The 288,358-nt window shown below is 34.4% G+C and overlaps 5 protein-coding genes and 1 pseudogene across 9 annotated transcripts; 3 read left to right on the forward strand and 3 right to left on the reverse strand.

Moving 5' to 3' along the window:
- Positions 1-20,069: 20,069 nt before the first annotated feature.
- On the reverse strand, positions 20,070-21,080 carry LOC141545218 (olfactory receptor-like protein OLF3; annotated as a pseudogene).
- A 14,956-nt stretch (positions 21,081-36,036) lies between these two features.
- LOC141542936 (olfactory receptor-like protein OLF3) lies at positions 36,037-243,353 on the reverse strand. Of its 4 annotated transcripts, XM_074267660.1 has the most exons (5): positions 242,681-243,353; positions 218,668-218,812; positions 49,014-49,162; positions 37,562-37,603; positions 36,037-37,263 (listed from the first exon to the last, which is right to left on the reverse strand). In XM_074267660.1, exons 4-5 carry the CDS (start codon positions 37,563-37,565, stop codon positions 36,629-36,631), a joined length of 639 nt encoding a protein of 212 aa, XP_074123761.1. In that variant the 5' UTR covers positions 37,566-37,603; positions 49,014-49,162; positions 218,668-218,812; positions 242,681-243,353; the 3' UTR covers positions 36,037-36,628. The 4 variants fall into 4 exon arrangements, with proteins under 4 accessions (XP_074123761.1, XP_074123762.1, XP_074123759.1 ...); XM_074267661.1 differs by lacking the exon at positions 218,668-218,812; XM_074267658.1 differs by having other exon boundaries at positions 36,037-37,603.
- Positions 59,454-60,670, reverse strand: LOC141542935 (olfactory receptor-like protein OLF3). The gene has a single exon (XM_074267657.1). It carries the CDS (start codon positions 60,516-60,518, stop codon positions 59,454-59,456), a length of 1,065 nt encoding a protein of 354 aa, XP_074123758.1. The 5' UTR covers positions 60,519-60,670.
- Positions 135,778-136,992, forward strand: LOC141545220 (olfactory receptor 10AC1-like). The gene has a single exon (XM_074272243.1). The coding sequence runs from the start codon at positions 135,778-135,780 to the stop codon at positions 136,729-136,731; it is 954 nt and encodes a 317-aa protein (XP_074128344.1). The 3' UTR covers positions 136,732-136,992.
- On the forward strand, positions 199,016-217,570 carry LOC141542934 (TRPM8 channel-associated factor 2-like). 2 transcript variants are annotated; one of them, XM_074267656.1, is made up of 9 exons: positions 199,016-199,066; positions 200,533-201,160; positions 205,370-206,361; positions 206,694-206,788; positions 207,398-207,611; positions 208,056-208,295; positions 212,136-212,473; positions 214,883-215,113; positions 215,697-217,570. In XM_074267656.1, the coding sequence occupies exons 2-9, from the start codon at positions 200,544-200,546 to the stop codon at positions 215,712-215,714; spliced, it is 2,745 nt and encodes a 914-aa protein (XP_074123757.1). In that variant the 5' UTR covers positions 199,016-199,066; positions 200,533-200,543; the 3' UTR covers positions 215,715-217,570. The 2 variants fall into 2 exon arrangements, with proteins under 2 accessions (XP_074123757.1, XP_074123756.1); XM_074267655.1 differs by having other exon boundaries at positions 214,883-217,570.
- A 14,047-nt stretch (positions 243,354-257,400) lies between the features above and the next one.
- LOC141542418 (olfactory receptor 10AC1-like) lies at positions 257,401-258,366 on the forward strand. The gene has a single exon (XM_074266802.1). The coding sequence runs from the start codon at positions 257,401-257,403 to the stop codon at positions 258,364-258,366; it is 966 nt and encodes a 321-aa protein (XP_074122903.1).
- Positions 258,367-288,358: the final 29,992 nt, after the last annotated feature.

Consider the following 288,358-nt stretch of genomic DNA (forward strand, 5'->3'; position numbering starts at 1 on the left):
AATTAATTCATTCAGCTAAGCCTTATTTTATCTCCTTTATATGGGGCTCATTATTGGTACCATGCAAAATGTTATAATGAATTATTATCTTCCACCTTAGGTGGACTCAGATTTTTAGAATTCTTATATTTTTTTCTTTATTTAGATTTATATTTCAATAAGAAGTAATGAACTTTGAAATAGTTCTTTTAACTCTCCTCAATTAAATTCTATTTTATTTAACCAATATTTCTTTGATGACAAGATTTATGGAGAATACTGCGTTAGATACTAAATATCTAGTATAAATAAATAAAATATAAAAATGTCTAGAGCCCCACTATATTGTGTTAGTGACTCTACCCCAGTCCACCATAGAGGACCCAGTCACTTCACTCTTGACTCAACTCCTTCTCTGTATTTCTTTGTCATCTATCTTGCCTCCATTCTTGCCCTAACACTTTTTTAGCTTCCATTTATATGCTGCCTTCTCTCATTAGAATGAAAATAGCTTGGGGTGTTGCAACAATTTTGATTAGTTTTAGAAAGGACTTAGATCTGGGCAAGTCCCCAGAGTTATTCAAGATCTAAAGAAATTGGGAAGATTCTCAGGGGTCCTTCTCAAGACAAATGTCAGTATATCTCCTTCAATGTACATCAACCTTTGGAAAAATGACCAGGAAACCTGTATGTATTCAAGTTTGCCCTCCTCCTCAGCATTCTGTATGTTTCTTTAATTACAATGGCTTAGAATTCTGGTATTAGGTGATTTTGTGATTATAAGGCCTCCTTGAGACAATCTACAGCCACATCACTGATTTAGCAATAGGAGACACAATAGTTAGAGAACCAGACCTAGAGTCAGAAAGATTTGAATTCATTCCATCCTCAAACATTATTTTTATGATACAGGGCAAGTTATACTATGCAAAGGAATGAAAATTGCTTCATAAGAGTACATGATGAAAGTAACTTGGGAGTTGCCAGTAGAAATGATCATAATGCTACTACTCATTTTCTGGATTCTTGGGGTGGAGGAATGGCCTCCTTTTACTCACAACTCCAGTTGATGAGCCCTTATCAATGATCTTCCCATTTAACACATCAGTCAAGATGACATCATTAATCCTAATTTAATAATATCTATTAAATATAAGGTAAAGCAAGAATAATTAAAATAGAAGAATTCACCCATAACTTAGGACACAATCTCTCCCAACAAACTGTTCAGTTTTTTTCTGGAGAAGAGTGGATATATAGATCATTGCATGGAGGTCCACAAGTAAGAAACATTATTTTCCAAACAATCTCTAACTCTGGACTATTAGCTTTAAAGTGATTTGTCTGCCTCAAAGATTAAGCAAAAATTCACTAATGAATTGAAACTATTCTTATATCTCCAAAAGACAAGTTTGTCTTTACTGGTTGTTCTTTGGGACCATCAAAAGCAGTATCAGGTTTTTACCCACCTACCTCCCAAATTTGGAGAATTTTAAGAGCTCTTCTAGGTCTATTTCCTTGGCATGGCTCTGAGACAATTTCAAGTTCCTTCAGCAAAAGTTTAACTTTAAATTTGGGATCTACAGGGTTCGTAAACGTTGTCTACCCTCTCAAGCAGAAGGTATAGTGCTCAGAAAAGCAATGACAACCTTTTTTTACTTTTCCAAATGCCAGATGGAAATGCTAAGTTTTCATCTTCTGGGATTTCCAGCTACCAACTTTTAAATTCTAAAACTAATCCCATTAATATCAGATATTGAGAAGTATACTTCAGCCATCTCCTGTGAGTATCTTTTCTCTAAGGATTGCTTTCTTTCTTCTTTTTAAAGTCCTAGGGAGTTTCAGGAGAGATCTGAATTTAAGATAATGGCTAATAAATAAAAGTTGTAGAAATTAAGATCTAATATAAATCAAATTCTATTTTAAATAGTGGGCCATTATATTTAGGGATCAATAAAGAAAATAGCAACTTCTGTAAAAGTTTTAAATATTATTTTTTTTAATTTTGCCATCTATGTGTAGTTGTATTGCCATAAGACCTATTGCCTTCAGCTCTGAATGCATATCTATCAAGAACTTGTATGCTACCAAGAACTTGACTTGCCAATTATCCCTATTGATTTTTGCCTCTATCATATTTTTTCTCAATCTAGATTTTCTTTATTCACCTATTCTGCATGTTACTTTAGCTTTACAACTTCTGTTCTGTCTCTACTGTCTCTAGAAGAACTGTGAATTCATTCCATCCTTTAGGGTTTTTTTTTTTAAAAAGTTTTTGTCTCTTCTTAAGTTTTTATTCCATAAATAAATATAGGACTACAAAAAAATAACCATAAAGAAACATTATAGTTACAAAATCTCTAAAAGCTAACCTTAATCTATGTAAATATAAAATCAGTTGGTTTTAAATCTTTTCTAGAACTCTAGCTACTGAAAAAAAAAAAAAAACTTTTTCTGGTGGTACCAAAAATTAGAGTTAATTGCCACCAGTTACTATCTAGTTCCTGAGTTGAGTATGATTGAGGTTCCTCATATCAATAAAGATGTATTTATTAAATTTATTGATTTATTTTTAGTTGTTATTGGTAAATAATATAATTAATTATAAATAATTATTATTAAATGTATTTACCATATCCTGTCCAGTTTCTGGGGATGTCAGTACAAAGAATGAAATTCATAATGAGTTTATATTCTAATGGGATAAATAAGTACATTAAAAATATACAGCATAAATACATAGATATTCTAGACACACGTAGGTGGTATGGGAGTTTGGGAAGGACAGCTTTAGCAACTGGGAATAGAAGGAAAGACTTACTGAAGAAGCCAGTACCTGAGCATCAGCTTAAAGGAAGAGCGAGGCTCTATAGAGTTTAGGTAAAGGAGTGTATACAGCCATAACGGTCAGTCAGCGCAAAGGCATGGAAAAAGGAGCAGTAATGTCATTATTAAGCAAAAAAAGAGGCCATATTGATTGGATCACAGAGTACAAAAGACAGAGTAAATATTCAATGAGTCTGAAAAGGTAGGTTGGGTCTAGGGTATACAATATTTTAAAAAACTAAATAGTGTGTTTTATATTTTATTCTAGAGACAATGGAAAGTTGCAGGGATTGATTGAATAGTAGAAATCATATGGTTAGATTTGCACTTATAGAAAATCAATTTGGCACCAATACGGAGAATGGACTAGAGTAGGGAATGACTTAAGACAAAGAGACCAATTAAGGGTTGTTGCAATAATCTAGGTGACAGGTGTTGAGGACTTGAACTAATATTGTAGCATGAATAGAGATATCTCTTGCAAGATATAGTGTAAAATAGATAATGATTTAACAAGGATGCTAAGTGTCTGAGACTTTCAAAGACATGTTTTTCAATATCTCATGTGTGAGAAACCTGATATATAGGGGAAAAAAAATATATATATATATATAAAATCAAACCCACATGCCTTCCTATTTGAGTCAAACCATCTGTGAGATTGGTGCTATTACTGCCTTTATTCTTCCCAACAGACTAGATATTTCTCAAGCCTCTAGTTGCTTGAATAACAAAAGCATATCTTTATCTTTCCTGTACAAATTCTTCCTGGGTATTTCATGATATTCTGCAATGACTTTGGAATTGCCTTCTTCACTTTCCTTGGTCATCTAAAATGATTCTAGTTTCCAGAAATCTCATATTGATTAGCTTTATCTTCTTCCTCTTCATTCTAAATGTTTACTTAGAGGCTTGCTCACTACTTAGTTATTAGATGTATACTCCTTGTTAAATTCAACTAAAACTAGATATTGATTCATTTCCTTTTCTAGTATTAAAGCATAATGGAAGCCTAGTTATTTGCATAAGCCATATCCCCTGTTGATTATGAAAAATGCATTTATTCTCTTTTTAAAATCTAGTTTTCCAGCAATTACAGTTGTCAAACAGAGATTAAACATATCATTCTGTTTTAAAGATGACACCCAAATTTTCTATTTCTATTATTTCTATTTCTATTAACAATGTAAAAGACACCTCCAGGTCCCAGATTATTTGCAGATTTGAGACAGAAATTGCATGTTGGAGGCAGAAATTGAGTTCAGTGAATTGTCATGCCACTGTACTCAGGAAAACTAACTGGCTCTTCTAACTATTTATAGTTTTTCTTTCATGATCCTTTTATCAGATGCACCCTCTTATTCCAATTCTAGAAATAAAGTTTATTCAAAAATTTGTTTTACGCGTGTAACCAATAATTGAATGTTCCCATAAAAAGTACAGTCATTTCCACATATATTTTATTTAATATACTTATTGTTGTATTTAATATTTCAATAATTTTGTACTTAAACTAAATTATAATAAAATTTAATATTTGGAGAACATAATCATAACACCCTTATTTATTTAATTCCAAAATTTCAGATAAAGATACTAGTAGATAATGAATAACCTCTTGAACTTTCAATTCAAATGTAAAGTATGGACAGTAATCAACAACACTTTTAGAAAAATGATAGCTGAAATTTCTACAGTGTTTCATAAAACCACAGAATCTGAAAACTGGAAGAAACTCAGAGACATTTAATCCAACTCCTTTACAAATGAAATATCCACTGTAATAGGCCGATACATAATTATTCAGCCTCTGCTTGAATACCATTAATGATAAAGAATCTTACCATTTTTCAAGGTAGTCCATTCCACTTTGATATTAGAGAAATTCAGAATTTGGTTGAATGCATGAAGTCATACAGTACAATAATAGTTGACTGTCAACATGGCAGGGAATCTCTAATGAAATATTCCAGGGATCATTATTTTCCTGTATCATTTGACATTTTAATCAAGGATTTGAATAAAAGCTATATCAGATTTTCAGAAGGATCACTAAAGTATTGGAAGGCAGAATCAGAAACTAAAAGGATTCTGTAAAAGAAAAAAAAAAAATGCCCCTATTCTACTTACTGGAATAAAACATCAAATCTAATCCCTCTTTCCTATGACATACATTCAAATATTTTAATGCATCTATCACATCTCTCCAAAATAATTTCCTTCTTCAGGCTAAACATCTCCTATTCCTTCATATGATAAGGACTCAATGCCATTCACCATTCTTGTCACTTTTCTCTGAACTCTTCCCAGTTTATCAATATCCTACTTAAAATGCACTTCAGGAAATGAACACAATGTGCCATTTGAAAATCGAGAAGGTCAGAGTACTGAGATATTTTCTATCTAGTTCTGGAAGCTATGATTTTTTAATGCAGCCCAATATCACATTTTCATTCTGGTCTACCTTATCATACTCCTGGTACATATTAATGACTTACCATTCACTCCAAGACCTTTTTGTCAGAAAAAATATCATTTCCTAACTGTGCCTTGCCCATCCTATAATTATAAAGTTGATTTTTGTGTACTCACATGTAAGACTTAATTATTATCTTTATTGAATTTCATGTTATTATGCTATGACTAATGCTCTAGCCTATCAAAAATATTTCGAGATCCTGCCTGTCACTCAGCATGTTAGCTCTACCACCCTCATTATAATGCCGTCTGCAAATTTGATGAATATCAGACAGTATAAACTGAAGTACAGATCCTTGGATATCTTTCCTGGCCACTTCCTGCTATGTTCATATTGAATCATTAATGACAGGTTTTTGAGTCTGCTCATCTAATCAATTCCAAATCCATTTAATTAGGTTTTTGTCTGATCTCCTTCCGTACATATTCTCCACAAGTCATATGAAATGTTTATCCAAAGATTTTCCAAATTTTAATATTTAAAAGATCCCCTCATCTATCAGTTTAGTAACCCTGTCAAAAAGTAAAACAATATACATGCACATATTATCTTCATCTCTACTAGTAATTATGTCACAGAAGGAAATATGTTTATATGTACATATTCATATTATCTTCATATATATTATCAGAACATTTTGTCATTTGCTGCTCAAAACAATCTTATGTGTTAAAAAATACAAGTATAGAAAAAGTTTCAATTTTGTTCCTAGCACGACTATATTATAAAAAAATTTATAGTTCTGCTTGTTCTCCTATTTGTCTAATTGAAGTTTCCAAAATCATGATTTTCAAGAATTGTGACTACTCATAGATGAGAAAAAAAGTTTAAAGAAATTTTCTTATTCTAAGTAAAATAAGAGAATGACTTCTCAGAATCATAGTTCATATAAAATCAAACGAGAAAACAACAGATTTAACTGAAAGAGGAGGGATGGACGATTAGGCAGTTGACTTTATCATTGGGATTTAAATCATGAAAGAGCAAGATAACTCTGAGAGCAGAAACTAACAATCCCTTTCTGAAGACAACGTCATAGATGTGACAAATCAGCCAAAGACCAGAAATGTAGCTGCACAGAAGAAAAGAGAATGCTCAGAGGGTATCCCAAGTATGGAAGAAGAGCAAATTTTAGCAGAGAGCAACCAAACATAGAGAACCAGCAAATAGCCAAGAAGTCAACTGAATATTGCAGTTAAACAATGCAGGTGCCCAAATAGGGTAATCCATAGATCAGTGATATCACTAAGTCATCCAGTTGACATATTAGCTCTGAAATGGAGTTAAGGGGCAGCCAGAAAGGTTGGAATAATGATTTAGTAGATTTGAACTATGGACATATAAGATAGTAAAGAAAATCTCATGGGGTTTGAGAGTGGTCTGGGGTTGAACTATGGGTGCTTCTCTTTTTCTTACCTTTGGGAAGAGCTCTAGTCTATGATTAATGATTATTTGATCCCTCAAGACTTAATTGTGTATTATTCCTCCTGGTTGAAGCAATCTGTCTTCATAGCTCACAGATTATAAGGGAAATTATTTTCAAATATGATAAATTACTTGCAAGCTATTCAAGTAGTGTGATATTCTAACCTTGATGTTCATGGTAATTGTTCTGACAACAGCAGGAACCATACCAAGTGATTTTAGGAGCTTCACTATGTATTCATTGTATTTGCTATATCAAGGGAGTAATAGTCTGTGAAACTAAAGAGTTTTATTATTAAAAAAAAAAAAATCTAGCCAAATTCACTTGTTTTACTGATGAAAAAATTGAGACTCAGAGAGATGAAGCAAAGTTCCTGAAGTACACAGGTCAGGTGCAGAATTCATACTGATACCTAAAGCCCAGAATTCTTTTCCTTATAGTATGAGTCCTCTTCTTGTTGCTTAGTCATTTTAGTAATATCTAAATTTTTGTAATCCCACGCAGATTTTTTTTAACAAAAATTCTAGACTAATTGGCCATTTCCTTCTCTGGCTCCCTTTACAGGCTGAAGTGAACAAGATTAAGTGACTTGCGCAGGGTCACAGAGTTAATATCTGAGAACAGATTTGAATTCAGAATGATGAGTTTCCTAACTTTAAGCCTTCCATTAAACATTCTATCCACTGGGCCCTTAGTTTCCCCTATAGCAGAGCAAAATGCTCAAATAGTAATAATAATAATAGTGCAGCATCCCTATAGCTACAAACATGATGATGACTATTAATAATGTTCTTTTTTTTTTCTTTAATTTGGCTCTACCTTTGTCAAGATAATAAAATTAAAATGATATAATATTAAAACAAGAATCACAACTTAGATATAAATACTTTAAGGAAATTTCATCTAAAATATTATTTTAGAAAGAAACTTCCAATATCCTTTATTGGTTTTTTTTTTCTATAGCTTGGCTATATTCAATGAGTTCTGGTTACTTTACAGTTTGACAAATGAATGTTTTCTTGGTGTAATAAAACAGAATAAACATAGTAATAATGGCAGAACTTAGGATAATGTTTTCAAGTTTACAAAGGCTTTTGCCTATATTATCTCATTTGCTCTTTATAACAACCTTATAGGTTATATTAAAAGATATTAACCCCATTTTAATGATGAGGAAACTGAGCTTTTTAAATTTAATTTTTAAGATTATACATGTTCATTCATTTTTATATATTTCCATATGAATCAGATTGACAGAAAAATCAGAACAAAAGGGGAAAATCACAAGAAAGAAAATCTTGTACATCGATTCATATTCAGGGGATGTGAATGGCAGTTTTCTATTCAGAGTTTATTGGGATTGTCTAGGATCACTGAATTGCTGAGAAGAATCAAGTCAGAAGAACCATAATTGATCATCACACAATTTTCTTGTTGCTTTGCATAGAGTTTTTCTGGTTTTGCTTGCTTCACTTGACATCGGTTCAAATTTTATGAATCTCACCTTTTATTTTTTGAATTTCATGTTTTGTCTTTGTCTGGGGGTTTTTAATTTGTTCCTTTTCTAGCAATTTTAGTTGTAAGCCCAATTCGTTGGCCCTCTCTTTCTCTATTTTATGCAAGTAGGCCTGTAGAGATATAAAACTTCCCCTTATTACTGCTTTGGCTGTATTCCACACATTTTGGTATGATGTCTCATTATTGTCATTTTCTTGGGTGAAGTTATTAATTATGTCTATGATTTGCTGTTTTACCCAATCATTCTTTAGTATAAGATTATTTAGTTTCCAATTATTTTTTGGTCTATTTTCCCCTGGCTTTTTATTAAATGTTATTTTGATTGCATTATGGTCTGAAAAGGATGCATTTACTATTTCTGCCTTACTGCATTTGATTTTGAGGTTTTTATACCCTAGAATATGATCAATTTTTTTATAGGTTCCATGAACTGCTGAGAAGAAAGTATATTCCTTTATGTCTCCATTTAGTTTTCGCCAAAGATCTATCATATCAAACTTTTCTAGTATTCTATTTACCTCTTTGACTTCTTTCTTATTTATTTTGTGGTTTGATTTATCTAATTCTGAGAGTGCAAGGTTGAGATCTCCCGCTATTATAGTTTTGCTATCTATTTCCTCTTGCAGCTCTCTTAATTTCTCTTTTAAGAATTTAGATGCTGCACCACTTGGTGCATATATGTTTAATATTGATACTGCTTCATTATTGAGGCTACCCTTTAGCAGGATATAATGCCCTTCCTTATCTCTTTTAATTAAATCAATTTTTGTTTTTGCTTGATCTGAGATGAGGATGGCTACTCCTGCTTTTTTGGTTTTGCCTGAAGCATAATAGATTCTGCTCCACCCTTTTACTTTTAGTTTGAATGTCTCACCCTTTTTCAGGTGTGTTTCCTGTAAACAACATATAATAGGATTCTGACTTTTAATCCAGTCTGCTAACTGCTTCCTCTTTATGAGGCAGTTTGCCCCATTCACATTTATGATTAGAAGGACTAATTCTATATTGCTTGCCATCCTATTAACCCCTGCTTATGCTTTTCCCCTTTCCTTCCCTTTTACCCTCCTATCCAGTATTAAACTGGTGAACACCACTTGCTTTTCACAGCCCTCCCTTTTTAGGATCCCTCCCCCACCTTAAAGATCCTCCCCTTATTTTACCCCTTTTCCTCGAAATTACTGTATTCCCTTCCCCTTAGCTTACTCCTTCCCTTTCACTTTTCAATGAAGTGGAAGAAGTTTCACCATAAATCGAATATGTCTATTGATACACGCTATGTTCATCTCCCTCCTTTCTTTCTCTCAGATATAATAGGTTACCTTTGCCTCTTCATGAGATGTAGTACCACCACTTTACACTTTTTTATGATATAATCTCCTTTCCACCTCTAGTTTCTAAGACAAATTGTACATATGTTCTTTATATATTTTTTTGACAGAAGTATAGTTCTCAAGATTTCATTTTACCTTTTTAGAAATCTCTTGAGTTCTGTATTTGAAGAGCAAACTTTTTATGTATGTCTGGTTTTTTCATCAAAAATAGATGGAATTCATTTATTTCGTTAAATGTCCATCTTCTTCCCTGGAAAACAATGCTCATTCTTGCTGGTTAAGTTATTCTTGGCTGCATACCAAGTTCCTTAGCCTTTCGGAATATCATGTTCCAGGCCCTGCGTTCTTTTAATGTGGACGCTGCTAGATCCTGGGTTATCCTTATTGTGGATCCTCCATATCTGAATTGCTTTTTTCTAGCAGCTTCCAATATCTTTTCCTTTGTCTGATGGTTCTTGAACTTGGCCACTATATTTCTTGGCGTTTTGATTTTAGGGTCCCTTTCAGTAGGTGATCGATGAATTTTTTTCAATGTCTATTTTACCCTCTGTTTCCAGAATTTCTGGGCAGTTCTCTTTGATAATTTCCTCGAAAATGGTGTCTAAGCTCTTTTTTCCTCCCATTTTTTAGGGAGTCCGATTATTCTCAAATTGTCTCTCCTGGATCTGTTTTCCAGGTCTGTTGTCTTTCTAATAAGGTACTTGACATTCTTTTCAATTGTTTCATTTCTCTGGTTTTGCTTGACTACCTCTTGGTAGTTTCTCCTTGAGTCATTCATTTCTACTTGTTCCAGTCTAATTTTCAATGATGTATTTTCTTCACTCACTTTTTTTATATCTCTTTGTAATTGTCCAATTGAGTTTTTATCTTCTATGGAATTTTTTTCCATTTTATCCATTTTATTTTTTAGAGAGCTGATTTCTTTTTCCAGCTCACTAATCCTGTTTTCCTTGGAGTTGTTTACCTTTTCCAGCTCACTAATCCTGTTTTCCTTGGAGTTGTTTACCTTTTCCAGCTCACTAATCCTGTTTTCCTTGGAGTTGTTTACCTTTTCCAGCTCACTAATCTTGTTTCTCAATGATTTGATTTCTTTATCCACTCTGTCTTTGAATGCATGGGATAACTTCTCCAGGCTCTCTTCCCTTTCCTTTTCCCATTTCTCTTCCAGCTCTCTTGTAAGAGCCTTTTTGATTTCCTCTATGAGGTTCTTTTGTATTGAGGAGCAGCTTATATCCCTCCCAGGGGATACATCTGGGGACAGTCTGTTCCTAGTCTCCTCAGCATTTGAAGTCTGCTCCCTCTCCACACAGAAGATGTCAATGGTTAGAGCCCTTTTGAATTTTTTGTTCATTTTGTCAGAGTAGGAATCAAAGAAAACAAACTGACAAGAGAAACAATAGGTCTGTTTTGTGGGGGATGGGGCTGGATGGGTTAATGGGCTTCCTCTACAGACTGGGGGTAGGGCAGCAGAGAGCCACTAACAGAACAGCAATGCGCTGCTCCTGGCTTGCTGCCAAGATGGAGCATCCACACTGGGGCAAAAGCCCTTTCACAGAAACAGCAGAGATCACACCCCTCCCCCTCTGGTCTGAGCTGTGTGAGCTGCCTGTCTTGCGCTGGCTGCCTGCCCTCAGTCTGCGCACCATCTGATTGACCCTCCCCCGAGCAAACACAGACCTTTTCTGGCGACTTTCAAGGATGTCTTCTCTTGGTGATTATTTGTGGATTTCTTTCTGGGTCAAGCATTAAGTCAGAGGCTTGTCATGAAGTAATTTCTGAGAGAAAACGAGGAGCTCAAGCAGCTGTCTGCCTCCACACCGCCATCTTGGCCAGAAGTCTCCAAATCTGACTTTTTAATCAGCATTGTAAATCTTTCTTCTTTTCCCCCTGGCTTCCCCAAAGTGGTGTTCCTTGGAGGAATAAATTCAAAGTTTCCTCTATCCATTCTTCAATTTAGAAAGGGATAGTAATAACATAAAGTGACTAGAATAGCCAATCAGTTAGCTAAACAGGAATGGTAACAAAGAATAAATGGCCTTTTACCTCTCTATTCCTTCAATCTGCTGAACAGCACTTGTGACTAAAGGGGTGTGGATTATTGTGGTTTTAGCAGATCAAAATCAGCTCTTAAATTTCCATCTCTATAAAACTTTGCCTCTTTCTTATATTGTTATGTTTAATGGAACCTTAGCCTAGCCATAGCCATTAACTCAGCAAAATTGATTCCCCACAGGAACATATAGAATATGGATAATTGTTTTCCATTTGTCAACAACTCAAATAAGAGTGATAAACAATATATAATACAAACCATGTAACAGCTATTATCACAATCTCTCCAAGATGGCAGTCCTCAGAATATAGAAACTGCTTTACTCCTAGTATTTTTAGGAAAGGAAGTTTGTTTAGTACCTTTTCCTTTTTTTTTAATGAACAAAGGAGTTAAAACACTGTAGCACAATGCTCATGCAATATTCTAGGAAATGCTTAGTCAATTTACTTGGTATCTTCTATTATTCCTCCTTGTGAACAAAGGATTTTAAACTAAATTCTTTTTTTTTTTTCTTTTTTTTTTTAATTTTAGTTTTATTTTATAATTATAACATTTTTTTGACAGTACATATGCATGGGTAATTTTTTACAACATTATCCCTTGCACTTACTTCTATTCAGATTTTTTCCTTTCCTCCCCCAACCCCCTCCCCCAGATGGCAAGCAGTCTTATATATGTTAAATATATTACAGTATATTCTAGATACAATATATGTGTGTAGAACCAAATTTTTTGTTGCACAGGAAGAATTGGATTCAGAAGGTAAAAATAACAGTTTACATTCATTTCCCAGTGTTCCTTTTCTGGATGTAGCTGGTTCTGTCCATCATTAATCAATTGGAATTGGATTAGCTCTTCTCTATGTTGAAGAAATCCACTTCCATCAGCATACATCCTCGTACAGTATCATTGTTGAAGTGTATAATGATCTTCTGGTTCTGCTCGTTTCACTCAGCATCAGTTGATGTAAGTCTCTCCAAGCCTCTCTGTATTTCTCTTGTTGGTCATTTCTTATAGAACAATAATATTCCATAACATTCATATACCATAGTTTACCCAACCATTCTCCAATTGATGGACATCCATTCATCTTCCAGCTTCTAGCCACTATGAAAAGGGCTGCCACAAACATTTTGGCACATACAGGTCCCTTTCCCTTCTTTTGTAGTTCCTTGGGGTATAAGCCCAGTAGTAGTATGGCTGGGTCAAAGGGTATGCACATTTTGATAACTTTTTGAGCATAATTCCAGATTGCTCTCCAGAATGGTTGGATTCTTTCACAACTCCACCATCAATGCATCAGTGTCCCAGTTTTCCCACATCCCCTCCAACATTCATCGTTATTTGTTCCTGTCATCTTAGCCAATCTGACAGGTGTGTAATGATACCTCAGAGTTGTCTTAATTTGCATTTCTCTGATCAATAGTGATTTGGATTAAACTAAGTTCTTACTCAATATTTGACTCACACATCTTGATGAAGAAATCAGAAACTGAAAGTTGGGATCTCTCACATCTTGGGAAATAGATTTCATGCAAAGTAGAAGCTAGATGCTCTCATGACCCATGGCTTTCTCAGTTTCAATTGTCTTGTAGATGGCAGCAACTTTCTAACTGTTGTTTTCTGAATATTTTTATTGTAAAACAAGATTAGTAAAGTCCATGACCATCCCAAATAAGGAAGGCTATTGCTACTGACTGTAAGGGAGAATCTGAGGAGCTCTCACTTGATTATTCCAAACCCAGTTTCAAGGAACTGTTAATCATTAAGGCTCTGGGAAGGAGAAAAAAAAGGCTTGCTCTTCTAGTAGAAATATCTGATATCTTGGACCTTAACTGCTTAGAAAAGAATCTATTTAGTGACCTGGAGATATTCTAATAGGTCTATAAACTGACTAATCTTATTGCTTGAGGAAGCCTGAGGTAAACTAAATCTCATTGGTTATTTTAGTTTAATGAACTACCTACCTCTAAACAAATCTCCTCTTTGTGGGGGACTATATGGTTTCTTATAAAATCATTAACTAAGGTAGATTGATTCAGTTTATCTGGGAAATGAAGGAGGATAAACAGTTGTAAGCAGTTGCAAAACTGACTATCATAAAATTCAGGTCAAAATTTAACAAGTTCATGTTACTTCCAAGCATTATTCTTGTAGTCACAACCATATAACTCATTTCAATCTCTGTGGAAATTAACCTCTCTAGACTGGCTGAATACCAGTTTAGAGAAGTTCATTTCTTGCAAGATTCCAAGAATAAACACTTCTATTCTTCACTTGAGATATCTCTGAGTATTTGTAAATTGGATTTGCCATATCACACGCTACTATCACACAGCACCATCTTTTCTTTTACCTCACAGTACTTTTTGCTGCTGCTGTTCCATTTCATCACATCCTGAGACCACCACTTCTATCATTCTCCTCATTAAGGAATCATAGAATCTTTATAAACAGAGCGGACTTAGACCACCAAGTAGCTGATCAAGTTAAGGGAGGTATTAATTCTATACAGATATTTGCAAAATAAATGTTTATCATAGGAAATCTATTTTCCAAAAAAAGTTTTATTGTGAAATTTAATTTACTTTCTTTGAGGTTTCAACAAAACCATACTTTATTAAATTTTTGAACATTGTACTTTCAACAAGAATTTGTTAAACCACAGTAACTGGTACCAGATTTTTCCTTTTTTCCCCTTAATGATTTGGAAAATGATTAAGAAGAAATGTGAAAAAAGGCATAGAAGTCTAGACTTAGAGCTAGAAAAATCTAAGTTCAGATCCTGACAGAACAATTACCAGCCATTGAGGCTTAGAAAGTCACTTAACTTCTTTGTGCCTCAGTTTCTTAATATGTAAAATATTTAGATTAAAATTAAAGATCCCTTCTAGGTTTAAATCCATGATTGTTTTATTGTGCATATCCTCTGACCCAGCAACACCACTATTAAGTTTGTATCCCAAAGAAATGATTAAAAAAAAGTAAAAGACTCTATATGTACAAAAACATTTATAATAGACTTTTTGTGATGATAATGAATTAGAATTTGAGGTGATGCTCATCCATTGGAAAATAACTAAACAAGTTGTGGCATATTGTTGTGCTGGACTACTACTGTGTTGTAAGAAATGATAGAAGAGTGGTTTCAGAAAAAAAAAAAAAAACTAGAGAAGATCTTTATTAATTGATAGAGTGAAAAAAGAAGATCCAAGAAATGATTGTATATAGAATAACAGCAATAGTGTAATGATGATCAACTGTGAAAGGCTTTGCTTTTCTAATCAATATAATGAACAAGACAATTCCAAAGGACTCATAATGAAAACTGTTATCCTTCTCCAGAAAAAGAACTAATGAACTGAGTGCAAATTAAAATATATTTTCACTTTCACTATTTTTCTTTTCTTTCAACTAATATGGAAGCAGGTTTCAAATGATTATACCTATATAATTGATTTATTTTTTACTCTGTCAATGAGTGCTGAATTGGTAGAAGGAAAAAAGATAATTTGAAACTCAAAAATTTTAAAATAAATAATACATTTTAAATAAAAAATCAAATTTGAAAAAAGCAATTTTTTTTTTAATTTTATGGACAAGTGAGAAATTATCCAGAATAAACCTAGGCTTTTTCTGTTATGATATTCACTGAGGAAAAAAAAGATCTTTACAAGAAGATTGATGGTAGAATCATTGCATTTAAAGCCACCTTACTCCAAAAACCTGAGCGATTATAAGCTATGGTTTACTGAAGGGAAAATGAGTTAACATAGTTTTGAGATGTTATATTTGAAAATAATGGGTCTATGACTTAGGAAAAATAGAGGGTTTTCTTTTTTGAAGATAAGATTAATTATATATTTAATCCATTCTGAATAAGTTTTATTTATAAAGTTAATTATGATAAAATAGTTTGAAAAATATTAGAACCAACCCCTCTTATAAACATTAGGAATTAAGGTCTTGACTATAACATTTTTCATAGAAGGGAGATGTTGTATATCATTTGATTGCCCAAAATACCTTTGTTTTAAAATATATTAAATAAATTTCTATTGATTAGAAGAATTAAAGAATGATCCTATCATGTCATTTCTGTACATGATTAGGTTCAAGAACAACAATATTGAAAATTAGAATAGATTTGTACAATAATCCTTTTCACTTATTCAAATAATATTTCACAGAGATAAACAATGAATGGCAATAATCAGCAAGCCTTCTCACTTGCTTGGAAATATAAGTAAAATTCCCCTTATACCCTCTCCATGGAAAACTATCCAATATTATTAGATTATGATAATAAGTGATTTTAACTGGGCACTTGTATTGTTCCACTAATTGTAGAATTAGCCCCAATAGTTTTATTTTACTTGGTAATGTTTTCTTGGACGTCATAACATTTTCTTCCCACTATTTGACATTTTCACTCCATTCTGTAATATTTCCTTGTACCCAGTAATGTTAAAAAAAAATTGAAGTGGGAAGAGAGAATGCTTATATCAATCTGTCATAAATTAGACTAGTCATTTTTTTTTTTTTTTTCGGAGAGACAGGCAGTAGTCTCACCCTCTTTAGGTCTTCAAATAGAAGTTAAGATGGGCATTTTTCTTTCTAGTGCCTAGGATAATACCTGGTAAATAATAAATAAACACTTAATAAATGCTTGTACTTTGACTCAGTAACAGATTGTACTAGACAGTCTTTTAAATACTGAGGTGCTTTGATTCAATGTTTTGTTCTGTTGTCATCCAATAATTAAAACCTTCTTCTGAAATACAACTTAGAGAATCATCTTAGAAATACCAAGAATATTAACTTTAATTTCTTTCCCTAAAGAACCTGACTTTTAGAAAACAAATTTCCCCTTTTATAAAGTTTCAGATTTTGTTCTAATTAAATCTGCTATCAACAGAACTAATCCCAGTTAATCATAAAAAAATAGAATTCAAAAGAAGGGAATCACATCTCATCTTGTCTAATAGCTACCCTAATTAGAAAATCTCTCTATAACTACTTCAACAAATTATTGTCTAGCTACTAATTATACATCTTCCTTCTCTTAAGGAGACAGCTTTCATTTTTGTACAGTTCCAACTGCTAGAAATATTTTCCTTATGCACAAAATCAGTCTACGTGTAATTTCTACCCAGTTGTCCTAGTTTGGCACTCTGGGACAGTAAAAAGAAATGTATCTCTTTTCCCACAACAACTCTACAAACATCAAAGAAAATTATCTTGAGTCCACACTGCCTCCCCCTTCCATCCCCCTGTAGTTTTCCTTTCTCCAGGCTAAACATCCCAAGAATATTTTGTCTAAGTTTGCTAGAAGCCAGGTTTCCTTATCATTTCTGGACATGTTCTTATGCCATTGCTCTTGAACCAGATTTTTCCAATGAAATTCCCAGATAAGGAATCTCATTCAGTTGGACATCTTGGCCTGGAGCATGGTCAACTCATCTATTGAGATGAAGATTAGTCCCAGCTCCAGTCCGGGGCAAACCTGATAAAACCAAAGGCCTATCTCTGCCAATTCCTAATCAGAAGTTTCCCAGCTAAAAAAGATGTTTTCTTAGGGTAAATAAACTCATTCTTGCCACAAACCTCAAGCCTGTATTCTTTGGGCTTTGTGAATTCTTTCTCAAAGCCTGCCAATGGCCAAGGGGATCTCATTAGTGTCAGGGAATCTCTCAACCCTCAGTTGTCACACCCCATCACTTACATGACTATTTTGATTTAAATCAAAAGATAAAGAAACTTATTTTTGGAATATATACCTAAAAAAAATAATTTTAAGAAACCCCCAAATCAGAGAATGTACTCACTGATAAAAACTAATGCCAAATATAGGATATGGTTTTGAATTTCCTTACATTCTTCTGTACCAAAATGTGGGGTTTTGCATTTCTTTTTTTACTTGCCATGTAACAGGAGAATTTTTAAGGAAGATATATCCCAAAATTCCTTCACTGTCATGAAAAATATTTTCTACTTTTTGGTATTTGTGGCTACCTGAATCTGTATTTTGTTGTATTATTAGAACCTCTAAGATTGATGAAGCAATCTTTTCCACACCAAGATAAAGAATTGCAATTGAGTACCTTGCATTCAAAACTTAACCTTCTTAATGCTAAATTCAGCACTTTATCCACTATATGCCATGTCTTCTCTCTGTGAATACCTTATTTGGTTCCAAAGAACACATTGACTATCCCCTTCATAAAAGAGCAGTGACTTAAAAAGTCATAATTTGTACCTACTTCCCTATTTTTGAGAAGTTCTGGATTCTAATTAGTCTTTGCTTATCAAGGATAGTTTGAGTTTCTGTCTTTTAGAGAAGGATCATTTTCATCTTAAAGATCCTGTTGGGAATTATCCCAACATTTCCTTCTTTTTGAAATAGGATTTAAAGTTCAAAAGAATGTGAGAAATCATCTAGTTCAATACACTCATTTTAAAAAGAGGAAACTTAGGCTGAGAGAATGGCATTAATGATCAGAGCACAGTCAGAATTTCAACTTAACTCTGTCAATCCAATCCAATAATTAAGCTTCAACTACGCATAAGACATTACCATATATTGTGAAGATAAAAATATTTTTTAAAAAGAGTCTAGATCTTCAAGAAGCATACATTCTGCTAAATTAGACATGCTTGTTTATTAATGCCTTTTAAGAGAAACAATCTAAGACCATCCTTTTCTATACTGAAGGAAGAAAATAAATCATCTAAGTGAACATATGTTAAAATAACCATTTTTAATACTAGTACATTACTATCTACTCAGGTTAATTCGGTTCTAAGAAATTAGAGTAGGCACTAGAGAGCTTCAGACTCTAGCTGCAGTAGGATAAACTGGGGACAATTTAATCTACTCTTCTTTAAGGTGAGTTTCCCTGGTGCATTAAAAGGTCCTACAGCTAACTATAATTGTTCTTATTCACTAAATGTAGTTTGTTTCACATTACTAATAAAAGTGTCTTGAACTTATTCAGCATTTTATGGGAATGTTGTGGGAAAAGTATTGGGCTGAGAGGTTCAATTCTGATGATAAACTAGTTGTGGGGCCTTAAGTGAGTCTTTTAATTCCAAATAAATAGCAGCCATACTCACCTAATGCATAGAGTTTATTGTGAGACTGGATGAAGTAACGTATTTGGAAACACTTTGAAAATCACAAAAATGCTGCATAATATGTATGAGAAGCTGACAAAGTTGCTAGCCCTATGGAAAACAGAAGCAAAAAGGAAAACAAGTCTGGCATACTTTAGGGTAATAGTATACATAGTATGAGTAATGATTTTTTATCTATCCCTTGCTTCCTTCTATTATTCAACTATCCTTCATCAGCTCTGTCTCTTTTTGCAAAAGAGATTATGGTCCTCCACTCAATTGTTCCCAAAGATTCCTTTAAGCAAAAGTTGGTGAAGTCTGTTATAATCTTCTGAGATCTAGGAGCCTTTTATCAAGAACTGTAAAAATTCTGCCCTTTGTTTTCAACTACAAGTGACTGACTAGCTCACTCAGGGAATTGATATTGATGTCTACTTAAAGCGCCAAGTTTATAGGAGCATAGAATTTGGAATCAGAAGAGGCAATCAAGTTCATTTTAGGAAGGAGAAAATTAAGACCCCAAAATGTTAAGTAATTTACCCAAAAATATGCAGTAGCATTAGAGCCAGGATTCAAATCCAGACTCCCTGATTCCAAATCTAGTTCTCTTGCTACTGTCCCACAGCATTTCTTTCGATTTTACTTGTTTTGCTTTTAAAGTAGCTGCACTGATTTTCCTCTGGCTCAAAACTGTTTTATAACCAAAGCTTCAGACACATATGGGACAATTGATTCCTTAGAGTGATTTAAGCTTATTTATACAATCACAACACACACACACACACACACACACACACACACACACACACACACACACACACACACACACACAGTCAGAGAAAGTTTCTTTAGCCATTCTGATCACTCAGTTCTCTTTAGAAATGTATTTATCTTTAAAAAAAAGTGTTTGGAAAATAAAAGGTCTGCACAGTTGCATAAGCTCTAAATGAATAAATGGTCTTATTCTTCCTCTTCCTCTCTCACTAAATTAATTCACATAGCTGTTTATTTGGCATAGATGTTTCCAGTGTGTCCACAATGCATAAGACTATGAATAAACACTCCTCTTCATTGTAACTGTAAGACTTTTCTTCCATGGCATTAAACAAATTGACAGCTTTACTGCATTGTGCTAGAACTCCATATGCAATTATTCTGAGTGATTCTTCTAATATAAAAATACTTTGTTTTAAAAGGAAATAGTTCATTGGAAGATATGGGTGAACATGAAAAATGTGGTCAATTAAATGATGAAATAGGATTTGTTTTTCAGATTATGTAAAATGTCACAAACAAGAATGAAGCAAATTTGGGAAGTTTTGTCCCTCTAAGTGTGTCTAGTGCTCATTGTCTCATCTCTTGCTCTTACTTTCTATATCAAAACTCTATTAAGAGTTCTTCCAACTCTCCAAAGGGGGAAAGTGATGTGGGTAGTGCTGGACAGTTTTGAATCTTAGTGAGAAGATTTATACATGTAGCTCTCTCCTTGTGTGACTCATGAAGAAGTCAGCTTTGACTTTAATTCATAGAATTGCCCAAGCAGTTTCTGCCAGGCTCCCTTCACTTCTTTATTCCTCACACTATAAATTAGAGGGTTCAACATGGGTATTAAAAAGGCATAGAACAGTGAGATCATCTTCTCCTGAAGGATATTGGGGGTTGAGTGGGGCTGGATATAAGTGAAAATGGCATCCCATAGCACAGAGTCACCGCTGTCAAGTGGGAGAATGGGGTCATGAGCAGGATAATACTGGAAGCCATAATTGCCACCTCATTGGAAGAAGTGTCCACACAGGCTAATCTGACTATAGCTAAGAGCTCACATGATATGTGATCAATGACACGATTTGTGCACATGGAAAGTTGGAAGGTGATGGCAGTCTGCATAAAAGAGTTCAGGGAACCACTGACCCAGGAGGCAGCCACTAGCTTGGTACACAGGCTCACATGCATGATGGCTGAATAACGCAGCAGGTTACTAACTGCTACATAGCAGTCGTAGGCCATTTTTGCCAACAAAACAAATTCAATCTAGACCCAGAGAGAAAAATAGTTGGGCAGCACAGCTCACACGTGGAATTGTTTTCTCTTCTTCCAGGAAGTGTGCCAGCATTTGGGGGACAATGCTGGTAGCATAAGAGACATCAACAAGGTTGAGATTGGTGAGGAAGAAATACATGGGAGTACGCAGTCTGAAATCCATCCTGATGAGAATGATGATTAGGATTTTCCAAATAAAGGCAGAAGGTAAATGGACAGGAAAAGAACAAAGAAAAAGATCTGGGTCTTCAAGTCACTAGACAGCCCCAGGAGAATGAATGAATTCACCCATGTCTGATTATCTTTTCCCATTAAATGGTGAAGGGCAATCTGTAAGAAGAAGCAGAAATAGGAGAGATCAGAGAATTTGAAAAGCAGTATGTTTCTATTACACCAGGATTTTTTGTGGAATATCTGTTTGGAACAAGTAGCTTAATGGGTTCCAAATTGATCTCAGGTACAAGGAAGTATCCAAATCATCTGGTTGACCATTTTGAAGGGATGTTGCATAACAGATTCCTCACTGTGTAGGGAGATTGATTAGAATAGATTAGACTGATTAGATGAAAGTCTCTTCCAAATATGATTGTGAATTTAATCTCTCTAAGTATTAGTTTCACTCCATTTCATGATTACTGACTTAACTTTTTTACCTGTACCAGTGCACTTAAACTTCCTCCCTCAGCACCATCACCTTCCATCTCATCTGTCATCCACTAACTTATGAATTTTCAATCTCTCTTTTAATAGTGATTTTTTTCTGTCAATCTAAAAGAACACTTGGATAATCCAACTTAAAAAAAAATTTCTTCACTCTAATGTCAAATCCTCTATACCCTCTTCAAACTTCAAGAAAGAAAAGGCTAAATTTACTCTTTTAATAACTTTTAATACATATTTATTAAGCCTCTAGTATATGCAGAAAATGGCATTAGACCTTTGTGCAAAAGTAAAATTTATGCACTTTTTATCTTCATAGTCAGTAAACAGATGTAATATTTCCTTAAAGGTATTGATGAATCAGCTTGAAATGATGGGTAGAGAAAAAGCTTTATACAAGGTGATGATACTAGAGTCACAAAGTGCTTTAATTTTTGATTATAAGAAATTCTTTTCAATTTCCTAATGTGTAAGAGGTATTTAAAATTCCTCTATCATTTAAATTGAGAACAATTTTATCAATATTATGAAGAAAATGAGTCCAATTATTGTCCATATATTTATTGAATACAGAATGAGAGTTTATGATTAAATATCACATAAAAGGGAAGATATAATCATCAGAGTGATAAAGAACTCTTTGAAGATAAGATATATATACTGTGAAAAAAAATTCTAAATAAAAAATTTTAAAAAATATCTATGTTATAAAAGCAAATTTGTAAGATTGCTTTCTTGTCCATTTTCCCAAATAATTTATACAGTAATGGAATTAATTGTTCTTTAAATGTTTGGTAAGATTCACTAAGAAGTTCATCTGCCCCTGGAGATTTTTTCTTATGGAGTTACTTTTTTTTCCTAAATTGGGCTTATTTAGTATTTTATTTCCTCTTCTGTTAATTTGGACAATTTATATTTCTGTGACCATTTATTATGTTTAGATTGTCAGATGTATTGGCCTACATTTGAGCAAAATAGCTACTAATTATTGCTTAAATGTCCTCTTCATTGAGGGTAAGTTCACCCTTTTCAATATTGGTAATTTGGTTTTCTTCTTTTTCTTTTTCTAAAAAAATTAGTCACAGATTTATTTTTTAGGTTTTTTTTCCATTTTTTCATAAAAGTGATTTAATTTTATTTATTAGCACAATAGTTCTCTTTCAATTCAATCCCCTTTCCCTTCTTACTTCTCTATAGGATGGGACAAATTTCTACATAGCTCTCATTTCTTCCTTCTTCTTGCAATCTCTCTTGCTTGATTTTTAAAATCTTTTTTGAACTCTTCCAAGACTACATTTTGATCCTTTCACCAGTTTATAACCTCCCTCTGATACTTCACATATAGATATTTTGCCATTGCTGCCCTCCTCTGGATTTCTGTAACTTTTTATGATTATAGCTCTTTTTGTTTTTGTTTTTTTTTCTCATTTTTAAAAGTTGAGCTCTGCTCCTAGGATACAAGGGAGATTGTCCCAAACTTCTTTTGTAGAGAAAAAGTGGCTTCTCATTGGCTTTTTTGTGCTGGGGCAGATGATAATCCCACTGTGCTGGGTTGACCTGAACTAGTCCTAACTGGTAGATATGGTTATACGAAAAGCCAGAACAGTGAAAGAAAATTATAGACCAATTTCCCTAAATAATATTGATGCAAAAATATTAAATAAAATCTTAACAAAGAAATTACAACAACTTATCACCAGGATAATACACTATGACCAAGTAGAATAGATGCTAAGAATACAGGATTGGTTCAATATAGGAGAATTTTCAGCACAATTGACTATATTAATAATAAAACTAACAGAAATCACATTTATAACTCTAAGATATAGCCAAATAAAGGTATTAGTCAAATATCTCCAAATGCCCATTGAATATTTATTCTTGAATTCATTATCATCACCTTAAATGCAATATATTTAAATTATCATTTCCCCCCCAAAACCAGGTCTATTTCCTACTTTGAATTTAAATGAACATAAAATGAACACCCTATTTAAAAAAAAAAACAAAACAAACAAAGAAAAAAACATGTACCAATATTCTCCCACTGATTCAGAACTCAAATCTTGGAAGCATTTTTTACTTTTTCTTATCAATCTCTATTAGTATCTAATATCCAATAAATCTTCAAGTCATACATTTAGAACTAGAAAAAATTTTAAAGTCTCTCTTGTTCCACAGATGACCAAACTAAGTTTGGAAATTGCCAGAGAACAAAAATAAAATCTTATTATTATAATAATATCACTTTGAAGTTCTATTTCAGAAATAGACGTGGTCATTGAAAATTGATTCTGACTACTTTATTCTAGACTGAGTAAAATTTAACTCACCCTAAAGCTATCCCTAGGACTATAAATATTTCATGTTTTAATTCCTTAATAAACTTTTATATGGCAAAGGTTGAGTCAGATGCCTGTGTATTTGTAGCCATGTACTATATAGTAATAATACTAGCTAACATTTTTATGGAATTTTAATGTTTTGTTTTTCGTTTTAATGTTTTAAAATACTTTACATATATTATCTCACTTAAGTCTCACAACTCAGGGTAGGAGGTACGCATAATCCAAACTTGAAAATTAGGAAATTAATCTAGGCAGAAGTTAAATGACTTGTCCAGTATCACACAGGTAGTAAATGTGTGAGGCAGATCCATACATAGGTCTTCCTGAATCAAAGTCCAGAACTAAATACACTCTATCATTTTCTTCATTATACCTCAATAGACATATAGAGATGAAGTACCTTTTCTTAAAATCATATAGATGGCAAAAGTGAGATTCAAACCAAATCCTTTGACCTTAAAGGTTTTTAAAACTAATTATCCTACATACTTTTCAATACCTCTAATCAGATAAGGTCTAAATTATTTTAACATAGTGATGGCACATAGAGAGCTTTTAACAGATGATGAATGAATGGCTATATGACAATAAGAATATAATATATTTAATAAAGGCTTTTTTCATAACTTCTTTATTTGGGGGCTTTCTGTCCCAGGTAAACAAATTGTCTTTTTTTTTCCTTCTATTGTTCTCTCCTAAGTCAGCAATATTGATTTACCTACAGCAAGTCTTTCATTTTTGCCACCATCCTGATATTATTCAAACCAATGTTTTCTTTTCCCTGTCTCTCTCACACACGCACTCCCTCTCCCTCCCCCTCCCCCTCTCCCTCCCCCTCCCCCTCCCTCTCCCCCTCCTCCCCTTCCTCTCCCCCTTCCCTCCCCCTCCCCCTCCCTCTCCCCCTTCCCTCCCCTCCCCCTCCCTCTTTCCCTCCCCCTCCCCTCCCCCTCCCCCCCCCCTCTCTCTCTCTCTCTTCTCATTAAGTAAAGAAACATAAACTATCCTTGCTCAAAATTATACAATAGGAGAATACATTCCTGTAGTTAAACTCCTTAAAAAAAGGACTCCATAACCTTTTCTTTTCTCCTATAAGCCAATGGCCATCAGCTTAAAAAGAGATAAAGCAAACAGTTATAAGGCATAATTTGAAAGATACCAGGCAAGTCCTCCACCTAACAATATCTTCATTTTGTTTATCACTGATAAGCATTATTCTAATATCTGTGATTGAACTCTGTGGGTTAAGAACTACCCTGTTTTTGTAGTTCTCTTTTTAAATGCCCTCAACAGCTCATGGGGAAACTACTTAATTTAAGTATCAAGTTGAAGCATAATATTTTGGTGACCCTTTAAGGCGTGTGCAAAGCACTTTCTTCACCCTTTGAAATAGTACAGATACTACTTTCTTGTACAGATGAGGAAACTGAGGGTCTTGGCAATTAAACAATTTCCAAAGATCACAATATTAGCGAATGTCTGAGGCAGAACTCCAACTTATGTTTCTTGACTCTAAATTCACTGTTGTTTCTATAATAGGTGTGAGACCAGTATACACAAATCCTTTGTATGACTGAATTCAACAGATTATTTTTCTCCTCTGTGATAGGAAAATTATCACATAAATATAAGAGAAGCTCAGTGAATTTGAGATATTTGAGGAACAAAGCCCTACCAGGGGTGAAAAGGAAACTAAATAGAGATGAAAAGGGGAGAAGAACTAAAGATAAATATCTCTATCAACATTTTTCTAGGACTATAAAATTAATCTTTAATTTGAAGCATTCCTTCAAAAAAAAAGTAATCACATCAACATCTATCCATAATCTATCCATAATCAGAGAAATAAGAAATTTTAAAAATATAAGTGCTCTTTGTGGTTCTGACAAAAAAGGATTTCATGCTCCAAAAAACATTCCTTCCTCTCCTACTCCTTAATTCCTTTATGTCTCTATTAAAATTTCTCAGTACCCTAATATTGATTCGTTGCCAGAGAAGAAAGTGATTGGGAAACTGAATTTCATTAAATGTATAAATGAGTGTTATTGAGTGTTATCCCTCCTTGAAATGTTCACGTTTTAAATAATATGTTTGGCAGAGGTAAAACTTAGTTCAAAGGAAGTGAATCATAGATTTTCAGGGGTCAGTCCTAGATCAATGAAAGAGATTTTTTGATTAGTACATATATTAATCAGAAATTTCAAATGTCCTGGATGTTGGTATCAAAAAAAAAGAAAAAATCTGGAAGTTTGGAGGCACATGACACTAGTAATAATGAAATGATCAAACATTTATATGATAGCTTATAAAGACTATATACTAATGTGAGTTAGGATTTTAATGTCCATTTTAAAAGTGAGAAAATGGAAGCTCTGTGCAGTTAAATGACTCGACTATATAGACTGAAGTAGAAATGGGTATGAAATTGAGCCAGTCTCTTTTGCCATACTCTACTACCTATAACTATTTCCTCTCTCAGAACTCCATCTGAAATTTATCTTCTCAGAACTATACTACCACATTTCCCCTTCTGTTTTAGTGATTATAACACTTAAGATAAATCACATGCATCTAGGACAATGATGACAATGATGATATTAGGCACTTAAAATATTTGTTGAATTAAATTTTCTATGATCTTCAATGTAGGCTAAATATTTAAAGTATTAATTATTTTTTCATCCCTTCTACACCCAATCTCCATGTTCAGGTGGTAATAATGAGTTGATTTTTGTGTTTTCACTTCCCTCTTACCCTACCTCTCAGAGATAATGTTAAAAAATGTCATTGTTACTTAAAAATACTAAAAGTTATAAAATGTTTAACTATAAACATTATAGTTAGTTATAATTTTCTAGAGAGAAAACAAATTCACATTTTTCTCCTATAACACTCAAATTTAACAGCCTTTCACTATATTCTGAAGTGATTTATGGCTTTCTAATACCATTGTCCCTTTTTAGCTTAATAATTCACTGATCTGTCTTCTCCCTTCCCTATGGTAAAATATAATAACAGATCTAAGCGACCAAAAGTGATAAAAATACTTGACTTTTCAAAGTCAAGCCTGCTTATGAAGCTTCAGAAAATGAATATTGCTTTTCATTAAGCTTTTCTATTCATGAAAATTGCACCACAACATGTTTGATACAAGGCAATTATCCTTCACAGTGCTTAACAGAAATTCCAAGACTAGGAATACAGGTAGATTTTCTTAAATAAAAGAAAGAGTTGATCCAAACTTGTGTCAGTTTTGTAATCCAATTTAAGAAAAGTCAAAATTTTTTTCAGACATATTTCCCATGACTTATTCACATGATTTCCTGTAACTGGACTGTAAAGATTTCAGTACTTGGTAAATTTCAGTGTCACCTGAATTTATCCATTTTAACACTCTCTTTAGTCTTAAGTCTATTTGGTAATATTTATTGGGATTCTCATGTCCCCTACATGAGACCAGTAGGCTCTAATGACTCTTTTATAAGGAAAAAATTGCAGGGTAACAATGCATACTGAATTTTTTTTCCCTAAATCCTCAAAATTCTGAGAAATAGAGACAACGAGCATATGAAGCCCAGTTCAAAATCTTGAAGATGGATTCATTTGATTTTGCTAATAGTGACAATTTCCTACCCGATATTCAATATTAACCACCTAGAGAAAAATCCCACTTTTAACTACAGAAATTTTCCTCTTTAGAAAGAAGAGAAGACTTATTTGAAGTGGATACTTAACTCATCTGCAATGGGCAATAATATTTACATCATAAAGGTCTTTCAGAGCTGGAAGCTCCCAAAGGCTTTTGGTTTGCTGAAGATTCCAAGATGTGTTTGATATCCTGAGAGGGAAATTAATGTTCTCTCTTTAGGGTCTTCTTTTCTTCTTCCTTCCTAATTTTATTCCCTTGACTTTTTATTCTATGGCTAAATTTGATTTAAGAATAGTTCCTCTTTTAAACTCCATTATCTTAAACTGGGCAGACTCTAAGTGTTTTTCTTCTCTAGGATCCTAATTTATTTGGGGCCTATTCTTTCCTTATTCCTCTTTTTTATCATTTTCTCTTAGATATCTAAAGTTTGGACATTCCATTTAAATCCCTTTGTGCAGCATCTTTCCTCTGGGTATCTTCTCTACTGTTTCTTTCTCTAATTGTGTTACAACACTAATGAAAAGAGCCTAGAGATAAGAGGCAGGAGAGCTATATTTAGTCCCAGGCCATCCTGATTTGTTGTATCCCTTTGAGTAATTTATTCAATCTTATGAGGGTTTTTTCCTATTAAAAAATTTGAGAAAATAAGACCACATACCCCTGCCTTTGGCAAAAAAATAAGATAAAGGATTTTAAGACAACTGAAAAAGTGATTAGAAATTCCATATAATTATTATTACTATCATATAGTAAACATATAAATGTGTGTATGTGCACATGGTTTGAGGCATAGATCTTGTCTTTGCAGGCCATGGGCTTACCAATATTCTCTAAACAAGGTAAGAATTTAATAAAAGTTGATGAATGATATTATGTCAAAACGTCTCACCTCATATTTAGTTCTACACATAAAAGGACAAAGATTCTCTACCAGGACTAAAATGAAAATATGGATCCTAAGTCTTCAGTTTTTGCATGACAAAGTCAATCCACTAATGTTGGCTATAGAATAGTGAGATCTTCTCACTGTTTCCTTCCTGGTCCAAGAGTCAGGAGGACTCAAACAATTTTATCCCACAATCTCCACATTTCCTGTTCTCTTATCTTATGTGAGCATTCTGTTAGTTGTTTGACTAATATAAAAGGTTTCCTACAACCTAAGAATTCTAGGCATATTCTCCTGGTTCTAAACAGTTATCACAAATCTAAGTGTTTTAAATCAGTGATGACCTGAGCTCTTTTAAGATTCATTCAAGCTCTAAAATTCTATGACAATTTGTGTTTCAAGATAGATGTATACCTCAGAGACTTATGAAGAGTCAAACTATTTCAAAATTCTAAATGATGCATTTAGACATGGTGATAATCAAAAATATGTATTTAAGATAATAATAATATGATAAAAATAAGGTTATTTAAGATAATAAAAATGAGATTGTTAATATCAAATTATGCAATGTGAAAAGAAGAAAACAAGAAAAATATAACTGATATAAGTAATTTCCAAAGAAATATTAAAGATTCTAATTTTGGCAACTTTCATTTTTTATTAAAGCTTTTTATTTTCAAAACATATGCATAGACAATTTTCAACATTCACCCTCTCAAAATTTTGCATTTAAAATTTTTCCCTCCCTTTCCTCCCCCAATCCCTTCCCTAAACAGCATGTAATCCAATATATGTTAAACATGTGCATTTCTTTTATACATAATCCAATCTTGCTGCACAAGAAAAATCAGATCAAAAAGGGGAAAAAAGAAAGAAAGAAAATAAATGCAAGCAAACAACAACAACAAAGTGAAAACCCTATGTTGTGATCCATCTTCAGTTCCCACAGTCTTCTCTCTGGATGCAGAGGGCTCTCTTCATCTCAAGACCATTGTAACTAGTCCAAATCACTTCACTGTTGAAAAGAGCCACATCCATCAGAATTAATCATTGTATAATCTTGCTTTTGCCATGAACAATGTTCTCCTGGTTCTACTCACTTAGCATCAATTCATGTAAGCTTATTCAGGCCTCTCTGAAATCATCCTGCTGATTGTTTCTTAAAGAACAATAATATTCCATAAAATTCATATCCCATAACTTAATCAGCCATTCTCCAACTAATGGGCATCCAGTTTCCAGTCCTTTGCCACTACAAAAAGGGGTGCTACAAATATTTTTGCACACGTGGGTTCTTTTCCCTTTTTTTATGATCTCTTTGGGATACAGGCCCAGTAAAAACACTACTGAATCAAAGGGTATGCACAGTTTGATACACTTCAAGCATAGTTCCATATTGCTCTCCAGAATGGTTGGATTAGTTCACAACTCTACCAACAATGTATTCTTGAACCAGTTTTCCCACATCCCCTCCAACACATCATTTTTTTTTCCTGTCATTTTAGTCAATCTCAGAGGTACATAGTGGTATCTGTGAGCTGTCTAAATTTGCATTTCTCTGATCAATAGTGATTTAGAGCACTTTTTCATATGACTAAAAATTTATTCATCTGAATATCGTCTGTTCATAGTCTTTGACTATCAATTGGGGAAGGGCTTGAAATCTTATAAATCTGAGTCAATTCTCTAAATATTTTAGAAATGAGGCTGTTATCAGAATTTTGGTGGCAAAATTTTTTTTCCAGTTTATTACTTCCCTTCTAATCTTGTCTACATTGGTTTTGTTTATACAAAAACTTTTAAACTTAATATAATCAAAATTATCCATTTTGTATTCCATAATGTACATAGTTCTTCTTTGGCCACAAATTCCTTACTATCCTTTGTTCTTCTAACTTTTATCACTTTATTTCTAAATCATGAACCCATTTTGACTTTATCTTGGTATAGAATGTTAGGTGTGAGTTAATGTCTAGTTTCTGCCATACTAATTATTCAGTTTTCCCAGCAATTTTTGTCAACTAGTGAGCTAGGATCTTTGGGTTTATCAAAAACTAGATTACTATAGTCAATGACTATTGTGAAGCTAACCTATTCCACTGTACTTAATTCTTAGCAAGTACCAAATGGTTTTGATGACTGTTGCTTTACAATATACTTTTAGGTCTGGTACAGCTAGGCCACCTTCATTTGCATTGTTTTCATTAATTCCCTTGAAATTCTTGAGTTTTTGTTCTTCCATATGAAGTTTGTTATTGTTTTTTTCTAGGTCAGTAAAATAATTTTGGGGGGATTTTGATTGGCATAATACTGAATAAGTAGGTTAATTTAGATAGTATTGTCATTTTTATTATATTAACTTTGCCTACCCATGAGAACTAAATATTTTTCCAATTGATTAGATCTGACTTTATTCGTGTGAAAAGTGTTTTGTAATTATGTTCATGTTGTTCAAAACACACTGAGGGCAAGCTTTTAATGGAATCACTGTTAAGACTCCTTCCACCCATCTATTTCTTTACCCCATTTAGCTACTCATACAACCCATTCATTAGGGAATGAAATAATGTTGAGATGTTCTCTGCAGTTATATTTTACTATTATAATGGAAATATAGAGATGAATACAATCAAATGTCAAAGGAAAAGTTTCCCTTATTTCTCATGGTTGTATACTGACTCAGTTTATGAAGTCATATATAATTTTGGTTGCTTTCTGAAATTACTTGTAGGTAGATGATACTTTGTATATATTTGCATATAATATATATATATATATATATATGTGTGTGTGTGTGTGTGTGTGTGTGTGTGTGTGTGTGTGTGTGTGTGTGTGTGTTACCTCTCCTTTGGAATATGTTCTCATGCAAAAGGAATATTTAATTTTTGTCTTTATGGCCTTAATGTATAGCAAAGTATTCTGTGCCCAGCCTACTTCAGGCCACTCTAGTGATTCAAGCGTAAGATTGGAACACAATGGCATATTCATTGACCATAAAATATGATAAAAATGACTTTACTTATTATAACAAAAGCCTGAGAGGATATAATTACTGAAAACAGATGTTTTCCCTTCTGCTTCCACGTTTTCTAGGGCAGCAATGCTGGGTTAGAAATATGTATTGCAGAACAGTGGAAACTCTGCCAAATCTCAAGTATATCAATTCCCCACAGGTTGGATTTTTTTAAAACCTCTCATTCTCAGGACCAGTCAAATCCCAAGGATTATGTCCTTGACTCCTTAAAGGAAAACATTCCGTGCTATGCAAAATAAATATTATTCCCAACCTTTCTATTTATAGGAAGCCATATGTTAAAGCCATCCTTCTCCCCCTACCTGGAATATATCCTAAACAAACAGCACACAGTGAGTTCTGAAAACTATCTTTGCAAAAATAATTTGACTATGCTATCCATCATACAGGATTAATTCTGGGTGATGAAAACTGAGATGAAGGTAATGGGGGGGGAGGTGAGGAGAAGAAAAAATGATGTCATACCTGCATTACTTGAGGATGGTATTTAAACATGAACAGGTTATTGCAAAGATGAATAAACTTAAATTGGGTCTCATAGTGGACACTGATTCATTTTCTCAATGAGTCATACACAGAATAATAACTTTAGTTCTAGCAAGTGATAATATCATAAAATGTTCAAATTGTTGGACATTTTGGAGCCAAGATTACAAGAGTCAATGTCAGGAGAAGAAAGAAACATCTAACACTATGTTTCTGCTCCTGTGGTTTTGACTCATTGCCCACTTTGACTTCATCTTTGGCATTATCCCTGGATTTGGGGCTCTGGCCTTCTGCCTCATATTTGATGACCAACTCCTTTATCTACCTTGACACCTATTCACTTGACTATTGACTTGATCTTTCTTTGACTAAAAGAATGTACATCCCTTCTTGATCCAGGTTATTGGATTTAGACCTAAGCTTTATCCTCAAATTCTTATTTGACTTTCCAAGGCTTGATTCCTAGCATTATATTTTATATCAAGTGGTGACTACAGTTCTGCTTGAAAAACAGCATATGCTCAATGTTTACAAGATGAGGAAATGTCCTTAGAATCAGAAAATATTCTGATGAACAAAATAAGATGAGAAATTGCCTATGTTTCAGCAAAATAACATCAATATTCTTCTGTTTAAAAAATGAAAATATAAGATTTTAAAATCAGTATATTCAGACAGATATCTTAATCTATCCTATCTGTCCCCTCCCAAATCTACACACACAGACACATAGATTAAAGACTTAGAGAGGGAATGGACTTTGGTGATCATCACATTTTGCATTTTACACTTAAGGAAATTTAGGCCAGAAAAGATGAAGTAACTTTCCAAGGATCACAATAAATATCAGAAATGGGATCTAAACTCAGGCTCTTCATCTTCAAATCCAGCCTTTTTCTATTGTGCCATTTTATAATAAGTTTCTCTCTGGGAAAAAAAAAAGTTGAACTCTAGCATTGGCAATGGCTTTAAGTTATAGAATATCACTTTGTCCCAAGAATATAGATTCAGCTCCTGTAAAGGATACCAGAAAATCAAATAGCGAGTGTGAGCTATTTGTATTACCTAACAAATGATAAATTAGGCAAGATAAGAGTTGTGAAGTAGGTCAAAGGTATAACAGTATCCCAACTTGTAGATATAAATACCAAATCCCCCAAGATTGATAAGATAAAGCTAGAGCTGAAGTCCTTCAGAGATTAATAAATGTGATTTTTTTAAAAAGATCTCTTCAAAACTAGCTTATTTATTTATTTGCTAGTTTGTCTTAAATTTTTCTTTCTTTAGACTTACATCTTAATCAGATTAAGGGAAAAAACTATTTTGAAGCTTTATGAAGGCTAGAAGAACTTAGAAATTCCATTTCCCTCCAATTTTAGGTGAAAATGAGGGACAAAAAAGACAAATGGTCTACTGCTCCTATAAGATTTTTGGATTGTAGGTATCACATAGTGGGCTTTGGGATTCAAGAGTGCAATCCTGCTTCCTTCTGAAAGGATTTGTATTTTATAGTTCTTGTGAAGTCCCTAAATATAAAATTATGGAATCATTTCTTGCTGAAGTAATTTGTCTTCACAGTTCTTCTTGTCAAGGACATTGCATTCTAAGATTATCATCTACTTTCAGACTGTTTGGGTAGAGATGACTCTTCATCCTTTGTTGCCCATGATTTTTTGAATAAAGTTATCAGGAGCTTCCCTTAGCTAATATCTGGAGCTTCAAGTTTTTCTCTGAAAACTCTGAAAATTATAAAAATAAATATAAAATTATAAAAAGTCAGTCTTTAAATTCAGACTTTAGTGCTAAGTATTTGAAATTTCAAGGGAGTCATAAAATAAAATATTTCGATTTGGGATTTCCTTTCTTTTTTAAATGAGTCTAGTGTACATGAGCAAATAGCCTTAGAGTGACTTAGAGAAGTGAAATGACTTTCCAAAAGTCAAGCTATTTGCTTAATTTCCAGAATTGTCATCAGGTTTTGATGTTTAAATACATCTACATTCAATTTGTGACACTTTGAGCAAACCACATGGCTTCTTCCTTAAGGTTTCAGTTTCCTCAGCTGTCAAATAGAAATACTTATCAGTCAGCCCAGATGAATTCACAGGATTATAATAAGAAACAATAAAATTTTGAAAACATTTTGAATAGCACAAAATGCTCAGAAAGATGTGGGAAGTCTTCAAAGCCAATAATCTATTAAGGAGGCAGAGACAGGAATGCAGATTTCACATATGGGCTCTATGGGGGAAAAGGAAAGTTTGAAATGCCAGACAATTTTCATTCACCCTTCACTCCAATATTGCTCTCTTATCTGTTGTATTATTTCTTCTTCTTTTCCATCTAGGATTTCTAATAAATGTAAATTTGATCCTTTCCTCATATAGCAGATAGATATCATTGGTCATTTAACCACAGTTGTTGAGATCTTCTAAGGGGCTCTTATGTTGAGTGACAAAGGAGAATTAAACTTATTAGAAACAAGAGTCTCTTTCAAAAGGGCCATGAACTAGATTTCTAGCCTATGTTCTTCCCCCATGTATTTAACTGACCTTCCTGCAAGAAAGACATTGATTTCAACTTAAAACCAAGTTCACAGTTAGCAGCAGCAGAGTAGTGATGATGGTTCTTAATATTATTTTATGTATGTAATATGTTATTATGTTATAATCATAATATAGCTATTATAATAAAAAGCTCTCATTAATATCAATGATTATTATAAAATATTAGCTATTAGTGTTTCTATCAAGTATTTATAGTTAGTAACTAGTGTTGTTATTGTAATATGAATAATAATAAGTGTTATTAGTTGCACTATTAATAATACTAATAACTATTGTTGGAATATATATTGTGCTTTAAGGTTTGAAAATACTAGAATATCTTATTTATCAGCAAAACAACTCTGCAAGATAGGTTCTATGATTATCCCAATTTTAGAGATGAAAAATTTGAGGCAGACAAAGGTTAAGTGTTTTTCTCAGGATCACCCAGCTACTAAGTGATGGAGGTCAAATCTGAACTTCAGCCTTTCAGACAGCAGGTCTAGAACTCCAACCACTCTGCAATACTACTTTAGTTCACAGTTTCACAGAATCAGAAAAGAAAAATAATTTTCCAGACCAAGCCCTTAGTTTACAGGTGACATAATTGAGATTCACAGAAGTTAAACTCAGAAAAAGAAAATAATGGAGTTAGGAATTCAAATCCAACTCTTTTCATTCTCAAACTGGTGCTCATGTAATCTTATTTTAACTTTTACATTGACCAAATTTACCTCCCTCTGACTCAATTGGTTTTATAGGCAAACTATTAGAAGATATGAATATATGAATCCCCCTTCAATTGTGTGATCCCTCAGTAATGCCATTTATTTGTTCTCATAAAGAAATTTGTTTTAAACATATCACTGTGCCACTCAAGAATGTTCAGTTTTTCTTATTGGTCATAAGATGAAAATATGAATTTTTTAGTTGTACATTTAAAACTCATCACAGCCTGGATCTGCCTCTTTCCCCAAGTTATTTCATATCACTTCTTTCAGTGCACTCTCCATGCTGAGCCAATTGGCCTGTTTCTTGTTCTCCAAATTCAGGATTCCATTGCTCATGTCCATACTTTCTCACAGGCTGTCTCACATGACAGGAAATGTGCTCCCTTCTCAAGGGACACCCCTCCCCTAAATCAACTCTTTCAATCTATTTGTGCTCTGCACAGATATAACCTATGATGCAGGTCCTGCCAAAGTACTTCCTCCTTCGTTCTAGTTCTAAGAGATTCGTTCTTAAGCTACTCACCTCTTGACTAAAAGGGGGTTTACTCAAAAAAGCAGAACAAGACACATTTTAAGACATACCAAACACAGAAATTTGTTTTGTTTGACCATGCATATTTTTATGAGGGCTTTGGGTTTTGTTTTCATTGAGAAGTATGGATGGAAGGACAAGGAAAGGATAGGTATATGCTACCAAAAGAAGAAAAAGAAGAAGAGAAAGTAAAGTATAGACAACAAGGAAAGCCTTGACAGCTACAAGTTTGAAAACAAGCTGTTAATATTAGAGTTCTGGAATTTTATATTTAAAAAATAGAAAAGTCTTTCCTTTGTTGGCACATAAGCATATAGACCCAGCTTCATTGTCTTATGTTGGACCCATTGTGTTACTTGGTATTCTAAGCAATTCTTCTAGCACTCAAATGTATTTGTCTTAAGAAGAAATTGTTTATTTCAAAAATTGGTGCTCATTTCATGATTGGTAATGAAATGGAGAGTAATAAATGTGCTGAATCAAAGTGACAAAATAGAATTTAATATTTTACATAAGATGCCGATAGTCAACAAACATTTGTTAAATATCTATTACTGTGCTAATCATTGTGGCTAGGCATCAGGGATATAAATACAAAAAAAAGAGAGAGAGAGAGAGAGACAGAGAGACAGAGAGAAAAGAAAAATATTCCCCACCTTTGAAAAGCTTATAATCTATGAGGAAAAGACAAAACACAATAGGAAGCTGAAAAGAAGAAAGGATGAGGTATTGAGGTGCCCCACATGGGGACGGGGGAGTTGGAGAACAGGAGCAGAAAGAAAGTATAAAAATATCTGAGTTCTGTCCTTGCAATTACTGTCAACATGCTGCCTGCTACATCTTTGTCCCAACTTTCCTATATAAAAATAGCCGGGAAGACTTTTTCCCATCTCTCAAAAGGGAAAGGATAGAGATGTATTATTGGCTCTTGTCATAGTCAGGTCTGGGTGGGAGGACACAAGACACTGTGGCCTCTCTATGTGACTCATGAGGATGTCAGCTTTGATTTTAATTCACAGAATTGCCCTATAAGTTTCTGCCAGGCTCCCTTCACTTCCTTATTTCTCACACTATAAATCATAGGGTTCAACATAGGGGTTAAAAGGGCATAGAATAATGAGATCATCTTCTCCTGAAGGATATTGGGGGTTGAATGGGGCTGAATATAAGTGAAAATGGCCATCCCGTAGCACAGAACCACCACTGTCAGGTGGGAGGCACAAGTCTGAAATGCTTTCTTCCTTCCCTCTGTGGACTGAATCTTCAGGATAGTGGAGATGATCTTGATATAGGATAGCAGGACCAGCAAGAATGGGGTCATGAGCAGGATGATGCTGGAGGCCATAATTGCCACCTCATTGGAAGAAGTGTCCACACAGGCTAATCTGACTACAGCCAAGAGTTCACATGATATGTGGTCAATGACACGATTTGTGCACATGGGAAGCTGGAAGGTGATGGCAGTCTGCATGAGAGAGTTCAGGGAACCACCAATCCAGGAGGCAGCGGCCAGTCTGACACACAGCCCTCCATGCATGATGGCTGAATAGCGCAGAGGGTTGCAAACTGCCACATAGCGGTCGTAAGCCATTGTTGCCAGCAACACAAACTCAATGCCACCTAGACCCAGAGAGAAAAATAACTGAATTGCACAGCTCAGGTATGGAATTAACTTCTCCTCTTTCAAGAAATGAACCAACAACTGGGGGACAATAGTAGTAGCATAAGAGACATCCACAAAAGAGAGATTAGTAAGGAAGAAATACATTGGTGTGTGGAGGTGGCTGTCAAGACGGATCAGAATGATGATAAGGATATTCCCCAAAACAGTCACCAGGTACATTGCCAGGAAGAGGACAAAGAGTGAGACCTGAGTCCTCCAGTCACTAGACAGCCCCAGGAGAATGAATGAACTCACCCATGTCTGGTTACCTGTTCCCATTAAATTGTGAAAAGTAATCTGTAGAGAAAAGTAGAAAGAAAAAGAATCGTTTGGTTAGAAAACCAAATAAATAGCCTTTCAGAGAAACGTTATTTTCTCAGTTGGGGTGATCGTATAATTCTGTTAACTTGATATAGGTAAGGCAATTGTTTAAATTGAATGTTGCTGCTAACAAATAGAGTGAGCGAGCTTCCTTGTGAGGTAATAAATCACCTCTCAGCAAAAATATATAAACAGAAGCTGGATTTCCATTGTGAGGGCATGCTATCAAGGGCATTCAGCACTGACTGGGAACCTCTAATAGACGACTGCTAAAGTTCCTTTCAACTCTTAAGATTTCCTAACCATGAATTGGGTATCAATTTAATCAATTTAATTCTATTTTGTTGACACAGACTGATCTGCTAATATGACTTTTTAACCTTTACCTGTACATTTAACCTCATTACTTCCCATTTCTGAGATCTCCATCTCCATCTGTTATTCTTTTATATATCTTCCATCTTTCACTCTTATTAGACTTTTTTATTCATCTTATAAACATGCACAACTCTGTCCTAATCCTAAAGAATGCAATTTTAAAGCATATGGTTATTCCCCTTTCAGTGCCATATTTCTAAAAAAATGTTTTTCTATTTCATTACCATCTACTTAATTTCCAAATCACAGGCAATTTGTCTTCTTTTTCTCCTATTCTAGGGAAGAAATCAGACAGCCCAACATCACTGGATTGATTTAGAATTATAAGATCTAGGTTTAACTTAACTTCTGATTAAACTGGCTGATCTTCAAGTTCCCTTCCAGTTTCTTGTTTGGTATTCACCGTCCTCAATAAAATGTCTACATCCTACTTTTCCAACCTTATTTCAAGCTATTCCCCTACATTATGTTGTCTCTTTTCTCTGTATATCTTTATTCTGCCCACAGACGCTGAAAAGACTGCCCTCTTTTCTTTATATGATTCAGTCTACTCTTTTCTTCAAGATTCAGTTTTAGTGCTATATCCTCCTCAGACCCCCTCATCTAAAAATGATGCCTTCTTCCTCGAATTTCACATGACATTTTCTAAATTCTGCTTTGTATTATAATTATTTACATATATGTCTTTAACATTAATTCCTTGAGAGTTGGGTCTGTGTTGTTTGTGTTTTTATACTTATAATGCCAACCATAGTGCTCTGCACATGGTAAATGATTAGTATATTTTTGCTGAATTTGTTCTTGATCATTTGAATTCTTTGTCCTTCACTTTGAAAGAGTAGGGGGATGGAAAATTCCTTTGCATTTATATTTCTTTTTTTACTTATATAATTTTAACATATCTAAAATCCAAACAGTTAATATTACTATCCAGAATTGTATTTACATGAAACCCCACTTCATCCCTTTCCTAAATGACACTAAAATAACCCTGTTTTCCCATCATATTAGCCAGAGTCCTCTTCTGACCACAGAGAAATATATCTTCTAATGTGTGCTTTATACCTTAAAGAGTTAAAGTTTTCCCCAGTGTCTTAAATTAAGCCATTTGGGAGAGTAGGAGCAGCACTTGGATTGTCTCTATTGGATAAGTTCTCTGTTTAAGAACAGAACAAAATGTAGAAACATCTGGCTGAATTAAATAAAAATTTCATTTTACCAAGCCTGATATGTTGCATTATTAGTCTCTCTCCTTCCCCAATATACAAACCATAAATAAGAGCAGAGACCATGTTTTAACTGAACTTCCTAGCTCTACCAGGCTAACAGAATTCTTTACATACTAGAACCTTAATATTTACTGAACTAATTGCTATTGAATTGGACCATCTATGTTTATGAAAGTGACGTAACTCAGATGAGCAGATTGGAAGCTCCTGGAGGTCATATGTCGTTTTGTTTTTGTCTTTATATCCCCAGGACCAGCACACTAGATGTTTAATCCATGCTTACTGATTGATTGGTTGGTTGACAGAAGTTTGCAAACTGAGGGTCAGTTTACTTCCTGAAAAAAAAAAAAAAAAGAGTAGAGAAAGGAGTAGAAACAACATGATCAGAATGTTAAAGAGAAATTTTAATTATTGTAATTAATGGAAAAGGGACAGTCCTCACAAGGGAAGAGAATGTAATAAGGAGAGTAACTTACAGAATGACTGATTGGGTTATAAACACTGAGAGGGATAAAAAGGACAGCTCAGGACAAGGTGTCATGTAAAAAGAAAACAATCTTTATAGTACAAAGCTTATTGAGAATAAGACACAAAGGAACTATTATCTGGTTAGGAAAATGCTTTTCTCTCAACTCTGTGAACATGGAATAGCCAGTGAAGACTAATGGATTAAGGGCATATTTAGAGTTATAAATGAAATATGGCTGTTTTATTTTGATTTTTGCTCTGTTTAATTCTGGTCTATTATACTTAATTTTAATACAGCAGTAACAAAGAAGGCTATTAGGTGTATTTATATATTGTAGAAATAGACATTATCTGTTTGTGGCAGCCCTCTTTGTAGTGGCCAGAAACTGGAAACTGAGTGGATGCCCATCAATTGGAGAATGGCTGAATAAATTGTGGTATATGAATGTTATGGAATATAATTGTTCTTTAAGAAATGGCCAACAGGATGATTTCAGAAAGTCCTGGAGAGACTTACATGAACCGATGCTGAGTGAAATGAGCAGGGCCAGGAGATCATTATATACTTCAACAACGATACTATATGATGATCAATTCTGATGGATGTGGCCCTCTTCAACAATGAGATGAACCAAATCAGTTCCAATAGAGCAGTAATGAACTAACCAGCTACACCCAGCGAAAGAACTCTGGGAGATAACTATGAACCACTACATAGAATTCCCAATCCCTTTATCTTTGTCCGCCTGCATTTCTGATTTCCTTCACAGGCTAATTGTACACGATTTCAAAGTCCGATTCTTTTTGTACAGCAAAATAACTGTTTGGACATATATACATATATTGTATTTAACATATATTTAACATGTATTGGTCAACCTGCTATCTGGGGGAAGGGGTGGGGGAAAGAGAGGAAAAGTTGGAACAAAAGATTTTGCAAGTGTCAATGCTGAAAAATTACCCATGCATATGTCTTGTAAATAAAAAGCTATAAAAAATTTTAAAAAAAGATATTATCTTTCTAACTATGAAATTGAAGAATCAATTAATAAACATGTATTAACCTTGCATCAAGCCTTTAGGATAGGTCCTATTATTACCCTCTCTTTACAGTTAAGGAAACTAAAACAAACCAAGATCAAGTTTAAGGCCATATTTGAACTCAAGTCTTCTTGATTCTCTGCCCAGTCCTCTCTGCTGCACTGTTAAACTGCTTATAAAAGTAAGGTATACTTAAAGTATCACAATCCTTTAAGTGTTTCCTTGGAGACACCCAGATGGAACAGTAGATTTCATAGTCAAGATCCAAGTTCAAATATGCCCTTAATACTTACTAGCTAAATAAATATGACCAAATTCTTTAACCTTTATTTGCCTCCATTTCTTCATCCCTAAAATGGGGATAATAAAGTACTAAATTCCTAGTGTTGTTGTGAGGAAAAGTGAGAGAGTATTTGAAAGGCATTTTATAAACCTTAAAATGTTAAGTAAATTTAACTATTATCAATACAATTTCTATAGATGCTTCTAGTTTTAAGTCCAATGAATCTAAAACTACAACAATAGAAGCCAGAGGTCATCTAGTGAAACTCCCTGATTCTACAGCTGAGAAAAGTTTAGTTTATCCAAACCCACAGGAGTAGGATAGAGGATTTAGAGCTGCAAGGAACTTTAAAGGTCATTTAGTCCAATCCCTTCATTTTAGAGATGAGAAAAATTAGGACCTTAGAAATTAAGTAATTTGCCCAGGTAGTAATTGGCTGAGCTGGAATTTGAATCCTTATAATCCAAATTCAAAGCATTCTTTTTACTTTACTACATATTCCCTTCTTTGCTACTTCTATCAATTAAGTATCTTATTAACTTGTATATTCTCTTCATTGGAAATTCTTCCATGTCTTCTCATCCTTTGTTAAACATGTCAGTGTCTTTCCATAAATCCTTCTTCTACTTGATGTACTCAATGATTTCTGATGATCAATATTATGCAAAGCATAAAACAGAAAGGCATTTTCTTGTCAATAGTGCTTCCTACTGTCATGGAAGAGGCCTTGCATAAAGACTAAATTGAAGAAGGCTCTATAGAAGATCAAGTTTGTAATTTGGCTCTTTTTCTCTACTCTCATTGTTCCCTTAATCCAGAGATGGGAACCCATGGCCTTATAAGACCTGTGAAATCATTTGCATAGTCAACCATAGGTGATAATTAGCTGAAAGACAGGTAGAACAATCTCCCACTGCTTGAGTTCTATAAATTGATAATTTTGCATGCTCTGTGAATGATTTTATAAATATCCAAATGACCTTGGCATAAAAAGATTTCCCACTTTTGTCATAATCTAATGTTTCTTGTTTCTTTTATGTCAGATTAATTTTTCTTTAAGAAAAAAACACTTTTTAATAATACCTCCTTGTTCAATGACCTTCTGTGATTTGTATTGAAGCATAAAGCCCTGAGTCCTTATCCTGGATTGTAAATTTCAAAGGTATCATTTATAACCCATATCCAACTCGTCTTTGCTCAAAGTAGGTCATTATTAACACTATCTCACAGATATGACTTCCTCATATCTATATTCCTCTTAGAATTCTTTCTCTTTTTTTTTTAGCTCTTTATAAATCATATTTATTCTTCAAGGCCTAAAGTCTCATCTCTTCCATGAAGAGGTACACTAATGCAACTGTTTATGGAACTGTGACTTGTCTGATCATTTTGGAAATTTGGAATCATATGAGGGAAAAGATATCTAAAATGTCTGAACTTTTTGCACCACAAATCTTGGTTTTAGACATATTTCCCAAATATGTTAAAGACAGAGAGAAAAAGGTTAATTCTGTGACAAAAAGTAATTAAGAACACTTTTTTGTTAATAAATAATTGAAAATAAAAAATCTCCATTGATTAGGTGATGGCTAAATAAATTTTGGTACATGGATGTGATATTATTATATCATAAGAAGTGACAAATATGAGGAATTAGGACAAAAACAGGAAGGCTTAAATAGAAAGAGTTAGTAGAGTAAGGAAATAGGACATAGAGATTTGGACAAGACTTGTGCTTTCAGTGATTTGAGAAGAAATTCACTCTACCAATGTAGGTTATCAATTACCTTGCAGTTTATATTCTTAAAGAGTTTCTCAGATCACTGAGAAGCTACTGAGAGATTACAATGAAAGAACACTGAATTTTCTCAGAATTTTCCAGGGTCACACAATCACCATGTAATCAAAACAAGAAGGAAGAAGAACAAGGGGGGAAATAGCAGAGTGATCACAAGAATGTAGGGGGAAAGAACAATTTTTTTTAAATCTAAATATCATGATTATAATGACCAAATATGGTATCAAAGAATTGATGAGAAAAAAACATTTTCTTTTTATATTAAAAAATATTCTCCTTCCATTCCAGTGCAAAGATATCTCAGTCCTCCACTTAACTCCCATAGTATTTAATGTCTGTCCCACTCATTTGACTTGACACTTGGATCAGATATGTCAGGACAGAACTGTATTGCCTTTGGCTTTATTACAAAACTTGCAGAGGACAGAATAAATAGCAATGTGATCTTTAAAAAGTTTTAAAGACCAAAACAGAACAAAACTAGAATGTGTTTCTGAGTGTAAAAATAGGTAACATTTCATGATAGTAAACCTCTTCTTAGCCATGCTGTCTAAAATAACCCAAATTCTGATTTTAGAAACAACTAGTAAAAATGACAAAATCCTTAGAGTTATTCACTCCAATTGAACAAAAATTTATTAAGCTGTCTCTAGTGACAAATAAGTAGCCTCTTTGTATATTTTTTATCTATGGATTCTAGGTAAATTATACATCAAGAATGGAATAAAAATGAGGAATTTTCTCTACCTTTGCGATCCATAGATGAAGCTCCACTTGAATAGGAGGAAACAGTGATATCTATTTGATTTAATTCCTAGAAGTAGGTATGGTAAAGAAACAGATAGGAAGAAAAGATTGTCTGACTTTAAGAAAAGTATGATTGACCAGGACAAGTTATCTACTCCAATCACTTTGAACTTTTTTATATCTCCTGTAATAAAATATATAGGAAATGGTCAGCCTAATAAAATGCTTAAAGAAAGATCCAAATCAATGTACAGAAATTTTAAATCAGAGGATTTAGAGCTTCAAGGTATATTTATAAGTCATCTAAAAATCCTATCATGTTACAAATGAAAATAATTAGGAACAAAAATATTATATGAGTTGCCTAATGTCAGTCACTCAACAAGCCTGTATTAACCACCTAGGGTTAGCTAGGTGGTTCAATGAATAGAGCATAAAGCCTAAAGTCAGAAAGACTCATATCTTCCTGAGTTCAAATATGACCTGAGGCACTTGCTAGCTCTATGACACTTTATAAATCACTTAACCCTATTTGCCTCTGTTTCCTCATCTATAAAATGAAGGAGAAGGAAATGGCAAATCTAACCAGTATCTTTGCCAAGAAAACTCCAAATGGAATCACGAAAAATTGGACACAACTGAAAGTAACTGAAAACAAATGCTATATACTATAACATGGTAATGAATAGAAATAGATCAGATTCTATGGCCTCACCCTGCAAGTTTTAGTTATGATAACTATGAATTCATACAGATGGAAAAGACAAAGCAAGGATTATATACAGCTTCACAATTTATCAAAAATCAATATATTCTGTTCCTTTCTACCATTATACATAAATTTATTTTTATGCCTGAATTTAAAGGTAAAGAAATAGAATAGGTCCCAGTTGAATAGAATAAGGTTTCAATGCCAGATTCATAGTAAAAATAATATAAAATATTAAACATTTAGCCTTACATTTATTCTGATATTCTAAGAGTTAAGCATAATCTTAATTCTGATAGATTTCTAGGACTATTACATTTCTCCAATTCTTCCTTGGACTTAATAGAATAATTGCATTTTAAGGGTTAAAAGAGGCAGTAGAGTAGATTGAATGCCAGGCCTGAAGTCTAGAAGACATCTTCCTGAGTTTATATCTAACCTCAGATAGTTACAAACTGTATGACTCTAGGCAAGTCACTTAACCCTATTTTCATCAGTTTCTCATGTGAAAAATGAGTTGGAGAAGGAAATGACAAAACCTTCCTCTATCTCTGCCAAGAAAACCCCAAATGGTGTCACTAAGAATGGGACAACTAAAAATTACTGAACAGCAATAGAACTAAAAGAGACCTTCAATGGCATTTAGAATTGTAGGATTCTATAATACTAGATTTGGAGAGAACATATAGTTCACCTAATTCAATCCACTTCTTTTGAAGATGGCATAGCAGAGGCTCAGAGAAAAGAAATTTTCCTAAAATCACAAATATAATAAATAGTGGAGCAGAAGTTCAAATTCCAAGCCCCTGACTCCAAATCTATCTATAGGCATTTAATAGGAAGGTAACAACCAGCCTAAAATGCAGATAGAGCAAATAGCTAGTTGCCTAGAAGCTTCGAATTAAAGGGTCAATAAGGCCCTTCATTCCAAAGACTCTTTCCATAATAGGTGCAAATGAATTCCTATGAGTTAAAAATGATCCTCTCCTTACAGTAATTTAAATTTAAAGTACTCTTTAAAATTCTCTTGAAAGTTCTAGGAAAATTAATAACAAGAATGTCAACCATTTACATGTATTTGATAATGAAAGGTTCACAGCGCACACCCATCACAACAACCCAGAGAAAGGTACCTCAAATATAATTAAACCCATTTTATAGATAACAAAATTTTAGATGTAGAGAAAAATTTGACTTAAATTTATCACAAGGGTAGTGTGTCTAAAGAGGGATTTCAATCCATGTAACTTGCTTCAAAGATGAGTTCTTTATATAAATTATTTGATCAGATCCATTTTCTCACCTGTAACAGGAGAGTGAGTAGGAGAATACCAAGATAGTATGAGATGGGGCACTGAAACTGAGAAAAAGACATATTTTGTGAGTTGGGGAGAGATGAAACACTGAAAAAAATGTCTCCATCAGAATTTTATTAGGACTGGTCCAAAAAGCAATCAGACTTTAATTAGAAATAACCCTCAAATGACCTTTCCCCCAGAACTGAAGAAAGAAGTAAAACAAATAACAATACTTAATCTTTGTGGACCCAAAGAAAATATATCCTCCCTTGGTTGAAAACTCATTTCTTTTTACCAACACCCCCTCTTTCTTAATAAAGATATTTTTCCTTTCCATCAAAACTTTTCAATTCTCAGAACCCTAATTCACTTAAACTAATTCAGTTAAAGACAAAAATTACTGCTTTCTATGTTATACTTCCCTGGTAATTTGCATTTTATACCATGTGTCTGAATTGGTCTAGATTGTAATCCAAAGAATTAAAGAAATCAGTGACAAATCAGTGAGGAAACATGTTTGGCCTGGAAACCTTTAAGAAGAAATGATAGACACTTGATAGAAACAAAATACAAATATGTTATTAGGATACAAATCACCAGATGAAATGATGGAGTGAAAAAAGTAAGGGAAGAAAATGGAAGAGCAAAGGCAAATTTGCTTAACTGGAACACGGAAGAGTATATTGTCTGTGTGAGCCTGGGTCATTTATTCTCTCAGTATATTAGGAATCTCCCTAAGATTGTATAATTTGCAAAGAAGGTAACTATCTACATTGATAAAGGGAATCTCACATAGGACTTCCTTAAACCAGTCAAATCATAGATCTAGTCCCTATCTCTATGCTGAAGATAATGAGTCTTATCTGCAAAAGGGGAAATGAGAACATTGAACATAAAGAGTTATTGCTGAATAACAAATTTAAGTCACTTATGCCAAAGACTTTGTAAATCTTAAAAGCCTTTAGAAATGTCAACAATTTTCAGTGAGAAGAAGCACAGTATATTCCAAATCAAGGCACATAATGGTTCTGTGACACAACTTCTCAGTAATCCCCAAGCAACCACATCAAAAAACCAAAAAGATATGGTGACTACTTTCTAACAAATAATTCCAATCTCTGGATAATTAGGAACACCTGGAATTTTGTAACAAATAACAAGTAAAAATAAGAAAAATAATTACTGTGTTTGTATTTTTTATCAATATATAAAACTTTTTCTCCCAAATGTAGATTAGTATTATTGCTTTTATTACAAATTCATAAGGAAGTATTCAGTTTATTTTTCCTTGAGAGGAAGAGCTTATAATTTCACATTTAAATAATTTTTTTCTTTTGTAATAATAAAGAGAATTCTCCATCATTCTGCTTCAGTGAGATACTCTATGCCAAAAACCTTTTCAAACAATGTTCCTCTTTTATCTCACACCATAGCATTCTGTGGCTACTTCAACAAACTCCTCTACCCTCTCTTTCCATGAAGTTGAGTAAAAGGACTGATTTCAATGATCAAAAGAGGAATGCCAAGATCCTCAATGTCTGGTCTCCTTATGAAGCTTCAAGATTCCTTATTTCCTTTGTTGTTCTCTGTAGCTATGAAAGATAAATCCATTTTAAGTAAGAAAATTGAATATTTGAGGGTAATAAGCTTTCATCTCAATCAACTGGAATTCTAAACAAAGAAGTCCATGTGAAATAGATTACAAGCCAAATTAAGGCCAGAAGGTGAAATGCTTTTCTAGACATATTACCCATGATTATTCCCATAGTTGTCTGTAATTGGGCTATGAAGACCTAATCATCTATTAAAATTCTCTGTTATCTTTAATACTTAGTTCATGCATTTTGAAATACCCTTGAATCTTAGGTCTATTTGGCCATCTTTATTGGAATTCCTAATTCCCTAGGATGGATATAGCATAATGGAGTGACACTTTAAAATAAAAATAAAAGTCACAGGATAACATCATTTATGAATTCATTTTCAATCTTTTAAATATTGAGGCAGACAGACCTGAATACAGAGGCAGAGTACATGTAGCTTAGTTTAATAGTTTGAAGTTACAGTTTTCTTATTTTGGTCCCCATACAGTCATAGCTGCCAAGAAAAAAATGTCCACTTACAGCTACAGAGATTCCAATGATTCATAAAGGAGGGGAAATCTGATTGAAGTGGATACTTAACTCATCTGTAATGGGCAAAGATCTTTGTTTCAATAAGGCACTTGGGAGGAAGGAGCTCCAGAGGCTCTTAGGTTGGTGATGTTTCCAAGGTCTGAGTTTGACATCCTAAGAGGGCAATTAATTAGCCTTCCTCAAGGTCTTGTTATCTTCTTTCTGTCTGATTTTCACTCATGTGACTCCTCAAATTAAGGGTAAGGACATTTTAAAGCACATTTATGTTATGAGTTTCAAAAAAAAAAAAAAACTTGGTAAATGTTCAAAATCCCTATCCCATGAGAGATTATTTTGCTTTAGTTTTATTTTTTTAGGGATGTGGAGTTACCTCCTTCCTTCATCTTATTAAAGACATGGGCATTCTTCTATCTTATGAGTCCCTGAGCATGGTATCTTTCCACGATGCACTTTCTCTGAAATTCCCTCCAGATTCTTTCTTTCATTGTTATGAACCTAGGCTTTTTGAAAGAAGGTTGTACATGTAAAATGTATGGGATTACCTGCCATAGGGGGGAGGGAGTGGAGGGAGGGAGGGGATAATTTGGAAAAATGAATAAAAAAAAAAAAAAGAAGGTTGTGAGGGAGAGTTAGAAGACTCATCATGCTCAATTCATTCTCTAACTTATACAACTGAGAGATTCACTCAACCTGAACCACAATATCTTCAAATGTAGGATAAGGCTTTACTACTTTTCATAATTGTCATAAGAATTTAATGAAAGCAAAGACTTTAAAGCACTTTGGCAAACTATTTTAGACAAGGAAAACATCCATAAGCAAATCAGGAGAGCAAGGGGGATACTTTACCTTTCAGATCTTTGGAGAAGGGAGGAATTTATGACTAAAGAAGAACTAGTGAACATTATGAAAGACAAAATGGACAACTTTGATTACAGTAAATTAAAAAGGTTTTGCAAAAACAAAACCAATACAACCAAGATTAAAAGGGGAAGAACAAAGCTTGAAAAAAAAATTACAGTCTATTTCTGATAAAGGTCTCATTTCAAATATATATAAAGAACTGCATTAAATTTATAAGAATGCAAGTAATTGCCTAACTGATAAATGGCCACAGTATATGAACAGACAATGTTTAAATGGTGAAATGAAAGCCATATAAAGTCATGTGATAAAAAAAATACTCTAAATCACTGTTTGTGGCTCCCCACTCAGGAACCACTATTACTAGTCACTCCTAATTCCCAGGCCCTCAGAAGAATCTCTGGCCAATCTAGTACAGTGCTTCTACCAATCTTACCTTAATTGGAGGTCTTTAGAGATCTCTGGCCACCACTTCATCCAATTGTGGTTTAACATATGATAGAGCATCCAAGGACAGTCATGTGCAAGTTCAAGATCTTTTACTCCATATGTTCACATCCTACCATTCTGACCTCCTGCTCACTCCTAGTGAAAAAAAAATACATGTGCAAAAATGTTTGTAGTAGCTCTTTTTGTGTTGATAAAGAATTGGAAAATGAGTAGATGCCTATCAATTGGGGAATGATTAAATAAGTTATGGTATGTGAAAGTAATGGAATATTATTGTTCTATAAAAATTATGAACAAGCCAAGTTTAAAAAATCCTGGGAAAATTTACATGAATTGATGCTGAATGAAACAAACAGAACCAGAAATATATTGTGCACAGTAACAACAAGGTTGAGCAATGATCAACCAACTTGGTTTTTCTCATTGGTTCAGTGATTCAAGCCAATCCCAGTACACTTTGGACTGACAATGCCATCTGCATCCAGAAAGATCACACACATACTATGTAAATCAACACATACTATGTTCACTTTTTTCCTGCTTTTTTTTCTCTGATTTTTTTCTTTTGTTTCTATTTTTCTCTCCCAACATGATGCATAAAGAAATGTATTTAACAAGTTACTGCATATGTATAATTAGAAAGGTTTGTTTTTTTTTTTTTTTCCTAAGGAATGTTAATAATCAACCAAGCAAGATAGCCAATATTTATCATCCTTGTTCCTTTGGGGGGGGGGGGGGAGTGCATTAAGACTAGTGGATCATTCAACCTCAGGAGTTTTGAAATTCAGTCAGGCTGAAGTTGATCAGGTACACTAAACCTAGCATCAGTATCATGAGCTCCATGAGGCTAAGGGAATGAAGGTTGTTAATATTAGAGCATAATGTTTCCTGCAACGCTGAGGGGAATATGTAGCCATTCTAGCTATGGGATCATGGAGATAGAGTAAAAATACACAGACTGGCTCACAGTGAAACCAAAGCAGATTTTCTATGACAGTTAAAATAATTATTTTATTGTAAGTAATGAGTAGGAGAAGTCATATTTTGGGCCTAATTCTGAAAAGTGGTGAAAAACTCATTGTCATTGTAGAAAAGCTGAAATGAAGCCATCTAAGAATTGTAATAGATAAGTGGAAAAATGATCATTGTCTGACATGCACGTGATATTTGGAAATTTTATAAATTACTGATCTCATGGCTTTAAATCTTACAGGAAATGGTTTTCTGCCTCTAAACATTTGGAAAAATATCCCTTATTAGAAGCTAAGACGTTTCAGTAAAGCCAGAAAGCTGCTTAAGCTTTCCCACTTTCCCTCAAAACCAACATGAAACCAAGCCTCTGAACAGATTCTATAAAGAGCAAGAAACAATAAAGAATCTAGACCATAGAAAATTATTATGGTGACAGGAAAGACTAAAATATCAACTTCGAAGAGGACAAAATATCTATATGTGAAACCTCAAAAGAGGATATAAATTGGTTTCCAGCCTAAAGGGCCTTCTTAGAAGAGCTCACTCACTCCTAGTGAGCTCCTAACTAGGTCCTAGTAAACTGCTAGTAAACTCCACCTACTTCCTGCTCCCCACACCTTATATCGGGTCTATGAGGTCACAAGCACAGACAGTTAGAGAAGGAGACACCTCCCATTGATGATGCAGATCTCAATGTGACCAGAGCTCCCGCCCATGAGGCAATAGGTGCAGGTTCACAGAAAACCACTTCCAGGGATCTCCTAAAATTCATAAAGGATTTTAAAAGATAAATAGGAGATAGGAAAAAATGGGAAAAGAAATGAGAAGTTAAGTGAGAGAGAATCAACAGCTTGAAAAAGAGAGGACAAAAATTGACTAAAGAAAATAATTCCTCAAAAAATACCATTGGTCAAATGCAAAAAATAAACTCACTGAAGAAAACACATTAAAAAAAAATAGAATTAATCAAATGGAAAAAGAAAATGTCTCTTATTGAATAAACTGAAAGCTGCAGTTGCGATTTACATCCACTCTAGGCACATATTAACAATATGATATGGACAGTTATGCAATCTTTTAGAGCCTCAGTTTTCTCATCATTTAAACATGGATTATAATACTTGGGTAATTTTTGGACAGGTTAAGATGTACTATCCTAGAGGTGGGGAAAGGAGTTTAAACCTTGCTAAGGTTTCTTGGGATTTTATTTGTATAATAATTTAAGAAGAGTCAGATGTAGTATGATTTGCACAGCTAGAAAAATGAGTTATGAATTTATCTATGAGCAATTTAAGAGAGATGGGACTCAGCAATGAATGTCATCAGACATTCCAAAGGAAGTAGATAAAGGAAGGTAGCAATAATGATTCCAAAAATAAAAACTGAACTCTAATAGTAGCCATTTAGGCCCTGTGGTTAAGTCATGAGGAAATAATTGTGCAAGAAATTTAGCTGAAATGTTTTTCTGAGAAGCTGAGAGGATTCAAACTATTCAAGCATTTTCTGTTTAAGTTTTTCCCTCTTGTGTTTATTACTAGACATTCTTATGTAATGCTTCCCTAATTAAAATTCCCTAATCCTGATTTTTCTTTCTTCTTAGATAAAATATGCAATCATGAAATATTTTTGTTTCATAAGAAATTAATGAGTGAAAGCAGAGCCAAGATGGCAGATCAAAGATAGGGACTTGTCTAAGCTCTCTCTTAAATTCCTCCAAATACCTTTAAATAATGACTCTAAACAAATTCTAAAGTAATGGAACTCACAAAAAGACTGAGTGAAATAATTGTGCTACATCTACAAATTATAAATTCAGCAATACACACACACACACACACACACACATGTAATTTGAATATGACCAGTGTAAAGATGTATTTTGTTTGGCTATGCATACTGGTTGTGAGGGTTCTGATTTTCTTTCTTTTTGAGGGGATGAACTAGAAAATAAATGCTTGTTAATTGTTAAATATATTTTAAAAAATCTATCATCAGCTATATTTATAAAATACATGTTTATATATTGGTTGTATATGAGGGGGTTCATGGCAGATGCTATTTTGTTGAGCTGTTTCAATCGTGCCTCACTATTCATGACCTATTTGGGCTTTTCTTGACAAAGATAATGAAGCAGTTTGCCTTTTCCTTCTCCAGTGACTAATGGGAAACTAGAAACTGAATGAAATTCACAGAGAATTAAATGTGACAAAGATTTGAGTTTCTGATTAATAATTAAGGATTATCTTAATTTGTGATTCAGAAGCTATTATTTGATTTTTATTAATTTATTAATATTTATATAAAATTTATTAATAATTATATTATATATATATATATATATAATTATATAAAATTTCATGGGGCAGCTAAGTGATGTAGTGGATAGAACACCAGCCCTGAAGTCAGAAGAACCTGAATTCAAATCATGTCTCAGACACTTAACACTTCCTGGCTGTGTGACCCAAAAGTAGAATTTAAAGTAAGCCAAGATCTTTTCTTTTATTTCAAGGATAATTAGCTGATTGATATAACAATGAATATAATTTTGACTAAATCTCTAAAGAAAGAGAGATTGAAACAAACACAGAGACAGAAAGAGGCCAAAAGAAGAAAAACATAAAGTTGAGACGACAAAATCTTTTCCTTCCAAAAAGAGTATTGATGACTGAAGGGACGCTACATTCAAAGTCAAAATCCATGGGAAAAATCAGGATAGTCTGAGATGATCTATTCTAAAAGTGAGAGAGAACTAGTATCAATCTGCCAATTTGTCCTGCATAGCAATAATTACTGGTAATATTGAGACTATTTTACTCCACAATTTTGTGAACAAAGTACTTTTTAAGTCTCAAAGTATCATATATGTATATATATATATATATATATATATATATATATATATATATATGTCATTAAAGGATCATAGATTATCAGAGGTGGAAAGGAATTAAGTAGTCTAACCTGTAAGTAAAAAAATAATCTCCTCTATAATGAATAGTCATAATAAGGAAATGTTAAGTAAATAATCAAACATGATCATCCAGTTTTAGCATCAAGTGAGGGGACATGTACTAATTTATAAGTAAACATACTATTTTGATGCAGTTTCAATTATTATGAATTTTTCTCTTACAGCAACAAATTTCCTTTTGCTGCTTTATCACTCCTATTTTTTGTCTTTTGGATCCAAAACAAGAATCCAGGATCACATAGATAGTATGTGTCAGAGTTGTTCTAAATTCTGAGGTTGGCCTTTTATCTACTATGTGTACTACCTCTTTAAATTAATATATATATATATATATATATATATATACATATATATATATATATATATATGTTTCAATATTTTTACAGAAATTACAGAAATTTATTGGCTTAAACTTCACAGGTTCCAAATTATAATATTTGCTTTTTTCAATGTTCTTATTCCCTATTGTATATCAAAGGCCAACTAGAATGATTTAGCAATTATGTCAGCCAGTTTTCTTTTCTTTTCTTTTTATTTTTGGATTCAATCAGGTAGTTCAATTCTTTCATTGTGACCTTGGACAATCCACCTTATATCTCTGGAGCTTTAGTTTTCTCATCTAAAAAATGAGAGTTCTGAACTAGATGATATCTAATTTCCTTTGAATTCAGAATCTTTGATCCTATGAATCTATGAATCAAATCAATAAACATTTATTGAGTGTTTAAACTATGTTCAAGGGACTGGGTTCAGTGTTAGTGGTACAAAGAAAAAGCATGCTAGTCCCCTCCCTCAAAAACCTTACTTTCCACTAGAGTGATATAAAGCATTTATACAGATAAACAAATGCAAATTACATTCCAAGTCAATAGAGTGGGGAAAGGAGGAACAATTTGAGAAATCAAAGAATAGCCTTCAAAGTAGAATGGATCTCAGAAGCCATCACAGACAAACCTTTTATTTTACAGATGAGAAAACTAAGGCCCATGAAGGTTAATCTCACACAATAGCAAATCTCAGAGATAGGATCTGAATCCCCTTCCGTGGATTCCTGACTTCACTTAACACTGAGAGTTGAAGAAAAGTATTCTAAGAGGTAATGGTAAGTAAGAACAATATTTTTCACATTAGAATTGGTCTACGCCAAAGCACAGAAGCCCTGGAATGTTATGGATGGGAAATGAGGTCAAGTGACTTGAATCCCCATTCAGTGCAGTATCTTAAACAGAGTAAATTACAAATATAATATTTTAAATTTATAAATATTATGAATATTTAATAATATATATTATAAATATTTGTTAATTGACTTATTTAATCAGCAAACCCACTAGGGGCAACTAGATTATTTTCTATTTACTTATCTTGGATATCAATCTCTATTAGCTTCATATTACCTATTTTTCTAGGACAAAAATAATTTTCCTTTGCAGATGAAACCGAATTAAAATAGTAACTGAGAAGCCTTTCTGTTCTTTGTTACTGATACTTTCTTACTGTTCTCAGTAATCGCCTTGAGAAATAGGCTTATGTCTACTTTGGTCTTCAATCTCTTCCCAACCCCTCTTAGCTAAATAAAACTTTTTGTTGCCCTTAGATTTCCTTACCAGGCTTGAATCATTTAGTTTATCTTTATCCATTATATTCTGACAGAACTAAGTCACAATTCTATAATCAGTCTGTTACTTGACATTATTTCTTTTTTTTTTTTTTTTTTTTTGGTTGTTGTTTTTTGGTATGTCTTGATTAAAACATAAGCAGGTTAGTGAGTTCTCTATGCATATGTAACAGTAACATTAGACCACTCCATTTTTTCCAGCTCATTGATTTTCTTCTTCCCTTTACATCTTCATAATTTCATTTTAAATAGCTCCCATTACACTTGGGCTGACTTCCTTACAAAAATTTGGTCCAAGTTATCCTGATTATCCTTTCTCTGACCTTTAAAACCTGCTCTCCTCAAATTCAGGGCATATGTTTTAGCCTATTCCCATCTTTCCTCTATAACAAGTACTAAGATGTAACATTGTATCTTTCCCAGCTATTAGATGCTCCTTGTTAATAAGTATCATCACATCCCAAACAGAATTACTGTTGCAATAGCTAATCTAGCTTTTGAAGGAGAAAATTATAATGAAAGAAGGTCAAGAAATTAATAACTTTTCCTGCTTTTAGAAGAGTGAATGTCCTAGGAGATACACCGAAAGTTGAAGTTCCAGATAATTATAATATCAGTTCTTCCAGCCTTCTTGATCTGTTCCCTAAACTTTTTGTCTTTCTCTTTTTCTTCATAGGATCTTGTTGAGCATATGTCTTTTGTTTCTGCCTCTACTAATCCACAATACATGCCATCCTTCACTCTCCTTCTTCCCAATCCTGCCACACACAGTCACCCTGGGTGATTCCTGAATGTCTGTAGCCTTTATAAATTTGTTCTCCCAACTCCCAATGGCCCCAGCTGGTCAGGCCCCTCATAGTGCCAACAGATTTGCCACCATGGGGTTCTTGTGGTATTTATTAGTGACTCAAGGCTGTACACTGAGATATATTACCCAGTATCAATCCCTAGTTAAACTTATTGGTATCTTCCTTAGATCACTGATTGTCCCAGTGATTGAAGTCCCACTATCATTTAATTAAATTCCTTATTCCTAAGCTTCTGGTTACTTGATCTTCTCAACTTTCAAAACTCATAGTGTTGAAACATCATCCATTCCATCTCATGTCCAAAGCACTTTCAATTAAGTGCAAGAATGAATAGATACAATAGGCCAAACATTATCACATACCACATGGCAGCACCTCTCTGAAAATAAGAATTTTGTCCTCCTCACTAGAGACAGAACAATTTGGTCAATGAATGCTCTTCATATACACATATAGTTTTATGTCAGTTGTCAATCAAAAGACTTCTTTTTATCATACTGTAAATGGATGCGTAACAGTTACCAAAAAATAAAAACCCAGCATATGCCTGAAATAGAGTTGGGTTCATACATTCTGTGACATTGTGAGCCTTCCAAAGTAGTTCACTAAACATTCCCATGGAGAGTTACATCAGACAGAACATGCCATACAGGTTTCTAAAAACTGAGTCTCGTTGGCCAGTCTCTCAGTAAGTTATATTTTCATAATATATATATAGACATAAGTCCTATAGTACCAAGTTTCAGCGATATCTGTAAATTTAAATTTGTCTCTTCTCATAAGAATCCCTAATCCTAATTCATTTTGCTTGTTGCTTGCATTTTGGGCATTTATCCATAAACATCTTTTGTGGATGGATTTTTTTGGTCTGATATGTTTATGAGACTATGAAATCTAGCTTGTAATAAAAGGAATAAATGCATGAAATGCATGAATTTCTATCTGTTGGTACAAGACTAAGGGCTGAAATAAGTCTGAAATTGGATATATTTATGATTTTGTATACAGTGAAATCAGCAGTAAAAACTGCTATTGTGGAAGATACACCTCTCCAAGAGAAAAAATATTTGTATTAATTATAGTGTATGGTAACCCTTTTGCTTGCTTATTAAGAGTATGTTGGAGGAATATTTCTTGTCATTTATTTTGCTATGCTTGCCTTTTACTTTGAATTAATGTGTCTTCTGCTTGATCTAGTGAAAGAAAATACATTGATGGAAACTCATGAGTTATAATTTTGAAGGGCTATTTGCCTCTATATTGTTTCACACATGGGGTTTTTTTGAGATTGCATATATGACAAAGGTCCTTGGTGAAACATCATTGATACTCCTCCTAGATTTCTATTTTTGAGAACCTACCCATTACAAGGATTTTTCTGATTCCTCCCACATTTTTCTATTATCAAACAGTAGGGATTTCTGATGTAGTTTTTATTGACTTGATCAATTTTTAATTAGAATTATTATACTATTATGTTTCAAGACATCAATCATGTATTATTGTTTATCAGTATTCTTGAATTGTTAACATGCTTATAATTACTAGGCTAAATGGTATCATGGCTATTCAACTACTGGAAAGTTAATATAGAATTATGAGATTGGATCTTTATTACAGATAATTAGTTTGGAGAATATTCAACAGCTATAATGATCATGCTATAATTCACAGGGCTTAAGCTATTATATGGCTTTATATGGTATATAATAGATACTCTAGAATAATTAAAAGATCATATAAGAATGTAAAGAAAAAAATAGCAAATCCATTATGTAAATTGTCTTAAAAAATAATGTATTCCAGAATACTTAAACTTATTATTATCTTCCATCATTGACGAAGAGAAGATAGGAATGTAAATACTTAATGATAATCCAACAGAGGATTGTAGGTGATATAAGGGATCTGATAACCAAAGCAACACCACTCTGAGGTGTTTGTAATTCAGAAATTTCATCCCCAGTAGTTCATGATTCAAGTAAAAATGAAATTATAGAAACTTATGATATAGGGCCAGCATTGTCCTCATAACCATATAATGTGGTGTACTTAGCTAGGACCTATAAGCCTAAGGTTTGTACAAAGGTACAAAGGTACAAAGACCTATTGTAGAAATCTGTCTTTCTTTCCAGGAAAGCATCCTTTCCTATACATTGATAGTTACCTTGATAATAATACAACAGTGGCAGAGAATTGAGATATAAAAATAATATAATTCCTCAGATGCCTCACTTTAACTTTTTTTGTTGTTGTTGAGGCAGTTGGGGTTAAGTGACTTGCCAAGGGTCATACAGCTAGGAAGTACTCTATCCATTGCACCACCTAACTGCCCCTCACTAACTTTCTATGCTTCCTCCAAACGTACAGTGTTGAATATTTGAGGAAATTAAATGAGTAACCTCTGGGTTCAGTGACTACTCAGGAAAAGAAAATGCTTCATTCGTTAATACATTTTAACAAAAAGGATAGAAGCTACTAACTTTCTGATACCAAAAAATGTACAAAATCTATTTCAGAAGTTAATAGTCAAAGAATCAGTTAGTGTTGAGTAAACAAATAAGTAGCCATGGATTGGTATATGGTAATAATATTTGAAAGCACCTGATGATGACTAAAGAGCAAGCACAATTAGATTGTGCAGAGCTGATGTGTTTTGGTGAGAAGATTCAGTATCAGCATAGCAGTAAGAGAAAGGCCAGCAATCAAGCAAAACAAATTGCAACTATTTAAAAAAAAATCCTCAGATATCATGATTGAGACTAAATGAAAGGCATACTGCATGAATATAACGGAACTTAAGAAGAATTTCAGGAAATCATTCAAATAAGAGTTTGAGTGGCAAGAGGGAGAATGAGAGACAAGGAGAGAAAAAGAAAGCACTTCTTAATGATAGCAGCAGAGTAAAAAGAAGTTCAAAAGCTATAGCTTTTCTAGTTAGCTGGCTAGATTCAGTTGTCTGAGGTCATGAATCATAAAAGAAATAGCCTGAGGCTATGATGCTTTCAAGCCTGTGACCCTGGCACTTATAGCAGGAGCTCAACAGAAAAAAACACAACAATTAAAGACCTGTCCTACATGCCTGGAACAATATTCTTCCTGACCGGTGTGTGGAAATTCTAATTTCCTTCAATATTTATCTCAAATTCCACCTTCCTTAGAGGGCCTTTCTCAGTCTTTTCAGATGCCAGTGATTCCTCTCTTATTATTTATCTACTTTATAGGTAGAGCAAGATATATCTATTTATGAACATGTTATCTGCTCCATTTGAATGTAAGCTCCTTGAAGATATGAATTTATTTTATTTTTTTTCTTTCTATCCCTAGCACTTAGCATAATACTTGGCACATGAATCTTAAAAATTGCTGGATTAATTGATTAATCAGACATCTGATCTATTTTGTCCCTATATGTGTGCTTATGTCTAAATTACCTATTCATAAATAATTCACGCCTTAAAGTATGTTCCTTAGACATGCATGTCCCTTGTGTCCCCCACCTCCAATTAGTAATATGCTACTTGGTGAGAGAATATATGACTTGGTGTGGGGGGCAGGGAGTAAGGTCTACAAGATTTTATCTTACACAACCTGAGCAATAAAAGTTTCCTTCCAAAGCATTTCACCATTCTGCAGCTCCAATGTCCAGTGCTAAAGGTCTTCTTACCAAATGTTATTTTTAATGACTAGTCCAACATTACAATGTAGTTTGCTTCTTTGAGAAATTTTGTTCAATCCATGATATGCATGAACATGAGATAATGTTTTAAGATGAAATTCAAGGTTATAAATATACCCCAATTGATATAATAATATTAGTTTCATTTGTCATAGAATATGGAAAGCAAGAATAAAGATGATTTTAATTTTCTGCCTTATGAGCATGACCAATACTACCAATGTTGCTGCTTTTCACACCCCTTCATTCCCACTTCCTATTGAAAAGCATCCAGCTAGTGTTTTACCAAATCCCCCCCGCAAAGAAAAGACTGATGTAGGTAGTGCTTTATTACATTTAAATATGTATACGACAGAGACCCAGCATCTCCATGTGATTCATGAGGATGCCAGCTTTGACTTTAAATCAGAGAATTGTCTTAGCAATTTTTGCCAGGCTCCTTTTACCTCCTTATTCCTCAGACTATAAATCATAGGATTCAACATTGGTGTTAAAAGGGCATAGAACAGTGTGATCATCTTCTCCTGAAGAATATTGGGGCTTGAATGAGGCTGAATGTAAATGAAGATTGCCATTCCATAGCACAAAGCTACCACTGTCAGGTGCGAGGCACAGGTATGAAAGGCTTTCTTCCTCCCCTCAGTGGACTGGATCTTCAGGATAGTGGTGATGATCTGAATATAGGACAGCAGAACAAGGCAGAATGGGGTCATGAGCAGGACAATGCTGGAGACAGTAATTGCAACTTCATTGGAGGAAGTATCCACACAGGCAAGCCTAACCAAAGCTAAAATTTCACATGCTATATGGTCAATGACATTGTTTGTGCACATAGGCAACTGGAAGGTAAAAACTGTATGCAATGCAGAATTGAGAGAACCACCAACCCAAGAAGCAGCCATCAGTCTGGCACATAACCCTCCATGCATGATGGCTGAGTAGCGCAAGGGGTCACACACTGCCACATACCGGTCATAAGACATTACTGCCAGCAATACAAATTCTGTTCCACCCATGGCTAGGGAGAAAAATAACTGTGCTGCACAACTTACATAAGGAATTGTTTTCTGCTCTTTCAAGAAGTGGGTCAACAGCTGAGGTACAATGCTGGTAGCATAAGAGACATCAACAAGGGAGAGATTGGTAAGAAAGAAGTACATGGGAGTGTGGAGATGAGTGTCCAGCCTGATTAGGAGGATTATAAGAAAGTTTCCCAGCACAGTCAAAAGGTACATGGACAGAAACAGGACGAAGAGTAAGACCTGAGTACCCCAGTCACTAGACAGGCCCAGGAGAAAGAATTCATTCACCCACGTCTGGTTATTAATGGTTTCCATTAAATTGGGAGGGTAATCTGCAGGGAGAGGAAAAAATAACAGGAGCCATTCAGTTAGGGAAAAACAAAGAATGGGAAAGATTTTAAAAGAAATATATTTTCCCATTTGGAAAACTATGTAACTTGAGGTAACTCTGCTACTTTGAATAGAGAGCTATTGAGAATAAATAAATGAATGCTCATGACATAATGTCACCAATTGTAAGAAATACTCAAGTGGAACCAGATTAACACTCTAAGGGGATATTGCCAAGGAGGTTGAATATTGAATGGGGATATGATTAGATGATTTTTAAAGTCCTTTTTGATTCTACAAGTTTGGTACCACTTTGGGTTAGCTATAACTTATTATATTTCCATGAACTGAACTCTTAACCATGATCTGCTTACCTTCCCCTGTTTAGTCAAGCCCATCACTTCCCATCTCTTCCGTGATCTTCTTCAATCAATTGTCCCCTCTTTCAAGTATCCTCAATGGATTCCTCTTTACTGACTATGTCTTTAGCCCACAAACATTGAGTTTCCATTGTGGTAAAAATAGTCTCCTATATCTTGAAACCATTCTGTTTCTCTTCACTTCTAGAAATGACAGTCTAAACAATCATTACTTATACTTTCTTACATTGCACATTGAGCAATTTGGCTTCCAGGCAAACCACTCCACTATAATATCCCCTCCCTCCAAAGTTATGGCATGTATAATATAGTTAAAAGAACAATAGACATGAAGATAATGCAATTTGAACTGAAGTGATTCTATTAATCCAATGATTTTTATTCAGTTCTTATTATCCTCAGTAATATTTGCCACAGTGAATCACCATGTCCTTGCTCTTTTTTCTTCCTGTAATTTTTATTTTTCTCCTACCTTTCAGACTACTTCTTTGTCTCCTTCATTATTTAGCTGTTCCTCCATATTTTATGATTTACTATCCCTGTATAATTTTAAATGTGAGTATTCCCCAAAGTTACATCCATGGCTCTAGTCTCTTATCTACATACATTTTCTCCTAGTGATCACAACCATTCTTGCATTTGTCAATTCTGGATTGTATTATGTATAAAAAAAAAAAAAAAAACAACTTTAATATATTTAACTACCAACTTCATTTCTCATAGCACTTCTAATTTATATTTCCAAATATCTCCTGAAAATTTCTGCTGACATGTCTCACTGACACCTCTTATTTAGTAAGACCAAAGCTGTACTTTTTTTTTTTATTTAAAACCTATTTCTGTTAATGACATCACCATACTATCAATCATCTAGACTTAATTTATCAGAATCATGATTAAATCTTCTTCATTCCATTTGTTTAATAAGATGTCATGTGATCTATTATGTTATTTCCTCTTGTTTTTCATTGCCATGGCAACCACCATATCACCATTATCATTTTTAGGCATTTCGAAAGTCTTCTAACTGGTTTGGCTACTTTTACTCTCTTACTCATCAAAAACATTCTTCATCTCATATCGCTGCCTGAATAATTTTACTCATCATTTTGATTTTTTTTTCCAAAAAAAATTGTAAGTCCCTCTTGACTTTCAAAGAAATTTGTGATACTGGTATTCCAAGCCCCAATCTGAGTTAAATCTATCTTCCTAGCCCTATATTTTAATCCAATAATCCAATAAATCCTATTTCTATGTCTTTTTTCACTCTGTCTTCCTTTATTTCCTCTGTCCTCCATACATAAGATATACACCTCCATCTCCATTTACTGAAATCTTTCCCTTCCTTCAAGATCCAATTGCAGTGCCATCTTTTCCTTAAAGTCCCTTCTGAATCCTTTCGCTAAAAGTGATCTCCCTCTGAAATTGTTTATAGCACTTTTTGGAATACCTCATTTTCCCTAGTATCATAATTACAAATGTATATGTCTTTTTCCCCATTAGGCTTCTAATATATGAGGTCTAAGTCATAGCCATCTTTGTATCCCAAGTGCTTAAGCTGGTATTTTAGGCATTTGTGAATGCTTAGTGTTTGCCAAATCTAATTTCTATGAATCTTTTTCATTTTTCTGATGAAAATAATAAAATCTAACATTTATATAGCCCTTTTAAGGTTGCAAAAACTTTAACATAGAACCATTTAATCCTCACAGTTACCCTCTGAGATAGAGCTTATTCTTAAACCCATTTTGTAAATGGCTTAGTTGTTCACTGCTGAAAGGATATTCTAAAAAATAGTCACAAAGAAGATAAGCTGAGAATGACTACTAATGTTCAAAACTATAGTTAAAATGTAGTAAATAAAATATGATTTTTATTTCTAACTTTATTCTCTGTGTGTATCAGTCTATAGTACTTCATTTCTATAACAGTGTGAAACAAAAAAACTTGGCGGTTGGGATATTTTATAAACCTACTTGGACAAATGGTTCCTAATTATAGATACTAGACTTAGAAGAAACCCAGTCTGATAACCTCATTTTCCAGATGAATAAACTGAGACCCAGATTGCTAATGCAACTCTTCTATATTTATATATGTAAAGAGGGACAAATAAATTATTCAGACCCAGGTTTTCTGCTTCCAATTCCTGTGGTCTTTCCACTACATCTACAATTCAGTTTATTTGACCTTCTTTCACTGCCAACTAAATAACTAAAAATCAAGGAACTTGAGTAAACAAGGAGGCAGAAGAAATAAGTCCATCTTGTTTATCCTTGATCCCATTCCAGGGGAACAGAGGAAACTTGAATATGAAGTCAGGAGACTTGAGATAAATCCTAACTGGAAAATTCCTATATACATCATTTTACAGGAAGCTTATTTCTCCCTTTTGAGCCTCAATATCTTTGTATATAAAGTGAGAGGTATGGAATAAACAATGCATATTCATGTCTGGAGTCACAAAATTAACTAGTTTCAAGGGTAGAATTTAAAAGCAGGACTCAAGTCCAGGCTCTGTTTTACTACATCCCTTCTCTAAATAAAATAATCTTTAGGGACCATATAAATCCAAATCTATCATCTAAATCTTGATACCGCTGAAATTCAATGCATAGCCCAACTCTCATTATTGGGCTAAACAAAAAACAACACTGGTGATTGCAAGATAATCTTTTCCTAGAAATGCATCTATTTATTCATTATTCCAGAAGTCACAGACATTTCAATGTCAACCACTTCATTATATCTACCTAAACTTCTGTTCTTTCTCATTACCAAATCCCAGTGTTTGTCTCATCAAAATTTATTTTTAAAATTCCTCAACTATCCTTTGTAAAATCTTCACTGGATTGCCAAGAAACTTTTCACCACTTGTACACTTTACAAGTATTCAAAGAAGGAGCATAACCTTAAATTCTAGTACCTAAAAGTAAATGTTATAGATAAGGTCCTAGTAACCTCAGTTATTTGGGGGGTGAAATTATACAGCAGAGAAGAGGACCTTATATTTTGTAACTCTTTTACAATGCAATGGCTGCTTACATAGCATAGCTCAAGGCATCCCTGAAAGGCGTATCTTGCTATCATTTTTCCTTTACCTCCAAATTTTGCTAAATATTCCTAAAATCACTATTCATTTGATGCAATTACTAGTCAACTCTTCTGCTTAACTCTTGTCTATTACTAAATAAATTATCTGTAATGACTATTCTAAACCTACTCCAGCTTCCTAAAAGTTGAAATCTCATTTCTTTTTGTAAGCTGATGGCCTATCTCATAATTTGTCAATAAAATCAAAACCCAAAACTTCAAACCCAGATAATAGCTGGCTATTCCACTTCTTGCTCCCTGTTCTTTCCATCCATGTACATTATGGAGCTTTTAATTATTTTGTTCTAAAAAATATATTATCATATTAATTTTTTGAAGATTAGTCTTTGAGAAGAGAAACAAAACTATATATTGTGGTGTTGTAAAAGTTGAGTGTTCCAAAATTAAAAGGGATTGATAGGCCATTGATAATAATAGCTAACATTCATATAGGTCTAAAGTTTATGAAGTTTACTTTATCCTAACCCTACTTAACAGTACCCAGTACAATAATGAATTTTTTTTTTCTAGACTGGATTTTGAATAGTTTTTACTCAATTACAAAATTAAATGGAAATGTCTATCACTCTGGTTCAATAAGAATATTATATATCAAAGATCCTCTACCTTACTATTCCTTACTATATTACATCATAATATTCTGTGGATACTCAAGCTGTTTTGATTTTTTTTTTTTTTCATTTTCCATAAAAAGCTGAATAAGCAAACTAATCTAGGAAGGGGGGAAAAAAAGGAATAGGAAAAGGATCTTCAATGCCCTATCTGCTCATGAAGCTTCAATTAGCGATTCTCCCCATTCCTTATTTCTTTTTATACTGTGAAAAACACACCCAAATAATTTTAATCAGGACAACTGGATGATTGAAGTTAATAATTCTTCAACCTACTCAACTGGACTGCAAATCCAAAGGATTGAGGATGAGCTTAAAAAAAAAAAAAAAAAAAAAAAAAAAAAAGCTGGACCTTGAATTTGTAAGAAGAAGAAAAGGAGAGAAAAAGATGGAAAGGAAAGGAAAATATGCTTTAAATAAAGAATGGGACTGAGAATTTTACAGGCATGTTACCTATTAATTATCAATAAAATTACCTATAATTAAATTCTGGATGTTAGGATGCTTGCAAAAAATTTTTGCATCATCTTTTTGGCAGTCTTTCTGGCCTTAAATCTATTTATTTATCTTTATCAGAAGTCTCAACTTTCCAGGATGAAGGCAGCAAAAAGAGTTACATTTTATAATTTTAAAAAACAGGATAAAATTATTAGTGAAATTCATTCCCAAAAAATTATTAGTGAAATTCATTCCCAAACCTTGAAAGATTGGGGAAGACAGACTTGAAAGAGGATGAAGAGCACATGAAGTCCAGTTCAATAGTTTGAACATATAGTTCTCTCATTTTGGTAAAAACAACAGTCTCTTACACACACACACATACACACACACATCAGCATCATAAACTACCAAAAGAAATACCCACCTTCAGATATAGAAAGATTCTTCTGACTCACAAAGGAGAAAAAAATTGACTGTAATGGATAATTAACTGCTCTGTAATGGGCAGGAACATTTGCATCAACCAGGCTTTGGGGAATAGAGAATTCCAAAAGCACTTAGGTTAGTGATGTTTCCAAGATCTGAGTTTGACATCCTGTGAGGGCAATTAATGTGCCCTCTTCAGGATCTTGTTATCTTCTTATATGATTTCATTGAACTGACTTCCTATACTAGACTCCATTTTCTAAAATAGGACAGTTTATCAAAGTGGACTCTCTAGAACGTCATGTTTTATTTTGGTTTCATGTCTTTTTTTTTTTTTTTTAACCTTCTTCCTCCCTCATTAGACAGCTTGGACATTCTCCTACAGTTTACTTTCATTTTGCAACTTCTCAGAAATTCCCTCTTTATTCTTTTCTTCATTGTGAGGCAACAGTCTAATTGTGTAACATATTCTAGAGATGAGAGTCATGGGAACTAGTTTCTAGTCTCAGTTCTGTAGAGGGCTGGAACTCTGAAAAGGTGTACTTGAATCTAGATCAGCATGGTGCTTATAGTTAAGTACCTATTTAATGTGAGATAATGGCTTTCTATGGTGATGTAATGTTTTCAAGTGCTCAGTGTGGTATAGTGATGTAATTGTACTGAAGTATTTAAGGGCTGGAACAACTGGGAATGCTCTCTCAACCACAGTTCTCAGCCACAGACACAAGAGAAGATGCCAGATTCCAGACTCCATCTTTGACAAGCCATATGGCTTTCCTGCCTCCTTCACTCCTCCACTAAGATTAAGGACTCAGGCTAAACCCGAAATCCTCCAGAGAGCTAGTCCAGACTTTACAAGTTCACACTTTCATGGCTGTTTTGAAAACAGAATATAACAATATATTTTAAAGAGCTTTGCCAAATACTTTTTACTTTACAATTTTTCTTAATACTCTATCTTAGAAACTTAAGAAAAAAATATATAACAAAATTGTTTATTTTACTTTTATGATCTTCTTGATCTATTGTTTGTTTAAGAATTCTCTACTTAGCCATATATGCAAAAAGTATCTTTCTATGATGTCAATTACTTTATTATTTCAAATATCTCTGGCCCCGTTTAAGTCATGAAGTTAGAGATCCATAGTATGCATCTGTGTCTCTAGATTTATAGCCTTTTTATTTTTACTGTCTATTCAATGCATATAAGAAAAAGGCTAGGAATGCATTGAGTTATATTTTTCATTGTTGGAGAAAACATTGAGATGGGATCACAGATCAGTTTGAATATTTAAAAAACAATGGTTCTCTATTATGGAATTGCATGACTTTAGTACTTTCTTTTCTCCCCACCTTGGATCACAATGTTGGTTGTTGCCAATCTTTATATCATTTTGCCTATTGTCATTTCTCATACATAAAGTCTGATGGAATGTGGTATATGAGGAAGCAATAGCACAAAGAATTATATATCTTCAGAGATAAAAGAGATCTTAAAGGACTTATGATCATCACTAATCCTCATTTTTAAAATTTGGTTGAGAGCTACTGCTTTGAATTAACTGTAGGAAGTATGGTGTGGTAGTAATAACAGTTGGTCTAGAGACTGACTCAATGCAGCTTCACTTAGCCCCATGATTGCAATTAGTGTCCTTTAGTCTTCATGAACAAAAGGATAAATGTGTGCATTAAATAAATAACATAAACACAAAACAATAAGATTTATTTCCCAATGGTAAATGGTGAAAATATATGAACAATTTTCAAAAAAAAAAATTTGAAAATAATGAACATTTCAAAACATATTGCAAATCACTAATAATAATGAATAATTAAAATTACCCTGATGCTTTATCTTCCAATCTAAAAATTGATAAAGATGGGAAAAAATGGAAATACTCAACATTGGAGGGACTGTGGGAAGACAAAGCACACTAAAGCCCCATTGCCAGAGTGATTAATTGATTCAGTCATACCAGAAAATTATTTGGAATTGGGCAAAAAAGTTAATTAACCTTCAATATCTTTTGACCCAATAATATCTTCTACTGAGCATAAACCCCCCCAAAGTCATGAAAGACATAAAAAATTTGTTATCATAAACAAAAATACTTATAGTAGTAGTCTGGTGGTACAGAATTGGAAACAAAATAGGTAGATATCCATCATTTGGGAAAGGGCTAAAAGGAAATCTTATATATGAGAATCAGTTTGATATGTATAGAGATCTAGTCTCAGAATCTGTTTAAAATTGGGATATATTAACTATTTAATAACTGACATGGCATTTAACCTCTCTTTGCCCTATTCTTAGGGTCATAGGTTAATAGATCTGAAATTGGAAGGGTCCTTAAAAGCCAGCTTTTTACAGTTGAGAAACTAAAGCAGAGGTAAAAATTACTTGCCAAAGTTTACACAAGTAGTGAATGGCAGAGCTGGAATTTGAACTTAAATCTTCTGACTGCAAATCCAACATACTTTCCACTGCATCACATCTCTTTCTCTCCTCCTTCCCCACCCCTCTCCCCCATGTGAATCTCAATCAAGATGACAAATTTTTACTAAGATAAGCACCTACCCTGGGCTAAGCACAGTGCTAAAGGCTGGAGAGACAAAAGAAGGGCCAAAAAAGAAGGGCTTCTAATCAGGGTAACACAATCTAAATGGGTAACAACATGAAAATGATTATGTACAAGCTGCATTGTTGAAGTTTAAGCAGGACCCCAAAAATTTGGGGTTCCAGAACAATGTCACAAAATGTCTCAGAATTTGCAGGCTCGGACCCATCTCCAAGAGAAAGGGCAAAGTTTCTTACAATTGTAATGCCAACTAAAGTGGGCTAAGTTCTAAAAGAAATTAGCAAAGGACTGGGGGCAAGAAGATAAATTTATAGGAAAAATTTAGAAAAACCAGGTGCTTCATGTCACTACTATACTGATTTATAACTTAGAGGTGAAGTTGAAGAGTGGCCTAGTTCTTACTTTGTGCACAGGTATAATACTCACAATTCTCTGGGCAGAACTCATGGGAGAAACCTCCCACAGGTGTTTTTAGGCCTGAAATGTCACTAAGTGGCAAACATCCAATTTTGTTCTATGCCTGTGTGAACTTTAAGCACTTTATTATTGTTGCTCGTTAGTCTTAGAAGCTTTGTTATCATTGACCAACAGGCTTTTACCTGTCAGCCAGCAACATTTGTAGCTGTAGCATGCTGGCCCAAGGCCAGGTGGCCTTAGAGTTATTGCTATATCTCCTCTAGAAGCTGTACCACATTGGGATCATACTACATAAGTTGAGATAAACTTGGAGGGAAGTTACTAGCATTAAAGGAAATGGAAAAGGCTTCTTGTAGAAAATAAGATTTTACACAGTACCTGAAGTCAGAAGATGGAGATGAGAGAGAGAATTCCAGGAATGGGATGAAGCCAGGGAAAATGCACATGATCAAGAGATGGAGTCATGAGAGGAACAGGAAGGAGGTCAGTGTCCCTGAATCACAGAATGAAAAAGAGAGTTCATATAGTCCAACTTTTCTTACATTACTTAAAAGAATAGCATACAGTTTTTAAGTAATTTGTCTAAGAACTCATTTTCCCTGAGATTGATGTTTTTGTAATCATAAATTCAGCCATCTTTTGTCTCAATTTTTACTTAGCCCTTAGGCGATGAATGAACTTTGTCTCAGATAAATTGAGGCCTGCTAAAGACCTTAATTTAGAAAGGCTAAGATTTATCTATTACATTCTAGACCATCAGTCAGTTATCTTGACTTTGTCTTGCCACTGGAGATTGATAACTCTGGAAGAGAGAGTAAGGCTGATGACTTTGTACAACTGCCTCACATAAATCCAATTTGTTCTCAAGTCAAAATTCACCTGCCTTGTGTCTTTGATCCTCTTCAAGAACAAAAGATAGATAATAACAATAGCCAATATGAGAGGCAGAATTTAAACTAGAATACTCTACCTCTAGAGCTCTTTATAAGGTACAATGCTGTGTCTTTACAAAACAAATGCCACTTTACATTGGTAGAAGTTTCCTCACTGGGAGTTCCCTATACCAATGCTTTGTATAGTAAGAAATGAGGGCTTAATAAAATTCACAAAAATTTAGGAAAAGTTATATAAACTGAGGTAGAGTGAATAAAAAAGAATCAAGGAAACAATATGCACAATAACTACAATAGTGTGAATGAAGAGAACTCCAAAAGGAAAGGAAATTTGGAGTACATTTTAACACACATGATTGTTCTGGATAAGAGATCATGAAATTTACTTCCCCCCTCCTCTTCATTTTAGGGACATGAGGAGTTATTAGAATACTATATAGCAATAAGGCTTAGTTGTTTTTCTTTGTTACTAGAATGGGTGTAGTAGTAGAGGAGAAAGAGGTATTTCTTTCCACTCCCTAGAAATAACTGGAATATAAGTTAAAATGAATCAAGGAATATTTTTAAGATGAATGAATGAATGAAATGAATAAAATTCGGGTGCTTAAATTGATTTCTAATATGCATTCCAGCTTTAACATTGAACCGTAATAAGAGATAAAGAATTCTATTTGCACAACTGCTAAGAGAACCAACAGAAGTTAACTTGACATACAGGTCTTACAGTATATGAATTTTATCTGACACTTCACCTAGAAATTATTGCTGTAGCTTCTTGTTTAGAAAGGGAGGCTTTGGTTTTGTGTGTGTGTGTGTGTGTGTGTGTGTGTGTTGGGGTTTGGTTTAGTTTATTTTTTTATGAGGAAAGTTGAGAATATTCCCTTGCAGATAGAAAAATAATCTCAGGGGTTCATACTGAAGATGTAATAATACCATAGATGACTATAATAACTCCATTCTTAATAATAAAAAACTCCCACACAAAATGAACTTGTGGAAACTACTGGTGTTTAAAATTAATTATGAACATGAAAAAATAAAAATAGACAATGAGTTTTACAAGGCTAAATAAAGCCTAACGAATCTAAACAATCATTGTAGAGTGTACCGGTTTTGATAGAGATTTTTTGGTAAAAATGGAGATTAGAAAGAGAAGACTTTAATTGCCCTTATTCAATGTCACCTCCCTGATGGAACCTTCCCTGTTACTGCTAGCCAGAAATTACTTTCTCCCTAGGACTTTCTATTTATGTTTATAATGTATGCTATTATTATATAATTTATTTAGATAAATATGAATCTTATCAAATCTGTCCATCTTTTGAACTTTGCTACTACTATCAGAACACCATCATGCTTAACATTAATCAGGTTCACAAGCATTGTTTTCATTACACAAATCCAATCAATTGCCAAACAGTCATTTCGATTTGGACCCATTTGTCTCTTATTAGTTCCACTCTCTTCATTCACATGGCCACTAGCTTAGTTCAGGCCCTCAAAATCTCTTACTCTATTACAGTAGCCTCTATTTGATCTTCTTTTTTGATCTTAATCATATTCCAGACAAATTTCTACTATATAAAACCCTGCTTTACAGACAACCAAGTTTGACCTATTCTCCAAATGAAGAAAGGAAAAATATCCTGGATCTCCCCAATACTTGGTTTGTAATCATTTCTTTTACACCAAAAACATATTTGTGTGGGAAAATAAGGACTTGTGTATAAGGAAGACATTTGAGATAATTATAACTTTAGCAATTTCTCAAAAAGCAATCCAACTCACTCTTCTTCCCTTCTTAGTTGCCTCCCTAGACAAGTTCCCTCCCAAAATATTTTGTTCATTTTGTATATGTTCTGCATATAATTATATTTGTATATCCTGATTCCCCTAGAAGAATGTAAGTTCCATGAGGAAAATTAATATTGTCTCTGGATCCCCAGGGCTTCGTACAGTACCTAAAAAACACTTAATAAATGCTTGATGAGTCTGCCCATACCTACATTTAAATAGATTGAAAATGCTATAAAGGCAAAGACCTTCTATTTTCTAAAATGTTTACCTCCCTTCATATCTATCATTGTATTCTGAACAAAATTGTTTTTGTATTGAATTTCTATTCTGACAGAGGAGTTCTGAGATGACAAATAGAGCCTAAGCTGGGAAGAGAATGAGAGGACCCTAAGTATAAAACTGAGATGTATATGAACCGATAGGACTCAATTTTTAATCAAAGATACTTTTAAGGCCCAGAGCTAAAACAAATGGTCCCCAAGAAATTGCAAATAGTCTTGACTGTTAAGTGAAACTGAATGATCAGAAAGCTGAAAACTGGCCTCTTAGGAAACACTGTGCTTAATATAACAGTGGATGGCTATAAGCACAGAGGTCTTAGGTATAGAACAGCCATTTAGGAGGCTATACTATCAGGAAACAGTGAAACAGCAAATATCCTTCACAAACAAAAGAGAACACCCGACAAGAATCTGGAGCCCTTCCAAAAGGGACTGTGGGCATGAAATAAGCTAGGTCACTAGACTGCATGTCAGCATTTGACCCTAAGGAACTTTGCTGTCTGTGAACAATGAAAAACAACACAAAATTAAGCTGTGTAAACTACTGCACTTAAATAGAAAGTGAATTTCCCTAGTAGGAATTATTGAATTCTGACAAAATGTTTCTCATTTAGAGAAGGAGGTAGAGAATAGTCCTCTTTTCTTGTGACTGCATATTTTATATCTCTTTTATATTCTTGTGGTACTTCTATTTATATTCTTTCATATTAAATAATTATAGTAGTTAATAGTTAATAGCTAAACAAGAGGTGCCTCTCTGTCTCCATCTGGCACCAAATGACTCAGAATCAAAAATAAAAATGATTCAAAGGGGAACATAGGCACATGGAAGATAGAGTAAAGAAAGGGAGGAAAGTCCTAGATTTGTAGGAATTGGTCTGTTTTTTAGTTCATCTTTCTCCTCTTTTCCCCTAAGTGTGGCTGTCTTCCAGTTACTTTTTTGCTCATTTTCCTTTCTCTGAACATTTTCCCCCTTCATTTATTCTTCTGCCTGATGATCTCACTATTCTCATAATCTTAACTAGTACCCATGGACAGATGGCTCCTCCCAAATCTTTATATCTGCACTCAGCATCTATTCAGTCTTCAGTCCCACATTTTCAACTGCCAGATAAATACTTTCACTTAAATGGTCTCTCAATAGCACATACTCAGCTTGACAAACCCATTATATGCATCTGTCCTTTCATTTTCCTTATTTCTATTGATCTGCTATCCTTCCCAGTTGCCCAAATTAGAAAATTTGGTCTTCTTTGAATCTTTCCTATATCCAATCATTTGTTAAAATCGTGTTGATTCTATTTCCAGATGTTTCTTACGTGGATTTACTCAGCAATATATATAGAGAAACTTTACTTAAAAATCTCTTCATTTACCACCAAAATCATAAGATGAGAGAATTCATAGGCTAAAAAATACCTTATAAATAATCTAGCTCAATCCTTTTATTCCACAGATGAGGAGTCCTTTTTAATCAGTGTCATACTCCAAACTCCCATCATCTTCAACCCATCCTTTCCATAATTCCCCAATAGAATCTTTCCAGTACACAAGTCTGACCAAGTCACTCTCCTCTCAAAAACTTTTGATGTCTTCTTATTGTATATAGGATAAAATATAATAAATAACTGTAAAACACAACCTCAGCCTAGGATTTAACACTATCTATGATGTGTCTCAAATTCACCTTGACAGTCTTATCTCATGATTCCCCTTTATACAGATTGGACTCTATTCTCTAAACCCATCCTACCCTATCCTACAATCAATCAATTGTCCAGGCCTGAAATATGTTCACTTCTCATCTCTGATCATAAGAAAACAAATTTTCTTTCACAACACAGTTTAAAGCCAACTCTTCCATAACATCTTCTCTTGATTCTCTCAGGTCAAAGAGATATCATTATGCTTTTATTTTATTGGATTTAATACACCAATTATTGTTGAATGTTTTGCAGGCCTCAGTAGGCAAAGGAGCAGAGATGCCTTTTATCAAGACATGAGCCAAAAGCTGAATGGTGAATCTATATCTACATCTACTATGTGTATGTATATATATATATATATATATATATATACATATATATATATATATATATATATATATACATATATATATATATATATATATATATATATATATATATATGTATATATATATATATATATATATATATATAATTAGAAAACAAATTCCTGAGACCATGTTGCCATAGGTTATATTCCTAAAATAGGGACATCATAGTTCATTTCTGTGAAGTTCACCTGTTTATGATTTGTTTTATCTGCATTAGTCATACATAAATTAGCACTGCCTTTGTAAGTAGATTTGACCCCAGAAAGACTATATAAAAGTGTTTGTTGGTGAAGAATGACTACAAAATGATCATGGATATTTATGATGAGACCAGATGAAGAATTATACATACTGCAATATATGCTTAAAGGAGAGGTGGAAGTGTGTAATAAAGCATTAAGGGATGTATTCATTCTCTGGATAAAATAGAGCTGCACTTGAGAAATGGAGAGTCTCTTGTCTGGGCCAGACTTGAGGCGGCTCTCCAGAGGAAGAAGAAGTCACTACTCTGGACAAGAGTTAGCGGCAACTGTCTGGAGACAAGGACTCTCTACAGGAAGAAGAATCTGTCCAAGAGATTTGAGTTGACACAGCAGATCTCCTCCCAGAGAGCAATTGACAGTCTCTGGAGACAACAGCACAGTACATATTGGCGCCTAACGTGGGGCAAGGACTTTTGCTTATTCTGACAAGGACTTTTTCTGAGCCCTTTAGAGGAGCTAGACTGGACCATAGCAATTTGGTGCCTGAACAGGGACAGACACAATCCTGATTCCAGTGGAAAAGCCTCTCTGACCCAGAAGCGTGAGTAACAAGGAAACTTTGTTTAACTTTGTTAAAGAGCTAAAGTAGAATTTCAGTGAAATGGGGCAAATGCTTTCTGTTCAAGGAAAATGTGTAGAGAGCATTATCAAGGTTATGAAAAGCCAAGGATTGATTATAATTTTGGAGGAGATCACTGAACTTTTAAAAAGTGTGCAAGTCATATCTCCTTGTTTTTCTCTGGAAGAAGAATTGGATCTAGATGAATGGGAATTAGTAGGAAAGCAATTAGGTGAACACTACAATTCCAAACCAAACTTAATTGTGATGGTCTGGTCTAGCTCCTCTGAAGGGCTCAGAATAAGTCCTTAAATGCAAAGGTCTGGGCTAGCTCCTCTGAACAGCTCAGAATAAGTCCTTGTCAGGATAAGCAAAAGTCCTTGCCCCACGTTGTGGATGCCAATATGTAATGTGCTGTCGTCTCCAGAAATTGCCAATCACTCTCTGGTCTAGAGGAGAGACTTCTTCTTCCAGAGAGCCGCCTCAAGTCTGGCCCAGACAAGAGACTCTCCATATCTCAAGTGCCGCCCTCTTTTATCCTCCCAGAGAATGGACGTGGGATAACGCAAAGGCTTCTGGGAAAAATTACTTCAACCAATGAACTTGCTCCTCCTAAGCATGCAAGCTCCTTCCCAGGAGTTGAAGGGGTTAAACTCCTAGTAAAGATCAGAACTAGAGAATTGTTAAGTACCAACTTAGCACTTAGTAAGAACCTAATATCTCATTATCTCATTAGCACTTAGTAAGAATCTAACAAGCTCTTGAACAGAATTACTGGGAAATGTGTTGTTTTTGTTGTTGTTCTTGTTTTTTAAGATTGATACTAGAACTCCAAGAGTCAAGCCTCATTGTTAGTAAGTCCTGTAATCACAGCTATTATCCTGTTATTTTTTTTCTGGCTATCACAATTCTCATACAAAATGTCCCACAAGCAATGAAGGCAGGCATTAGTGTTTAAAAAACAAAAGTTTTAATTGGATTGGCAAAAGTTGACACTGGAAGATATATATGACATCCAACCAAGTCCTTAAAGAATCAAATGCATTTTTCATTTTAGCAAACTCCAAAAAGCACCAAAAGGTCAAGGCCAAATTGCTTCTTTTTTTGCCTTCAGACTTATGTTTCTCTTCCCCTATTTATCCTTGGTGAACTCATTGAAAGGCTTTGCAGTTGTATAAAGTTAGCTTTTTTTAAACCACCTTTTGCATTTGGCCAATTATACTTTTAAAAAAGTTGTTTTATTCAATGGGTTTTCCCTCATTTCACCAATTCTATTTTTAATGAGTTGCTTTCTTTTGGCATTTCACCAAATTCATTTTTTTTTAAGTATATTTTCCCATGTTGTCAATTTTTTTTTTCTTTAGTCAATTTCTGTGCTTCATTTTCCAAGCTGTTGGCTTTCTCCAAAACACTTTCATAATTTCCCTGCATAGTTCTCATTTCTTTTCCCCATTTTCTTTCTATTTCTCTTTTAATGTCCTTTTGAACTCTTCCAAAAAGAACCTTTTGAACCTGAAACCATTTCATATTCCCCTCTGAGGCTTCATCTGAAGGCATTTTGCTTTTGCTCTCCTCATCTGGGTTTGTGTTCTGATCTTTCCTGTCTCCATAATAGCTTTCTATACTCAAAGCTCTCTCTCTTTTTTTTTTTTTTTCTTTTTTACTCACTTTTAAATGCTCAGCTCTACTCCTAGGGAACAGAAAGGTTGTTTCAAGCTTCTTTTGCAGGGAGACAGGGCCTCTCACTGACTGCTCTGAGGCTGGTGATACTGCAGACTTTCCATTGTGTTGGGTGAGTCTGACCAACTTATGATGGGTCTAGAGGGCCCACAATTTGCCTTCTGTAGTTGTGTCAGAGGTCTCACAGCTGGGCTGCTGATTTACTGGCCTTCTGGACCAGGACAGAGTAGGCAGTGCTACTGTACTTTCCCTAAAAGCCTTCTGCTAGATTTCCCTACTGGGCCTACAAGTCCACCAGTGCTGGACCAAGTTCCTCCCTGCCCAATTGAGACAGACCTTTCCTGAAGTACTTCCAGGATTCTTAAACTGGAAAATTATTATGATCTGAATGTTTGTGAGTTCTGTCATTCCAGAATCTGTTCAGCAGCTTTATCTAGCATTGATTCTGAGGAAAGCTGGGGAGAGCTCAAGCAATGCCCTGTCTGCTCTCCACCATCTTAGCTCCACCCTTTAATCCAATTTTTTTGAATCTATAATAATAGCTAACAGAAACATTTTAGGTCAATAAAATTTTAGGCTTGGCCGTATGAGAATTATGTATAATTTCACAATATTATTCAATGCATAGCCATACCAAAGGTCCATGTGATAAAATTAATAATGGCTTCAAATCTTATAACCATGGTGAGAACATAGCAAGTAGCTCCAAAGGAAGCAGAGCAGTTCACTTGATCAGCTACTAACCTCTCCTTTTGCATGAAGTGGGAACAGGTAATTTCTACATAAATAGAAAGGAAGATTTCCAGACCAAAGGAACATAAGAGCCAGCCTGAGACAAGGAACCAATAAAAAAATTAATGTAGATATGGAACTGAACTGCTCCTGTGGGAACAAAAGATCAAGAGAGAGTCATGACATTCAGAGAAGTAGCATTAACAATGCTGGCAGTCTGAGGGGAGCAAAAAGATTGTAGAGAAGATAGACACAAAAAATAATGCTACAACTTCAAAGAGGTTCTCAGATCTATTGACTATGACTAATTGCTACTCTTTTTATTTTCAGGGATAACACTAAACCTAAAAATCCACAGAGCTCATAGGAAACAAGGTATTGCTTTTGTCTTTTCTGTGTTCTTATTGTATTTAATAAGCCTGCTTCTCTTTAATATTTCATCAGCAGAAAATATATGATCAAAAATTTTAAAGCAGTTAACTCAAAGAGGAGCTAAGCCACAAACATTCTGGGAAGAGAGAAGCTACCTAGATCAAACTCAAACAATGTGTGCTCAAAACTGAGACCTCAAGTTACAAGAATAAGAAAAACTCATTTTCATCTATTCACTATACAGTTTACAAAATATTTTCATTATTTTCTTCTTGTACTCTTGTAGAAGAGTAATTATCCACATTTTAAAAAACAGAAATTTGAGAAGTGCAAAACGTTTACAAGTAATATAATGTCATAAATATGTGTATATATATTTATATATATTATATGTCATATATATTCTATAACATCATATGACATAGTAGAAAACAAGATAATATAAAATAGAATATGATTGTAAATGATGCAAGTATTGCATTACTATTAAATGATGATAGTATAATATGACAAATACAATATAATGTTATATAACATAGCAACCTACTAGGTAGTACAGTGGACAGAGTGCCAGGCCTGAAGTCATGAAGACCCAGATTCAAATCCAGTCTTAGATATTTACTAGCTGTATAAATCTGGGCAAGTCACTTAACCCTGTTTGCTTCAGTTCCTTGTCTGTAAAATGAGAAGGAAATGACCAACCACTCCTGTTTTTTTCACTATGCAAGAATAAAAGATTACTAAACACAATATTATTGGGAGGGATATTTAGCCCACACAGCTTATAAATAAAATTTAAAATTTAATTAAATTGGAAAAAAACACTTTCTAAATCACTCAAGGACAGTAGACTATAATGATTTATATTTATTTATAAAAGCAAACCAATATATCTTCAATGAAGTAACATGTATTGGTCTATTATATTTATTCACAGAATCCAAAGCTAAAAGAAACCTTATAAATCTGCATTTTGCAGATGAAGAAAACTCTTCTCCTGCATATTGTCTCCTTTCTTAGTTTTCCATATACAACCTCTCTCATATTACTCCTCCTACATATGTGATGCTCTTTATAATTTTTGCTATTTCATCATCCACTTCAACCCTCATAATTATTATAAGTTCTGATCTAGCTCCTCTTTCTTCCCTCTTTTCTTCTTCTTGTGGTGACATTATTAACTTCCATGGGTTTAATTATCATCTCTTTACAGATGACTCACACATGTACCAGCTACAATATCCCCTCTGAGTTTCAGTCCTCTATCATCAACTGCCAACCTGACATTTCAAACTGGCTAACCCAGAGATATCTCAAAATCAACAAGTTTTAAAACAGAATTCATTATAATTCTCCCACACATCATTCTTCTAATTTTCCCTGTTCCTGTCAAAGGTACCACTATCCTTCAAAGTCTATATATAACTAGAGTTATCTTTGTCTTCTCACTCTCTCACACATCCATAGATCCAAATGAGTTTTCAGACTTTGCCATTTCTACCTACACAACATCTCTCACATTTGACTTCTCTCTATTCACACAGTCATTATCTTAGCTCAGACCTTCATCACCTCTCATCATTTTATGTACTGCAATCTCTTTTTTAATTAGTCTCTCTGCCCCAAATACCTCCCTACTGCTATATGGCTCCCAAAGTAATATTCCTTAAAAGTTGATGTCATATTTAATCAACTCCAGTGGCTCCCTATTGTTTCTAGGATTTTAGAGACTTTTATAAAGTGGTCCCAACTTATCTTTCCATCTTCATTGTATCTTACTCCTTTGCCCACACGTTGAAAGCCAGCCACACTGGCCTTCTCTCTGTTCTTCACACACAGAATTCAATCTCCCCTCTCTTATCACTTTCACTCCAAAGAATCCCTCTCTTCCTTCAAGGTATGATTCAGATTCTGTCTTCATTATATAATGCTTTTCGTTATCCCTTCAATTACCAGTTTAGTATCATCTCCCTATTTAAGTACTTTGTATTTGTTTTATATTTATTTGTATATGTGTGTTTTTGTGTCGTTCATATGTGTTGTTTACCCTGATTAAATATAAGCTCCTTGAGAATAGAAAATGTTTCATATTTTTTTCTACCTGTATCATCATTACCCAACATTGCTGGTATATGGGTGCTTAACAAATTCTTACAGATCAAACAAGTGAATGAATTACACCCTGTTTATGTTTCAATTCTTCAGTCTGTATACAGACTATTCTAAGACTAGTAGTTATACAGTAGCTTCTATGACATACAAAAAAATTTAGACACATAGTTTCTGAATAATTAGTGATTTTATTCATCATGCTAGCAATAATTATTAAAAAGAGGTCAGTGATACTCTCATGGAGTCCCTCATGGGACGAACTCAACACTTATTATCCTTGGAAGAGTGGACATTCCTGAGAGTGGCAATCAACCCTCATTGGTTAACAAGTAATGAGAAAATAAATACTATAATTAGAGGTGCACTTATTCTAATGAGGGTCTGGGGAACATGAGTATAATCATTTAGTCTTGGTCCAAGAGATTTATCTCTTATTCAGACTACTCCCCTCTAGGGAAATCTAGACAAAAGGGGATTCACCTCTTTGGAGACTTGGCAGCTTTAATATACAGGCTGGCATTTACTTTAGTTTAAGTTCTTTTTAAGGTTCTCTAATTGGGTGGGGCAGCAACTCCAAGATTTCTTATTATCACCTGGCCTGCTCTACAGAGAACCAAATCTTGACCTATTCTCCAAATGAGAAAAAAGAAAAAAATCCTAGATTTCCCTAATACTTGGTTATTTAGTAATTATTTCTTTCACAACAAAAGCATATTCATGTGGGGAACTATGGGCTTGTGTATAAGGGAGACATTTGTGATCACTATAATTTTAACAATTTCTCCAAAAGCAATCCAACCCACTCTTCTCCTCTTATTCAATTCCAGTCTCAACTTATTGTCCATTTATATGCTCAAAATATAAATATTGATAGATTGATTGATTGAAGATTGATGGAGAGTTCTAGTCAGTTGAGTATTATAATCAAGACAATAAGAATTTTTTATCACTTGGTTTTCCTGTGTTGAGTAGTTGAGAAAAACTCTTTTGAATGTTAAGGAATATAATTTTGAAAATGCTATAATGTTGTTAGCACCAGCTGTACAATGTTAATCATAAAAGTAACATCTAGAGATCTTATGGAAATTATATTGCCCATGGTGTTACAGATGATATGTTAGTAACATGATTTCAAACCAAGACTGGCTTTAAATCTAGCACCTATGCTGCCTCTTGCTATATCAAATGAGTAGTTTTAGATTACAAAAAAGAAGATGGAAGTGAAATTGCCAAATATTCTTCCAGCTAGCATAGCCTTGTCAAGTTGCTATTTGATCTCTCTGGAAAACTAGTAGCTAGCTTAGTTGTATTTTCCTCACAGACACCATCAAGGAAACAGATCTCACATAGTCTCTGAAAAAAGAGATTTCTACTAGAGAAATGATGTTGTATATTAGAAAGACACAGAATGAGGAGGCAGGTGTCCCAAATTTGAATCTAGATTTTTGTCCTTTACTGTGTTATCAAGATTTTTATTTCTTTAAAACTCAATTTCCTAATCTGTAAGATCATTATAATAATAATTACACTTAATTTATTGCATGCCTGTGGTGAAATTAAATGTTTTATAAACCTTACAGTGTTAAATAATGTTATATAGATAGATAGATTTTTATATGTGATTATCATAAATAAAAAATGTGCTCATGAAAAAGTCTTAAAATGACAGAAGATAATATTCTGTATTATAGAAAGCTGTTTATACCTGGGAAGCCAGAAAGGGAAGGTCATAGTTATCTTGATATATTATTCTGGGGCTTGGTTTATGAGGAGCAAATTTAAAAAGAAAGCAAGACAGAGATGGAGATGGGTAAAAAAATATTGCCTTTGAAAAATGAACAAGATTATTTTAATGACACCAAACTTCTCCTTGGAACAAAGACTTATTTTTTTTAAATATCAGTAATTTTCAGTATCCCTGAATGGTTGTATTACATGGAACTCAATAGTCACCAAAGAATTGAAAATTAATAGCATTCAAAGGATAATGAGTAAAGTACTGGAGGCTGTGATCAGGCTGTAAGATTGTTATCCAAAAAAAGCAACTTCAAGGAAGAAAAGAACCAAACAGTCCAGTGTTCCACTAGTATCCATGATATCAGGAGAAAGTGAGATAGGCCTCTAGAGCATTGGGAGTATTAGATAAGCATGGATAAGAGTCACAAAGGGCTAATCTGGCATGGATAGATTGTGATCTGCATGTTTGGAGGAACATCCCAGTCATTGTGATTACCAGTTTGTCTAACTATGAAAAAAAGAAGTCATTGTGTTCTTAGATCTTACTTCTTCACTAGTATCATTAAGCCAAGATCTCCTCCTAAAACTCCCAGTCCCTTTTTCTTTTTCATTTGATTGATTAGTCAAAATTTCATTCTTTGAGTTTTCTAATCCTCATGAACCCTTTTAAGATTCCTGGACATAGGATCACATCTATGGATTCTTTTTTAATCAGCTTTCCTGAAGTATACACAATATTCAATTGTACCCAATGCTCTCTATCCTTGTTATTATAACTCAATGTAACATTTCTCCTAAGGGCCCCCTCAGTTTCATATAAGCAACCAAGTCTTACTGTTGCTCATGAAGTCCAGAACAACAGTTCCTTTTCTCTTTATTCCTTCTCATTCTCAAATTAGGAGGAAAAAAATTATTTGTAAGTTAAGGCAGAAATTTTGTGATGACTTCTTTCTTTAATAGAATTAAACATCCAGCAGATGACAGAATAATCCAATCCAATAGACATTTATTTAGCTCCTACTATATACAATATTTTTTTGCTTTTCTCTCCTCCTCCTCTTCCTTCTTCTTCCTTTTTCTCCTCTCCTGTCTCCTCTCTCTTCTCTTTCTGCTCTTTCTCCCTCCCTCTCTCTTTCTCTTTCTCTCCAATTTGTACAGGATGTGTAATTTACATCCACAAGCACCTTTCATATCAGTCAGCCACTTGGGAAACCTGAAGAGTATCCCAATAAAATAGCATGGCAGTTTCTATCTCTTTCAATCTCAATTTAACCTTAAACCAAATGTTCTGGAACATATATGCACGGTTAGGCACATAGAAATCCATATAATTAATGGGTAAGTAGAGTGCTGTATAATCTCAGTTATACCTCAAATTCATATTGTTATTCAATTTGGGATATTTCACATCAATATTCAAGATCACCAGAACTGGCCTCAAAATGGTTTTCTCCTGTTTAAAGATTAGTAAGTACCTCCTTCTCCAGATTCCTCCATTCTATTCCAGGGAGTGGAAGGATGGTGGACTGCATCTCCCAAATCAGTTCAACATTGTTTCTGAAACTTTTTTTTTTTTTCCTTTTTCTGGTCTCTAAGTGGTTAAATGACTTCTTTAGGATCACACAACCAGAATATGTCAAAGATGAGACTTAAATGCTGTTCTTTCGGACATGAACATCAGTTGTCTTTCTCCTATAACCTAAGGCCTTATATTCCTATAAATTAAATATTCCAATATTTGTAAAGTAGGACATTCTTATCGAAAGAGATTTCAAGTAGGTTAAGATTATCAGAGTGAATTCACAGAATTCACAGAATCTAAAAAATCAACAAAGTTTTCTTAATTGTAACATCCAAGATCAATTCAACATTGAGCCTCATGCTGCCCTATTCCAAACCATAATCTTAAAATGTCTTTGAGGAGATAATTTTGAAAAGTCCAAATGTAACATTCTGTGTTCTTATCCCTTGGAAAGAAAAATATCAATATTATTTACTAAGAAAATTTCTCAAATAATCTTTAAAAATCAAAGGAATGGTAGGCTGCAACAAAAGCCAGATGAGAACAACTGTGGAAGAGTGAGTTTAAAAACATCTCACTTCTCTGGGGGGTTTAATAACAATCAGAATGATTAAAAGGTGTTCCCAAGGTATAAGACAAGGAAGATCACTAAAAAAATGAGCTTTTCTTTGTCTAACCTCAAGTTGAACAGTCCAGGTAAGGGGAATAGGCCATCTTCTGACTTCCTGTGATACTACCACTGCTCACCCTAGTACTAACTACATTCCAGTCTGGCCCAGAGATTGAACATGTATAGCTTGGTGATGACCATTAAGTAACTCCTTGCTGAAAATATCTTGTTTCCACAGACAGATTTACATTAAGTGTGTAAGGAGAGATCAAGAAAGGGGTAAATGACAATTCCATGATTTATGAACCAAATCTGACATAGACCAAAAAGTAAATATACAGAGGTATTCCAAAATTTGTGACTGTTCATTGACCTGGGAACTATAGAATAATAGTTTTACGTTTTTATATGATAGTATCATTTCCATTTTTATTTGCTGTGATGCTTTTAGATATTATGCTTGGCTTTCTTCTTTGTCCTCTTATTAACATTGCATGAACATTATGCCAAACTGAATCACAAGATGAGACCATGAAAATCATTTTTGATGACTGCTGTCATTTTGCTAGTGAGATTGTTCTCAACATACAGATGACTTTTTTTTTCAACATTAGTCAATATTTTTCTCTTGGCAGAATATGTAATTCATATATAGATCAAGCTGTTCATCAAAAGAGGCTAATGATTTGGATTTCAAAGTTGACTTTGATGTAAAGATCAATTATTCAGTTAAATACAAATATAATTATTGTACCCTAAGTTCCTCATAGTTTTGGCATTCTTTTTGATTTGGAAGTTCACCACAAATCATTTCAGTTCTTAAATCTCTTCCAGAATGAAAATGTGATTTTAAAAAATTATTCATATGATTTTGAAGTAATGTTTGGAATCTTTGATCTCTTGGATTTTAAGAGAAAGTTATTTATCTGGGGACCTTCCAAAACTCCCTTTCAAATTCTGTATTATTGGAACCTACTTGCATATCAACATCACTGGATCCCTGATAATCTTGACCATCCATTAATGGTTAATCTCTTCAGCAAAATAAAATAAAATAAAATATAATTCAAGATAATTCTCAATATTCTGATTGAATTTATCAGTATGATTTTATTCTCAGATGGAGAATTAAATAGGCTTTATTGCAGACAGAAATATCTTTTAAATTATTATTATTATCATAAGGAAATTATATAAAGTGTTTAATAAACTTTAAAGAGCTATATAAATGTTAGCTATTACTATTGAACCAATTCCTCCTTAGTATTCTCCCCTCTGTGGCACTTTCATGATTCTTCTTCTAAGTTTCTGACCACTTCTCTTTATCTTCTCATCTCCTAAAAATTTCCATCTCTTAAGATACTTCTCTAGACCTTTTCTTTTTTCTGTACATATTATCTCTTGGAAAATTGATCCATTCCCATGGCTTTAATTGTCATTTCTATGTAGAGGACATTCAAATCACTTTATTTCTTAATTATAAAATATAATAATATAGCCTCACTGCCTATTGGATATCTTCAACTGAATGCCATAGCAGTAACAAATTCAGTATGTCCAAAATTAATATCAGTTTTCCCCCTAAACTTGTCCCTCCCCTTGATATACTCATTTTAGGTAATGTCCCACTGTTCTCCCAATCATCCATGTGCAAAACCTTAAAATGACCTTTGAATCTTCTCTTAATTTCAACCCAAATATCTGATATATCAGCAAGTTCTGTCATTCTTCATTTATCCCATGTCTTGCCTCTTTATTCCACTCCCCTTTCTAGCCCAGGCTTTATCATATCTCACATGAACTTTTTCAAAAATAATAATAGCTTTTTGTAAGGGCCCTTTAAATGGGCGGACACAGTGCATCGGGATTGAGGCCCAGAAATAATTTCTGTGGATATTAGGACTGCCCTTGGGCGGGATCCTGGCCATATTGAGATAGCTTCGTAATGGGTGACTCTCTCGCTGATTGGCTGTGTGTGTGACCTCACAGGCCCTATATAAGCCCACTGCAGGCAGCAACCGCCCTCTTTAACCTCCTGCTGTTCACCCTGGCTCCTAGCCTGGGTGGCCAAGCCAAGATGGGTAGCCGAAAGAGGTAAGGATTTTGGTAGTGAACACATGGGTCTTCTGACCAGGTGTTCACCAGGGAACCAACAAGTCAGGGCATCAGTCAGGGCATTATGTGAGTAGGTATAATAAAGGCTTTTAAGATTACACGTGGTTGTTCTTGAGTGCGCTACCGGTTACTAAGCTATAGATTCAAGAGATTGTGGCCAGAGACCTTAGAAGGCCTCAGAGGAGGCGAGCCGGGTAGAGCTCACACTGCAAAGGACAGTGGTCAAAGGTGCTCTGGTGGGTCTAGGACAGACTAGTAATTGTAACTGCCAGGAGAGCACGTTACAAATGGCGCCCAACGTGGTGGACGCATCAGGAATTATCAGGTTTTGAAAATATTTAATATTCAGAATTAAGATTCTGAAAGATCCGGTAGAAACGCCACTTAGGAGGGAAGACAGAGAAGCAATATGGACCCAGGTAACTCTGGGATCAGACTCAAGGACACAGCTGAACATAATGCTTATTATATAAAGAGGTTAAAGAGCCAGATGGAAGATCTTTTAACAAAGATCACCACTGAAGAACAGCAGGAAGCTTGTAATCAAGCTCCACAAAGGCTATCCCCACACCCAGTAAATAGAGCTAGGAGAGGGAGCAACCTAGAGCTAATGCGATTGTATGACAGTAGAGAGTATAAAATGCCACAGCAAGAGTTGCTGGAATTGCAGGTTAAACTACAGATGGAGATAGAGAAAGAAGAAAAAGCTAGGTTAATACAGATAGAACAGGAAGAGTTCAAACCAGTGGCAGAAACTAAGGAAGGAAATAAACGAATCACATGGACTTCAGTTGTAGAAATTCTTCTTAGCGTTTTGTTGGTTTACCTTGTACATTGTTGTTTTAAGGAATTTATTGATTACTCTTTCATTGAGAAGAAGTTTAGTTCTTTTTATGTGCAAAGCTCAGGTTTGATTTTAAATCAGCCTTTGGGGAATTTTCCAATTCTTCTTCCCTCTGCCTCACCTTCTTGGGCCAAGGGAGAAGGGGGAGGAGGAAAAGGAAGGGCGATAATATCATCAGCACTGCCCATTAATCCATTTAAAACTCCTGTGTCTTCATTTCAAAGGACAGGAGTAGGCTTTATGCCCCAAGGCAAAAAGGAATTGTGGGGTATTGAGTATAATCAGAAAAGTTTTGAAAATACAGTTCAGTTAATTTCTAAGAAACCTTACAGGGACAAGACCTTGCAGTTAGAGAGAGTGGAGTTTTATACTTGTAAAACTGCTAGGATCGTCTTTGGAGAGTTGAAACTCCTCTTTTATTACCTCGTGGATTTTCCACTTCCACAGGTGAGCTTGATTTCCCAACCCCCTACGGGTACTTATAAAACAGTGTTTATGTCTAGAATGGGTTGGAAAATTGCTGTTTTAATCACTAGAATAAATAGACAGTGTGTGATCTTTGACCCAGGAGGAAAATATCAGATTTATTGATTCACACTCCTGGAGTACAATTCGGTATCAGAAACTCAAACTTTGATTTTTAGGCAAAAGAATTCAGGGATATAGCCAGAGTGTTCTAGTAAAGTCATTACTGCACAGACTATCCCCAAGATCTCTTCTAAACAAGAGAAGGGAATTTTGGGATATGTGATTGCTTACAATTTTAAATTTTGATTTTACATTTTTAAACATTTTTGATTTTACATCTTCAAAGTATTTTGATTTTACATTTTAAAGTTATTTTGGTTTTATATTTTTAATCTATTTCGGTTTTACACTTTTAAATTATTTTGGTTTTACATTTTTAAATTCTTTGCATTTTACCTTAGCAATGCACTTCGGACATACACAGAAAGTGCAGCTAAGTGACAGACTGACTTTTGTCTGACTTGTTAATCTTTTTGACAACAACTTTGTTTCCACTGTGATGTGGAAAGGCCTGGATGGCATTTGGAAAGGCCCAAGTTGGGCCCCGGGGACATTCCTTCCTAGGTGCAGATCCAGCAGCAGAGTTCATCCCCACCAGAGACATTTGTAACCTGGGGATCCAAGAGAAGGACCAGACAACCAGCCAGAGGGACCAGCCAGATGTCCGCAGCCCTTCAGACGCTGATGGCAGCAATGTCCCTCCTGACCATGACACCAGAGACAGCAGACACAGTTCCAGTGTTGCAGCTGAAATGGATTGTTTTGGGTGATACGCAATATAAAGACTGTAAATGGACAATGGGCCTGCTTGCTTCTCCCGTGGCCACTTGCCATATGGTGGCCTGGGAAGAGGCTTTGCCCTATGCTTTCTATTGAAGGACTATGCTTTTAAATTAGTGGGTGAAAAACCAACACACCCACCTGCCATTGTTATTGAGACAATGTTACTGGACATGACTTTGCTTATGTGCACCTGTGAAACTAGAATTGTTCTAGAATTGTGAAAAGTGCAATAGAGAATTGTGATAAGCTAGAATTGTTCTAGGATTGTGAAAAGTGCAATAGAGAATTGTGATAAGCTAGAATTGTTCTAGGATTGTGAAAAGTGCAATAGAGAATTGTGATAAGCTAGAATTGTTCTAGAATTGTGAAAAAGTGCAATTGAGAATTGTGATAAACTAGAATTGTTCTAGGATTGTGACAAATGCAATTGAGAATTGTGATAAACTAGAATTGTTCTAGGATTGTGACAAGTGCAATAGAGAATTGTGATAAGCTAGAATTGTTCTAGAATTGTGAAAAGTGCAATTGAGAATTGTGATAAACTAGAATTGCTCTAGGATTGTGAAAAGTGCAATAGAGAATTGTGATAAGCTAGAATTGTTCTAGAATTGTGAAAAGTGCAATTGAGAATTGTGATAAGCTAGAATTGTTCTAGGAGTGTGAAAAGTGCAACAGAAAATTGTAAGAAACTAGAATTGGTCTAGAACTGTGATAAATGTAACTAGAATTGTGACAACCTACCTACTAATATTTGTTAACTAGAATTGTGATGTTTTACCTTGTTGACTTCCCACCTCAGTGTTGACATCCTACCTCTTTGGCATATTATCTCGAGTATGACTTTGATGAATGGGTTGAACATTTGGGCCACTGTTGAGCCTGGTTCTCATTGTCATACTTCTGTTTACTGATCTGCTGCTTTGTACCTCCTTGGGCATAACACTGTCATCTCATGGATCAAGTGAACTATAGCTGGTGCTAAAAGTTTAGCTTGGTGAGATGTGCGGTTCCCGCAAAACAAGAGAAAGGGAATTGTAAGGGCCCTTTAAATGGGCGGACACAGTGCATCGGGATTGAGGCCCAGAAATAATTTCTGTGGATATTAGGACTGCCCTTGGGCGGGATCCTGGCCATATTGAGATAGCTTCGTAATGGGTGACTCTCTCGCTGATTGGCTGTGTGTGTGACCTCACAGGCCCTATATAAGCCCACTGCAGGCAGCAACCGCCCTCTTTAACCTCCTGCTGTTCACCCTGGCTCCTAGCCTGGGTGGCCAAGCCAAGATGGGTAGCCGAAAGAGGTAAGGATTTTGGTAGTGAACACATGGGTCTTCTGACCAGGTGTTCACCAGGGAACCAACAAGTCAGGGCATCAGTCAGGGCATTATGTGAGTAGGTATAATAAAGGCTTTTAAGATTACACGTGGTTGTTCTTGAGTGCGCTACCGGTTACTAAGCTATAGATTCAAGAGATTGTGGCCAGAGACCTTAGAAGGCCTCAGAGGAGGCGAGCCGGGTAGAGCTCACACTGCAAAGGACAGTGGTCAAAGGTGCTCTGGTGGGTCTAGGACAGACTAGTAATTGTAACTGCCAGGAGAGCACGTTACAGCTTTTTACTTTTCAAAATGCATGCAAAGATAGTTTTCAACATTCACTCTTGCAAAATTTTGTGTTCCAAGTTTTTCTCCTCCCCATTTCTCCACTCCTCTCCTTAAACAGCAAGTAATCCAATATAGGTTAAACATGCACTATTCTTCTATACATATTTCCACATTTATCATGATGCACAAGAAAAATGGATTGAAAAGGAAAAAAATGAGAAATAAAAAAATAAAAAATACCACCCAAAAAACACCAAAAAAAAAAAAAAAAACCCACAAAAATACTATGTTGTGATTCACATTTAATCCCCATCGTCCTCTCTCTGGATGCTAATGTCTCTCTCTGGATGCCAATGTCTCTCTCTATCACAAATCTATTGGAATTGCCCTGAATCACAGAATTGTTGAAAAGAGCCAAGTCCATTACAGTTGATCATCATATAAATTTGTGATGGTTGTATATATTGTTCTCTTGGTTCTACTCACTTCACTTAGCATCAGTTCATGTAAGTCTCTCCAACCTTTTCTGAAATCACCCTGCTGATTGTTTCTTATAAAACAATATTATCTCATAACATTCCATGTACCATAACTGATTCAGCCATTCCTCAACTGATGGGCATACATTTGTTGTCACTACAAAAAAAGGACTGCTAAAAACATTTTGCACATATGGGTCCTTTTCTCCTTTTTTTATAGTCTTTGATATACAAACGTATGAGAAACACTGATGAATCAAATGGTATGTACAATTTGATAGATCTTTGGGCAAAATTCCAAATTGCTGTCCAGAATGGTTGGATCAGTTCACAACTCTATCAACAATGTATTAGTTCTTCAATTTTCCCACATTCCCTTCAACATTTAGCATTATCTTTTCCTGTCATTTTGACCAGTCTAAGAAGTATGAAGTGATACCTCAGAGTTGTCTTAATTTGCATTTCTCTAATCAACAGTGATTTAGAGCATTTTTCATATGACTAAAAATGGCTTTAATTTTTTCATCTGAAAATTGTTCATATTCTTTGACTATTTATGAATTGGAGAATGGCTTGTATTCTTATAAATTATAATCAATTCTCTATATATTTTAGAAATGAAGTCTTTATCAGAACCCTTGAGTGTAAAAATTTTCCCCAGTTTTCTGCTTCCTTTCTAATTTTGCCTGCATTGGTTTTGTTTGTGCAAAAACTTTTAACAATATAAACAAAATTATCAATTTTGCATTTTATAATCTTCTCTAATTCCTCTTTGGCCATAAATTACTTTGTTTTCACAGAACTGAGAGATAGATTATTCCTTTTTCTCCTAATTTGCTTATAGTATCACCCTTTATATCTAAACCATGAATCCATTTTGACTTTATTTTGGTATAGGGTGTTAAATGCTGGTCAATGGCTAGATAGCACCATACTATTTCCCAATGTTTCCATTAATTTTTGTCAAATTGTGATTTCTTATCCAAGAAGCTGGAGTCTTTCACTTTTTCCAACATTACATTACTATAGTTATTGACTAATGTGTCTTGTGAACCTAACCTTTTCCACTGATCTACTACTCTCTCTCTTAGCTAGTTCCAAATGTTTTTGATGACCACTATTAATAATATAGTTTTAAGTTTGGTACAGTTAAACCACCAGAGGTAGACCACCTTTGTTTGCATTTTTTTTCACTTATTCCCTTGAAACTCTTTATCTTTTGTCTTCAACATGAATTTTGTTATTATTTTTTCTAACTCTATAAAGTAAATTCTTGGCATTTACATTGGGTATGACACTGAATAACTAGATTAATTTAGAGGAAAATGTCATTTTTATTATATTAGCTTGACCGACCCATGAGTACTTGATATTCTTCAAATTGTTTAAATCTATCTTTATTTGTGTGAAAAGTGTTTTGTAATTCACATGAACTCTTAAATAGCCTCTTAATCTTTCTGCCTCTAATCTAGCCCTCTCTTCAATCTATCCTTTGAGCTCATGCCAAAGAAATCTTCCTAATTGTGCCTTTATAAGTATGCCACTCTTAAATTCTAAAAAACTTCAGTGAGTCCTGGACCTCCGACAGAATTTCTGTCATGTCTGCCTGAGATAATAGAGAAATGCCTAGGAAAAGTATCAAGGTGAGAGTTGTCCCAAACCTTGTGGCAAATCATAACATTCATAGGATTTTTAGAATCAAAAGGAACATTAATGATCATTTAATCAGGTGTACTCAGCCTTTATTTTCAATGTCATGGATTCCTTTGATAGGCTGAGGAAATCTATAGATCCCTTTTCAGCATAATTCCTTTGAATGTATTGAATAGGCAAGATTACAAAGAAAGCCAATTATTTGAAATAGAGTTATTAAAACTTTTGAAACTCTTCATTGATCCCAGGCTAAGAATGTCTTATCCAGGCTAATCCTTTTATTTTACCAATGAGAGGGCTAAGGCCCAGAGAGATGAAGTGATTTGCCTAAAATGCTACAGTTCCTTTATAGCAGATGACCCAGATTCTTGGTATTCTCTTTGTGCTAATCTGTGGCAGGTTGTGGGACAGACTGATGATAAAGATATCCTCAGGCACACACAGAAGAAAAGAGATTTCTTTAATCTTTACAATTCAAATAAAACATGTGCTAATCATAAGATAATAGCTCTAGTTTGAAAGTTGCATAGTAATAAGACATTGCTGAAACCAAATTCAGTAAGTTTTTTTTGAAGTTGGTCACTCCACATCTATCTGCCAAATAAGAGAATTTCAATTTCACTTTTATCCAAATAGTAAACATAACTACATTCCCCAGATAATGACTTCACTGCCTTTAATTTGCTCTGCCTCCATTTCCCATTTTTATGTGGACATGCTGCAAGTTTTTATTAAGATTGTACATAGTCATGGTCAAATTTGATCCTGAGAATTGACATGAGAGTTTTCATCATAGTCCTAGGAACATGTTCAAGGGATGTGATAGCCCTAGAGTTCCCATGGAGCACTTCAGCCACCTTGGAGTCCAGGAGTCAATTTCAGGCCAGGAAATCACCTAATAGAAACAAGGAGAAGGGGAAGATGACCTAAAAGTTTTTAGATATGATGATTCACTACTTAGTAAAGCAGATGGTTCAAAATCTTCATATTGTCTGGTCAGCACATTCTGTTCCCAATGGGGAAAACTACAATGGAAACCAAATTACTGTTGCTCAATGAATACTCAATCAGAGAAAATGATTTGGTTGTCCTCAAAAGATATTTTCAATTAAGTGTGATGAGTCACCTTTCTCTGCTACAGAGACTTAGATATGAGAGGTAAATATAATAAATACTTGCCAAATGAATCATATAATCATTTTGACAGTTCAGGGAACTCTATCTTCTAGACAGTGCTGGACACATACAAATTATCTCTCTAGGGTCACCTTTTTCAAGATTCCAAGTTTCTCTGATGATCTCTCCAATATTCCCAATACTTTTTCAACAGAGAATATTTCTTTCTGTATCTTAATTATATAGCCTCAGGCTATCCAAAAGAAAAACTCATTCTCTTTATAATAATGGCACTTAGGACCTGAAAATTAATCAGAAGCAGCTACAAGAAGAAGCTAGCCTATTAAGCATTCAACTACTATTGAAAGAAAGGAATATGGGATATTTCTTAATGGGAAAGATTATATATTAACAAACTCCCTGGAATTATAAAAGCTCTTTGAATTCTGTTATCTTCAGTACATTAAGTCTTCATATCTTTTTTCATAAATCAAAAGTACAGATCTCTTGGTCACCCATGAGTCTAAAACGCTTAATATATAAAAACTGATAGCATGTAATAATTATGTGGTTAAAAGATAGCATTTGTTTTTCTCTGATCCTTTATTTGACTACCAGGTTTTAACACTAGCACAAATTCTAAAAGTCAGGTCCATGGTTTTATATAAATCTTATATGCATCTAAGTCCAGCATGTAATCAAGCTTTTCTTCCCAACAGTCCCTAGAGCTACCACATCCATTTTGACAAAACAGATTTTTAATAAAAGAGTTTTCTTCAGTATTAATAGCATCTTTTCTAACATTGTCAAGCACTAATAGAGTCTCTTGAACACAGATATTTGGATTGGGAGGAGGGCAGCCTGATATCAGATAATGATACTTGGAATCATGGACTCTTAAAACTATCAAGAGATCATCAAGACAGAATTTCTGAGTTGAAATGGAATTCAGACGACATCTAGTCCCACCCACAGCTGAAGTATAAATGCCCATTATAGCATCCATAACTAGGGGTTGAGTAATCTCCCTCTATCCACTGCACCAGCTAGCTGTCCCCATTATTTTTCTTTTATCACTGTTTTCTACTCAATATGTAATGTAAAATGTCTTTTAGACTTTTCCCAAAAATTACAATCAGCATTTTCCAGTATAATTTTAGTTTCCTGTCTGAGAGAAAAAGAAAAACAAAACAAACAAACAAACAATCCTTTCTTTCCCCTTGCTCAAATATTCTACAAGGGGCAGTTTTATCATTATGAAAGCACAGTGTTAACCAAAAATAATATCAAAAATCCATGCACTATGTACTGCAATTCCATTTATTCCAAGAGAAAGATATGCAAACATGGGAACCCCCCCATACCAAAAAGCCCAGCCTCAAAGGGGAAGACTTGGTATTTAAGTTACAAGGAAAAGGGGAAGTAAGTCATAAGGGAGAGGAAAAGGATTAATTCCATTCTGAAGGGAAGAAAAAAGGTAATGGAAAAATCAGCATTCTTTTCCTTTGGGAATTGCAAGACCATGAAGATAGGGGAATCTGCTTATCTACAAGGGTCCCAGCTGCATAAACAATTTCTCTGTCTGGTGCAGACTGAGTGGCACCTGTATTGATTCCCAAGGAAGCACAGGGAGTACAACTGGAGGTACAAATACCAAATTATGTCAATTCAGGAGGGGTAAGAAAGGTTTCATCCTTGACATCTTAATGTTCCATATTCTAGGTCCAGGGTTTCTGGGAAAATGGGAACTCAGAAAGACAAGTTCAAAGGACCTCTTATCAGTAGAAAGCTGTTTTCCATTTCCTTTGGAAATTTAAGACTTTCTTTTGTCTCTGTTGTAACTAAGTAGAAGAAATGCTTCCACTTAGTTACAATCAGGTCATTTTTTAATATAATAAAATTCTTTCACCACAGATGGTAAAAGTCATATTTGTTCTATACAGAATCTTCTAAGTGAAGTACCCAGAAAGAAAAACTGGCCATCTATTCACTTTTCTAGAGGTTCATCTTTGGAGACTGTCCTTACTTAATTGATTTGGGAGGCCTTTGTCCTGAGAGAGAATCCCACATAGCCTCAAACTAGGGACTGCTTTGTCTGCCTCTCATGAAAGTTTGTGTGTGTGTGTGTGTGTGTGTGTGTGTGTGTGTGTGTGTGTGTGTGTGTGTGTGTGTGTGTGTAGAATTTCAATCATCTTTATTTGTTTTTGTCCAGTCCTTTGTAAGTGACCCAAGAATTTTGTTGTCTATGAAAGGTAATATGGCTTAGTAGATAAGAAAGTTGGCCTTGGCTTCAGAAGGATCTGAATTCAAATCCATTTGCTGACAAATGCTAACCATGTGATCTTAGACTTGTCATTTAACCTTTTTAGAAACTGACAATACATTAAAATGTATTAAAATATAAAAATACAGTGCCAATCTGCATTTGTAAATGATTTCCTTACTGCAAGTTTATCACAATGAAAAAATCAGAGATCTGTTGAAAAAAAATTTCCCCAGTCTATTTTGTGTCTATGTAAAGATGTTTTCTTCTATGTATCAAAGAAATATAGTTGTCCTTGTACCCAGCTTCTATTGAACCAAAAGTCTATTTTTCTCTTACTGTAGAAGTATTCTGAATCTAACTTTTTCCTTTTTCACTTATCATTCTTACAATCTCAGGGACATTTCTTCATAAGAGAGATACTTCTGCTTTCTGATCAACAATAAACCAATTACATTAAATAGAAAGTAGCATGATAACATCTGGGTAAGAAGAGTTGATGGGGAATAAGAAATAAGAAAGCAAGAAATTTGAAGAATTCAACTAAAATATCCTAGGATCCAGCTGAATAATATAATAGCTCATTGGTAGCTCAGGGAGTAGAAGGATTGGCTGTGGGTGAATCTAAATTGGAAGAGCAGACCAATAAGTGAAATCTAAAGACGTAGGTGGTCTCACCCCAAATTTGGTGATGCTGTGAACTAAAGGAAATTCACTGTTCTTCTTCAGGGCAAAAGGAGAATAATTTCATGAAAATACAACTCCCAAACATTAAAATGTCATAATATACCTAAGGCCAGTTTTGAAAGTTTAAGTTGTCCTACTCTGGGGATTCATAGATATAGATATACATGTATGTATATATATGTATATATACATACATTATACACACATACACACACACATACATACTCACACACATGAAATTAAGGGGCAGCTGGGCAGTATAGTGGAAAAAGCACTAAACCTGGAGTCAGGAAGATCTGAATTCAAATTCAGCCTTAGACACTTAGCAGCTGTATAATCTTGGACAAGCCATTTAATCCCTTTTTACCTCAGTTACGCCTCTGTAAAAATGGGGACACACAAGAAAAAAAAATAGCAAATTATTGATGGCAAGTATCAGTGATTGTACTTTCTTTCACTTAGATTACTCTTTAGGCTGCTACTTGATTCATTTCTATATTTAATATAACTAGAAGAATCCAAGGACATATTTCTATATTTAATATAACTAGAAGAATCCAAGGACATATTTCAATGCATTTAATTAATTAATAAATTTGAGATCTCTTTATTTTTAATCAATTAGCTCAATACCCTCCCTAGTTAAGTAATTATTTATTGAATAAACTGTAAAGCTCCCTTTCATACAAATAGTTATTCATATAACACTATATGCTAAATCACTTAATCTCCTATGACTAAATATTCAAATTATGAAAAATATAATTTAAAAATAAAACAAATATATAGGCCATCATTTTTAAAATATTGACTGCAAAAAAAGTATATCAAAAGAGACATCTCAAACCCTAACTTTAACAGCAGATAAATTTTCTATACTTTTGGAACTGCAATTCATTCAATTCACTCACAATACTAATGAAAATCTCTCAAAAAAAAACTGATTTCTTTGCAAATTAAAAGTTAGCTTCAGCCTCTCAAGAAATAAGCTGTTAATCCTTTTTTTCCTCCTCTATTCAGCCATCACAGATCTTCCCAGAATGTACTTTAAAACTGACAATTCTTCATAACCTCTTTGTGGAAAAACATTTCATTCAGAAGAATGAAAACTACTTTGAGATATTCTTTCTCACTGACAAAAAATAACAGGAAAATGAGAAGGCAACCTGGCAGAAATAATATTTAGTTTAGAAGCTTATATTGTATACCTTAAGTAACACCAAAGGAGTAATCAAACTAAATGCAAAATATCATGACATAAAAAAGAAACTGAATGGATACAAATATTTTCCAGATTTTTTGATTAACAAGAAAATTATTAACTAAGCATTTCCTTAGTCATTTCTGGAAGAGACAGAGTAGCAATATAGTGTGATGCAATTAGTTTTAGATTTGGAATTAGGAAGACCAGGATTCTAATTCCTAACCAGATTTTCTAATTAAGGGGAAAACAATTGTTTCTCTGGTTCTCAAGTTCCTCATCTCTAAAATGAGGATATGGATTCAGTGACTTCCAAAGTCTGTTCCAGCTCTAAATTTAAAGACTATAGATCAGTTATATTTGAATGTTTCTTCAAAATGCAGTATTTTTGAAGGAAGAACCTCCTCACTTTACAAATAAGAAAACTGAGGACCATGGTTAAGTGGTGCAAAAAGTCATACAAATAGTGAGCAACAAAGCTAGCATTGTAATTCTTATCCTTTGCCTCTAAATTGCAGTTTTCAATGGATCATAAGCTCAATATAAATCAGCAGTCTGATGTAGAAACCAAAAAAAAAAAAAAAAAAAAGCTACTGCAATCTTGGACTTCATTAAGAGGAGCATGATTTCAAAAAAAGAGAATTCTGTCAAGGAAAAAAAAAATTACCTTTGAATTCTTCACTGATCAGATTATACCTGGAACATTATGTTCAATTTTGGGCATCACAATTTCAGAAGGGTATTAAAAATCTGGAAACTATAACTGGAGTCCATAGCATATAAAAGTGGATGGAAGAAAATAAGGAAATTTAGGCTATAAAAGATAAGAGTAAGGGGGGACATGGTATTTGCATTCAAGCATTTAAAGGGCTGTCATGTGAAGAGGTATTATTAGGCTTGTTCTCTCTGGCCCCAGAACACAGAACCATGAGGAATAGATGGAAATCAAAAAGAGGCCTTTAGATTTGATACCAGGAAAAACTTCCTGACAAGTAAAGGTGTCTAAAAGTGGAATAGACTTCCTTGGATGGTAGCATTCTCCCCATTTTAGTTCTAGCAGAGACTGGATGGCCACTTGCCACATATACTATAACAAGAAACGTTTTGGGATTGGACTACATGATGCTGAGGTCCCTTCTCCAACTCCAAAATGCCATGATTTTTGGTGTGCTAATTAAGTGGATTTAACTTTTAAAGAACTAAATGGATGACCTGGAAGATGAATTGAAATACAGAATGATTTGGGTTAAAGGAAGAGTGACTAAGCAACAGAGAAGTCTTAGTAACTGTGTGCCAGAGAAATGGAGGATAATGAGTAATTAAAAAAACAAAACAAAAAAAAAAAAATTAAAAGGAAGATTGGAAGTGAGAACCAGAAAGACAGCAGACAGGATATCTCAGTGAACAAGTGGATGAGAGATTACTAATAATTCATTTAAATAGGCATAAATTTGTACACTAGGTGGAACAAATATCATGATGCTCATTTTACAATTGCTGAGAGAGATATATAACTTGACTATGGTCACAGAGCTAGTAAGAGGAAGAGTCAGTTCTTAAGGCCAAGTGTTTTTTTTATGATCAGTAATTTCCATTGTCTTTTCATTATGCAACAAAGAGTAAAAACTTGTCCAGCTGCTCCAGAAACCAAGGAATTCTCTTAGTTATAGATCAGCCTAAACTAGATGGAAGAATTTGGAAATTAGATGGGTGAGACATTATTTCCTCCTATCTATAAGAAAATTGAAAGAAAAAGAGAGTCAAAGCAGAATGCAGTTGAGAAGAGAAATAAAACTTGCTGAATAGCTGAGAAAAAACTACAGAAGGAGGAGAGGGATAAACAGAGATCTAAAGGCAAAGAAAGAAACACAAATGCATAGCATATAATAATGCTATTACTTATGATGGGAAACAGAAGTCAAGAAACTTGATTAAGTTTACACAAGTAATAAATACTGGGATTGGAACTAGGGTCTTCTGACCAAACCAGTGTCCTTTTTCCCTAAAAAAAGGAATGATGGTTTGGTTCAATTGTTTTTCAATCATGTTCAACTCTTCATGACCCTAGTTGAGGTTTTCTTGGCAAAGATATTAGAGTGATTTGCCATTTTCTTCTCTAGCTCATTTCACAGATGAGGAATTTTGGCAAACGGGGTTAAATGATTTCCCCCCATTCAGATACTAAGTATGTGAGACAGGATTTGCACTATTGCAGATAATCTTTCCTGACCTAGGCCCAGCACTCTATCCCACTGTGCCACCTAGCTGCCCTCAGTGGCAGGAGAACTGGGAGACACATGAGCATTAGCTGCCTATCTACCTGTCTTTCCATATTTACATAATACATATAGATGAAAGATGCATAGATACCAAAACGCAAGGTTTATTCAAAGTATAATCTTTACACATGCCACCATATAGGCTTCCAGGAGCTCACTGCTGCAGTTTACTCATGAATTATTAATAAAAGGGTTAATTCAACTTTCTAGTACAGTGAAACAGTGAAATCAAAAGTGTAGATGTAGGGAAAACAGAATGTGTTCTAGGGACAGCAAGTAAATGAATTTGCCCAGAACAGAGAGTTCATGAAAGAAAAGACTTCATTAAAATTTTGGAAGAGTTATGGATAAATAATGATGATTTTGCATGCTTCACTCGAGTTGTTTTGTTCTGCCGATAATAGTGAGCCACTGAAGGCTTCTAAGAACAGAGAACCAAAGAGAGCTAAATATGGAAAGAAAGGGAAGAAGGGAAGGAGGGAGGGAGAATGGAAGAGAGAAAAGAAGGGAATAAGGAAGGAAGAGAAAGAAAAACATATATCATCTTAGCTGTTGGAATTTGTTATCCAAGTTACACCCATAGAGAACCTAGTCTATGAATCATTTTTATCTCCTTTTCAGAAGGTTTCAGATAGTCTTTCATACATATGTGTATGTGTGTATGTATTATATGTGTATATACATGGATGCATCCATGAATATATATGAAAGCATATTGTTGTAAAATATGAGTGGGGTGTGAGATGCTATTTATCTAGCCCACATAGTATCATAGGATCATAGCTTTAGAGTTTAAGTGGAGCTTCAGAAGCCATCTAGTGTAGCATCATAATTTTACAGAAAAACTGAGGTCTAGAAAAGTTAGGTGACTTGCCCAATGCCTAATGGAAGTATTAAGTCCCACAGTCAGAATTTGAATCTATGTTCCCACTGGAACTAAATCCGAACATTTTTCTATTGTGCCATGTTGTGCAGTACAGATTTTCCTATAATAACATGAAAGACTCTGTCAAATGCTTTGCTTGAATCTAAATAATTCACATCAACAAAATGTGCCTGATTTGTGAGTTCAAATCTCTTCAAAGGGGGCAAATAAAGTTGGTCTAGAATGATCTGTTCTTGATAAAGCCATGCTGGTTCTTCATTTTCCCTGCTTCCTTTTTTTTTAACCATTCACCAGCTATTTCTTCATTATTAATATGTTTTTAAGAACTTCAGTGATGCAATGTCAGGTTTACTGGCTTATTGTTTACAGGTTCCACATGCTTTTCCCTTTTTGCAGATTTAGGACAATATTTGAGCTTTTCTAGTCTTGTAATGCCACTACAATTCTCCTCAATCATTAAAATATCACTGACATTGACTAATCAACCAAGCCTGTCATTTTTCCATGCTAAATCAAAGGATGTAGTTCAACTAAAATATACGAAGGTCACATAGTTATTCTCTTAGTTTCTATTTAATTATGAGGGTATTACTATTACCAATTTTTTCTTTCAAGTGCAAAAATAATTCTTTCTCTAGAGAAAAAAAGAAAAATAAGAATTGAAGTAGCTCTGTCTTCTTTTTTAAATGGTTATTACTATCCTATTCAAGCTTATTCTCTATATCCCCCTTCTTTGATTCTATTTTTCCCCCTAATATATGGACTTTTCATCAATGGAAAGAACACTTAATGAAGAACCAGAAAATCTAGGATCTAACCCTGATTTTTCTAATAGCTACTGATATCACAAATTATCAACCAAACTTTTATTCTCTAGAAGGGATTTTTAGTAGTCATACATCATTTTCTTCACAAAATATGTTTTCATTGCCACTAGGTGGTGGTACATTTACACAGCCAAAATGGAAAAAGCATTAAAGTCTAAATCAAAATGGAGTATAATCTGGTGAATTCTCCCCTAGAACATAATTCCTAAAGTATATTTAATTTAAAATTAATTTTAAAATATCATTGTTTATGGAATTCAAATATCAAATAAAATGTGTACTAAGCCAAGTGATATACATAAATAGAAATCTCACATAAAATATTATGTATGTTCTCCCTCATTATCTTTAACTCATATGATTCATCCTTTTGCTAATACTCTGATCAATCCCTGAAATTATTAGAAAGTCTTCTTTTTCATTCAAATTCACCCTCAATTTAAAGTTTGCCTGTATGATTGACTTGGTTGACTATCTCTCCATTATTCACTTGCTCTTCCCCATCTTTTCATCCCTTGGTCTATTGTACTAGATATCTATTCTGAAGAAGAGAAGACTCAAGGAGAAAGTAAAGCTCTTTTCAGGTATTTGAAGCTTTTATATAGAGGAATAATTAGATTTATGGTGTTTTGCTGCAGAGGGCAGAATCAGGAATAGTAAAAGTTATTTTGAGGAAAAACACTACCAATTAGAGTGATTTCAAAATGTTCTGGATTACCCTTCATGAGGGATTAAAAAAAAAAAAAAAGAAAGAAAGCTAGATGACAACATAGAAAGCATATTATAGAGGGATTTTTTTTTCACAAATGGCTTGAACTAGATGGACACTCAAGACATTTTCATTACATTCTATGACTTAAGCTATGCTTTAGTAGAAGCTAATATATCCCTGAGGTAGAAATGAGTAGCAGACGAATTTCAGACATAGGAAAACATTATAAAGGTAGAAGATAAATTTTCACAGACAGTGTGGCTTGATTGAGGAAAATAATAAAAGATTAAATGGACAATATTATGTGGAGGTTTAAATGTTAGGTTAAAGATTTTGTGTTTTATCTTAAAGACAATAGGAAATCATTAAAATTAGGGGAAAAGGAAGATCAATAAATTGGTCAGATTTATATTTTATAAATAGCAATTTGACAAATATATGAGGAATAAGTAGGGGAAAGAAGAAATTGAACTCAGGAAACTCTTTAACCTAAGAAAGAATTGATTGGGGCCCAAATTATGGAAAAACCTGTGTGAGTAGAGAGATGGAAACATATAAGAGATGCTATGGAGACAGAATTAATAACCTGTGGCCAATAATGATTGTATACAATAGTTAATGGAAAGGAAAGAGTCAAGAATCAATTTGAAGTTACATACCTAGATAGCTAAATGGTGGGATCATTATAAGAAACAGAGAAATTTTGGGAAAAGGTAGGTTTGAGAGAAAGAATGGAAAGTTCTAACTCAAACATGTTGATTTTGAATTGCCTAAGGGATATCCAGGTAGGGAAGACTAAGAGACAGTTAATAACTTGGGTCTAGGGTTAAGGAAATAGTTTAGATTATAAATTACTGGATGAATAGATTACTGGATTTACAGTCAGAAAGTATGAATTCTAGGCTTCTCTTTGTCTCTAAGACACAGCCATTCATTGGGCCCTCTTTTTCTCATCTATATGTACAATAATAGCTTTCATTTATATAGCACTTTAAATATTGCAAAGTACTTTACAAATAGTACTTGATTTGATTCTCACATCGATCTTGGGAAATAGGTAACAGCAATACTCCTACTTTATAAATTGGGAAATCAAGCCAGGAAGAGGTTAAGTGACTGGCTAGATTTTAATTCAGAATTTTGCTGATTTTGAGTCCTATACTCTCTATTATGCCAAGTACAACGTAAGGTAAATGGGTAGAATGATATCTAAGGTCTCTTCCATATTTAAATTTCTATGACAGGATTGTAAATCCATGATATCTTATTATTGTCAGAGTTTTTGCAAAGATATATATCTATATATGGAATACATAATTTTATGTATATAAATTTCATTTAACACTCAACTAAGTAATTAGTTCTGGAGGTCTGTGTTGAGATGGTAAGGCCATGAGTTTTCGAGAAGAGAAGAGAAAAATAGATCTCTTTAAGATCAGGAAAAGATAATCACAGAAGTTTGCATTAACAATATAAAAATGTCACATATGAATATGATTTCTCTGTTTCTAGACAGTGAAAAACACCAATGAATTATGGAAACAACTGGACTCTAAAATAGATAATGAACATCACAAGAAGAAATAACACTAAGAATTCCGCACAGTCTAGCTAAGATGTTCCTCATTTGATGAAGTGTTCCTAAACAAATAATAGTTGGGGAGAGAAAGCTGAGATTGCCCTCTTTTTCATTCCTTCATCTCCTCCTACATAATGAAACCTTCCCCAATTTACTATATCAGGAACAAGTGTCCCTATGGCACCTACAATAGCATTTTCTTTTGTACTGACCTAATACATTTATTATGAATTATTGTGCCTGATAATTCTAGAACAAATACCTAAGACATCAGACCCTAAAAAGAAAGTGAATATGTTTTTTCTTCAAAACAGTATAATATTCTACATATACTATGTATATAAATGTTTGCTGAACTGACTGGAACTTCTGACGCAGAAACGAATATCCTAGAAAGGGATGGGATCTTTAGCTTCTCTCTGGACATCTTTTCTTTTGGAAAGAAAAAGGATGAGATGGCAAAAGTAATTCATAATTGTTCAGAAAGGTGTGTGTAACTACACAGATAGCTGAACTATGCACAAGTCCAAGGGACTCAACACTACATCAAGAATACAATTGAAAATCATGCCTATGTTGAGCCAAGATAAATAAAAAATAGGAAAAAAGATAATTGAAGCAGACCTCTTGAATGAAAACGGAAAATCATCAAGCTGAAAGCTGCCTATAAAGAACCACTGTGCTGAGTATAACAATCAGTTCTATATGATTCCAGTGTCTTCAGAAATGGGAAACAGGATTGCAATAAAATCAAAAGTTAGTGAAACCAGTAGCAGCTTTCTAAAACAGTACAGTATCCATGGAGATAGAAAACTGGAACCCAAGCAGGAGGGCATGACATTAGCTCAGCTCTTGTACTGTGGGTTTTACTTGTGTGGACATATCACCAGACCTTTCAATGGCTTCAGATAATAAAATGCCAAAGAACTATGTAAATGCTTAGAAATTAGAGCAAAGAAGGGGAAAGATTCTTGCTTCAACAAAATCTTCCAAGATAATTAGAAAGCTTTATAGGTATATACCTATAGAACTTTCATAGAACTAGAAAGCTTTAAATATAAAAGTCTTGTACATATGTGTATATGTAGACAGGCATATGTATATATATTTACAGAAAGTTTTTCATATAATTAGTTATCTTATTTTATGAAAGCTATACATATATGTAGACAACAAAAAACATATGTAAATATACAGATGAGTGAGAAGAAACAGAGCCTCCTAATTTTCCTAGAAAATGATGTTGAAACAAGTATTTTTCTCCTTCACTGTCCACTCTAATTTTTAGTAGTTAACACATTTCTGCTTGGTGTTGAAATTTCTTATTGTCTAGAGCCATTGTTCTAGTAATGTGTCCATAAAATTGAATTGCAGATCCACAAGAAGATCCGAGCTAATCTCATATATTTCTGGTTAGGATGCAAATTACTGTCTTTGTGGAGTACTCTGCTCTTTTGTACTAAATGTATTACATAACATATAAGTATAATTATCTATTGTATGTTATAGAATATATTATAGAAATTATCGCATAACATTTAAAAGATTTTGTATACATAAAATGAATGAAGGAAAACCCAAAAGAGAAAATAATTGGGGAAAAAAATTCTCCATCAAATATATGATAAATGATATTTCTAGGGACATATATAATTGAAACATATATAATTGAAATAATTACATAATACCAAAAGATATTTCTCAATAAAAAAGTCAAAGAATATTAACACATAAGTTTCTGATGAATTATTCAACCTAAAGCCATATAAAAATTCCAAATCACTAATATAAAGAGAAATGTAATTAAAACAATTCATAGAGCTCATCTTATGTCCAAAGAGATCAAGAGAAAAAAAATTGTGGACTTATTAAACAGTAGGCACATCAAGAGAATTTCTTCATTGGCTATATTTCAATCATGTCTCTGTCAAGAAGTGGGTAGTATGTTTCATTTTCATTTCTCTGAAATTAGAAAATAAAAAAGCTAAAGAAGAATAAAGTTAGAGCAAGAGAGGGAAGGAGGAAGAGAGAGCGGGGAGAGAAGAGAAAGAGAGAAGAGAGGAAAAAGAGAGAGGGGAGAGCAAGAGCAACAGAGAGAGAGAGAGAGAGAGAGAGAGAGAGAGAGAGAGAGAGAGAGAGAGAGAGAGAGACATAGAGAGACAGAGACAGTTGATGGAACTATGAATTAGTCCAGGTATTTGGGGGAAAATGAAATAAATGAGAAATGACATGAAATTAAAACTATATATTATCTTTTCAGATGATTTCATTTATTCCCATATCTTCAATTACCATTGCTGAGCATATTATCTTCCCAAACTAATATATCTCATCTTCAGTTCTCTCCTGATAATCAATCTTCTATCTTCAACTTCTAGCAGAATCTCTCCAACAAGATGTTCTGCCAAAATGTTGCACTCAATATGACAAAAGAAATATCAATAGCTTTCCCTTTAAAAATATGTGGCTCCCATGGCCCAGTTGATAAATTATCAAAAGATTTTATCTGTGCCCAAAGGGCTATAAATTCATGCATATCCTTTGATCTAAAGACACCATTACTAGGATTGAATACCAAAAGAAATTTTAAAAAGAATGAGAGAGTGAAATCATCTATATGTACAAACAATATTCATTGCAAACCTCTTTTGAGAACAACAAAAAAAAGGAAATTGAAGGGATGCTTATCAATTGGGGAATGGCTCAATAAAATGTGGTATGTGTTTGTAATGGAATATTATTGTTCTATGGGAAATAATGAGCAGGATGCTCTCAGGAAAAAAACAACTGGAAAGTCCTCTATGAACTCAAAGTGAAATGTACTATTCACAAAATAATAGCAATGTTTTGGAATTAACAGCTGTAAATGACTTTGCTATTCTCAAAAGTACAATGATCCATGACAATCAGAAGAACTTGTGATGAAAAATCCTATCCATCCTCAGAGAAGGAAGTGATTGTGTCCAAATGAAGATTGAAGCATTTTCTATAGTTCTCTCTGTCTTTGTCTCTCTCTGTGTGTGTGTGTCTCTCTCTGTCTCTCTCTCTCTCTTGCTCTTGCTCTCCCCCTCTCTCTTTTCCCTCTTCTCTCTTTTCTTCTCTCCCTACTCTCTCTTCCTCCTTCCCTCTCTTGCTCTAACTTTATTCTTCTTTAGCTTTTTTATTTTCTAATTTCAGAGAAATGAAAATGAAACACACTACCCACTTCTTGACAGAGACATGATTGAAATATAGCCAATGAAAAAATTCTCTTTATTTTTATTGGGGCAAAATAACGAAATTGAATTTAAAAATAAAAAGGTGTTGGCCAAGAAGTTGATGTTAACCATTTCCCAGCAAGCTTTTCTAATAATAAAAGTTACTTTTTTCACCCATTTGTGGTTATCTCTCCTTTGGTCAATTGGTCAATTGGTAAAATTGGTAAATTTTGGTAAAAGTAAATCACTTTCCACATTCTCTTTCCACATAAAATATTTTTGGTCCCCCTTGGAATGGTATTGAATATTTTCAAAGTTTCAGGACTAGTACTGAAATTTAGGGAAAATAAGTATTGATAAAATATAAAAAATAAACTAAAGGGTAAAAATAAAATATATTACAAAACACAGAATTTATGATTTACAAACTATCTACTTTATTTCCTAAAATATCCTCATTCTCTTTGCAAATTATAGCCAATCATGTTATAGCTTCTTAGCAGTAACTAAAGTTACTCCTATCTAATTAGTTTTGCAACCTAATATCACCATGTAACAAGTCCCGATAAGCAAATAAACACATTTTCATTACTACTTCAAAGTTATTTTGGGTACGGACATGCTGAATTCATGGTTCTAGGGAGATAGTCATATAGAGATAAATGTTCAAGTGGCAATTTAAAATTAGAATTGGTGCTTATGGAAGAAGTTGATATCAAATCTATGCAATTAGGAGTCATCAATTTTAAAGGTATACAATCTTGGAAGTGAATGAGAATCCTAAATGTAGAGAATGTGGAAAAAAATTAAGCCAAGGATATATTCTGTAGGAACACCAATACTTAGATAGAAGAAGAATGGATTAGAAAAACTTTCAGATAGGTTGGAGGGGAGGAAGATGAAAGCAGTGTCACAGAAGTCAGAGGATAAAACTATCAAAAAGTAAGAATGATCAACAATGGCAAGAGCTTCAGAGAAGTAAATAAGGTTGAAAATTTAGCATAGACAAATTGTGATCCTAAAGGGAGCAGATTTAGTTGAGAGGTGGGCATAGTAGGACATTTGCTGGTAGTTGAAAAGTGAGTAGATGGTATTAAACCTATCCCCCCAAAAAGTAAAAATAAAAAATAAAAGGACCCCTATGTACAAGGAATACCTGGATTTAACTCCCACCTCTTATTTTTATTAGCTGTGTCATTCTGGGCAAATTAGGGAATCTTTCAGTGTCGCTGAATAATTCTCAAAGACCACAAATTGAAAAATTGCTATGGATCTATATGTAAAGGATGATTTTCCTCAAATAAGTCCCCTTTTCAAAGAACCATAGGTCCAGTCCAAAAGAAAAAAAAAAGGAATGAATGAGTTAGGAAATGGACAGAACAAGTAAAGGCCATCCCCAGAAATCTTAGCAGCAAAAAAATACAGAAGTTTGGGAATGGAATTCAACTGTACATGGGCACTTCTAGAAGTATAAGCTATATTCACTATAGATAATATTGGAGTTTATCAGCATGGTTTCATGACAAGAGAAAATGGCCACAAAGTTCTAGACATGATTATTACTTCCTACTTCCTAACTAGGTTAGTCTAGGTGCATCAATCTAGTCAGTCAATAGTCAAGAAATATTTATTAAGCATCTACTTCCTAGGCATTGTGAGTATCAGATTCCTCATTTGTAGAGAGCTAGAATTAGAGTAGGTAATCTCTAATGTTCTTTCAAGTCCTAGCAGTCTATGAGCATGAGTCTTTAATGGCATGGAATATATAGAATGTAGCTGGTCATTGCTCTTTTGGTAACAAATTCCTGCTTACAAAGAAAGATAACTTTCTCTCCTCCTTTGCCTTTGTACATGGTTCTGCTTTTAGGGATCTATAGTCATAAAGAAGATTTATTTTTTGGTTTTTGTTTTTAATAGTCAGGAGTGATACTTTTCAAATCTGCCTTTCAACTATTCAGAAAATCATTAGTATATTCTTTTTTCTTGGGATGTCCCTAAGTTGGTAATCCATAAAGGCAAAAAAACAAGAAGTTAAAGACGAATAGAAATTTGGGATGATAACCAGCTAAATACAAAATAAAAACTCTGCACTTTGTTTCTTCTATATGGAGGTATATCCTCCATATGCAAATGACCCCTATAGATATAACCACTAGTTTAGAGTGTAGAATGAGAAAGCCAAATAGAGAAAGGATATGATGCCCTATGCTACATAAAAATCCCTTAAAAGAGGCTGTTATGTTTGGCTTGGAGAAGAGAAAACCCAAAGTGAAGTAGATGGGAGAGCAAGATAACCATCTTCAAATAACTGAAAAGTTATATGAAAAAGGAATTAAACATAGCCCAGAGGGAAAGAAAAGGATCAAGAGTAACAAATAGGTAAATAGGCAAATTTTAAGCTTCATGTGAAGAAAATTTTAACAATTCGTGGAAGCCAAAATAGAACAGGTTACCACAAGAGGTCATCAGTTTCCTTTTATTGGAGATCTCCAAATAAAGATTGTCAAATGTGTTATGCTGGCGATTCTATTTTGAGTTTCCTTTAGACCAGATGGCTTCTGAGATCCCACCCAACTCAGAAATTCTATGATTCTTGAAAGACCATTTTCTCACTCCTACACTATGTAGCCCAAATATGCCACTTCAGTAATCCAAATGGACATTTACTGGATCTCAGTTAGACTAGCTTTCTGCATTACCCACAGAACAATACCTAAATGTCACTGATATATTTCTGTATCTTGGCTAAAAATAGCTGGCTATGGTGTGGATATAAATATGCTACCGCAAAGAACTACATTCAAGAACATATTCTTGATAAGTCACTAACATATTGAGTTATGCATTCCTTGAACCAAAAGGTACCCCATTAAATTGGGAAAGATTGAGTTTAAGCTTAATAAGCAGAAAATATATGACACAGCAGCCTCCCCACAGGGAGGTGATAATTCTGCTATGCTCTGCTCTCATCAGACCCCACTGAATTTTGTTAATTCACAGACATCACTTTTTGGAAGAAATTGAAGCATATTCAGAGGAAGCAATCTTGATAGAGAGATGATAGTAAAGTATGCCTCACAATGGAGAAAAAGAGACTTATAGGGGATGTGAGTTCAAGTATTTAAAAAGCTCTTGTTTAGGATGTGTTTTAGATTTATTTGTCCAAGATGACAGTATTCAGAACGATGGATAAAAACTATAGTCAGACTTGGAATACACAAAAAAGGAAATACTCCTGAAGTATCCAAAAAGGAAATGAGCTGCTTTTGGGAATAGGGTGTTTCCCTTCAGTAGGATTAAAACTCAGATGACAACTTTGGGGGGAATATTGTGGAGGAAAGAAAGAAGAAATGGAAGGAAAGAAGGAAGAAATAATGCCTACCTTGTGCCAGGCATATTGTTATCTAATTTGATTTTCATAATAATTATCTGTTCTTTCCTTCCCTCTCATAGAACAGTATATGCCAGAATGAAGAGCAATGATCAGAAGTTGTTCTCCATATTTGTTCATTTACTAACACAGTTTCTACTAGATACAAGTAATTAATAAATGTTTGCTCGGTGATTACCACTTAACTTGAATTGAAATTTTCTGAATTCTCTTCTATTTTGAAAGAGCGATTGTAATGTATGTAAAGATGAGTTCCAGAGCACAGGGTGTACATGAGTGTGGGTGACAGTTTCATAACAGCAATAACACCATTAGACACATAGCTAGGAATTTTGGCACCTAGTGGGAAGCATTCAATTTATTTAGGAGGTGGGGTGAGAGGTTGTTCATCTCCTAGTATGTCTATTGTTCTTGAGAGCTGAAGTTGACTAAAGATAGAAGTCATAGTATTTAAAACATATCAAGAAATAGGGAGATTAGATTTTTTGAAGGGAGTTGAAGTTGGTTTAGAAAAGGTTGTGAACTAATGCTAAACTTATTAAGAAGAAAAGAAAATTACCCGGAAATCTATAAATGATAACAACAAGAATCTTGGAAAGCTGGAATAAATTTTAAAGAGGATAGGATGATTGCTGAATAATGGTGATCTAAGGAAGACATTTGAAAGTGGCAGGGGGAACCAAGTTACACACTAACTTTTCCTGCTGGCCTTATGGAAGAAGGGAATTGAGAAAAAAAAGAACAGCCAGCCTTGTGGAGAATACTAAGAGATGTAGTATCTTCAGAAGAAATACAGATTTATGTGAATATGAGAGATTTGAAGAATATAGAGATATAGAATGAAGAGGAGTTTCTTAACATGAGATATGGGCTCCCAGTGGGTCCAGCAGATAATAAGGAAAGAGAAGGAGAAAGAGTATTGGAGAGAGCTAGCATTGAACTGGGAAAAAGAAAAAATTTGAAAAGAATAGCAGGGGGAAGGGGAAATTTTCAAAGGTTGTTCTAAATCCCAGGGCCTAGCAAAGCAGGAGGTAAGAATTCTCTAGGCATAGTACATGAAGAATACCAAGTAGAGAGAAGCTAAATCAACTCTGAATTTCCCAATCAAAAGAATGCACTAGGGTCTTAGTAGATCTCTATTCTGAGATGGAGTTTACTCAGATAGCTGAATCCTGAGAGTAAATGAAAAGAATGAATTATTTGTTTTACAAGAAACATATCAACTCATATCATTATCACTGACATTTATTGACTAGTTAATCTGTGCAGGGTACTATACTATTATATGAGTTAGGGAAACCATATGAAAAGTTATGAGACAGTGTCTATAAGGATTTTATTGTGTTGGGGAAAGGTGGGGTTGTTGGCAGTGTTCCCTACCTTTGAAAATAAAATGATCAGATGCTGATTCTAGAAGTCTCAAGGGTATGGGTCCTCAAGCCAAGGACTCCAATGGTGCAGTTCACTCGGGAAGGGGGCCGGAAAGAGTCTATCAGACTGAACATTTCGGTAAGGATGGGAGGGAGTTAGGAGGAGAGAGCATGAGGAAATGAAACGTTCTCCCCTGTGCAGTACCTGGGACAGAGCCTTAGTCACTTCATAATAGTTTCATCTATGACTAGTATTCCCTTGCAGAATGGCTTTTCTTCCTTGGGCCTTTCTGGAAATAATGGGAGCACAATAGGAGAGTAGTTGCAGAAGTATTTAAAGATAAGATTTTGAAGTAAATAAATAACCCAGTGCAAATCACATTGCTGCATGATATTCAAATTCCAACCATTCTGCATTAGCAAGAGATTCCCAAAGAGTTTCCTAAAGTGGGAAAAGATTGGCATTTGGAAATGGGCTATTTGGTGACATCTAGCATTTATGATACAGTGTTTCTCATTTGTAATTGAATGGGACTTGGTAGTATACATTATAAGAAAACTCGTGGCCACTCTATTAGATCTAATATTGCTTTTTTAGAGAGGAAAAGAACCTGTTGCTAAGAAACTATCAATGTGCAGAGCTGAGTTAGTGAAATATTTGGGTACTCATATAGTACAATATAGTACATTAAATCATTATACTGAGCATCAGATATGGGCCATCATCAGTTATCTTAACTTATGTCTGGCCATTGGACTTAGATGGAGAAGACTATGGAAGAAAGAGTGAGGTTGATGACTTTTCACTGATCTACTTTACTCAAGACATCACTCTCATGACATCATTGATCCTTTTTGAGAACAAAGGATGAACAACTTGTGAGTAATGGCAACTACCTCATAAGCCTCAATTGGCCAGTGCAAGTTAGGCAATGCTGCTAGTTCTTCATTATCATCTTTGTCATTGTCTTTTTCTTCTTCTTTATCTTTTTTGTCATTTTTATATTCATTTTTGTCCTCTTCTTTGTTTCATCTACTCCATCTTTGTCTTCTTTTACTTATCTTTCTGTCTTTCTGTCTGCATGGGAAGTCATAAGCTTATAAGTGGGGGAGGCAGAACCAAGATGACAGAGTAAAGGCAGGAATTTGTCCAATCTTTCCCCCAAACCTCCCCAAATTCTTTTAAATAATGACTCAAAACAAGTTTTAGTGTGTCAAAACATCCAAAAGATGAAATATGACATTTTTTTTTCAGTAGCAAGCAACTTAGAAGCTCAGCAGAAAAGGTTTGTAACACTAGGGGTAGTAGCTCAACGTGCAATGCTGGTGCAGGAAGCATCATTGAAGCCCTGGCTTTGGCCTCAATATCAGCAAAGCAAGATTTCTGAATTAATTTCTACATCCAAAGGTTCCAATAAAAATAAGAACTGGGCTCAGGCCATGGATGAGCTCAAAACAGATTTTGAAAATCAAGTAAGAGAGAAAGAGGAAAACTTAGGAAAAGAATTGAGAGTGGTTCAAAAGGACAAACAAAAAGCTAATGAGGAAAAGAATGCCTTAAAAAGCAAAATTGACTAATTGGGAAAGGAAGTACAAAAACTCTTTGAGGAAAATGATTCCTTAAAAATTAGAATTTATCAAATGAAAGTAAATGACTTTATGAGAAATAAAGATAAAATAAAGCAAAACCAAAAAAGTGAAAAAATTAGAATAAAAAGTGATTCATCTCATTGGTAAAAACAACTGACCTAGAAAATAGATTCAGAAGAAGTAATTTAAAAATTATTGGTCCACCTGAAACTCATGATCAAAAAAAAAGAGCCTGGCATTATCTTTCAATAAATTATCAAGAAAAAACATCTTGATGTTCTAGAACCAGAGGGTAAAATAGAAAATGAAAGAATCCACTAATCACTTCCTGAAAGAAATCCCAAAATGAAAACTAAGAAATATTATAGCTAAATTCCAGAACTCCTAGGTCAAGGACAAAATATTGCAAGCAACCAGAAAGAAACAATTTAAGTGTAATGGAGCCATAGTCCGGAAAACAAACATAAGATTTGGCAGCTTCTACCTTAAGGGACCAGAAGAATTGGAATACAATATTCCAAAGATCAATAGAGTTAGAATTACAACCAAAAATCATCTATCCAACAAAACTGGATATAATGCTTCAGAGGAAAAGATATTCAATAAAATAGAGGGTTTTCAAACATCCATGATTGTAATGGGCCTGGAACTGATCCCCCTGTGTGGAAGGGAGCTGCCCTAATGTCAGTCATCTCCAGGATGTGGTTCCCAGTCAAGCTATGTGTCAGTAGATGCGTGGAACTATGAGTTGCCTGGCCATATAAAGAGAAAAATGGCTAGGCATTGCTAAAGGAGCTGGCCCCGCCCACGAAGGGAGGAATTGGGGAGGGTCCAAGAAGTTCTGTATAAAAGTAGGGAACAGCAACGGCTCCGGGAGACATTTTGGGGAGCAGACAATAAAGAACAGCTCTGCTACATGTTGGCTCTCTGTTTGCTTATTCCCCGCTCCTGTCTCCGGAGCGGGGCCAGAGACGTCCAAAGGCTGGTGGAAGCTAGAAGCGCGGTAAGAAACTTTCGGTTTCCAGTGAGACTGCAACAAGTGGTGTGGCAAAACCCCCAACATATGATGAAAAGATCAGAACTGAATCAAAGATTTGATTTTCAAATACAGGCGAAATATAAGGAGGGAATCAGGAAAGTGATATCACAAGGGACTTAATTAAGTTTATTGCTTATAGTCCTACATGGGAGGATGATACTTATAACTTATTAGAACTTTCTCATTATTATGGCAGTTTGAAGGAATTTATATAGACAGAGTTCTGAGTTGAATGTGAAGGGATAACATTTTTAAAAAATGATGCAAATATATGATCTATAGTCAAAGGGCTATAAATTCATGCATATCCTTTGGCCTAACAAGACCACTCTCAAGCATGCATGTCATAAGAGATTTATTTTTTTAAAATAGGAAAAGGACCTGTTTGCACAAAAATATTTTTAGCAGCTCCCTTTTCAGGGCAAAGAATCAGACATTGAAGAGATGTCCATCAATTGGGGAATGTTTGAATAAATTGTGGTATGTGATTGTCATAGAATATTGTTATTCTATGGAAAGTGATGATCAGGATGCTACCAGAAAAAAAAACCTGGAAAGTCTTCCATGAACCCAAGCAGAGTGAAACATATTGTATACAAAGTAATAGCAATATTCTAGGATGGCCAGCTGTAAATGACTTAACTATTCTCAACCGTATGATTCCCAATTACTCTAAAGGACTTATGATGAAAAATTTTATCTCTATCCAGAGAATAAACTCATCATATTCGAATAAAGATTAAATAATATTCCTTTTTTAATGTTAATTTTTGTGAGGATTTTTATTAAGGTGGGAGATCTATGTTTTCTTTCACAATAACTTATGGAAATGTTTTGCATAATTTCACATGTGAAATTATTAAGTAATTAATAGGGTCTGGGGGTGGGAATAAGGAAGAGAATTTGAAACTCAAAAGTTTAAAAAATAGCAAATGTAAAAATATTTTAAATGCAACTGGGGAAAATACTAAATAAATAAGAAAAATTTTAAAAATAAGCTTATATGTGGGTGCTCTCTCTGTCCAAAGGAATATAATTTTTGACTGCTTATCTTTTATAAGATATCTACAACTATGGGGGCTATTTATTTTTTTTTTGTTATTTTTTTTCACAAAGCTAAGGCAATTAATTCTGTCCCATGTAGTTTTTATTTGTGATTTCTTGAAATATATCATCTCTGGAAATAAAACGCAGGTTTTTAAAAAGCCCATACTGATTCAAATAGACTACTTGACTATGCCTTCAAACCCAAATCACTCAGTTTTTCACTGACTGGCCAATAATAAGTCCTAGCCCAAGCATTTCTTCTTAGTTCTTTAGGTTTTGATAGTTCAGAGTGAATGAAAATAGCAATTGTTTTCTATTCTGGCCATATATTCTGGAGGGCCCTACCCTTCCAAACTGATTCTTTTGTGATGGCAAATTAGGCCATGTTATGTCTCAATTCCTACCTTACATTTAATCACTAAATGGGTGTTACCTCAGAAAAACTGAGACCTGATAAAGACCTTAGCTTAGACAGTCCAAGGTCTCCTATTGCATCCTGAGCCATCACCAATTATCTTGACTTATGTTTTGGACTGGACTCAAATGTCTGTGGAGGAAAGAATGAAACTGATGATTTTATGTAGCTCGTCCTCACTTGTCATTGGTACTAAGGAATGAAGCACAAAAAACAATGAGGACATGAGATGAGGTGAGGAGTCCTGCTCCAAGTTTACCAAAGAAAAGATATTTCTAGAGTTCAAAAATGAGGTTGAGGAAAGAACAGAAAGGATAAGCATTCTTCTGTCTTTAAGACAGGAAATGAAAAGAAACTTTAAATCTGAAAGTGAGGAAAATTTGAATAGACCACAGTAAAAAGAGAGCAAGGGAAGAGATTTTTTTTTTTTTTTTTTAGTAATGCTTAGATACTTGTATGTTGAAAATTAAGAAGATATCACAGGGAAAAATTAGGAAAGGTAATCTTTTATGGAGACGAGAAGGAAGGAAAGAGAGAAGAGGAGAATTACATTTTTTAAATAATTAAAAAAAAAGAAAAATTAGGAAAATGATAATCCAAAAAGGTATCCAACTCCTCTAACAAAAGCAGATGGCCTAAAAACTGAGGATGCTAAAGGAAGAATCCTCAAAGTTATAAGGCACTATCAGCTATCAGTTATTCCATAGACCTATTTAAAAGAACCAGAAAGTGGCCTCATGTCTGGTGCTAATTGTAAAATGGCTGGAAATAGCCCTGGCTGCCATAAAAGGAGGATGGATAGAACACCAGCATTGTGGTGGAATTTGATTGTATGGTCCCATGACATCTGTTCAATAGCTACAGTAAGCCTACTAAGAGACAAGCAACTGCTTTTGAAAAGCAGTATAGGGAAGAAAGGATAGTTTATCTCTCAGATCTGTGGAGAAGGAAGGAATTCCTGGCCAGAGAAGAACTTGAATACAATACTGAATGCAAAATGGATAATTTTAATTATATTAAGTTAAAAAGTTTTTGTACAAACAAAACCAATGCAGACAAAATTAAAGGGGAAGCAATAAAGTGAGGAAAAATTTTACTTTCAAAAATTCTGGTAAAGACCTCTTTTCTAAAATATATAGAGAATTGACTCAACTTTATGAGAATTAAAGCCATTCTCAATTGATAAATGGTGAAAGAATATGAATAGGCAATTTTCAGATGGAGAAATTAAAACCATTTCTAATCATATGAAAAGGTACTCTAAATCATTGTTGATTAGACAAATGCAAATTAAGACAACTCTGAGGTATCACTACATACCTCTCAGATTGACTAACATGACAGAAAAAGATAATGACAAATGTTGGAAGGGATGTGGGAAAACTGGGACATTAATACATTGTAGGTGAAGTTACGAACTGATTCAATGATTCTGGAAAGCAATTTGGAACTTTAAGTGCTATCAAACTGTGCATACTCTTTGATCCAACAGTGTTTCTACTAGGTTTATATCATAAAGAGATCATAAAAGATGCAAAGGGACTCACATATGCAAGAATGTTTGTAGCAGCTCTTTTTATAGGGGCAAGAAACTGAAAATTGAGTGGATGCCCTCTCAGGGCATTGGGGAATGGATGAACAAGTTAAGGTATATGAATAGTATGGTGTATTATTGTTCTACAAGAAATGATCATCAGGATAATTTCAGAGAGTCCTGGAGAAACTTACATGTACTGATGCTGAGTGAAATGAGCAGAACCAGAAAATCATTATACACAGCAACAGCAAGATTGTGTGATGATCAATTCTGATGGACTTGGCTCTTATCAAAAATGAGGTGATTCAGACAAATTCCAATGGTCTTGTGATGAAGAAAGCCATCTGTGCCCAGAGAGAAGACAGTGGGAATTTAATGTAGACCACATCATATTTTCACTCTTTTTGTTGGTGTTTGCTTGCATTTTGTTTCTTTCTAATTTTTTTTTCTTTTTGATCTGATTTTTCTTGCGCAGCATGATATTTGTGGAAATAGGCATAGAGGAATTGCACATGTTTAACATATATTGGATCACTTGCCAACGAGGAGAAAGGATGGGGGGGAGGAAGGGAAAAATTAGAACATAGGATTTTGTAGGGGTGAATGTTGAAAATTATCCTTGTATATATATTTTTTTAAAATAACAAAAAGAAAAACAAAGAAAAGAAAAGCAGTTCAGTAAACTGCTTAGGATAACAAGTTCCAGACATCAATCAGTGATTTATTCTAATTTTACATAGTTTAGTTTTTATTTATAAAGACCTCAAGAAACATGGATCTTGTGGAATCCTAAGGGCCCAAGGGGTAAGACTGCCAAGGCTGATTTATATCTTTTAGAGTTGTAGTCTGTTCTAGCTCCATTTGAAGGAAGCAGGCTATGGGTGATGCAGTAAATAGGAATTATCTAAATATTCAGATAAGAATTGTGGGTTCTCCAAAATTTGAAGAGTTCTCTAAGTCTCTGCTCTACCTTCTCATATTACAGGAAAGCAAGTGCCAGTATTTCAATATGGAACTGCCAGGAATCCTCTGCCTCTATGGGGAACAATGAATAGACTACAGAGCTTAGAGTCAGGAAAACTATAATTTTTGAAGTTCAAATCTGTCCTCAGATACTAGCTGTGTGATTCTGGACATGTCACTTAACCCTTTTAATTTCAGCTTTTTGATTTGCAAAATGAACTGTAAAAAGAAATGACAGTTTCAATAATTTTGCTAAGAAAACCATAAATGAGGTCACAAAGAATCGAATACAGCTGAAAATGACTAAACAACAACAGGTATCAACTGGGTTTCCCTGCTCCTGCTATATCCCATAAAATTTGACTGAGCATGCCAGATCCTAATTCTTCTTAAGATTGATTGCTGAAAGACATTTTGTCCCAAGATGGTAAAGTGAAGAAAGAACCCTCAGAAGGCCTCCCAAATCCCTCTCTAATCAAGTAGAAAACCACCTTAGAAATTACATAATAGCAAGGAAGTAAATTGGCTGGAAAGTAAATAGGGTAGACAGAAGGAAGGTCCAAGAACAGCAGCAGCCAATCTCACAGCAGGAGGCCTGCAACAAGACTGGGCCTGGGGCAATCCTTTAGTAATATTCTACCTTCCTGAAAACCAGCAGCTATCTAGGCAAGCCTCCACCCCAGAAATTGTACCTCCCACTCCCAAGCAAAAGTCACCAGCAAGGCCTTGACATCATTGCTGATCAGAATTAAAATCATCCCAAGGCTGGCCAAGAGCAAGACCCTATTTTGGGAGTTTTCCACTAGAGAGATTCTTTTCATAGCAACTCAGAAGCAGGACAACCTGTCTCCTGGGGCAGACCAGCAGCTAAATCCCATACTCAGGGTAGGTCAATAAGAGGCCTTCCTTTCCTCCTCTCCCTGCCTCCCCAGTATAAATCAGAAGAGAAGTCTACTCTTCAAGGAAACCAAACAGATAAACCCTGAAGCTTAATAAAATCCAGCAGTAAGATCCAAAGCTCCAGAACAATAGTGATCTGTTGCATTGTTGGGCAATGCAGGATCAGTCCAGCTCTCATATAAAAATACCAAGTCAAAAAAAAAAAGGGGGGGGGGGAGGAAAGGGGGGAAAATGAGCAAAGAAGAACTTAACTATGTAGAAAGTTACTATGGTGATAAGGAAAAGGCATAAACTTATTAGATAGTGTCCAAATGACTGCATGTGTAGCCACAAAGAAAAAATATAATTTAGTTTCAGCCTAAAAGAGTTTAAAAGGGGCTTTCAAAAGCAAATTGGAGAAGTAGAAGAAAAAAAATGGGAAAATAAATCAGAGTAATGCAAGAGAATCATGGAAAAAAATGAGGCAGTAGCATGGGAAAAGATATACAAGATTTGTTCAAGGAAAATAACTCCCTAAAAAAATAGAATTGACCAAATGGAAAAGGAAATACAAAAGTTCAATGAAAAAAATAATTCCTTCAAATTAGAACTGGAAAAAAAGGAAACTAATGATTGTGATATATAAAGACAAAATAAAATTAAAATCAAAAAAATAAAAACAAAAGAAAATGTGAATTTTCTCACTGGAAAAACAACTGACCTAGAAAATACATGCAGGAAATATATATAAGAATTACTGGACTACCTGAAAGCCATGATCAAAAATAATTGAACATATTTCAAGAAATTATTTTTAAAAGTTATTCTAATACATTAGAACCAAAGGGCAAAATAGAAATTAAAAAAAAAATCACTGATAATCATCTAAAAGAGATCCTAAAATGAAAATTCCCAACAATATCATAAACAAATTCCAGAGCTCAGAGTTTGAGGAGAAAATATTGAAGCAAACAAAAAGAAAGAATTTAAATATTGTAGAGCTACAGTTAGAATCACACAGGATTTGGAAGCTTCCACATTAAAGAATGAGAGGGTTTACAATATGATAAGACAGAAGGGAAAGGAATTAGGATTAAACCAAAAATAATCTACCTGGCAAAACTGACTACAGTCTTTCAGGGGGGAAATGGATATTTAATGAAATAAAGAACTTTTAAGCATTTCTAACTACAATCCCAGAGCCAAATAAAAAATTTAATCCCCAAATACAAGACTGAAGGAAAATATTAAAAAGAAAGAAAAAAAATTCAATAAGGTTAAACTGTCTGTATTTCTATATGGCAAGTTAATATTTATGACTCTAAACAACTTTATTAGAAGGAATATATGTAGAGAGAGGGTATGTATATAAGATGAATTTGATGGGATAATACAAAAGAAAACCCAAAATTTGCACTAGAAGAACAAGGAAGAGAGAGAGTGTGGTGAATTTCTAATAAAAAGAGATATAAAACAGAGGGGGAAGTGAGAGAGACATGGCAGGCAAAGCTTAAACCTTACTCACATCAAAATTGGTTCAAAGAGGAATTAATATACAAACTTAATTGGATATAGACATAAATCTTATCCTATAAGGAAATAAATGATAAAAGGGTGAAGAGCGACTGACAAAAGGGAGAGTATATTGGGGAAGATGACTCGGAAATGAAAAAAAGAATGTGAGATAAAAAAACAGGTGGATAAACAAGTAAAAATATATTATGCAAGGAAATACACATTTATCATAACTATAAATGTGAATGGAATGAACTCACCCATAAAACAAAAATAGCAGGATGGATTAAAAACCAGAATCCTACTATATGATGTTTGCAAGAAATACATCTGGAACTATATGAGCACAATTATAAAACATTTTCCCCACAAAGTTAGATCTAAATAATCTGGGAGAATAGCAAGTGCTCATGGATAGATTGAGCTAATATAATAAAAATGACAATTCTATCTAAATTAATCTACATATTCTGTGCCATATCAATCAATCTGCAAAAAATTATTTTAAGGAGCTAGAGAATATAATAACAAAATTCATCTACAAGAATAAAAGTTCAAGAATTTCAAGGGAATTCATGAAAAAAATACAAAGAAAGGTGGCCTAGTTGTAGCAGACCTAAAACACAATAAACAAGCAAATAAATAAACAACAATAAATAATAAAACAGCAATCATTAAACCATTTGGTACTGACTAAGGAACAGATTAGTAGATCAATGGAATAGGTTAGGTTCACAAGACATAACAGTAAGTGACTATAGTAATCTAGTATTTGATAAACTCAAAGACTCCAGCTTCAGGAATAAGAACTCACTATTTAACAAAATTTCTGCGGGGAAATGGAGTATAGCATGGCAAAAACAAGGCATTGACCAACACCTAATACCCTATACCAATATAAAGTTTGAAATGGGTTCATGATTTGAATTAAAGGGTGATATTACAATCAAATTAGGAGATCAAGGGATAATCTACCTCTCAAATCTATGGAGAAAGGAAGGAATTTATGGTCAAAGAAGAACTAGAGAACATTATAAAATGCAAAGTGGATAACTCTGATTATAAGAAAGTAAAAAAAAAAAAACAAAACAACTTTGTACAAACAAAATCAATGCAGCCAAGATTAGAAAGAAAGCAGAAACCTAGGAAACAATTTTTACATCCAGTGTTTCTGATAAAGAACCCATTTCTAAAATATATAGAGAATTAACCCAAATTTTTAAGAATATAAGCCATTCCCAATTGATAATTGGTCAAAGGATATGAACAGACAATTTTCAGATGAAGAAACTAAAGCTATTTCTAGTCATAAAAAACCTCTCTAAGTCAATATTGATCACAGAAATGAAAATTAAGACAACTCTGAGATACCACTTCACACCCCTCAGATTGGCTAAGATGACAGGAAAAGATAATAATGAATGTTGGAGGGGATGTGGGAAAATTGGTCTCTACTATATTGTTGGTGGAGTTGTTAACTCATTCAATTATTCTGGAAAGCAATTTGAAACTATGCTCAAAAGGCTATGAAACTGTGCCCTTTGATCAGAAGTGTCTCTGTTGGGTCTGTATCTTTAAAAGAGCATGAAAAAAGAATAAATGTGCATGTGCACATGGACAAAAATGTTTATAGCAGACCTTTTTTGGTAGCTGCAAGGAACTGGAAATTGAGTGGATGCCCATCAGTTGAGGAATGGCTGAATAAGTTATAGTATATGATTGTAATGGCATATTATTGTTCTATAAGAAATGACAAGCAGGCTAATTTCAGAAAAAGCTAGAAAAACATACACGAACTGACGCTAAGTAAGTAGAACCAAGAGAACATTTTGCATAGCAACAACAAGATTATGTGATGATTGATTGTGACAGATTTGGCTCTTTTCAGCAATAAGGTGATTGCAGGCAATTCTAATAGACTTGTAATAGAGCCATCTATATCCAGAGAGAGAACTATGAAGACTGAATGTGGATCAAAGTATAATATTTTCACCTATTATTGTTATTGTTTTTTTGCTTCCCCCACCCTTTTTTCATGGGTATTTTAAATTTGATTTTTCTTGTGCAACATGAGGAATATGAAAATATGTATAAAAGAATGGCAGATGTTTAATCTTTATTGACTTAATGTCTGGATTATGGTGCAGTGAGTTAGATGAAGGAAGGAAAAATCTGGAACACAAGATTTTGCAAAGATGAATATTGATAACTATCTTTGAATGTATTTGGAAAAACAAAAAGTTGCAATAAAAAAAGAAATATTTTTGAAGCACAGAAATATATACATGGCAAGGATAAGGGTCTAGAATAGAATTTTTCATGCTTTAATTGAAGCAAAGAAAGCAGGGATACAAATCATGATTGCAAACAAAGCAAAAGCAGTAACAAATCTAATTTTAAAAGATAAGGAAGGAAACTATATCTTGCTGAAAGGTATCATCAACAATGAAGTCATATCAATACTAAATATATATATGCACAAAATGGGACAATATCTAAAGTTTTGAAGAAGTTGAAAGAATTACAGGAAGAAATAGATAATGAATAACTAATATTTACTAGTGAGGGACAACTTTCCACTCTCAGAACTAGATAAATCTACCCAAAAAACAAGTAAAGAGTTAAGGGAGTAAATAGAATTATGGAAAAATTAGATATGATAAATAGTTGGAGAAAACTGAGTGGGTAGAAAGGAACATACCTTTTCCCAGCACTACATAGCACCTACACAAAAACTGCTTATGTATTAGTGCATAAAATTCACTCAACCAAAATCAGACATAGTAAATGCATTACATTTAAGACTAGACAATTAAAAGAGATTAAAAATTAAATACTCTAATCCTTAAAAAATTGGATCAAAGAACATATAATAGAAACAAAAAATAATTTTATTGAAAAAACAATTTGTAATTTAATTAAAGAAAATGACAACAATGAGACAACAAACCAAAATTTATGGGATGTAGCCAAATCAGTACTTAGGGGAAATATATGTATACATATATAAAATTGTCTACATCAGTAAAATAGAGAAAAGCAAATAAATGAATTACTACTTTAAAAGATTAACAAAATAATAAATTAAAAATACTGAAAATCAAATAACTAATATGAAAATGTTTTACATAATTGCACATATCATATCTAATTGGTTACTATTTCAGAGAGTGAGGAGAGAGAATTTGAACTTCAAAACTTTAAATAAATTTTTTTTAAGTTTTTTGGGGGGAGATCACTAAAAGGAAGAGCAACTCTGAATAATATACTTAATAGATAATAATTAATTTTTGGTCCAGGAAGACAAAACATTATTTTGGCAGATAGAACAATGGTGATGAAATGTTGCAAACATATTAGACAAAATCATTGCAATAGTTTGCTTAATCATTTTATTTCTTCACAGAAGGCTCAATTAGAAAAGGAAACATGGGATAAAAAAGATAGATAAATAAATGTGTGTAAATATTTATATTGTGTATATACACTTTAAGTATATCTTTATATGTAGGGATAATTGTGATATAAAACTAAAAAGCATCAATAAGACTCATATTAGATTAAAATTTTTAAATACCAATAAAATAGGTTCTTTTTAAAAATTCATCTTTCATATGGAACACCATTTAATCTAGGGTTGTTACAAGACTAGCTGAATCTGACCCTGTCAACATTGTGATATTATTGTACACCACTATATCCATAGCTATAAATTCTATTTCTGTGCTCTCCAATCTCCTTTCTACTCTCACTGTAATAACTATAGTTTAGAAGCTCATTTCTTCCTGCCTGTATTATTATTAAGGATTAATTCATCTTCTTGCTTCCAATTGATCCCTCTCCATGCCATCCTGCACATTGCTGCCTAACTAATGTTTCTAATAGTGCATTCCCCTAAATAAACCACCTCTTTACTCATAAACTTTAGTTCTTTGCCTACCTAACAAAATCATTTCCTTATTTTTTCCCGGTCTTTCCCAAAGATGATGATGTTATCAGGATATACATAACTGCCAGGTAATTCATGACACTGACTACTATCTATATGATTCTTTAAATGATTACTGATCCTCCTGAGATTTGTTGGTACTGTTAATATTCATAAAATCCAGGCGGCCAGTGGTAATAACCACTATGCAACATTCAACACAGAAAACCGATTATAGGATATTTTGAACCCTTTATATAGTGTATTTTTGTCCATTTTAGTTCTATTCAAATTTGATTCAAAGTCTACATAAAGACATGTCTTTCTAACTAATGATGGATAACTAATAGAGAATATAAATTCTGTTATAATTCTATTCACCACTAGGTTCTAGAGATGTTTTCTGAAATCAATTTTCACAAAGAAATATTTCTAGGTCTTTAGTAAAATGATGTAGGTTGGTGAGTTAGGTATTATAGGCAGTTCTCTGCATACATCCCATATCCCATTCAAATAGTGAGAATATTTGTCTTCTGAGCTTATATCCCAACCACTCTTTCCATTTCTCAAGGAGTCCTGAAAATCAAATATTTTAAAAGTACACTTCAGTTATTGAAAGGTATGAAGGATATGCTGAACACTGCCACCATCTTATTTAGCATTCTGTATGCTTTTGCTTATGCAACATGAATGATCAAAACATGAAGGAAATTAATTTCAGATTATTTACAATATTTAGTTAATATTCTAAACAAACTTGAATTGATTCCAATTAAGGCTGACAATCCAGTAATGCCTAACGGGTCTGGACAAACCAGGGCCAAATATCTATTACCTTATGAGATTAGCAATAATTCAGGAAATTTCAAAGTCACTTCAATGTATACTAAGTATGGATAACTTTTGTCACTTTCTCCTCCAAAGCCTAAAAGTATAAGAGTTATATAAGTATTTTCTTCAAATGTCTCTCATAGAGTTACTGGAACATAATGGTCACTTTTGCTCCATTGTTCAAGGTAACAGTGCAATCCACATTCCTAATTTTTACAGATTCTTCTACACAACCTCCTATGAAAAGAGGGGAAAAGAACTAATAGGTATTGATGATGAAGATAATTATCAATACTTAACAATGAGTGATCTCTCTCCTAGATTCCATATCTTTTTTCCCCCTATGATTGGTCCTATAGTGTTCTGCCATTTTTTGATGTGAGCTCCTGAACCATGTTTATATAAGGCTTCTCAATCAATATTCTTTCAGACATCCCTGAACATATTTTCTATGTCACCTAGATTATGTAGTAATTCTTTGAAAGTACATGGATTCCTCTTAAAATTCCTGCTTCCCACCTGTAATATCAAGAACTCATTATATTTGAACCCTGCATCATTTTCTATCTCAAGCATTAGATACATTAGCAATATAATAATGTTAAATTATTAATTTCCATAGTTTTGCATGTATATAAATCATGAAGTCATATGACTTCTGTACTAAAATGTAGATGCTTCAAATCTAAAATATGCTTAACTTGGTATTTTGCCATATATAAAGCATTTTTCAAGTGTTTGTAAGCAATTATATCGTGTCATAACTGAATTCATGGCTATTAGACTGCCTAAAAGTAGAAAAGCATTTCCATTTAAGTTCTCTATCAGCCTATTTCATGTTATGTTATAGCCTAACAAAAAAGAGCAGGTAAGACCCTTGCAATTAAGATTTCCCATGTTTGTTTCCCAACATTTCTCCTTTCCTCAGAAAGCTAAATCAATGGCATTTCATTACCACGATATACCTCATCTTATGCTGGCCATAAGGTACAATCAGCCTCATCTAATGGGCCTCTTTCTTTTGCCAAGTTAACTGTTATCTCTTAGAAGAAGTTGGCATTTTCCAACAACATTGTCAATGAAGTTCAATTAATCTGTCTCCAATCAACCAGATCTTAGGGTGCTGGTATTTGGTTGTTCATTTGATTTCACCTATTAAAAAACTTGTCCATCTCATATGAGGGTTTATAAAAAAAGTCCAGAAATTATTACACATATGAATTTTTCTTCTGATAACTTGTTACCTTCACATAACAGTAACAATTCACAAAACCTATCCATAGTGACTTGGTCTAACTTCTCTTCCTTAGTGCACAATCCAGCTATCATGTAACTCAATTATATTGTTCTAAACTTTTGTAGAACTTCAGTTCCATATAGAGTTTATTCAAAGTATCAGCAAACTTTTATGTATATAAGTATTTAAAAGGTGGCAAAAACTTTGCCAATAAAATTACTGAAAAATTATAATGTTGACTCACAATATCAATGTTTCAATCAATTATCAAAAAAGAATATAGTTGACCAAGCAATTTAATCAAATGAGGTATAGTTCAATTGTCATAATAGCAGATATAAAATTTAGTAATGGACAAACTGTATTTAGTAACTTCTATAGTAATATGAGCAATAACAGAATAGGTAGCATTCACTTTGATAACAGTAAATATCAAGCAAACTATTTCTAAATGCTCAGGGAGTACATAGATTCTTACTAGGTAAGATCTGAAAATAATTCAATTCCAACACCAGCAGAAGAAAAATATAAATTATCTTGCCTCATAATGAAAACCCAAACATCATAGTGTTCAGGATTACTGATATATAAAATATCCCTGAAATTTGTCACCATTGGGATTAATTCAGATTCAATTCAAATGGCAAAACAAATAATAAAAATCATAAAATAATTTAGAAATTAGTTTAAAATCAAAATAAGAAAAAATCCCAATAATAATTATATAATGAGATTTGGAGTAATATTGAGGGAAGAGAAAAATAATGATCCCCCAAAGAAATTCCCACTTGAAATACTGACTACTCTAACCCTACTACCTGAAAACCAGATTTGTTACATTCCACCCCTCTTCCAGGGTTTGGTCATAAGAAGGATTGATTTGTGTAATCTCTACCATCATCTCTAATCCTACCAATTGTGTTCCCTTAATGTTTGATATAGTCAGTCAACCTTAATGGAAAGTCCTGAGAAGCTTCTGAATTTAATATAGCAGGTCCTCTACACCCCAGTTCCAGTAACTAACACACTGATTTTTACAAAATAATGTTTATTTTAAAGCATATTCCAAAATATATGAGAAATAATCTGTCCCTCCTCCCAGTTTGTCCCAACATCTACAAAGGAAAAAAGAATTAGATTCATAATTTAGCTCAATCCTTATGTCATTTCCCCAGTTTCAAGTCCAAAGTACTCTCCTACCTCTGGGCTTGAGGCCTAGTCTTCCTAACTTCTAAGGGTTTCCCTGACAGCATGGCAACTTTGAATCCTGGCTCCACGGTCACTCTGGTTTAATTCTGGGTAGTTAATGCCTGTACCTAGAGACTGATAAGGACAAACGAAACAGAGACATAAGGTCATTTCTCAGAGTCATGAGATAAAAGGAAGAACAGGAAAAGGAAGTTCCCTTTTCTTCCTTATCAGTTCATTGCATGGGACTTGTACTAGGGATTAACCTTTACTTTCTCGGTAAAGACTGAGACTGTTCTGTACTGAAATGTAGATGCTTTGAATATAGTATTCTGAATATGTGCAGCAAGGTCCCCATCACATATGAATACGATGGAATAACATTTCACTATGAAAAGTAATGGTAGAGACTGTTTCCAGAAAACCTGGGAACATTTGTATGAAATAATTCAAAGTATGAAATGAACAGAACCTGATAATTTATACATAATAACAGTAATAATAATGATGTAAAAAAGTTTCTTAAAATACTTAAATTTTTTGATCAACACAATGTCCATGATTCTGGATCTAGAGAGGGCTGCTCTGCTTCTGAAACAGATGAAACAAATATAGAATAAAACACATTTTGACATAGCCTATATAGGAATTTGTTTTGTTTTATGTATATTTGTTATAAGGCTTTTGTTTGTTTTTTTCCTAAGTAGGAAAGATCCCCCTTTTTGGGAAGATCAAAAATAAAAAGGAAAGAAAAAACTGCTTATCAATTTAAAAAAGAAAGTACTATGTAATCTCTATCATTATACTGTCATCTTTATCTTTCTAGCATTCAGCACAGTGTATGGTATATAGTGGTGCTTAAAAAATGCTTTTTGATTCAATTTCTATTCACCAAGTTTAGCACATTGTCTTGAACCTTGTAGGTACTTAATGGTAATTGATTTCTAAATGTCCTCAAAAGGGATGACCTCAGTGACAGTGCAAGATATTACTGTGGAGTATAAATTAGCACAGTAGTACAAGTTAAGGTAGCTCCAAAGAACAGTATCCATGAGGCAGCCTTAGAGGATAAGGCTAAAAATGGAAGAAAGACAAGTATTTAATCAGAAGAGCCTCATCCTTGCTCTGCCACTAACAAGCTGTGTGTTCTTGAAAAAATATCTTTTTCTGGGCCTTGATGATATAATGCAGGCGTGGGGCTGCAAAAATGGTCTTTGAGGTTCTTTCCAGTTCTAACAGTCTATACACTATGAATTTAAGGATCAAATCTCCCTGTAATATCTACACTCAAAATAAAAATGTTTTTGTTAAAAAAAAAAGAAGAATTAATCACCAGCCTTTCCTCTCCCTCTGGATCCTCTGTAAAAAGTGACAATCATTCTCCTGTTTTTCCCTCTTGCCATACCCCCAAGAGATATAAAGGAAGTTATAGCCATTGGCTGTTTGGGAAAATCACTTTAGGGCACTCTGCCCCTTCATATTCTCTTTATCTGTTTTATATGTCTCAATCTTTCTGTATCCCCCCCTTCTTCTCCCCTATACCTCTGTAGTTGATAATTTCTCATTGTGATTGTGTTCTCCCCATTCTTTAATCACAATGATCTAAACCTTCTATGGACCCATCACCAAGACATTTTTAGCCTCAACCCCAGGTAAGGAGGATCCTTAATTTGAGACAACACAGGTAGAAGAGAAAGATTTGAGTCACTACACACACACGTACACATTACCCTTTCCAAAAAAGAAGGAATCTAAGACAGTAGATGCTCTTTAGTTAATTTATTCTGAGTCATAGCATATTGCCCCACAATAAAGAAACATAATTTTTCAATGTATAAAATATGTTGAGTGGAAAAAACATTGGTGAGGAGGACAAGAGATTTGGAGTCTAGTCCCATCCCATGGCTGTGATTATGTGTTTGATCAAGAACAATCTTTGATCAAGATTTTTACCTTTAAGGGCTTTTATTTGTTTAACTATAATAAGAGAGGGCTTGCACCAAATTGTCTATTTTTACTTCTAAAAGTATGTAATTCTAAACAGCTTATGGGAGAAGGAAAGGGATAGATGGAAGAACAAGATCCAAAAGAAGGAAAAAATGCTGACTATGGACACGAGAACTTCTAGGTTCTAATGATATGCATCAATGTCTACCTTATATCATATCCATTTATATTCCATATTCTTCCTATTGGATTTAAATGTTCTTTAGGGCAGAAAATGTTTCATTTTTCATTCTCATACTCCTGGAAGCTAGCATAGCTGCCTTGTACTTTGACTGTAGTGCTTTAAAATGCTTGTTCTACACTAGATTAAATTTGTAATATCCTTTCTGGTTAAATGATTTTATTGTAATTGAATGAAAAACAAAGCTTCTCAAGATAGAAACTCCTGTGGATTAATGTGAGAATGGAAGAATCCAGCTATTATTTTAGTGCAAATAGAAGTTCTCTGCCTTCCCTTCTGCAAATTCCCAACACCCTAATGAGAGAAGAGCAATAAGGATTCAATAGAGGTTTTGTTTTTTTTTTTTAAGCAAATAAGTAATATGGCCAAACTGATTCATTAAGAAATTTATTTTTGCTGCATTGGGAAATCTAGATTACAAAAGAGAGAATCCAAAGTCCTGGAAACCAGGTAGAGGGCTACTAAAAATTCCATGTACAAAGAAAATAAATTAAGGTGGTGATCATGTGAGATCAGGTAAGAAATTAGCTGTTGAGATGGTAGAACTAACAGGATTTTATGATTGATTAGATGTAGAAATTAGAGATGAACCCAAATCAAAGATAACTCCATGGGTTTGAGCATGGATAAATTGAAAGATATTGGGGAATTTAATAGCAACAAAGAAGCTATTTTAGGAGAGGCAGATTTAAGATTATTAAATGGTAAGATTATTTGGGGACAGATAGAATTTTAGGTACTGGTAGTAGAGATTTCTGTTCAATAGTTGATATGGGACATAAATATAGGAGGGAAATACTGAATATATAGATTTGCAGATTGTATGCTTGGGGTGATCATTAAAAGCACAAAAGTTTATTAGATATTTAGTATTAGAGAGAAAAGAGGAGAGGACTAGAACAGAGCCCCAAGATATAACCTACACTTGTTATATAAAGAAAAAAAATTTAAAAGACACAAATAAAGTAAGAAAATAAACAGGAGAAAGAAGTTCAGAGGAAGACTTTCAGAAAGAAAGAAAGATGGTGGTTTACCAATTCAAATGCTTTTGGAGGCTCGATGAGGATTAGCCCAACCACCACCAAAGGATTTAGCAATTAAAAGATTACTATTGACTTTAGTCAATATTTTATTTTTAGTATGCTTCAGTAGAGAAGTAGAGATAGAAGTCAACTTGCAAGGGAGTGAAGAGTAATTGAATAGAAAAAAGAACTCACTCCCTTATTTAATAGATGAGGTCCAGAGAAGTAAAACTTATCCCAAGCCACTTCACTGGTAACTGTCAGAAGTGAATCTAGAAATCAGACTCCCGATGCACAGTGCTGTTCTTTCCAATGAACTATACTGTTTCAGACTAATCCTGTATTGATTACATTGAATTTCTTCACCTCTCTGCTGTTGCTCATATTTGGGAAAGGCAATGGAGCAGAACAGAAAGATGCTTTTCCACAGAACACCTTAACTAAAAGAAATTTCTTGCTAACTCTCCCCCAGATTAAAGAAATGACATTCCAGATGAACTCATTCCTCCCTGATTCTGTTACTTCTGTCTTTGTGATCCAGTTTGGGGCACAAGTATATTGAAACCCAATATCCTAATCAGATGACTATACAAGTTTAAACACGATAAAGATGTTTTAATTGCATAAATGATATCCTGAGTGTCTTCACTCCTCCTGGTTGCCTACTTATTTACCATGTTTCTGGCACCTAATAATCACTGCACCCAATTGCAGGAAAAGTGAACAATTTTCTGACATCATTATTATGAAGGAGAACCTTCAAGACTAATAATGATACCATCTGGCCCCGTAGCACAAATTTTTACTAAAAGTATTTAGTGGAAGGGAAATAAAAATGTTACCTCAAAGGCAGTTTGAAAATAAAATATGTGTTTGATTATAACTCCCTAGAGGAATTGGACTATACCATTTTCCATCTTTGGAAAGAGGTTTCATAAATGTTTGGTCAACTGCAGTGAATTGTTCTTTATAGAAAAGATGATGATGTTTTTCAGCATAAGAGAGCTAGTGTCTAGAATATTTATTAAAATGTGATAGGACAGTGATTTTTGCACTTAAAAGCAATGAGGTTACTCTTTTGTTTTTTGGAACAGAAACAATCTCCCTGCCAAAAATTTCTGATGTTGAGTTTTATGCTGTTTCTTTGAAGCTAATTCTTCTCCTTTGCTGTGGTGGGGAAATATATATTTTAAAAGCCCTGCTGGTCCTGGAAAGTCTTTCTTTAAATATACCAAAGGTAAAAATTCAGCTAGAGAATTGTAGGAACACATAGTAATGATTGTGCAAAAAGTTCCCTCTAGGAAAAAAAAAAAAGAAAACAGTGGAGAATATGCTGAATTTTTGCTTTCCTCTCCACTGGGTTCCTATTCCTTTGGTGATTTTTGAAAAAAACTATATGAAATGGTAATAATTGTACCCAGTATTCTTAGTCACAATTATGAAACAAGTTGTCAATAAATCATCAAAATAAGTGTTTCTGAGTCTTAAAAAAACCATCTTGTGGATGAAATTGCTTACCTAAGTGTCAGGAGGTCAATGGTCACTTTTACCCCCATTCCAAAAATGTTCTGTAGAGAGGTTCTGAGAATTGTAGGGTGGGTCTTACTTACAAACTAAGCAAACTGACAATCTATAAGAGAAAGAAGCATTCATGTCTTAATGCTTAAGCAAAAATGCAGAAACAAAAGGTTTTATTATTTTGTTGTTGTTGTTATTTTTAATACCAGATTTGTATATGAAGCTTCCAGTGAGGAACTTCCTCTATCAACCAACCTGATTTACCATTTAGAGTTTTAGAGTATTGCCTGGGACACTGAGAGTTTAAGTGACTTACCAAGGGAAAAACATATGACCACAATTTATCTTGGGTTTTTATTTGGTTTTTTATTGCAGTATGTTTATTTTTTTTTTTTAAACACATATTGCTTTATAAATCATATTGGAAGAGAAGAGTCAGAGAAAAAGGGAAAAAACCATGGGAGAATTTTTTTTTAATAGAAAAAAGAAGCACAGCATTGTGTCAATTTACATTAAGTCTCCTTAGTTCTTTTTCTGGATATAGATCGCATTTTCTATCCAAAGTCTATTGAGATTGCTTTATTGAACAACTGAGAAGAACCAAGCCTTTCATAGTTGATTATTGTACATTCTTGCTATTATTGTATACAATGTATTCCTGGTTGGGCTTCACAATTTATCTTGAATTTAATTCTTGGATCTCTGGGAAGCTCTCTAGTCACTACATTTGTGATGGATTTCATTATTATAACTACTATATTTTGTTCTAAGTATAGTTGGGTCAGTGAGGTGGCACAAAGAATAGAGTACTGAGCCTGAAGACTCATCTTCTGAGTGTGAATTTGGCTTCCGACACTTACTAACTGTGTGACCCTGACCAAATTATTTAGCCCTGTTTACTTCAGTTTCTGAACTGCAAAATGAGCTAGAGAAGGAAATGGAAAACACTCCAGTATCTTTGCCAAGAAAATTCCAAATGAGGTCAAGAGTTGGATGTAAGTGAAAATGACTGAACACATTGCATATCTATAGAGTATTTCTAGGTCCATATATGCAGGTTTTGCAGATGAAGAAAGAACATGATGGGAGTCATGTTCTTTCTTCATCTGCAAAACCTGCGTATATGGACCTAGAAGGTATAAGAGAAAGGGGCACATAGGGCACAACTGGAAGTTGTGGAGAATTATCTCCTAACTTTATGCTTCATAATGAAAAGGAAGATGACTTTAATAATATATGATATAGGGAAGGAATTAAGTCAGTATTCCTATCCTTCTGAAGTTTCTCTGACTAGAAAGGGAATGTATCAATTAATGGTTTTAATTCTTAGTATTTGAAAATGACTGTCCTCACTCTTTAAGGATAGAGAACATTAAATAACAATATGATCTTATTGCTTATCAATAACCACGCCCCAATGTTTTAAAGATAAGAAATGTAAACAGGAAAAGGAAAACAGTCTTCTGTCCCATTATTTAGTTAGTATAATTATATAGTTGTGGGTTTGTTTGGGGGTTTTTTTGGGGGGGTCTTTTTTTTGCTATGTGGTTTTATGTAGCTCTAAAACAATTTCTGGACTTACAAAAGTCTTCTGATCATTAAATTACATGATATTATTGTTTATATTATTACCATCTCTTGATCTTACTGATCACTCTAGTGTATTCTGTATATAGAAAAAAAGAAATGATTATCTTGTTGAACTCTGTTCTGGTCAGACCACATCTTAAGTAATGGGTTCAGTTTTGGGAAGGAAATTTTAGGGAGAAAATTGATAAGCCAGAAAAATGGAAAAGTGAGGGTATAGGAGTGTTATCAACATGGTAAAGAGCCTCAAGATTATGCTATATGGGAATCTGTTGAAGAAACGTGTGATGTTTGGCCTGAAGAAGATTAAACCAAGTAGATAAAATAATTGTCCTCAACATTTAAAAGATGGCTATAAGAAAGAAAGAATGTATTTGTTTACTAAGAGCAATGAGTGGAAGTTAGAGAGAGGCAGATTTCAGTTCAATGGAAGGGGAAAAAAACTTTATAACAATTAGAACTATCTAAAATGATATAGGCTGCCCAATTACATTCTGAGATAATCATTCTCAGAAGTCTTCAAGCAGACAGGACAACCAACTATCAGGAAAATGCTATAGAAAGGATTCTCTACATCAGATAGAGAATTGAAACAAAAGATCTCTAAGGGCCCTTCCAAACCTATCATCCTAGGTTTCTATGATTTGCTAACTTAATGGGCAGATTGCATTTCTCACATCACTTTAATAGATAAATAATTCATAATAATAATTAGTAAATTTAATAAATCATAAATCCAATTAAAATGGATAAGGGGAAGGAAATTATTGGTCTTGGTATAAAGGACAGTGAACAAAATTCACAACTTTGTTTTTCTGGGTCTATGTATCACTACCTTCAATAACAAACACATTTTTAAAATCCTTTTTTTTTTTTTTTTAAACTGGCCAAAATTATATTACTTTTACATGATGGTTTTTTTTCTAACCAGGCATTTATGCCCAATATAGCCTACCTATAATACTGTCAGGATTCTTCAAATGTTACATGAAAATAGAATAAATAGTAATTTCCTTGTCATTGGAAGGTTTTAATTGAGGATATAGAATCACTTGTCAATAATATCATCAAGACAATTCTTGTTCAGTCATGAGTTGCAAAGTGTGGTGTCTGTCAAAGGTACCTTCTAGTTCTGATATTCTCATATTAAATGACTCAGTCCCTACAAAAATAATATTTTTATCTGTCAAATTTGGAATAGATGGATGATTTGAAAGTTATATACAAACATATATATACATATATATTCCAAATTTTTATCACCATTGCCTGAAACTATTAAATTGTTATTTTAATTTAATATTATAAATAATATATTATGAAAATTTTAATTATATAAAGTATATATATATATATATATAGTATGATTCTAAATTAAGATAATCAGGAATACTGATAATATTCCCAATTCATCATGTAGACTTCTGGTCATTGAAAGAATTCTGGGCTAGTAATCAAGCAGAAGACCTGGGTTTTAATCTTCGCTTGACACTTAAGTAACATGTGACCCAAGTCTACTATTTCTTCATCTGTGAAATGGGAGGGGGAGGGGGAAGAGGCAGGGATTGAATTAGATGAACTTATCGACCTAAATTTCTGGGATTCTAGGATGAGAAAAACAAAACTTACAAAAAAGAATAGCTCAGTCCTGAATCAAAAGGTAGGAATTAGAAGGAATAAACAGAAATATGACCCATGATCTTTGAATTGCTAACCACAAACATGCAGCACAAAATAAGCAGAAATGTCAACCCAGAACATGAATGAATCATGAAATATTTGCACAAGTCAGAGTTATATTTAGGGAAAAGGCAAGGATAAGGTAATGAAAATGGGTGGGTGGGGAGTAAATTGAGGAAATGAGCCACGAGTTTATTTTGTATAAGTAGAATGAAGTGAAGGCTCCGAAACCTACTGTTGGAAGGGACTACACAGCTAAGTATTATCAAGGGAACTGCAGACTAAATCCTTTGATTCAAATCCAATGGCTTTAATACTAAATCTAGAAAGCTTTCATAGGAGAAATTCACTTTACATAGCACTTGAAGTCAAAAAATCTTTGAGATAAGTGGATGTTTGTTATTAAGTAAGCAGGTAGCTGATACAGTAAGTGTTGGCGTTGGAGTCAGGTTAAATCCTGACATGCTTTCTCTGTCACCTTGGGTAAGCCACATACATACTTCTTTGTGACTCACTTTACTTAACTATGAAGTGGAAATAATCACAATACCCATTTCAACAAGGTTGTTGTAAGGGTCAGATGGTATATAAAGTGCTTTGTGCTAGCTATTTACCATCCATCATCTCTCTTTTACAGATGAATTAAGAATCAAGAAAATTAAATGATTTGCCATGGTCATATAGCTAGTAAGGGTCAGACTTCAGATTTGGAGGCTCTTTCTACTCTACCACACTTCCTCACATTAAATTGCCATATATTCAGTGTTTTTTTCTCAGGAAATTTGTCCTATAAATCTGCCCTCATTCTTCTTCCCTTCTCCCAACATCACTAGATTTAGAGCTAGAATGGGTCTTAGAAAACATTTGATAAAACCTCTCTCACTTTACAGATGTGGAAACTGAAGTCTAGGGACAAGTAACTTGTCCAATGTCACATAGCTTCTAAGAGGCAGAGCAAGGATTCAAGTCCAAGTCATTTAACTCCAAGTCCAGTGATGTTTACACTGACCATGTTCTCCAAATTGACATCTTCCTCTTTCCCCATAGGCACCTCTGCTACTAGCTGCAGTACATGGAGGGTACATGGAATGGCACAGAGATGTCTCCTGGCTTCTATCTGCAAGGCTTTTCTGAATTTCCTCGCCTACAGCCTTTCCTCTTTGTGCTTCTGTTAATCATACATCTGGCCACCCTGAGTGGAAACCTGATCATCCTTGTGTCTGTGGCCTCAGTGACCTCTCGCCCCCCAATGCTGCTCTTCCTGTGCCAGCTGTCAGCTATTGAGCTCTGCTACACACTGGTAGTAGTGCCCCGCTGCCTGGCCGACCTGGCCAGGGCCCAGGAGAGGGGCAGCCCCATCTCCTTTGTGGGCTGTGCAGTGCAAATGCAGATGTTTGTGGCCCTTGGAGGAGCCGAGTGCTTCCTGCTGGCAGCTATGGCCTATGACCGCTATGTGGCCATCTGCCACCCTCTACGTTACCCTGTTTTGATGACTTCAGGGCTCTGTGGGAAGCTGGCTATAAGCTGCTGTCTGGGGGGACTGGTGGTCTCCCTGTTTCTCACAGCAGCTATCTTTCGAATGCCTTTTTGTGGTTCCCACCTGTTGATTCACTTCTTCTGTGATGTCACTGCCCTACTGCACCTTGCCTGTACCAGGAGCTATGTGGAGGAACTTCCCTTCCTGGGGGCCTGCATTATATTATTACTGGTGCCCTCTTTCCTGATTCTGACTTCCTACGGTGCCATCGTGGGTGCCCTGCGACGTCTGCATTCATCTGGAGGCCGCAGGAAGGCTGCATCCACGTGCGTCTCCCACTTGGCAGTTACCCTACTGCACTATGGCTGCGCTTCCTTCATGTATGCACGGCCTAAGACCAGCTATGCCCCGAAGCGGGACCGAACGCTGGCACTTGTATATACTAATGTGACACCCCTCCTCTACCCACTCATCTACAGTTTCCGCAATCGAGAAGTCACCACAGCCATACACAGGGTACTGAGTTTGAAAGGAGATGGCCACGGGTGACCTGTGTCCTCCCAATCTAAGGAGAAGCAATAGATCCTGGAGTGGGGGAGATGAAGACATTGTCCTTCTTCCAGTCTTGCTCTCTCATTTAAACAATAGCACTTAGTGTTCAGGACTGGGAAAGGAATGGACTCAATTATCCCTTCCCAGAAAATTTACTGCTGAATAATGGAGAAGACTCAATCCCTAAGATTTCTCCTTACATTAAAGAAATAGGACATACACACATATATGTATTTATACATACACACACAGATACACACAAGAACTACTTAAAAGTCTAAAATGTGCAAATGACTTAGCTCAGACCCATTATATTCCTATTAAAAGAACATATGTGGGAGCAGGCAGGGAACAGCAGGGGTGGGGAAGTGAAGGAAAATTAGGATAGACAATGGAAGGAGGTGAGTTGAGTGAGCCCAGCTTTCCTGGAGGAGATAAGTTTTCTGAGTTAGATTTTTTATATGTAAGTGATGTATACCAATTGGTCTTCAAGTCCTTAAAGCCTCACCTTCAAACTGAATGAAAGGTGCACTTTGTGAGAGCTTAAGACTATCAAGGTGAAAAGACCTACCTCACAATTGTGTTATTTTCTCTTCCTTGAAGTTCTGTTCCCTTAACTCCTGGGGCTGAAATAGGCTGAATCCAATTTTTTGGAGATTTCGTTCCTCACTGCTTATTCACTAAATTTGCTATATTTACCTAATGGTAGAGGGAGGAATAATTCCTTCCAGATGTATGCTAAAATTGGATTCTGGTAGTGATAGACAGTATTGGACTGAGTCCAGGACAGCCCTGAGTTTTTTAGCATACTTCTTTCTGTTTTAGTCAGCTTTTTTTTAATCCTCTATTGAAAATGCCTACCAATTCCAGAATCGTTAAGGTTCAGGGGATCCCGAGTTGAATTCCACCCTGCCCATACACTTTGCTTGGTTCCCATTACAAGGCTCTGGGACCACAATGAAGGAAAGTAGCCCAGAGTGGCAGAACACTTTAAAGAAAAGAAGACTAAATGTGAAGGGAGAGCACCCAGGTTCATATCCTGGTACTGTCACATGCTAGTTATTTGACCTTGGACAAGTCACAGTCTCTCTGTAAAAATATCTACAAGATGAGGGAATTGAGCTGAATGATTTCCCATATCCCTTCCAGCTCCAAATTTTTGATTCCTTGCTCTTTAGGTCACAGCAACAAGAGGCCTTAGAATTAGTCCATTCTCTGAGGGCCATGAATTTCATAGATATATTACTAGTATCTCTTTATCTGACAATATTGACAAGTTCAAATTCAGTTTGCCAGAGAATTGGTCCAATACACAAACTTGAAACCAGAAGCCATGAATATGTGGAAATAAAATACATTGATTGGAAAGGATTCAAGTTGTATATTTAGTGAATATTTCAAGAAATATAAAGGAATAATTCAAAAATTAGCAGAAATGTATACTGAAAATTACCACTCCACAAATTGATAGTAATCTCCATTGGGTTCTAAAATGAAATTTTCTCCAAAATCTTAAGAATATCTTGGCTCTGATCAATTGTCAATAAATACCGGTCCTTTTTTTTTTTTTTTTTTTTTTTTTTTTGGACAGAGATCCAAAGCTCAAAGATTAACATGGAGTTATAATAAATATAAAAAAGTAATCAATAACCAATGAGGTTGATCCTAGTGTTGTAATCAAATCTGTGCAAATTAACTTAGATTCCAGGAGGAAATAAAGGGCATATTGAGGTAATATATTTTATTAGCAAGATAAACAGTTCCTGATAAAGTCTTAAATATTTCAAAATATACAAGAAAGGGTTACTATCTCATTCTGATCTATAAGGACATTATAATAAGGAACATCAGATATAATAGAACTTCAATGCAACCATTGTTCCAACTACAGATAGCAGCTACCTCATTTGTTAGCAGGGTAAAAAAAAACCCTAATCTAATCTAGTATGACCAAACTTCTACCTTTTTTATTCAAGACTTTATCCCTTTACCATAGTTGCCTTTCTGTTAGCTTTTGATGGTTTGCAAGAGTAGGTTGGAAACCAGACTTAACTATATAGAGCAGGAAAGGAAAAAAGTTAGATAAGTTCAAAAAAATCCTTGCAGGAAAGCACAGCAAAATTATACACATTGATAATTAAGCAGCAAGTATAGGCATTGAAATTAGTTAAAAATTCTTCAAAGTGCTGACCCAGTTTCAATTCAATATAGATTGAAATTTCACAAACTGCTGTCATGGATCAAAACTAAATCAATTGTCAGTAAAAGAGGAGAGACAAGGAAGAATCTAAAACATGATTTCAATATGCTCCAGTGAAAGAAAAAAAACAACTATCAAATTCTACAGCAGATAATATTATATTTAGCTATGATGAGCTTTCTATCTCTCTTTTGTTAAAGTATAGTACAGGAGCAGCTAAGTGGCAGAGTGGATAGACCACCAGACCCAGAGTCAGGAGGATCTGAATTGAAATCCAACCTCAGACACTTGACATTTACTAACTTCATGATTTTGGGCAAATTACTTAACCCCAATTTTCTTACAAAAAATAAATAAAAATAAAGTGCAATGCAGTAGAACACCGAAAAGATGTTTTAGAGTATTCTACTTTACCCAGGATCTTTTTTCCCCCCCATGGGCTATAGACAGAGAAAAGGAGGTTCAGAAAAAATCAGATTATAGCTTTATATGTTCAGATAAGACATGAATATAGGTCAACATAATTAAGATAGGTTTTCTGAACAAAGAAAACTCAAGCTATAACTTGAATGATACATATGACTTAGACAAGGAATTAGAACAGAATTCAAAGCGTTAGAAATTAAACATAAACATTAGCAATTAAAATTCAGGTCTACATTTTGGTCCTTTAAAGATCAGGTGTTTTGATTTAGTGTGATTTTTTGAAAGGGAACCTTGGTAATGAGAAATGAATGGAGAGAAGGAAAAGAAAAGAACCAAAGAGACAGAAGAAAGACATATACTTTAAAAAAAAAAAAAAAAGAAGAAGAAGGAAAAAAAAAGAAAAACTATTTAAACATGAATGCAGTAAAGAAACAGATGAGAAAGAAAGATTATATATGTGTATATATATATATATATATATATATATATATATATATATACATAGAAAGAGACAGATGTGTTTATATGCTATATATATAGGGAAATATGTATGTAAACATCATATAATAATAGAATGAAAATTATATATCTATATAATATACATGATAATTATATTGCTATATTTTAGAGAGAGAAAAAGACAGAAGGAGAGACACCACTTTTTGAGAAAACTTTTTGAGGCAAATTGCTGTTAGTACAACCTGTGAATTCACTTAGGCTAAAGATTTGAGAATGCTGTCACATCTTCATTATCATTATAAATGCTCTAATCAGCCAGTCTTAGCAGGTCAATTATGCATACAACTAAATAAAACTAGAAAAAAATTTAAATCCCTATCTCATCATCAAATTGAAATCCTAAAAACCAAAGCTGAAATTAATAAAATTGAAAATAAAAAAAACTATTGAGTTAATAAATGAAAGTCAGAATTAGTTTAATTTTTTTAAGTTAGATAAGTCATTGGTTAATTTAATTTTAAAGAGAAAGAAGAAAATCAAATATAGAGTATCAAAAATATAAAGGGTAAATTCACCATCAATAAAGAGGAAATGAAACCAATCATTATGAAATATTATGCCCAAATTTGTGCCAATAAATCTGACAATATGAGAAAAATCAATGAATATTTACAAAAATAGAAATTGCCCAGATTAACAGATGAAGAAATGGAATAACTAAATAACCCCTTAAAAAAAGAAATGAATGAGCCATCGATGAACTCTCTTAAGAAAAAAATCTCCATGGGCAGGTGGATTCACAAGTGAATTCATTTCAATATCATTTAATTCTAACACTATAATTTATAACTATTTGAAAAAAATAGACAAAAAAGGAATCCTACCAACTATTCATTATTACACAAATATAATATTAAAACCTAAACAAGGAAAAGCTAAAGCAGAAAAAGATCACCAATGAATATTGGTGAAAAAAAATTAAATAAAAACTACCATGGAAATAATATAATAATTATAATAAATAATATAAGGATCATATTTTACAAATAGGTGACATTTATAATAGCAATGCAAAGTTGGTTCAATATTAGGAAAACTGTCAGTATACATGATCATATCAATAAGAAAACCAAAAGAAATCATATAATTATGACAGATGTTGAAAAGACTTTGGACAAAATACAGTATTTGTTCTTATTAAAAGCATGAAAGAGCATAGGCATAAATGAAGAATTCCTTAAAACGATAATCAGTATCTTCCTAAACAATCAGCAAGCATTATCTGTAAAGGGGATAAGCTAGAAGGCTTCCCAACAAGAAAAAAAAATAAAAAATGTAGCGTGTATGCTCATTATGACAACAATTATCCAATAATGTGCTAGAAAATGTTAGCTACAAAAAAAAGAAAAGGAAAATAAAAATTTAGGTATTAATATAGGCAACGAGGAACCAAAACTATTACATTTTCAGGCAAAATGATAATATACTTAGAAGATCCTAGAGAATCAACTAAAATATTAGTTGAAATAATTAACAACTTTAGCAGAGTTGCAGGATATAAATTAACCCACATGAATCATTTCCAATAAAATTCAGCAGCAAGAGATAGAAAAAGAAATTCCACTAAATATATATGGAAATCATATAAAAGTTTTGAGAGCCTTCCTGTAAGGCTATGAGCACAATTACAAAATACTTTATGCACAAATAAAATCAGACCTAAATAATTGGGAAAATATCAATTATTTATGGGTAGGTTGAGCCAATATAATAAAAATGTCAATGCTACCTAAATTTATTAATTTAATGCCACACCAATCAAACTGCCAAAAATTATTTAATAGATCTAGAAAAATAACAAAGTTTATCTGGAAGAAGAAAAAATCAAGGAATTAATAGAAGGAAAATGCAAAGAAAGATGGCCTAACTATGCCAGATTTCAAAGCATATTATAATGTGGTAATCATAAAACTATCTGGTGTTGGCTAAGAAATAGAGTTGCGGAACTGTGAAACAGCATAAGTGTACAAGACATAGTAACCTAGTGTTTGATAAACCCAAAGACCCCGCCTATAGGTTAAGAACTCACTATTTGACAAAAATTACTGGAAAAACTAGTAAGCAACAGGTCACAAACTAGGTATAATCCAGTCTCTTCACTGTATGGCAAGACAAGATTAAAACTGGTACATGATTAGACATAAAGAGTGATATCATAAGCAAATTAAAAGGTCAAGGAATAGTCTATATGTCAGTTCTATGGAGAAGAGAAGAATTTATGAACAAATGAAATAGAATTATGAAATGGAAAATAGATGTTAATTATATTAAATTGAAAAGATTTTACACAAATTAATACAATCAAGATGAGAGGAAAATCAGAGATCTAGGAAACAATCTTTAGAGGAAGCATTTCTGATAAAGGCTTCATTTTTCAGATATATAAATAACTGAGCCAAATTTATAAGACTACATTAAATGAAGAAAACAATTGCTTAAAAATACAATTGATCAAATGGAAAAAATATCTGCTAGGGGTGGAGACAAGATGGTGGAGAAGGCACAAGCGAGATTCTGAGCTCCTCTCACATCCTCATCACCAATTTTTAAAATCAGTCTCAAAAATAGTGCTAGACTAGTAAGGTTCACTAAGATTTGAAATACAACAACTCACTAGCCGAAGATAATCTGGAATATCACCAGAAAAGGTTTGTCCTGAATGGTGGGAACAGAATAGTACAGGCAAGGATAGAACTGGGAGTGGGGGCAGCCTCTGCGGTTGGAAGATTTACATAGAGCTCTCTGCCATAGCCTGAATGCTTTGCTTTGGACACAGAGTAGTGGACCAGCAGAGAAATTAGCGCCTAAGGTAGAAGGTACTCTGAGGGATGCCAGAGTCTGAGAAGAACTGGCTGTGCCCACTCAGGACCAGAAGTGATTCAGTGCAGACCATAACACAGATCTTCACAGCATTCTGCAGCTAGGGGCTTTTGTTGGGGGGCAGGGGCACAGCCCGTGACAGCCTCTCATCTACACAGTGGGGGGCTCAACCTGGGGTACTGGAATTTCCCTACCCTGATTGCACTCCCCAGGCAGAGATACTTCTGGTGCAGTGAGGGATAGAGTGACTGCTAATACTCAAAGCAGATGTTTGTGGGGGGGCAGTGATACTTTTTTCTGCTTAACCTCTAGACCCAAGGCTGTTGCTAATTCTCACAGCATGGTTCCTTATAGGGCACTTACACAGCCCTGCCCTTGTTACCCAGGCCTAGTCATTTCCATGTGGAGCTCTTCCCAGAGCACTCCCAGAACATTCCCACAGCTTGGCCACTCCTTGCAACCCATTGAAAGGAAAGCTACTATCCATATATCCATCCTTGCTCTGCAGAGGAAGCTGGTAACCTCCATGCCCTGAAAGCAGAGCCTAAAAACTTAAAAAAAAAAAAAAGAGTAAAAAAATGAAGAGGATGGTTGATAACTTCTATATAGAAAGAGAGCGGGTTTTCCAACTCCGAGGAGACTAATAGCAAACAGCCTCCAGACAACAACTCAAATAACGCTCTCCTAGAAGAGACTATTAAAAATCTCAAAAGAGAGTTAGAAGAAAAATGGGGAAAGGAAAGAGAAGTTATTCAAGAGAGTAACAACCTCCTGAAATGTGAATTGGAAAAGGTAAACAACTTCTAGAAATGTGAATTGGAAAAGGTAAAGAATTCACAGGAAGTACAGGGAAACAGAATTAGGGAATTGGAAAAGGTAAAGAAATCACAGGAAAGTAGGATTTGTGAACTGGAAAAATAAAATAACTCACTAAAAACAAAGTTAGTGAAATGGAAAAAAATTCCATAGAGCAAAACAACTCATTTAAAAACTCAATTGGGCATATACAAAAAGAAGTAAAAAAAGCTAATGAAGAAAATAACTCATTAAAAATCAGAACTAAACAAATAGAAATGAATGATTCATTGAGACACCAAGAATCAGTAAAGCAAAACCAAAAAAATGAAAAATTGGAGAAAAATGTCAAATATCTACTTGGCAAAATAACAGACCTGGAAAATAGATCTAGGAGAGATAATCTAAGGATTATTGGACTTCCCGAAAATTATGATGAAAAAAATAGCCTAGATACTATTTTACAGGAAATCATCAAAGAGAACTGCCCAGATGTAATAGAATCAGAAGGGAAAATAGGCATTGAAAGAATTCATCAAACATTCTGAAAAAGACCCTAAAAAAACAAAAACAAAAACAAAACTCCATGGAATATTGTGGCCAAATTTCAGAACTATCAGACTAAGGAAAAAATATTACAGGCAGCCAGAAAAAAACAATTCAAATACTGAGGTGCCACAATAAGGGTCACTCAAGATCTGGCTGCCTCTACATTAAAGGATTGAAGGGCCTGGAATCTGATATTCCAAAAGGCAGAAGAACTTGGAATGCAGCCAAAAATAAACTACCCATCTAAGTTTAGCATTTTCTTCCATGGAAGAAGATGGACATTTAATGAAACAGATGAATACCATTTGTTTCTAAGGAAAAAAACAGATGTAAACAAAAAATTTGATTTCCAACCATAGGTCTCAAGAGAAGCAGAAAAAGGTAAAAGGAACTCTTGAGAATTATATTTCTGTTGTGGATATACATGAAGACCACATGTATAATTTGATTTTACTGATATAACACAAAAAATGGGTTCATCACTTAGGCATAAAGAATGAGATTATAAATAAATTAGAGGAACATAGGATACTTTATCTCTCAGACCTGTGGAAGAGAAATGAATGTATGTCCAAAGAAGAACTAGAGATCATTATTGATCACAAAGTAGAAAACTTTGATTATATCAAATTGAAAAGTTTTTGTACAAACAAAACTAATACAGATAAGATTAGAAGGGAAACAATAAACTAGGAAAACATTTTTACAGTCAAAGGTTCTGATAAAGGTGTCATTTCCAAAATATAAAGAGAATTGACTCTAATTTATAAGAAATCAAGCCATTCTCCAATTGATAAATGGTCAAAGGATATGAACAGCCAATTCTCAGATGAAGAAATTGAAACTATTTCTAGCCATATGAAAAGATGCTCCAAGTCATTATTAATCAGAGGAATGCAAATTAAGACAACTTTGAGATACCACCACATACTTGTTAGATTGGCTAGAATGACAAGGAAAGATAATGCAGAATGTTGGGGATGTGGGAAAACTGGGACACTGATACATTGTTGATACATTGACTACATCCAGCCATTCTGGAGAGTGATTTGGAACTATGCTCAAAAAGTTCTCAAACTTTTCATACCTTTTGATCCAGCAATGTTAACACTGGGCTTATATCCCAAAGAGATTTTAAAGAAGGGAAAGGGACCTGTATGTGCAAGAATGCTTGTTGCAGCCCTCTTTGTAGTGGCCAGAAACTGGAAACTGAGTAGATGCCCATCAACTGGAGAATGGCTGAATAAATTGTGGCATATGAATATTATGGAATATTATTGTTCTGTAAGAAATGATTTCAGAAAGGCCTGGAAGATACTTACATGAACTGATACGGAGTGAAATGAACAGGACCAGGACATCCTTATATACTTAAACAACAATACTATATGATGATCAATTCTGATGGATGTGGCCATTTTCAACAATGAGATGAATCAAATCAATTCCAATAGAGCAGTTATGAACAGAACCAGCTACATCCAGTGAAAGAACTCTGGGAAATGACTATGAACCACTACATAGAATTCCCAATCCCTCTATTTTTGTCCACCTGCATTTTGGATATTCTTCACAGGTTAATTGTACACTATTTCAAAGTCCAATTCTTTTTGTAGAGCAAAACAAATGTTTGGACATGTATACATATATTGTATTTAATTTATACTTTAACATCTTTAACATGTATTGGTCAACCTGCCATACGGGGGTGGTGAAGGAGGGGAAAAAAATTAGAACAAAAGGTTTGGCAATTGTCAGTGTTGTAAAATTACCCATGCATATATCTGGTAAAGAAAAACTATTAAAAAAAGAAAGAAAGAAAGAAATCTGCTAAAGAAAACAACTCCTTTAAAAGGACAAATTAGCTAAATGTAGAAAGATGTATAAAAGTTAACTGAAGAAAATTATCCTTAAAAATTGGAATTGGGCAAAAGGAAGCTAATGACTCCATGAGATATCAATAATCAGTGAAACAAAATCAAAATAATGATAAAACAAGGGGAAATTACTTCATTGACAAAACAAGGACCTAGAAAATAGATCCAGAAGAGATAATTTTAAAATTATTATTTTACCTGAAAATCAGGATCAAAAAATAATAATAATAATAATCCAGCCAGCATTTTTCAAGAATTATCAAGGAAAATTTCTCTGATATCATAGAACCAGAGACTAGATTAGTAATTTGAAAGAATTCACCAAGTACCTCCTGAAAAAGGCCCAAAAATAAAATAAAAATTCTAAGGAATATTGAACTTAATTTCAGAACTTCAAATCAAAGAGAAAATACTGCAAAAAGCCTAGGAAAAAAATTCAAATATCAAGGAACTACACTAAGTATATTCCATAAGACTTATCAGCCTCTACATTAAAGGATAAGAGGGTCTAAGAATAAAATAACCCAGACAGCAAAAGAGTTTGGATTGCAACTAAGAATCAACTACCCATCAAAATTGAGCATAATCTTTCAGAAGAAAATATAGATATTAAATGAAATAGGAGGATTTCAACCATTTCTGATGAAAACACCAGAGCTGAACAGGAAATTCAGTCTTCAAATACAACTCAATTATAAGCATAAAAAAAGTAAAGAGGAAAGTAAAAAATTGTATTATTCAAAGATTAAACTGTTTACATGAGAAGATAATAATTGTAACTCATAAAAACAATTATCTTTATTAGGCTATGAAATTTATTAGAGAAGAAATACCTGAGTTTTCCCACCTCATTTTCCCTGCATTAGTTTCTCTAAATTATAATATCTGAGTTTCCCTGAGTTAGTATACTATGTTTCTCACACACACACACACACACACACACACACACACACACACACCCTTGTCACCAAAGTAACCAATTTGGTTTTAGAGAATTAGGGCTGTGGAGCTCTGGCCATTCCAAAGAGTCATAAAACTCCAGATTATTTATCTCAGATACCTAGATAGCACCCTCTATCTTTCCTGACCCAGACTTCCTGTCTCCTGCTTGACCATTTTCTTCACTCTCAATTTATCAGAATTTATGGTCCTTCCTGAAATTATGACTTACTAAATGTTTCTTGCTCCTTGCCTTTGTTTCCCTGATAGTTGGAGCCCTATAAAAGTCCCTGGAATTAATTTCTGGATTCTGGGTACTTTAACACAAGAGTCTCATCCAGCCAACTAGTCAAAGCTCTCCACAATTAAAATATTAAAAACCAAAATCTCTGTCTTGTCTCAATTTCTCTGGCATTACAAAGAATAAAATATATGGACAAAGAAGGAAAAGAGAAAGATGAGAGGATAGAGTAGGACAGGGAGGATCATTCTTTTGGTGGTGGAGAGAGAGGAAGGAGGTGTGGAGATTGCTAGATCTAATCCCCTGATGGCAACCTCAAAAGACCAAGAATAAAGACTTTTGCTTATCCTGATTCTGGCTGATTCTAAGATATCCAGGGTCACAACAATTTTACTGCATTGTTTAAACCTAGTCTTGTGTAACTGGGTGGGAAAATTGGAAGTTTGAATTTCTTCTTTGAAAAACTGCCTATTATTAGCATTTGACCACTTATCAACTTGATGTTATATCAGTTGTCTATTGGTTTGAATATCTTTGATCAAAATTATTTTCTGTGGAAATGTTTTTTGAAACTATCAACAGCCTCCCTTTTCTATTTCCTTCCCTTTCCTCACCGCTTCCCAAGACAACAAGCAAGTTGATAGGGTTATACTTGTATGATACTTTTAAAAATATTTGATATTTTGATCATTTTTTGATTTTGATCATCATGTAATCTTACGTTACTATGCTTAATGTTCTCCTGATTCTGCTCATTTCACTCAACATGAGTTCATGTAAGTCTTCTCAGACTTTTCTGAAATCATCTCATTCCACATTTCTATAGAATAACAATATCCCATTACTTTCATATACCATAATTTATTCAGTCATTCCCCCATTGATAATCATTCCCTCAATTTCCAATTCCTTGCCACTATAAAGAGAATTGCTAGAAACAATTTTGTACAAGTGTGTCCTCTTTCTTCTTTTGTGATTTCTTTGGGATATACACCTAGTACAGAGATTGCTAGAGTAAAAGGTATGCACACTTTTAAAGCTCTTTGGGCATAATTCCAAATTACTCTCCAGAATGACTGAATCTGTTCACAACCCCACCAACAATGCATTAGTGTCCCACTTTTCCCACATCCCCTCCAATATTTATCATTATCTTTTCTTGCTATCTTTGCCAAGCTGTGATATCTCAGTCATCTTAATTTACATTTCTCTAATCAATAGTGATTTAAACCATTTATCACATGACCATAAATTCCTTTAATTTCTCTATTTGAAAATAATTTTCATATTCTCTGACCATTTATCACTTTGGGAATGACATATTCTTATAAATTTGACTCAGTTCTCTATTTTGTTAATGTAAGCATTAGTACTGCTTTTATCACATGTCATAAATTTTGGTATACTGTCTCATTGTTGTAATTTTCTTTAATGAAATTATTATTATTATGCTTTGTTCTTTACCCTAATTCTTTCTTTGGATTATGTTATTTAGTTTCCAAAAAAAATTTTTTATCTACCATTTTACTGTCCATTATTTTTTTCCTTAGGATTTTGTATTTTAACTCCCTCAATTATTTGCAAAACAGTTTTTAACATTTGTTTTTAAAATTTTGAGTCTCAGATTCTTCCCTTCCTGCCTCCTCAAACTCCCCTCCCCACCATTGAGAAGGCACATGTAAAGTCATGCAAAATATTTCCATAAGAATAATGTGAAATAAAACATATACCACTCCCTCCCAAAAAACACCCTCACTAAAAACAAAGTTTAAAAAAGTATACTTCAATCAACAATCAGTTCTTTCTTTGAGCATAGATAGAATTTTTCATCATAAATCCTTCAAAGTTTTCTAGGATCATTGTGCTGCTGAAAATAGCCAAATTTTTCATGGCTAATCATCTTACAATATTATTGCTACTTTGTACTTAGTATATTTTACTTTCTATGACCTTGTAAAAATATTTCCTTGTTTATTTGAGAGTATCCTGTTCATTGCTTCTTATAAGACACTTGTATTCTATCATAATCACATACTACAATTTCTTTAGTCATTTCCCTGTTGATGGATATCCCCTTTTCAATTCTTTATCTACACAAGAGTAGTTGAGGCCAAATTTGAACTCAGATCCTCCTGACTTGAAAGAACTGATACTGTCTGAATAAAAACTGAAGAACTATTTTTCACTCACCTTTTTTCATTCTTTTTGTTTATTAGAGCTTTCTTGTGCAAAATGACTGATATGAATATTTTTGTTGTTGTTTTACAGAATTGCACATGTACAAACTATATCAGTTTGTTTATTATTTCAGGGAAGAGGGTAGGATAGAATCTGAAACTCAAAACTTTAAAAACATGTTTTTAAATTGCTTTAACATGTATTTTTTGGGGAAATAAATAAGTTAATATGGCTTAATGAAACCAATTAGAGAAAAAGAGATTGAATATATTCAAAAGATATTTTCAGTGAAAGTCTGATGAATCACCATTTTCCATCCAAATTATATGTATGTTCATTTGTGTGTGCGTGCCACACACACACACACAACACACACAGAATGATGTAATATATCATCATTCTATAATGTACTTATATATGTATATGTACATTACATTGACATATATATATATTCATCTTTTTCTAGATAGATACAAAGACAACTAGATATATGGATAGACAGAGAAATAGACAGACACTTATGGCACACAGTGAAAGCAGTACTAAATGCTTACATTAACAAAATAGAGAACTGAGTCAAAGTTGTCAAGTTTCCCAAATGTTCATTCAGCCAGATTCCGTATTGACAATATTAGAAACATACAAAAAGTATCTCTTCAAGGTCATCTTTTCAATATTCCAATTTTCCACAATATTATCTCCAATAATCCCAATACTTTTACCATCACAAGTTATATCTGATTGCCTTAAGAAGAACTTTCTGAAATTGCTCTCCATCTTCAGTGAGAGAACTGATGACATCTGAATGAAAATCAAAGCATAATTTTCAATACTGTCTTTATTTTTATTGTTTTATTTTGTTCATTTTTTCCTTTGTAACAAGGTTAATGTGAAAATATTTTTGCATGACTACATGTATAATTGATATCAAATTGCTTGCCTTCTCAAAGTGGAATGGGAGAGGGAAAGAACTGGGAACTCAAATAATAATTTAAATGATAATTTTAAAAAATAGAGATATTTGGGGATGATTTAATGAAATTATTTTTAAAATTAAAAAATAATTTCTTAAAAGAGTTCCATCCCTGATATATGACTTTCCTTAGGTCTAGGCACACTTGTGACACCATACCTTGGATATCCCTTCTCATAATCTTCAACCTGTTAAATTTTTACTATCATCTAATTTCTGGGGGGGAGGGAGAAGAGTGAGGAGTATTAATTTAAGACACCATATATTTGAGACATACTGAAAAACTTTCATCAGCACTAGAAATCCTCTTCAGCATGGATTTTGTAGTTTCAAGATCATTTATCTAGGTATAACTCCATTGTATATAAGAAGGATGGAAATATGAATCAAAAGAAAAGGAAGCTCATAATTATATTCAACAAGAAATCAGCAATATCTATGTGCTGAGTATCTCCCAGGGAAATAGATACTTCATCCTGCTCTCTCTTCCTATCAGCAGCAGGAAGCCTTTGGCAAGGGAGTTTTTCATCCAAGTTTTCAAGAAACAGCAACATCAGTCTGAAGAACCTGAAGAAAAATACTGGCAAAAATAACCTATTGATGACAAAATTCTCTGAGCAGATACAGAAAAATTAGCCTGGCTTTTTTTTTTTTTTTTTTAAGGGTCTGAAGCTGGCCTGTTGGGAAAGAGATGGTTAATACCTTGGGCCAACAATTTTGTTTCACTAGAGGAGATCACTTTCAAAGATCTGAGAATTCTATCTGGGCTTTTATCTTTTTTAATATTTTATTTTTCCCAGCTGCATGTAAAAACTTTTTTTACATGTGTTTTTAAAATTTGAGTTCCAAGGAATGAGTCAAGATGGCAGGGAGTAGACAGAACTTTGCCTGAGTTCTTCCTGGCTTCCCTCAGAATCAACCTTAGATCAAGCCTGTGAACAGATTGTGAAGTGACAGAACCCACAAACATTCAGAGTGTGATATTTTTTCAAGATATTTTGGAAGGACATCAAGAAAGGTCTGTTTCAATTGGGCAAGGAGGAACAGCATGCAATGCAGGGAATCTAGTGGAAGGCTCTTATCTAAAATAAAGCAGTAGTGGCTACTCTGCTTCAGAAGGCCAGTGGATTAGTAAACTAGCTAATTAGCAACTACAGAAGACAAATAACAAGCCTGTGAACCCCACCAGCATAGTGGAGAAGCCTATAGCACCACCAGTAGTGAGAAGCTCCTATCACTCTGAAGCTCTCAGGACAATCTCCCTTACGCCCTAGAAGCCTTAAAAATGAGGGGGGGAGGAAGAGTTCTGACCATAGAAAACTATTATAGAGACAGGGAAGAACAGAAAACAAATCCTGAAGAAAACAGTGAAAATAAAATGCTTTCAGAGCAAGCTTCAGTGGGGGACATGAATTGGTCTCTAACTCAAAAGGCCCTTTTTTAAAAGTTCAAAAATGATCTTAAAAGAGAGCTAAAAGAAAAATGGGGAAAAGAAATGAGAGCTTTGTGAGGAGAATTTGGAAAAGGAAACAAAACTGACTAAAGAAAACAATTCTTTAAAAAAAATTTTGATGAACTGAAAAATAAATATACTGAAGAAAATAACTTCTTTAAAAATAGACATGGTGAAATGGAAATAGAAAACGACTCCTTAGAAAACAAAATTGGTGAAATGGGGGGAAAAAAATCAAATCAACAAAATAACTCCTTTAAAAGTACAATTGGCTAACCAAAAAGAGGTTTAAAAAAGTGAAGAAAATAATTCAATACAAATTATAATTGCACAAATGGAAAAGAAGGACTCAATGAAACTCCAAAAATCAGTAAAATAAATAAATAAATAAATATATATATATATATATATATATATATATATAAATTTAAAAAGGAAAAAAAATAGAAGAAAATATAAAATACCTCAATGGAAAAACAACTGACCTGGAAAATAGATTCAGATGAGAAAATGTAAGTTCAATATTTGGACTACCTGAAAGTCACAATGGAAAAAAAAAAAAAGAAAGAGCCAGGACAACATCTATCAATAATTCGTCAAGGAAAACTTTACTAATATCATAGAAGTAGAGGTAAAATAGTCATTGAAAGGATACACCGATCACCTGCTAAAAGAGATCCCAAAATGAAAACTCCAAAGAACATTGGTAGCTAAATTCTAGATTTATCATATCAAGGGGAAAATATTGAAAGCAGGCAGAAAGAAACAATTCAAATATAGAGGAGCCACAATCAGGATTACCGAGGACTTAGAAGCTTCTACTTTAAAGCATAAAAGGGCATGGAATATGATATTCCAGAAGGCAAAGGAGTTTGGATTACAACCAAGAATCAACTACCCAGCAAAACTGAGCATTATCTTTCACAGGAAAAAATGGACATTCAATGAAATAAGGGATTTCCAATCATTTTTTGATGAAAAAAACAGAGCTGAATAGAAAATTTAATCATCAAATATAAGACTCAAGAAAAGTATAGGAAGATAAAAAGGGAAGGGAAAAAAAACCTATGTTATTTTTAAAGGTTAAAATGTTTACATTCCTATATTGGAAGAAGATACATGTAACTCTTTGAGAACTGCTGGAAGAGGTAGATGGTGTAGGCATAAGGTGAGTTTAATGTAATAATATAAAAAAGAATTTAGGGGTAGAAAAGGGATTGTACTGGGAGAAGAGGAAAGGAGAGGTAAAATTGGGTAAATTGTGTCACATGAAGGGGCGCAAAAGATCTATTACAGTTGAAGAAAGAAAGGGAAGGGGATGAGCAATGTTTCAACCTCAATCTGATTATATTTGTCTCAAAGAGGGAAGATCATATATATTAAGTTTGGATAGAAATTTGTCAACCTATTCGGAAAAAGGAGGAGAAAGGGAAAAGCAAAAGAGAAGGTTAATAGAAGTGAGTGCAGAAGAAAAAGATAAGAAAGGGGACTGAAAAAAGGGAGGACAGATTGAGGGAGATGGTGGTCAGAAAGAAAACACTAGTAAGAATAGAAAGGGTGAAAGGAGAGAGAAAAGTTTAACTTAGAAAAAAAAAAAAAGACTGCAGGAAGCACAGACAGTAATTTTAACTGTGTATTTGAATGGGATGAACTCTCCCATAAAACAGAAATGGAGAGCATGATGATTTAAAAGCCAAAATCCTACAATATGTTATTTACAACAATTATATTTATTGTATGGTAGAAGATTGGTTTTACTTAAGATATCTGACATGAAAGCATAATGGAATAAGAGAATCTTAACCTGGAAAGTATTTTAAAGGTCATCTAGTTCAATCTCTTCTAACCCAAATAGAAACTCTTCTTTAATATCCCTAGTGGATAACCATGAATTCTCTAGTTAACTGTTTTCAGTAATGGAAAACATGATATTTTCAGATAGTTCTAGATACTAGAAAATGCTTAGCTATTACATTTATCTAAAAGTAGCCTTCTTATAATTTTCACATATTGGCCATAGAGCTAATATCTTAGCCACACAAAATGTCTAAACTTTTCCCAGGAGATGACCCATCAAATATTTAAAGATATTTATCACATCACCACTTAAGCTTCTTGTCATTCCCTTCAGAAGGCATAATTTTGAGTCACCTTACAATGTTTGTTCAGTCATTCATCCCAAAAATATTTAACAATAAGTTCCTGGGTGCCAAAGAAGATATGTGTGATCAAGACATGGCCCCTGCACTCATATCCTCCTTGACATGCCTCCCCACACAAGTAACCATAAATGAAATATAACATGAAAAGAATGTAAGAACACTGCAAACTGATATTAAGTTCCAAAAAAGGGGAAATTATTTCTAATTTTTTTACATATGTCTTTATAATTTGTTAACTTCATAATACATTGATTGTAACCTAGTTTTCAATAATTGCATTCCTCCCATTCTGTTTGTATAAAACCGTGAGGTTCTTGAGTGCAGAGGCTTTTTTGCTCCAGCACATAACATAATGTTTCATACAGAGTAACAGCCTAATAAGTGATTATTGAATTGATTTGATATATGCCATTGTAATAATATAGCTATCAAAATCAGGGGTTGGGCAGGACAGATATTTTCTTGCATGTTTCCAAGAAATATAGTACTACCTTCCTCTAGGTCTCCTAATTTGTCAGGATCCTCCTCTAAACTGTAATATCTAGAACTACATAAAATACTACAGTTACTATCTAACAAGGACAAAATACTTTGAAAATAATTAGATTCCATTTTCTGAAACTTATTATTATTTTTTTAATATTGAGCTTTGCAATCTGCTAGAGCTACTTTTTAAAAATAAAGTATCTTTAAATAACAGTATGTTCAAATAGAAAAGACATAATTACTCTAGCCCCATTTTAGTAATACTGAAATATGGCATAGTTTATCCTATAATAGTAATAAGTGACAAATTATGTAAGAGATTCTAAAGAAGAGGGGTTTTGTGAATTTCTAAGTTGTCAGGTTGAATTAATCAACTTTTAAAGTGATGGGGAACTGTTCTATTTATAGATTTCTATGCCCTTATTTTGTTTTTGTTTTTTTGTATTTTCCTGATACCAGGGGAAAGATGGTTGTACAAAAATCATTTTTACACACAAATTCCATATATTTTTAAAACTACATTCCCTCAGATGGCTGTATTTGAGTTCACAGTGTGAATAGCCTCTGAGCCAATATATTTGGGAAAATTCAAAGAAAGGCTTGCAGAATGAAAAGGAGATGAGAATAGATGCCAGCACCATGACAAAGTGAATGCAAGATATAGAAGCAATTGCTGCATGTTTCAAAGGAATTTCTAATTGATATTCTGAAACATTCTTCTCAAGTGCTATGGAAAAAGAGAATCATCTTGGAGCTGTGCCGAGATACCAGCATTCCCACTGTTTTCTACTTCAGTAAAATTAAAAAGAAAGTATCTCAGCAGTGTTGTCAGTGCTTGCTCATCAACAACATGAATATAAACTGATGTACCATTCCTGCTAGATTTGGGGAACAGAGAGATATTCAGAGATGAAGAGGATTAGAACTGATGAGATATCTGGGAGGAATAGCCATATAATACAAGTGCCCAAGAGTGTGATTACTTAAGTGGATGCCTTCAATTTATGCTTCTACTTTGTTTTCACTAAAGGATTTTTCCCAATTTTTTTCATGGATCAGCCATAGTTTGATCTGTCAAAGAATACAGTGGAGAAGAACTAGAACTAGTGATTTCAATATCTATAACTTAATTTCTAGAGTAGTAAAGTCCATGATATAATAAGGTAATTAGATAGTGAAGTATAGTACTGGGTTCAGATTCAGGAAGGCCTGTGTTCAAATCCAGCTTCAGATGTTTACTGATCTTGTGAAACCTACAAGAAGTCATTTAACCTCTGCTTGCTTCAGGTTTCTCAGCTGTAAAATAGGGATAATAATAGTATTTACCTTTTAGGATTGTTGTAAGGATCAAGTCAGATAGTATTTGGAAAGCACTTAGCATAGTCTCTGGCTGATAGAAGATTGTATATAAATATTTTTATTATCACTATTATTGAATTTCTATAATTGGATAAATACTCAACTATGGGAATGGTATCACTATGGCTGGGAATATCACAAGTAATCTATCTCATTCTCTATATGGTTGATATTGAAATTAGAAGACTCATCCAGTGAGTTCAATAGAGAAAATCAAATGATTCATTTCAAAATTCACTCTTGTGCTCTAGAGTGACATCACCATTCTTGTCTAAGTAAAGAAGGAAGCAGATGCAATGAAGAGAATTGAAAAAGGGAAAAAATTTGGAACTCAAAATATTACCAAAAAAGTAAATGTCAAATTGGTATCCATTAACTCTCTTTGGTTATAGTAATTAAACTAATGATTAATACATTTCAGAATATATCTTCACAAAGAGACTCAACTGGTGGCTTTGAAGAATCTAGATACACTATATCATTTTCTAAATCTACCAATCAAGTTACTCTAATTAAAAAGAAAATGAAATGAGCTTAATGAGCCTGTTCTAGATTGTAGTACTTAGCATTTAGCATTTCCTTTTTTTTTTTTTTTTAATGGGATTAAATAAGGACATAGAGGCAACTAAGTGGTACTGTGAATAGAGTGTGGTCCTGAAGGCAGAAAGACATCTTTGTGAGTTCAAATCTGGCCTCAGACATATACTAGATAAGTCAGTTAACCCTATTTGCCTCACTTTTCTCATTTATAAAATAAACTGGAAAAGAAAATGGCAAACCATTCCAGTATCCAGTAAACTCTCAAAGGGGTCATGAAGTCAGTCATAACTGAAAACCACTGAATGAAGAAGGATATAGGATATGAGAGACATGGTAAGGTAGAGATGGGGGGGAGCAATAGGTAATCCTTCAAGAGTCATAATTCTAGGAAATTCTAAGGACTTAAAGGATAATAAATAAGTGAGAAATGTGATCACTTTGCAAAGGCTTCCCATATTGGAAGTTAGACCAGGATTTCTTCACTGAGAGAGCTAGGAAGAAAGAAAGACCCCATTGGGAGGAAAAATATTAAATATTGTTAAGCATAAGAATTATGGGAGTAGAGCAGAGTTGGTTAGTGTTGCCACCCAAAAAACCTGTAGTGATTCTTAAACCTATTGTTTCTTTGTTGAACAGGCTATCTGCCCCCTCATCTTATCTCTTCTTCCTTCCTCTTAGCCCAGCCTTTCTTCCCTGTACTTTCTCAAAAACAATCTATATTTAGAATCTGCTATCTGAAATTAGAAATTCCCAGGTTTCTAGCTGATTGGTACCTCTATAATTGTGTCTTCAAGAATGATAAGCTAATCTTTCTGATAAAAAATATTGGGTAACTTTAACTTAGAAATTATACATGGACCTAGGAATCTAGTCCAACCAAGGTTTCCTTCTTGATGTGGCCTGAAAACAATCCTGCCTGATGCTCCCTGGCACCATTCTTGGTGTTATCCCTTCTTTGTCCCAATTTAGTGGTTAATGAATCATAATTTTAGTGATGAAAGGGTATTCAAGAGCTTCATTTTATAGCTGAGGAAAGTTTTCCTTATCTTTCCCCTGTAGTGTGCTTTCTAGAGCCTCCATGCTGGGGTGCCAAAATGTACCATCCTGACTAGCTATCTGGAGGATCTCAGGAGCATCCTGAGTCCTTCATCTTAATGGAGGAGTGATGAGACAGGGACCCCCAGGGATGTCAAACATGGAATCTATTTATTTTAGGTTCTCTCAGCCCTAAAAACCTTAGTAAAATTACATCACCACAGCACACTGTGCATGTGCTAACTTTAAGTACCCTGTTATCGATATGTAAATGTCTCTTTACAGCAGTATCTTGGCTTTAAGTAGAAACAGGTTGTCATACACCTCTGATTTCTCAGGAAGGCTGAGATGCTCCAAGGGGAGATGAAAGCTGAACCAGACATTGTCAGCAGATTCCTTCTAGGTTGAAGGGTCTTATATCTCACCAGAAGTTCCCCCACTGTTTGTGGTTCTCTATATCCCTCCCCCTATTTTTTTGAAAAGGAAAAGCCCAGAGAGAAAGAATTAATTGCCCAAGGTCATAGGTAAGATTTGAATTCAGGTACTCTAACTCTAGAGTCAGTTCTCTTTCTTCTAAACCCCACTGCCCAGTCCTACCTTGAAGGAACATAGAAGATTGGCATAATTTTAAAGTATCAATTCAGTTCCCCAATGTGAAAGGTTCATTAGGCTTTTCTAGAACCTTTCCCTTACTATCTTTTCCTCCTGCTCTCTGGGTTTCAACAACCAAGCCAACAACTTCCTTCTGAATCCTCATTATACAACTCTCCTAGAAGGGATGAATGCTTTCAGCATTGACTTACTTATCAAACTCTCCTGTGAAGCCTCTTTTTTTACCTAGTAATTTATTCTAACAGGGGGAGGATTATGAAAAGACAGCAGAGTAGGTCAGAAAATTTCAACTCTCCTGATTTCCCCCACAAACAGGACAAAATTTGCCTTGGGGCACAGGTGAAAAACAAATAAGACTTGGGGCCATACAACAGAGAAAACCAGAAGGAAGACTTCAGGACCGAGCTTTAGCCAGAGTGAATTGTAAACACCTCGAGGCTAGTTCTGCAGAAACAGCAGGCAGGGAAATCTGGGACTAGCTGAGTTCCAAGGTAGCCTCATCGCAAACCACAAGAATTCTACCTCATGGATAGCTTGAGAAGTTGGTCTGAGTCCAAGAAGACTGAAGGAACCTCTGCTGATTAGAAATGCCAGGCCCAAATGCGCTTATGTGACAAGTCCTAGGCAAGAAGGAACCAGTACATCCAGTGAGTGAGACAGGGAAGCTTAAAAGAAAGTGGAGCTTTTGGTTGGGGTTCCAGGTCAGAGAGGAAAGCTGAAGTGAAGGTAGAGGTACCTCCCCCTCCTGCAGTATTAAAGGTACTTAAACTAATAGTTCTCATTTTTAAAAAATGAACAGATATAGAAGAACCCAACCATAGAAACACTATAGGAATAAAGAAGACTAAAGTTCATCATCAGAGAATAAAAGTGAAGTAAAAAAATAAATAAATAAATAAAAGCCTCTTCTAACACAAAGAATACTATTAGATGGTGAACTCAGGAAAAGATAACAACCATTCAAGAAAAACAAGATTATGGGGAAAAAGTTAACCAACTAGAAAAGGAGAGCCAGAATTTTAAAGAAGAAAATAATTCTTTGAAATAAAGAACTGGGGAAGGAGAAGCCAGTAAAACTATAATAGACAAAAAAAATAACTAAAACAAAATATAAAGAATGGAAAATTAAAAGAGAATGTGAAATTTTCATCATGAATATAGACTGGTTAAAAATTAAGAAGATTTGGGGCAGAACTAGGATCCTCCTGATAGAACCCAAGAAGATCTGAAGATCAACCTCAGGCTAGGGATTAACCCTTGCAAGCTATAAACACCTCCAGGTTAGCTTTGCAGAAACATCAAATGGAGTTTGACTGGACTAGCAGCAGGAACCACAGAAACTTCCACTTCCTGAACTATTTGTGGAGTCAGGATCTGAATCCAGGAAGACAAAGTGAACCTCCACAGATTTGGGAATTCCAGACCTAGCTCTGCTACTCACCCTGAGGGAGAACAAACCAGCACCTAATGAGTGCAGAAGCAGTAGGGCAGGGATGCTGCTGGCTGTGGGTACTTGTTGGAGACTGGAACTCTTGGTTTGGGGTTCCAGGTCAGAGAGAAAGGCTTAAGTGAAGCTTGAGGCATCATCCCCCACATCACAATTAGAAGTTATGCTAACATTTCTTATTTAAAAAAGATGAACCATCAAAGAAGAAAGAAACCCACCATAGACACTTATTATTGGAACATGGAAGACCCAGATGTCAGAGGAGAAAGTTTAAAAAAAAAAAAAAAAAAAAAAAAAAAAAAGCTTCTGCCCAGAGAGAATTTATAGAACTCAAAAAGAGAACTTAAAAATCAACTGAGAGACATACAGAAAAAAAACTAAAAAAAAAAAAAAAAAAAAAAAAAAGAAATAAAAACCATCCAAGAAAAACAAAAAGATTATGAAAAAAAAAGCTAACCAACTGGAAAATGAGATGTAGAGTCTCAAAGATGAAAATAACTTTTGAAAATTAGAATTGAACAAGGGGAAGACAGTGAAGCTATGAGACCAAGAAATAACAAATCAGATTCTAAAGAATGAAAAATAAACCAGAATGTGAAGCATCTTGTAGGAAAAAAACAGATTTGGAGAACAGATTAAGAAGAGAAAACATAATAATTGGACTGCCTGAAAGGTGTGACCAAAAAAAAAACAAACAAACAAACAAAAACAACCCTTGATACAATAATGCAAGAAATAATCCAAGGAAATTGTCCTGGAGTGATAGAATATGAAGGGAAAGTAGAAATATAAAAAAATCCACTGATCAGTAGTACCTCAATGAGCTCTTTTGTTGAAAAACATGTATATTATTGCCAAATTTTAAAACTCCCAAGTCAAAGAAAATGTTTTGTAAGAAACAAGAAAAAATTAATTCAAATACACTGGAGCTACAATTAGAATTATACAAGACTTAGCAGCAGCCACAATAAAATACTGCAGAATCTGGAATCTGGAATTATATCTACCAATGATCAAAAGAACTAGACCTGTGGATAAAAATATCATATCCAGAAAAATTATCTGTAATAGTGAATGAGAAAAAATGAACATTCAACAAATTTGAAAATTTTCAAGACTTTCTATTAACCAAAGCTGAATGTAATAGAAATTTTAACATAGAGACAATATTAAAGATCAGTTTCAAGGAACTCAATGGACAAATTGTTTATTTTTTTTTAACATGGACAATATATACCCAATGTTTAAGCTTGACATCAACAATAGGGTAGCTCAAAAGAAAGATTAAGGACGAGTTAAGGTAAAAATAGTAATTATGTTATACAAATGAAGTTCAGAGGAAGAATAGACACAGAGGCATTGGAAGGGGGGGAGGACTCATAATTCTGAAAATCTACTCACATAAGGAATTGATTAAATTGGCAACATTACATATATACCATGAATGGTATAGCCCCACCCAAAAATCTATGAAGAAATAAAGGGGAGGAATGGGTATATAGGGAAGCAAAAAGCGGGGAAAAAGAAGAGGGAGGGATGTATGAATGGAGGGAGGTTAAGGAGCAAGTTAAGGAGCAGAATTAAAGCAAAGAGTAACCAGGGATAGGAAAGATGTGTGTGTGTGTGTGTGTACATATATACATACATATATATACATAAATATATTTTTTCTTAACTATAGACTGCTTAGGACTGGAGAGAAGATGAAAGAGATAAAAAAGAATAAAGCAAAAAAAGTACATAGCAGAGAACAAAAGAGCAATTTACAGGAAGTAAAGAAAGGATGAACATTCATGAATATAATTTCATATATATATATATATATATATATATACATACATATATATGTATATATACATACTCTCTTGAACTGATAAACTGGTAATTTGTTGTTATAAATTATGAATCTTCCCTGATCTACTGGACACATGACAATGTTCTCCTTTGTTTGTTTTATTTCATTTTGTATTCCTTTTCTGTTTTTCTTTTTTATTTTTAAATAAATTATTTAAAAAATAGAAGAGAATGTGAAACAGCTTATAAGAAAAACAGATCTGGAACACAGTTCAAGAAGAGAAAAATATAAGAGTAACTGATCTATTTTAAAGTTGTGACAAAAAAAAAAAAAAGAACCTTGACATAATAGTACAAGAAAATTGTCCTGAGTGATAGAACACAATAGGAAAGAAGAAAAAGAAAAAAGTCACCAATTATCATCTCAAAGAGATCCTATATGGAAAACACTTAAGTATATTGTTGCCAAATTTTGAAACTCCCAGATCAAAGAGAAAATTTTACAAGAAACAAAAAATAATATCCAATTTGCCGGAGGTATGATTAGAAGTGTTCAGGATTTATCAGCAACTACAATAAAAGACCGAAGGTTTCTGTAATAATATATATCAAAAAATCAAAATAACTGGACTTTAGGCCAAAAAGTATCACATCCAGAAACTAATTATAATATTGAATTTTTTTAAAAATGGGATGCTTAATGAACTTGCAGATTTTCCAGACTTTATTTCAACCAAATCTGAACTTAATAGAAAATTTAACATATAAGAGCCAATATCCATATCAAAAATATCAAGGGACTAAAAAACGAACAAATTATTATGTTTTTTACATGAAAATGTGAGCCATATGTTTAAGTAGAAGTAAAGTAGAAAAGTTAGTAGGGATAGGAAATAAGAAACAGACACAAACAGTAACAAGGATCAAGACTTGAATTTATTAGGAAAAAAGTAGGGCTAGTAATCACTGATCTTGGAAAAAGTCAAACTTAAAGATTTAATCAAGTGAGAAATCTACATTGTGTCAGCCATATTAGAATTGTTTAATATAGATGCCTATGTATGTATAAATGTATAGGTATGTACATGTGGCATGTGAATATATATATGTGTGTGTGTGTGTGTGTGTGTGCGTGTGTGTGTGTGCATGTATATATACATATGTGTATATAAATATATCTGTGCTTAACTGTTGCCTGCTTGGGGGAGATGGGGTGGGGATGAAAGGGGAAAAAAAGAATAAAGTAAAAAATACACTACATAAAACAAAAGAATAACCTCCAAGTAAGCAAAGATGGGTAGTCATGAGTATGTTTTCTATTATTGTATATTTTTTTCTTGAAATGGAAATTTATTGTTAAATATTTCAAATCATTCCTAATATTTGGCTGAGTATATGACAATGTTATTTTTTATTTTTCTTTCTTTTTCTATTTTTTTCTTATTTTGTATTTAGTTTTAAATAAATAACTTTTTTAAAGAGAAAAACAATTCTAACAGTTAACAAACACGATTATTAGAAAATAACAGCTCTCCATTAAATAGACAAATTCAGTATACCTATGTGTCTATATTTTATATGTGTATGCTAAGAGTATAGGGGGAAAAGGACAGGACTATATATATACCTTTCTATATGAGATAGAAATGTGTATGGGAGGGAACTGTTTGCCCCAGAAGCAGGTCTACTGAGTCTTGGAGTTATTCTATACAGAAATAACCATGCAAAACCACCTATGAAGGAATGAATGAGACCTCATTCCCACCTATCACTCCCCAACAACACACTTTATTTTTCAGGGTCAGTCTTAACAGTTATAAATTATCCAGCTTTAATTAAATCACTGCCTTTGTTTTGTCTTGGGGATGGCTGTGAGCGCTCTCTCTCTCTCTCTCTCTCTCTCTCTCTCTCTCTCTCTCTCTCTCTCTCCCCCCCCCCCCTCTCTCTCTCCCCTCTCTCTCTCCCCCCCCCTCTCTCTCTAAGTCTTTGTCTCCCTCCTCCCCTCCACTGGCCTTCTCTTCCCCTATTTTCACCCACAACTCTTTTCTGTACATTCAACATCACAGGGCAGACAGTTGACCCTAAATCATAGTAAACAAGGCCCCAGATACCACTTTGCAGATGCAGCAAAACTTTTTTTTTTTAATTAAACCCCTGATGAGTTCAAGGGTAATGAGCCCTAGAAATTGGAGATGAATTAACAAATCTGATTGCTGCCAGTTAACACTGACCCTTCCATGGCTGACAGTTTAGCCAGCCTTATCTAGAGTCTAAAGTTAAGCTGAGACCATTCTCTGTCCTCCAAATTTTAAACTCTTTTCTCTATTAAAGAGAAAAGTTTATATACTTTATCATGGGGTCATAGGGGCCAGGCCAGTTAAGTAGTTTTTCTCCTCATGGCTGCTGACTTGCAAGTTATCTATTTCTTTCACTCTTTTTTGATCCTCGTTTACAAAAGAGTCCTCTCAGAGCTTTAACTTCCCTTTGTATAAGGATAATTATTCCTAAAATCTCTAAAACTACAATCAAAGTAATAAAAATCTTCAATCAAAGAAATATAAAACATATAATCAAAGTAACCAAAACCTATAAAATTTTGATTTTTATCAATCACTGAATCAATAATCATTAAGTAACTATTAAGCATCATCCACCATGCTATTAGATATTTTTGCCTCAGAAATAACCTTAGTCATGCAAATATACTCTTTTTTTTTCTTTTCTTTTTTTTTTCCCCCCCTGAGGCTGGGGTTAAGTGACTTGCCCAGGGTCACACAGCTAGGAAGTGTTAAGTGTCTGAAACTAGATTTGAACTCAGGTCCTCCTGAATTCCGGGCTGGTGCTCTATCCACTGCGCCACCTAGCTGCCCCCATGCAAATATACTCTTATCAGGAGTTATATTAGAACCCTGTCCCATTGTCTTGATGGTATGGGGACAGGAAGTTGATATCTTTTTTATGCAAAACATATTCATAAAAGTCATGATGTGAAAAAAAAATTAGATCTCCATCCCCTCAAAAAAAATTCTAAAGAAAAATAAAGTTTTTAAAAAAGTAGGCTTCCATCTGTATGGAGGCACAACCAGTTCTTTTTCTGGATATTGATAGCATTTTTTCATCATAATACTGAGTAGTTGTGAATCACTGGATAGTTGAGAATAGCAAAATCATTCATAGCTGATCATTACATAACATTGCTGGTAATGTGTGCATAGTATATTTCACTTTGCTTGATCTTGCAGAATTTTCTGAGAACACTTCCCATCATTTCCCAAATCCTCTTTTGGGATTCATTCCTAGTTATCATATTGTTAGGTCAAAGGACATAGATGATTTTATAAACCTTTGAACATAGTTCATATCTTTTGATTATTCATCAATTAGGAAATTCATTTTTTTTATTTTTATAAATTTGATTTAGTACCCTATATATTTGAGAACAGAGAAACTCACTTCAAAATTATTTCCTCAATTACAACTGCTAACTGTATTTCCTCCTTCTATTCTCCCTTAATTCCTTCTAATCTCTCTTTCCTTTAACTCTAACCTTCCTCAAAAGTGATTTGCTATTGACCATCTTCTCCCCCAATATGCCCTTTCTTCTATCACCTTCCCCAATTCCCATTTCCCATTCCCTTCCTGCTTTCCTGCAGGGTAAGATAGATTGCTATACTCATCTTGAATGTGTGTATTATTTCCATTTTAAGTCAATTCTGTTGAGAGTAAAGTTCACTTACTTCCCTTTTCCTCCTACTCTTCCCCTGCAAAATATAAAAGCTTTTTCTTGCCTCTTTTATGTGTGTGATAATTTATGCCATTCTATCTCCTTTCCTTTTCTCCCAGTAAATTCCTTTTTTACCTTTCAATTTTATGTTTTTTAGATAGTATCCCTTCATATTCATCTGAAACATATGCCCTTTGTCTACATATAACTCCTTCTAACTCCTTATAATGAGAAAGTTCTAATGATTTACAAGTATCATCCTCCCATGTAAGAATGTAAATAGATAAACCTTATTAAATCTCTTATGCTATCCCTTTCTTGATTAAGTCCTTATGTTCTCTAGAGTTCTGTATTTGAAAATCAAATTTTCTATTCAGCTCTGGTCTTTTCATTAAAAATGCTGGAAAGTCCTCTATTTCATTGAATATCCATATTTTCCCCTGACAGATTATACCCAGTTTTGCTATATAAGTGATTTGTGTTTGTAATGTTACCTCCATTGTTCTCTCTGGAATATCATATTCCAAACCCTACAATCATTTATGTAGAAGTTATCCTGTCAGTGACTCAACTACGCGTAAATTGTTTTTTTCTGGATGTTTGCAATATGTTCTCCTTCACCTTGGATTTCCAAAATTTGGCTATAATATTCCTAGGAGTTTTCATCCTGGGATCTCTTTTAGCAGATGATCAGTGGATTTTTCCAATTTCTACTTTGCCCTCTGGTTCTAGAATATCAAGATGGTTTTTCTTGATAATTTCTTAAAAGATGATGTACAGGCTCTTTTTTTTTTTTAATCATGACTTTCAGAGAGACCAATAATTTTTTATTTTTAAAAATTTAGATGGGGCAACTAGGTGATACAGCAGACAGAGCACCAGCCCCAAAGTCAGGAGGACCTGAGTTTAAATCTGGCCTCAGACACTTAATACTTCCTGGTTGTGTGACCCTGGGCAAGTCACTTACCCCCAATTGCCTCAGGAAAAAAAAAATTAGAAAAAAAGAAAAACAGAAAAGGAATACAAAACAAAATAAAACAAAACAAGAGAACATTGTCACGTGTATCTAACAACATCAAGGAGAATTCAAAATATATAAAAACAAATTTATCAGTTCAATGAAAAAATACATATATATGTGTATATGTGTGTGTGTGTGTGTATATATATATATATATATATATATATATATATATAAGAAATTATATTCACGAGTATCCATCTTTTCTTTACTTCCTTTTAAATTGTTCTCTGGCATGCATCTTTTTTACTTTATTATTTTTCCTCCTTTTATTCCCCCACCCACCTCCAAACAAACTATAGTTAAGACATATTTATGTATACACATGTAGATGTATACATCTGCATGTGTATACATAAATATATATATATATATACATGCATATATGCTCCCCCCAAAATATATCTTTCCTATCCCTGTTGACTCTGCTTTAATTCTACTTTTAACTTGCCTTGCCATTATTTAACCTCCCCCCACCCTTCATTTCCCCATGTGCTCATCCCTCCCCCTTTATTTCTTTATAGATAAACCTTATTAAATCCCTTATGCTGTCCCAAGATATACATTGATACTTCTACCAATCATAATAGTTAACCACTAATTTATTTATGAAAGTTCCTTTACTTTATCCTAGTCCCACTTATGGAAGCATATTTTTAAGTAGATTTTATTCAAAATAGTAGAAATTACAAACGAACTAAATATGTTCATCCTAACTCATACCATCTCAATTTTTTGCATCAATCTATCCAACTGTCAGGCTGAGCAAAATCTGGTGAATCCAATTTCATGTCCCTCCTGGATGGAAACCTACAGGGCCTTTACCCCAGACTTCTTTTCCCACTCACAAACAAAACTACAGTACATATCTTCTTTGGTCTCTTTTGGAGGTGGCATAGGTTCACTAAAAAATAAACAAACAAAAAAGTTTTGAATATAGTTCTTTTTCAGGGCATTATTGCTCTCAAATTTTCCCTGTGTTATTCTTTTGATTCCAATGTATACATTAATCCTATTTGTCCCTTTAATAATGGACAAGTTATAAGGAAAGTTTCTCCTACCATGAGACATAAGGTACTAGTCTTATTGGAATAGCAAGAAAAATAAAAAGCATAGTCAGCCAAAAACAGAATGCTATTAATCACTGGGGAACAACTTCTCAATGAGTAGAGGAGAAGCAAGTGGGAGGGAAAAAATTTGGAGCTCAAAAGGTTAAAAAAATTGAATTTCAATAATACATTTTAATTTTTTAATTAAAAAAAAACATGTTTGTCTCAGTTTCTTCCTTTATAAAATAGGGATAACAATAGCACCTGACTCTCAGAGTTGTTGTGAAGATCAAATGAGATAATATTTGTAAAACACTTAGCACAATTCCTAGCATATCTTAAGAGCTATAGAAACATTAGCCATTATCATTATTTTGCCTTCTAAATTAAGCTCCTTTCTATATTCCCATATTCTTATCAATTAAACGACTCCCAGAGATAATTAAGGCTCTTGCGGTTTTGATTAAAGTTCAGGGAGAAAAAGGATGTTAAAACAAAATAATTATTAAAACAATAACAACATAACCAGGTTTATAAAATTTGGGAGATATTTCCTCTATCCATCCTTGACCTTCTTTTTGTTCAACTTAAAAAAGGAGTTTTTGGTGTTTTCCCCCCCATATCCAAGATATCATAGAAGCCAATTAGTGACTGATAAAAGTAAAACAGGGATACACTATTGGAATAAGTATAGGCAGATTCAAGAGTTAAAAAAAAATTCTTAACAAAGTTCTGGAGTTCAACTACGAGTCCTTTCCCATTTTCATCTGGATTCTTTCCACATTTTCCATTTTTCTTGTTATTCAGAATCAAAAACTGTTATCTTTAACTCTTTCTTCTTGATGTTCATCCATGCAATATGTCACCAAACTCAGTTGATTTCTTTTTCAGGCTCTCTTTCATTTTTATTCTATTCCTATAGTCATAAATCTGGTAAGACTATTACTTCCAACAATAATTATTGTTATAATTCTCTCCTTACTATTCTCCCTGATTCCATTTTCTAAGAAGTCCAACCCATTTTGCACAGAAAAGGATCAGATTGATGACTTTCTAAATAATTACTTTCCTCATAAGGCTCATCTGAGCAAAAATATTCTATAGGACAAAATTCAAACTTAGTTGGCTTGGAATTAAAAACTTTCCAACATTTGGACCCAACTTACTTATCCAAAATATCCAAAAGTCACTCTGCCAATCAGACCAATCTCTTCACTGCCTTTTAAACAAAATGTCCACATACACAGCCCTTCTAGAATTTGTTCATCTTGTTCATTGGGCATAGCATGACCTTTCTTCTTGTCATCTATATTAGATTAAATTTATAAACTTTATAGTCATTTTCACAGTAATTTTTTAAAATTTTATTTTTAATTTATGGAATAAAATAAGCATTTTCATAACATAGTATAATAAAAAGATGATTGCCAATGAAACTGCATACCTATTATGTAAAACTTTTAAAATTTTCCCCTTTTTTCTTTCCCTTCCAACGTAAAGAGAGTATAAATTATAAATAAATACCTAAAGTATAAATAAAGTATATACACCTGAACATATATATAGATATGTATATAAATATAAGCATACACATAAATATATTTTATATATATATATATATATATACACACACATACTTTTGCCTATCAATTCTTTCTCTGGCTGTAGTATCTTTTTCATATGTTATTTATATTTAATTTAGGTATTTATAAAAATTAAAATTGCTTATTCACTCAAAGTCATTCTTAAAACAATATTGCTGTTACTATATACAATGTTCTCTTTGTTCTGCTCATTTCACTCTTCATTATTTCATGCAAGTCTTTCCACTAAGCTCATCATTTCTTATAGCAGTAGTATTCCAACACAGTCATATACCACAACTTGTTCAGCCATTCCCCAATTGATGGGCATTCCTGCAATTTCCAGTTCTTTGCCATCACAAATAGGGTTGATATAAACTCTTTAGAGCATAAAAATTCTTTTTCTTTAATCATCTTTGAAAATATTAGTGATATTCTGGGTCAAAGGTGGACAAGCAGTTTAATAATACTTTGGGCATAATTCTGAATGCTCTACAAATAGTTGAATCAGTTTAAAAATCCAAAAACAGTACTTTAATGCCCTAATTTTTTCATATCGCCTCCAACCTCTACCATTTTCTACTTCTGTCATTCAGAGTAGGCATACAATTTACAGCAGCAAATAAACATAATAATCTTGTATGTCCACTGTTCTGTTGACTTACCTTTCTATTTCTTAGTCAGTACTGAGATAGATTTGATAATTATTGCCTTATAATATAGTTTAAGATCAGGTGTGCTATAAACCTCCTTACTTTACTTTTTATTAGTTCCTTTGATATTCTTAACTTTTTGTTCTTCCAAGTGAATTTTTTTATCTTTTTAATTCAGTAAAAAATAATTTTCTGTTAATTTAATTGGGATGACATTGAACATATAAATTGTATAAAAGTAAAGTGCAATTGAAACTTACAGAGATGCAGGATTCTTGGCTCAATAAAAAAGCAGATGAAATTCAGTTTTATGTTGATAATAACAATCCAAAGTATTTTTATGATGCACTGAATGCTATTTTTAAACAAAAACTTATGGTACACTTCAACTACTCAGTGCTGATGATGCCATATTGATTAGTAAGAAGGACATGGTCCTGGAGAGATGGACTGAACATTTCCAAAGTGTTTTCAACAGACCATGATCAATCAATGCTGAAGCTATTGACTGTTTAACTGAAGTTGAAATCAATCAATCCCTACCTGAAGTTCCAACTGAAGAAGAGGTTTTGAATGCAATTAGGCTACTTTCATGTAGTAAAGCATCCGCTGTTGGTTCTATTCCAGATGATAATGTGGAGAGTGCATTGCTTAAACAAAAACTGGCTGAAATTTTCCAGGTAATATGGCAAGAAGTTATGCCCTAGCAGTTAAAAAAATGCCTCCATTGTCCATCCTTATAAAGGTAAAGAGAATAGATTGTTCTGTGACAATCATAGGGGGTTTCTTTTAGTCTTTGCTGGCAAAATCCTTGCCAGAGTCCTCCTTAATAGGCTGATTCTACACTCAGAAAAAGGTCATCTACCTGAGAGCCCATGTGGCTTCAGAAAGGGCTGAGTAATAGTCGATATGGTCTGTCTGACAACTCCAGAAAAAATTACAGGAGCAGAAGAAAGATCTGTATACTACATTTATAGAACTGACCAAGGCCTTTGATATTGTCAGTCATGTGGGTTTATGGAAAATTATGTCAAAATTTGGTTTCCCAGAGAAATTCATCAACATAGTATGTAAATTTCATTCTAGCCCAGGTTCTGGACAATGCTCTTGAGCTTTCCCAGACCCCAATGGCATAAATAAGACTGTGTGCTTGTTCCCATGCTTTTTAGCTTGATGTTTTCAGTCATGCTGTCAAATGCCTTCAATGAAGACAAACATAGAATCAAAGTCAGCGACTATGGTAAATTCTTCAACTTAAAAAGGCTACAAGCCAAAACCCAAGTGCATAGAGTGTTGGTGCATGATTTTTTTGTTTACATATGATTATGCACTTGATGTAGCCTCCAAAGCAAAGATGTTAACTATTATTAGCTAATATGTATGTATGTATCTATGCATATGTAAGGATGGATGATGGATGCATATATGACCTCAATTCTAAATCCTGGTCTTTTCATCTTTCTCCTCTACTATAAAAGTACCCCTTTCTTCCAACTCTCACTGCAAGTCATACTCACTTGCTCAAGTGAAAAATTAAATTTTATTACAGCATTAGGACATTGAGAATAGATATCATATATAGTTAGTATTACATGTTAATTAGCTTAGGGAAAAGGTGGATGAGCTCCTCTGAAAAGATATGTTAGTCTTTCTTGAATACCCATAAATCCCAGTTTCATCTGTGGCTCCAAGAAGCTGCAGCATAGCAGTCACACACTGATAAAACTGTCTTGATGGACAGGCTAAACCAAGTTAAGCATAACTAAGAGAACATAAATCCATCAGTAACTTAAGAGAATGTTTACCCCAAGCCTCAGAAAACTTTCCCAAGCCTTCACAACAGCATGATGGTATCTAAAGCAGACACCGCGGAATGCTTGAAATGCTTAGAGCAGCATCTAATATTGAAGATTCTAAGATCGTCCACTAAATTCTGGGCCATTACCAGTTGTCTTGATTTATATCTTGCTACTGGGCTTCTACGTCTCTGGAGAAGAGAATGACTGACAAATTTGTGCAATTTTGCCTCACTTAAATCTAATTCACCCAGAAATCAAGACATCCCATGATATCATTAGTCCTTTTCAAAAGCAATGATGAACAACTTGGAACCATTTTAAACATTAAATAGTTCCTCCAGATATTCCCTGTCGTCATTCTCCTTTTAATCTGTATGTCCTTTCTCTTGATCCTGACCTTAAACTTATTGTCTTCTGGCTAATCTACTTTAATCTTCAAAACAGTTATCCCCACTATCCCCACTTTTATTTCTGGAAGGACCTGGGGGCCTCAGGCTTATTCCTTTTGGTTATTGTTTTTTTTTTTTTTACTTAAACAGGAAATAGGAAAAGGGGGCAAATATCACCATGTGCACAACAGAACATGAGAGAATTCAAATTATAAAGCAACAAATTTTCATTTGAAGAAAAATATTGTATTCAGCACTATCTTTCCTTTGCTTTGTTGTAGGTTTTCTTTTTTTTTCAGCTGTGTACTTTTTAGTGTATTCTTTTTTCCCCTTCCTCCTCAAAGAAGGCTAAAATTAAGTGCAGATACACACACATATATACATCTATACACACATATATAATACATACATATATACTTATAGCTTACATACAAATACATGTACATACATATGCGTAATTATAATTGTGCAAATATATACACAAATACTTTCATATGTCTGTAAGACTATATTATGCTTGTTTATACTGTGCTTCTCTGAATAAAATCTTCCTTCATAAGACCAAGTTTTTCCTTATTTTTCTAATTCCCCCAACTCCTATATCACCACAATATTGCAATCTTATGTTGTCCAGTAATTTAGCCTAAAACAATATTGATTGATATGGCTGACATACAATGTAGTTTCTCTATTTTTCTCCTTTAATTAAATCTGTTTTAGCTTTAACTTTGAGACATTAATATCCCTGCTTTTTTTTACATGCTTTTTTCTATTCTTGATCTTTGGGGGGTTTTTTTGTATCTTATTTCCTATCCCTCCTGATTATTTTGCTTTACTTCTACTAGCTTGCCTTCCTATTACAAATTTTTCACTTAAATTCAGTTTACCCACAAATCAAGCCATCACCCTATGATGTCACTTATCCTCTTCAAAAATGAAAGATGAACAAGAAAACCTTGGAATCATTATATACATTAAATAGTTCCATGCAGGTACTCCATCTAATCATCCTTCTTTTAGACTGTGAGTCTTTTCTCTTGGCCCTGACCTTAAAGTTATTGTCCTCTGTCTAAGCTTTAATCTTTAAGACCATTATTGCTGCTGTCCCCATTTTGATTTCTAGAAGAGCATGGGAGACACAGGCTTACTTTTTTTTAATTCTTTAGTCAAAACTGATGTCTACACAATTATTCCCTCACAACTAGTATCCATCACTTCCACCCTGACCCTAGGAATCCTATTTTCTCTCCACCTTCTCTCCAGCTCTTGCTGTTTATCCTTCCTCCACAGGCTGCTCCCTCAGCTCCGCTATTCTGAATCAATGTTTCTTAGATGATTTTTGATCCCCTGTATCTGGACCACGAGTTTTACAGTTAGTCTATATTCTCAGCATATTCTAAACTCTGTGTGCTAATCTATCTCTCTACTAGTTTCTCAATTCTCTTTTTTATTGCTGACAAACAAAAAAAAGATTTCTAAAACTTATCATCACAATTTCATCCCCCAATAGCATAAATTCACCTAGACTTCTTCTATTACATTCACTTTATTCCCTTTACAGTATCTTTATTTGGATATTCATAATAAACATTTGCATTTGAATGAAAGTCATCTTCTCAAAGAAATTCCGTTGTCTTCCCTTAAAACATTTTAAATAAAGAAACCATACTTTTATTCTAATAGAAAAATCCCTAACTCCAAATTTGGAGATGAGAGGGTAATCATCCTTCAACGAACTTTTGGAGGAGGGACACTTCACCACAGAATTCATATCCTGTCAGTTTTCTAGCCAACCCTAACTTTTCCTTAACCCAATCTATTGAACAATGCTGGTAAAAGTCAAGCAACCATGCTAAGTAGATCCACTATGAAGTCATGTTATCTAATCATGACCCAGACTTTTACTTTCATGAAAATCCTTTTCTTCTGCCAGAATTGTTATTCCATAACTGTTTCCCTCATTCTCCTTCCGCCAATTCTGTATTTATGTGTTTGTATGTTTGTATATATGTGTGTGTGCGCATGTATGTATATGTGTGCACATATACATATATATGTATGCATACATACACATTTTTTTTCTTTGTTAGTCATTGTTCAGTCATGGCTGACTCTTCACAATAGTTTTGGGGATTTTTTTGGCAAAGATACTTGAGTTCTCAATAACATATATACACATGGCTCAGATGCAGAGGGTAGACTGAGACAGGAATGGAATCAGAGTGCTGAGAGTGGGAATGGGATTCTGACAGGGTGGGGTGAGCCTTGGGAGAGGAGATGACATAATCGGGGGAAGTACCTCAGACATGGGGAGGAGCATCTTGATAAGATGGTATCTGACATTCTGATAGTTTGGGATAGGGAGAGGCATCAACTATTCTGATAAAGAGGAAGGGGAGGTTTTGCAGAACTGAGAAGCAAGGAAACCAAGGCAGGACTGAGTCAAGATAATTAGGGAAACTGAGTCAGGACAATAAAAGAGAACTGTGGCATAACATTTTATAGAAAAATGAGAGAAGTGACCACTGCCACTGCATCTCAGAAATGGGACTTGAATCCAGATCTCTTTGGTTTTTAGGCCAACTTTCTATCCACTACCTAATTGATTTATTTTTTACATTGTAAAATCTGAAATTATATCTTCTTGTTCTTTCTTAAGTTTCAAAGCACAAGATGACTTCCCTAAGACTAACCTCCCTACTTGATACCTAGATTCCATATCTTCCATATCTTACCCCAATTATCATCCTCATCACCATTGTGAAGGAAATTCTCTTGACTACATTTATTGATTATAAAGGTTTTATTTTACTTGTTCTTTTATTATTCATTGAGGAAGGAGACATGACCAGAAAGGAAAAAAATTAAGTTTAAAAATAAAAATTAGTGATACACAGATATCTTCCACACAATTCATACTATTGTCACCTAATTTTTTCACCTATTTGTTATTTTCTCCCTTTAAATAGATGAAATTAAATCATTTGTACAGTATCCCTCCCTGATTAATCCAAGAACAATCTGGCAAATCAAGAAAGAAGAACCAGTAACATGCTGAATTTAGTTTTAAAACTAAACACTGGGACTTCCGGCCAAGAAGGTGGTGTGGAAGCAGACAGCTACTTGAGCTCTGCGTTTTCTCTCAGGACTTACTTCATGACAAGCCTTGGAGTTAATGCTTGACCAGAAAAGAAACCCACAAATAATCACCAACAGGAGACATCCTTGAAATTCACAAAAGAAGGTCTGTGTTTGCTCAGAGGAGGGTGGAACAGACTGGGCACAGACTGAGGGTAGGCGGCAAGAGCGAGACAGGCAGCTCACACAGCTCAGATCTGAGGGGGGAGGGGTACGATCTCTTCCTTTTCTATGAAAAGACTTTTTCCCCAGTGTGGATGTTCCATCTTGGCAGCAAGCCAGGAGCAACAGAGAAGGTGTAATTACTGGAGGTGAAGAATAAAATACCTGGAAAGCTATCATCTCTCAGACCCGGCAACCCCTACCCCCACCTGGAGTGACTCAGCTCGTTCTCAGAGCCTCAGAGCACAGACAGCAAGCAGTCATCACTGTCCTGTTAGTGCCTTGCTGCTGTCTCCCACAGTCTGTAGAGTAAGCTCAATAACACCATCCAGCTCAATCCCCCCCAAGAAACAGACCAATTGTTTCTCTTGTCAATTTGTTTTCTTTGAGTCCTGCTCTGAAAAAATGAACAAAAAATTCAAAAGGGCTCTAATCATTGACAGCTTCTCTATGGAGAGAGAATAGACTTCAAATACTAAGGACACTAAAAGTAGATTGTCTCCAGAGGAATCCCCTAAGGGGGATATGAGCTGCTCCTCAATACATAAGAATCTCATAGAGGAAATCAAAAAGGTTCTCACAAGAGAGCTAGAAGAGAAATGAGAAAAGGAAAGGGAAGCTTGGCAAGAGAGCCTGGAGAAGTCATTCCACACATTTAAAGACAGAGTGGATAAAGAAAACAAATCACTGAGAAATAAAGTTAGTGAGCTGGAAAAAGAAAACAGCTCTCTAAAAAATAAAATGGATGAAATGGAAAAAAATTCCATAGAAGAAAAAAACTCACTTAAAAACTCAATTGGACAATTACAAAAAGATATAAAAAAAAGTGAGTGAAGAAAATACATCATTGAAAATTAGACTCGAACAAGTAGAAATGAATGACTCAAGGAGAAACCAAGAAGTAGTCAAGCAAAACCAGAAAAATAAAACAATTGAAAAGAATGTCAAGTACCTTATTGGAAAGACAACAGACCTGGAAAACAGATCCAGGAGAGACAATTTGAGAATAATCGGACTCCCTGAAAAATGTGAGGAAAAAAAGAGCCTGGACACTATTTTCCAGGAAATTATCAAAGAGAACTGCCCAGGTGTTTTGGAAGCAGAGGGTAAAATAGACATTGAAAAAAATTCATTGATCACCTACTGAAAGGGACCCTAAAATCAAAACACCAAGAAATATACTGGCCAAGTTCAAGAACCATCAGACAAAGGAAAAAATACTGGAAGCTGCTAGAAAAAAGCAATTCAGATATGGAGGAGCCACAATAAGGATAAGCAAGGATCTAGTAGTGTCCACATTAAAAGAACAAAGGGCCTAGAATATGATATTCCAAAGGCTAAGGAATGTGGTATGCAGCCAAGAATAACTTACCCAGCAAAAATGAGCATCGTTTTCCAGGGAAGAAGATGGACATTTAACAAAATAAATGAATTCCATCTATTCTTGATGAAAAAACCAGACCTACATAAAATGTTTGATCTTCAAATACAGACCTCAAGAGATTTCTAAAAAGGTAAAAAGAAATCTTGAGAACAATATTTCTGCCATAAAGATATGTAAAGAACACATGTATAATTTGTCCTAGAAACTAGAGGTGGAAAGGAAATTATATCATAAAAAAGGGTAAAGTGGTGGTACTACATCTCATGAAGAGGCAAAGGTAACCTATTATATCTGAGAGAAAGAAAGGAGGGAGATGAACACAGTGTATATCAATAGACATATTCGATTTATGGTGAAACTTCTTCCACTTCATTGAAAGGTGAGAGGGAAGGAGTAAGCTAAAGAGAAGGCAACACAGAAATTGTGAGAAAAAGGGGTAAAATAGGAAGAGGAACTTTAAGATGGGGGAGGGATACTAAAAAGGGAGGGCTATGAAAAGCAAGTGGTATTCACAACTTTAATACTGGGTAGGGGGGTAAGAGGGAAGGAAAGGAGAAAAGCATAAGCAGGGGTTAACAGGATGGCAAGCAATATAGAATTAGTCATTCTAACTATAAATGTGAATGGGGTAAAGTCTCTCATAAAGAGGAGCAGTTAGCAGACTGGATTAAAAGTCAGAATCCTACTATATGTTGTTTACAGGAAACACACCTGAAACAGGGGGATACATTCAAACTAAAAGTAAAAGGGTGGAGCAGAATCTACTATGCTTCAGGCAAAGACAAAAAAGCAGGGGTAGCTATCCTCATCTCAGATCAAGCAAAAACAAAAAAGAGATAAGGAAGGGCATTATATCCTGTTGAAGGGTAGCATAGATAATGAAGCAGTATCAATATTAAACATATACTCACCAAGTGGTGCAGCATCTAAATTCTTAAAAGAGAAATTAAGAGAGTTGCAAAAAGAAATAGACAGCAAAACTATAATAGTGGGAGATCTCAACCTTGCACTCTCAGAATTAGATAAATCAAACCATAAAATAAATAAGAGAAGTCAAAGAGGTAAATAGAATACTAGAAAAGGTTGATATGATAGATCTTTGGCAAAAGCTAAATGGAGACAGAAAGGAGTATACTTTCTTCTCAGTAGTTCATGGAACCTATACCAAAATTGATCATATACTAGGACATAAAAACCTCAAAATCAAATCCAGTAAGGCAGAAATAGTAAATGCATCCTTTTAAGACCACAATTAAAATTACATTTAATAAAAAGCCAGGGGAAAATAGACCAAAAAATAATTGGAAACTAAATAATCTTATACTAAAGAATGATTGGGTAAAACAGCAAGTCATAGACATAATTAATAACTTCACCCAAGAAAATGACAATAATGAGACATCATACCAAAATGTGTGGGATACAGCCAAAGCACTAATAAGGGGAAGTTTTATATCTCTAGAGGCCTACTTGCATAAAATAGAGAAAGAGAGGGTCAACAAATTGGGCTTACAACTAAAATTGCTAGAAATGGAACAAATTAAAAATCCCCAGACAAACATGAAACTTGAAATTCAAAAAATAAAAGGTGAGATTAATAAAATTGAAAGTAAAAAAACTATTGAATTAATTAATAAAACTAAGAGTTGGTTCTATGAAAAAACCAACAAAATAGACAAACCCTTAGTAAATCTGATTAAAAAAAGGAAAGAGAAAAAGCAAATTGTTAGTCTTGAAAATGAAAAGGGAGAACTCACCACTAATGAAGAGGAAATTAGAACAATAGTTAGGAGCTACTTTGCTCAACTTTATGCCAATAAATTCAATAACTTAAATGAAATGGAAGAATACCTTCAAAAATATAGCTTGCCCAGATTAACAGAGGAAGAAGTAAGTAGTCTAAATAGTCCCATTTCAGAAAAAGAAATAGAACAAGCTATTAACCAACTCCCTAAGAAAAAATCCCCAGGACCACATGGATTTACATGTGAATTCTACCAAACATTTAAAGAACAACTAACTCCAATGCTTTATAAACTATTCGAAAAAATGGGGATTGAAGGAGTCCTACCAAATTCCTTTTATGACACAGACATGATACTGATACCTAAACCAGGTAGATTGAAAACTGAGAAAGAAAACTATAGACCAATCTCCTTAATGAATATTGATGCTAAAATCTTAAATAAGATACTAGCAAAAAGACTTCAGAAAATCATCCCCAGGATAATACACTATGATCAAATAGGATTTATACCAGGAAGGCAGGGCTGGTTTAATATTAGGAAAACTATTAGTATAATTGACCATATTAATAATCAAATTAATAAAAAGCATATGATCATCTCAATAGATGCAGAAAAAGCATTTGATAAAATCCAACATCCATTCCTACTAAAAACACTTGAGAGTATAAGAATAAATGGACTATTCCTTAAAATAATGAGCATATATTTAAAACCATCAGTAAACATATGTAATGGCGATAAACTGGAACCTTTCCCTGTAATATCAGGAGTGAAACAAGGTTGCCCACTATCACCATTAGTATTCAATATAGTACAAGAAACTCTAGGTAATAAGAGCCAAGAAAGAGATTCAAGGAATTAGAGTAGGAAATGAGGAAATCAAACTATCAGTCTCTACAGATGACATGATGGTATACTTAGAGAACCCCAAAGACTCAGCTAAAAAATTATTAGAAATAATTCAGAACTTTAGCAAAGTTGCAGAATACAAAATAAATCCACATAAATCCTCAGCATTTTTATACATTACCACACAATCCAAGAGCAAGAGATACAAAGAGAAATTTCATTCAAAATAACTGTCAATAGTATAAAATATTTAGGAATATATCTACCAAAGGAAAATCAGGAATTATGTGAGCAAAATTACATAACACTTGCCACAAAAATAAAGTCAGATTTAAATAATTGGAAAGACATTAAGTGCTCTTGGATAGGCCGAGTGAATATATCAATACTCCCTAAACTAATCTATTTATTTAGTGCTATACCAATCAGACTCTCAAGAAACTATTTTAATGACCTAGAAAAAATAACAACAGAATTCATATGAAGAACAAAAGGTCGAGAATTTCAAGGGAAGTAATGAAAAAAAAATTAAATGAAGGTGGTCTAGCTGTACCTGATCTAGAGCTATATTATAAAGCAACAGTCACCAAAACCATTTGGTATTGGCTAAGAGGTAGACTAGTTGATCAATGGAATAGGTTAGGTTCACAGGGCAAGATAGTGAATAAAAATAGCAATCTAGTGTTTGACAAACCCAAAGATCCCAACTTTTGTCATTATTTGACAAAAACTGCTGGGAAAACTGGAAATTGGTATGGCAGAAACTAGGCATGGACCCACATTTAACACCACATACTAAGATAAGATCAAAATGGGTCCAAGATTTAGGCATAAAGAACGAGATCATAAATAAATTAGAGGAACATAGGATAGTTTACCTCTCAGACTTGTGGAGGAGGAAGGAATTTGTGTCCAAAGGAGAACTAGAGAACATTATTGGTCACAAAATAGAAAATTTTAATTACACCAAATTAAAAAGTTTCTGCACAAACAAAACTAATGCAAACAAGATTAGAAGGGAAGTAACAAATTGGGAAAATATTTTTAAAGTTAAAGGTTCTGATAAAGGCTTCATCTCCAAAATATACAGAGAATTAACTTTAATTTATAAGAAATCAAGCCATTCTCCAATTGATAAATGGTCAAAGGATATGAACAGACAATTTTCAGATTATGAAATTAAAACTATTTCTACTCATATGAATGTTCCAAATCACTATTGATCAGAGAAATTCAAATTAAGACAACTCTGAGATACCATTACACACCTGTCAGATTGGCTAAGATGACAGGAACAAATAATGATGAACGTTGGCGGGGATGTGGAAAAACTGGGACACTGATGCATTGTTGGTGGAGTTGTGAAAGAATCCAACCATTCTGGAGAGCAATCTGGAATTATGCCCAAAAAGTTATCAAAATGTGCATACCCTTTGACCCAGCAGTGCTACTACTGGGCTTATATCCCAAGGAAATACTAAAGGGAAAGGGACCGGTATGTGCCAAAATGTTTGTGGCAGCCCTTTTTGTATTGGCTAGAAACTGGAAAATGAATGGATGTCCATCAATTGGAAAATGGTTGGGTAAATTATGGTATATGAATGTTATGGAATATTATTGTTCTGTAAGAAATGACCAACAGGAGGAATACAGAGAGGCTTGGAGAGACTTACATCAACTGATTCTGAGTGAAACGAGCAGAACTAGGAGATCATTATACACTTCAACAATGATACTGTATGAGGATGTATTCTGATGGAAGTGGATATCTTCAACATAGAGAAGAGCTAATCCAATTCCAACTGATCAATGATGGACAGAATCAGCTACACCTAGAAAAGGAACACTGGGAAATGAGTGTAAACTGTGAGCATTTTTTTTTTTGTTTTTCTTCCCATATTATTTTTACCTTCTGAATACAATTCTTCCTTTGCAACAACAACAACAAAATTCGGTTCTGCACATATATATTGTAACTACAATATACTATAATATATTTAATATGTATGGGAATGCCTGCCATCTAGGGGAGGGGATGGAGGGAAGGAGGGGAAAAATTCAGAACAGAAGGGAGTACAAAAAAAAAAATTACCTATGCATATGTACTGTCAAAAAAAAAAAGTTATAATTATAAAATTAATAATAAAAAAAACTAAACTAAACACTGCATTTGCATAAGAATTCTTTCCCTTATCAAAATGCCAAGAAACCATTCTCTGTATTTTCTTCAAAAGAGAATATTTTTCTTCCCATACAACCATTATGGCTATCCATAATGAATAGCCACTTACAATGGTGGTGAATATTTTCAAAGCCTCAGGTCTAGGGTTAGAATAAAAAATAATAATAATAACTACTGAACTGAACTGAAAGTTTTGTTTTTCTAAATAGAGTGTGACTTAAAAAATTTTAAAAGACAAACAACTTAAAAATACTTAAGAAATCTGACCAACCTAATAACTAATCATAATTCTCAGAAGCATGTTGCCTAACTCCACACAACAGAGGTAATAGATTAAAAATGAAGCCATATTTTTAGACATGAACAAAGTGAAAATTTATCTTGAAATACCATACGTATTGACAATAGATTTTCTTTTTCTTTTTCAAAGAGAGAAGGAGTTGAAGAGGAAGAAAATAGACGTTTGTTAATTTTTTAAGCTATTCATAAAAGTGTGTGGGTGGCAAGGTTATCAAGGTACTTGTTCTAGACTTCTCTTTCTAGAAGTTTAGTGAATAGGGAAAAGATATAAAATAGTTTAAAGAGATAGTGGAATCAATCATTAATAATTTGGGGGGTTTTCTTTTGTTTTTGTTTTTTTAGAAAAAAGATGAGATCAGCGAATATAAGCAAAAGTTAAAGAACTAGTAAAGGGAGAAGACTTTGAAGACAAGAATAAATCTTTCTAAAGGGAGGGAACAGGCTTTAGAGTTCATATGGAGAGGTTAACCATGACAAAGAAACTAGGTAACTTAATCCTCTGAAACTAAAGGGAAAGAGGAGAGAAGGGATAAGGACAAATAGAAAAGAATTCTTACAACAACATGGAAAGAGAAACAAGGGAGTTTCCTGATTGCTAAGTCTGATCTACTAACTTTGCAGATTTCCCAAATGTTAAAATTGCTGTTAAAATTCTTTGCAAAGTCTTCAGGTAGGTATCTTTCTTATCTTGTTCTGCCTTCCAGTATCTGTATCCCATTTACTGACTTGTTTACTTTTCTTGCTTTTAACCCTTTTATTGTTTATATTTATATTAATTTCATTTCCCTGTCCTTTATATCTTACTTAGTTCCCTCAAGCAAAAAAAGGGAAAAAAAGTCACAGATTGGGGAGGGGAAGGAGAAAAATATCAAAATTCTCTTGTAATAAAGAAATAACTAGAAAGGAGGGATTGGCCACAGTGCCAAATGATACAAAAGTCAAAAAGTGTAATAATTAAGGAAATGACTATTGGATTTCATAATTAGGAGGTCATTAGTGACCTCCAAGAGAAGCAATTCCAATAGAATGGTGAAGACAGATTATATAGGTTTAAGGAATGAATGAATGTCAGTGTGGCTGACAGAGAAGAGTTTCCATGTCAGGAAGATATGGATATAACTCCATCTTTTTACTCATATTAGTTTTGTGATTCTGGGCAAGCTAATTAATTCCTGGACAGCTCTCAAAAGCCACAAATTGAAAAATAGCTATGAATTTACAACTAAAGAAGGATTTTCCTCAATGAGGAAATATAAAATAAACAAAAGAAATATATGGATGTTTAGGAAACTGACACCATAAGTTCAACCCTAGAACTTTCAATGGTAAAAGAAAACAGAAGATTAAAGGTAGAGTCCAATTCTATATGGGTATTATTTTCTGCTAGAAGAGTAAGCTACATTTATCATAAATAATATTAGAATTTATCAAAATGGTTTAGAGACAAAAGCAAATGACCATAAAGTTCTAGGTTCCGGAACTGGCTTTGCTACTTCCTAGACAGGTTGTTCTAGGTACATGAGTTTAGTCTTTGAATAGTGAAGGAATGTTTATTAAGCACCTTCTGGATGCCAGGAATTCTGATTCTCATATTCCTCATCTGCAAAGAGCTAAAATTAGACTAGGTAATGTCTAATGTCCTTTTGAGACTAAACAGTCTATGAGTCTGAGTCTATAATGGTATGACATATCTAGAATGTAGTCAATAGCTACTCTTTTGATAGCAAATTCTAGCTTTAAACAAAAGATGAGTATTTTCCATTTTTCCTTCCCACCTTATGCATCTGTATCATTTTGTGGTTCTACTCTTTAGGGATCCATAGCAATAAAGAAATTTTTCCTTACAATCAGGCATAGTTTCCTAAAAAGCTATTTTCAACTGTTCTCTAAACTTCTCTTAGTCAATAAATCCATAAAGGCAAAAAACAAAGAAGCTAAAAGTGGACAGAAATTTGGGGTGATAACCAGTCAAATGAAAAGAAAAATCCCTACACTTTGTTTCTTGGTTTGAGGCATATTCTCCATGTACAAATGGCCCTTGTGGATAAAACCACCAATTTAGAATCATAGAATCATAATTAGAATATAATTAGAAGGACGAATAGAATAGGGGAAAGTATCACATTCTTGCTTTAAAAGCACACATTAAAGGAGCTTTTAATGTTTAGCTGGGAGAAAATTCAGAGTGGAGGAAGAGATAAGAGGAGATGAAAGCCATCTTCATATAACTTAAAAGTTATGATTATAAAAGGGGAATTAGATATCTCTGACCTCTGAGGGGAAAATGAAGAGAAAGAATAGTAAGTAGGCAGTAGGAAAATGAAGTTTTATGTGAAGAAAAAAATGAACAATTAGTGGAATCCCAAAATAGAATAGGCTACCACAAGAGTTCATCAGTTTCCCTTTAATGGAAGTTTCTAAGTAAAGATTTTCAAGTATATTATGCTAGGAGTTCTATTTTGAGGTTCCTTTAGACTAGATGACTCCTGAGATTTTGCCCAACTCAGAAATTCTATGATTCCGAAATGAGTATTTTCCCAATTCCTATACTACATAACCCAAATGTCCCATCTCAAACAATCCAAATGGACATTTACTGAGTCTCACAATTAGGTTAGCTTTCTGAATTGCCTGCAGAACAATCCCTAAATGTCATTGATATGCTTTTGTATCTTGACTAAAAATAGTTGGTTATGTTGTGAAAATAATTATGCTACTGCAGAAAACTACATTCAAGAACACACATTCTTGATAAGTGCAAGAATATTGGATTATCCATTCCTTACCCCCAAAAGTAACCCATTAAATTCAGAAAGATAGAACCAAGCTCAATATATAGAAAAGTATGAAAAAGCAGCAACTCCTCAGGAAGGTGAAAATTCTCCAGCACTCTGCATTTCATTCCTAGGCATCACATTTTTGAAAAGGCTGAAGCATGTTCAGAGGAGAGTAATTTGTAATGTGAGGTGATGGAAAAGTATACTTCATAAGGCTTAGCTGAAGGAGTATGGGATGTAGATAGGACAAAAGAAGACTTATATGTGATATGACTTTTAGAACAAAGCTTCATAAACTGTTGATCCACTAAAAGAAAAAACCCCTAAATATTCAAAAAGGAAATGAACTGCTCTTGGGGATAGTGGGTATCCCCTCAGTAGAAATGAAAAACTCTTTCTGATGGCCTTATGGAGCAAGAGAAAAAAAAGAACAACCAACCTTGGACAAAGTATTAAGAGATGTAGTATCTTCAGGAGAAAGAAAAATTTCTGTGAATATAAGAGATTTAAAGAATATGAGGACGAGATGCAGGATGAAGAGATATGGGAATCAGTGGGTCCAGCAAATAATAAGGAAAGAGGAGGAGAAAAAGTACTGGAGAGAGCTAGCACTGAGCTGGAATGGGGAAAGCGTTTGGGAAGAATAGCAGAGAAGAGATTTTCAAAGGTTGTTCTGAATTCCAGGGATTAACAAAACAGGAGTAAGAATTCTCAAGGCATTGTACATGAAGAATACCAAGTATAGAGAAGCCATACCAGCTCTTAGATTTTCAATCAGAAGAATCCACAAAAGTCTTAGCAGATCTCTACTCTGAGGTAGAGTTTACTCACAAAATCGTTCCTGAGGATAAATGAAAGGAGAGAATAATTTGTTTCACAAGAAACATATCAGCTGATATCATTATCACTGGTATTTATTGACTAATCTGTGCAAAGTATTGTACTATTATATGAGAAAATTTACAAGACAGTCTCTGCCTACAAGGATTTTATTGTGTTGGGGCAGGAAGGATTATCTGCAGTTCCCCATCTTTGAAGCTAACCAATGATCAGATGCTGATTCCAGGAGTCCCAATAATATGGGTCCCCAAGTCAGGAAGTTCAATGGAACAGTTCACTGAGGCAGACGGTAACATGAAAAGTCTATCAGGCTGAACATTCTGTGGTGGATTGGTAGAAGTCAGGAGGAGAAGGCAGGAGGAAACAAAAGGTGCTCTCCCATGTCAGCATTTGGGACAGACAAAGCCCCAGTCACTCCAAGATAGTTTCAGCTCTCAACAATATTCCCTTGCAGGAAGGTCCCTCTTCCCTGTGCCTTTCTGGAAACAGTGGGAACACAACACAGTTTAGAAGAGCAGTTGCCGGAGCACTTAAAGACTCTGAGATAAAGAAATAACTCAATGCAAGTCTAAATTTCTACCTGGTATCCTACAGGAAGCAAAGATCTTTGCATATTTTTCAAAAGTGGGGGAATACTGGTGTTTGGGGATGAGACTTTTGGCAACATCTATTGGCAACATTATGTTATAATATTCCCTATTTGTAACAGAATGGAGCTAGCTAGTCCACATCATAAGAAATTAGATCAGATGTTGCTTTTAACAGAGGAGAGAAACCAAGTTCAGGGGACACATTGCCAACAGAAAGGTATTTTCCATTTCTTTTAAAAATGTATCTCTCTCTTTTGGCCCTGTTATAGTCAAGGGGGAGGGAGGAGGGACAGAAATTAGTTCCACTCTCATGTCCCTTGTTACATTCAGGCTATTTTTTACATAAAAAAAAATTACAGATGGAGAAAATAAAAACTGTTTTGTGCAGGATATTCTAAGTGAAGCACCCAGAAAGAAAAACTGACCATCTATTCACATCTGTAATTTCCTATTTGGAGACTGTCTTTCCTGATTTCTCTGCTTTGAGAGGTCTTTATTCTGACAGAGAATACCACATAGCTTCAAATCAGGAATTTATTTTGTCTGCTTCCCCAGGAAGTCTGTGGATTTTTTTTTTGTAGAATTGCTATCATTTTCACTTCTTTTCATATAGTCTTTTATAAATGGTCTGAGAATTTCCCTTCCAAGTTTTGCAATCTAGTAAAGGCAACATGGAATAGTAGACAAGAGAACTGGATTCTCACTGGAATCCAGTGGAATTGAAACCAGTGAGTGAAGTCTAGAAATGTAGGTGGGTTCATCTCAAATTTGAATATGCTATGAACTAAAGGAAACATTGTTTTTCAGAGCTAAAGGAAAATAAATTCACGGAAATACCACTCCCAAACATGAGAATGTTCAGGTTATAATTTGGCTACGGCTGGTTTTGGAAGTTTAAGGTATCCTGTTTTGGGAATTGATATAAATAGTTATAGATATAGTTAGGCAGCCTCATACCTTTACTAGCATTATAATCCTGAACAAGTCATTTAACCCCTATTTGCCTCAATTCCTCATCTATAAAAATAGGGACATACTATAAAAGGAAATGGCAAATCATTGATGGAAAGTATGGACCACTTCACTTGTAGATCACTCCTCAGAATGCCACTTGATTCATTTCTATATTTAATTTTGTGATCCCAAACACTAGAATAATCCAAAGACATGGCTCAATACTTTTTATTAATTAATAAACTTGAAATCTCTTTGTCTTGACTCAAATCCCCTCCTCAATTAATAAATTGTCTATTTAAATAAACTAGAAAACTTCCTTTCATGCCAATAGTTACTCATATATCACTATAGGCTAAATAATTTAATCTCTTATGACTAAATAAATTTTAACATTACTGGAAAATATAATTTAATGAAAAAGAAAAGGCAACCAATCATTTATAAAAATACATATCAAAAAATGCACCTTAAACCCTCACTTTCACAGCAGAAAATTTATCTGGAATTCTGGAAATGCAATTCATTCAGTTCATTTGCAATACCAATGAAAATCTCTCCAAAAAACTTATTTCTCCTAAAGTTCAAAATTAAATTTAGTCACTCAAGAATAAAGTTACTCCTTTTTTCCTTCTTTAATCAGCCATCAGAGATCTTCAAAATAAAAGTATTCATAATTTCTTTGTGGGAAAGAATTTCATTCGGAAAACTAGCCTCTAAGAGACAAAGAAGAGAAACCATTTGGAAGCATTCTCTCACTGACAAAAACTATCAGGAAAATGAAAAGACAGTTTGACAGTAATGAGATTTACATCATCAACTTATTCCATATACCACAAGTGACACCTAAAGAATAATCAGCCTAAATACAAAAGAGCACAACATTAAAAACCGAGACAAGATACAAATATTTTTCTGGATTTTTGATTAACACGAAAATTATTAACTAACATAGCCATTTCTATAATAGAGTAGTAATGTGGTATGGTATGACTAGTTCTAGATTTGGAATGAGGAAGACCAAAATTCTAATCCTTACCTGGGCATTTGCTAGCTATGTGATCCTGAGAAAAGCAATAGTCTCTCTGGGTCTCAAGTCCCTCATCTCTAAAATTAGGATCCTGGATTCAGTGACCTCTAAAGTCTGTTCCAGCTCTAAATTTATGAAATTATTAGATCATGGTACACTTCAAAGTTTGTTCAAAATACAACATTTTTGAGGCAAGGAAGAATCACTTTACAAATAAGGAAACTGAGGAAAGTATAATTAGCTAATGCAAAAAGTCATAAAATTATTAAGCAACAGAGTCAGCATTTTAATCCATGTCCTTTGCCTCTAAATTACTGTTTTTAGTGGACCATATGCTCAATATGAAGCAGCAGGAACCCAAAAAAGCTACTGCAATGAGGGACTTCATTAAGAGGGACATGATTTCCAAGAAAAGAGAATTCTCTCTGGGAAAAAAAAAAAAGTGTCTCTGAACTCTTCATGGATCAGATTATACTTGGAGCATTATATTCAGTTTTGGATATTACAGTTTAAGAAGGGTGTTAATAATCTGGAGACCATCAATTGGAGAAGTACCTGGAGTCCATATTATATGAAAGTCACCAAAAGAAAATGAAGAAGTTAGCCTATAAAAGAGAAGAGTAAGGAGGGAGATGGAATTTGCATTCAAGCATCTGAAGGACTGCAATGTGAAAAGGTATTAGGTTTGTTCTCTCTGGCCCTGGAGGACAGGACCATGAGAAATAATTGAAATTGAAAAGGGATGATAGAAATTGAAAAGAAGCATTTAGGTTTGATAGCAGGAAAAACTTCAAATAATTAAAGGTATATAAAAGTGGAATCGACTTCCTTGGATGGTAACATTTCCACTCATTTTAGTTCTTCTAGCAGAAACCAGGGGTCATTTGGCATATGCATTATAAGGGGAAATGCCTTGGAATTAGACTATATAATGTTGAGGTTCCCCTCCAACTCCAAAATTCTGTAGGTTGTGATATGCTGATTAACTGAACTTGAACTTTTAAAGAACAAATTAAATGACCTGGAAGAGTAATTGAAGTAGAGAATGATTTTAGATGGAAGAAAAAATGACTAAGCAACAGTCTTAGGAACCATGTGCCAAGGGGAATGGAGGATAATGAATAATAAAAGAAAAATAACAGGAAGATAAGAGTCAGAGCCAGAAAGATAGTGGACAAAATGTCTCAATGAACAAATGGTTTGGAGAATAATAATATTTCATTTAAGTAGGTATAAATCTGCATACAAGGTAGAACAAGTATTATGATGCCCATTTTACAGCTGCTGAGAGAGATATATAACTTGCCTATGGTTAGAGAGTTAATAAGTGGCAGAGCCAGGACTTAAACACAAATGTTCTTATTTCAAAACCATTCATGTGCATGGTCTTTTCATTACACCACACAGAATAAAAAAGTTGTTCAGCTGCTCTAGAAACCAAGGAACTCTCTTAGGTACAGCTTAAGCTAAATTAGATAGAAGAGCCTGAAAACTAGAGATTCAGTTTAGAGTAAGAGTAGAAGCAGAATACAGCTTAGGAAGAGAAATCAGATTTGCTGAATAGATGAGAAAAAACTCCAGAAGGCAAAGAGAGATCCAAAGGCAAAGAAAGAAACGAAAATGCATAGTATATAATAATGCTATTATTCACAATGTCCAGAGGTCTAATGATGGTGATATACATACCACTCTCACTGCATTATATTAGCTGCACAATATCACTTCTCCAAATGGGAAATAAATAAAAGCATTACCACTAGGATAGTGAAAGAGAGGGAAAATTCAGTCCTTCTTCTCAAAAAGATATTTGGAATTTAATGGAGGGCATAGGATATGAGCCTTGAGGGAATCTTAGAGATTTTATTCAACCTCTTAATATTATAGACCAGGAAAGAAGCCAAGAAATTTAATCAAGTTTACATAAGTAATAAACACCAACTCTGAGATTAGAACTGAGGTCTTCTGATCGATTCAGTGCCCTTTCCCCTTAAATAAAAGAAAGTTTGGTTCAGATGTTTTTCAGTCATGTCCAACTCTTCATAACCCTACTTAGGGTTTTCTTGGCAAAGATATTAATTAGAGTGGTTTGCCATTTTCTTCTCCAGCTCATTTCAAAGATTAAAAATTTAGGCAAACATTCATAAGCTAGGCCCAGCACTCAATCCCACTGTGTCACATAGTTGCCCTCAGTGGATGGAGAACTAAAACCATTTCCCCACTGGGAGATACAAGAGCATTAGATGCCTATCTATCTGCCTTTCCATATTTACATATGGAGAACACAGAAAGAAAGAAAGCAGAGAAAGAAGGAAGGAAGGAAGCAGTGGAACAAGGAAAGGAGGGAGGGAGGGAGGGAGGAAGGAAGGAAAGGAGAAAGGGAGGAAAGGAGAGAGGAAGGAAGAGAGGGAGGAAAGAAGAGAGGGAGGGAGGGAGGGAGGGAGGGAGGGAGGGAGAGAGGGAGGGAGGGAGGGAGGAAGGAAGGAAGGAAGGAAGGAAGGAAGGAAGGAAGGAAGGAAGGAAGGAAGGAAGGAAGGAAGGAAGGAAGGAAGGAAGGAAGGAAGGAAGGAAGGAAGGAAGGAAGGAAGGAAGGAAGAGAGGGAGGAAGGGGGAGGAAGGGGGAGGAAGGGGGAGGGAGGAAGAGGGAGAGGGAGAGAGGGAAGAAAGAAGAGAGGGAGAGAGGGAGGAAGGAAGGAAGGAGAAGGAAGGAAGGAAGGAAGGAAGGAAGGAAGGAAGGAAGGAAGGAAGGAAGGAAGGAAGGAAGGAAGGAAGGAAGGAAGGAAGGAAGGAAGGAAGGAAGGAAGGAAGGAAGGAAGGAAGGAAGGAAGGAAGGAAGGGAGGGAGGGAGGGAAAAAAGAAGGGAAGGAGGAAGGAAAGAAGAGAGGGAGGGAAGGAAGAAAAAAGGAAGGGAGGGAGGGAGGGGGAAGAAGGATGAATGATGGAGAAAGGGAAGAAGGAAGAGAAGACAGAAAAAAACAAATATATCACCTTAGTTTATTGGACTTGTTATCCAAATTGCACTTATATAGAATCTAGTTTATAGACCATTTTATCTCTTTTCTCTAAAGGTTTCAAGTATCCTTTCATGTGTGCATGCATATCTATGTGTGTTGTGTGTACATACATATATGAATGCATGATCATATATGAGAGCATGTTATATCCATCTTAGTGTGGATATATGTAGTATTATATATGCCTGTAAATGTGCATTATGTACATTATATTACATATATATTAGTATAAAAGTTGAACGGGGTGTGAGCAATTTATCTAGCCTATATAGTATCATAAAATCATACATTTAGAGATAATATAAGTGGGGCTTCAGAATCCATCTAACTCAACATCATAATTTTACCAATAATGAAACTGAGGACTAGAAAAGTTAAGTGACTTGCCCAATGTCATACAGACATTAAGTGACAGAGCCAGGAATTGAATCTGTATCTCTCACTAAAATCAAATCCACCTTCTTTCTATGGTGCCATGTTGTTCAGTCCAACTTTTCCTATAATAATATGAGACACTTCATCAAATGCTTTGCTGGAATCTAAATAATTCACATCTACAGAATGTGCCTGATTTGTGAGTTCAAATGCCCTCTCCAAAGGGGTAAATCAAATTGCTCTAGAATGATCTGTCTTTGATAAAGCTATGCTGGTTCTTTATGTTCACTGCTTCCTTTTCTAAATGTTTACCAGTCCTCTCTTCATTATTAATATCTTCTAGCGTACTTCCATGATGGAAAGTCAGGATTACTGGCTTATAATTTACAGATTACATTCTTTTCCCTTTGGGGAAAGTCTAGACAATATTTGAACTTTTCTAGTCTTGTAGTGCTGCTACAATTCTCCTCAATCATTAAAATATAACTGACACTGATTAATCAAGCAAGTCTGTCATTTTCCCACGTGAAAGCAAAGGATATAGTTGAAGGATATAGGTGACTAGAATACATAAAGATCACTTAGCTATTTATTCTCTTATTCTCTCTTTAATTATGAGGCTATTATTATTACTAATTTTTTTCTTTCAAATCCAAAAATTATTCTTTCTTTTTTTCCAAGAGAAAAAAAAGAAAAATAAGAATTGAGTAGCTTTGTCTTCTTTTTTAAACAGTTATCCTCATCCTATTCAAGCTTGCTCTAGATATGCCTTCTTTGATCCTACTCTTTTCCAAAATATATGGCTTTTTTCCCAGTGGAAAGAAGATTGAATGAAGAATCAGAAGATCTGTGTTTTAGCCTTGATTCTTACAATAACTACTTGTATTACAAGTTGTCAAACTTTTATTTTTAGAGATTTTTAGTAGTCATACATCATTTTTTCCCACAAAATATGCTTTCATTGCCACTAGGTGGTGGTATATTTACACAGCCAAAATAGAAAAGGTATTAAACTCTAAGCCAAAATGGGCTATAATCTGATGAATACTCCTCCAGAACATAATTTCCAAATTATGTTTAATTTTAAAATTAATTAATTATAAAATGTCATTTTATTTCTTTACTAGATTTCAAATATCAAACAAAATAAGCCTTAAGCCAAGAGATACACATAGATAAATGGAAATCTTACTTGAAATTATGTATGTTTTCCCTTATTATCTTTATCCCATATGATTCAGCTTTTTATTAATCCTATGATCAATTCCTGGAATTATTAGAAAGGTTTTTTTCCATTGAAATTTACCACCAACTTAAAGTTTGATTATGTAATTCCTGTGGTTGACTATGTCTCCATTGTGCACTTGCTTTTCCCTAACTATTGATCCCTTGGTCTTTGAACTGGGTATTTAAACTGAAGAAGGGACGACTCAAGGAAGAAACTACAGGTCTTTTATGGTATTTGAAGTTTTTATACAGAGGAAGAATTAGCTTTGTTGTGTTTTGCTACAGAAGGCAGAATCAAAAACAGTTGGTAGAAGTTGCTTTAAGGAAAATTTAGACTTAATGTCAGGAAAAACTTGCTATCAGGCAAAGAACTAAAACTGAGACGATATCCATCAGTTGGGAAATGGCTGAATAAGTTATGGTGTATGAATGTAATGGAATACTATTGTTCTAAAAGAAATGATGAGAAGGTTGATTTCAGAAAAGCATGGAGAGATTTGCATGAACTGATGTTAAATGAAATGAACAGAATCAAGATAACATTGTACACAGCAACAAGAAGATGATGTGATGATCAACTGTGATGAATTTGGCCATTTTTAACAGTACAATAATTCAAGGCAATTCCAAAAGACTTGTGATGCAAAGAGCCATCCACATCCAGAGAAAACACTCTGGAAACTGAACATGAATTAAAACATAATATTTTTACCTGTGTTGTTTGCTTTTTTTTTTTCTCATCTTTCCCCTTTTAATCTAATTTTTCTTGCACAGCATAATAAATGGGGAAATATGGTTAGAAGAATTATACAGGTTTAATCTGTATTGGATTATTTGTTTTCTAGGAGAGAGGAAAGGAGGGGAGAAAAGGAGAAAAATTTGGAACACAAGGTTTTGCAAGGGTTTATACTGAACACTATTTTGCATGTATTTTGAAAAATGAAGAGCTATTGTTATTTTTTTTTAATATAAACTAATTAGAATATAGAATTTTAAAACTTACAACCAATTAGAGATACCGCCAAATGTTCTAGATTATCCTTCAGTAGGGGTTTTCAAAAAAAAAAAAAAAGACTAGATGAAATTTAGGAAGTATATTATAAGGGGCAACCAGAAGGTACAATGGATAGAGCACCACCGCTAAATTCAAGAGGACCTGAATTCAAATGCAGCCTCAGACACTGTGTGGTCTTGGGCAAGTCACTTAATCTCAATTGCCTCACAAAAAGAAAATATATAACATGGAGATGTTTTTTATATAAATGGGTTGAACTAGATGACCACTAAAGACATTTCCATCAAATTCTATGGTTTCAGCTATGCTTTAATGTAAGCTAAGATAGAAATGAAAAGGGGGTAAATTAAGACAAAGGAAAATATTTTAGAAAGTTGGAAGACAGATTGTAACAGACAGTTTGACTAAAACACAGCTTCCTGAAAAGGGATAATGTAAAACAAAACTAAGTAGACAAGATTGTGTAGCACTTTAAATTTTAGACTAAAAATTTTTGTTTAATCCTAAAGATAATAGGAAGTCATTGACAATTTTGGGAAAAGAAGAACAATAACATAGTCAGGTATATATTTTGTAAATAGCAATTTGACAGTTATATAAAGAATAGATAAGGAAAGGGAGAAATTGAAGGCAGGGAAACCAAAGAGAAAATTCTTTTTCTAATTTGAGCAAGAATTGATGAGAGCCTGAACTAAGGAAAAGATAGTATGAGTAGGGTTGAAAAAGACATACAAAAGATGTCATGGAGTCAGAATTAATAAATTGTGGCCACTGATTATATAGAGAAGTTGATGGAAAAGAAAGAGTCAAGAATAAATTAGAGGTTAAAAATCTAGATAACTAGATGTTGGGACCATTAAAAGAAATATAGAAGTTTAGGGAAAATATAGGTTTGGGGGAAAGGATAGAAAGTTCTAACTCAAACATGCTGATTTTGAAATGCCTATGGGATATTCAGGTAGAGATGCCCAGCAGATAGTTAATAACTTGGGTCTCGTGTTAAGCAAATAATTTAGATTATAAATTACTAAATGAATAGATTACTGGATTTAAAGTCAGAAAAAATTAGATTCTAGGCTTTTCTCTGTGTCTATAATTCCAAAACAAATCCATCCCTTTCCTCATCTACATGCATAATAATAGTCATCATTTACATCACATTTTAAATTTTGCAAAGTACTTTACAAATAGTACCTGATTTGATTCTCACATCAATCTTGGGAAGTAAGTGACAACAATATTCCTACTTAATAAATTAGGAAATCAAAGCAGGAGAAGTCTAAGTGAGTTGCTAGATTTTAATTCAGGATTTTGCTGACTCTGGGTCTTATACTCTCTATTATGCCATGTACAATATAAAATAATGTATTGAATGATATCTACATTTAAATTCCTATAACAGGATTGTAAATCCATGGTATCTAAGGTACACAATGGAGAATAACCAACTCTATGGATAAAACTCGTTATTATATATAAATTATATTTAACACTCAAACAAGTAATTAGTTTTGGAGGACTTTGTTGAGATGGTAAAGTCATAAGTTTTCAAGAAGAGAAGAGAAAAACAGATTTCTTTAAGACCAGGGGAAAAAATCACATTTCAGATTTACAACATAAAAATGTCATGTGAATATAACTTCTCTGTTCCTATGAGTTTCAATGAGTTGTAAAAATAACTGGACTTGGGGCAGTTAGGTGGCTCAGTGGATAGAGCACCAGCCCTGAATTCAGGAGGACCGGAGTTCAAATGTGGTCTCAAACACTTAATACTTCCTAGCTGTGTGACCCTGGGCAAATCACTAACCCCAATTGCTCAGGGGGAAAAAAAAAAAAAAACTTGGGATCTAAAATAAATAATGAACATCAAAAAGAGAAAGAAAGACAAAGAATTCCACACAGGCTAGCCAAGATGTTGCTAATTTGATGAGGGTTTTACTGGAAGAATAGCAGTGGGGGAAGAAAACCTGAGGTTTCCTTCTTTTTGCTGCCTTCTCCTCCTACTACTACTTCATGAAATTTTCCCCAAACTACTTTATCAGGAACAAGTATTCCTCTGAGGCCTTCAGTAGCTTTGGTACCAAGATAATACAGGATTGTGTATTGGTACACCTGATAATTCTTAAGTATCTAGACAAAATCCTATGAGGATGGTTAAGATGTATTTTCCTCAAAACTTAGTATAATATTATACACATAGTACATGTATAAGTGTTTACTGAACTAAATAGAACTTCTAACACAAGAAAGAATATCCTAGAAAGGGATCTATCTTAATGTTCTCCCTGGCCATCCTTTCTTTTGGAAACAAAAAGGATGAAATGGCAAAAGTAATTCACAAATATGCAGAAAAGGGTGTGTAACCACACAGATAGCTGAAACATGCATATGTCTAAGGGTCCCAACACTATATCAAGAGTGCAATTGGGAGTCACGCCTATGATGTAATAAAAAATAAATAAGAAATAGGAAAAATGTATTTGAAGCAGATCCTTTGAATGAAAAGGAAAAATCATCTAGCTACAAAGCTGTCTATTAGAACAATCAATTCTATATGGCCCCCAAATTTTCAGAAATGGAAAGCAGGGTTGCAATAATATCAGAAGTTAGTGAAACCAGTAGCAGCTTTCTAAAATAGCACAGTACCCTATAGAGACAGAAAACTGTATCCCAAGCAGGAGGGCATGACATTAACTTAACTCCTGTACAATGGGTTTCACTTTGAAGCAGAGATCACCAGATCTTTCAATGGCTCCAGAGAATAAAAAGCAGCAGAACTGTGTAAACTTCTAGAGATTAGAATAGACAAGGAAGAGGAAATATTCCTGCTTCAACAAGATTTTCCAGGATAATGAGAAAGCTTTATGATTATATACCTATGGAGCTTTCATAAAACTAAAAAGTTTTAAATATAAAAGCTTTGTACATATATGTGTATATGCACACATGTTTAGGTGTATATATTTATAGAAAGTTTTTCATATAAGATTTCTCATTTTATGAAAACCATACATACACAAACATCCATGTGTTTGTGTGTGTGTGTGTGTGTGTGTATATATATATATATATATATATATATATATATATGTGGAGAGAGAGAGAGAGAGAAGTGAAGAGATTAAAAAGTAAACTTTCTAGTCTCCGTAGAAAATCATGTTGAAACAAGAATCTTTATGTTTCACTATCCACTCTAATTTTAGTAGTTTACACAGTTCCACTGGGTGTTGAAATTCCTTGTTGTCTAAAGCCATTGAAAGGTCTGGTGATGTGTCCATAAAACTGAATTGCTGACCCACAAGAAGGGCCAAGATAATCTCATATATTTCTGATTAGGATCCAAGTTATTGTCTCTGTGGAGTAATTTGCTCCTTTGTACTAAATGTACTATGTATCACAAAGTACAATTATCTATCATGTATTACACTATATGATATATGATACAAAATACTTACTGAAAAGGATATTGCATAAACCAAATCAAAGAAGGAAATCAAGAAGAGAAACTAAATGGAAGAAAAATTTTTGTATCAAATATGATAAATCTGATTCTAAAAGATAGAGAACTGAAATAATTACATAATACCAAGATAAATAAAATTCCTTAATAAAAAGGAAACAAAGAACATTAACACATGAATTTCTGTTAAATAACTTCAACCTAAAGTCATATGAAAATTCCAAATCACTATTAATAAGAGAAATGCTGGTTAAAACATTTCATAGATTTTGTCTCTGTCCATCAAAGAGGTCAAGAGAAAATAACTGGTGGGCTTGTTAGACTACAGGCACAATATTACAAGTGAAACTATGAATTGCTCCAGATCTTTTGGATAAAAATTAATTATACAAGAAATTAAAATTATGTAATATTTTTTCAGATGGTTTCATCTACTCCCATATCTTATTCAATTGCCGTTGCTAATCATATATGGTTCTTAGCAACTCAATATATCTCATCTTCATCTTTTTCCTGATTATCAGTCCTCCGTCTTCAGCTTCCAGCATAATCTCTCTACCTAGGTGTTCTGCCAGAATCTTGAACTCAACATGTCAAAAGAAATATCATTATCTCTCTCTCTTTAAAAAGTGGCTCTCTTTTGAAACTCTTTATTTCTATTAATGGTGCCTCTATTCTCCCAGTACCTAGTCTAGAAATTTTGGAGTTCTGTTAAGATTCTGACAAGGTATTTATGCACTTAGTTCACACTTTTAAAGGAGTTCAAACCTTTAAAGGAATTTATACTTTTTAAAATTAATTTTATAATTATAACATTTTTTGACAGTACATGTGCACAGGTAATTGTACTCCCTTCTGTTCCGAACTTTTCCCCTCCTTCCCTCCATCCTCTCCCCTAGATGGCAGGCATTCCCATACATATTAAATATCTTATAGTATATCCTAGGTACAATATATATGTGCAGAACCGAATTTTGTTGTTGTTGTTGTTGTAAAGGAAGAATTGGATTTGAAAGGTAAAAATAACCTGGGGAGAAAAACAAAAAATGCTAACAGATTACACTCATTTCCCAGTGTTCCTTTTCTGGGTGTAGCTGATTCTGTCCATCATTGATCATTTGGAATCTCTATGTTGAAGATATCCACTCATACAGTATCATTGTTGAAGTGTATAATAATCTCCTAGTTCTACTCATTTCACTCAGCATCAGTTGGTGTAAGTCCCTCCAAGCCTCTTTTTGTTCATCCTGTTGGTCATTTCTTACAGAATAATAATAAGGAATTTACACTTCTAAAGGAGTTTGCTCATTGGTCCACAAATTAGATTCACACTTTTAAGAGAGCATACTTTTAAAGAGCTCCCACAAGCCCATTCTCTAGGAGGATATAAAAGGCCAGGATTCAGAGTCTGAATTGAATCAAGGAGAGGACTTCCTAGGAGAACTTCAGGGGACTTAGGAGTAGAGGATTTTGGGAGATTCACAACTAGGATTGACTTCTGGGAAACCCACAATCCCACACTCTTGGAGGCAGAGGCAGAGATTCCCACTTCGACTTCTGTGCTGGCTGGAGACATTGGGAAGAGAAGAGGCTGGAGACACTTGGACAAGAGCTCATGGGAAACCAAGGAGATAGATAGGCCTCTAAGAAAGGTAGCCAAGCCCCAAGTGAAGGAGATAAGACTTGAAGGAGAAAATAAATGATCTGGAGATAAGATTTGGAAAGAGACAGTAAAGGACTTTAACTCCTGGCTGCATTTTGAGATTATTGAACTATTACTAAGGTTGCCTCCAGAAGCTTCCCAAGAAACCTCCTCCCAGAGAACGATTATAATTTAGAGAAAAAGAACATTACAGAGTTCTCTTTAAAACTTTCATCTTCTCATCCTCATTTGTTCTTTCATTATATCTTCTTCACTTCATTGACTTCTTTTAGGACATCATCATCTCTCACGTAGCTCATAGTATCATAGAATTTTAGAGCTGGAAGGAACCTGAGAGTTGATATAGTTTAATACCCACATTTCAGAGAAAGTAGACTTTTAATGGACATATGTACTTCCACTCTCTCCCACTCATCCATTTTTCTCAATTGCCAAAATAAAATCCTTAACATTAATACAGCACCATGCCACTTCCTTGCTCTAAAACCTTCAAAGGTTATTTATTACCTAAAGAATAAAATATGAATCCTTTTTTGTTGATTTCTGTCTGACTCCATGATTCTACCCAATATGGCTACAGTACAGAGTGCATGGAAATTATTAATATGACATAAAGGTGGCAGTAAATTTCAGTGAATCTTTAATATCAGGATAATTTTTTTTAAATTGTTCGTGGGCCATGGGTTATTAAATCATTGAAATCTCAATTTTGTGGGTGCATAAGTAAGTGAGTGATTCAGAGTACAGATCTGCTGGGGGTAAGCTCAGGTTGACAGTCTAAGCCTGTCAAATCAAAGAGCCTTATACTTTCTTCATTCCCTCAAGTCAAACCCCTAAGAATATAAGGAAGAGATACCTAAATATAGCTCCTCCTTTTCTTTCCTCCTCCCACTCTTCTTGCTGCCCCACCCACCCTATCCTTTTTATTTTCAACTCTGTGGGTTTGATATTCTTGAGGCACATCTCTTCCTCCAAGCTCTGAGCTCAACTTCCAGGATAGAAGGGTAAGATCTCTTCCCTGAATTTCTCTAGGATGGGAGAAAATTTTCTGTCCCACTAAAAAGATAAGTAAGGCTTGGGGTGAGAAAGACTAGATGATCAACGGTAATTAGATGGTTTGTGTTTCTATGAGGGCCAGGATAGGATGTATATATAACATATGAATGGTGTGTGTGCTAAATGCAGAGACAGTGGCTTGAGACTGAACTCTTATCTTTTGTGTTTTCCTTCCTGCTGCTCTAATTCCCTCAATTTCTCTGTTGCCTCCTTATCTTCAATACATCTCAGAGTTTTTTAGTTAAGATTCAGATATATTTTCTTTTTTAAGTGCAATAATAGTCTTCCACTTCCACTGGATCTTGAACTTCTTTGCTACATGCTGACTAAATTTGTGTGAAGAGGAAGGCCTAATGAAAATAAGGCAAAGAAGCAGAAAGAAGAGCCAGAGAAGAGTGATTTTAGAAGGAAAAAAACCAAGACAGTATAGGAGTATCAAACTTAAGTAAGCAAAAAAAGAGCAGATTTTTTTTTTCAAGGAGATGGTTGTCAACTATGCTAAATACTAGAGAATAACCAAGAAGAATAAACACTGAAAAAGTAATCATTGTTGGAAAGAGACAGTAAAGGACTTTAACTCCTGGCTGCATTTTGAGATTATTGAACTATTACTAAGGTTGCCTCCAGAAGCTTCCCAAGAAACCATAGGGATAAAATGCAGATGAAATAGATTATAGAAAGGAATTAAGAAGAATAAGGATAGGGCAGCTAGGTGACGCAGTGAATAGAGCACCAGCCCTGAATTCAGAAGGACCCCAGTTCAAATGTGGTCTCAGCCACTTAACACTTCCTAGCTGTGTGACCCTGAGCAAGTCACTTAACCCCAGCCTGGGGGGGGGGGGGAAGGAGAAGAAAAAGGATGTAAATGAAGTAAAAAAGGAACATACATGCACACACACATATGTGATCTGTTGTGTCCTAGGGTACTGATTATCCATCTGGAGTCATTGATCACAGATCCAAAGCTGGAAAGTGTCCCAGAGACCCTTGATTTTATAAATTAGGAACTGAGACCCAAAAAGAATTGATGAATTTAGAAAAGTCAAATAATTAATAAACATTAGAGGTGGAATGTGAGCCCAGGTTTTTTGAATCCAGAGTTGGTACCTTTTTCTACTGATATCTGCATCTTGGCTCTGATTCACAAACTACCTTCTCATCTGAATTGCCCAGATCCCTAGAACTGGTCTCAGCTTGGGACTGAAGCAGCCCTCCCAATAAATGTTGCTTTTATGATCCCAGGATCCTGTCATCCTATTCCTCCTTCTTCCCATACCACAAGTAGTAACAGACATATTTGAAAACAGAACCTCTGATTCAAAAATCCAATTCCATTTCAAATAGTACCATTGTTATTAATGATGTCATTCAAAGATGTCATCAAACTGAGTCTTTGCTTCTCTTCCTGTATCAGGTTAAACAGCCATGGAGATGAATCTCTCAGACGATTATGAGTTCCTGATACAAGGGTTGAACACCTGGGAATTCCCAAGTGACATCACTCCTTCTGAACTCCTCCTTATTAGTGAAGCTTCCTTCCCAGTGCTGGTGAATAGAAGTTACCAGGTCCTCATTGGTGCTTCCCACTATGGTCAGGGCCGCATGGTGGTACTGTCCCATGAAAATTGCCTGTACAGTGACAAAATGGCTCCCTTCCTCAAAAATGCTGTGAAGTGGCTCAGACAAAGTAAAGAAAACAGCATTGGGGTGAACAAATCTGTAGAACGCCTGGCTAGTGTCCTCCAAGACGCTGGTATTGAGGTAGAGGTAGTCAATTGTAATCATTCACAGAGTGTTTTCTGCACTGATGCCTTTGACAGCACCAACGCCAAACAGCTGGTTCAATTTATGAAGAATGGTGGAGGGTTACTCATTGCAGGCCATACTTTGAAATGGGCAAAAGAACACGGTGACGCAATTCTAGACAACTTCCCTGGGAACCATGTGACTAGTGTGGCTGGCATATACTTCACTGAAACCCAGGCAGACACCCGTTCTCTTAAGTTATATCACAAGATACCTAAGATTCCTGTCAAAACCAAGTAAGTAAAATCTCCCAATAGATGTCTTTATATCAGGTGTCAGTCAAGAAAGCACCAATCCTTACCATCAAGCTTCCAGTCTAAGAGAGGAGAGATGCTCATAGGCCTGAAATCAGTTTGAATCAACTACATATTTATAAAACTGCCAGAGAGAAAGAGATATCAAAGAACTTTTGCCAAGTGAATAAGTGGATTGAGTTCATGCAGAATGGCTACCTGAAGAAGGATAGGAGAGGTACGATGTCGGATTCGATAAGCAAAAGCTCAGCAAAGGCTTAGGATGGTTTATTTTAACTGGAAAGTCTAGTTGAGTTAAGCAATAAGGGAAGGTATGAACAGACAGAGGAAAGCAGCTGGGAAGCAATTTGAAGGTCGTTGTCAGGAATTTATATTTGATTCCAGGAATATCAAGAACTTTGGCTATAGTAAACATAAAGGAAAATAACAGCTGATATAGAAATGTTTAAAGATTCATAACACACTGTATGCATTTGTTTAATTCGGGTAAGTGTTGGTTTGTTTTGTAGAAGAGGAAGTTCAGAGTCATAAAAGTTAAGTGAACTGTTTCTAATCACAATGAATCAGGATTCAAACCCAGGGCATCTAGGAGGAAATTTAAAAAAAAAAAAAAAAAAAAAAAAAGAGAGAGAGAGAAAGGCCTACTCTATGTCAGGCATTGTACTAAGTACCTTAAACATTATCTCATTTGATCCTCACAATAATCATAAGAGGTAACCAGTCAAGAAGTCAAGTCACTCAGTAAGCTACATATACCAGGTGTGGTACACAAAGAAAGGTCAATGGTAGACCCTTCTCTCAAAGAGCTCATAATCTAATGGGAGAAACAAAAGGAAAACAACTATGTACAAAGTTTATACAAGATTAGATGGGAATAATCAACAGAAGGAAGGCATTAGAATTAAGAGGGATTAAGAAGGGCTTCTTGTAGAATTTGGATCTTTGGCTGGGATTTGAAGGAAGCCAAGAGCTGGAGATGAGTAGGGAGAGCATTCCATGCAGCCAGTTACATCCAGTGAAAATGCTGGCATTTGAAAGATTGGATATCTTGTTTACCAACAGCAAGGAAGCCAGTCACTGGACTGTAGAATACGAGAAAGGGATTAAGACATAAAGTGGTTGAAAGTATAGAGTATAGATATGGAAATGGGTTATAGAGTATTTTGAATGCCAAACAGAAAATTTTGTATTAGATGCTTGAGGCAACAGGAAGTGACTGACGTTTATTGAGAAAGTTGTTGCATGATTAGATCTGCATTTTAGGAAGATCATTTTCACATCTGAGTGGAGCATAGACTGAAATGGGAAGGTGTCTAGCAGGAAAACCAAGCATCAGACTATTGCAATAGTCCAAGCATAAGGTTAAAGTCCTACAATAGGATGGTGAGAATCAAAGAAGAGAAGAGGTAAGATTAAGAAGGTAAAATCTATAGGTTTTGATAATAGATTGGATTGAGGAGGAGGCAGTTTAGAGAGAAGGAACAGTTGAGGATGAAATCTAGTGTTGGTAGTTGGTAGTATGGTAGTGTTTTTTAATAGTGAAAGTAAGGTTTGAATGGGATTGGAGGGAAGAAAGTGGGGAGGAAATAGGAATAAGAAATACTATAGTGCTTACTATATGTCAGCTGTTATACTAAGTGTTTCAAAAATACTTGATCCTTACAACAACAATGCAAAGTAAGAGCTATTACTAATACTCTCATTTTACAGTTGAGGAAATAGAAGTTCCATTGTCACACAGCCAGTAAGTATGTAAAGTCAGATTTGAACTCAAGTTTTCCTTGACTTGAGATCCAGTGCTCTACTATATCATAAGCTGCCTCTGAGATATGATAAGTTTAGTTCTGGATATGTTAAATTTAAGAAGTTTATAGAACATCTAATTTGAGATATCTAATAGATAGCTGGAAAATGCATAACTACAGGGCAGCAAAGAAAGTGTTACTGTCAGTCATTTCAATCATGCCTGACTCTTTATGATCTTATTTTGGGTTTGTTTGTTTGTTTGTTTTTTGTTTGTTTGTTTGTTTTTTGATGAAGATACTTACATCTCCTTCCCCAGCTCATTTTACATATGAGGAACTGAGTCAAATATGGTTAACTGATTTGTCCAGGATCACACAAGATGAGTCTTCCTGATTGCAAGTTCAGTGCTTTATCTACTATACTTCAAACTTTCCTCTTGCAGAAAGGTTAGAGTTGGATACATAGATCTAAGAGTCATTAGCATAGAGATGATCATTGAATTCATGGAAGCTAAGGAGATCACTAAGTAAGAGAGAAGAGAGAGATAGACACACTAGGGAAACCCATGGTTAGTGGTCATAACCTAAATGAAGATCCATTAAAGGACACTATGAAGCTGTTATCATAAAGGTAAGAGGAGAAATCATAGAGAACAGGGTCATGAAAATCTATAAAGAAGAGAGTAGCAAGGAGAAGAGGATGGTAGAAGTTAAATGTTATTATAATTCCCATTTTATAATTAAAGTCTTTGCTCCTGACTGGAATGTTTTTCTCACTTATGCTAAATCTTGAAGGAAAGAGCAAAGCTAGGGGAAAGGCACAAAATGAGGAGGAGTATCATACGAGCAAGGCCAGTAGATACCCACTTATGCTATGTATTCCTTTTCCCTAATATAGGTGCTTTATTTAATATAGCAATGTGGCATAGTCCCAGTCATTTCCACATGACCAACCAGGCTTGCAGTCTAGATGTTCAATTCCTCATTCTCACCCCATTTATGTCCAATCAATTGCTGATATCATAATCGCCCTGATTCAGACTTTCCTCATCTCACATCTGTACTATTGCAATAATCTCCTTATTTGGTCTCCCTGATAGAAGCCTCTCTCCAGTCCAGTTCACATCCTCTGCTCAGTTCTCAAAGTTACCCCTGTAAAGTTCAAGTCTGATCATTGCTTTCCCCATTCAATAAACCTCAGTAAGTAGAAAGTAGATTGTTCTTACCAGATGGGGTCTTCAAACACATTTACAATATCAAAGTTGACTAGCAAGAAGCAGCCTCCGGAACACCTTATCTATGTAATACCCAAAATCATCCGTAGTTATCCTATTCTAAATCAAAATATTAAGCAATCTTCAGTCAAAAAGGTCAAATGCTAGCCTCTGGGGTCTTTTCTGTTTTGAGGAAAGTATTTCAGATGCCAGGATTATTTGCTGAACAGATTGAGAAATTTGAGAAGATAACTTTCTGTAAAGAACAAGAAGGTAGTAGTGGAAGAGGCACCAAAAGCTATTTAGTTCAACCCTTACCATTTAGATATGAGAAAATGGAGACCTAGAGATGCTTAATATTTGAACCCATTGCTTTTCCTACCCTGTCATATCCTAGGAGTTCCTTGCCTAAGGAGCATCAAGGTCAAGTAACTTGCTCAAGATTTCTTGACCAATAAACTCTATGATACAGTCACTGACCCCACCTTCTCAGCCTTTCTCTCTTGAGAGGATGAATCATAGAAAGGGCCTCACTGACATAAATCAAGAATACATAGTCATCGTCCAGCTATAATGAGGAAAACAGGGTAGGTACTTTAGTGTGAGAAGACTTATTTTTACAGTAACCCTGAGAAATAAACTCCCAGGTGGAAGACAGATGATCTGTGCCTTCAGATTTAAAGGGCACACAATGTTCACTGTGGAATCTTTAGGCTTGCTTCAGCTATTAAAGAAATTCCACTAATAAAAAGGTGATACTTCCACTATACCTATTTAATCTAGGTACTACATGTTAGGAAGAACTTGAATGGGCAAGGAGAACATCCAGAGGAAATGGCTTTTAGTTCATGCTATATGAGAATCAATTGAAGGAACTGGGATGCTATTTACATGTGATTTGATAGTTGTCTTAAAATATTTGAAGGACTGTCATATAGAAGAGAGATTCAACATGATCTATTTGTTCCTAAAGTGTAGAAGATCAATAGATGTCTAATGAAGTTTCTTCTAGCTCTGAAATTTAGTGATTTTGTAATTTTTTTTAAAATGGGGGAAATCCACTTAACTTGGTTCTAAAAACTCTTAGAAAATTAACCTATATATAACTTTATTGAAGATCTCTGCACATAGGACTTGTTGATATACTATTTAACCTGAAGTATTTTACCTTGATCCCTGTTCTTCTTTTCTATTTCTTCCTTAAGTACTAAAAGGAAATAAATCTTTTCCAGATTTGAGGAGGATATCTCCAAAGAGCAGCAACGGATTCTGGATGGAATCTCAAAGCTAGACATCAGAGATGGTGGGATTCCATCTCGCCTGTTAGTCCATGGGTATTTGGCTTTCCCTCTTGGACTTAGTGACCCTCTTGACTGTTCTGTGGCAGGAGCCCGCTACGGTCGAGGTCGAGTGATAGTTCTTTCCCATGAGGGCTTACTCTTCTCTCCTAATTTGGGCCAATTTCTTATCAATGCTGTTCGTTGGCTGAAAGGAGATCAGCCAGGCAAAATTGGAGTGATCCCACCATGTCAAAATTTATTCCACTGGCTCACTGAAAATGGCATGGATTGTACTTTACAAAACAATGTGTCTGCTGACTTGAGTGTCTACTGCTGCACTGCGTATAATGACAGTCTGGCAAAGGAAATTTTGGAATTTGTGGCAGAAGGTGGAGGGTTGCTGACTGGAGGCCAAGCCTGGTATTGGGCCTCTAAGAACCCAAACAAGTCTGTCTTTTTTGACTTTCCTGGCAACCGCATTCTCAATTCCTTTGGCATATCCATCCTTAATGAGTATGTGAATAAGGGCCACTATGATTGCCCAGGGCCAGGGCTAAAGAACTATCACTTCCGCTTAGCTATAGCCCAGTTCTTTGATGAGTTAAAAAATAAGACTGGAAAGTTCCCAAAGGACTGGCAATCAAAGCTCAGCATGGACTATTCAGCCTTCCTATGGATGTCTACGGGAAAAATCCCCTTCTATGACCATGTACATCGAATGTTAAAGAAGGTGATAAAAACGACTAAGCTTCCCATTATCAACAATAACAATCCTTTGTTCAAAAACTCCTGTAATAGCACTCTGATACACCTGGCCTCTGAACTGTCCTATGTCAAGCCAGATTTTGCTTCAAAACTCTACAAATCAGGGTACCAAACTTCCATCCTTCCTTCATCCTCACCAGCACATTCTGTCAGCATGGAGATGAATCTCACCAGTCAAAGTAAGAATGGCTCATTGATAGAAAGCTAAGGACAAGATTCATAGTAGGAGGGTAAGAGGAAGAGCGGGCAGGGATCAGTTCATAGAGGGTGCTAGGGGAAAATGATGTAGCTGGATGACCCCAGAAGGACATCCCAGAGCTATATCTGCCTTAGACATAGTGTCCATTTTGTTGACTCCTGGAGATCATGAGTGCCTAGACAATGTTGAAAAGATGAGGATTATGAATATGTAAGATTTGGGAACAGAATGAATTGGGTATTTTTGGAGGGAATATGAGGACTCTGGAGGAAGAAAGAATCAAAAAATCTCACCTGTCCTCCTGATTTTCAGGTGGCAATATTTGGAAAAGTACTGGACTTTACCTCCCTCAAGGCTGCACTCTAAATATAACAATACCACATTCTGCTTGCTTCTCTAACATAAAGGTAATTTCCCCAAACACACTGTTCATATAGAGTTTATTTTTACATACTTCTATGATTATAACTTGCTCCTGCTCCTTCACTCAATGACTGTGAACACAATAAACACATACCCTACACTTAAATGATCCACTGACAATCCTTCTCAACTATAACCTCTTCCAAAGGAGTCATTTCCTACCACAACTGGTTTTCTTTTAGATATATAGGTATGTCTTTTGTTTTTGTATTTTTGATCATCTACGATTTAGATTCTTTCTTCAAAGACATAGACCATCACCAGAAGAATATTGATGTTTAAAAAATGGATTTAGCAACAAAGAGTAGCTTAGGATCACCGGATATGTTATATAGTTTTGCAAATGTGTTATGGTTCATTCACCTTCTATTTAGGTCGGGGTCTTGTTCATGATCCATAGGAAGTATAAAGTATGTATGCAATCTATATATACATATAATACATACATACATATATATGTACAATATATATGTATATATACATATATAATACATATATGCTAATTCACTTCACTAAGTGATACCCAACCCAACTTGCATGCTTTAACATATGTGTTAGATTTAATATGTTTATGTCTTCTTCTGACCATCCAGGTGCAAATTGGCTGCCACACTGACAACCTGATGAATCTTGATAAGACACTCAGAGCACCTGTAGTTGTTTACCAGTATGACTTGACCAAACCAGATAATTCAATCTCCACCCTCTGGGGTGGCCTTGTCTATATCATTGTGCCCCATGACTGTTCCTTGGGAAATACAGTTGTCACCTTTACTGGAGCTGTACCTGCCCCTTACTTCATACTTGGTGAGTCAAGATCTCAAAGGAGTACCCAAAAAAAAAAAAAAAAGTGAGATGGCCTAGTGGGAAGTTACAAAGTAGATTATAAAAAAGGTGAAAGTCATGAATTGGTAAAGAAATACACGGGCATTATAGAATGGGAAAAGGATGGACTATTTAGAGCATGCTTTAGAGTGAAAAGGAAACTATGTAGAGTAGCTTCCTATGTGACCAATCTCTCTGGTCCTCAGCATCCTCATTCTAAAATCACCAAATGTTCTCTAAGGTCTAATTTAGCTCTCAATACCAAGATTCCAAGACTGAGGGGAAAGGATAAAAGAGTATAATAAACTGCTTGGCATATTTTATGTCCTACATGTTCTTTTCCTAATAGCGTACAGATTTCAAATTTGGATAGGAGGTGAGTCAAATGAGGCACAGGACTCATAACCTCATGGTCTCTGTTCCCAGGAAAGACATCTGTGGAGGAATGGAAGAATTCCATCCGCCACCATCCAGTGCCCTGGGGAGAACTCCAGGCAGATAGCATTATCCTGACAGTTCCAGCTAAAAGTCTACAAGGTATAGAGAACCCTGAACCCGTGCTCCACCTCTGGAACGAGATGACAGAAGCCATAGCCAAACTTAGTGCCAAGCCCCATCCATTTCCTCGACATGAGAGAATTGTCACTGATGTGCAGATCGCCTATGGTAGGTAATCTGAATATGGTAGGTATTCTGGGATAGGGAATGATCTGAGCTTGTTGTGAGTAACTGAGTACTATTCATTCAATGGGTTGCTTTGGTCATCTTATATGGGCAAAGCATTGTCACAGGAACATGAAGGAGGAGTACAGTGAAAGAGAAAACCATAGGATCATAGATTTAGAACTAGAAAGGATCAGAGTGGCCATCTAGACCAACTTCATTTATTTTGCAGATAAGGAAACTAAGACTCATAGTGTTTAAGTAATTTGAGTGGGGTCATAATCATAACTGGCAGAACAAGAATTTAAATCTGAGTCCTCTGATTATAATTCTCTTCTATTGAACATCACTATTTCTCAAAGACTACAAAGTAGTATTTGGCCTCAAATTCAAATTATATGGTTGTTTTTAACTTATTATTATGAAAAAATAGACATAAAACCAGAGCAGATTGATGTAAAGAGTGCTAGATGGAAATAAAGAGACAAGTTTATGTCTCAGATCTTTTCCAGATAGCAATTATCAAGACAAATCACTTCCCTCTATTGAATCACAGTTGTTTTTTTTAAATCTATAAAATGAAAGGGATTTGACTAGATTAAAGTTCCTTTAGGTATATTTGAAAGGCTTGTTATCCTAATTATATTTTCATCCAAACCTAGAATCTGTATAATATATTTCTGGGGGACATAGGAATCTAGTTATCATCAGAGCATGTAAGAAATGGCATGTTCATGAAGTGAAATCCTTGGTGTAAGGTACATCCTGGTTTTTAGAAGGGGAACAGTTTAGTTGATACAAGACATACACATTTTCTTAAAGTATAGATTACAATAAATTTATATGTATATATATATATATATATATATATACACACATAAAAATTTTTATATATGACAATAAAATAAGGCAGTATGGTCAAATAAGTAGTACACTCTTCATTTGATCTTCCTCTTCTCAACTACTAAATGTAAGCATTTCTCAAGATGTTGTCCTAGTTCATCTCTATTTTCTCTAAAAACTATTCTTTGGCAATCTCTTCCAATTCCTTAACTTCAATTGTCACACCTAAGCAGAAGACTTTCTTTTTTTTCAAATATGGTATTTTATTTTTCCAAAAATATGTTAAGATAATTTTCAACATTCACCTTCACAAAACTTTGTGTTCCAGATTTTTCTTCCTGTCCTCACCCCTCAGCAAGATAGCAACCATCTGATATAGGTTAAATGGTGTAATTGTTCTAAGCATATTTCTATATTCATCATGTTGAGCAAAAAAAAAATAGATCAAAAGATAAAAAACATGAAAAAATGGAAAAAACAAGCAAACAACAACAAAAAGGTGAAAATACTATGCTTTAACCCATATTTGGTCTTCATTGTTCTCTCCCTGGATGTGGATGGCATTTTCCATCACAAGTCTATTGTAATTGTCTTGAATAACCTAATTGCTGATTCTCTTCCCAATAGAATCTATTCTTGTAACAATATGCAGCTAAATTTAACAAACCAATTTGCCATGAGATACCATGATATATATATGTATATATCATAATATGTTTAACAAAATATACTTATTTTTGTAGCAGCAATCTACTCTGATGACAGGAAGGTGTTTTTCAAAACCACTTCTCCAAAGTAAAGATTAGTCCTTACTTTGATCAGAGTTTTGTAATATCTTTCAATCATATTTTCTTATTTTGTTGAGGTCATACCATAGATTGATTCTTATTACTTCATTCTACATTAATTCATATAATTCTTAGTTAAGAATTAAAAGTTCTTGAAAATAGTTTCTTGAATCCTAAATATTCTTGCTTTCTCATAGTAAAATAATTAATACACCAAAATTTGTTCTAGCATTCTTTATTTTGATGAGTACTTAATTTGCTTCTAGTTCTCCATCTTTACAAAAAGCACAGATATGGAACTTTTCCTCAGTCTTTCACTTTCTGAAGACATAGGCCCAGTAATAATGATATTGGTGGTTGAAACCAAGAGTATTTAGAATTTAGTTATTTTCCAATAAAATTTCAATTTGTTTTCCAGAATGTTTACCAATTCATCCCTTTACCAATTGTTGAGAAGTATACCTGACTTTCTACATCCCCTCCAATATTTACCATTTTCATATTTTGTCTTTGTCAATTATTCAATTTACCAGATCTAAAGCTATTTTAAATATAATTTCTTTTATTATTAGTGAACTTTTTGTAGTTTGCATTTCTTCTTTGAAAAATTGCCTATTTCTGTAATTTAACCAGTTATCTACTTCCTATTAGATCAGTTCCCTTTGCTGTTTAAAATATCTTTCATTGATATTTGCTACAGAAATTTTTTGTTAAAAACTTTCCTTTCCCAAACTATATTAATTGTATTCACTTGAAAACTTTTTAGATTTTAGATAATCTGAATCAAAGTGGCTCAGTAGATAGATAATTGGTCTTAGGCCCAGGAAGATATAGGTTCAAGTCTCACGTATAACACATGCTAGCTTTTGGGTGCTGGGTAAGTCATTTCATCAATCTACATTATAGGTCACTTTTAAGATAGAAAGCTACAGAGAAGATACTCCTCTTTTTTAGTAGAAGAAATTACTTATTGGAAATTCCCTATGTATATGCAATCACAGTTTTGTTTTGTTTTTTTTTAATAGATTTTATAATCATTGCTCTCCCTTATTTGGTTGAGAATTTTATTTTGAGAGGATTTTGGGAAGATGGCAGAGTAGGTCAGTAAATTTCAAGCTCCACAGATTTCCTCTACAAACAGGAAAAAAATTGCACTTCAGGGCAAACATAGATTGGTTAAACACAAATAAGACTTGGGGCAGAATGGGATCCTCCTGAGACAACCCAAAAAAACCTCAAGGAAAAACCCCAGATCAAAAGTGTAAAGACCTCCAAACTGGCTCTGTAGAAACAACAAATGTGGATCCCCAGTCTAGCTAGTTGGTTTCCTCTTGGAAAGTTCTTTTTTTTTATTTATTATTTCTTTAATGAGAAATATTAGTGTAAGCACTTCCAATTGTGGGTTGAGAGGATGGTGCCTCTAGCTTCACTTCAGCTCTCCTTTCTGACCTGGAATCCCAAACCAAGAGCTCCTCCCTTCTTGCAAGTGCTTGTAGCCAGTAGTTTTTCAGCCCCCATTTCTTCTTCCCTCCCTGGACATTCTGGTTCCTTCTCTCTCAGGGCTGGTCTCTGCAGCACAACTAGATATAGCATCCCTAATCAGCTCAGGTTCCTTCAATCTTCCTGGACTCAGATCCCCAACTCTTTACATTGTCCAGGAGGTGAAATTTTTTGTGCTTTTGAACAGTCAAACCCATCTAGCCCCACAAGTCCCTACTTGGGGACTTAGAGATGTTTATACTTCATACTGGCTTCATATCAGTCCTCAGGTCTTCTCGGTTTGTCCCCAGGAGGATCCCTGTACTGTCTTATTTGTTTTTCATCAGTCTATGTTTGTCCTGAGTCACAGTTTTATTTTGTTTGTGCCAGAAATCTGAAGAGCTGGAATTCTCTTCCCAGAATCCTCTTTCTAGTCAATAATTTTATTACCAGCCATAGATGATCTTCCTCAAAATTTTCACAAAAATTTGGATCTTGTGTATGTGTGACTTAATCTGTCTTATATCATTATTATTTCCGTGCATGTCTTGCCCCCAAAATAAAGTTATGTAATTCCTTGGGAATTGTCTTGTCTTTATATTCAGTGTTAAGCTCATTGATTCACACAAACATGGTAATTAACAAATATGGATTGAAAGGAATAACCTGGAGCTAATAGAGAAGAGAGCTTTTGTATGTGAACTTTAACCCCTTTCTCCTTCTCTGGACCTAGGTTTGATGCATGCTGGGTATCCTATCATGGGCTTCTTAGATGTGGTGAATGAACTAATCTCTGAAGAAATCATAAGGAAAAAAGGCTTGTGGTGTCCCATTCATGAGCTGGGTCATAACCAGCAATTTCATGCCTGGGAGTTTCCCCAGCATACCACTGATGCCACTTGCAACCTTTGGTCTGTCTATGTGCATGAGAAAGTTTTGAAGTTGAACAGGAACCACATACACCCTGCACTGAGGCCTGAACAGCGGCAAAGAAGATTGGAAGAATATAAGAAAAAGGGTGCTCCCTTGTCAATGTGGTATACTTGGACAGCCCTGGAAACATATCTGCAGGTATTAGACCTTGGTGTTGCAGGACAGGAGATTAAGAACTCTCAGCTGAGGAAAGAGCATCACATTTATATTCCACTTTGGTGTCCTTAGGAGATTTCCCCTTTACCCACCCAACTAGACCATGGGAATAATCTTGGTCTGAGATTAAGTATGAATTCATTGCATGTTGCTGCCTACCTTTCTGTGCCACTGGAACTAATAAGCTCAGACCTGAATTCCAAATATACTAACTCTATAAATGAATAGATGGAAAGTAGTTTGAAAAGTGGAAGGTGAAGGAAGAGTGCAGGTCAAGGAGACAGAACAGGGGTAGAATAAGAAGATCTGATGAGTTTCAGGGCAAAGTTTCTTAAACTGTGGGTTATGGCACCATATGGGGTAAGGTAACTAAATGTGAGGAGTCACAAAATTATGATTCGTTATCAGCAAATGTTTGATTTGTATGCCTCTTTTATTTAATTATAGGCCTGGGGTCCTATAAAAATTTCTCTGGCAAAAAGAGTCTTGAGTGGATAAAGTTGAAGTCCTGACGTAGTAAATGTAAAACTGAAGTTCTGGTCAGGAAGACCACTACAATATAACTACAAGTTATAGTACCCTAGACAAGTTAATTAATTTCTCAGTGTCCCCAGGGAACTTTTTAAAACTAGAAACTGAAGAGTAGTTGAAAATGTACATTATAATTAGATATTTTTTAGTTAATTAGAAGTCTACTGAACTTTTTAAAAATGTTGTTTCCTTCCTTGTCCCTCAAATATAAGAGTGATAGTTTTATTATATCTTTACAAATTAGAACATATATCCCCAGGCAAAAAAAAAAAACAACTGACTTTATATTGCAGTATCTCAATTTCTACATTATTACATGACTTTTCTGGATATCTTCATTGAGGTGGACCAAATATCTAATATGGTCTTCTCCAGAGAGTTGCTAATAAAGTTTCCATCATAGCCTTGGAGATCCCCTTCAGAAAAGTCCACAGTGTATAGTATAAATAGCACTGGATTTATAGTCAGGGGCCAAGTTTGAATCCTAATTATTTAACATCAAACTACCTGTTTGATGTCATTTAACCTCTTTAGGCCTCAGTTTCCTTATCTATAAAATTATAAAGTTTGTTCTAAGATCCTTTGGAGCTAAAAATCTGTGATTCTATGGATGAGATAACCCTGGGATCATCATGATGCCTAGTGTCCTTAGTATCCAGGAGTCAAGTACAAAGTAGAAAGGCACCATTCAGACAGAATACATCTCCTGAAAAAACCAATAGGACAGAGAAGATAATCAAAAGGTTTAAAGGAAAGTTAACACTCTCCATGAAGCACATGAACCAGAATATTACTATTATCTAGTCAGCACATTTTCTTCTTAGTAAGGAAAACTACTTGAAAAAAAGAAATTAATATTACCCAATGCACTGAATAAGAAAAAAAAGAAGTTGGATGTCCTCAAAGGATATTGTCATGAAAGTCTGATGAACCATCCATTCCTACTCATATTACATGTGTGTACATGCAAAATACATAGGTATACATATAAAATTTGTATCTTCACATATAATATGTACCTCTAGTAAGATAGATTCTTACAAATATATTTCACTACACATATATCTCTCACTAGATAGATAAACATATATGAATATATATGTATATATATATACAGAGATCTATATATATGTATACATATATATATATATTACACACACACACACACACACACACACACACACACACACACATATATATATATATATATATATATATATATATATATATATATATATATATATATATATATATATATATATATATATCAGACTCACCAATGTACTTGATATTTATTTAGTCAGTTCAGAGAACATTTTTCCACTCTGCTGCTGACAAGAATAGAAATACACAGTCTCTCTAAAGGATCACTCTTTCAATATTTCAAGTTTCTCTAATATTCACTCCAACATTCCTGACACTTTTACCATCACAAATTCTATATATGATTACTTTAAAAATGCTTCCTAAGAAAAGGTTCATCCCTCATCTATGAATTCTCTTAGGTCCAGGAATACTTATGACCTCTCCTTGAATGCTCTCTTCTCATACTCCTCAAATGGTCAAATTTGTACCAACATCTAATTTCTGGGAAATAAAAGGAGGATTGTAACAATTTAAGATGTCACACACTTAAGGCTAATATTGAACAGCGTCAGCACTGGAAATCCTCTTTATCATGGATTTTAGGGTTCCCCGGGAATTTGTATAGGTTTTGTTTCATTGTGTATAGGAAAAATGTGAACCTGGGTCAATGTGAAAGGAAGGTAATAACTAAATCCAAAATGATTTCAACAGTATTTATGTGCTAAATTATCTGCTGAGAACTAGACAATTCATCCTACTTTCCCTTCCTCTCAGTTGCAGGAAGCCTTTGGCTGGGAGTCTTTCATCCAAGTTTTCAAAACATACCAACAACTGACTAATGTGCCTAAAGAGAAAGAAGACAAAATGAACCTGTGGGTGACAAAATTCTCTGAACAAGTGCAGAAAAATCTGGCTCCTTTCTTTAAGGCCTGGGGCTGGCCTGTTCAGGAGAAAGTGGAAACAGCCATTGCCCACCTGCCTGAATGGAAGGAGAACCCCATGAAGGTAGAGTTCCATGAGAATTAAAAAATAGCTTGCAAGACTGGAATGTGTCTACAAAGACTACCCCTAAAGGCTCCAGTTTGTTGTTCTTTGCCTTTGGCCTTTCAATCTCATGTCAAAACAAGTTGTAGCAAACAAAGAAATTGTCTTCCCAATTTTTTCATAGATAAGGGCTCAAGACATAGCTCCAATTTTTTTCGCATTTGAGATAAATGGATGACTTACATGGGCTGGCATGAAATTCCTTTCTGATAGTTGTCTGATTACTTATAACTAAGTAAAACCTTAGTTATGATTGAGGGCCATCAGTTTTTTTCATTTGGAAATGTGACTTTAAGAAATCTGAGAATTCTGTCTGGGCTTTTCTCTTTGACTATATATCCTAAGAGATCTAGTTGGGGTCCCAAACTGAGATGTAAATTTAGTGTAAGAGAAGAACTTCACCTAGATCTTTATCTTAAGTAGTTCATTCTCAATCTCTCCCAGCTTCTACCTTGTCTCAAATGGGTAAGTCCAAGTATTTCTCACACAAATACTTAGTGATACTTAGACCTCTAATTCCCTTTCCAATTCAATTCCCCAACAGAGTTTCTGTGATCTCTGAAGAATTCCAGATCTAAATCCCTCATACACCAATTCTCTGAATTCAATTTATGGTGCCTGTTGATGCAGAGGATGCTATCCTATGCGGGTGAATGGCCTTTGCCATTAGAGTGGAAAAGAATTCATTAATCATTTAATCTTTTAATCAATTAATCATTTAATCTTTCTTGTCATTTAATCTTTACCCATATTGGTAAAGTTTTATTAAACACAGAAAGAGGATGTTTATCACATTCTACCTTATAGCAAACTGATTTGTTTCAATGTGGTACATTTTTCCTGTCACCCATACTCCAAATAGCCTTCCTCCTCCACTCTGCATCCTGAATTCTCTAGCTTCCTTTAGGTCTTAGTTAAAGAACTTAATTTTAAAAGCCCATGTCATCCAGGCCCATCTCGTCCTGATCTATATCTGCCTACGGGAGCCAGAAAGTGAGGCAGGTGATCTTAAACAACCTCTCTCACTTGAATTGGATTCACTTGCTTGTCATGACATCCCCCCCATAATGTTGTGATCTTCTTTGAGAACAAAGGACAAGCAATATCACTTTCTATTAAAAGCCTTTCCCAATCTTCCTTAATTCTAATCCCTACCTTTTTGGATTATTTCCAATTTATTCTATAGACAAATTTGAAATTGTATCCAATTGCTAATAGATGATTGTTTACATGTTACCCTCCTAAGACTTTGAGCTCCTTGAAAGTAGAGATTGTCTTTTACCTTTCTTTGTAGCTTCTGTAGTTAATACAGTTCCTAGTGCAGAATAGGTACTTAATATATGCTTAATGATTTACTGGCCCAATATGCTCTATGGCTACCCTTTGCTAAAAAAACAAAAAAACAAAACACAATCATTTCATGATCAAAATTGGGTGAAGGGGGAAGCTAGGTGGTGCAGTGGATAGAGCACTAGCCCTGAAGTCAGGAGGACCTGAGTTCAAATCTGCCATCAGATACTTAACATTTCTTAGCTATGTGATCCTGGGCAAATCACTTAGCCTCAATTGCATCAGCATCAGCAAAAACAAAACAAAACAAAACAAACAAAAAAAAAAAAAAAACTAGGTGAAGTACAACAGATCAATGCATAGTGATTATAAGTAGATTATAAGTAGATTACCAATAATGTCTGGTACACACAGAATTGTTGTACCTTTGTTTGTGCCTCAGTTTCCTCTTTCTGTAAAATGAGATGGTCAGACTCAATAGCCTTTAAGGGACCTTGCAACTCTAAATCTATGACCATATGATCATAAATGACCCAAAGAAATGTATGAATGAAAAAAAAGAGATGTAATGGATATGAAGAAAAAGCAAGAAATAACAAAAATAGTCACAGTACAATACTAGTGTACAGAAAATGTTTTATAAAAAAAAAAAAGATTATCCAGCATTTACTTAACATTTCTTGGAAGGCATTATTTGGCATAGTGGATAGAGCACCAGCCCTGGAGTCAGAAAGACCTAAGTTCAAATATGACCTCAGACACTTAACTTTTCCTAGCCGTGTGACCCTGGGGAAGTCACTTGACCCCAATAGCCTTGCCAAATAAAAATTTATATGAAATTTTTAAAATTATTAATTAAATAAAATACAATTTTAAAAATAGGACAGAATGAGAAGGCATGGATGGGCTACAGTATGTACCATACTAGAGGTAGGGAGGAATGCCCATATCAATAAAATCATAGATCTATTTTCCCAATTGCACCACAAGCTTTTTGATAGCAAGGTTCTTTGTTTTTCATCTTGGCATCCAGCACCTAGCATGTTGTATGTAATCGCCAATTTTTACTGAATTGATTCTTTTTTGATTTACTTTTTTTTAACAATAAAATTGATTTACTTAATTGAATGATTCTTTAATGCATTCTTTTCTTGATTAATATCTTTCTCCCAGCTCCCAAGATACAGGACTTTCTTGATGTTAAACACAAGAAATGTTTTCTTTTACCTAAAGACTAAGTGGCTACATTCCATATTACCAAGTCTGTTTTTTCTCATCCTAATATTCTTTTCAAAAACATTTCACTTAGTTCCATCCCTTCTTTCCTACAGCCCCAAATGACTTCATGACAGATCTAGTCACATACTTTCTCACAAGAACTTTAGCACCTACACCTAGTTATAGTGATATCCAGATCCCTCTCAACACTCTTTTCCCATGAAAAGAGAAGAAGTTCAGAACTATACTATTTGTGTACTACATCTTTGGGGATTATTTCATAACCAGCTCCAAATGTGGATACCAATGCATAGGGTATAACATCTGGAACTAGGGCTGCATAGCCTCTCATGCCAGTTGCATAGGAGGAGAAAGTATATCTGCTTCTATGCAAAGACCTAGTACTTTGTGCCACATATCCATAATCCAAAAGTCCTTTTCTCTTTCCAAACACTAAGTTGAGGAGAGCAAGATGGCACAGTGGATAAAGCACCGGCCCTGGAATTAGGAGAACTAAACACTGTCAGCTAAAAGGTACACACTCAAACAACTTCACATTCACTCCTACTGCATTTCTGGTTACACTAAATAATGACTCTGTAATCCATCCAAAATATACCCAGAGATTGTCATTTCAGCCACATATCAAACTGTAACATGGTTTACGCATTACATTTTTACACCTTCCCCAGGGTTCTCTAGAACATTGGGATACTTTGAGAAGAGTCTCTTTTCTCTGTCAGCTACAGTCGCGATTAATTTTGTTCTCCCAGGCTTAGAGTTACAACTATAACAATTTCACTAAACACTAACATTAGCTTTTATAGAAAAGCATTGTCTTCAAAGATATAACAAGGAAAATCATTCAAACATTTCCCCTAATACCTCAGGACTATAATCTTCCCTATAACACCTAGTCTCTAAGCAAGAAGGGTAGAATGGAATCACAACTTGACTCAATTTATGAATATGATTAGCCCCCCAAATTCAATCCAACACCCACATACCTTACTCCCACTCCCACATATGTATAGGGACTCTGGCTTCTCATGGATTCTCTATTGGATTGGCTACAATATCTGGCAGGTAATTCTGGACTCCAAGAACACCATGGCTTGACCTTTTGGGTTTGGCATTCCACTCTTTCTGTACCTAGAACAAAAAGGGACAAATGACCTGGGAAAAGGGCAAAATGACCCTCAATTCCTTCCTTATTTATTTCAAGATATCACATTGTCTAAGTAAAGGAGTCCTTCATCCATGCATGCTAGCAGAGACTGTAAGAGAGTTTTAAAGACAAGGAAATTCTGACCATTCAACCAACAGAAATATAACCAACTATATGATAAATCAATGGAGAATGTTCAGGATATGCATCCTTGAACTAATTATCTCTTTTTCCCCAGAAGCAGGTCCCCAGCAACTCCTACATGGGTGTCCTCCATGTTAGATGATCTGGATATCTACCAAACTCTATTACAATGTGATTATTAATGTCAAGAAAATATTTCAAAAACTTATTAGGAGGTTATTAACAACTGTGGACAATGACATGACTTCCATATCTTCTCTGTATTACTGTTTACTTTCTCACTTACGGTTTAAAACTCAGATTTACTGTTGTCTTTCAAATTGTCATTTACTGACAATCCCTCAAAATAAGATTTTGAGGAATTTTTCAAAATTTTTAGACAATTTATTGCTGTATGTATTTTTTTTGCTGAGGCAATTGGGGTTAAATGACTTGCCCAGGATCACACAGCTAGGGAGTGTTAAATATCTGAGACCATATTTGAACTCAGGTCCTCCTGACTTCAAGGCTATCCACTGCACCAACTAGCTGTCCTGCTGTGTGTAATATTTGATAAGAAAACCACCTGACTACAGATGAACATGTGCCGTGGAAATGACAGTCTTCATAGAGCACTGAGTCACTGAATGGTTTTCCAAACTTCATCTAGTCAGTACATATCAGAGGCAGGACATAACCTCAAGTCTTCTTGACTTGGAGGCCATTTCTCTTTCCACTATATCACATTGTGGTTCACTTTATAATCATTCTTTCACCCTAAAAGTCAGACTTTGTATTTCTAAGGTGATCAAGCAAAATTCTTATTTATAAATCACTTCCATCATCATTATTAAAGGTAGCTTCATTCTATAACTGATAGAGCACTGGGCCTAAAGTCAGGAAGACCTGAATTCAAATGCAACCTCAGATATTTATTAGCTGAGTAATAATGATAAGTAATAACCTCTGCCTGACTCAACTCCTTCCTCTATAAAATGGGCACAATAATAAAGTACCAAAAGTGGATGGGTGAGCAAGAAACTAGGATTAAACAACAACAACAAAAAAGCGAGGATCCAGCTGATCAAAGACAGCATACATAGTCTAGGATAATTAAACATCAATGGGAAAAATTAGTGGGGAAAGGGGAAGAAATGAAAAAAGAAGAAATGATCTGTGGCACTATATTTCCTGAACCAAGGACAGAGCCTAAATAACCAATAAGAAACTCTGAATCTTTAGATCACTACTTCCTAAACTGTGGGTTGTGATTCCACATGGGGTCATGTATCTGAATGTGGGAGTCACAATATTATGGCTTATTATCAGTAAGTGTTTTATTTGTAAGCCGCTTTTACATTAACTGCATAAATGGAGTCACATAAAAAGGATTCCTCACAGACAGAAGGTAGTGCCTTATTATCATTATTATTATTACTACAGTTTCACAGTTGGATAATTACTTAACTATGGGAGTAGTAATGTATGGATGGGAATTCATAAGTAACCTATTTCATTCCCTATATATGGCTGATATTGAAATTGGAAGCTTGGTGCTGAAAGTCAAAGAAATCATTTCTAAATTTACTTTTTTTAAATGTAATATATTATTTTATTTATTTATATGTTATAATAATTTTTAATTTTTTTTTAATTTGGAGCTTCAAATTCTATCCCTCTGTTACCTTAGAAGGTAAGCAATCTGATATAGTTTATACACATGCAATCCATTTCCATATTAGTCATTTTGTATAAGAAGTTTCAAATAAAAAAGAATGAAAGAAAGTAAAATATAACATTCTTCAGTCTATATTCAGAGATTGTGAGTTCTTTCTCTGGAGACATATAGCATGCTATACATAAATCCTTTAGGATTGTCTTGGATCACTGTATTACTAAGAACAGCTAGTTCGTTCACAATTCTTCATCATGTAATAATATAGTGATTACTGTGTACAACATTCTGGTTCTCCTCATGTAACTTTGTATCAGTTCATTTAAGTCTTTCCATGTTTTCTGAAACTTATCCTGCTTGCCATTTCTTATGGCAAAATAATACTTCATCACAATTATATGGCACAGAACCACAGCTTGTTTAGCTATTCCTCAATTGATGGGCATCCTCTTGATTGCTAATTCTTAGCTACCACAAAAATAGCTGCTATAAATATTTTTGTATGAATAGTTCCTATTCTTTTTCTTCTTCTAGGTCTATATAAACATAGCAGTGGTATTGCTGAAGCAAAGAGTATGCACAGTTTTTTTTTAATTTTTTTTATTTTTTGTTAAAACTTTTTATTTTTCAAAACATATGCATGGACAATTCTTCAACATTAGTCCTTGCAAAACTTTGTGTTCCAATTTCTCCTCCTTCCTCCATGCTCTCCCCTAGATGGCAAGTAGTCCAATATATGTTAAACATGGTAGAAATATATGTAAATCCAATATGTGCATACATATTTATACAATTATTGTGTCACAAAAAATTAAATCAAACCAGTAAAAATAAGAGAGAGAGAAGCAAAACAAAATGCAAACAAACAACAAGAAAAAAAGTAAAAATTCTATGTTGTGAACCACACACTCTGAGTGTAGATGGCTCTCTTCATCACTTAACAAGTGAAACTTGTTTGAATCATCATCTCATTGTTGAAGACAGACACTTCCATCAGAATTGATCATCATTTAATCTTCTTGTTGCTGTGTACAATGATCTCCTGGTTCTGCTCATTTCACTTAGCATTAGTTCATGTAAATCTCTCTAGGCCTATCTGAAATCATCCTCCTGGTTGTTTCTTATAGAATAATAATATTCCATTATATTCATATACCATAATTTATTCAGCCATTCTCTACTTGATGGGCAACCATTCAGTTTCCAGTTTCTTGCCACTACAAAAAGGCTGCCACAAACCTTTTTGCACAGGTGGGTCCTTTTCCCTCCTTTAAGATGGCTTTGGGATATAAGCCCAGTAGAAACACTGTTGAGCATAGTTCCAAGTAGCTCTCCAGAATGGTTGGATCAGTTCCAAGTTCCACCAATAATGTATTAGTGTTCCAGTTTTCCCATATCCCTTCCAATATTCATCATTATCTTTTCCTGTCATCTGAGACAATCTGAGAGGTATATAATGGTATCTCAGAGTTGTCTTAATTTGGCTATGCACAGTTTGGACATAGTTCCCAATCGTTGACTCAGTTTACAATCCTACCAACATGTCCTAGTTTTCCCAAATCCCCTCCAATATTTATTATTTTGCTTCTAAATGTGTCTTGCTGTGCTCTGGAGTGAAGTCATCATTCTTGTCTAAGGAAAGGAAAAAACTGTTGCAAAATAACAGTTTGTACAATAAGTAGATGATGGAATAATCAGATTAGACCTTAATCTATGACAGTTTGAAGTTTAGGGCACATAGACTGAGACTATGACATTCTCTTGTCTATATATCTCTATTATACTCTGTTATTATTTATATATTATTTCTGTGTTTGTATAGGTTCCCTCATTAATATATGCTGAAACACACACACACACTCTTTTAAACAATATGTGTGAGTGTGTGTGTGTGTGTGTGTGTGTGTGTGTGTGTGTGTTTGAATGTTAAAGTATAGAAATAAGGAAAAGAAGAGTACCTAGAGATTGTGGCAATGGCAAATAAAATAATGTAGACCTGGTAATAAGGTATACCTGAGTGACTTTGAAAGAAAGATCTGGTTTCCTATAGAGTAGATTCTTGGTCACAAAGTCACAGAATTAGAAGAGACTTCAGAGGCAACCTAGTCCAATTTATTGTCCCAACCGGAATCCCTTTTACAAAATGCCTGACATAACCAAGCATTTGATGAAAGATTTCCACTGCTTCCACTTGAAGCAGATTATTCTCCTTTTAGATAGATCTAACTGTTAGATCAACCCTAAATGTGACATTTTGCAACTTTCACTGATTTCTGGAATTCATAGGCTCTATATTTAGTGTTGAAAGAGATCTCAAAGGTCATCTAGTCCAAACTCTTCTATATATAGATGATTAAATTGAGGTTCAGGGAGGTTGGTGAATGTAAAAACATTTTCAAGAACTTTTTCAAACTCTAAAGTGCCAGGAATACAAATTTTCTCCTTGTGAAGCTGATTGTTTTAACCAAAGCTAAACATTTATGTTTATTTATCCCTTTTACAAATTACATTTTATTAGATTTGATCCAATATTCAAATCTGTTAAGATATTTTTGAATCACTTTGTCATCTATGTTAGCTATCTTTTGGTAACTTCTCTCAGCTGTAAACTTGATAAGCATGACATCTCTCACTTTATCCAAGTCTGTGCTTAAAATATATTAAATAGCATAGAATCATGCATATATAAATTCCTGTAACACTCCAATCAAGGCTTCCTTTTAGTAAGGCCTTAGATCAATAAGACTAAAGGTCCAGATCTGTATTTGTCTATGCCTTACATGTGTGCTCACTATTAAAGGTGAATAGGAGAAAAAACTAGCTGGATATACCTACAATTCTAAGAGGTATCATGGAAAGAGTCTCACAAATATTATCATCTTAGTCCCAATCAGTACTAGCCTTTCATTTCACAGAAAAAAGAAAATGATTAATTTCTTTTAAATTAAATCTACCCTCTAAATGCTGTCCTTGTACATTTTATTTTTAAATAAGTACTTTTTTCTTCTTTTTAATGAAATTTCATTTTATTTTCAGTTTAAAATTTTCTCCTACAAATCTCTATAGGTTTAGCCATATAAATCATAAACCATAAAAGGGAGTATGACAGTGTATACAGCATTCTTCATTTGTGTCTATCATTTATTTCAAAAGAAGGGAAGTATAAATCATCATGGGGCCTCTACTGCAAAGATTGGTCCTTTTATTTAATGTGATTGCAATGGCTCAGTATTTGTTTTTATTTATGCTGTGATCAATATGCATATTTTTCTATTCTTTCATCAGAATCCTATATTGATTCATACAAATTTTTCCATGTTTCTCTGAATTTCTTTAAATTTACCATATCTTACAGAAATGACTTTGTTCTTTCACTGACTTTTACATAACACAATTTGTCAAGTCATTCCCCCATCAATGGGCTTCCATTGTCTCTAGTTTTTGCACAAAAAGTGTTGCTAGGAACATTTATTACAGAATAATTTTAGTACAGTTTAGGATATTTATTTCTGTCTAATGTCCTTTGGATAAATACTAAATCCTATGGTCATTAGATCAAAAAGTTTTCTCTCATGATTTTAAATTACTTTCCAAAATATTTGTACCAATACACAGTTTAACCAAAATGTAGTTTCTTTTCTTTCTCCTTCTAACATTTTCATCTCCAAATTTGACAAATATGTTTTCTAGGTATTTAGCAAAGTTGTTGATGCTATAAATAGGACTGGGCTAATTATAAAACATTCCACTATAAGCTTTTTCCAAATTGATATCCATTAACTCTCATTTGTTATAATAATTAAAATATATTTATCCAAAGAGACTTAGTTGGAATCTATATACTATTTCTACAGAATTTTCTTTATTTACCCATCAAGATAATGTATTGATGAAGAAAATAGGTGATTTCAGTAATTCTGATCTAGTTTTTAATACTCATTATTTGCTTTTTGTTTAAACCAGCAACTAATGAAGGGTAAACAGACAAAAGATAAAGTGTAGTTTTAAAGTCATAAAAAAAAACAAAATCCTGAGTTCCAATCCAACCTCAGATATTTCCTAGCTACACAGACACACAGAAAGCCACTTAATCCTGTTTTTCTCAGTTTCCTTCTCCATAACAGGGGCTAGAGAAGGAACTGGCGAATTACTCTAATATTTTTGCTTAAAAAAAAAAAAAAAAAACTCTCGAAGGGATCATGGAGTCATAAACAAGTAAAAATCATTGAACAAAGGACATGAAACATGGTGGTGGACAGGATTTCTTCTCTGAGAGGTCTAGGAAGAAAGAAGTCCCCCTCCCCTGTTGAGAGTAGGAAGATTAAATATTGTTGAGCATAAGGATCATGGGATTAGAAGGAAATAGTGTTACCACCCAGGAAGCTTGTGGAGGGTTTTTGGACCTATTATTCCTTTATCTTAACAGGTTGTAAACTGACTGTTTCTTCTTTGTGACTCAGCTTCTCCTCTCTTCACTGTACTTTTAAAAATAACAATCTATATCTAGAAATTCCCAGTTTTCTAACTTCTTGATATCTTTATAGTTTTTTTTTCCCCATGAGCAAGAAACTAATCAGATCCATCAAAGTGAGACCCTACTCTTTCTCATAAAAATCTTGAGTAACTCTGATTGAGAAGCTACAGGATTGCCAAAGCTCTCTGAACTGCCCCAAACATGGATTCAGCAGTCTTAATACATTTAAGATTTTCTCTCTGCTATGACCCGGAGAGCTTTCTGCCTGAGGCTCCTGGCAACATTCTTGGTAGTATCCCGTCTTTATCCCAATTTAAGTGACATAGAATCATAATTCTAGAAATGGAAAAGATTTAAAACTAAAAAGGATGTGCAACTGATGTATTTATAGATGAATAAACATTTTCTATCTTTTTTGTTCTTTTTTTTTTTTCAAAAAAAAAAAAAAAACACAGGGAGAATATATTAATTGTCCAAAGTTGTGAACTTATCCAACCATTCTGGAAAGCAATTTGGAACTCTGCCCAAAGGACTATAAATTTGTGCATACTTGTTGATCCATCAATACCACTATTTAAGACTATATCCCAAAAATATCATACAAAATAGAAAAGGATCCACATGCAACAAAATGTATACAGCAGATATTTTCTGGGACAAAGAATTAGAAATTGAGGGGATGCCCAGCAATTGGGGAATGACTAAACAAGTTGTAGCATATGAGTATAATGGAATACCATTGTCCTGTAATAAATAATATGCAGGTGGATTTCAGAAAAAAAAACTGGAAAGACTTACATGAACTGATGCTGAGTGAAGTGAGCAGAACTAGGAGAACACTGCATATAATTCCAAAAGATCTAACAAGAAAAATGTAATCCACATCCAGACAAGAACTATGGCGTCTGAATATAGATCAAAGCATGTTATTCTCACTTTTTATGTGTTTTTTGGTTTTTTTCCACATGCTTCTTCCCCTTTGTTCTGATTCTTCTTTCAAAATATGATTAATTATTTTTTTAAAATATGGCTAATATGGAATTATGTTTTAAATAATTATATAAGTACAACCTATATAGAATTACTTGTTGCCTGGGGGAACTCAAAATCTTAGAAAGATGAATGTTAAATACTATCATTATTTATAATTGGAAAAAAACACTATTAAGTGCAAAAACACACATAGAATTTTGACTCAGGTCCTCTGATTATAGTCAGTGTTCTTTCTAATGAACCATACTACCTACAACTTTGAGGGAATACAGAAGGCTGCCCTAATTTAAAAGTGTCAGTCCAGTTCCTCAGTGTGAAGGGCTCATTAAGCTGCCCTAGAACCTTCCCCTTGCTGTCTTTTCCTTCTGTTCCCTTGGATGTCAACAGCTAAAACAACAGACTCCTTTTTACATGCTTCAGTTAGACAACTCTCACAGAAGGGACCACTTTCGGTGTTAGCTTGCTTATCTAATTCTTTTGTGAAGCATTGGAAGATACCAGCCCTTCATTTGTCCATTATGCGCACATTGTCTGTTTATGTTTTATATGTACATGGTAAGAGTAAAGGGAAAGAGGGAAGGACTATATTTGTCTATATGTGTTAGTGTATAGGAGAGAATTCTTTGCCCCAGAGGCAGGTCTACAAAGGCTTAGAGCTAGTCTGTATAGAAATATCCACATAAAGCAACCTATGAAGAAATGAATGACTCCTTACCCCTGCCACTCCCCAAGGAGACATTCTATTTTTCAGGGTCAAACTTACAGTTGCAAATTATCCATCTGGGCTTTAATTAAATCTCTGTCTTTGATTTCTCTTGGGTTGTGTTTCTCTATTTGGGACAGCTCTCTATTTCTCCCTTCCCCCCCTCTCTTTTTTTCCTTCCACCCTCCCTCCTTCCATCTCTTTCTTTTCTTTTCTTATCCTGTTTCCACCCACAACTCCTTTCTATACATTCAATGTCACAAGGTAGATAACTGACACTAAATCACACTAAATTATGTCCCAGATACCACTTGGCAGTTGCAGCAAAATATTTTTTTTAATTAAACCCCTAGTGACTAGAAGAGTAATAATGAGTTCTCATGGTTTCAGATGAATTAACAAGTCTGATTCTTGCCAGATAGCTATAACCCTTCTGTGACTAACAGTCTAGCAGGCCTTGCCTAGGGTCTAAAATCAAGGTGAAGCAGTTGGCCATTCTCTGCTCTCCATTATTCTGTCTCTCTAGAACTATGCCAGTTCTGTTTTTAAGCACCCCTTGTTCCTTGCTGATTTTAAATCCCCATTCTATAGTGTACCAATTAATATGCTTGCATTCCCTCTTTCACAAGGTTATTGTGAGAATCCATAAAATATTGAATGCATAAAGTGTTGTTTTACTTGACAGTAACCTTCATGAAGGTAAAGACTATTTCTTAAATAAAGTTTGCTTAAAAATATTTCATTATCTTTATAATAACCTTAATGGGGAGATTTATTATAACCCCATTTTACTGGTAAGGAAACTGAGGCAAACAGAGATTAAGTAACTTGCCAAGATCAGACAGTTGGTAAGGCTGTGAGATAAATTTTAAATCACAGACCTTCTGGATTCCAGCCCCATTGCCTTATCCAATGTCTTACCCAGTCTAGTGGCCTTATTAACTGTTGAATGAATCTTATAACTGTTGAAGACTCAGTTCTGAGAGTGATCTATGTATATCTCTAAAAGACTAGTCAATGGAAAAGAGTGTCAAGGAGATCAGTCAGGCACTCTACTTGTTTCCTCTTCAATGCCTCAAAAAATAAAAATTATATGATTTTCCCCTGGGAAAATCTGACCTTGATTTCTACTAGTCAGAAGTATTAAGAAGGAGCAGAAATAATTCTGACTTCAGAATTAGGAGAGATCTGGTTTCAAGTTCTATCTCTGACACTTACTATTTCTATTACTATGGACAATTCACTTGAATTTTCTAAGTCTCATTTTTCTAATCAGTAAAATGGACATTTAATATGTATATAGATATAATCATATTTATTTATATATATATATATATATATATATATACATATATATATATGTATCTGAAATACCTATATTATGGGATAAGAACAAAGATCAAATGAGGCAATGTATGCAATTTGCTTTGAAATAGATGGACTTAGAATTCCCTTCCAAATCTAGCCTATTACTCTTATAATCTATAAACTACAATCAAAGAGATACAACAATGACAGCTTAAATAATTATCAAATACAGAATCAATAATCATTTATTAAATACCCACCATGTACTAACCACTGTCATTAGGTATTTTGTCCAAGAAATAACCTTAGCCAAATAATTGCTTAGTACCATTCCTGGCAAACAAGTTCTATGTGATTGTTAGCTATTATCATCATCTTCCCTCCCCTTTTCTATATTCTCATATTACCAACAAATAAATGACTCTGAGAGAGAGAGAATCAGGGGCCTTGATGTTTTGATTAAATCTGGTAGGACAAGGAATGAAAGTATTTTAAAACAAAACAAGATTTTAAGATAAGGCTAAAATAATACAAAAGTATGGATGATGTTTTCTTCATCTGTCGACCTACTTTTTGTTAAACTAAAAAAAATTATTATTTTTAGTAGTTTTTTCCCCTGTGCTCAGTCAAGGAGAGTTCTGAGAATCCAGACATCATAGAGGACAATTAGAAACTGATAAAAGTAAAAGCAAAACAGGAAGACACCATCACAGTAGGTTCACTATTATTCAAGAGTAAAAAAAATTTAAAAAAAAAATTCTAACAATGTTCTGAGGTTCAATTGTGAGTGCTATTCCCCTCCCACCTGGATTTTCTCTTTCTATAAATTTCCATTTCCCCAATTATTGGGCTCAAAAACAACTGTTATCTTCAACTCTTCCTCCTTGATGCTGCTCCATGTAATATGTCATCAAGTCTAGTTGATTTCTCTTTCAATCTCTCTCTTGCTTTCTATTCCTATGGTCATAAATTTAGTAAGATTTTATTACCTTGAATCCAGATTGTTATAATTACTTATTTGTTTTCCCTGACTCCAGTTTCTTTGTGCTCCAACCCATTCTGCACAATGATAGGTTTTTGCTCTTTCTAAATAATCATTTTCCTCATAACATTCACCTGGGATGAATATTTATGGAATGAAACACAAACTTAGTCTGGAATTCAAAGACTTCTACAACACCTGATCCTAACTTACTTTCTCAAACTTATCTTCACTAATCTCCAAAATATACTCTTCCTATCATACTAATCTCCCTGATGTCTCCTAAGCAAAATGTACATGTGCTCGCCTCACTACATTTGCTCACCCTATTCATTATCCCTAGAATGACTTCCCTTCCAGTTGCCATCTATAATAGGTTAAATTTGTGAACTTTATAGGCACTTTCAGTTTGAAAATGGTTAAATTTTAATTATTATTAGCTATTAAATAGATATGTATAACCTTAAACTTATTGACCTCTGACTAATATACTTTATTCTTCAACACAGTTATTTGTAATGTGGCAGAACTCTGAAACAAGGATTCTTACAAGGATTCTTAACTCAGTGCAATTGATAAGACAGACAATGGTTATCTAGTTTAGCATGATGATTAATAGTTCTCTAGTTCAGTATGATTGATTTAATCTTACAACAAATAATGGTTCCCTAGTGATATAATGATTGGCTTATACTCAGTATGATGAATGGATTTAACTGTAATAGAACATATAAACTGGGACAAACTCAGCTGGACACAGACTTGGAGAGGACAGAGAACTGGAGGTGGGAGCTCAAGCTCTCGGAGCCAAGGAGAGACATTCATTCCATCTCCCACCTTTGTGGTGGCTGGAGGCTGGAGCACAAGCCCTTGGACTCAGAGAGACATGCCATCTTTGATCAGGCTCCTGGTGGATCTCCTTCATTTCTCTACTGAAACCAAGTCCCATCTGAAGGCCCTCCTGAAAGCTGGCCAGGCCCCAAGTGAAAGAGATAGACTTTGAAGGAGATAATAAAGAATTTGGACTTTATCCCTGGCTATTCTCATGATGATTACTAAGCTGAAACGAAGGTCCAAAGACCTCAAGAAAGCCAAACTAGAACTTTACAGTTATTTTCATTGTGCCCATTTTGAAACTACAGGCTTACACTTTTCTAGTTTTTAAAGAAAATTGATGTCCACACAATTACTTCCACTATCAGCTGGTGTCCATCACCTCAGCACTAACTCTAAAATTCTATTACCTTTCTATACCTCTCAAACTCTTGTCATTTATCCTTCCTCCATAGGATATTCACTCAGCCCTCTCAGCTCCCTCACCTTAAAATAGACCATTTTGGATTTTCTCTCATCTTTTGGATATTGGCCACTAATTTTTCAGTTAGTCTATGTTTCCAGCACATTCTAAATTCTCTGTACACTACTCTCTCTCTCCTAGGCTCTCAGCTCTATTTTTTTTTTGCTGACAAACAAAAAATGATTTCAAAAATTTGTCATCACAATTCTATGCCCAAATAGCATAAAAATCACTTGATTCTCTTCTATTCCATTTACTTTATCTCCTTTAAAGTTTCTATATTTGGATGTTCATAATAAACATTTGCATTTGAATGAAAGCCAGCTTTTCAAAGAAATCCATTGTCTTCCCTTAAAACATTTTAAATAAAGAAACTATACTTGTTACAATAAAAAAAAAATTCTCATTCCAAACTTGGAGATGGGAGAGTTGTAACCCTTCAATGAACTTTTGGAGGAGGTGACATTTTGCCAGAGAAATAAAGTTTCATTTTTAAAAGATTAATCCTATCCCTACCCCAAAAGCAGGCTCAATTGAAAAAAAAAAAATGTAATAGCTGAATTTACATAGGCCTGTATAGTCTTTCAATTCAATTATCATGTATTATCTGCTATCTTGTTTGATAGTCAAATAATCATGTAGGTTAAGTAATAAAAATATTTATGCCCATTTTACAGGAAGAAAATAATAACTTTGAAAGGTTAAGTGATTTGCCTCAAATCATGTAGTTTGAGCAAAGAATTCAAAACTATGTATCTTAACTCTAATATCAATGTACTTTACATGCAAAGGAAGATTACAGAAATTGTCTTCTTACATCTGGCTCCTATTTTCTCCTTTGCTCTCTGTACCTGTCCTCTACATCTCCAAAAACCACTGTGTTAGAGCTTTGGTGAATACATTCATGGTCTATCTTATAGTCTAAAGTATGAAAACTTGAATTAGTTGATCAATAAAGTAATCCGAGCATAAAGTAATGGATTTGAATTATAATGGGAAAAGTAGAAATGGATAGTAAATGACTGAAGACTCCATAGAGCTTGTTAGGTTCAGGCTATAGTTGGAAATATTTGATTAGAGTTTAGAATGGAGATTAGGGATGAAGACAGAGAATTGAAATCAAAGAACTTTAAGATTCTAGGAGTTGAGAGATAGAAAGAATCTTAGAAATTTTACAATCCACTCTCCTAATTTAATAGAGAAGAAAATTGAGGCCCAAGTAGACCTCAAAGTTCCATTTGTTCAAGATCAGAGATTAATAAGAGCATTGGTGCTAGACATCCACATTTTCTCATGTGCCTTGTGTCTATATATACTACTTACAAATGCCCCAATGATGAGAAAGTTCTTATAAGTTATAAGTGAATCAAAGTTATATGTGCATAGTTAAATCATACAAGTTACATGGATATCCTCCTGTGTAGGAATATAAACAATTCAACCTTATTAAGGCCCTTATGATTTCACTTCCATGTTTACCTTTTTATCCTTTCTTGAATCCTGTATTTGAAAATCAAATTCTATAATCATCTCTGACCTTTTCATTAAAAGTTTGATAAAAATTCTCTATTTCATTGAATATTTATTTTCCCCCTGAAATATTATACTCAGTTTGCTAGGTAGTGATTCTTGGTGGTGATCCTAGTTCCATTACCCTGGAATATTAAATTCCAACCACTCCAATTCTATACCATAGAAGCCACTAAAACTTGTGTTATCCTGACTGTGGCTTCACAATAGCCAAATTTTTTTTTCTGTTTGTGTGCAATAGTTTGTCTTTGACTGAAATTGGGCTATAAATATTACTAGGAGTTTTCATTTGGAGATTTCTTTCAGGAGGTGATCAATGTATTCTTTCAATATCTATTTTACCTACTTGTTCTAGAACATCAGGACACTTTGCTTGACAATTTCTTCAAAGATAATATCTAGTCTCTCAGACTTTTAGGTAGTCCAATAAGGTTTAAATTATGTCTCTAGGATCTTTTTTCTAGGTCAATTTTTTTTTTTAACTTTCTTGGTCATGTTTTGTTATTTCTTGATTTCTCATAAAGTCATTAGTTTCCATTTGCTCAGTTCTAATTCTTTTAAATTATTTTCTTCAATGAGATTTTGAACCTCTTTCCCATTTAACCGATTCTACTTTTTAAGGAGATTTTATTCTTTGGTGAATTTTCATGCCCTTTTTTGCATTTGGCCAATTCTGCTTTCTTTTAAGGCATTTTCCTCATTGGAGTTTTGTACTTCCTTTATCATATAGTCTAGTCTATTTTCTAAGGTTTTATTTTCTTCAATGTTTTTGAGTCCACTTTTACAAATTATTAATTCATTTTTCATTATTTTCTTGCATCATTCTCATTTCTCTTCCCAGTTTTTTCCTTTACCTCTCTTACTTGATTTTCAAAATAATTTCTGGGCAATTCCATGGTCTGAGACCAAGTCATATGTTTCTTGAAGGTTTTGAATGTATGAATTTTTACCTTATTATCTTATTCTGTATGTGTTCTGATTTTCCTTGTCACCATAGTAATTTTCTATGGTAAGAATTTTTACTGTTGTTCGTTCATTATTCCAGTCTATTTATTTTTACTTTTAACTCTGTTAAAGAAGAACTGTGCTTCCAGTGTACAAGGTATACACAGTGTCTCAAGATTCAGTTGTTTTTTTGTGTGGCTGTTTTCAGAGATACTTTCAGGTACATGTAAATTTTCACTTCTTTCAAGGTGAGATGTTCTAAGGAGATAGGGTCTCCTGACCTGTGGTCTGGTCTGTGAGCAACCACAGGAAGTACTTCTGCCCTGAAATTAAGACGAGGGTCCCCACTCTACTGTGGCTACATGTAGCATATATGTGATATGTGGAAGAAAAATTTGGAACTCAAAATCTTACAAAAATCAATGCTGAAAAATCTTTTTACATATAAGAAATAAAATACTATTAAGTGCAAAAAAGACTAAATAATTCATTTATTAAGTAATTACTATGTGTAGATCATGGTGCTACATGCAGAAGGAGATTATACTCTCAGTGCTGGCAAAAAAACTATAATCTCATGACTAGTTCTACTACCTCACCTTCTGTATGCTGAGAGCTCTGAAAGGAGCTGAAACAGCAGTAATTCCCAATGCCTGCTTCTAGATGGTTGGGGCCAAGGCTATGTTCGCATGACCTGCTCTGGAACATGCTCCCTCTCACTTAGATGAGACAAATGTTCTGTTGACCTTCTTAGCTGTCATTAGCTGGAAAATTACTTTACATGTCCTTTGTGGATTCTGTTAGTTCAAGAATTATTTTATGGCATTATTTAAAGATGTTCAAAAGGATTTGTGGGAGAGCTCATGCTAAAGGGAGTCATTCCCCTTTTTCTTAAACTTGTTTATGCCATGTTGTCCCCAGAAAGTGTTTTTGATTTGTGTCCCAAGCACATAGTACAGTGATCTACACATGACACAATAATCAAGGCTTGTAGTAATCTAGTAATTGATAAGTCTCCAAACTCCAATTTCTGGAATAAGAATTCACTGGGAAAACTGAAAAATAATATGTCAAAAACTCAACACAAAACTACATGTTACACCCCATACCAAAATAAGCTCAAAATGAGTACATGGTTGGAGCATAAAGGATGATATCATAAATAAATTAGGAGAGCAAAGGATTTTGCATACAACTTTGAAGAAGAGAGGAATTTGTGACCAGAGAACTAGAGAACATTATGAAGGGTGAAATGAATAACTTTGATAACATTAAATTTAAAAGTTTTTGCACAAAACCAACAGAAACAATATTAAAAGGGTAATACGAAGCTGGAAAAAATCTTTACAACTAGTATTTTTGATAAAGGTCTCATTTCTAAAATACATAAAGAACCATGTCAAATTTATAAGGATACAAGTCATTACTCAATTGATAAATGGTCAAAGGATGTGTTCAGTTTTCAGGTGACAAAATTAAATCCATCTGTAGTCACATGAAAAAATGTTCTAAATCACTATTGATTAGAGAAATGCAAATTAAAACAACTCTAAGGTACCATCTCATACCTCTTAGATTGGCTAAAATGACTGGAAAAGATAATGATAAATGTTGGAGGGGATATGGGAAAACTGGGATGTTAATGCATCATTGGTGGAATTGTGAACTAATTCAACAATCAAGCTGTGCATACCCCTTGATCCAACAGTGCCCCTAGTGGGTCTGAATCCCCAAAAAAATACAAAAGTGAAAATAGCTATGGTAATATTAGACAAAACCAAGCAAAAGTGGAACTAATAAAAAAAAAAAAAAAACAAGAAAGGAAACTCCATGTTGCTAAAAGGTACCATAGATAATAAAGTAACATCAATACTAAACATGTATGCAACAAGTGATATAGTATTAAAATTCTCAAAGGAGAAGTTAAGAGTTACAAGAAAAAATAGATAACAAAACCATACTACAGAGGAACCTCAACTGTTCCCTCTCAGAACTTGATAAATTCAACCAAAAAAAGAAACTTAGATATTACAAACTTTTTAATAAAATTAAATAAAAATAGAAAGAAATATCTTTCACTATAGGATACTTTAAAAATGGAACATATAGTATAAAAACCTTAAAATCAAATATTGGGAAATGGTGAACATCAAATGGTAGGTCACCATATTTTATTTTAAATTTAATTTTTATTATTTTTCCTCAAAAAGTGTTTAGAGAATTTTCTCATTAGCCATATTGAAAAATATATCTCATTCTGTATTTTAAACCAATTGGAGAGGTGGTCATTGTAGCACATTTGCAGACAATTTTAGTAGGTTGCAGATAGTTGTGAGTAGGTAGTACTAAGCCTAAACCCCCCAAAAACAAAAACAAGAATAAAGGAATATATACAAGGAATACTTGCATTTAATTCCTATCTCTTACTTATTGTATATATTCTTAGTTAATTAGTGAACCTTTCAGTGTCCCTGGACCACTCTCAAAGGTCTAACATTGAAAAATTGCTATGGATCTACATATAAAGGAGAATTTTCCTCATTTAGTTCCCTGTGTCAAAGAAACCATATATTCAGTCCAAAAGAAAACAAAAAGAATGAATGAATGGCTAGGAAATACACAGCACAAGAAAAGGCCATCCCCAAAACTTTTAGCAGCAACAGAGTACAGAAGTTTGGGAATAGAATCCAACTGAATATGAGCATTATTATCTTCTGGAAATGTAAGCTATATTTACTACAGATAATATTGGAGTTTATTATCATGACTTCATGACAAGAATAAGTGGCCACAAAGTTCTAGGTTCTAGATCTGGCTCTATCACTTCCTAGCTGGATTGCTCCAGTTACATCAATTTAATCTATCAATAGTCAAGAAATATTTGTTAAGTGCCTCCTAAGTGACAGGCACTTTGAGTCTCAGATTCCTCATCTGCAAAGTGCTAGAGTTGAACTAGGTAATCTCTAATGCTCTTTCAAGTCCTAAAATCTATGAATCTGAGTCTTTGATGGCATGGAATATATAAAATATAGCCAGTATTTGCTCTTTTGGTAACAAATTTCTGCTTTTAAAAAAAAAAAGAAAGAAAGAAAGAATTCCTTTCTCCATACTCCTTGTGCATCAAATACACTTTTTGGCTCTGCTTTTAGGAATCCATAGCCATGAAGAAATTTTTTTTTTGTTTGTTTGTTTGTTTTTAACAATCAGGGTGGTGCCTTTCAAAGCTGCTTTCAACTGCTCAAAAAACCCTTAGAACATTCTTTTCTCTGAACTTCTCTTAGTCAATAAATAAATAGAGGCAAAAAACAAAGCAGATAAAATGGGATAGAAATTTGGAGTGATAACCAGTTAAATGAAAAAAAAATAACAACAAAAACCCTGCATTTTGTTTCTTGATATGAGGCATATATTCCATGTGCAAATGGCCCCATATACTTTTAAGTATAATGAAAAAAGCATACAGAATGGGAAAAGATGTCATGTTCTACACTACATAAGAATCTTTTAAAGGAGATTGTTTATGTTTAGCTTAGAGAAGAGAAAACTCAGAATGAAGGAAGAAATTAAAGGGCATGATAGCCATTTCCAGATAACTGAAAAGTTATTAATATGAAAAATATTATATGAAAGACTTCTTCTGTTTGATCCTTGGGGGAAGAATAAGGATCGATATTTACGAGCAGACAAGTAAGCAAGATGAAGTTTCATGTAAGGAAAAAGTAGTTTAGTGGAATTCAAAAGTAGAAGAGGTTACCACCAGAGGTCATCAGTTTCCTTTTATTGAAGATCTCCAAGCAAAGATTTTAGATGTATTGTGCTTAGTCCTTTGGACTAAATGACTTCTGAAATCCCACTCAACTCAGGAAATGCTATGATTCTGGGAAGACTATTTTCTCACTTCCTATACTACATAGTCCAAATATGCAATCTTAAGCAATCCAAATGGATGTTTTAGTGGGACTATTAGATTAGCTTTCTTAATTAGCCACAGAATGAAGCCTAAATGTCACCAATGTGTTTCTGTATCTTCACTAAAAATAGCTGGCTATGCTGTTGATATAAATATGCTACTGTGAAGAACTACATTCAAGAACACACATTCTCACTATGACACTAGAATATTGGATTGTACATTCCTTGATCCAAAAGGGAACTCATTAAATTGGAAAAGGTGGAGTCCAAGCTTAATAAGTAAAAAAAAACATGACATGACAGCTTCCCCCAAGGAGGTGTTAATTCTGCTGTTCTCACTCTCATCAGGCCCCACATTTTAGAAAAAAGTTGAAGCTTCTTTAGAGGAAGGCAACTTGGATAATTAGATGATGGCTAAGTATGCCTCATAATGATCAGTTGAAGGGATATGGAGTGTTTAGATGGGGGAAAGGAGCCTTAGAGGCAATATGATTTCAAGTATTTAAAGGGCTCCTATTTAGAAGATGTTTTAGACTTCTTTGCCTAAGATGACAGTATTCAGAGTGATGAATTAAAAATTACAAAAAGTCAGCCTTATGATACACAAAAAGAAATACTCCCTAAAAATCCAAAAAGAAAATGAACTGCTTTTAGAGATATTGGGTTCCCCTTCAGAGAAGCACAACCACTTTTGGGGAATATTGTAAAGGAAAGAAAGAAGAAATGAAAGGAGGGAGAGAAGAAATTATTTATTCAATGCCTACCATATGCCAGGAACAATATATAATTTGATTTTCACAATAAATATTATTTATTCTTTTCTTCCCTCTCTTAAAATAGTATATACCAGAATAAAGAGCAATAGTAAAAAGTTATTCTCCATATATTTTTTTCATTTACTAAAACAGTTTCTGGTAGATACAAGGTGATTAAGTGCTTGCTTAATGATTACTACTTAACTTAAATTGAAATTTTCTGGGTTCTTCTCTTCCATTTTGAAAGGGCAACTGCAGTGTATGCAATGATTAGACCCAGAGCACAGGATGTGCATAAGTATAGATGACAGTTTCATGACAGTAATTCTATCATCAGACCCATAGCTAGGAATTATGGCACCTGGTAGGACACATTGAATTTACCTGGGAAGTGGGATGAGGGGTTGTGCATCTTTTTATGCCTATTCTTGTCTATCAAAATACATTAAGGAATGAGGAGATAAAAATGTTTGAAGAAAGTGGAAGGTGGGGTACTTTTAACATTAAACTGGAAGAAAAGAAAGTGACCTAGAAGTCTATAAATGACAACAACAAACATCTTGGCAAGATAGAGTTAATTTTAAAGGAGGAGAGGCAACTGCTGAATAACACTGATCTAAGGAGGACATTTGAAAGTGGCCGAGGGGTTCAAGAGATATACTAACTCTTCCTGCTGGCCTTATGGAGCAAGGGAAATGAGAAAAATAGCAGCCAGACCTCGAGAGGGAACTAAGACATGTGGTATCTTTAAAACACAGATAGATTTCTGTGAATACAAGAAATTTTTAAAATATGAGGAAGAGATGTAGGATGAAGAGGAGTTTCTTAATAAGAGATATGGGCTTCAGTGGGTCTAGCAGGTAAGGAAAGAGGAGGAGAAAAGGTATTGGAAAGGACTGGCACTGAGCTGGAATGAGGAAAAAGTTTAGGAAGAACAGCAGGGAAGAAGAATTTTCAAAGATTGTTCTGAATTCCAGAGATTAGCAAAGCAGCAGTAAATGGAAGGAATGAATAATTTGTTTCACAAGAAATATATTAACTGATATTATCACTGGCATTTACTGACTAATCTGTGCAGGGTACTGTACTGTTATGTGAGTTAAGAAGATTATGGAACAGTTATAAGATAGTCAGTCTCTGCCTACGAGGAGGAGGGGTTATTGGCAATGTTCCCTACCTTTGAAACTAACCAATAATCAGATGCTGATTCCAGGAGTTCCAATATTATGGTTCCCCGGGTCAGGAAGTTCAATGGAGCAGTTTACTGACTTAGGAAGGTGGCCTGAAAGAGAGTATTGTAGCGAGCTGTCGTCTCCAGAAGCTGCTGGATCGCTCTCTGGGAAAAAAGCTGAACACTCAGATAGATTGGTTGGAATCAGGAGGAGAGGGTAGGAAGAAATGAAAGATGCTCCCCCATGTCAGTACTTGGGACAGAGGCCCAGTCATGCATGATAGTTTTAGCTCTGACCAGTATACCCTTGCAGAATGGCTCCTCTTCTCTGTGTCTTTCTGGAAATAGTGGGAAGTGGGAGCACAGTACAAATTTTAAAAAACAGTTGCAGGAATACGTAAAAAATAAGATTCTGAGGTAAAGAAATAACCAAATGCAAGTCACATTGCTGCCTGCTATTCCAATCCCACCAGTTTGGCAAAAGTCAGAGATCATATCCTCTTTATTTTCCAAGAGTGACAGAAGAAAGTGTTTGAGAATAAGGATATTTGGCCACATCTAGCATTTATATCACAATGTTCCCCATTTGTTATTGGATGGGTCTGGGTAGTCAATGAGAAACTCAGGAGTACCATATTGGATCAGATGTTGCTTTTAACAGAGGAGAGGAACCTCTTCTTAGGGAAACTATTAATGCCCAGAAACTGAATTAGGGAGACATTTGAGTATACTCATAGGACATTAGATACTTTCACTCACCATGCTAAGAGTTAGATATGGTTGAGAAGCCCATTTCCAAGGTCTCCAAAGAAGAGAGATTTTTAGTGCTCTTAGAAGAAGAATGGTAAGGGGAGGAGAACAGAGGAGAGGAGGAGAATTATTTTTTTTTAAAAAAGAAAGAAAGAAAAATTAGGAAAACACTGGCCCAAGAAGCATTTTGAAAGATTTCCAAATCCTTCAAGAAAAATCTGAAGATGCCCTAAAAAGAGGTTGGTCAAAAACTGAGAGTGCTAGAGGAAGGGCAAATTATGTGTGCACAAAGTTGTAAGGAGCTATCAGCTGTCAGTTATTCCACAGACTTGTCTAAGACAATCAGAAAGTAGTCTCAGTGCTGTTACATATTGTGGAATGGCTGGAAAGGGGCCTGGATGTGATGAAAGAAGGAGAAAGGAGTAGCACTAGCATTGTGATGGATTCTGGTTGTATGGCCCTTGTTATATATATGGCTAGTAAGAGGCAAGCAATTGCTTTTCAAAAGTGGTATAATCAATGACTGCTTTGGGAAACTTGGAACTCCAGACAATAGTGGTTTAGTCTGGCTTCATGTAACCTAGTTTTTATTTACAAAGATCTCAAGAAACATGGGCCATGTAGAGTTCTAAGAGCCCAAGGGGAGAGACTGTTTGACAAAGTGTTTTACACCTTTCTGGGCTGTAATCTGTTTGGGGCTCCATTTGGAGGAATCAAGCTTGTGACTGACTCAATAGATAGAATATGGATTCTTCAAAACTTGAAGAGTCCAATAAATCTCTGGTCTTCCTTCCTAGAGTATGGGAAAGCCAGCTGTTAGTAGCTCAAATTGGAAGTGTGACAGGAATCTTCTGCAACTAGCTGGCACAGTGGATAGACTGCAAGGCCTGGAATCAAAAAGACTCAGCTTTGTGAGTTACAATCTGGCTTCAGACCCTTACTAGCTGATGACTCTGGGCAAGACACAAGCCCCTTTCCTCATCTATAAAATGAACTAGAGAAGTAAGTGGCAAAGGACTCCAGTGTTTTTGTCAAGAAAATCTCAAGTAATGTCACAGAGAATTAGAAAATGGCTAAATAATAAGATTCTTTTGAGTTCCCCCCTCCCCTGCTGTATTTCCCAAAATTGGATTGAGCAGTCTGGATCCTGAATCTTCTTAAGATTAATTATCCATGCCTTGTCCTTCATATAAACTATGATCTGATCTAAAGCTATGCAATGATAAACCAAATTGTGTTATTGATGTAGTGGTGTACATCCCTCAAGAAGGGAAGCCTCTTTCAATTTTCTGTATTGGTAATTTACATCAGATTTCAAATAACATTTTTAGGGGAAAAACAATGAAGGTATATTGAATTTCTTCCCCAGTGGAAATAAACTCTTCCTGAGTTAGTCTCAATCGAAAAAAAGAAAGGAAAAAAAGCATTTGCAAGGTTGAAAATGTTACTTTACTCACCCCAGACCAGGGTTACCTGGTCTACCTATGTTAGGAACAGATATATAGATAAGCATGATGACTTTCTTCAGTTTCTTGAAGTCAGTTGTAAGTTTTCAGAGGCCATCTTTATTTCTCACATGTAATATGGAATTGTTGTAAAGGAGAGAGCAGGAAAATAACTAGTATGGAGGTTTTTGGAAGGAGTTATTTACTTTGCCTTCTAGCCCTCCAGTGACAGAGCCAGAAGGATACTGATGGTACCCAGGAGGTATAACTACCAAGGCTGATGCAAACTCACAAGATGATGAGTTTTCCAGGTGACATTTCCTGGGGCCATTATGAAGTACAGGACAAAAAAAAAAGATACAGAAATGGTGGGAAATGGGGAAAAAAACATCCCAAATTGTTTTTTAACTCTTTCTTCTCATCTCCTCATTCGCTATACTTGAACTGCAAATGACTCCCAAATTTACATCTCTCTCTTGACCTTTCTCATCAGAACTCCAGCTCTTTATTTCCATATGCCTGATAAACTATTCATCTGAATGTTCTACTAACATGTCCAACTAAGTCTGATCAAAACTGAATTCATCTACTTCTTCCCCAAACCTTCTCCTACCATTAACTTTTTTGATCATGGCATAAACATTGTCTCTTAGTCATCGACATTTTTCTTCCCTCATCTCCTACAACAATAATATTTTCCAAATCCCTTCAGTTCTACTTCTGTATCTCTCCATTCTCCTTCCTATTCTTACTGCAACAACTATTATTTAGAACCATATATCTCCTGCCTAGATTATCATTAGAGATTAACTCATCTTCTTGCTTTCAACTGATCCCTCTCCATGCCATCCTTCACATTGCTGTCCAAGTAATATGTCATTAATGCACTATTCTAATTAAGCAACTTCTCTATACTGAAAAAAGCTATCCTCCTTTGCCTACTAAACAAAATCCTGACCACAATATTCAACAATCTAACTTTAATCTAAAAGTGTAGCTTTGTTACCTGCTCTTCTATTCCATATACTCTTCAATCAAGCCAAAATTAGACTATTTTTCATCCTCCATTCTTGTTCTATCCTCTAATATATCAGATATATTTTTACATCCCATCCCTCATCCTTGGAATGGGCTTATTTTCTGGCCCTTACTGCCACCTTCTAAGGCCTTCTTCATTCTTAAAAGCTCAACACAAGATAATTTTATTCATGATAGTTTTTCTCTGAAGAATCACATTTCTCAAAGAAAATGACCTAGACCTTTCCTCTCCCTTGTATAATAGTAATTCGAGTACATATCTTCCCCAAACCCATTTAAATTATAAGTTCCTTTACAATATTGCCTATCTGAGCAATGCCATTCTAGGCCTACCATACCACAAAAAGACCAAGACATTTTTTAAATTATCATATACACAAAAATATTTACAGCAGCTCTTTTTTGTTATCAAACTACTGGTAACTAAGGGATCTCATCAACAGGAGAATGGATTAACAAGTTATATTTTATGTATAGCACTATGAAATGGTTTCTGCTTTTACCCCTAAAGAGCAAAACTCTCCAACTTTGAATTAGGAATTGAGTTACCAGCCTTGTGCTAACAAGAATCCCTCTCTTCTGTGTGATTCCCATCACACCATCTTGTCACAAACAAATATCACTTAGAAACATAAGAACAGGGTTTGCCACAGTTGTTTATGAGAAAGAATAGAAAATCTGGTGGAACATATATTTTAACAGAATGAATTTAAGGAAAATATAAATGGAAAAAGACTGGAATATGACTGACCTTGCCAATTATTCTTTGTTCCTCCTCTGGGTAAGCTAGTTGCCACAACAAAGCATAGTGACATGAACCATCCAGTTTTTTCCATTCAGATTGAGGTCATCTCTCATTGTCTTACAGAAGGAAACTGAAGAAATGGCCAGCACCAGCAACTACTGCTCTGTTCTCATGTCATTGTCATGATGTGACTGCTACATCTCTCTTTTTTTCTTCTCATTCTTCCAGTCTTTCCAAAGATGACAATGTAGTCAAAGTACACAACCACTGGCAGCTAATTTATGTTAGTAACTACTTTCTATATCATTCTTTAGATGGTGACATTTCCTCCTAAGATGTTTTGGTACATATGTTAGAAAAGGTAAAATCCAGGTGAATGGATGAAAGCTGTCTTTTCATTGCCTTCTTCTGCCATAGGAACCTGGTAATAACTACTGTGCAAATTCAACACAGAAAACAAATAAGGACATCACAAACCCTTGATATGATCTCCTATTCAAGTCTGATTACAAGCCTATACAAAGACATATCTTTCCATTCTTTTTTGGAATCATCACTAGGAGAAATAGATTATTAGGTTCTGTGACGATTCTTGATATGCTCTCTGAAGTCATGCATTCTAATCAAAGGGATCTTTCTAGATCTTTAGTAGAATGATGTGAATTGGTGAGCTGGACATTGTAAGTTGTTCTCTGTATATTCCACATCTCAAACAGTGAGAATACCTGTCCTCTAGCTGAGCTTCTATCGTAACCCTTGTTTCCATTTCTTCAAGTGCCAAAAAGTCCCCAAAGTCAAGTTCAGGATACACTTCAATTGTTGAAGAGTGAGATTCACTCTTATGATGATCACTGTCACCATCTAACTAGCCTTGTGCATGCCTCTGTACAAGTAACATAAAGGGTCAAAATATGCAGGAATTTGTTCCAGATTGTTTGCAATATTTAGCTGATATCCTAAACAAACTCAAATTAGTTCTAATTAAGGCTGGTGACCCACTGATGCCTAAAGGGTCTGGACAAACCAGGACCAAATATCTGTTACTCTGTAATGCCAGCAACAATTCAAGAAATTCCAAAGTTACTTCAACATATCCCAAGTATGGATAGCTTTTGTCACCCTGTGCTCTAAGACCTAAAATTACAAGAGATTTTATAAGTATTTTTTTCAGATGTCTTTAATAGAAGGACTGAAAAACCATGATCATTCATGTTTCACTGTTTAAGGCAGTAATGCAATCCACATTCCCAATTTTTACAGATATTTCTGCACAAGATTATATGAAAAGAAAGGGAAAAGAGCCAATAGAAATCACTGATGAAGGCAACTGTTACTCTTTTCTCCCTATAGCCTTCTGCCATCTTTTGACATGAGTTTCTGAATCATTTGAATATACACCTTCCCAGTCTGTATCCTTTTAGACACTCCTGAACTATTTTCCATGTCACTTAGAATGTCTAGCAATTCTTTCAAAATGCATGTATTCCCCTTAAAATCCCTGCTACCCAACTGTATTCTAATGAATTAATTGTATTTGAGCCCTACACATACTCATTCCAAACCAATTTCATTTTCCATCTCAATCATTATTTCCCCTAGGTCTATTAAGAGGCATTCACAATATTCTAATAATATAATAATGTTAGATTATTAATTTCCAGAGTTTATCACATTCATAAAGCATGAAGTCATATGATTTCTTACCCCTTGTTGATACATAGTTTTATCAAATTTAAAATATACTTGACTTAATATTTCACCATGAGTAAATCATTTTTCAAGTATTTGTAAGCAATTATGTCAAGTCATAACTGAATTCACCGCCATTAGGCTGCCTAAAAGTAGAAAAGCATTTTACTTAGGCTTTCCATCAGCATATTCCATTTCATTATATTATAGGCCTTCTAACAAGGAAGAAAACGTACTCTTACAATTCAAATTTCCCATCTTTGGGATCTCCTATGGTCTTATTGGTCCTCTTCTAGGCTGGGCCAATGACATTCCTTTATCACAATATACCTCATCCTATGCCTACCTTCAGGTGAAATGTGCCCCATCTATTGGGCTTCCTTCTTTTCCGCATATTCATAAGTTCTACTGTACAGCTTAGACAAAGTGGGTATGCTCCAACAACACTAGCAATAAAATTCAACTAATCTGCCTTGCAGGGACCTGGTATTTGGATGTTCACTTGATTTTAGCATTTTATTAAAAAAAAAAACAAAAAACTTGTCTATCTCATAGGAAGGTTCATAAACCAATGTCCAGTTACTATTTCCTATCTGAATTTTTTCTGATCATTTGTCACAGTAACATAACAATGATAATTCATAAAACATATCTATAGTGACTTTATCTAATTCCCCTTCCTCAGTGGACAATCTTATTGCCCCCAACTCAATTACACTGTCCTGCTAAACTTTAAAAGCATCTTCAGTTCCATATACAGTCTATTCAAAGTTATCAGTAAACTCTTACATATATCAATATTTAAAATGTGGCAACATTTTGCCAATAACATTATTGGAGGATTGCATTATTGATAATAATGCCAATGCTTAATCAGTTTTCAAAATCATATGTGATGTGGTTCAACAGCCATAACAAACATCAAATTTAATGATAAACAAACCATATTGCAATAACTACTATAATAATAAAAGCAGCAATAGAACAGGTAGCATTCACATTGATGGTAGTAAAAAAGAAGCATAACTATTCATAAATGCTTGGGGAATAATAAAGTCCCACTAGATAAGATCTGAAAATAAATCAATACCAAAACCAGCAGAAGAAAAAAATAAATGATCTTGCCTTATAATGAAAACTCAAATATCATAGTGTTTAGGACAACTAATATATAAAGATATCTTCAAAATTTGTGACTATTAGCATAGTTAAAATTCAATTTAATTGAGGTAATAATCATCATAAAATTATCATTAAAATTAGTTTAAAAATCAAAATAAGCAAAAAATATAATATTGAGATCATGAAATCTTTTACAATATTGGGGAAAAGAGGAGAAGAAATTAAGAGAAAAAAAATGATCCCACAAAGAAATTCCCACATATAATACTGACTATTCTAATCCCTACTACCTGAGTAGTCACATTTCATCCCTCTCTTAGTGGCTCAATCATAAGAAAAATTGCTTTGTTTAGTCTCTGCCATTAGCTCCAGCCCTGTCAGTTGTGTTCCCCCATTCCTGATATAGACAGTCAACCAGTTGGAAACTGAGAAATTTCTGATGTACAAATCTGATATAGAAGTTTTCTGCACTCCAGTTCCAACCACTTAACAGATTGACTTTTATAAAGTAATGTTTACCTCAAAGGTATCATAACAGATAGGTAAATATACTCCTTATATATAATTATACTCCTTAATCTCCTCCCATAATACTCCAAACCCAGTATTTGCAAAGGAGAAAGGGATTAGGTCCATAGTTTAGCTCAATCCTTATATCATACTTCCTCTGTTACAAGTCCAAAGTACTCCTCACCTTTGCACTTCTGGCCAACCTCAATGACTTCTTGGGGTTTCTCTGCCAGACTAACTACCTAGAATCCCAGCTCCAAAGTCACCATGGCTTAATTCTAAGTAGGATGAGAAATTATTGCATGTACCTAGAAACTGATAAGGACAAATGAAACAGAGACCTAGAACAGAAGAAGGAAGTTCCTTTCTCCCTCACGTGTGATAGAGGTTAATCTCTACTTTCTCTGGAAAGATTCTGAGACTGTCCTACTCTGACAGTTTCAAAAATACAATCTGTTCTGGCTTCATTGACAATGGAGGAAGATTACTCACACCCATGTAGTAGGAAAACACAGTGTCACTTCCCAGAGGCAGAATGGCTTAGATTATTTGGAGGTATACAGCAAAGCCCCCATTACAAATGAATATAATGGAACAACATTTCCCTATTAGAAAGTTTCAGGAAAGTCTAGGAAATTTTGTTGAAATGATACAAAGTAAAATGAGTAGAACCTGGTTTTAAAAAATTATACAGTAGCAACAATGCTGTAAAAAAAAATTTTTTAAAGACTTAAGAATTCTGATCAATACAAAAATCACCCATGATTCTGGATATAAATAATACTACTCTGCTCCCAAAAGGGATCTTGGACTACAAATATACAATGAAACACATTTTGACATGGCCTATATGAGAATTTGTTTTTCTTTTATGTGTATTTGTTATAAGATTTTTGGTTTGTTTGGGAGTTTTTTCCCCAGTAGGGGAATGTTGAAAACCATGCTTAAGTGTAGAACCCAGAAAACATGTAAAAAGGTCAAAGGGGAATGTGCCATTGGGGCAGGTCAGTTCTCTAGCCCCCACAGTTGTGAAATAGCACACTAGAGAGATTAAAAGAATGTTTTATTATTTCAATCTTATTCTTACTCTTTGAGCAGAGCAGACAGGCTCAAGGAAAGACCAACATAACTCAGAAAGTCAGACATATCTGTCTGGCTGTCATTTTTACTAACACAGATGTTGCTTGTAAAAAAAGTATGCTTTTCTTTAAACAATAATAATCTTGGTGAGCTTAGAAATATATATATATACACATATATATATTCTGTATAGAGATTAAATAAATCAGAATTAAGAGGTTAAAAGACTTTCACTACAACTGCCTCTCAGTTTCCTTGTATCATCATCTCACATGACATGATCTATTCTGCTGGTCAGAATTGGATCCCAGTAGTCACTAACAAGTGATAGGGGTAGGAGACAGAATGGAAGGAGAATAAGTGCTTGATAATTTTACAAAGAAAGTATCATGTAATCCCTATCTTTGTATTACCATCTTTATCCTTCTAGCACTTGGCACATGGTAGGTGCTTATTAAAAATTGATTGACTTCATTTCTATTGACAAAGCTTAGCATACCATCTTGAAAGTACTATATGTTAGTTGATTTCCAGATATCCACAAAAAGGACAATGTAGGACATTATTTCAGAGTTCAAAAGAAATCATCTGATAATGGGCACAGTGATGGGAACTGAGGTAGCTCTTAGGTACAGCAACCATGAAGTAGTTAACCTTAGAGAATGGGGGTAACCATGAGATAGAAACAAGTGTTGTCAGGAGATGCTAGTCCCTACTCTTTTCACTAACTAGCTGTGTGTCTTGGAGGAAATCTCTCCATCTCCCTGGGTCTCACTGTCCTATATGTAGAATGGGGGCTGAGGAAGAAGGGAAGGATGATGAAGAGAAGGTCCTTTCCAATTCTAACAGTCTATGCACTATAATTCTAAGGACCAAATCTACATTAATCTCTTTACCAGAACCAAAAAGATTTTTGTTGAGAGGGAATTAATCACCAGCTGTTTTGCCTTTGCCCTCCCTCTGGATCCCATGTAAGAAGTGACAATCATTTTACCCCTTTTCCCTTCTGCCCTTCCCTCAAGGGATATAAAGTGAGCTAGGCCCTATCTAGCCATCTGCTATTTGGGGTTACAATTAAAATCACTTTAAAGCACTCTTCCAACTCATCCTCTCTCTCTTTCTCTCTGTGTCTGTCTGTCTCTATATGTCTCACTCTTTCTGTATCTCTTCCCCCTCTTCACCTCTTTATTTATGTAATTCAGGTTTTCTCATTGTGACTGTGTTCTCCCCATTCTATTACTACAATGATTTAAACCTTCTCTGGACCCATCACCAAGACATTCTTAGCCCTAAGCCCAGGTAAGGAGAACTATTGGTATTGGGTAGAGAAAAGTTGCACTGTAACTCAGGGAACTTTAGTACACACACACACACACACACACACACACACACACACACACATTTCCCTTTCTAGAAAAGAAGGAATCTAAGACAATAACTCTGCTTTGGTCAGTTTACTCATAATCATAGCTTATTTCCCCACAATAAGAAAACATAATTGTAGAATGTACAATATGCTGGGTGGAAAGAACATTGGGCAGGGGATCAGGAGAGTTGAAATCTAATCCCATCCATGCTTGTGTCTATGTGTTTGATCATGAGCAAGTGATTTTACTTTTAATGGCCTCCATTTCTTTAACTATAAAGAGAGAGAGATTACACTAAATCATCTCTTTTACTTCTAAAAATCTATATTTCTAAAGAGGACATGGGAGAAAGAGAAGTATGGATGGAGAAGGAGATGAAAAAGAAAGAAAAATGTTGGTTACAGACACAAAGCCAGACACAAAGGTTCTGATCCTATTTTTTTCTAATGAGCTTTGCCTAGATGCAGCCTTCTGCCTCAGCAAACCCATTTAAAATTGGGGATAATATTATTTCTTATTTAAAGTACATAAATAACACTCTGGTGTTTAGATTTGTAGTTAAGCATTATTTCTTTTTTATCATCTTCCTCCATCCATCATTAAAAGATTGAGATAAAGTCCCCCTTCTCAGAAATCATAAAAACAGCATCTGAAAGTATGGCTATATTCTAAAGAAAGGAGGCTTTATCTAAATAAATAAATAAATAAAGCTTTGTCTAAACAAAGTTGCAAACTTAATTGTGGTTTAAATATGTAAATTAATCCATTTTCCAAAAAAAAATGTGATACACTATCCATTATTCTTACAATACACATGTGGCTGGTCTTTATAAGTCTATTCTACTGTACTTAAGAGTATGCCATAAATATGATACTAAATGTCCTATGACACTGGTGTATTGAAGTACAGGAGGATGCTACTAAGAAAATATCTGTGGTCTTATAAATGGAGAGTATATTAAAGAAAAATGGGGGGGATAAAGTTCATAAAGACTTTCAAGAAAGAAAGGTATATTATATCTGAAGGTTACTCTCTTCTTACATCCTTTAAGCTCTTGGTGCAGAACATATATAATGCTATATGATATTATTCCTCATTATCCCTTTCCAATTCCATTCAACAAAACAAAAAAAAAATATTCCCACTGAGGATGTTGGGAATTTGGAAAGGAGAAGGAAGAGAATTTCCCTTTGATCCTAAAATAAAAGCCGAATTATTTCATCTCCATATTAATCCACAAAAATTTATATCTTAAGAGAATCCTGGTTTTTCATTCAGTTGTTACAAAATCATTAAATCACAAAGGATGTTATAATTCAATCTCATTTAATTCAACACACATTTTAAAGCACTATAATCAAAGTGCAAAGGATCTGTGCTAGTTCTGGGGTATGAAGAAAGAAAATGACACATTTCCTGCCTTAAGCTAGACTCTAATAGGAGAAATATGGAACATATGTAAAAATGATATAAGATAACAGATGATAAAAGCAAAGGAGAGATTCCAAAAATATATACTTAAACAGTAAAAATCTTACTTTCAAGATCAGAGCAAACTTCATTCATGAGCTGGATGCTGAAGAGGGGAAAGTATTTCAACAAATGGAGGAAAAAGTGTTGTGCATTGTATAATCTGAGTAAATATATGTTAACAGGATAAGAAAAAAGGAAAGAGCTACTAGTTCCATTTTGGCTAGACCATGATGTGCATGAAATGGACTAGACAGATTACAGAGAACCTTAAGTGGCAGGGTAAGGAGTCTCTATTTAATCCTAAAAGCAATAAGGACCCAATATGGGCTTTTTTTGTGTGAAAAAGTAACATGATCAAACTGATATTAGGGATTTTATTTTGGCAGCTCTGTGAAGTCTGTATTACAGAGGGAAGAAAACAAGTCCAGGAAACTAGGGAGGAAGCTATTTAAAAATCCATGTATAAAGCACCTGAATTTAGATGGTGATCCTATGAAAGCAAGTGAAAGGTTGGCTATTGATAGTAGAATTGACAAGATTTTGTGATTGATTAGATATGGAAATTAGAGATGAACCCAAGTAAAAAATGATTCCATGGGTTTGAGCACAAATAATTGGAAAGATATTGGAGACTTTAATAATAACAAGAAAGATATTTTTAGGAGAGGCAGATTTTAGATTGTGTTAAATTGATTTGAGGACATAGAATTTTAGATACTGGTAGTAGAGATGTCTATCCAACAATTGCTTTAGGACATGAATATAGGAGAGAAATCTGTACTGAATATATAGATTTGCAATCAGCTTAGAGGTAATCATTAAAATCACAAAAATGAATTACTGATATAGCATTAGAGAGAGGAAAGGACAGGGATGGAGCCTAAAGTCATAGTCCACAAGAAGTATAGGAAAAGAAAAAATTAAGGAGATGAATAAAGAAAAAAACAGACAGGACAAGAAAAACTAGAATCCAAAGGAAGAAAATTAGAGAGAAACAAGGTGATTCACCAGTTGAAATACTTCTGAAGGTTCAGTAAGGTTGAGATCTAACAACTACCATTGGACTCAGTGATTAAGAGATCACCACTGACCTTTGAGAGAGTTAATTCTATAGAGTTAGGGTTCAAAGTCCTTTTGCAAGACAGTAAGAAATGATTGAGTAGAGAAGATGATTCACTGTATTATTTGACAGATGAGGTACAGAGAAGTGAAAATGTCTAAGTCACCCCACTGGTCACAGTCGGAATTTTAAAAATAATGTGTTTTTTTTTTCCAATGACCTATACTGCTTCCGACGGATCATATTGATTATATTAAATTCCATTACATTTATGCCATTTCCTGTTATAAGGAAAGGTAATAGAGTAGAACAAAAAGAAACTTTTCCATAGGGCTCTTGTACTAAAAGGCATTCCTCATTAACTCTCCCCAGATTAAAGAAATGCAATTCCATATGAACTCATTCCTTCCAAAGTCTAATGTTATTTCTGTCTTTGTGATCCAGCTTGGGGCACAAGTATTTTGAAGTTCCATATTCTAATCAGGTGACTAAAGTTTCAGAATTATAAAGATGCTTTGATGGTACAATGATGTTCTCAGTTTCTTCATCCTTCTTAGTTATCCACTTACCTGCCAAGTTTCTACCACCTAATATTTACTACACCCAATTGCTGTAAAAACCTAAAATGTTAAGATACCATCACTATTAAGAAGGAGCTTCAAGAATAATAGGGATATTACCTGGCCCTTTCTAGTATCCTTACTAAATATATACATATGCAAGAAAAACAAAAGTTATCTGAAAGACTATTTGAGAGTCAAATGTTTCTGCTGGATTTAACCTCCTTGAGAGAAGGGATTATACTATTATCCACCTTTGGAATGAAGCTTAATATATATTTGGTCAATTGAAATGAATTCTTCTTTATAGAAGAGAATCTGACATTTTTTTCAGCACAAAAAAGCTAGTACCAGAATATTTGTCAAAATATGACTGAGCAGTGATTGTGCACTTAAAAGCAATGGGGTTAGTCTTTTGGTTTGGGGAACAGAAACAATCTCCCTGCCAGAAGCTTCTGATGTTGGGTTTTATGATATTTCTTTGAAGCTAATTTTTCTCCTCTGCTGTGAGTGGTGGTTGGGAAATGTGTTTTAAAAGGCCCTGCTGGTTCATTCCTTCCTTTGGAAAGATATTCTTTAAATACACCAAAGGTAGAAATTCAGCTAGAAAATCAGGAGGACCGCATGGTGATGATGGCGCAAAAGGTTTCCTCTAATAAGAAAAGAAGACAGTGTAAAATATGACTTAATTTTTGTTTTCCTCTCCACTTGGATTCCTATTCCCAAGGTGCCTTTTAGAAAAGCACATGAAATGATAATGAAATGTACCAGCATTCTTAGCCATAATTAAAAAGCAAGTTGTCAATAAATCATCAGGACAAGTGCTTCTGAGTCTTAAGAAAACTTAAAGAAAATTGAGGATGAAATTGTTGACCTAAGTGAAAAATGTTGTCGTTACAAATACCCAAGTGTCAGGAGGTTAATAGTCACTTTTACCGCCATTCCAAAAAAAGTTCTGTAGGAAGGCTTCTGAGAACTGCAAGGGGGGGTCTCATTTCAAGCTGAGCAAACTGACAAAATGTATAAGAAAAAGCATTCATGTCTATGCTTAAGCAAAAATACAGAAAGAAAAGCTGCATGGGTATTTTTCTATACCTAATAAGAGAGAAAAAGGAGGAAGATTTGAGCAGGAGTATCTGAGAAAAAACAAATGAGCAGCCAGAGGGCAGTGTAGAAGGGCTCCTGGGTTATGGTGTATAAGGACATGGCTGGGTATATGGACTAGTGATTTCAAAGAACAAAAATTCCATGATGAATCTATATGGAAAGAACATCCAGGAATATTGAAATTAGAAAGTCTGAGTCTGAGAGTTCCAACACTAATAAGGGCTACTTTAACCTTAGAGCTGCAGTTTTTCTACCTATAAGGTGAGAACAGATATACTTGTATTTTCTCCCTTAAAGGCAGGTGTAAAGAATGTGCTCAGTATAGCTTAAGTTCTATATAAATATAACATTATTTTATTATTTTTTGTCATTTATTATACCAGATTTGTGAATGAAGCTTCCAGTGAGGAACTTCCTCTACCAACACACTAGATTTGCCACTTATATTTTTAGGGAATTGCCTGGAACACAGAGTCTAAGTGACCTGCCCAGGAACAAACACATGAACAGTATGTCAGAGACTTGCCTTGAACTTAAGCTCCCAAAGAAGTTCTCTAGCCATTACATCTGTGCTGTATCTCATTATTATTATCTTTTATATTTTGCTCTAAAAATAGTTAGGTCAGCTAGACCAATGAATAGAGTTCTGGGCCTGAAATTAGGGCTATTCATCTTCTTGAGTTCAAATTTGACCTCAGACACTTATTGACTGTGTGATCTTGGCCAAGTTTTTAACTATTTGCCTTAATTCTTTCATCTGTAAAAATGAGCTGGAGAAGGAAATTACAAACTACTCTAATGTCTTTATCAAGAAAAACCCATTAGGGTCATAAAGAGTTGGACATAACTTTAAATGATTGAAAAATACTTTAAACCCTTCAGAGTAGTGCTAGGCTTATAAATGGGTATGCAGATGAGGAGAGAGAGAGTGAATGAGGTAGGATGTCATGTGAAAATGTGGGGTAAGAAAGAAGGAATGTGGGGCATAATTGGAAGTTATGGAGAATTATCCCATAATTTTATGCTCCATAATGAAAAGGAAGATTATTCAACCCATGATTGGGACATGGGGGGGAGTTAGGTCAGTATTCCCTTCTTTTAGAAATTTCTCTGACGAGAATGAAAATAAGTTAGTTGATAGTTTTAGATCTTATCATTTTTATGACCATCCTCTCCCCTCAAGGGTAGAACATAACAATATGTTTTTACTGCTTATTAATAACCACCACCCTTTACAGATAAGAAATGTAAACAGGTAGGGGAAGAAAGTCTTCTCTCCAATTATTTAGATAGTGCAATTATATGGTTATGTTTTGTTTTGTGGTTTTATGTAGTATAAAAAATTATTGCGCTCACTAAATTTCTCTTTTGATAAATTACATTGTATTATTATTCATATTCTTAATGCCATCTCTTACTGATCACAAGTGTTTTCTGTGTATAGAAAGGAGAAGTGAAAGTCTTGCTGAGCTGTGTTCTGGTCAGACCACATCTTGAGTAATGGGTTCAGTTTGAGGAAGGAAATTTAAGGGAATATATTGACAAGGGTAAAGGATATCATGATGGTGAAAGGCTTCAACATTATGCCATATGGGAATCAGTTGAAAGAACTGATGATGTTTTGCCTGAAGAAAAATAAACAGAATAGATCCAATAACTGTCTTCAGTATTTGAAGAATGGTCATAAGGAAGATAGCTTGTGTTTGTTTTACTTGGTCCCAAAGGACAATACTAGGAACAATGAATGGAAATTAGAAAGAGGCAGATTTCAATTCAAAGGGAGAAAATTTTAAAAATACTTCCTAACAATTAGAACTATCTAAAATAATAAAGGCTGGTCGGTGAAGTAATGAGAGAGTCATTCTTAGAAGTCTTCAAGCAGAGACAAGATAATCATCTATCAAGTGTACTATAAGAAGTGATGTCCACATTAGGTAGAGAATTTAAATAGAAGATCTCTCTAAAATCCCTTCCAAACCTTTCATTCTAGGTTTCTGTGATTGTCGTGGTTAACTTAATGGACAGATTACATTTCTCACATTGCTTTGATATTTCAATAGTTCATAATAATAAATTCAGTGTAAGTTCAATCAAAAAAGATAAGGAGAAGGAAGTTATTGGTCTCTCACTATAAAAAACAGCAACTGAACATGCACACATTATCACCTTGGTTCTTCCCATCATTGTCTTCATCAACAAATTTTTTAAATTCTTTTTTTTTCCCAGTGGTTTGGCCAGATTTATATTACCTTTTACATAATAGCTTCTTCAGTCATGCACTTATGCTCAGTAAAACCTACCTATAATACTATCAGGGTTTTCCAAATGCTATATAAAAATAGAATGAATAGGAAGTGATTTCCTTATCCCTAGAAGTCTTTAGTGGGGGATATAGAACCATTTGTAAGAAATGTTTTCAAGGGATTTCTTGCTCTGGCATGGGTTGGAATAGATGATGTCAAAGGTACCTTCTACTTCTGATATTTTGGGATTCTGCAAATCAGCCTCTACAAAAATAATATATTCTTCTTTCAAATTTAGAATCTACTGATTTGAATGGTATATCCAGATATTTACATTATCTACTCTCTTAATAGCTTTACCTGAAACACTATTAAATGATTATTTTAATTAAATAATAATCTAATAATTATAAAGCAATTTAAGATTTGTAAAAGTGATAAATATATATATATATGTGCATATATATATATATACACACACACATATATATATATACCATTTGATTCCAAATTAAAATGTCAGAAACATTAATGCTATTCCTGATACACCAGTCCAGACAGTGTCTGCCATTAGAAAGAACAATGCTCTATTTTAATCAAGCAGAGTACTTGGGTTTTAATCTTGGCTTGACCCTTAATAAACATGTGACCCAAGTTTACTATTTTATTATTTACTATTCTTCATCTGTGAAATGGGGAACAGGGGTTGAAATCTCCTATAGCATTAAATTTATGTGATTCTGTGATTAGTAAAATAAACAAAAAGAATAGCTCAGTCCTAGGTCAAACAGGCTAGAAATTAGGAGTAAAAGTGATAAAAATATGACCCATGATCTTTGAATTGCTGACATGACCATAAATGTAGAAAACAAAACAAGCAGAAATATTAACCCAGACCATGAACGGAAGATGAAATGTTTGCACAGATATTTATAGCACTTCTTTTATCAGGGAAAAGAATTAGACATTGTGGAGATTTGCATCAATTGGGGAATGAACTGAATAAGTTATAGTATGTAATTATGATGGAATCTTGTTGTTCTATAAGAAATGATGAACAGGAGGCACTCAGAAAAACCTGAAAAGTCCCCCATGAGCTCCTACAAAGTGAAATGTACTGTATACAAAGTAATAGCAATGTTGTAGGATGAAAAACTGTGAATGACTTTGCTATTCTCAGCATTACAATGATCCAAGACTTCTCTGAAGAGCTTATAATTAAAAATGCTATCCATTTCCAAAGAAAGAACTAATTGGGTCTGAATGCAGAGTGAAGCATACTTTTTTTAATTTTATTTTTCTTGAGAGATTTTTTTTGGGGGGGAAGAAACCTATGGTTTCTTTCACAACGTGACTTTTATAAAAATGTTTTGCATAATTTCACATGTTCCTTTTCAATGTGGGTGGGGATGGGGAAGGAGGAAGAGAAAGAATCTGGAACTCCAAGTTTTAAAAACAAATGTAAAAAAGTTTTATGTGTAACTGGGAAAAATAAAGTATTATATAAAGGATAGTTGTTTTTTTTTTTTTTTAAAGAAATCTTTGCACAGGTCAGGTGTATGTTTTAGGACTAAGAGTCAAGATTATGGTAATGGAAGGGGGCAAAAGAGGAATGGATTAAGAAAATGCTTAAATAGAATGGAGTAGAGATCTATAGCTGGAAGGGATCACACAGCTATTAAGCATCTTCAAGGGGACTTCAAACTAAATCATTTGACTCCAAATGCAATGTTCTGGGTATTCAATCTAGGAAGGCTTCATAGAAGAGGCTCATTTTATACATTACTTGAGACTCACCAATTTTTTTGAGATAATGTGTGTTTTGGGGAGTCAGATAGCTAGTGCATAAATCACTGGAGTTGGAGGCAGATTAGATCCTGCCTCCGACACTTATTAGCTATGTAACTCTAGGTAAAACACATAACTGCTCTCAGACTCAGTTTACTCAACTGTAAAATGGGAATAATTGTAGCACCTATTTCAACAAGATTATGGTAAAAGTCAGTATATAAAATGCTTTATGCTACCTATCATTATCTCTCTTTGAAAGATAAACTCAATCATAAAAAGTAAATTAGTTGTTCCTTATCACATAGCTAGTAAGGGTCAGACTTCAGGTTCAGGAGGCCCTTTCTACTACACCATACTTGCTCTCACTAAATTGCTGTATGTTCAATGTTTTTCCCTCAGGAAATTCTTCCTACAGATTTCCTTTCATTTTTCTTCCCTTCTCTCACTGCTTTCCTCCAGTGGTAACAACTACAGAATTACTAAATTTAGAGCTGGAATGAGCCTCAGAAAGCATTTAGTAGAAAACCTCTCCACTTTACAAATGTGGAAACTGAGACCCAAGGACAAGTAACTTGTCCAATGTCACACAGCTTCTAAGAGGCAGAGCAAGGATTCAAGTCCAAGTCATTTAACTCCAAGTCCAGTGATGTTTACCCTGATCATGTTCTCCAAACTAGCATCCTCCTCTTTCCCCATAGGCACCTCTGCTACCAGCTGCAGTTCATGGAGGGTGCATGGAATGGCACAGAGATGTCTCCTGGCTTCTATCTGCAAGGCTTTTCTGAATTTCCTCGCCTACAGCCTTTCCTCTTTGTGCTTCTGTTAATCATACATCTGGCCACCCTGAGTGGAAACCTGATCATCCTTGTGTCTGTGGCCTCAGTGACCACTCGCCCCCCAATGCTGCTCTTCCTGTGCCAGCTGTCAGCTATTGAGCTCTGCTACACACTGGTAGTAGTGCCCCGCTGCCTGGCCGACCTGGCCAGGGCCCAGGAGAGGGGCAGCCCCATCTCCTTTGTGGGCTGTGCAGTGCAAATGCAGATGTTTGTGGCCCTTGGAGGAGCTGAGTGCTTCCTGCTGGCAGCTATGGCCTATGACCGCTATGTGGCCATCTGCCACCCTCTACGTTACCCTGTCTTGATGACTTCAGGGCTCTGTGGGAGGCTGGCTATAAGCTGCTGTCTGGGGGGACTGGTGGTCTCCCTGTTTCTCACAGTGGCTGTCTTCCAACTGCCCTTTTGTGGCTCCCACTTGTTGATTCACTTCTTCTGTGACATTACTGCCCTGCTGCACCTTGCCTGTACCAGGAGCTACATAGAAGAACTGCCCCTCCTTGGGGCCTGCATTATATTATTACTGGTGCCCTCTTTCCTGATTCTGACTTCCTATGGTGCCATCGTGGGTGCCCTGCGACGTCTGCATTCATCTGGGGGCCGCAGGAAGGCTGCATCCACGTGTGTCTCCCACCTGGCAGTTACCCTACTGCACTATGGCTGCGCTTCCTTCATGTACGCACGGCCTAAGACCAGCTATGCCCCAAAGCGGGACCGGACGCTGGCACTCGTCTATACTAATGTGACACCCCTCCTCTACCCACTCATCTACAGTTTCCGCAATCGAGAAGTCACCACAGCCATACACAGGGTACTGAGTTTGAAAGGAGATGGCCACTCCTTGGTGACCGGGTGACCCGTGCCCTCCCAATCTAAGGAGAAGCAATGGATCCTGGAGTGGGGAGATGAAGACATTGTCCCTCTTCCAGTCTTGCTCTCTTAAATAGTCAATAGCACTTAGTGTTCAGGACTGGGAAAGGAATGGGCTCAATTCTCCCTTCCCAGAAAATTTACTGCTGAATGATGGATCCTCTGTCCTTCCCTCTCATGTTAATGTAGAAAACTGACTAAAGATTTCTCCTCACAAGAAATAGGACACAATGTACATATATATAACAAATGTTTACAAAGTCCAAAACATGCAAATGATTTTATTTTAGATCCATGATATTCTGGTTGAAGGAATGTATGTGGGGGCAGGAAAGGAAGGATAGATATGAGAAGGTAAAGGAAGATTAGGGTAGACAATAGAAGGAGGTTAGATGAATGAGCCTAGTTTTCCTGGAGGAGATAAGTTTTCTGAGTTAAATTTTTGATATGTAAGTGACGTATACCAACTGATCTTCAAGTCATTAAAGCCTCACCTTCAAACTGAATGAAAGATTTACTTTTTCGGTATTAAATGTTGAGAGCTGAAGACTATCAAGGTGAGAAGACCTACTTCACAGTCCTATGCATTTTCTCTTCCTTGGATTTCTATCCCCTTAATTCCTGGGGGTGAAAGAGGGACTAAGTCTAATTATGCAGAGATTTTATTCCTTACTGCTTATTCACTAGGTTTGCTATGTATCCCTAGAAGGGAGGGAGGAATAGTTCCTTCCAGATATATGCTAAAATTGTATTCTGGTAGTGACAGACAGAATTGGACCAAGCCCAGAACAGTTCCTTAGCACACTCCTCTATTTCAGTCAGCTGTCTTTTATCACCTATTGAAAATGCCTTCCAACTCCACCTTAACAGGTGATCCTGAGTTGAATTCCACCCTGTGCACACATTTTGCCTGGTTTTTATTACTAGGCTCTGGGACCAAGATGAGGGAAAGTAGCCCAGAGTGGCAGAATAGTTTAAAGAAAAAAAAAGACTGGATGTGAAGGGAGAGAACCTAGGTTCATATCCTGGTACTGCCACACGTTAGTTGTTTGACCTTGGACAAGTCACAGTCTCTCTGTAAAAATGTTTATAAAATGAGGGAGTTGAGCTGAATGATGTCCCAGATCCCTTCCAGCTCCAAATTTGTGATTCCTTGCTCCTTAGGTCACAGCAACAAGAAGCCTTGGAATTAGTCCATGTCTGAGGATCACGAATTTCATAGATATATTGCTAGTATCTCTTTATCTGACAATATCAATTTCAGCTTGCCAGGGAATTGGTCCAATACACAAACTCAAAGCCAGAAGACACAAATACATGGAAATAAAATAAATGGGTTGGAAAGGCTCCTGAGATGTGTACTGAGACTGAGCAATGAAGATAAGAGTCAGGGAACTTTTGAAAAATGTATTTAATATATTTAGTGAAAAGAATTGATTAGAAAATGTTGTATGCTACATTGTTGGTTTAAAAATATTGTTTCTGGCATGCAGCATTCTGATCTTCCCCATTTTGGATCCTGGACTTTATTCCCAATGAGATATTCAAGTTGTATATTTAATGAACATTTCAAGAAATATAAAGGAATAATTCAAAAATTAGCAGAAATGTATATCAAATGTTATCATTCCACAAATCTCCCTCAGGCTCTAAAATGAATTTTCTCCAAAATTTTAAGAATATCTTGATCCTGATCAGTTTTCAATACATATTGGTCCTTTTTGTTGTTCTTTTATTTAGATCCAAAGTTACAATGTTCAAAGTTTAACATGGAGTTGGTTGCCAGTTGTTTGACCCTGGACAAGTCACAGTTTCTCTGAAAAATATCTATAAAATGAGGGAGTTGATATAAGTGATTTCCCAGATCCCTTCCAGCTTCAAATTTGTGATTCCTTCCTTGCTCCTTAGGTCACAGCAACAAGAGGCTCTGGAACTATTCCTTCCCTGTGGACAATAAATTTTATAGATATATTACTAGTATCTCTTTTATCTGACAATATTAACAGATCTAATTTCACTTGCCAAGGAATTGGTCCAATGCACAAACGTGAAGCCAGAAATTCAGTGGAAAGGCTCCAGAGATATATACTGAGATTGAACAATGAGGATAAGAGTCACAGAACTTTTCAAAAAATGTATTTATTTTATTTAGTCAAAATAATGAATCAGAAAATGTCATTTGCTACATCATTGATTTAAGAATATTGTTTCATACATACAGCACTCTAGCCTTAAGTTATCCATCCTACTGCTGAATTATACTCCTAATGAGATATCCAAGTTGCATAGTTAACATTTCAAAAAGTGTAAAAAAAAATTCAAAAATTAGCAGAAAAGTACACCAAATGTTGCCATTAGGTTCTAAAATGAATTTTCTTCAAAATCTTAGGAATTTCTTGGCCCAGATCAGTTATCAACACATGGTGGTCCCTTTTGTTTTTGTTGTTGTTGTATTTAGATCTAAAGTTACAAAGTTCAAGAGTTAACATAAACTTGTAATAAATATCAAAAGGAAATCAATTATCGATGGAGTTGAGCCTAGTGTTACCATCAGATCTGTAAAGATTAATTTAGATTTCTGGGAAAATAAAGGGCATATTGAAATAAAGTATTTCATTAGTAAGATAGAATCTTAAATTTTTCTGCTAGTCAAATATTTCAAAGTAAAATCTCATTGTGATGTATAAGGTCATTTTGATAAGGAACATTAAGCATAACAGAACTCTAATATAACCACTGTTACAAATACAGATAGCATTTACTCTCATTACTTGCCAGTATGGTAACAAAAAAATCTAATCTAATCTAATATAAATAAGCTTCTACCTACCTATAACTTTTACTACCCAAAACTTTTTATCTCTTTATTATCGCTGTTCTTCTGTTAGCTTGTGATGGTTTGCAAGAGTAATACAGAAACTAGATTCGACTACAGACTCAGCAAAAGAGGAACAGTTCTTACATAAGTTCAAAAATCCTTATGGAAAAATGCAGAAAAGGTGAAGATTCAAAAACTGTCCCATAGATTAAAACTAAATCAATTGGGGGTTAAGGAAAAAGAACAGAAAAGAAGCTAAGATGTGGCTTTGCTGTGCGCTAGTGAAGGAAATACATATATTTAGAAATGCAATGCAAAGGTTAAAAGTTATTTTAAAGTATCCCTTTCTAACACAAGGTACCTTAAAAAAAATCTAAGGTCACTGAGGGAAGGAGGTTCAGAAAAAAATCAGATTATAACTTCATATATTTAGACAAGAGATGAATATAGGCCAAAATAATTAAGTTTTTGGAACAAATGAAACTCAAGATATACCTTGAATGAAGGAATTAGAATAGAATCCAAAGTTTTATAAAATAAATATAAACATTTCCAATTGGAATTCAGGTTTGTAATAGTTCCCATTAAAGGTCAGGTATTTTGGTTTAGTAGAGTTTTTTGAAAGGAATGTTGGAGATGGTAAAGTAAGGGGGAAGAGAAAGGGGGAAAAAAGAGAAAACAAGAAAACATACTGGGTAAAATATGCTAACAAGAAAAGGAAAAGCATAAAAGAATGATTTAGACATAGATGGAGCAAGAAAACAAAGGTAAAAGAGATTTTATATATATAAGTATGTATAATAGAGGGCAGCTAGTTGGTACAGTAGATAGAGCACCAGCCCTGAAGTCAGGAGCACCTAGCCTCAGTCACTTAGCATGTCCTGGCTGTGTGACATTGGGCAAGTCATTTAATCCCAACTGCCTTGGGGGGAAAAGTATATATAATACATGTATTTTATATGCACATATAGAGGGAGATATATGTTTAATAATAATATTATAGAATAATAGGGATGAGAACTCTGGACCATATAGACTAGACCAACATTCTCAGGAATTGCTAAAACGAGCCCATCTTCTTCCTGTTGTCAACCATGATGAGAACTCAAATTTTCCCAGACTGTCTGGATTAGCATATTTGATACAGACTTGACAAGAACTCACCTTTCCCAGAGCGTCTTTAAGACAATCTCACCATCTCAGCACATCTCTTTGATACTCCCTAGATAGTGCTTTACCTCTCCTAAGACCTTGAAAGACATGCCCCCACAAAGACTAAGTTACTCAATAAATTATGACTCTGCCTTGCCTAATCATATTGGTTTGAGCATGTGAAGCTGTTTCAGGTAAATAAATGGTAAACTTCTGTTATCTGTGGTTGATGTCTTGTCATAGTTGTTCCATGATATTTACTACTACACTTTCCAAAATTTATTTCATATTTCTATTTTCTGGTTCATTTATTGCCACTTCATATGGTGCCAAAACCCATATGTCACCTATCACGAGAACAAAGAAAATGTAAAGTCACCCCAATATTTTGGGGGTTCTATTTTCTACTGTGGTAGGGTATCCCCTAAAACCCCAACATTTGGGAGGACTTGTGGATCTTTCAAATGCACTGGGTAGCTTTTTGTTTGGATCTAAGCTAGGGGACTTCCTCACAAAGGCAATGTCCTTCTCTGGAGATGCTGCTTTTACCCCACTTTTCTCTGGGATGCTGGGGTTAGTGGACATAGGTTGAGAGTAAGGGACCCCAAAATTACAACAGGGAATTGACTTCAAACTTTGTAAGATCACAATGGGGTCATCCTTATGTCTCTTAAGGTAGGATTTAAAATGTGTTTTTTCTCCTCTTTTTTTTTTGTCTTGTATATTTCTGTCTCTGCATATGTTTTGTTTGTAGTCTTCATTCTCTAGGAAACAGCAATTTTAGAGATTTTTGAGGTTTTTTTAATAAATAATTTTAGTAAAAACACCCTTGGCTTGATACTTTCAAGCCTTGATTCTTCTGGTTTGCTTCACTCACACTCCAGTACCCCATCATCTTTCTTGGAACTCCCTGACATTAATGGCATCTCTAAAATCTAAGTTAGGCTTCTATCCTGCTGCCCACTCCCTAGATTGCTGTCCAGAATCAGGGCAGGGATTGGAGCTATGTCCAAAATCCCTATTTTGTATACCAAGCCTCTTAATAAGAGCCCCACATACCTACAGCTAGCTCTCTGTAAATGAGAGACTACCCTCCATGTGGCTTGGGATATCAGAGATGCTACTATTTTGTCTTGGAAAATCAGTCAGTGTCTCCCATGCTTCCTACAAGAATGATAAAGTCTTTTAAATTTTCCCATCTTAAAAAAAACCTTTGGGATCCAGGAACAGATTGAAAAAAGAAATGTCAAAAAGTTTCAAAGTGAAGAACTGCACTTTTTGAACCAAAAACTGGCTCACAACATTTTTTTTTCCTGGTTCACAAAAGGAGAACTTTTAATTGGTGTTGCTAAAATTGTGAACTGGACTTTTTTTTTTAATCTGGGAATAAGACTTTAGAAATATGTATACATTCATTTATGGATAATTTTTAATATTGAAGCATTACTACTAGAAATTATAAATCTGTATTGGATTTAATTTTAGGCCAAAATCTGTCTTTAAACAAAGTTCTCTATGGTAAATTATACAATCTAACAGGAAGAGATCATTTGTTATTTGGTATTAAGATAAGAAATTTATTGGCCACAAGAAAGTTCTATTTACTTCAGTTTAACTGTTCTGTAACAAGATAAATATCAAGATCACATGTTTGTATTCTTCAATTAGATATAATTTATTTAAGGTATTACATTGCTTTCTAAGTTATATATTGAGCAATTTGTAAAATTTTATGAACTATGTTTTAAAATTCTGTCAGTCCGGCTACACATATACTATGAGTTTTACAAAGTTTTGCCCAAAATTATTTACGTATCATCTATGAAAATAATGAGATTAACTATTTTTGAGATGTGTCTTGTTTGCTTCCTAAAATAGCAACAAAAACAAAATTTTGTTGGTCAGTAACCTGTAGAACTCAATGCTGGGAACTACCCCATCCCTACCATTCCTCAATTGTACCTCTAAACCATAATGTTAGCATATCAACATAATCCTTATTTCTCTTTCCTACAAAAATTATCTCCTTGATTCTGGCTCTTTTCTAGATTCCCCTGGAATTAGCCCGCTGTTAAACAGCATACTTTCTTCTTGCTTCTGCCTCTTTGCTAAACTCCTTTGAAAAGTAACAGCATGATAAATCTTTGCCCCTTAACTTGGAGACTGACCAAGTATACAAATTCTTTCACTAATTCCATAACACTGACTAGGAGGGCCTTAATCTTTTGGGGATGTCTTCCACCTCAACAATAACACCCAATAATGTGTGTGTGTGTGTGTGTGTGTGTGTGTGTGTGTGTGTGTGTGTGTGCGCACGCGCGCGTGTGTGTTGGGAACTCCCAACTAGCCATGGATCCTTCTTATAGATGGATGTTTTTGACTTTTTTATAACAGCTCCAATGAGGCAGTGCAAGAAAAATCTACAATGCTGGTACACAGAGACCTGAAGAAGGGGGTTTTGAAAGATGCTTTAACTAGATTTAACTGGTAAGTGGGTTAGCTGGATTAGAGAGTTCATGTACAGGAACAGTAGGAGTAAAACTGGAGTGATAAGAACAGACAAGATTGTAGAAGGTCTTTAAAGGCAGAAGGAAAAGATTAGGCTTTATTTTATAGGCATCTGACACAGTATTTAGGAGGTAATGGAAAGTAAAGAAAGTGGAAGGAGGAAAACAAGTTAGGAAAGTACTAAATAGCAACAATCCAGCTATTCTACTTACCAGTTAAATTATATCAGATAAATCATGTAATCTTTCCAGGTTCCAGTTTACCTTTCCTTCAATTGCAAGACATAACATTTTTCTTGCCTACCCCACAGAAAATCAAATAGTCATTGTAAACACATATATGTGTATTTATGTATGTACATATGGTATATATACATATTTACATTTGTGTGTACGCATGTAGAAAATTAAAAGGCTATATAAATGTAATATGTTAATATGAACATCTGAATATTCTAATCACAATTCAAGTACAGGATCTGTACTGGCCAGCATTAAGAATCCTCCTCTTGATGTTTCCTTCTGTGTCCAAATAGCTCATCTAATTGAATTCTCAAGCTCTCAAATGGTTATTTGTAATTCTGTGGGATCTAATCTATTAGTCAAGTAGTCTTTCTGTTGTCATCACTCTGGCTGAATTCTTCCCCCAATTTTTTTCACATGATAATTGGCCTCCAATAGATCTATAAATCCAACTTTTCCCAAGAGTTCCTCATATATATTAGGTGTTCCCTGGAGATTTTTAACATTGCTCTTCCCTTTACATGCTAGAAATGTAGCATGTAATCTTTTATTTTTGTATGTTTTAAACTAGCATTATTATCATTACTTTTATTATTATTCCTCATCCTCTTGTCTTCCTCCTCTTCTCCTCATTTTTCTCCCTCATATAACATATAAGGGATTTTAACAACTTTCTGATGTTAGTGTTTCAGATCCAGAACTTAGAAGAAAGCTATCAACCTTTTTATTTTTTATGGATTTTTATTTATATGGTTACATAGCCCAGGTTACAAGGGGAACGGGAAATTAAACCCAAGTATTAGTGACTCCAGAACCAACACTTTTCCCAGTGATTATTCAATCACATAGCAATTATTTTTACCAAATATGTTTTCATTTCAATTTGACAATTTATAGAGTTCCTTTAAAGCTAAAATGAAAAAGTGGACTTTATTCTGTAAGTACCAAATGGTTATTGAAAGCTTTTAGGTATCCTCCTATTGTGTGCAAAAAAAAGTGTTGTTTTAAAAATATTAATCTGACAACAATATTTAAAATTAAATAGAATGGAGAGAAAATAGAAGCAAAAAAATAGACCAATTCAACCAGCTCCTACTACATCTACAGCATAGTACTGAGTGCTAATCATCCAAAAATAAAAATTAAATAATTCCAACATTTACTCAGACTTATTGAAAAAAAAAGTTAGGATATGAAGTGAAATGTTTCCATTTGATGAAAACTATGATAAACAATATTTACCAAGACAAATTTTTATGAACCTTTGCCCTGCAATGGTATGCTAGTGTAGTGATACAAGTAAAGGATAAAGAAATTAATACATACATCCATTCAGGTATTGTCACTTTCACATCCTATGTTTCAGAGCAGGGGTATATTTGTTCAAGAAGGTATAATAATAATGAAATGCTAGATATGTTCAAACTTTGGTGAGACAATAAAAAGATCTTTTAAGAATATATGTTTCACTGGAACCTGAGTAGGTGCCCATCAATTGGAGAATGGCTGAATAAACTGGGTATATGAATATTATGGAATATTATTGTTCTGTAAGAAATGATCAATAGGATGATTTCAGAAAGGCCTGGAGAGACTTACATGAACTGATGCTGAGTGAAATGAGCAGGACCAGGAAATCATTATACACTTCAACAACGATATTATATGATAATCAATTCTGATGGATGTGGCCCTTTTCAACAATGAGATGAACCAAATCAGCTCCAATAGAGCAGTAATGAACTGAACCAGCTACACCCAGCAAAAAACTCAGGGAAATGACTATGAACTGCTACATAGAATTCCCAATCCCTCTAATTTTGTCTGCCTGCAGTTTTTATTTCTTTCACAGGCAAATTGTATACTATTTCAAAGTCCAATTCTTTTTGTACAGCAAAACAACTGTTTGGACATGTATACATGTAACTTATACTTTAACATATTTAACATGTATTGGTCAACCTGCCATCTGGGGGAAGGGGTGGGGGGAAGGAGGGGAAAAATTAGAACAAAAGGTTTTGCAATTGTCAATGCTGAAAAATTACCCATGCATATATCTTGTAAATTAAAAGCCTATAATTTAAAAAAAGAATATATGTTTCAGAGTGATTTCTATGCTTTCTTAAGAAATTGGCAGGTTATTGTAGTTTTGTAAGCCCTACTTATGAGGAGACTGGAGCTGGGCTTGAGTTTGGGAGCTCGAAGCTATTGCCAAAATAATGCTCATTCCAAAGCCATCATCAGTGTGGTGAAACTCCTAGAAAGGAGAAAACTGGCTCAGATAAGAAACAGAGCAAGTCAAAGCTTTTCTGCTGTTCTTAAGTAGACTTGGGTCTTTAAAAGGCTTCTTCATTTCCAGTCTGAATAAAATAAGAAAACCAGTCCCCCTCCTCCAAAAAAATATTACCTTTAATAATTTTGAGTTATGATCAGATGGATGTACTTAAGTGAGTGTTGCAGAGGGTGATGAGGTACATTTGGATTACTCCCTTTAGTGGAAGGAATATATGGAGTGGACTAAATGTTTTAGATTCCTTTTTAGTTGGGAGATTCTATGAATCAAGTTCAGCTGATATCTGAGGTATCTGGGAGGTATCAGCTCTGCTGTAGCCTTCTTCTTTTGAACATTCCTCCACTCCCTTCTAGAAGCAACTCACCTGGTTTGTCAGGTCACCCTGGAGCAGGAATTCTAATTTTCTCATGGTTAGATCCCAGTGTCTCACACAATACCCCAGAGAGGCAAAAACCTCTGCCCAAGTATCATTCATTATGCTCACAACCCAACCATTGGGATAACCAAATAGCTGGAAAGGGAAAAGGGACTATTCAGTCATTGACAGTAGAAGGATGTTTCTGGGATCAGAAGAAAATCAATCACATTGCCTGAAATTCCACCAATTAAAGATTTGTGAATAATAAAAATTAATTAATCCAAATGCAAATCCCCCTTGGGAGGATTTGGGGCTCTTGGTTATTCCTTATTATGAATTAACTTAATCTACTTTATTTTCTCAAAACAGTAGAATTTTGGAAGAGTTAGGAGCTTTTCTGAGGTCCCCTCTAAAGATTTTCAATCTTCCCAAACAGGGTTGATGTAATATCACAATAATTTTTGTGGTCCCCTGATTTCATGGGGGTTTCTATTCTAATAATAAGTCAGTGGTCCTAAATTTTCTGGCTTTGGAGTCTGCCTCATTAAACTCCAATCTGTTTGATTCTGGTTAGATCACTCTTCAGTCAGATGGCTTCTGGCCTCAAGCCAGTCCCATAGATCAAACTCCTAAGACAATAGTGAATAAACTACTTCTCACTTCATTGCTAACAATCAGATAATCTGTTGGTCAGTGATAACCAAATTCTGAGACCACTCCTCTGGGCCATAACTAGCATGTCAATGATAGAAAGCTGCATAAAGGGGTCTCCTCTCTCTTAGGACTTTGCTAATTTCTTTTGGAATTCAGCCCACTTGTAATGGTATTATAGTTACAATAAATTTTGTCCCTTGATTAGGAAATGGATTCAAGCCTGCAAATTCTTTTGTGACACTTATCTATGATCCCAAACCTTCCCAACCTCAATAGGATGATTGTTATCCAGGCCTGTCTGGTTCAGTAGTAGAACACCAGAAAGTTTTCATTGCCCAGAAATATTCCCTCCATGCTGCTCCTTAATCACACTGTCTCAAATCCCAACAATTTAAGATTCATTTATAATAAAATTTTGTCAGTATAAATGCAAATGCCCTTAGGAGGATTTGATGTTCTGTGTTATTAATTTTTATATTATAAATTAATCTACTTAATTTTTCCAAATACCTGAGATCAACTATGCCACAGAAATAGGAATTTTCTTAAAGAGTTGGTATGTACTCTTAATATGTTTTGATTCATGGATCAGTTTTGCAATTTGGTCAAGCCTATGGTCCCCTTGCCCCCCCAAAAAATGTTGTAATGCATGAAATAAAATATGCAAGATTACAAAGGAAGTCAAAGGTTAGTGAAAATAAAGATATAATTTTCCCTTATCCAAATTCATGGACCAAATTCATTGTCATTTGTGGACCCATCCATAACTTGGGAAACTATTAGAGGTTTCTATCATCCTTTCCACCTTGAACCCATATTTGATTCCTTCTACCCTGAAATGCCACAAGGGATAAAGGCTTTGTCCAACTGTTTTATAAACCTTGGCTCTCTCTGGCTTCCTGTCTTTCTGGACCTGGATATTGTTATTTGCTCACTGTGACTTGAAATCAAGGCATAGTCTATGCACTACCCTATATTAGAAAAAGAATAAATTTAGTGGGAGACTTTGGGAATTTATAAAGCAAATTGAAGGCCCAAAACTCCTGATAGGTATATAATTAAAGGAATTCAGGAGTTGTATGAAGAAGTGAGCAAGAAAATAACAAATATGAAGAGATAATAAATAACTCCTTTCAAATATTGGCACCCCCTATGGAGCATGTGAGAAACTCTCTACCCTTTTCCCCTCCACATCATGTCCAACACCCAGGTGAAGCATTCCTTTTCCCTGTCCCTCACTATAGAAACAAATTGACTCCAAGTGAAGCATACAGGAACCTGGAAGAAGCTACCTCACTCCAACGCTTAGCATTAAATACAAAAAATTCAACAAAGGAGTTTTGTTTAAGATTGACCACAAGGTTAAAAAAGGAGAATGATATAATATCATGGAGAAATACTGAGAGAAAATGAATTCTAGAGTAAGGGCTATGACTATGCTTAAACAAGATTATCATGTGTGACCTATTAAGCTCAAAGACATGAAAGAAAAAAATCCAAAATAATTGCCAGCATTTCCCAGGCATTGAGACCTCAATGTCCAAATGTCCTGCTTAAAGTACAATTGAAATCATACCACAAAGATAGAGGTGACATTCATATAATGCTTTAAGGTTGGCCAAGTACTTTCTAAACATTGTCTCATTTGAGCTTTGCAAGAGCTATATGAGATAGGAACTTCAGTACTATTTCCTCCATTTTATAGATGAGAAATTGAGGCTCAGGAAATATGCCTATGGTCTCAGGATTAGCAAGCATCAAAGAGTATGAATTTGTATTTTCTTGGCTCCAAATCCAACCTTCTATTTAACATTCCATAAGTTGAAAGGAATTCAAATTCAAATTCACAAGGCCTAATGTAGAGGGATGGAACTCTGAAAAGGTGTGTTTGAATCTAAGACAGTAGAGCACTTAAAGGAAATTACCTACTCAAGGTGTGATAATGGTCCTATAAACATATGGTGATGTGATGGCTCTCCTCTCGATAGACTCTTGCTGAATGTGCTGTGATGAGATAATCAGAGGCAAGGATTGGAGGATTGAGGGAGAGGGTCAAAGCCTTTCTGCTGCAGTATGCTGAGGAGAGAAGACTTCAGACTTCAGAGTCAAGGATTCATCATTTTTTCTAAAGACCAAGGACTTTGACTGATCCTGACTCTAAATGATCCTGAGGCTCTCCAGAGACCTAGCCTGGACATTTTAGCCCAAGATTAATGAAATACCAACACCTTGAAAATTGATTCCAAGGCACAGTGACCAAAAGGCAGGTAATAAGAAAGCAAAGGTTTGTAAAGCAGTAGGACAAAGTCTTTTCCTCTTGTGGCACACATTGCAGAGTAGAAGGAAACACAGGGTTGAAGTGTAATAGAAGATGTAGTTCTCCAATTTACAAAACCTTCCTTTATTTAACATTATTCTATAAGTTCCTTAAATTGCTCCCAGTGTCTCCTAATACTTTAAGGTCTCTATACTCTCTTTTCAAAGCCCCCGGATACTACCACCTCAAATAAATTCTCATGACCAGATTTTCATTTGCTCTTTATATGGCACTAGTTGGTCATCTCCACTAACAACTGCCAGTGTCCTAAAACTACTGACAACTCTGAATGGTTCATTTTTTTTAACTTCCTGAAAGTCTCTTATGTAACTATAGAATTGTATGATCCTAGAGAATAGGGATTGTTTTATTCTTTGTCTTTGTATCTCTAGCTCCTAATAGGAATTGGCACATAGTAGGAATTTAAGAGATGTTTAGTGAAAATTGTTGAGTTAAGATAGCTTCCAATGTCCCTAATCTATCACATTTAGACATCTCAGGGACTGATACTCTCTCAGAACCAATAGAGTAGTTTGAAGCAATGTTTGTAGTGACTTGTGGGGGATACCTATGGAATTATACAAGTCTAACTCATTGCCCTCTAAAGTTTTAGTTGAGAGCAGGCCTATATGATGATGTTCCCAACTATCCTTGAGCTTTATTTTCTTATATACCAAAGTTCAGTATATGTCCCTTCAGCTTAGATTGACAGCAATGGGCTATTCTAAGATGGGGCACTAGAAAATCCATCATTCCTTCTTGGCAGAGTCTAATAAGAACTAAATGTCTCTTTATATTGTCTCCACGAGGCACAAGAGTATCATGCAAATAAAGTCCAAGTAATAATCCTGGGTATCATATAATTCCCCAAAGATTTTTAGAAATCATATCTAATAATTAGCCTGAGTTATACTTTTTTCCACATTATATCAAACTATTTCAGTCAATGTTAGATAATGAGTTATAGAAATAAATTTCCAAAAAACATTGGAAAAATCTCTAATCTCCAGGTTACCCTTGACCCTTTTGTCTTCAAATTGTGAACCAGACAGAGCTCCATTATCTTTAGAACTTTATGAGAGCCAGACAGCAGGTTACTTATGAAGACACCTACAGAGATTGAGGCTCTCAGAGAGAAATTTCACAGCTGTTTTGGGCAAAAGTTATCCAATAACCATGGAAACAAGCAGAAAGAAATAAAGTTCCTTTACTTCTCAGGGCCTCATTCCTTCTTTTATAAAACGAACAGCTGGACTAGGTTGATCTCAAAGGTCTTTTCTGGCTTTAAACCTGTCCTCCTATGAATCTGTTCATTAGAAAAGTTAAATTAAATAAAACAAAAACTTGTGCATGCTCATAGTAAAAGAAAATCTTGCTAGTTGAAGTGGATTTAACCATATAAAATTTAAAAATAATAAAAACTTGCAACAAGCTCTGGTTTTCTAACAGGAATATAATATGATATAAGGACAGAGTTTGGGAGGAGGTGCTTAAAAAGTGTTCAGATTCCATATGTACATGACAACTAAAATTTTTTTTTAAAAAAAGAAACCCACAATTTTTAAAAAGGATTCAAATAGAACCAAAAGGATAATGAGATATCAACTTGAAAATAATCTCATAAGAACTGGATGTTGAAAATTACAGACTCTCAGAAAACCTGTTTTGACTTTTAAAAAAGCACTTTCTGCTTTGTTCTGCAAAAGAACTTTTTTTTCCTCTATAGATTTTTTGAACTGTGGAGTTGAAACTCCTCCCCCTCAGAGGGTGTGAATTTCAATTAGATTGTGAGCTTCTTGAGGTCAAGTACACTCTTTTGCCTCTTTTTATAATCCCAGAATTTCTGAAATACTGTAGGTACTTGATTGATGCCAATTAATTGACTGACTAATTAGACTACTATGGGAAAAAAATCATACAGTTTTACAAAAGGCCTCCATGGCTGGGGTGAGGTGGGGTAGAAGGAGAAGTGCAAAAGGGATTGGAGGGAATCCATGTAGACTTTGAAAGAAAGACTTGCTATTAAATAGCTAGCTTCATTGTAAACAAGATTCCTGGAATTTAGGATCAGAAGACTTGGATTTGAATTTCAGTGGAGCTTCTTCTTATTGAGACCTCAAGGAAGTCATTTCACTTTCCTAGGCCTCAGTTTTATCATCTATTAAATGCAAAGCAGTACTAAATGATGTCCTCTGGACAACAGCATATGCAGAATTAAATTGATTCTTACTCATTGTAATGAGTAAGAAGATTGGCCCTAGAAAAGAGCTGAGGAAATGCATCTTCCATCTGGTCTTTGCAGAAGTAAGGGATTAGGAATATGGAATATTACAAATACTGTCAGGCCTAGTTGATGTGCTCCTTAATTTTGCTAAATTATTTTGTTTTATTATTCTTGCCTCTTTTCTTTATTTGTTTATTTATTCTTTCAAAGAATGAATCCCTGAGTTAGGGGTGCCCTGGTGATTTAGAATATCTATGTAAAATATTTTGTCCCCCCCTCCCCCATAGTAAAAAAGAGAGCTGAATTTTTTTTTCCTCTGATAGGGTATTTACAGTACCTTATTATAAAATTTAAGTTGATATTTTATAATGTTACATATATATATTTATGCATTTCTGAGTTTCTTAACTTTTTCCTATGTTATCTGCTGGCCTTTGAATATCATCTGTGGCTTCTGCAAAATTCCCCAATAATTCCCACTTAATTTCTTCTGCTGATGTGGAAAAAAATCAAAACTGAGATGGGGAAAATTGTGCTGTTGAAGACATAATTCTAGTTGTAAATAAGGTAACTTAAAAATAAAAACCCGAGTTCAAATCTGGTCTCAGACACTTAACACTTCCTAGCTGTGTGACCCTGGGCAAGTCACTTAACCCCAGCCTCAGGGAAAAAATTAAATTAATTTAAAAAAATAAAAGAAAACTTTTTTTAAAATCAGTAATTAAAAAAACTAGATAATTATCAAAATCCCTTCTAGTTCTAAATCCTACAGTCCTGTGATATGATTTTCATCAGAATAGTCTTTTGTTGTTATTGTTTAGTCATTTTTCAGTCATGTCCAACTCTTCATAATCCTATTTAGGGTTTTCTTGCCAAAAAAATTGGAGTGGTTTGCCATGTCCTCATTTTACAAATGAAAAAACTGAGGAAAATAGGGTTAAGTGACTTGGCAAGGGTCACATAATTAGTAAGTGTCTGAAGTCAGATTTGAACTCAGAAAAATTAGTCTTTCTGATTTCAGATTCAGCATTCTCTCCAGTGTAGCACCCAACAACCCCAGAAAATTAAATTTCACAAGGACAAAAATTATATCTTATATAAACTTTGTATCTCTTACATTGCCTAGTACAGTCCTCTTTCTATAGTAGATACTTATTATCTGATAAGTAAATAAAATAATATATACTCTCTGACATTACTCTCTACGATCTACCCAAGAGCATTCAGAGCTCTAGTTCGACTGCATTATGTATGACTCCTACAAAAGTGACTTTTGACCAACATAGCTATCTGAACAGAGGCAAGCTTCCCAATTTCCCAACAATAAAAATCTCAGATTTGTACCAGACTCAATAATTATTAAGAAATCCCAGGAGAAACTACAGGGAGCTCTTGAAATCTGAACTACACAAAAAAATTAGCTAACAATTCACAGGCATAGGGCAAGGGACTGCCAGCAAAGCTAAGACCAATCTTAACAAACAAGCCTCTAACTTCTGAGCAAAACCAAAGAAGGGGCAAAAAAAAAAAAAAAAGAAAAAGAAAAAGAAAATGCTTGTCTCTTTGTGAAAAGCATCAATAAAAAATATGTGTGTGTCTCACACAAATCTAGAAATTACACTCAAAAGGAGAGAATAATTCCAAAACAATTGTCAATTAGAGGCCCAAAAAGAAAAAAAAAAAAAAAGGATTATATGAATGCACAAAAGAAATGAAGCATGAAATTTAAAATATTTTAAATAAAATATGTGAGGAAAGAATTAGAGGGAGAATAAATTATCTTTGAAGAGAAAGTAATTAAATCCAAGTAACAGAGTTCCTGAAAATTGAAATAAAATAAACAGAAATCACTGAATTCTTGACATAGTAAGAAATATTTGAACAAAAAATTTTAAATTTTAAAATTAGGTCAAAGATGATATAAGAAATCTGAAATAAAAGGCTAATCTGGAAAACAGATTAAGGAGAGAGAATTTAAGAATTCATTGGGATCTCTGTAAACCATGATTTAAAAACAAAACAAAAACCTTAGATTTCAAGAAATCATAAAGGAAAATTACCTGGATCAATTAGAACAAAAGAGCAAAATGTAAAATCTTGAAAGAAACCCCAAAAGGAGAAAGTCCAGGAATGTCATAGTTAAAATCCAGAGTTCTTACATCAAATAAAAAAAATAAAAAAATAGCACAAGCATCAAAAAGGAACATCTCATGTACTAAGGGACTTAGGAAGGATCACAAACGATCTGACAAGTTCTTCTTAAAATTGAAGATATCTTGGAATATAATATCCCAAAAGTCAATCTTAGCTTGCAACCAAGAATAAATTGTCCTATAAAGCTAAGTATAACCATACAGAGTGGGAAATGGATTCTCTGCCAAAGTTCTGTAATTAGTATTGAGCACCCATTTTAGTGTATAAAACATGAAAAAAATTATTGTTCATAAGTTGTTTTTCTCTTCCCATTCTTCAACCCTAAACTCCTAGATTCAGTCAAATATGAATATTATTGACCATATATTTTATTAATATTAACAAATAATGCAAAAATACAGAAAAACTATGTAACTAGAATTGACTAATGAGAGTTCAGTCCTTGTGAACATACATGGCATTCTGTACAAGAATCCCCCCTATGTATATGTGTTCTATAATAATTTCCTGTCCACTTATTGCATAATGAAGAAAAGGCCTTTTGGCTTCTGCAGCAGAAATGAGAGTATATACAAAAGGCTTCCATCAGGAAATAATCTCTCCTCATTGCCTAGTCAGTTTTGTGGGAGAAGATGGAAAAACTATGTCTCCCCAACTTCAAAGCCACATGGGACCTATATAAATTTTGCCCTTATTATATACATTCTTTCCTGCTCCTGGGTAAAGAAGTTTTACAAACAGAATAATTTTATGAGATATGAAAGATCAGAGGACCAGGTCTTTTGACAAAAATTCCAAGTTTGCCAGCCGCTGAACTCAATACAATTGTACAGCTCCTAAAAGTGACCTGTCTGACCCAATGCACCAATGAATACAACATTGTTTACAAGCAAGAGAGTAACTTCAACCATCAGCTACATTGTATTTGGAAGATAATTGTATGACTATTCCCATCAGTGAAATGGGGATAATAACAGCACTTACATTCTCAGATTTTTGTGAGGATCAAATCATCTAATATAGATAAAACTTAGTACAGTTTCTGGAACATATCAGGCATTTAATAAATTCTCAACCTCTAGACAAAATTTTTTATATATTTTTGATTTTTGATATATAGTTTAGTAAATATAACTTTTATAAAAAGATAATTGATATTAAATTTTAAAAATATGCTAGGCTGCTAATAACTGGATCAATAGAGGGTATAGAAAAAAGCACACACTAACTGTCAATTGATGTTAAGACAAATGAATCAGAATAGGGCCTCGGGTCAATAACATTGGAAAAGCTAATGTGAGTACTCAAGAGCAGCTTTATAACCAAGAGCTTTCCTTGCTCTGGAGGATCCTACCTATGAGTGGGAATTGGGGGGGAGGGGGGAAAGGACTTCCAGAGTACATAATGAACTATAAACATTTACACAATGCATTGACTTTGAGGAAAGTCACAGCCAGAGTCATTTTCCTCAAATAGCTGCAACCATGAACTCCTCCAAAATGCTGAAAATAGGCCAATAATTCAGTACTCTCAAGAATGCCAATTAAAATCTCTCAGGAATTTTCCTCAGAATGTCTTCTTCACAGTAGTTTACCCCACACACACAAAAGAAAAGTTAGCTCAGTTCAGTTCTCATTGGGAAGGAAATATAATTCAATTCTCTCCCTCCAAAATAACAACTAAACTCATTTCCCTTAAAATGGCTCCAGATTTTCTCAGATGTGATAATTGAATCTTCAAGTTCTAAACAGATTCTTTTTTCCATGACAGTTATCTGTAGTATCTCATGGACTTATTCTTCATGATAATTAATACTTTGAGTTTACTCAGGAAAAAATTGTTATTTCCCTTTCAATACCTCACACAAATTTCCCCAAAGACACAGCTGACTGTCCCTCTTCAGTATTCATTTCCCTTTTTGTTGAAGATATAATATGGTATTCAGAGTCTCTGTGAGAGATCCTAATGCAGTCTGTATTGAAGAAAAATACTTATTTCTCTTGGCAAAAAGGCAAAGAAAATGTAGGGATAGCAAATCACATACATTGTCTTATATGATTAAACACTGCTTGTTTTTACTTAACTATTTTCTCTGTGACAGGGGGGAGTTCATTTCAGGATGAGTTTAAAGATTGGTTGCATTCTAGAAATAATTATATATACTATGACATAAAATGTATAAAAAATAATTCACACTGTCATATGAAAAAAGCATCAATAAAACATTCTTTTAAAAACAGGCAAATTTCATTTTTAATACCAGAGTACTCTGGAATGATGTAGGAAACTACATCATTATAAAGCTATTTGTAACAAAGTATGTTTTATTTCCCCAAAGGAAAATGTGCTTTGTTGAAAGTATTTTATTACTGACCAAGGTGTATTCATCCAAATAACTAACTGCAAGATGGGATCAACAAAGCTTTTAGAAGCATAAACTCAAATATATCAGTGATCTCATGCATTCAAGAGCTCTCACCAATGATGCAGATTGCCTCCTATACCTGCCTACCCATCCCATGAGCTTCTTGTCCATGTTTGTTCACTCAGTGTTCTAGAGGCATCTTTTAGCATTATAAAGATCTCAGTAAAATATTCTGGTTCTCTGTTTCCCCTTACTATCACCATATGGCCAACCCATCTTCTCTTCCTGTCATACAGTTCCTTGATGATGTCCTTTATTTTTTTCCTGAGTTATTTCTTATTTATGAAAAGCAACATATCGCCACCATGCCCTCTGCACTGCCCTCTAATTGATCCTTAATCTTTAGTTCTTCAGAGACAGTAGTATTCCTACCACATCTTGGTGTGGACACAGGGTATGCCCTTAAATTTATTCAGGATTACTTAGATAGAACAACAAAAATAATACTGTTCAATGACGTTTTGGAAACAATTATCAGATAAATCTTTAAAAATGGAGATAGAAGTTTATCAAAGTTAAATATCATTTTATTAGAGAAAATTCAGCACCCAGGCCAGGCTGAAAAGAAATTTCCTGGGGATGATACTATTCCTGTATGGCATTGTGATGATTCAGCAAGTCCCAGGATACTGCAGAGCTCCCTGGAAGAGTTTGATAATCATTACTCAGAATTGTTTGGCCTGTCCATGTACAAAGAGTGGACTGAAAGAAAGAAGAATATCTATTGCTCAGAGGATCAAAAAATCTAGAAGGATCTGAGAAGTGAGGTAGTCCAACCCATTCACTTCATAGACAAGGATTCTAAGGCCCATAAAGTTTAAATTATTTGAACAAGGAACTAAACGTAAGATAAACTATTTTAACCTCGGTCCTCTGACTAATGCCATATGTTTTTCTGTGCTAATAATGCTTAGCACAGTCTTTGCTATATAGTAGGTGACAAATAAATGCTAATTGACTCACTGTACCAGAAATAAAGTTCAATAATAATTTTAAAACAGTAAAATTATGCTCTAACTCCCGGACATCCATCATATGGCTCTAGAGTCAAATGCCCTATATGATCCATATGAGATTCTAGGCAAAGAACATTTTACTGCATTACTTAAAACAAATAAATTAGTAGAGGCTAGCCACGTGAAATTTCTGACTATGTAACCCACCTCAGAGCAATGTTTGAATTCTTGCAACTCTGCAAACATTAATTTTCTTTGATAAAATTGCTGAAATCTAAACTGTCATCATCTTTGGTATAAAACTAGCAGAAGAATTCAATTGTTCTTGAAAACAGTTGTTTGTGAAATACCAATATTCTCATTAAACAGGTTAAATACAATAAAAAATTAGCATTTGGTCTTCATTTCTGAATAAACATTTATTGAAACTGTTAGAACTGCTTTTAAAAATCTATATTTGAATCTGAATTAAATTTTACCCTTGCTACCAATAAAATTTTATAAGGTCTGCACTCATTTAGAATTCTAAACAAGTAGTATGTTACTGAAGAAATTTGGCTGCCCCTTTCTCTGACTCAGAAAATAGACATAAATGTACTTCTGTCTACATGGATTATACAAGATCCCACGAGTCTTTCAGTCTGTGATACCACATAATAAATATAATTTGATCATATCATAAATCAAAGTAAATAAGCTAGCTATATTCAACATTAAATATTTAGTTAGCAATAAGTTAGTCTAAGGAACTACTTCCTCCCACTCAACCACTGGTTGAAGAACCTGTTTGAATTTAGGTGACTCTCTCAGTTAAGCCTTTCCCAACCTGGTCCTCTATCTTCTGGTATCTGCTGTTCTTGTTTGAGCATCAAGGGTTAATTATTGCCATTGTCTTTTCCAAGTAATATAGTCAAAATAAAGCAAAACCCTTGAGAAGTTTCCCTACTTTCAGACTATTGATACCACCAAAGGCCAACTCTTCACATGAGAAAGACCGAGAAAAAGCATGCTTTGCATTTGCTTTGCTGTGAGCTGTGCTGACTGGAGAAGTGTTGCTTTGCTGAGCTAATTAGGGAATATAGAATTCTCTGCTATTTGAACATCTAGCTGGGGAAAGGATTCACTGCTTGGCCTATACATATCTACAACTTGAGAGAGAAGAAATTCTTCAGAGTTGCTTATGTTACTCTTTATTGCCCTCTATGATTTGAGAATGAGAAATACCTCATCATAGAAATTAAATCTTGAAAGATTAATAGAAATTAGCTTGGTAACTTGTTTGACTGAAAGAGTGTAATGCTAAGACCTAACTTAAAAAAAAAATCTAACACAGCTTCAAAGAAGCTAAGCAGCTTTATTCAGCAGGACAGGTTAGTAACAAATACCTTAATGTTGTCTCATTCAATCATTTTAGTCATGTCTGACTCTTAATGATCCCATTTGTTGTTTTCTTGGCATAGATACTAGAGTGATTTGCCATTTCCTTCTCCAACTCATTTTCCAAGTGAAAAAACTGAGACAAACAGGATTAAATGATTGCTCAGGATAATAAATGTCAGAAGCCAGATTTGAATTCACAAAGATGAGGCTTTCTGACTCCAGGCCCAGCACTCTATGAACTGTGCCATTTCCCCTAAAAGAGACTATCAACATCTTAGCCTGTTGTCCAGAGCTAAAAACTACCACAAGCACAAGAGTTTCCTTACTCGTGTACCCTACTATTAGGTCTCTATGTATTCTCACCAGCTTCACCTTCCTCTATGAACAATGTATATATTGGGAGGGAAATGTTAACCATGTCCATGGATAGATTGTTATTAATTTTTTTTGGCATCCTATTGAATAAGTGGTATATTCCTCTTACTATTTCTTTTGACTTTTCTTTTAAGGGTTAATGGTGACACAATAAACATGATTGAATATATTAATAACAAAAATACCTCTAACCCACCTGATTAACTCAATCAATAAAGAAGCCTGTGACAAAGTACAATATTCATTTATGCTTTAAATAAAACAAAACCCTACAAAATATTACCACAGAGGAATCTTTTTTTAAAAAAAAATCATAGATACTATCTACCTAAAACCAAAAACAAATATCATATGGAGGAAGACTAGAAACCTTCCCAATAAATACAGGAGTAAAGTAAGGATGCTCATTCTTCCTGCTATTATTTGGAAATTATATGTAAATTTTTATTTGGAAATAATAACAATAGAAATAAAACAGAGAAAGAAATAAAATGGATAAATATAGGTGAAGAGAAAATAAAACCATACCCAACTGCTGATGATATGATTTCTTTATTTAGAAAATTCTAAACATCAATGACAAAATTGAGGCAATTAATAGTTTAGCAAAATTACAGGCTATTTAATAATTTTTCAAAAATCAATAATGCTTTTTTGTGAAAATGATAAGAACAACAAAATCCCAGAGGCTATAATAGAGACACCCCATTCCAAATAACCTCAAAATTCATAAAATACATTTAGACCAATCCACTGAAGTACATACTCAATTACAAACTGCTCTTTAAAGAAATAATAAGGAACAAGTGAAATTGCCGAAAGAATGGCCAGTCTGGTAACTGTACCATATCAAATAATAAAAGTAGCAAAAAATATTGGAATTAATTTATAGTTTTAATGTTATACTAATTAAATAAATAAAGGAATACTTTACAGAAAGTATATAAAATATATGGAAAATAATGAAAAGAGATAGGGATAAAGTGGAAGTAAAACTTTCAGACTCCAAAATATATTATAAAGCAGCAATCATCAAAACTATCAGCTATTGATTCAAAAATAGAGATATAAAGAAAAGGAACAGATTAGACAAGGAAAAATCAGAAAACATGAAACTAAACAATTCAATATTTTATAAACCAAAAAATATAAGCTACTTAGAAAAGAATTACCTATTTCCTTAATGCTAAAGATTAGGAAGCAGTCCAACAGAAATTAAGATAAACCAATATTTTATACCATATCCTGTGATATCATTTTTAAAACTATCAAAAGAAGCAGATCACATGTCTTTCACAACTATGACTCAGAGAGATATTTTTAACCAAAGGATAAATTTTAAACCAAATATTTTCCCACTGAGCATGCTACAGCTTCTTGGAACCACATGTGAAAGAAAGTGCCAGTAAATATCAATAGATGGATGAGTATCCTGAAAAGGGTTCAGCAAGCCTTTATACCAGAGATCTAGTCCTTCTTGAATACCCCATACAATATCAATTTATCAGTATAGTACATTTCTTGGGGAAACCCAAGTACCTAGATTAAAAATAACAACAACAACAATGTATTTTTTTAAAAAGAAAAGAAAAAAATGGATTAGATAGGGATCAGAATTCTTTGGAAGTTTAAAACGAAAAAAGATCTTGATATTTTAGTGAACTAGGATTGCAGATAGCATTGCAGGCTTGAAGCCTAGAAGACCTGAATTCAAATTTTGATTCAGATACTTAGTAGCCTTCTGAGGCAGACAAATCACTCAAACTCTCCTAGCCTCAATTACCTCATCCATAAAAAGCAGATAACCATAGCACTTCCCTCATGAAGTTTTTGTGATGATCATTTGAGATTCTATATGTAAAGTACCTTATGATCTTAAATTATTACATAAATGTTAGCTAGTATAGAATTTCAGAAATGGATACTCTCAAACTTTATTTAATACAATCCCTGTCTGGTGAGAACCTTCTAAAATGACTAAGATGAGCCAGCAGCTAGTCTCCACTTGAATCCATTTCCAATGAAAGAGAATTCATTTCCTCAATCATTCATAATCCTTAGGAATCTTTTGAGCATCAAAGAACGAGGAACTTGTTGTCCCTGTCATTCCACCTGGGAGTGGGTGACAGCAGCTATTAGAAGAGAAGAAAAGAATAGGCCTCTATGGTTGGGTTGTCCATTATAAGACAAGACCTGAAAGGAAGCTCTTAGAATTATATTCATGTATCGGAATTATGAAATTGGGGGAAGGAGGGAAGCAAGAAAGGGAAGGCAGAAAACATAACTATAGTTCTTATTCCTTTGTCCTCTAAATACTCTAATAAACTAATGATCATAATCATAATAGCCAGCATTTGCAGAATATTAAAAGGTTTGTGAAGTGCTTTATGTGGATATTTTATCTCATTTTCTTCAAGATAACTATGAAGTAGGTGGTATTATCATCTCCATTTTATAGATGAAGAAACTGAGGCTTGCAAAAGTTATTTGCTTTGTCCAGGATCACACAGCTAGGAAATGTAAGACCAGTCTCCTTGGCTGCAAGTCCAAAATTCTATCCACTGTGTCACTTTGCTGTTTATAGGCTTGAAACCTGGAACAGAATCTTGAGAGAATGAAAAAAAAAAAAAAAAAAAAAAAGCCATGAAGATTCCTCTCCTCCTGAGCAGCATTCTTCCATCATTTCAAATGTGAATGGAGAATAATTTCAGGCTGTCTAAATATTCCCTACTTTATCGACTCTTCTTCAGATGGCTATTAAGGTTCCTTCCATTCTTAACATTCTTAATTAGTTCATAAGACTAAGAAATAAAAGGAAACCACACAGGTTCTCTAGATCAACCTTCCATTTTACAGATAAGTTAACTGAGACTTAGATGAATGAAATGATTTTTCCATACTCATAGAGATAATAATTCAAAGTCAGTATTCAAATCTTGTTCTATAGCTCCCAATATGATAACATATCAGTACAAAACACTTGGCAAATCTGAAAGTGTTTTATAAATACTATCCATCATCTTTGTTACTGTTGTGGTTGTTATAGCATTCAGAAGTTAAATTAAATATTAAAAAATATGTATCCTGTCTTCTCCCCCAATCACCATCAATTCCAAGGTTTCTGTACTTGAGTATGAATTTCCTTCTAGGCCTTGTCTCATAGAAGATAACTCAATCAGAGAGACCCAGTCTTCTCTTTCCCTCCACCAAGAGCTGCTACCACACACTCCCAGGTGAAGTAATAAGGATAAGTATCTCTTTCACTAATTCACTACAGGGACACAATTGTTATGGGCTAGAACTCTGAACTTAAAACAAAGAATTCTTACAAGGTACTAATTAAATGGAATTGATGAGGCAATGGTTATCTAGTTTAACATAGTGTTTAATAGTTCTCTAAGTTCAGTATGATTGACTTAATCTTACAACAAATAATTATTTCCTAATGATATAAAGATTGGTTTATACTCAGTGTAGAACATATAAGCTGGGAGCCTCAGCCAGAGTGAGGGCAGAGAAGACAAAGGACTGGGGGAAGGAGCTCAAGCGCTGAGAACCAAGGAGAGAGATAGATTTGATCTTAGGTCAGGCTCCTGGTGGCAGACTTTCCTCCTGCATTTTCTCCACTGAATCCAAGACTCCACAAGGCCATTAAAAAAGCTAACCTGGCCCCACAAAAGGAGATGAGACTTTGAAGGAGAAAATAAAGAATTTGGACTTTAACCCCTGATACTCATGTGGTGATTACTGAACTGAAAGGAAGGCTGCTCTCAGAGACCCCCAGAAAACAGAACAAAGAACATTCCACATAACCATGAAGGGGGAAAGAGACAGAGAGATATGGTGGTTGAGTTAGGAATTTGGAGCACAATTTAAAATTTAGATAAAATGTCATTTATTCCACAGAGAATTTGGAGGAGGAAAAGTTGTGAGTGCAGAGAAGTGACTGTTGGGGAAGAATAGAAGGAAGAAAAAAAAAAGATATCATAAGAGAGTAATTGCCTTCAAGGGACTCGATCTTTTTGCCACAAATGGCACAAAAACATACAAAGCATATCAGGAACTAAAGAAGAAAACATCTAGTTTAAGAATTGCCCTGAAGAGCTTCCCCTCTTGTGAGAATCTGTTTGCTGCTCAAGATTATATAACTGAAACCAGGTAAGATACTGAGGGAAAATGAAAGATGGATGAACATGTGAAGAGGATTAGACAATGACTCCTATGAGCATCAGAGGCTGTCCTGGCCTTTCTGACCAACCTTACATCATTGGGTGGACACAATATCTCTTCAGGTCTCTCCTCAAAACCAGACCAAAATGGGCAGCCAATATATAAGCCATTGATAGAGTGCCTAATGGGGCACAGATTCTTCTAGAAAAAATCAAAAGGAATAGGACAGAAAATAGAATTCCTGTCCCAAAAAAAGCCTTATAAAGATATCAGCTGGCTACCATGTGCCAATTCTCACTCTCAATTATACAATGAAGAGAGCATCACAATTTAATTCAACTCACTCATCTCAATAAGCAATCATTCAGGATCTCAATATCACAGCCTCAGTTTTACTAGCTTTCAGTCAATAGAGACCAGGCACTTTGAACACAGAATGTCAATGGGATTTATTGCTATGGATATAGTGTCTCATAATCCAAATATCTGGGCAGCTAGATGGCATAGAACACAGGGCACTGAATCTAGAGTCAGGAAGATCTGAATTCAAATTTGACCTCAGACATTTACCAGCTGTGTGACACTGTGTAAATCATTTACTCCCATTTGCCTCAGTTTCTCATATATAAAATGAGGTCACATGGAAAATGAAAATGGTCAACCACTCTAATATCTTTGCCAAAGTCTGACATAACTAAACAAAAAATAATCCAAAATATAACTAATGTGATTAATGTCCATTCTGAAATACAGACACATGTCACAGGAATCCATTGTTTGGTATTAAATGTCACCAGTCCTTGTCTCACATAATTCCTGAATAAGCAAGGGCCAAGATGTTATCTAATCTCATACCTTTTTTCACAACTACAAAATATGTGTATACAAAGTAGGATCATACAGTTCAAATATCATCTACTTTTATATTAATTCTTTAGTCATCCTCCAAGGATAGATGATCCTCCCCCCATCTAAAATGGAGTGCTGACCAAAAGAGCCTTACAATTCATTGCAGGCCAACTTCATTTGCTTTCTTGACAGGATTATTAGGCAAATAGATGAGAAAAATAGCTTGCTTAAATGTTAGCATAACAGTTGAGAAATTGTCTTGTATTATTCTTGGAGAAAGGTCAGAGATTGTAGGCAAGACATTATTCAATTAGGAGATCTGGAGCTAACTGACTAGATGGACCCAATGAGTAGTTTTTTATGTTTCAATGTCAGCTGCATAGACGTTCTATGATTAATATCTTACTATTACATTTTTATCAATGACCTACATATATGAATAAAGGACATTCTTATCAAATTGACAGATGACATGAGAGGAGACATATTTAAAATGCTGGGCAATCACCAGGATTCAAAAAGATAAGGCTAGATCACTGGATAGAATCCAATAAGAAGGAATTTAATAGGGTTCAAAAAGTCAATTTTCCAAGTACAAGATAGAAAGGGAAAGGCTAGGGAACAATTAGTCTGAAAAATATCTAGAGTTTTTAGTGCCCAATACAAATCACCAGTATGATATGGTAGCCAAAAAGCTCATGAAGTTTTAAACTGTATTGAGAAGCACAGTATCTAGGCCTATGGACAAGAATCTGATTATAACATTCAGTTATATAATCATATCTCAAGGATTATATTTAATTTTGGGTGGGTGTCATATTTTAAAAAGGACATTAAGCTAGAAAACCGTCAGTAGAGGAAAAGCAGAATGGCAAAGGGTCACAGGGTTATAGATTTAAAACTGGAAGAGATCTTAGAGACCTCTAGTGTAATCCCCTCATTTGCCTCCTCATTTTACATATAAATGAGGAAAATTCAAAGGAAGGTTAAGTGATCTCACTCAAGTTTAATAACTTTAATAACACAAATAACACTAAAAAAACTAGTATCAGATGCTGAGTGAAATGAATAGAACCAGAAGATCACTATACACTTCAACAACAATACTGTATGAGGATGTATTCTGATGGAAGTGGAAATCTTCAACATAAAGAAGATCCAACTCACTTCCAGTTGATCAATGATGGACAGAAATAACTACACCCAGAGAAGGAACACTGGGAAGTGAATGTAAATTGTTAGCACTACTGTCTATCTACCCAGGTTACTAATACCTTCGGAATCTAATACTTAACGTGCAACAAGAAAATGGTATTTACACACATATATTGTATCTAGGTTATACTGTAACACATGTAAAATGTATGGGATTGCCTGTCATCGGGGGGAGGGAGTAGAGGGAGGGGGAGGATAATTTGGAAAAATGAATACAAGGGATAATATTATAAAAAAAATTACTCATGCATATATACTATGGGAAAAAAAATTCTAAATTAAAAAAAAAAAAAAACTAGTATCAGAGATGAGACATCATCCAATATAAAGATTACCTAAAGGAAATGAGAGTGCTTGGTCTCCAGAAGAGATTTAATGCAGAAAACTTAGCAGAGATAACTGTTTTTAGATATTTTAAGAGTTGTTTAAAAAGAGAGAGAGAGAGAGACACAGAGAGAGAGAGAGACAGAGAGAGACAGAGAGACAGAGAGAGAGACAGAGACAGAGACAGAGAGAGACAGAGAGAGAGACAGAGAGAGAAAGAGAGAGAGACTTTAACTTATTCTTTTTGATCAATAGAAGTTGTTGGTTGTTAGAAAATTTTTCCTAAAAATGAGAATTTAAAAAAAAGGAATGAATGATCCATTTTGGGAGGCATTGAGCTCCCTCTCATTTGAGGTCTTCAGGTAAAGAAGAGATGATCACTTGTCACAAATGTTTTAGAAGGAATTCTTGTTCAGCCATGGACTAGCCTATCTTCTAGATGACCTCTGGAGTTCTGTGAACATTTCAGTGACTCCTCAAAACTGGCTGCTATTGCTGATGTCAGGTTTTTCTCTTTTCAATCTCCACCCAAATAATGACTGTTAACAGCATCAGATTGTTTCATGCTAACCATATAAGAAAATAAAATCAAAATAGTAGAAAAAGAAATAGCTTTTATTTAATTCCACTCAGAATAACTGAAACTAAATACTATGAGAATAGGAAAAGATCATAGATAATGTTTTTTTCCCACTATATCTTAATGACTGTCTCACCAATGGAGCAACTTTTATAGAATCATAAAATGTTTTTGTGTTGAAAGGGATCAGTACAATTACAAATGTAACAAATTTGGTGTGCTGCTTAGACAGGCTAGCTCTGCAGAAATAGCAAGTGGGGACTTTTGGGACTGTTGGGTTCCAAAGTAATTTCAACCAAACCACAGGAAGTTTTACTTTCTGAACAGCAACAGGGTGGGGAATTGGGGACTTGAGTTTAAGAAGACTGAGAAAATCTCAGCTGATCAAGAACACTAGGCCCAGCTGTGCTATTCTGGGAAAGAAACCAGTATATCCAGTGTACAGAAGAAGTGGGGTAAGATAACTACTAGCTGTGGGCACTTTCATGAAAGAGAAGTTCTTGGTTTGAGTTTACAGGTCAGAGGGTGGAGCTGAAATGAAACTGAAGGCATCATCTCTCACCCCAAGATTAGAACACTAATAAGTTCTCATTTTTAAAAAGAGCAAGTAAAAGAGAAAGAACCCAATCATAGAAACTTACTATGGGAATAAAGTAGACTGGGGCTCAGCTGCAGAGGACATGGAAGTAAAAAAAAATATATCCCCTAAAGAATAATGTTAAATGGCTACCTGCCCAGAAAGAATTTATAGAAGAACTCAAAAAAGATTTCAAAAATTAAATGAGAAACTAAAAAAAAACTAAAAAAGAACTATCCAAGAAAAATAAGATTATAAAAAGAAAGTTAACCAACTAGAAAAGGAGATACAGAATCTTAAAGAAGAAAATTATTCTTTAAAAAGTAGGATTGGCAAGGGGAAACCAGTGAAGATATAAGAAACTAAGAAATAACATAAGATAGAATAGGGCAGAATGTGAAACATCT

Source organism: Sminthopsis crassicaudata, chromosome 5, assembly GCF_048593235.1.
Source record: "Sminthopsis crassicaudata isolate SCR6 chromosome 5, ASM4859323v1, whole genome shotgun sequence".
Lineage (NCBI taxonomy): Eukaryota > Metazoa > Chordata > Mammalia > Dasyuromorphia > Dasyuridae > Sminthopsis > Sminthopsis crassicaudata.

Bases quoted from the DNA above. Each gene is read 5' to 3' on its own strand.
- LOC141542935 (XM_074267657.1), bottom strand. From the start codon at position 60,518: ATGGGAAAATATATTTCTTTTAAAATCTTTCCCATTCTTTGTTTTTCC.
- LOC141545220 (XM_074272243.1), top strand. From the start codon at position 135,778: ATGGAGGGTACATGGAATGGCACAGAGATGTCTCCTGGCTTCTATCTG.
- LOC141542418 (XM_074266802.1), top strand. From the start codon at position 257,401: ATGGAGGGTGCATGGAATGGCACAGAGATGTCTCCTGGCTTCTATCTG.
- LOC141542936 (XM_074267659.1), bottom strand. From the start codon at position 37,585: ATGGGAACAGGTAACCAGACATGGGTGAGTTCATTCATTCTCCTGGGG.
- LOC141542934 (XM_074267655.1), top strand. From the start codon at position 200,544: ATGGAGATGAATCTCTCAGACGATTATGAGTTCCTGATACAAGGGTTG. The intron at 201,161-205,369 runs GTAAGTAAAATC...AATCTTTTCCAG, and splicing joins AAGATTCCTGTCAAAACCAA to ATTTGAGGAGGATATCTCCA. The intron at 206,789-207,397 runs GTAATTTCCCCA...CTGACCATCCAG, and splicing joins CTTGCTTCTCTAACATAAAG to GTGCAAATTGGCTGCCACAC.